At 41.4% G+C, this 288,358-nt stretch overlaps 1 protein-coding gene and 1 long non-coding RNA gene across 2 annotated transcripts; one reads left to right on the top strand and one right to left on the bottom strand.

Moving 5' to 3' along the window:
• Window positions 1–9,971: 9,971 nt before the first annotated feature.
• LOC117079196 (NADH dehydrogenase [ubiquinone] 1 beta subcomplex subunit 3) lies at window positions 9,972–10,417 on the bottom strand. Its single transcript, XM_033202910.1, has 2 exons — window positions 10,386–10,417; window positions 9,972–10,291 (listed from the first exon to the last, which is right to left on the bottom strand). Exon 2 carries the CDS (start codon window positions 10,287–10,289, stop codon window positions 9,993–9,995), a length of 297 nt encoding a protein of 98 aa, XP_033058801.1. The 5' UTR covers window positions 10,290–10,291; window positions 10,386–10,417; the 3' UTR covers window positions 9,972–9,992.
• A 40,760-nt stretch (window positions 10,418–51,177) lies between these two features.
• LOC117079197 lies at window positions 51,178–244,760 on the top strand. The gene is made up of 4 exons (XR_004435306.1): window positions 51,178–51,236; window positions 80,464–80,567; window positions 219,631–219,750; window positions 244,542–244,760. It is a non-coding gene; the product is annotated as an uncharacterized LOC117079197 (long non-coding RNA).
• Window positions 244,761–288,358: the final 43,598 nt, after the last annotated feature.

Below are 288,358 nucleotides of genomic sequence, written 5' to 3'. Positions count from 1 at the left end.
CAATACAAGTTTATTCTCCTGGTTTTCTTCCTTGGTCATTAACTACTCCTTCTTAGTCTCCTTTTCTTCCACCCAGCTTTTAAATATTGGTTTCCCTCGGGCTTGCTCTACTTCTTATGTTGTATTTACCACTTTTCTGTCCTCCACTTTAAGCCATGGTAATTTTATACATTCCCACAGCTTTAAATGGTACCCCATGTAAAGAATTCTCCAAGGCAGGTCTCACCCAGGCACTCCATTGTGATGTCTCACAGCCTTTCAACTTTGAAATTCCCCGACTAGATTCTTGATTTTCTCTCCTGCTTCTGATCTAGGCTTTAAAATCTCAGGGAGTGGCTCAAGTCAGAAGGCTGAGTTTCATATTGTTCTTTTTCTTAACCTGCCACACCAATCTGTCAGCGTGGTCTACTGGCTGAACTGAACATAGATTTCCCCAGACTGTCCACTCTACTGCATCTCACCTGTCTCAGCCTGGGACCAAGCCACAGCTTCTCTTGCCTGGGCATTAGCTATGATTGCCTTCTGGATTCCCTTCCTGTCCCCCTCCTCCAGGCCATTCTTGGCAAAAGCGCCAGGATGAAATTGGACTCACATCCTTCCTCTGTGTAAAACGCTTTAAAAGCTTTCCGTTGTGCCTAGAACAAAATCCAAAGTCCTTAATGCAGTCCATAATCCCTGCGTGCTCTGAGCTCACTTTGGTCCCCGAGCTCATCCTAGCTGCTCAGGCCACACTGGTCTTCTCTCCACCCTACCTCATGCCATTCATGTGGGCTGTTTCCCCACCTGGAATTCTCCTCTTTGTGTGCTTCCTTTAGCTGTGTCCTTCTTATGTTTTGGGTTTAAGTTACAACCTTTTTTTTTTTTTAAGACAGAGTTTCACTCTTGTTGCCCAGGCTGCAGTGCAATGGCACAAACTCAGCTCACTGCAACCTCCGCCTCCCAGGTTCAAGCGATTCTCCTGCCTCAGCCTCCTGAGTGTCTGGGATTACAGGCATGTGCCACCACACCTGGCTTATTTTGTATTTTTAGTGGAGACAGGGTTTCTCCATGTTGGTCAGGCTGCTCTCGAACTCGCAGCCTCAGGTGATCCACCTGCCTTGGCCTCCCAAAGTGCTGGGATTGCAGGCATGGGCCACTGCACCTGGCCTTACAAACATTTTTAAGAGAGGCCTCATGTGGTTTGCTGATTAACCCTACTAACCCTATGACTTTAGAGAAGTGATGTCACCACTGAAAGCTTCTGTTCTTTTAATCTATGCAATGAAGATGACAGTATTTATCTGGCAATATTGTCAGGATTAAATAAATTTGTTCATTCATTCCTGTATACACACATACACACCATCAATAAGTATTTATCGACTGCTTCCAAGGTGCTGTACCTGGAGTGGAGGGTACAGAGATGCAGGTACATATGTAGAGTGCTAGCATAGGGATTGGTACAAAGCAGGTGTCTAAGGAATGTCTGTTCCCTTAGGGATGATCTGACACTCAGCTGCTCTCTGAAAACACTTTGCAGTTCCTCCTGGAGAGTTTACATTTACAGTTTTCCAGCCAGCTCCAATCACAGCACAGTAGTATTTATAGAGAGCTCATTATGGGTCAGGAGTTCTGTATGTATCACCTAGGGTGGTGATGACAGCTCCATGAGAGAGGCATTACCATTGCCCACACTTTACCGATGAAGATGAAGCTTTCAGAGCTCACAGATCTGTCAGAGTTCTTCTGGCTAGTGACAGACGGGTGAGCCCTGGGCCCCACCTGCCCTACTCTCCACAAAACCGTGCTGCCTCCTGAATGCTTCATTGTCTATTCTCATGATAGGGCTTTTCTGAAATTAAAGGAAACAAATGCTCACCATAAACAGCGAACACTTAAGAACAACAAAAAAAACCTGAACATGACCTCATTCGTATAACCTAATGCTTACCGCCTCACATTCATTTCCTGTAACGACAGCAGTGTGGGGACCCAAACAGCTTTCTGGTCTCGCAATTGTCAATGGAGAGCATGGAACAGCGGCCTGGGTGGCCACAGAGGCGCTGACCCTCCTTGCTGGTCAAGCAGCCCTGTGACACAGGTTTTTCATTCTAGAAATTGAGGCCCTGGGTTCTTACCTTCAACCTGTTTCTCAAGGACGTTGTGAGGATAGGGTTTGCAAAGTGTTTTGTCTTGTTCTGGTTCCCTCAGTCACATAAACAGAGCCCTCTAGCTTTCATCCCAAGTCACAATGATATTGTCCTATTGTGGTTAAAACTGAGTTAGACCAAATTATCTCTGAGGTTCCTCCCAAGTCTGGGCCCCTGTAGTTCGCCCATGTGATTGTTGACTGTCTATGTAAGTTTTCTGTGGATGTCTGGAGAGCAAAAGGAAGAGATTACCTTACTTGTATTTTTGGACCATTCTGAAGAATAATAATAAGACTAGTGGATATTGTTAGCTGCTTACTGAGTTCCAGGGACCATGTTTGATACTTAAGAATCACCTCACTGAAGGTTTGTAACAATTCATATTATATTGATGGGGGAACTGAGACCCAGAGAGATTAGGTCACACAGTTAGTAAGTCAGAGTCCTGGGATTTAAACCCAGGTGATCTGATGTCCCTAACATCTATGCTATGCAGGGTATGTGTTGAAAAGAGGATGGCACAGAGAAGGAGGTGAAGAACTCTGCTATAGAAATGATGGTGGTGAAGCAAGGGAATCAGAGAAGGTTTCACAGAGGAGGTGATGATTAAGCTGAGTCCTGCAGGATGAACGGGAGTACTACAGATGATGGGGCGGGCTAGAGGCGGGGAAGGACGTTGGAGACAGAGGGAACAGTATGCAGAAAGGCATTGGGGGTTAACATTGTACAATTATTGGGAAAGTGCACATGTTTAAAGGAAGAAGGCCGAGGCAAGATGGGAGAGGTAGGAAGGGGTGGGTCTTGTGGGCCACTGTGTGCCCTGCTGACACAAATGACTAAGCAGAGGACTGACAAAGTCAGATTTTAAAGAAGAACATATACCAAAGTCTTTTAATAGTCTTGGAAGGCCCAAATAAAGAGGTAGTCACCATTATCTTTTCATTTTGTAGATTTTCCTCCTCCTTTGAGAAGGTGATATGGATTCTGTTAATTCAATGTGATTGGATTAGAATTTTTCAGTGAGTACCTCACCCCATTGAATGATAAATTAGTCCTGGGAAGATCACCCAGAAGGCTCACATAATTCTAAATATGGGGGCCCTTGGACCATGTACTTAGGGGAAAGGGTCATAATCACCATTATCATTCACCACCATCCCCATCATATTTACAATATCCGGAATTTATTATGCAACTATGCTAGGTGATTTGCACGCATAATCTCATCTAACCCCTCTTTTACCACAACTCCTCGATGAGCCATACTCACCAACTTCATTTTACAGACGAGAAAACTAAAAGTTACAGAGCTTAAACTTGCTTAAGATTCTAATTGATGAGGAAGAGCAGGGCTGAAAATCAGCCCCAGGCTGTGTGGCTCAAGGTCCCTTAACCCTTTCTCATGTTGACGGTCTTCAAATTTTGGTGTGCATAGCAGGCACCTTGCTCAATCTGTTCAAAAAGCTGATTGTCAATTTCTCCCACCCTTCCCATGCCTGGCTGTTGACTCACTAAGTCTAGGGCTTGGCCTGAGATTCAGAATCTTTAGGACGTGCTCTCGGTGGTTTTGATGCTGGCATTTTGACGATGAACTATCCAGGACTGCTGCTGAGTTAAGGGCTCACCACCATTGGGAATTCATCACCACTAGGGAAATGAGAATATTAAACAATAATGCCAGATTTAAGTAACTCTCCCGGGGGTGGTGGTGACTTCACAGGTGTTAAGGATTAAGGACCAGATAGTGATTTCAGGGAGGGGTCTTTATGAACTTGAGTCGCCAGCAGCCTGATGACCCATGAGTTACAAAGCTCCACAAGATGTACTACTAAAGGATTCAATGTTGAGACCCTGACAATTCTGCTAATATAAGTATTATATGGTATAAATAATGCTTATATTATAAGCATTACTTTTAATGGCAAAAACTGCAATTACTTTTGCACCGACCTAATCTTTTATTAATTTCCTATGGGTACTGTAACACATTTTCACAAACTGGCTTAAAACAACAGAAATTTCTTTCTTTCATAACTCTGAAGACCAGAAGTGCAAAATCAAGGTGTTAGCAAGGCTGTGCTCCCTCCAGAGGCTCCAGATGGGAGATTCCGTTCTTTGGGTCTTCCAGCTTCTGGTAGCTCCACTGTTCCTTGATTTGTGGCTGCATCACTTCCGTCTCTGCCTTGATCATCACATGGTCTTTTTCTCTGTGTCTCTCTCTCTGTGTCTCTCTCTCTCTCTCTCTCTCCCTCTCTCTTTTTTCTTTTCCTTTTTTTTTTGAGATGGAGTCTTATTTTGTTGCCCAGGCTGGAGTGCAGCGGCATGATCCCTGCTCACTGCAACCTCCACCTCTTGGGTTCAGGTGATTCTTGTGCCTCAGCCACCCTGTAGCTGGGATTACAGACATACACCACCATGCCCAGCTAATTTTTGTATTTTTAATATAGACAGGGTTTCACCATATTGGCCAGGCTGGTCTTGAACTCCTGACCTCAAGTGATCCACCTGCCTTGGCCTCCCAAAGTGTTGGGATTATAGGTGTGAGCCACTGCGCCAGGCCCCTTTGTTTGTCTCCTGTGTGGACACTTGCCATTGGGTTTAAGGCCCACCTAATCTCCTCTACAAAGACCTTTTTTCCAAATAAGGTCACATTCTCAGGTTCCAGGAATTTGGACATGGACATATCTTTTTGGGGGCCACCACTTTGAACAGTACATTTTTGTATCACCTCATTCCTTACAAATTGCTTCTTTAGACATACCCTTGTTTGAAGCAAGCCCCACACCAGCCCTTGAAGCAGCCAAGGTAGATATCGGTGCTCCCATTCAGCAGTTAAGGGAAGTGAGGTGAGGCACAAGGTTGGGCAGCCAGTTGGTGGCAGACTCCTGACCCAAGCCAGGGTCAAGAGTAGAGTCTTTGGTTAGGGGGCTCATCTTGAGGCTGTGAAGGTGGGAGGAACACAGAGATAAACAGCCAGGAGCCACAGACCCTCTGGGGAGAGACAAACAGTACACAGTTTGGGAGTTTGTAAATCAGTGGCTCTAAGGCCAATTAGGGAGTGCAAATTAGATTTGTTTGTTCTTCACTATTTTAGGAATTTTTTTTTTATGGTTGCTAACATTTAAAAATCAGAAGACAATCTGGATTTTTCCATTTCTTTTGAAAAAAAGTAGAATATTTAGCTAACCTGGTTGCTTATTTCCAGGGGGAAGCTTTTGGCAGGAGCTAGGAAGTAGTTGCTCCTTTAGATAAGGCATGATTTGGTGCCTACAGCAGTGATGCAAACTACCTCAAACCTTAGTGGAAAAAAACAACTATCTTATGCTCACAGATTTGATGGGGCGGGAACTTGAATCGGCCACAGAGGGGATGGCTTGTCTCTGCTCTGCAATGTCTGGGGCCTGAGCCAGGAAGACTCTTAGGAGGTACTCTAACAGCTCAGGGCTGGCAGAGCTGTGGCTGGGAGGCCCACTCCCAGCATGGCTTCTTCATTGGTTTGTTTGGCTCCTGGGCTGGGATGAATTGAAGGCAGGGCTCAGTTCGGACTGTTGACCTGAATACCTCCATGTCCTCTCTCCAGGGGCCATGGCGATCGATGAGTATGAGAGGAACTGTTCTGGGAGGAAAAATCCCTTTTATGGCCCAGCTTCTGATATGCAACATTACTTCTGTTGCCTTGGTGGAAGAAGTGTCAAAGAATGTGAGGCTCTTCTTTCCCTCCAAAATCTACAAACAGCGTAGGTGAGCATGTTTTTTTTTTTTTTTTAAACTTGACTCCTCAGATGGTTGAGTTAATAAAACTGTTCAGCCAATTACACAGTGTTATCCTAACACCATCGGTCCCTGCAAAGCCCATCTCATTTATCTTTGCTTCTATTTATTTCTCTTTTAATGCCCATCTTCCTCTTCCTGTAGGCATGATTCTAATGTGTTGACATTTATCTTTCTGTCTGTAGGTGTTCTGGTAAGATCCATAGTGCTTTGTATGTGTAGAGTGTAATTTACAAACATGATATATTATTTCAGATATCTCATTCTGTTTCTTATTTTCTGGACTCAGCCTGGTACTTGAAGATGCATCCTGTTGTTGTATATACACATGGCTTCTAACTGCTGTTGGCTACTTCATTCACGTCCATTGCATAGTCCTATTCCCTCCTCTAAAGATGGTCACGAGGATGGATGCTTCTCTACTCTGCCACCCTCTGTGAGGAACAAAGCATGAGGGACCTATGGGGAGGATTCTTTTTATTTTATTTTATCTTTATTTTATTTTTTTATTATACTTTAAGTTCTAGGGTGCGTGTTTACAACGTGCAGGTTTATTACATATGGATACATGTGCCATGTTGGTTTGCTGCACGCATTGACTTGTCATTTACATTAGGTATTTCTCCTAATGCTATCCCTGCCCAATCCCCCCACCCTGTGGGAGGCCCGGTGTGTGATGTGGAAGAATTCTTTATGGAACACATCTAGGAGTGGGAGCTGGGTCGTGTGGTGCATTCATAACTGATTTTCCATTTCAGTATTTTCACCCCCACTAGAAGCATGTAGATGTTCCCAAATCTGCAAGTCCCAGCAACTCTTGGTGTTTTCCAGCTTTATGGCTGTCTCATGTTGTGTTTATTTTTTCTAATGACAGATGAGTTTGAGCACTCTTCACATGTCTATTGGGCTTCAGGTGGTTACCTTCTTTAGTAAATTAGCTTTCATATCCTTCGTCCATCTTTCTGTGGTGGTTCCTATCTCTTTCTTGGTGCTTTGCAGAGACATATGCCCTTTGGTTTGTACCAGTCTCTATTCATTTCACAAATTGATGTTATTTGCTGGTCCTTGGAAGTGGGTGAGTTTGCATCCACTGGTAGAATAGTTCTACTGGAAGGAAACACAGGTTGCAGCTGGGACTCCCTAGCCGAGGCTTGGAGGAAAAGGTAGTTAGAACAGGCTTTCTAGAGGAGGCATGCTAGTTTCCTGTGGTGGCTATAACAAATTAGCACAAATATGGTGGCTTGAAAAAACAGAAATTTATTCTTTCATAGTTCTGGAGGCCAGAATTTCAAAGTCAGTTTCAATGAGCTAACATCAAGGTGTTGTTAGAGTTGTGCCTTTTTTGGAGGCTAAAGGGGCGGATTCTTGCTTTGCCTCTTCCAGCTTCTGATGGCTACTGGAACTTTTTTTTTTTTTTTTTTTCCTGACTTGGGCCACATCCCTCCAATCTCTGCCTCTGTGTGGCTATTGTCCATCTGCCCTTCTCTTACAAGGATACCTATAGTGGCATCCAGCACCCACCCAGAGAATCCAGAATAACCTGTTCCTCTCAAAATATTTAATCACATCTGTAAAAACTTTACCATATAAAGTAACATTCACAAGTTCCAGGGCTTAGGATCTCATATCTTTGCTACATGAGGCCATGATTAATTTGAGCCAGGATGACAAGAAAGAGTGGAGGGAAGGACATTTCAGGAAAAGTCTGCAAGTAAAGTAACTGCACGGAGTTTAGGACAACTGGGGCCTTGGGTCAGAGGAGAAGACAGTAGGGGCTAGGGCTGGATGCAGGGGAAGGAGGAGAGATTGGGGTCTCAGCAAATGAGCAATGAGCAGGTGAAGATAGGACAGCAGCCTCCTGGAAAGGCTAAAATGGGTTTAGCAAATACATTTATTTCTTTTGGTGGCTTTTATTTTTACTATATCATTAGTAAAAACGTACAAGTACCAAATAGGTGGCCTCCCAAACAGTATTGTGAGAACAAAAGCTACCTAATGCCTCCTTGAGACAAATCCAATAATCTGTAGAGATAGAGTTGAAAGTATGTATAGGGATTGTAATTTTTACCTTGGAGGTTTGTAGTTGAGCAGATCTTAATTTTGGAGGGTTGATCTCAGACCAGGCATTGTGGCTCATGCTTGTAATCTCAGCACTTTGAGAGGCTGCAGCAGGAGGAATCCGTGAGCTTAGGAGTTTGAGACCAGCCTGGGTAACACAAGGAGACTTCACCTCTACAAAAAAATAAAATAGTGGCACGTGCCTGTAGTCCCAGCTACTTGGGAAGCTGAGGATGGCTTGAGCCCTGGAGGTTGAGGCTTTTTTATTTTTATTTTTTTGAGACAGGATCTTGCTCTGTCGCCAAGGCTGGAATACAGTGGTGCAATTAATCATGACTCACTGCAGCCTCAACCTCCGGGGCTGTCTTGGGAATTATATTTTTTTCCTCAATATTTGGTATTAGTCAAATAAAATGAAAATGTATTTTTTATTTGACAATTTTCTTTTGGAGTATATATTACACACCAGGCACTGTCCCAGAGGATAGGGACGTAAGAGTGAATGAACTGAAGTCCTAGTCTTTACAAAACTTCCATTGTAGAGGGGGAGATTGATGACCAAGAAGTAATCAGTGCCATAGAGAAAAGGAAGCAGTGTGACCAGGATAAGTATTGCAGGGGAGAGGAGTGGAACAGCCATTATATCAAGGGTGGTCAGGAGGGAGAAGGGTACAGTGGTTAAGAAGGCAGACTTCACCTTTGCCACCTACCTGTATGGCCTTGGGCAAGTTACTTAACCACCTCGTTATTAATAATTGTGTTTATTTTAACACCTCATGTGAATTTTCTTCCCTCTGCCAGATGGGATGTGGAAGTTTTAAAACATGGCTGGGAGTCTTTGACACTATTACTTTTGAGAGGTGGGCTCTGGGTCCCCTTCCTGTGAATTTAGGTGGAATTCTGACTGCTTTGACCTAGAGTGTATACCAAAGACTGGGACTTCTGAAGTGAGGTCATAAAAAGCCACACAACTTCTGTCTCTGTTGCTGGAACACTTGTTCTTGGAACTCTGTGGTGCATCTAGAAAGGGTGACTACACTGAAAATCCTGGAGAGACCTATGATCAACAGCCTTTAAGTCATCCCAGCCCAGAAGCCAGACATATGAGTGAATGAGCCTGCACATGGTTCCAGCACCCTGTTGAGCCTTCTCTCCTGAGGCACTGACATCGTGTAGCAGAGACGAACCTTTCCACACTGTGCCCTGAGTGTCCTGACCCATAGATTCCATGAGCATAATGAAATAGTCATCTTGTCCCTCCTACATTTGGGGCTGTTTGTTGCACAGCAGTAGACAAAGGGCAACAGGAATCCACATCGCTGCTGGGTTATTATGTGGCTTACATGAGTTAATTAATGCAAGTTTAAATGTTTTCAAACTCAATGATTCCAACCATTTTCCAGTTTAGGAATGGAGATTGCTTAGCAGAAGATTTTTTTTTTTTTTTTTTTTTTAACTGATGATTTGGTCAAATTTCTAGCGATTTAATTTTTATATATTCCTTGTACTATGTATTTGCTCCATTAAAAAATTGGAAAGCTCCTGGCTTCTTCTTTTGGAATATTGTAGATAATTGGTGTTATGCCCACCTCAGCATGGGGTGCTTTCAACATGGATGGCCTCCTTGGTCTTTGTAACTGTGGGCAGTTGAGTGTGTCACATCTAGGGAAGTGTCTCATTAGTATAGACTCCGAGATAATTAAATAGTCAGCATGGATCAGTCAATAGATCATTTCTGGTTTTCAGAAATTAATGTTTCTTCTCTACAACTATTGTCTTCGAAAAATGAAAGACTGAAGTTTGTCCTTGACCTGAGATGCCCACCAGCAACCACTCCATTTCTGTACAAACTTTACAGAAAAGTTTAAAGAACAAATTTTACAGAAAAGTTCTCAAAAGAATTGTCTGGACTTATCACCATTTACTGTTTTCCTGTTCTCTATCAACTCATTTTAAGCAGACCTTGGTCTACATTGTTCTACTAACTAAAATCAACTTCTTTTATTTATCTACTTTTTTTTTTTTTTTTTATCTTCAGTGATGCTTCTTATCTTTATTCAGGGAATTCAGGTAATATTCAGCTCCTACAGCTACCACAAATGCAGCAAATCCCCATTTGAATCCTTTAAAGAATACATCAAAAAAGGAAACGGGCTTTGCAAAGCCGCCCATGTATCTCCAAGCTTCATTGCGGCCCCATGGATCCCTTAGCCCTTTTGCAGCCAGCTTCTTCTGGATATCTTCTAATGGTGTCCCTTCTATCTTCCATTGTCTATAATCTGGAAGTTCCATTTTATGGTGTCCATGTTCATGTTCATGTCCATAGGCCATGTCTCTTGGTGGAGGAGATGGAATCACAGAAACATACAGGCAGCTTCTAACGCAGTGTTTTTCAACCAATTTTTAATTATTGTCCCTGTAAGGAACCTGACTGCAATCTGACCTCTCAGGACACTCCTTATCTACTTATTTTTGAGATGGAGTTTCGTTCTTGTTGCCCAAGCTGGAGTGCAATGACGTAATCTTGGCTCACTGCAACCTCCACCTCCTGGGTTCAAGTGATTCTCCTGCCTTAGCCTCCCGAGTAGCTGGGATTACAGGCATTCGCCACCACATCCGGCTAATTTTTGTATATATATATATTTTTTTTAGTAGAGATGGGTTTTTGCCATGTTGGCCAGGCTGGTCTTGAACTCCTGACCTCAGGTGATCTGCCCACCTCAGCCTCCCAAAGTGCTGGGATTACAGGTGTGAGCCACCAAGTCCAACCTAAAACCTCCTTCTATTCAGATCACCAGTGGCCTTCATGTGGCTATATCCAGTCATTGATTTGACATCCTCAGTCTCCATCCTCCATCTTCAAGTGGCCTCCCTTGACTATCTGACCCAGTTGGCCATCATTTCCTGGTAGAATTATTTCTTCATTTGGCAGCAAGAACCTCACTCTCCGTCGCCCTCCTCCACCTCATTAGCTGCTCTTCATCTGTTCAATTAGTCTTCCATTTACATGCTAACGACTCCTCGATTGTTCTCTCAAACCTGAATCTTTCCTCTGGACTCCAGACTCTTATATTCAACTACCTGCTTAGTAGGCATCTCAAGCTTAACATGTTCAAAACAGAACGCCTGGTATCTCCCAAGACTACTCCTACCCCAGTCTTTCTTTTTTAAAAAATGCTTTCTTCCAAGTGAACAACCTGAAAATCTAGAGGCATCCCTGACTCCTGTCCTCTCCTGTCCTGATGGATCTACCTTCAAAATACGTTAACAATCTGTCTACTTCTCACACTTCCACTGCGACCGTGCTGTTCTAAGCTACTTCATCTCCTACCTCATCTATTGCAGTGGACTCTTCTCTCTGCTTCCATTTGTGTCCCTTTGTGGCCTATTCTCTAGGTGATATTTTAAAATCATATGCTAGGTTAGATTATTTCATTCCTTAACTCCAAACTTCTCAGTGGCTTTTCATCTCATAGTGAAAACTAAACTTCTAGGCCAGGTGCAGTGGCTCATGTATGTAATCAACCCTAGTACTTTGGGAGGCCAAGGTGGGCAGATCACTTGAGGTCAGGAGTTCGAGATCAGCCTGTCCAACGTGATGAAACATCTCTACCAAAAAATACAAAAATTACCCAGGCGTGGTGGTGATGCATGCCTGTAGTCCCAGCTACTTGGGAAGCTGAGGCAGAAGAATCGCTTGAACCTGGGAGGCAGAGGTGGCAATGAGCCGAGATCGCACCACTACACTCCAGCCTGGACATCAGAGTGAGACTCTGTCTCAAATAAATAAATAAATAAATAAATAAAGTTCTTATAGTGGTCTGTAAATTTGACATAGACCTCTGATTCCCCTTTAAACAAACAAACAAAAAATTCAACACCAACTCAAAGCAGAGGCCTCTGATTGTCAGCTGCACTTCTGACCAGATCCCTTAGAGTCTGCCCCGCTCTCACGCTGCTCCAGCCACAGGGCTCCAGGGCTCCGCTGCCATTCCTCAGGGCCTTGCGTGTACTGTTTCCTCTGCCTGGAATGCTCTTTCCCTTGGTGGCTTATTTCGAACTTTGTTCGTATTTCTGTTCAAATGTCCCTCTCTGAGAGGGACTTCCTGTGAACTCCCAACTGAAAGATCCTTCTCTTTTCCTGCTGCTTTGCTTTTATTTTTTCATGGAGGTTAACGCAGCCTGACATACGTATTTATTATATATCTCTAGTTCCCATATTATAAACCCTATTATGCAGAAACTACATTTTTAATTTATATTTTTATTGATTTATTTTTTTGGAGGCAACCCATCCTGCCTCAGGTGACAGCACCCTAAGATCCTCAGCCTCGCCTTTGGTCCTATACCCCCTTGGGGACCTCCCCCAAGGAGGAGGAGCCGGGGCAGTGGTAGAGGATAATTTATATTTTTAAACAGTTGTATCCTCTGCACCTGGAACAGTGACTGGGACATAACAGGCATGTAAAAGGAATCTGTTAAATGTGTAAATAAGCAAGCCAATCAAAGAAAAGATTCCTCTTTTCATTAGGCCAAGTTTGCAGAGTGCTGTTTTAGATGATGTATATGAAAAAGAAAAGTAATCTAGAAAAAGCCTTGCAAATTTCAGTACTTGTTGTTGCTGCCTTTTGGGAAAAGCTCATGTCACCATGGCAAAGAAAGATGGGGTCTTGGATTTGAAATTTTTCTGTGAGGCCACCTAGTGCAACTCTCTCTGATGGCCGTATATATCCAGAAATATCTCATTTAATCACCTCCAAGGAGCCCATCCCCTAGCCTTTTTTTTTTTTTTAAACAATTCCTTTATGCTTGATATGTATTGACATGGAAAGGGCTTTTAAGAAAAGGAAGGGGTTTCGTGCCCCTTCCTCAACACCTTGTCCTATGCATCGCTGCATCGGACGTAAAATGACTTTGAAATCTGAAATACCCATATCTTGGGTGATGTCAGAAAAATGCTCTACTGGGGATGCCAGTGCCCAGAGTATTCCCAAATAAAATAGAAATAGCTTATAAAAGGTCATGCAACCAGGAGAATGCAAGGAGGAGGTACTCACAAGCAGAAAGCCTCATTTCTCCCAGGACTGGCTCTGAAACTGGGGGAGGTGCCGCCAGATTCTATTAACACTTGAACAGTACACTATGAACAGCTCCTGATTGACCAAGGAGCTGCATGGTTCACAGATGGCAGCTCCAAGGTGAATGGACGCCATCCTGTTTTTGGAAGGCTGTTATTTTTATCAAAGAAGGTAAAGACAGATCAGCTCAGTGGACTGAATTGCATGCTGTTTTCCTAACAGTCGTGGAAGAATTAAACAATAATAGAAGTCTCTGTTTTTTTTTGTTTTTTTTTGAGATAAAGTCTCACTCTGTTGCCCAGGCTGGAGTACAGTGGTCTCGGGTCACTGCAACCTCCGCCTCCCAGGTTCAAGTAGTTCTCCTGCCTCAGCCTCCTGAGTAGCTGGGATTACAGGCATGCACCACCACGCCCAGCTAATTTTTGTATTTTTAGTAGAGATGGGGTTTCACCATGTTGGCCAGGCTGGTCTCGAACTCCTAACCTCAAGGGATCCACCCACTTCAACCTCCCAAAGTGTTGGGATTACAGGCATGAGTCACGGCATCTGGCCTGTATTTGAGGTTTTATTGACTCACTAGCAGTGAGCAATGACCTGGCTCCATGGTCAAGGAAAAGGTCAATGGAAACCTGTCCAATTAAAGAGATGCCCATATGGAACATGGCCCTATGGAAATCTGAGAGGTGCATTAATGTAGAACAAGTCAGTGCCCATCAGAAGAACCCCTTTCCAAGTTCAGAAGGTGACTAGAATCAACAAGCAGATATTCCTGCGTGCTTCTTTGAGGTGGCCACCTGGGTCCACAAGATGAGTGGATATGGGGGCAGTGCAGAGATAGACTGAATCTAGACACAGTCCTCTTGCACCTCTCAGGCACAAAATGCTGGTAAAAACTGTTCTGTCTGCCAAAAAAAGAGATCGAGATTACTAATGGCTATTGGGCAGATTCTGTGGTGGGAAAGCTCTGAACATAGCTGGCAAATGAGACTGATGTTAGCAGCCTTGGGGGTGACAAATGGGCCTTGTCAGGCACAGACACTGACTGTGGAGTGGGCTTTGTTTACCTGGTGGAAGATGTAAATGCTCAGAGTACCATAAAAAACAGAGAGAAGTGTAGCATGACTTTGGACAACTTGGAAGCTGACCATCATTTCTTCAGACCAAGGAGCACACTGTACAGCCCATAATGTCCAACAATGGGCAGAGAGATGTCCTCCTGAGAGTAACTGTTTAATAGAGAAGTAGCATGGGCAATGGAAACATTGGTTGTCTAAAACAGGGGGAGATAAAAGCATGAAGGGCTGGGCATGCTGGAGATAAAAGCATGAGTGGGACTAGAGCATCCCCACTAGATTTTTTTTCTCTGTTTTTCTGGTTGAAGAGGAGATGGGGAGGATGATGGTATGGCTATACAGTTCTTGTCAAGAGAGTATGCTGGTATAACAACTATAGTCTTGTCTTGTCTTGTCTTTTCTCTTTCTTTTCTCTTTCTTTCTCTTTCTTTCTTTCTTTCTTTCTTTCTTTCTTTCTTTCTCTTTCTCTCTCTCTCTCTGTCTCTCTCTGTCTCTCTCTCTCTCTCTCTTTCTTTCTTTCTGCAGTGACATGATCTCAGCTCACTGCAACCTCTGCCTCCCGAATTCAAGGGATTCTTGTGCCTCCAGCCTACCGAGTAGCTGGGATTACAGTCATGCACCATCATGCCAGGATAATTTTTGTATTTTTAGTAGAGATGGGGTTTCACCATGTTGGCCAATCTGGTCTCACACTCCTCGCCTCAGGTGATTCACCTACCTTGGCATCCCAAAGTGCTAGGATTACAGGTGTGAGCCACTGTACCTGGCTATAATTTTTTTCTTCTCCAAATCATCCAAAAATTGTGTTTTCTCTGCTACCTGACACAGTGGTGCTGGGACCAGGGCTGCAACTACAAGTACCAGAAGCAGGGATGACTTCTAAATAAGAAACTGTAACAATGACAACGTCTTTTTTTTTTTTTTTTTGATGGAATCTCACTTTGTAGCCCAAGCTGGAGTGCAGTGGCACAATCTCAGCTCACTGCCACCTCCAGCTCCCAGGCTCAAGCGATGCTCATGCATCAGCCTCCCAAGCAGCTGGGACTACAGGCACACACCACCATGCCCGGCTAATTTTTTGCATTTTTGTAGGGTTGGGGCTTCACCATGTTGCCCAGGGTGATTTCAAACTCCTGAGCTCAGGCGATCTGCTCGCCTCAGCCTCTCAAAGTGTTGGGATTACAGGCATGAGCCACTGAGCCCAGCCTATGTTTTTAAACCTTATATAAGAATTCCAAAGGGCCTGATGGGCATGCGCCTTCATCTAGCAAAATTGGTCTAAGAATAAACGCAGCTATTGTGCCTGGTGGTAAAAATAGCTCACTAATTCTGCACCTATGTAATCTCGTCCTATCGGAACGGAAGTGGACTGAGAGGGAGGTACTTGGTAGACTTGTATTGCTGCCTATAATCTACACCAGTACAGTGACGATTCTAATGTCCCTTCTAGAGGTGAAAAAGTTTGGGTATTCATGGAGAGAAGGAGAAATGGTCACTGAGAGTAAAGAAGTGAAACCATGGGTTCTTCATTGAGGGAAATTCAATATTATGTTAACTACTCAAAAGAATTTCAGAGCAAGAGATGACATTGCCTCTTAGCTCAGTGATTCAAGGTGTCTGAGAGGACGAAGCTGTGTATTTACCCAGGCGGCTCCTGCTTGTAGAACCTGACAAGATCAAAAGGAAGCCTGCAGACCTGAGTGGCCTCGCCCTGGGAAGATAATCATACAATATGATGGAGTGGACTAATTAATACTGATTATGTATATTCTTTTGATGTAAGGGATCCATGTTGAAAACCAGAGAGTGGACTGTGGTGTTATGATATTTTAGTTTTCATCCATGGTTCCTGGCTCAGATCTCTTAAAATCCCTGGGTTCTCCACACTGCTATCTTGTGTGTGTTTTTTGTCTGATAGTTTCAGGGTGAGGTTAGTCACCCAGAAGACCAAGGCAAGATTAGAGGGTGGGGATTTTCAGCTCACTCCCCAGCCTCTGGGGAGGAGGAAAGAGGGGCTGAAGACCAAGCTGATCATCAATGTCCAACGGTTTAATCAATCATGCTTAAGTAATGAAACCCTATAAAAACCCGAGAGAAGAGGATTCAGAGAGCTTCTAGATAGCTGAATACATGGAGGTTCCTGGAGGGCGGCTTGCCCAGGGAGTCCAGGGAAACTCCACACCCCTTCCCCAGTATCCCACCCTATGAATCTCTTCATCTGTATCCTTGGTAATATCCTGTAAAATAAACCAATAAATGTGGAAAAAAAAGTCACAGGAGACCTTAATGGCTTTGTTGACATCACCATCTGTTATGCCTAGAACATTCCCAGTTTGAATCCCTATTAAGAAAGGGAAATCCACGTATTTGCCAAGCCTTGCAGTGGGTAAACCAATGTTAGCTTCTTCCAGTTCACTGTAGCTTCTTGAAGAAGCTCCTAGGGAAACCATCTGGTCTTGGCAGTCAGGAAGGTAGTTTCAAACACACAGCCTAGCCCACCCACACTTCAGAGTAATTGTAACTAAAATGGCACTTCTTACATGCCAGACACTGCTCCAAGTGCTTTGCGGGTTATTATCTCATCACATCCGTACAACAACCATAGAAGGTAGCTGCTATTAATATCCCCATTTTATGGATGAAAAAGTCAAGGACATGCATAACTTACTCAAGGAATAGAGCTAATAAGAAATAGAGGTGGGGCACTCCACTTTCAGAGCCCAGTATCTGTTTCCTTTTTTTGCTTGCTGCTTACACCTTTCCATTCTCTGTTTATATCTTCATCTCGGCCTCCAGTTTAGCTCTCAACCTCCTAATATGTTTAAGATACCATAATTACCATGAACATTGATTTAGGAATTGCATAGACCTGAGTTCAAATTCAGATTTTACCATGGGGGGCCGTGTGGTCTTGAGTAAGTCACCACATCCTTCTGTGTCTCGTTTTCCACATTTTTGTTATGCTGGTGATTGAAATATCTACAGGGTTGTGTTAGGGGTTAAGTTGGGTCATATGTAGAAAATACTCTGCACAGTGCCTGGCACACTTTGAGTGCACCCACACAGCAGATATTATTGCTGTTACTGTCTTTGTTCTTACTAAAGTATGCTATGGGTCTATTTAAAGTTCCAAGGCTCCAGTGGAGGTATTTGAGGTGTTCCCCTGGCCCATTGGCTCCACAGGACCTTGGGGAACTCTCCTTCTAGGCTGCCCCGAAGGTGTCCCAGCCCTGCATTTGCCCATCCATCAGACCTCATGAATTAGACCTGGATGGCTTGATGCTCACCATTTTTATTTCTAGGTGTACACAATCTACTTGTTAATAATGTGTCCTGGAATCTTCTTAGGGTTGAGAATATTCAGGTCACATTTGCTTTTGGTCCCAGTGTCAGACAAAACAAGCCCCGAATCACCCTAAAGTCTACCTCAGGCCTTCTCTGTTTGTCTTTCCAAGAGTGATGGTCGTTCCTTTGGGATTTGGGCCTTTCAAAGCTGGCGAGGTCCATTCCCACAGTATTCTCACCTCTCTTGACTCTTCGTTGTCTCTGCATCATTCTTTTAGTGGGAGGAAGACCTTGGTGGGGAGAGATGGATTCAAGCCTTCAAGAGAGTAATCGTGCTCTCCCAAGTCCTCTGAAAACCTACTGCCCTCCTTCATTTAAGAACTTTATAGGTTACCATGCGTTTTCACACATTCTCTTGGCTGGTCCTCCCTGCGGGTTGCTATCCACAGTGTGTACTCCAATCATACTAACATTTTTTATTTTCTGGGAAATTTCCAGCAAATATTTTATTCTTCAAATCACAGATTTGATTTTGATTAAGAAAATAAAATTATAATTGCTTTTAGCATGAGACTGAAGCATGTTGCTCCTTGATATCTACTACCATTTCTTTCCTAGAGTCTCTTAATGCCAGCTACACAATGATCCTTCATTAAAGACGCATGAGATGCCAGGGTAACATACAGTAGGCTCTGCAGGAAGAGAGATGTGAGTCCAAATCCCAGGTCTGCTTCTCACCAGCTCTGTGACTTTGAGCATGGCATTTAACTTTAATTCTTTGTGCTAAATTCAGGCTAACTTGCTCCCTGTCTCATTGGCTTGGTATAAAAATTAAATAAAATAATTAAATAAAGAATTTAGCACAGTCCCTGACTCACAGGATGTACTCAAATATGATTTAAAGTTATTATTACCCTCTGTCAGCCACAGCCACCCACTGTGTGATAAGCTCTATTCCAGGTGCTTTACATACATTATCTCAGTTAAACTTTATATCAGTCTTATGAGATAGAATTGATGATATTTATTTTACAGTGAGAATGCTGAGTGCCAGAGAGATTAAGAACCTTGCTCCTGGTCCAGAGTCAACTTTAATGGCAGAGCTAAGTGTTCACCTGGATCCATCTGTCCCTGAAACCTATGTTTTCTTTCCACTCTGCTTCATGGTCCATAAAGTTTTTCTACCTCAAATATCTAAGCCCTTCCTTCCTATTTAGATCCTGATCCTTCCCTGAACAAATTCTCTTCTTCAGTCAAGCTGATATCTTTAATTTTTGAGGACCCTGTTTTGTATAATCCTACAGTATCTATCAGTTTATTCGTTCATTCAAGCAACGACTCTTGAATACTGTGTCTGAGGCTGGGCTATAAAAGTGAAAACAAAACAAAACAAAACAAAACAGGGATTTCACTCTTGGGAAAGTTGCAGAGTAGTAAAGAATTATATGAAAGGAAGTTAACATGGTGTTTTGGCTGAGATCCTATGACAATAGATTATCACACACCAAAATGTTTTGTGAGATTGACCACCCAGAAGAACTTGTGAAAAGTCGGTGGTCAAGAGTAGTTAGTTCCCTCTTAAGTGCCTCACCTACACCAGGATAGGAGAGTGTCAGGAGGCAAGATGATTTAGAAGAAAGAGGACTTCCTGGCAGAGGCTGCTTCTCCACTGAGCTCAGTGGGCAGGGGCAGGGTACATGTCCCTCATTGGAGTCTACCTAGAAGGGTTTGTAGCAAGAGCACTCAGAGAGCAGGGTGCGTATCTCTCAAAGTTGTAGGTTGCAGTGGACTTAAGCCTGACTCCCACCCGAGACGTTTGAGGGAGAAGAGATGTCCTGGCCATCTGCTGATGGATGATCCAAAGGAGAGATGGCTACACTGTGCAGCTTGTCCTCTGAGAGCTCTTCAGGGATAAAAATACAACACTCTTTCCATGTTCTAGATGTAAGAGAGTCAGTGTAGGATTGCAGTCTGCCCATTCCATAGGGTTGCCTAGAGTGGGGCCCAGATCTCAGCTGGAGCTATGGGTCACATTCCTGGGAGACTTGGAAGGACTAAACCATCAGCTGGAACAAAAGTGTGCACCCTTTGCATCAAGGGAGCTGTAGGTCTGAGCAATTTTGGAGGGGCCTCCAAAGAACCAACAAAAATATCTCTTAAGAAAAAGAGGCATCTTTGAATATCTGCCATGCTCAAAGAATATAGAACCAGCTCACAAGAATACCAGGCAAGTAAAAATTGTCATGTGCCTCTTGTCTTAATTTCTACCCTTCATCAACTCCAGAGGGGCAGAAACCACTTAGTAACTCGAAGGAGAAGTCTGAGCTCCAGGCTTCTCAGCTAACAGGGGCCTTACCCAGGAAACGGGAGAAGATTGACCTTGGAATCAAGTTTGGATTGCAGATTATTGTATGAAGATGCATTCCAATATCTGAATGCAGGATACTTGGTGATATAAAGGAACATTGACTTTTATTAGTTAACAGTGATTAGAAAATTCACTGGATTGTACAAGTTTTCATTTGAGGCCGGGGGTGACCTTTCCCCATTGAATACATTTTAAAGGGATAATGGGAGCACAGCGATGCTGCCTTCTGCTCACACCCCATGAACCCAGCTTGTTCAGCACTCTAGGAGGGAAGTGTTCCATGAGTGAGGGGCACTGCATAGCACCATGCGGGTACTTGAGCAGCACTATTGCTGCCACCTAAAATTTTATCTTTCTGTTCTCTGCATTCCTAAGATGAACACAGTTTTCAAGGTCCAGGCCAATTTTCATTTCCTCCATCCCTGGTCACATCCAAACTTCTCTCCTTGGAACTACCATAACATTCACCTAGCCCTTCTTTTTCTTTTCTTTTTTTTAAAATTATACTTTAAATTCTAGGGTACATGTGCAGAACATGAAGGTTTGTCACATATGTATACATGTGCCATGTTGATATACTGCACCCATCAACTGGTTATTTACAGTTTTACAATTTATTTACTCCTAATGCTATCCCTCCCCCAGTCCCCCACCCCCTGACAGGCCCCGGTGTGTGATGTTCCCCATCCTGTGTCTAAGTGTTCTCATTGTTCAATTCCCACTTATGAGTGAGAACACGCAGTGTTTGGTTTTATGTCCTTGTGATTGTTTGCTTAGAGTGATGGTTTCCAGCTTCATCCATGTCCCTGCAAAGGACATGAACTCATCTTTTTTTACGGCTGCATGGTATTCTATTGTGTATATGTGCCATATTTTCTTAATCCAGTCTATCATTGATGGACATTTGGGTTGGTTCCAAGTCTTTGCTATTGTGAATAGTGATGCAATAAAAATATATGTGCATGTGTCTTTATAGCAGCATGATTTATAATCCTTTGGGTATATACCCAGTAATGGGATTGCTGGATCAAACAGTATTTCTAGTTCTAGATCCTGAGGAATCACCACACTGTCTTCCACAATGGTTGAACTAGTTTACACTCCCACCAATGGTATAAAAGTGTTTCTATTCTCCACATTCTCTCCAGCATCTGTTGTTTCCTGACTTTTTAATGATCGCCATTCTAACTGGCATGAGATGGTATCTCATTGTGGTTTTGATATGCATTTGTCTGATGACCAGTGATGAAGAGCATTTTTTCATATGTCTATTGGCTGCATAAATGTCTTCTTTTAAGAAGTGTCTGTTCATATCATTTTTCCACTTTTTGATGGGGTTGTTTGTTTTTCTCTTGTAACTTTGTTTAAGTTCGTTGTAGGTTCTGGATATTAGCCCTTTGTCAGATGGGTAGATTGCAAAGATTTTCTCCCATTCTGTAGGTTGCCTGTTCACTGTGATGACAGTTTCTTTTGCTGTGCAGAAGCTCTTTAGTTTAATTACATCCCATGTGTCAATTTTGGCTTTTGTTGCCATTGCTTTTGGTGTTTTAGTCATGAAGCCTTTGCCCATGCCTATGACCTGAATGGTATTGCCTAGGTTTTCTTCTAGCACTTAGCCCTTCCTTTATATTTTTTATGTGTCCTTTCACTCACTCAAAGGCCCAGATTATAAATTTAATGAATATATCATTTTTTGATATTCAGAGTGCTGAACAAGCTGGATTCATGGGGTGTGAACAGAAAGCAACATCACTGTGCTCCCATTATCCTTTGATGCAATATTCCCCTTGATGCTGCCTCTATAGCATCATAGAGTATTTGCTTACTGGGGCTGATAGAATAAAGTACTGCAAACTGGGTGGCTTGGACAAGAGAGATTTGTTTTCTTCCAATTCTGGAGGACAGAAGTCCAAGAGCAAGATGTTGAATGGCTACGCTTCCTCTAAAATTGAGGATGAACCTATTCCATGCTCCCTGCCTAGCTTCTGGTGGTTTGCTGGCAGTCACTGGCATGTTGTGGCTTATAGACTCATCACCTCAACCTCTGCCTTCATCGTCACAAGCCAGTCTTTCTGTGTGCGTGTCTGTGTCCAAATTTCCTCTTTTTGTAAAGACACCAGTCATGTTGAATTAGGGGTCTATTGTACTCCAGTATGACCTCATCTTAGATTAACTAATTATATCTGCAACATGCTTATTTCCAGGTAAGTTCACATTCTGGAGTGCTGGGGGTTAAAACTTCAACATACACATTTTGAGGGGACGCAATTCAACCCATAACAGTCAACTATGGGTTTTCCTTCTCACTCTTCTGGAAAGTTCTTGCTCCTGCCTCTTTAAGCCAAGTCAATCCACAGACACACTTCACACCCACTAATCTCTAATCATGACCCAGGTACTCCCTCTAGGGTCTGGGCCAATTGTGCGTAGGCCCTTTCCCATAGCCCCTCCTAAATTCATCGCATTCTTTACTTCTTTTTTTCTTTTTTTTCTTTTAACTTTCTGGCTTTGCAACTCAACTTTGATTTCTGCCTCTGGTCTCTCTGGTCTTTTGGGGATTCAAATTTCAGCTTTCTCTATCCAGTAGCCTTTGGCTTGGCTTTTCCTCTGGCTCCTAGGGCCAAAATTGCTCTTGTTCTGGGCGTATGAAATCCAACCTTGACCTCGATCTACTGGTTGGAAGCCTGGTGGCTCCAGCCTGGCCTCCCCTCAAGGCTGCTCAGAGTTTTTGGCAGGCTCTCCTGAACCTCTCTGAAACTCAGGTATCCCGTGTGGAACAGACTCTTGTACCAGAACCTGCGATGTGCTCATAAAAATGCACACAGCTAGGTTTCCTGTCCGAGTCTCCAGGCAATTAGGTGTGGCCAGGTGCCTGTTTCTGGCCGATGGAATGTAAGCATAAGTCAGGTGGAACACTCACAGGTCTGGCCCAGAAAAACCCTCCATGCAATCCTCTTCATTCTCTTTGTCCCCATCTGCAGTCTGGGTGTAGAGGGTTCAAAGATCCTTTGAAGGATGAGGGTTTTAGAGCCCTAAGGTGGAAATAATTTAGCCTGGGCCCTGGAATCACACACAGTACAGACAGCTGCCCACTGAATCCCTATATATATATAGTATATATTTTGAGGTGCTCTGTCATGGCTGGAGTGCAGTGGCACTATCTCAGATAACTGCAACCTCAAACTCCCTGGTTCAAGCCATTCTCCTGCCTCAGCCTCCCAAGTAGCTGGGATTACAGGCACACACCACCATGCCCAGCTAATTTTTGTATTTTTAGTAGAGACGGGGTTTCACCATGTTGGCAAGGAGGTTCTCGATCTCCTGACCTCGTGATCTGCCTGCCTCGGCCTCCCAACGTGTTGGGATTACAGGCTTGAGCCACCGTGCCCTGCCCTTTGCATTGTTTTATTGGAGAAAAAAACCCATAAACTTCTATTGTGCTAAGCCACTGAGATTTGGGAGGTGTTTGTTACCAGCAGCTAGGTATTATAACTTGAACTGAGATGTCTTTGAGGATGAAAAGAAGAAAACTTAAGTTTGTTTCTATCATTATTGCATTTCCCCCTCATTCCTTCCCAAATATTTACCCCTCACCTCCAGTCTCTTTTGAAGAATGGAGAAAGAGAGTTGCTTCCCAACTTTCCCAGTCTGTTGACTATGGAAGGCTCCTTCTCATGTGTGTTGGAGATGACTTTCAAGTCAGGAAGTCAGGGGGTTGGGCTTTTGATTTACAGTTGATGACATGTATGCACTCTGACTTTGGGATTTGCCCCTTCTTGCTCTGTATGTGTGTGTGTGTATATATACACACATACATGTATATATATATGCTGTGTGTGTGTGTAACATCCCCTCTGAGCCTTGTTTAGTAGGCTTTTGTAAACTGAAGTTTGGTTTATGGTCGGGAAAAAACAATACAAAGTAAACTTGACAGAATAAGTGAAAATTCTCTCAGGAGAGGACAAGAAGGGAAGATGATCTGAGGAAGATCTTTTTCCTGCATAGTCTGTCCGATGAATATTTAATGGGTCAAACATGGACAGCAGTTGAATGCAAAGAGGGACGCAGCATCTCAGCATAGAATAAGGGAAGCTCAAGACTTTAATTAGCAGAAACTTTCAAAAGCACATAAAGTTTTAAAGGAGCTTTGCAGAGTGTGTCTTTAGTACATCCTGAGGATGGAAGAGGCAGGGGTGGCGTAATACCAGGAGCCCAGGCTCCAACCAAGATTCAGGAAGCAGACTCTTGCTCTAGCCCCAGTTCTGCCTTTTTCTATCACATGAGCCCTAAAATCCAGTTTATCTCTCTGGGCCTCTGTTTCTTTCTCTAACAAATAATTTTAAGACCCATCTTATAAGGTTGCAGTTTGTAACTTACCTGAACATTCAGAATTGTAAAATACAAAGGCTTTACTTCAAACTTGGCTTCCCCTCTTTGGGTGCTATAATCTTGTCCCTAAACTTTTGCCATCACAAGTTGTTCCCTACATTGGGGTCAGATTCTGAAAGATTTCAAAAGCCAGGCTGAGCAATTTGGACCTGATCCTGTAGGTGAAGAAGAAACTTCAAAGACAATGATGGCCACCAGAGCCTTGAAGACTGGGTTTGTTAATCACTTCCCTGGGGCATTTTCTGGCTTCTATCTTTCTTCTCCCAGGGTTAGGAAGCTGTGAACTTCTGTAATTCCATACTTATCTCCAAAGCTTCAACTCACCGTCCTCCTTAAACTTTCCTCTTGGGGACATGCTGACAGTGTCCTTCAACCTTCTCCGAACACAGAGACATTGGTTGTTGTGCTCCCGGGGTCTGTGGCCTCATTTTGCACAGAACCAAAAAGTGTCAGCTGCCATTAAGATGCTTGTCCTCTTAAGACCACCTGGTAGGGCCTCTCCAGTGGCTTTCTAAGGCCCATTGACCAGATGTTAGCTATGCCTCAAGCCTTTTGCCAGACCGTTGCTGAAAATCTTCAGGTGAAAATCAAGCCAATAATTTCAGGGAGCCTTAGTACCATGACAAAGGAAGCCCAGAGGCTTTATGAAGGCCCCATTGATTCTTCATGACCTTCATAACCACTTAGAATACACAAAACAAGACTTCTCTATGGGTACAAGAATCTCAAACAGAAAGGGGGGGCAGCCTTCATCTGATGAAGAAGCCATTGAGTGCTCCATTAGCCTAGGCCTTGGGAGACCCACTGCTCAATTAATAGAAGGAGGGTTTTGTTTTGTTTTTCTAATGTCTTGGAAAACTGAATTTGAAACACAAACAATTGCAAAGGTCAAAGGTGTAGCAGCTTCAGGTTAAATCTTAGGCCCTTTGTAGGTCTGCCTGTAAATGTTGAAGCTGAGAGGTTGACCTAGGAGGGGTCAAGGACTCTGAGCTGCAGTTAAGGAGGCTCAGGTGTCCTGACCACTGTAACCATGTTAGAGACACGTGGAGTTCCAACGGACAGGCAGCACACTCACAATTAAGGAATATTGAATAAACAAAGGAAGGGTCAGTTGGCTTCTGGGAAAAAGATTTATTTTGATTTTCTCTTTGAGGCCATTGCATAGAGATTGGGAGAAGGAAGAGCACGTACTGGTGGATAAGCACCTACACGGAAAAAGGCACCTGCTTTCACTCTGTTGTTATTTAATGGTGGCGGTCAGGCAAAAGATCCACTTGTCCCGCAGTTTTAACATAAATCTCTATCTGGACAGCCCCAGGGCTCTGCCTTAGCTTGGTGACATCAGTAGGTAACTTGCATTGCATGGTCACCATGTTCCACGTAGCCGGCTGAGAGATGTGCAGATGTTCTCTCAGTTCTAAGATATTTTTTAAAATAAAAATCTCATTTTACAAAGAAGAAACTAACACTCAAGAGACGTTGAATGATAATTCAAGGTCACTTAGACAGTAAGTGGCAGCCAGGAGGTCAGGGGTCATAAGTCACCCTACTCACTCCTGTAACCCTGCTCCTAGAATGATGTCTGGCATAAGTAGACACTCCAAAATATTTGTTAAGCAAAGGATTGAATCTGACTTCAGGGTCTGCGTCATCATGCTTTAGTACCTCAGGGCTAGCAAAGTCCTTCTGGGACTTAACTGTTTGGAAAAGTTTTGTGACTCCTTCAACTCCACTGAATAGTACGACATAGAAACAGTCATATTGATCAGCATTTCTGGGTGGATGTGACATGCCCCTAGTCTAGAGAAGGACATTGAGATTTAGATAAGGGTATCTGAAAGCAGCAGAGGTAGAAGCCAGCAGGCAGGCAGGGACCCAGGGCTATCTTTTTGAACCTGTCAGTAAAGAACTCTGAGTGTTTGGAAAGTCATCTTCCCTCTTGAAGCTGGGTTTGCATGATCTGCAACAAGATGTTTTTCTCTAGCTGTCACTTTTTAAGACCCAAGAGTCCAAAGAGGCTGCAGAATCTCTCCAGGAAACTCATCTATCTGTTTCTCTTCTGAACATTGCCCAGAGACCACAACACATGATGCCCCCCATGTCCATGGCCATTTCTCAGCATGTAGATGAAAACTTACATCCACACAAAAACTTGAACACAGATGTTTATAGCAGCTTTATATTCACAATTTCCAAAACTTGGAAGATGTCCTTAAGTAGGTGAATGGAAACATAAACTGTGGTCCATCCAGGAAATGGAATATTATTCAGCAGTAAACATGAATGAGCTACAAACCATAAAAAGTCATGGAGGAAACTTCAGTGCATATTACCAAGTGAAAGAATCCAATCTGAAAAGTCTACAAACTGTATGATTCCAAACATGACATTCTGGAAAAGGCAAAACTTATGGAGACAGTAACAAAATCAATGGTGTCCAGGGGTCAGGAGGGAGGGAGGTAGAGCACAGAAGATATTAAGGGCAGTGAAACTATTCTGTAGGATACTATAATGGTGGATACATTTCATTATACATTTGTCAAAACCCATAAAATGTACAATACTAAGAGTGAACCCTAATGGGTTCTGGGTGATGATGGGCTCTTGATAATGATGTGTCAATGTAGGTTCAGTTGTAACAAATGAAACAATCTGGTGGGGGATGCTGATGATGGGAGAGGCTGGGAATTTGTGGGGGCAGGGGGTATACGGGAAATCTCTGTACTTTCAGCCCAATTTTGCTGTGAACCTAAAACTGCTCTAAAAATGTCTATTAAAAGAAAAAAAGTACATAAACACCGTTTGAGAATACTGAAACACATTCACTTACACTTTGTAGAGCTTCTTAAATTATTGCCTTTATGTATTTTCCCAGTAAACTGATCCTATTAAAAAACGATAAAATTATGAGGAAATTATCCTGGAAAGGGGTTTTCCTACCAGGAAATGTGTTGAATCACTCAAGTAGATGGTCATGGGGATCTCTCCCAGATCTCCCCTTCTGAAGTGTCACTGAAGGCCTTAAGGTTTCTGTAACTAAGGAGGCTGTCAGGTGGTCTGTCTGGGGTGGGGTCCCAGTATAGTAAGCTTCATCTTCTCACCTCATTTTCTGTCTGGGGTGGGGTCCCAGTATAGTAAGCTTCATCTTCTCACCTCATTTTTCTTAAGGGCGAAGGAGCCGGCATTTGTGAACAACTACAATGGGTCAGACCCACATTTTATCTCTACTTCAAGGCTTTGCTTGTGTGGTTCTCTTAAAACCCTCTTTCCCACCTCAATTTGTTGAATTCTGTTCACCCCTTGCTGTGCTGGGCTCAGATATCTCTTCTTTCCAAGGCCAGTGCACAATCCAGCCCACCTGCCCTCCTCCCTGAGGTCCTCCAGCTCTTGCTGATGTCAGCCCTCCCTTTTCCATGGAATCAGAGAATTCACTGTCCCCAAGGGAACCCTGATCCCCTCTGCCCACATTTGTAGATAAACCCACTGAGGCAACTTGCCCTAACATGCCAACTGTTTAGCCACTCAGCCAGGACCCTGTAAGGTCTCTGGGCACCATGAACTATAAACTTGTGCCCTCTCTCAAGTGAGTTTGTCAGCTCTTGTAAAACAGGGAACTAAATAGATCTTACTTTTCCTGTATGCTGTTTAGAACCACGATGGGTTTTGACATCTCTTAGCAGTGCAGATACATGAAGATTAAAAGAGCAGCAGAGCAAAAATGCTGTGGTACCTCATTCTTTATACTCATAGAAATATCTTTCTCTCTGTTCCTTTTCTCTCCATTTTCTAAACCAGCGTTTCTGAACCTCAGTACTATTGATGTGTTGGGCCAGATAATCCTTTGCTTGCGAGGCTGTTCTGTGCATAGTGGGATGCTTGGGAGCATCCCCTGGGCACTGTTCATCAGATGCCTGCAACACTCATCCCCCAAGTTGTAATAATCAGAAATGTCTCCAGACTTTGCCAGATGTCGCCTGGGGAGCAAGATCTCCTCTGGTTGAGAACCGCTGCTCTAACAGCTCCTGGAGCACCTACCCTGTGCTGGACAGTGCTGCAATTTCTGAGAAACCCCAGATCTTCTTCCACCCCCATTATAAGGAATCATGGCTTTGGAGAAGGCTGCTTACAGGAAACCATAAAGTCATTCTCTGTTCTGTCACCTTGACTATGAAGATAACGCAATCAGTTCAGAGAGGCAGGGTTTTTGGAACTTCAAAGCTGAGCCGTAGGGAGTGGAGGGACAGGAGCTGGGAGCAGAAGTCTTATCGGTAGCTTGAATGTTCCCACCCTTATCAATCTAGAAGGAGGGACCCTAGGGGAGAACAAGTGGAGAGTCAAAAGGCCAGACCGTTTGCTGCTTCCTACCTGTCTGTGGACTAAAAGGAACCAGGAAATAAGGAAGGACTGAAGGAAGGAATGCAAAGTAGGAGGAATGCTGAAGAGATAGTGGAATTTTGTGGGTGGGGAGTGTGAGTGTGGAGGCGGAAATTTCGCTGACTCTACATGAACTCATGCTGCCCTGGAGTGGACACCAGGGTCCTGGAACCACAGAATCTGAGAGCTAGGTCTTGGCATGAGATACGTGAGCATCACCCAGAAGTCACCAGGGCCTCAACTCTGGGGACATGCACTGGGTAGATGCGGCTTTGAAAATGTCTGTCATAGATGATGAAGGCCTGAACACAGGCAGCAGCAATTGGGATGGAGAAGTGAGATTCCTGATAGGATGAATTTACTGAAGATGAGGGCAAATCGTTTGTAGAGGTTTAAGGGAGGAGGAGAAATCTAAAATAATAATAATAATAATAAACCCCTTTATATTATTTATGATGTGCCAGACACTGTTTGATGCACTTTATATAAATATTAACTGACTCTATCTTTACGACAACTCAATACAGTAGGCACTATTGTAGTACTTGTTTTATAGGTGAGGAAACTGAAACACGGAGATATTTAATAACCTGCAGGTCACAGGGCAAATGAGAAGAACTGGGATCTGAAGCCAGACAGCTCAGTTCTAACACTTGTGCTTTTAATCACTATGTTACAATCACTTGGCAAACAGAACTTGGGCAGCTAAATGGATAGCAATATCATTAACTCAGGTACAGCCTGAAGGAGGAATAGGTTTGAAGGGAAAACAATGGGTTCTTCATTGAAGATGTTATGTCTGGCATGTGTGTGGGATACCCAGGAGCTGTTACCTGGAAGGTAGTGTAGCAGATTAGCCCTGAGCTCAGTACAGAGGTCCGGGTAGCTGAAGCCATGGAACTGGGTGTGTGGCTCAGGGAGTTATGTGCAGTAAGGCAAGAGTACCAAGGAACTCTGGAGAACACCAACAATTAGAGATAGAAGAAGAACCAAGAAAAGACAATGAAAAAAAAAAAAAATCCATCAGCGTTGAGAGTAGGGCCCTGGAAATTAAAGGCGAGGTGAGTTTCAGGAAGAAGGGCAAGGTTACTAGGGACAAAGTTGTAAAGAAGGCCACTGAGATAAGACTTGAAAAGAGGTATTGTTCTTCAACGGTCTCAGGCATTTCTAATTTATTTTCCTAGCCAGAGGGGAAACTTCTTGAGGTCAAGTGTTATTCAGTACTTCATTGGGTTCCTCTTTGGGCTATCCTAGTTTTTAGTGCAATGCTAGGCCTGCAGAAGGCATCCTCCAAATACCTGTGGGCTGATGGTCATTCAGGCTCCTGTTGGTTTTTCTTATTAAGACAATGACTTTATTTATAAGTTTGTCTACACCAGTTGAGAAGGAGACATGATGTTCTGAGTCTTACACAATGTTGGATAGTCTATAACCACTGTACTCGGCATTGATGATGCAGATGATTGGCAGATGCAGCATCACGATCCTCTCTCCCTCAGGAATTGTGATATACATAAAGGCTATCATCATTGAGGACCTACTGTGAGTCTGGCTCTGTAGTGTACATTTGACATTTGTAGCTCGGATTCTCACAACCTGGCAAGGTGGAACTTAGTATCCTTTCTTTCCAGAACAAGTGACAGGGTTGAAAGATTGTTATCGTGCAGGGCCACACCATTAAGCAAAGGCACTGCCAAAGTAAAGATCCAGGTCCATCTGCCTCTAACACCCTTGGGCTCAACATGCCCCAAACTGAGCACCCTCCCATCCCGTTCATTGCCACTGCTTTATTTCGGGAGTCACCACCATTTGGGAGAGTTTTACCATAGCTTTTTTTTTTCCTTTGTTATTCACTCTTCTTCTTCTTCTTCTTTTTTTTTTTTTTTTTTGTTCTTTTTTGAGATGGAGTCTCACACTGTCGCCCAGGCTGTACTGCAGTGACCCCATCTCCACTCACTGCAACCTCAGCCTTCCTGGTTCAAGTGATTCTCCTGCCTCAGCCCCCCGAGTAGCTGGGATTACAGGTGCCTGCCAACACGTCCGGCTAATTTTTTGTATTTTTTAGTAGAGATAGAGTTTCACTATGTTGGTCAGGCTGGTCTTGAACTCCTCGTGATCTACCCTCCTCAACCTCCCAAAGTGCTGGGATTACAGGTGTGAGCCACCGCGCCTGGCCTGTTCCTCACTTTTCTATTGAACCTTTTTCTCAGAATGCATCCTCCAAACTATAGCTGCAGTAATTAACCTAAGTGCAATTTTGATCACTTCTAAATTCCTTCAGTGGCTCTCTCTTTATGATAAAAGGGATATGACATTCTATCATATAAGCCAAAACCCCTTAGCCTACTCTACTAGGCTGTCATCATCTGACCCCTTTTGCTTCTCTAGGCCCTTTTTGGCTCACTCATCCTCCCCTCCAGCCAAAGCAACCTCCTTGAACTTTCTTGAAGATGCTCTACTCTCATTTTGCATATTCTATTCTCCAAGTTTCAATGCCCTTCCTCCCTTTTGTTCTGGGTTAATTTACACTTGTTCTTTAAAACTCACTTTACCCCCTCCTCTCAAAAGCATTCCCAGACATTCCTAAATCTTATTAAAAGATCCTCCTGTATTTGCCTCCTCTGAGTACCTTGGCACCCTGGTTTCAGATGCCTCTATCACTGTGCAGCGCCCTTTCATTTCTTTTATTTCTTGCACTTGACTCTGAGGCCTTGCAGGACAATGGTTACTTATGCTTCCAGTTCAGAGCAGGAGCTGAACTCCTGCCTGTTAAATAAGTGAATGAGTTTTAAGGGATGAACTGCATCGAGGTTGGAATATGATAGAGGAAGGGAGGGTATCAGGAACAGTAAGTAGGTGGAAGCATTGGCTGGAGGGTAGGCATTGCCGTGGGGAGTTGGTATAATGCTTCTTCTACGTTTACTTCTTGCCGCCACTCCGAAAGGTGTGGAGGATACCCCACCTCTGCTTCCAGACAGTGATAATCCTACTGGGACTGTCTGGGCCAAAGCCTTGCCTTGAGTCTCATCTTCCGAGTCCAGTTTTCTTTTGGCAAGACCAGGACAGGAAACACTTGCACGTTGAAGTTCCCCTGCTATGGAATGTGTGTTGGGACACGACTGAGAGCCAGATGGAAAATGTCTCCGAAGTCCTAAGCCAGGCTGGAAAGATAGGTGGATGATAGTGAAGTCCATCCCTGTTTCAAAAATAGTTGGCAGTAAAAGTAATCCAGGATCATGCATCTGAAGTGTTGGAAAAGTTAGCAAGACTCGGGGGCTGAAAGGAAAGTAGCTGAGATGATGAGAAAGTGAGCTATCTCTTCTCCATTATCTCTGCCCTCCCATCTCCAAACTGAGGAAAGCATTTCTGTTCTAGTGGGAACATGATGTCTTTACTGAAAGGAATGCCTAATGGTGGAATTTTCAGATGGTTAAACGATAAGGGAGACCTTTCATGGGGTCAGTTGGGCCCCTGAAGCCACACCCAAGGGATAGCATTAGCTTTTTCTGCTTATAAGTCCAGCTCTATGTCAGTGTGTGACACAATAACCAAGAATATTTGACTGAGTTACAGCTGGTGAAACATTTTCCCCGGTATCCTCAGATTTGATCCATACAACAGCCTAGTGATAAGATTATCTTCTCCCCACCATCCCATTCTACAGAAGAGGAAATTGAGGTTCACAGAGGTCAGGTGGCTTGCCTGAGATCTCACAATTATTCATTCACTCTTTCATCCATGCTTTCATTGTTTATTAAGTACCAACATTGCTCCAGGCAATATTTTCCAACTGAGGATAGATACTAAGTAAGACAGACAGCTCCTTGTCCTTAGGGAGTTTACATTCTAGTTGGGGAAACAAACATGTGAGTTACAAGTTGATAACAAGGAGATAAATAACTAGACAAATAGCATGAGCTGTAAAGAAGATGAAGCCTTGGAAACTGGATAGAAAGTGCCCGACAATGGGGTGGTGGCAGGATGTATGTGCTATTTTGGGAAGGGTGATTGGGGAAGGCCAGTGGAGGAGACAAAGATAAAATTGTAAGGAAGACCTATTCCATGCTTCTTTCATTGCCCCCTTCCTGCAGGGAGCTGCTGTAGGGACTTCCTTCTTCCCCCACACCTTTTTTATTTTTTTCTTCTAAGGAGCTCCCAAGTACCTTTCTCAGAAATTGATATTGCCAGATGCATATTTCTCAGGGCCTGTAAAGACAACCCTTGGACTCTTCCCAGGGACAGCTCGGAGATGGGGCAAATGCAAGTGCAAGCCCCACTCTGGCAGTGTGTCGGCAGCTGTCCTGGAAAATAAAAACACAGGCCGTTTACAGATTCAGGAAGCTGAAGTGTTTTATGGGCACAGTCATTAAATGTAAACACAGCCTTGTTTCTTGACAACATCTCCAGGAAGCCATTCACTGGGACAATAGAAGGCAGAGAGGAAACTTAACAGTCTTCAAATATTTGAAAGACTGTCATATGGCAGGAGGACCAGCCTTGTTGGGAGCAGTTACAGGGAATTAAAGCAGGGCCAGTGGCAGGAGGCAAGAGGGAGGCAGGTGACAGCTTGGCACTGGGAAAAATTCTCTAGTAATCTCAACTGGCCCACAGTGGAATAGAGTGGCCTTGAACAGGGGTGAGATGCCTCCCTCCACCACTAGGGGTATGCAGTAGAGGTAGAAGGTTCACCTTCCTTAGTACAAGGAATGATTTGCTGATATATTCATTCATTGAACTTGTGCTCATGAAACATTTACTATGTACTAGACATAGATGCAGTAGTGAAAAAGACATGAAAGATCTCTGCTTTCTTTCTTTTTTTTTTTTTGAGATGGAGTCTCACTCTGTTGCCTAGACTGGAGTGCAGTGGTGTGATTTCACCTCACTGCAACCTCTGCCTCCCAGGTTCAAGCAATTCTCTGCCTCAGCCTCCAGAGTAGCTGGGATTACAGGCAGCCACCACCACGCCTGGCTAATTTTTGTATTTTTAGTAGAGTCAGGGTTTCACCATCTTGGCCAGGCTGGTCTTGAACTCTTGACCTCGTGATCCTCCTGCCTCGGCCTCCCAAGATGCTGGGATTACAGGTGTGAGCCACCACACCTGGCTAAGATCTCTGCTTTCTCTGCTTTCATGAAATTTCCATCCTAGTAGTGGAGACAGACAATAAATAAGTGAACAGACAGATACAAAGGTAATTGTAGCTAGTGATGGGTGCCATTGTCCCAATAAAAGGGAATGTAAAAGAATGACTGTGTATTGTATTGTGTGTGTGTGTTTTTTTTTTTTTTGTGTGTGTGTGTGTGTATGTAATAGATTGTGCTTTTTTGGGTGGCCAGAGAAGGCGTTTCTGAGACCTGAGTGATCAGAAGGAGCGGCAAGGACAAAGACCTGGAGGTTGGAAGTAGCTTGGTGCATACGGGAGCAGAGAGAAGCTCAGTGTGACTGGTGTAGTGAGCAGAGGGACAGAACAGTAGGCAATGAGAGCAGCAGGGACCAGATCCTATGGGTCCTTGTTGGTCCTGGTAAGGCAGCTGGGTATTATGTAAAGGGCACTGGAACCTACTATCCAATTGCATTGAAGGAGCTGTAGCAAGGAGATGATTTTTGGTTGGGAGGTTGGACTGGTTTCAACCCTGGCATCAGAATCACCTAGGAGTCTACATTTGGGATCCAATGGTCTAAGTGAACTCTAAAATTCCTTTCATGGTGAGGATTTGAGGTAGTGATATGAGCTTCCATATGGGATGATATATTTTGCTCCGGATATCTGACAATGCATGGCCCATTGGAATTTTGCTAATGTATTGTCTACAAACCAGTTCATTAGGGTGGGTGGGCTCTAAATAAGCTTAATTTACTTCAACAATTATTCAGTGGATTTTCTTCTATGTGGCAGGCACTAAGTATGCACAAGGGGTAAAGTACAGTGCCTGGAAAACAGCAGATACTCCCTAAATACTGACTGAATGAATAAATGAATGAATGTACCAGACATTCTGCTGGGCACCAGGGACAAAGAGATGAGGAAAAGATGTGTGAGAGACATTACAGATGACTCTGTCTTTATTAGCTCAAGTGATATGGTTTGACTGTGTCCCCAGCCAAATCTCATCTTGAATTGTAGTTCCCATAATCCTCATGTGTCATAGGAGGGACCCAGTGGGAGGTAATTGAAAATTGGGGGCAGTTACCCCCATGCTGCTGTTCTCATGATAGTGAGTGAATTCTCACGAGATCTGATGGTTCTATAAGGGGCTTTTCCACCTTTGCTTGGCACTTCTCTCTCCTGACATCAGGTGAAGAAGAATGTGTTTGCTTCACCTTCTGCCACGATTGTAAGTTTCCTGAGGCCTCCCCAGCTCGGTGAAACTGTGAGTCAATTAAATCTCTTTCCTTTATAAATTACCCAGTCTTGGGCAGTTCTTTATAACAGCACGAGAATGGACTAATACATCATGGGAAGAGAATTGCAGTAGGGGTGTTTGCAAACTGCTAATGGAAGGGTAAAAAAAGATGGAAAATGTAAGGGAAAGGAATATGTGTTTGAGTTTGGGCACCAGAATACCATAGGGTGTTCCTGCAAAAGGCAAAATACAGAGACAAAGCTGGGAGCATTTGTAAAATCTGAATTATTTGCTTCCAGTCTGTTGGGTTCTGGCTTCTGGTGTCAGAGGGGAGTCTGCTTTTGATTTTATAGGGACAACAGAGAAAACACTGGATGGTCAGGAACAGGAACTTTAAGGCTTCTCAGGAAGATCAAGCAGCTTGGACACATGGCCTTCTGATTTTCTCCCTTGAAAACCTGTTTGGTTTTTTCCCAAACAGGGAGGATTCTGCCAAAAAGTTCACCAGAACTTTCACATCTACCAGCTTTTGTAGCTTGCCAAATCTCTGTGTGCGGCAGTCTGTGTTAACCTAGTCAAATTACCATCAAGTGGCCCGAAGCCACAGCCAAAGCGACCTCACCGTTTTCCTCACCCTAATTTAATCATCTGGGAGTGGATTTCTGGAATTGCCTCTAATCTAGCGAACACATATCTAAGACTCTAAACTAAGCAATTAACCCTTTCCTGGGGCCAACAAACCTTTGGGAGAAAGTACAGTTTTGGTGTCTGCAATTGGATTTAAAGTTTTTATAACTTCTGGGAGCGGGGGAAGAAGGAATTTTGACTCATCCTTATTATGGTCCAGACTCTGCTAGATGTTAATATTCATGACTTCTGCACACCAGTTCTGTGAGATAAGTATTACTAACTCCGTTTTAAGCACAGGAACACAGAGTTTCAGAAGGATTAAGGAACATGGTCAGGACCACACAACTTAATAATTGGCAAGATTTGACTCCAAGCCTATCATCAAGACACAGACTTTCCCCCATAAAACCTTTCTGTTCCAGAACTGTTTAGTAAGCAATATTTACATTTTATACATCTTGAAAATTTCCAGTGCTTAGAGATGGAGCAATGCCATTCTTGGGTGCTTATGTCCCAGGGTAGGCATTCTTTATCTTGGCTGTCCATTGGAATCAGAGTTGAGATGAGGATTAAAGAGGGATGAGTTAGTTTCCTAGAGTTGCCACCACAATATATATATAAAAAAATAATTATTTAGAGCCTGCCCACCCACCCTATATTTTGATATAAAATATATGTATCAATCCCTGGGTCCCAATCCCCAGAAGTTCTGATTTAACTGGATTTGGAAATGTAGCCTGGGCCTCTGTTTTTTTGTTTTTTGTTTGTTTGTTTGGTCTCGCTCTGCCATCCAGGCTGGAGTGCAGTGGTTCAATAATAGCTCACTGCAGCCTTGAACTCCTGGGCTCAAGCTGTCCTTCTGCCTCTGCCTCCCAAAAGCTGGGACAGCAGATGCACAGCACCACACGTGGCTAGTTTTTACTTTTTTGTAGAGGTGGGATCTCACTATGTTGCCAAGGCTAGTCTCCAGTGATCCTCTAGCCTTGGCTTCCCAGAGTGCTGGGATTATAGGCATAAGCCACCTTGCCCGGCTTTTTGTAATTTTTTGCCTTTTTTTTTTTCTTGAGACGGAGTCTTGCTCTGTTGCCCAGTCTGGAGTGCAGTAGTGCAATCTCAGCTCACTGCAGCCTCCACCTCCTGGGTTCAAGCAATTCTCCTGTCTCAGCCTCCAGAGTAGGTAGGACTACAGGTATGTGCCAGCACACCTAATTTTTGTATTTTTAATAGAGATGGGGTTTCACCATGTTGGCCAGGATGGTCTAGATCTCTTGACCCCATGATCTGCCTGCCTCAGCCTCCCAAAGTGCTGGGATTACAGGCGTGAGCCACTGCACCTGGTCCTGCCTTTGCTTTTTATCAGCTCCCTAGTTGAGGATGAATGTGTGTTGGTCCCTCATCTTCAACCAAGAGGGAGCATGACCCAAATGAAAGGAATGAGTTGGAGAGAGCCACTGGGTTGTGGAGGGTCAGCTCTGTAGGGGCATCTGGAGAGTCCCATACATATAGTCCAACAGATCAAATAGCGGCGGGGGGAAGGGAGGGGGCGGCCCAGAAATGGGGGGTTTCAAGGTTGGTAGTGTAGAGGGAGAAGAGCTGCATAATCCCAGTGAGAATTGAATTTGGACTGGGGTCGAGGGAATGGGAGACCCAGAAAAGGTTCCAGCATCCTAAAAAAGGATGGAAGGTTGTGGCCTGGGAGGAGCCCCAGTGAGCTGAAGATTTCAATTACACTCTGTCCTAGAGAGATACAGGGATATGGCCACAGAATGATGACGATGATCATAAGAAAATATCTGACATTCACTAAGTGCCAGAAAAGCACTTACCAGGATTATCTCTCCAAAAGTGGGTTGAATGGTAGCTACCCTCCCCCATCAAGAGATATGTTTATGTACTAATTCCTGAAAGAGTAAATGTGACCTAATTTGGAAATAGGATCTTTGCAGATGTAATTAAGGTAAAAAATCTTTAGATAAGATTATCCTAGATTATCTGACTAGACCTTAAATCCAATGATAAATGTGCTTATTAAGAGACAGGTAGACCAGCCCTGGGTGAAAGAGATAGGTAGAAGGAGATTTGAGATGGAGAGAGAAGAGCAGAGGCCATGTGCAGATAGAGCGGAGATGGCAGCCATAAGCCAAAGAATGCCTGGAGTCACTAGAAGCTGGAAGAGGCCAGGAAGGATTCTCTCCTAGAGCTTCTAAAGAAAACATGGCCGTGGTATTACTTTGATTTCAGATATTTAGCCTCCAGAACTATGAGAGAATACATTTCTGTTGCTGTAAGCCACCTACTTGCTGGAAATTTGTGGTGGCAACTCTAGGAAACTAATTCATCCCTTTTTAATCCTCACCTCAACTCTGAGGCTGGCACTATTACTACTTCTATTTCATTGAGGAAGAAACTGAGACTCAGAGCTTTACAATGTTTTGCACAGAGGTTGCAGATTGTGGGTATAACATGTTAACTTATCTTCAGAGCTTAGGAACACTTCTACCATCTATAAGCTCCATAAGGGCGAGAACTGTCTACTGAATTTCTGCTAGAACCTGAGGACTACAGAGGAGCTAAGAGATCCCGCCTTGCCCCCATGGTTTTTAAACTTCAGTGAAGTTTTGGGACACAAAATCGATGCACAAAATTTCAAGCCAACATAAAAACCAGGACCAGCCCAGGACCAGGAAAAGCATGATGTGCTTTCATTCATTCAGTGCCAAAAAAGACCCAATTTTTTTTTTTTTTTTTTTTTTGAGGCGGAGTCTCGCTCTGTCGCCCGGACTGGAGTGCAGTGGCCGGATCTCAGCTCACTGCAAGCTCCGCCTCCCGGGTTCACGCCATTCTCCTGCCTCAGCCTCCCGAGTAGCTGGGACTACAGGCGCCCGCCACCTCCCCCGGCTAGTTTTTTGTATTTTTAGTAGAGACGGGGTTTCACCGTGTTCGCCAGGATGGTCTCGATCTCCTGACCTCGTGATCCGCCCGTCTCAGCCTCCCAAAGTGCTGGGATTACAGGCTTGAGCTACCGCGCCCGGCCAAAAGACCCAATTTTTAAAAATTGAGATTAAATTTACATGACATGAAATTAACCATTTTAAAATGAATAATTCATGGCATTTAGCACACTCACAATGTTGTGCAACTACCACTTCTATCTAGAACATTTTCATTACCCCAAAGGAAATCCTGTCCCCATTAAGCAGTGCCTTCTAGTCTCCTTCTCCCTCCCATTCCCTGTGGTGTTCTCCCCACTCTAGATTTGCCATCTGGACATTTTATAAAAGTGGAAAAATACAATATGTGATCCTCTGTGATTGGTTTCTTCAGCTTAACATAATGTTTCTGGGATCTCTCCGTGTTGTGACCTATATCAGTACTTCATTCCTTTTTCTTGCTGAATATTCTACCAGGTGTGTATACCACAATTTTTCATCTGTTGATGGACAGTTGGGTCACCTTTTGACTGCTGTGAATAATGCTGCTATGAACATTATCATACAAGGTTTTGTGTGCACAAATGTTTTCATTTACCTTGGGTATATGCTTAGGGCTGGACTTGCTGGATCACATGATAACTTGTAGTGAGGAATTGCCAAACTTTTTCACAGTGACTGAATATATTCCAACCACATGGATTGAGTCCTTGCAACCTGCCAGGCACTATGTTTTAAGTTTTGATTGAATGAAATCCTTGAAACCAGTCTATGAGGGATGGACTGTGTTCCCCATTTTACAGATGAAGAAACGGAGCTTAAAAGAGATGGAATAACTTTCCCAAGATTATGCTTGTGAGGAGCAAGGATGCAAACCTAAGTTTGTCAGGCCCAAAGTTTGTGCTCTTGGTCACAATGTTCTGTTGCCCCTCACTGTTGTGAAAACACATTGAGGAAAAGGAGAGGATGAAAGATTGCCTTTGTATATTCTATAGTGCCCAGCGTAGGGTTGTATATTGAGTACGTTTTCAGTAAACACTTGCTGAAGAGGGCTAAGAATCTATTCGATGAGTATAACAGTATCTATCCACGGTACTTTTTTTTTCTTTTTTTTGAGACTGAGTCTTACTCTCTCGCCCAGGCTGGCGTGCAGTGGCACAATCTTGGCTCACTGCAGCCTCTACCTCCCAGGTTCAAATGATTCTCCTGCGTCAGCCTCCAGCTAATTTTTGTATTTTTAATAGAGACAGGGTTTCACCATATTGGTCAGGCTGGTCTTGAACTCCTGACCTTTTGATCCACCTGCCTCGGCCTCCCAAAGTTCTGGGATTACAGGTGTAAGCCATTGCGCCCGGCCTCCAAGCTACTTTTTACCTCTAATACTTCAATACATTTGTAACAATTTTAACATAAAACAGGATTTAGCTAAACTCTCTCATGTGGCTACAAATCTGCTCTGCTGGAAAGACTTTACAATGTTAGCCAGTAATGTTTAGGCAACTTAGCAACACTGTGGGGCTCTCTATCATACATACAACCCTGCTGGAGATTCGGGTTGAGGACTCACCTTCAAAGTACTTTAAAATGTTGAAGTTGCAGGTGTGGATGAGATTCCCAAGAGGCAGAGCAGAGAGAAAATGAAGGCGGTTAGTTTTTGGCAGAAAAACTGGGAGATGTTCATGTTTGGAAAGTCCTGGTGAAAGAGGAACTTGCTGAGAAGGCATGGTCTGCGAGGTGGGAGGCGAGTCAAGCTCGGGCTCAGTCCCAGAATACAAAGAAAGGGAGATGTCCTCCAGTGACAAATGCTGCTGAGAGTCAGAAGAAAAACATAGAGCACACCTTCATTTAAGTGGGCCTGGTGAGTTCGTGCATGAGTCAGAAAGGGTCACCTTGTTCCTAAAATGCAAATCTGTCATATCATTTTCCTGCCTGAAAAATCTTCAGTGGTCCACAGCTGTCTTCAGGATAAAGCCCATGAGGCTTGCTCAGCCTGTTCCTGCTGCCTTCTCCAGCTGCATTGCTCCTAACTCTTCCCAGGTGTCTGGCATTCCCAGTTGTTTGTTTCTTTTGTTTGTTTGTTTGTTTTTTTGAGACAGAGTCTTGCCCTGCTGCTCAGGCTGGAGTGCAGTGGTGTAATTGTAGCTCACTGTAGCCTAAAACTCCTGGGCTCGAGTAATCCTCTGACCTCAGCTTCCTGAGTAGATGGGACTACAGACATGCACCATCTCACCTGGCTGTTTGTGGTCTTCTTAGTGCTTTCTTCTCAGCCATGCCTCTGTGCCTTTGTCTGTTTTCTCAGCTGGCAATGCCTTCTTCATCCTGTTCACTCAGTGAGGTCCCAGCCAGCTCTAGCCTTTACTTCTGGATAAAATCCTCTCTGATCCCTGTTCTTGCCCCCAAAGTAGTTCTGACCTCTTACTCCACCATCTCTAGTTGGACCTCAAGCAAACCTTCTTTAAAACTTTCATCTCTGTATGCAGCAATTGCTTATTTACAGGCTGTGTCTGTTGGTAGACTGTGAGCTTCACGAGGGTAGAGCCCATGTCTCCTTGCGTTTTGTCTCTTCTGTTCCCAGGTTTGCAGTCACTCCTTGACCAATGAATGAGTGAAAGAATGAGTGAATGAATGAGTAGGTGATTGACCAGCTGAGAAATTCCAAGGGTTAGAACTGGCAATGCAGAACACCTGTGTAGGACAAGCAACCACCAGCTGGCACCTGCCTGTTTCTGGTCTGAAATGGAAGCATCCCCAGCCCTCTTTACCCCTCAGACAAACACCTGTGATAACTTTACCTGTCTCTACAAATCATTTCTGTAAGTGAGGCAGCTCAGGATAAGCATGGCTTAGTGAAAAGACGGGCTGGAGGCGTACAAACTGGGGTTTCCTTATTCCTTAGATCTGATCTATGAACTAGGAATGGTATCTTCTACCTTTTCATCTTCAGCCAACATTGAGTGTATGATACTATGCTATGCTAAGTTCTGGGGCTGTCAAAAAAAAATTATAATAAGAATAAGTCAATCATCCTATTCAAGAGTTCCCATTTCTTGGGAAGAGTTTCCAGGGTTTTTGTGGCAAATGAATGTAAAAAATGAAAATCATAACAACCCCTTACTAAGTGCTGGCAGTGGACGGAGCAGTGCTCAGTGATAAGTACCTTCTGTAATTATCATACTGAATGTTCACAGGAAACCTACAAGGAAGGCATCATTAATTATCTCATTTTGCAGATGAGAAAACAGTCTCAGACAGGTTGTGTAGCTTGAATGAAGGATATGGGCACAAGTCTGGCAGGTACTCCAGAGCCATGGGCTTACCTTCAGCCCCACTGGACTGACCCTCACATACACAGTGGGGACAGCAGAGCTGTGTCTATTGTGTTTTGGGCTTAGCCACATCCGTTTTCAGCTCCCTGGCTGGGGTTAAGGGAACTTATAAGGCCTAACCCCTAGGTTCTAAGCAACATGTTTATCCTTAAAGCCTTAAACCTTTTCTCCTGTGTGAGTTTTTTGTTGTTGTTGTTGTTGTTATTTATTTATTATTATTATTTTTGGGTCTCCTCTCTTGGATTTTCCTTGTCCTGCAGGAGTGTAGCTGAGACGCATTGCCTAATATGGTTCTGCAGCCCCTCCTGCTCCAGTGTCTCTGTATTTGGAAAGGGAAGCATCTCCCTGATCCTTTATGGGGAAAGGGAAATGATTGCTCCTGGCAGTAATCCAGAAACTGCAAAAGCAAGGAGTTGAGGAGTGGGGAAGAAGAAATAGGTTCACAGAAAGAAGGCTGGACCATTAGACTTGTTGGTTGGGAGCTGCAAATATTTAGGTAAAAAAGACTCAGAGTGTGTATCTTATTTGTATCCAGGCACATCTCTGCTCCTGCTGAAAAGAAGGGGAAGCCAAGGAGCTGGAAAGAGACATGCAGGAGCCTGGAGGGCTGCTAAAAATAAAGCTGGCTGTCAGGGAACTGGAACTCACTTTGTACATTGCACATAAATACTTCCTCAAACTTCTGCTAGCTGGTGGGGCATGCAAGAGGAAGACTGGGAAAGGAGAAGGAGCCTTGGTTATGATCAGGAACTGGTGGGAGAATGGGGATGGGAGTGCGGATGGAAAGTGTATGGCCCTTAGTAAGTGGCTCAACCTCTAGTTTGGGACTGATGTAGAGGAGAAAGGTGAGGTTTAAGGAGGCTGGGAGGTGGAAGCTTTTGGTTCCAACTAAGTTCTCCTGAGGTTGATGCTCTGGAAGACCACTGGGGGAAGGATGGAGCTGGAGGGGATGCGAGAAAAAGGAGGGGGTGATATTAGTCCATTCTCATGATGCTGTGAAGAAATACCTGAGGCTGGGTAATTTATAAAGGAAAGAGGTTAATTGAGTCACAGTTCTGCAGGTCTGGGGAGGCCTCAGATAACTTACAATCATGGTGGAAGGGGAAACAAACACATCTTTCTTCACATGCCAGTAGCAAGGAGAAGTGCTGAGAGAAAGGGGGGAAAGCCCCTTATAAAATCGTCAGATCTCATGAGAACTCTCTTACTATCATGAGAACGGCACAAGGGTAACAATCCCCTTGATTAAATTACCTCCCACCGGCTCCCTCTTGTAACACATGAGAATTATGGGAACTACAATTCAAGATGAGATTTGGGTGCACACACTGCCAAACCATATCACGGGTTAACAGTAATCCAGAACCCTCTATGGCAAGGTATGACGCTGCCCGGTACTGGAATGAAAACCTTAACTCAAGCTTGAGGGAGGGATGGTGTCACTATCCCTCTCCCACCCCTGACAACTGTACATGCCATGGATCAAGAGGTTTCATAACCTGTCCTGGATTATATAGCCAAGTGGCAGGTGGACTTCAACTCTAAAGGTCACTGATTCAACAGGCAAGGTCAACACTTGTGTGAATACTATAGAGACCTCGGAGCACAAGAGATGCCCCTGGACATGGCATAAATGCATGTCCTCTTTGCTGGAAGTGCTCTTCTCTCTTTCGTCTGCTTGAGAGCACCTGCTTATTCCTGAGAAGTCAACTCAAGCATCACTCTGTCTTGAAGCATTTTATTCTGTTCCTAGATAGATGCAGGTGTGAGCGGCTATGAGCACACTTCAGACACGGCCCCTACTGTATTTCTGCCATCATTAATTTCCATCTGTCTTGTGCCCACAAGGCCATGAGACCCTCCAGAGAAGGCAGAGCAGATATTTCTTCATCTCTATTACCTACCACAGGGCAATAATTACTAATTGTGGCTAATGGTCATTGAACACGTACCACATGTTAAGTAACTCAAATGCAGCATCTCGTTTAATCGTTACATAACCCCATGAAGTACACAGTATTGCTTATGTTCCTTACACTGATACATAGAAACCCAGAAATCACAGAGGCTTAAGAAAATGAACTTAATTTATTGTTCTCATAAATCAGGAATTCCTGACTGGGAAGTGGGATGTCTATAGTGGGTGCTATTGGAGCCCTACGCAGCGTCCAGGTTCCCGCTGGAGGTGCTCACAGCTACCCCGTTTTTCAGAAAATTGATTTCTACAGAATGGCGGGGGGAGGAGAGATGGGTCTGCCTCGCCCAGGAGGTCACACCTCTCACCTCGTGGGGTGGCAGTGGTGGCCTTTAGCCAATTACTGCCTGATACAGGTACCAAGGCCGTCTTCCCCACTTGCTTCCAGGCGGGCCCAGCTCTGGTGGAATTCAAGCTCCAAGGCTCCTGTGGAATCTTGCCGCAGATTAGTACCCTGGTGAAACCACATACTCGGTTAGTTCCTTTTCCTGTCCTCTCCTGCTTTTTACACTTCCTTTTCCCTGAAATCCCTCCTTCAGTGAATCACATACACTTTAATCCCTGTCTTAGCCTCTGCTTACAGGAAACCTGGTCCAAGACAGTAGCTCTCTGCTCCACATACTTAATCAGGAATTCCAGCTGACAGACACTCTGTATTCAACACACAGCTTCTGAAGTCACCCTGGGGCTCAGCATTCTGCCAGCAGACACGGAAAGGAAGAAAGAGAGCAGACAGCAGTAAAGGAGGTTGCATGAGTCAGGCCTGGACGTGGTACCCATTGCTTCTGTGCACATTCTTTTGGCCCATACTTAGTCACAGCCACACCAAATTGCAAGGGAATCTGTGCAATAAGTATAGGCTAGCTCTGGGCTAGGAAAAGAGAAAAATGGGTTTTGTGACCAGCTGAGCCAGTCTCTGTAATGACAGACACTGTGATGACACCCCATTTTAAAGGTGAGAAAACTGAGGTTTAGAGGCTTTAAGTAATTTGCCCAAGGTTGCAAAGTCAAGACAAAGGCAATTTAATACCAGAACCTGTGTGCTTGACCACTCTGTATGTTACTACCTGTTGTCAAGGGTTGTTAAATACAGTCAACGACCGACGATGCTGAGGTTCTTGTTTGCTGTAGGTCCCTTGACCCCATGGCTGTATGGGCAAGGCTTTGCATTAGCAGCGTGTTGGAACTCACTCTGTCTTGGCTGAGACATCCCTCATTTAAATTATAAAGTAAATTAGAATAAAACATCTCTGCTCTACGTCTTCCCAGGGACCATCTGAACAGAGTATTTCCAGATTTCCAAGATTAAGGCACAAGACACCTGTAAAGATGAGAGCAGGAAGAAAGAGGCAAAATAAAATAACATTAAAATGGCACCAGTTACTTTCCCTCCAAGGGTTTAGAATTCTTACTGGGACCTTCACAAGGCTGGAACTTTCAGCCCTATATCTCCCTCTCCACTCATGGCAGCCTCCTCGTGGCTCACTCCACCCTAGCCAGTGTAAACTTCTCTCTGAGTGAGAGAGAGGAAGGCTTTCCAGGATGGACGGGGCCTGAGATTGCCTGCATTCATGTTCTAGCTGGATCACTTCATGGCTCTGTGACTTGGAACTTCTAGCTTACCACTTTTGTGTCCTAGTTTTGGTCTGTAAAATTGTAATAATAATACCAGCATCATAAGTTTGCAGTGAGAATCAAATGAATGTCTGCTAGAACAGTGCCTCTGCATACAAGCATGATGTCTGTGTTTGCAGTTATTACCGTTATTCTTTAGCAAGTTCCTTCCTGGCCCAGGGTTTCACTGTAGGCAGAGCCCTCTACAGTTCTAACTGTGTCATCTTCCACCAGGATTCATGCTTATTGTCACATCCCCGGGGGAGCCCTCCTTCACACTCAGCCTAGGTTTGGCCTCCTCTACCCTTATTTTGCAAGGTTGGGATTAGGTTGAGGCAAAAGAGGGACTCACTTTTGGGTGCAAAATTTTAAGTGGGTGTCCATAAAACCCCCTTCACAATCAAGATAAATAGTATTTTAATGCAATTATTTAGCACATCAAAATTAATGCAAAAAATTCAAGGTGAACAAAATTGCAAATTTTAAATCAAGACCCATGCTCTTCTGAGCCAAGCTGGTGCCTGAAGGAAAGGAAAAATGTGTACTCCAGGCTTTTTTGGAAGCAAGCACTTAATAATATTTTCAGTGTCTACTTCTTTGCTTATCTTGCTTTCATTGGAGAAAATTGTCATGTTGGATAAATTCATGTGACCAAATGGCATCTTAAATGATTTTTTAATTAGCTTAAGGTATAATAAAAAGATAATAAATTCTGCTTGGTAATAAATAAAATATTTAAACGTAAAATAATGTTGTGAGTTTTAATATCCTACTTTTACATTGTTCAGTGATTTTCAACTACTTTAATATTCCAGGAAAAAATAACCATTAAAATATGCAAACTCATGTCCATAGGGGTGCATATTTTCCTTATGCCTTTGGCTGTATTGTGACCTGGCATGATGCTTTAGGCTTTGTTTACATTTTGGATATTTTCTTGAGCATGAGTGTTTTTGTATTGATTTTGAGTTGTCTTTTCCCTGTTTGTTTTTGCTCTACCTTAAATTTTGCACTTGGTACCAGTACCTTATTTGCCTCACTCAATCCTGGCCTCGTTCTTTGGTAACATTTATCAGAACCACAGTTAAATAGTTAGTTGTACCCTTTGATCAGCATCTCTCTTTCCTCATCTGTCCCTTTGCCCCGGCCGCTGGTAATCACCATTCTATCCTCTACTCTCTACTTTGTCTGTTTCTGATTCCACGTTTAAATGAGATGATGTGGTCTTTTGTCTTTCTGTGCCTGTTTTATTTCACTTAGCATACTGTCCTCCAGGTTCATTCGTGTTTCTGCCAATTACAGAATTTTCTTCTCTTTTTTTTTTTTTTTTGAGATGGAATTTCACTCTTGTTGCTGAGGCTGGAGGACAATGGGGCAATCTCGGCTCACTGCAACCTCCGCTTCCCAGGATCAAGCTATTCTCCTGCCTCAGCCTTCAGAGTAGCTGGGATTACAGGTGCGCTACCAGGCCTGGCTAATTTTTTGTATTTTTAGTAGAGTTGGGGTTTCACCATGTTGGCTGGGCTGGTCTCGAACTCTTGACCTCAGGTGATCCCACCTGCCTCGGCCTCCTGAAGTGCTGAGATTACAGGTGTGAGCCACCACACCTGGCCCAGAATTTCCTCCTTTTTAAAGGCTGAAAAATATTCCATTGTGTATAGACACCACATTTTCCTCATCCATTTATCAAATAATGAATACCCAGATTGCTTCCATATATTGATTATGGTGAATAATTCTGCAATAAACATGGGAGTGATCTATTGCACGGAATGGTGGCTCTAACAAATAGTCCATTATATATTTCAAAATTACTAGAAGAGTAGATTTCAAATATTTTTACCACAAAAATAATATGTATGTGAGGTGATAGAATTGTTAATTATTCCAATTACAATGTTACAATGTAAATATATATCCTATATAGAATTATTATTTCTTAATTAAAAATAGAACTTAAAAATTTTTAAAAAAGAACTAAAAAATACCTATTAAGAAAAAAGTTAATAGTGCCACTACTGTCTGATTCTGCCACAAATCAGCTCCCTGAGGGCAGAGGCAAGGCCTATTTTGCTCCCCATTGTCTTTTCTGTGCTGTCACAGTGCCTGACCCCTAGCAAGTGCACAAAAACATGTGCTGAACAAATAAATGAGGAGATTTCTAAAAAAAGGCTGCTCTAGGGCAAGTTTGTGGTTTCAGTTAATTCTTCCACGTGTTTAAGAAGATAAGTGTCTATTAAAAATCTTCTATGGGTCAAGCACTGATTGTGCAACTCTAGGGATGGTGAAGGCCGTGGCTTGACCATCCGTGGGCTTGACTAGTGATGAAGATTGGTGGACACCCAGTTGAGTGTTGACAAGAGAGGTGCTGAGAGAGAAGGGCAGTGGGGTGAGGTAGGAGGCTGTGAGAGCACAGAGGAAGAGGAGGAGGAGGGCCACCCTGGAGGTTTGAGGAAAGACTGGTTTTGAGAGGATGTCTGCGCCACGTTATGAAGAAAGAGGAGGAGATGGGTGGGTGGACAAGTGGGGAAATGGAGTTTTGGACAGAAGGTACAGCACACACAAAGGCCTCGGACCAGGAATCAGCGCGCTACGTATATGTGGGAACTTCTGGAAGTTTGGCATTTTGGGCGTAGATCTTTGGCATAGATCAAAGCTCTAGAGTTCTGCTTGGGCAGGCTTGGAGAAATGGACTGGGGAGATTCCCACAATGTCAGGACTTTCATTGTCTTTCTGGAGTGTGTGGCCAGTAGTTGATTTCTGAGACACTTAGACTCATGGCTCATAGACTCCCAGATAACTGGGAGTAGCAGGAAGTCATCTATTATGTAGAATACGAAAGACTGGAGCCGAAACTCAGCAGAAGCCTGAGTCTAGAGCTAAAAGTGGTTATAACGCTGAAACACTCTCCCAAAAACTCAACTGCAACCAGTTCAGCATGTCTCTCCCCATCCCCTTGATATGTATCCAGGGTTGTCACCTGCCACTAGAGTGTCACTCACACCACATAGGGGTTTAGTAGCATCAGTTTCCCTCTTGAAGTAATCTCAGCCAGTCCCTGACATAAGGCAGAGCACGGTTGCCGGGCCTAAGCCACATTCATCTGTTACAACTCTCTAGTCCAAAGTCACAGTTGAAGCAGTGGACACCACCCCTTTGCCAAACAATTGTCAGTCCCCGGCAATGTGCTGGGAGAGCTTATCACAAAGGCCTGGTGGGGCTTCCTGTCATAACTTTGCACAAGGTGTGGGGGTTATCTTTCAGGAACCTTTGGAGTTGAGAGTTGAGTTGTGAACCCTTCCCTGCGGCCCATTTCATCCTGAGATGAGTGTGATCAGGGAGATGAAAAGGGCCCTGCCCGGGTTGTTAAGGTTTACATTATCAGCTCCTTCAGCCTATATCAAAAAGACATTTGTGGTGGCATTTGACCTCACAGAGGAATCTGAGCCATCTGATTGCAGGTATGGAATTTTACAATCTGCCTTTATCTGCATCTGCGATGCATTTAACTCTCTAAGGTGGCAGCTTCCCTTCAGTAACCTGGTTTCAGCCCTGAGAGTTCAATAGAAGACATCTTGCCAGGGAGGAAAGGCATCTGGCCATACCAGCGAGGCTGACAAACCCAGCAGGTCTGGGAGAAAGAAGTCCTTTTCATATTTACCAAACTTAATCCTCCTCCAAGTGTGGAGACACCTGGCTTCTGTTTTTTTTCTAGCTATATGACCTCAGGTGATCACTTGGTCACTCTAAGCCTCAGTTTCCTCACAAATAAAATGGAAATGATTTTGCCTGTCTTTTAGGATCAGTGAGAATGCACCCAGAAAGCCCAGTTCACAACAGATGCTTGAGGAGGATTTGGTGACTCAAGCACTTGGTTCTCTCCTCCGTGCTCAGTCTCTCCTCTGATCAAAACTGGGAAAGAAAGTACAGCTAGGACAGAGGCATTGACTAAGTGGGGCTCAGATACTAACTGCAGATATTGAGCTTTGACCCCAATGTTGGGTCTTTCTTAGGACATTTTCTTTTCTTTTCAAACAGATCAACTTTTACAAGTGTACTTTAGTTCACGTTAATTATCCCATTGTAAAAATTCAAATTTATTTTGTCTTCTGCAACTTTGGGGAACTAAAGGTAGGTGCACTGAGCCTTAGTTTGGCCTCTGACCCATGTTTGTCTCCAGAATTGCCCAAGACTGCCTTGGAACTGGCGGTCTTGGAACTGGTGGAACTGGAATCCGCCAGCCAGAGCACCTCTCCCACTGACCCCATTCCTTGAAGCTGGCACCCAACTCTCATCTCTTGGGGTTAATGATGTGGTAGTTTCTCCACTTGGCTCTGACTGTGACTGCCTGGATGATTCCAGGCAAAGTCTTCTATCTCTCATGCCCTCAGACTCCCAGACTCCCCTTCTGTAAAATGAGGAGGTGCTGTGCAGTATTTTCCAATGTCTCTCAGCTTCTGTTGATGTATCTTCTATTTGTACACCCTGCATGAGCCAGCTGTTGTCCATTGATTAACACTGGCTCATCCCTCAGGCTTGAGTTTTTACATCGGTCATCCAAATTTCTCCTTGACCCACCCACCTCAGAACCCACTTCTTTGCCTCCTTCGAGAGGGTGGCTTGTCAGAGTGATGACGTTTTGTTTGCAGGCAGACCTAAGCTCAAATCTTAGTTTTGCCTCTTACAAACTGTGTGACTTTGGGATGATTCACTTATTTCATCCCTCTGGACCTCAGTTTCTTTATCTGTAAAATGGAAAAGCAGCCATAGAGAACACAAAAGCAAATGAGTTTGGCCATGTTTCCATAAGACTTTACTGATGGAGATAGAAATTTGAATTTCATGTAATTTTTACACATCACAAATAGTATTCTTCTAATTTTTTCAACCATTAAGAAAACGTAAAAATCATTCTTAGCTTGTGGCAGGCTGTACCAAAACAAAGGGAGGCCAGATGTGGCCTGAGGACTGCAGTTTGCTGAAACTACTCTAGTCTTTCCTCTTTTCCTGGTCAGGGGCTGCAGAAGCTAAGTCCGTTCTTCCAGAACCGCTTGTCTTCAGAGCTTATCACTCAAGCTTGGGAGGAAGGCAAGAGGCCCTCCCTTTTCTTTGTGCTGTTGAGGCAGCTCCGGCTTCCCTCTGAGAACTGCACAGGGAGAGGGGCCTTTTTTGGCTGCTTTTCTCCCAGTCTGAGCTCACACCGGGTTTTTGGCATTGTGTTACATAATTTTGCTAATAGATAATTCGTCCATACAACTCTCATTATGTGGGCCCCTGTGCATCAAGATGTGAATGTCAAAAGTGAGGGGACCTTCAGGCCAATTATTAAACCTGTGAAAGTTCACGCATCTGAAAAATTAGGCATAGGCTATGTATATGCATATCACCTACTCCACTCCTATTATATACACCCCAAGAACATGGTAAAGACATGCAAAAAAAAAAAAAAAAAAAGAGCCAGACCGGCAGGTGCGGTGGCTCATGCCTGTAGTCCCAGCACTTTGGAAAGCCAAAGTGGGTGGATCGCTTGAGCTTAGGAGATCGAAACCAGCTTGGGCAACATGGCGAAACCCTGTCTTTACAAAAAATACAAAAATACTAGCTGGGTGTGGTGGTGCGCGCCTGTAGTCCCAGCTACTTGAAGGGTTGAGGTGGGAGGATTGCTTGAGCCCAGGAGATGGAGGCTGCAGTGAACCGTGATTAATTGCACCACTGGACTGCAGCCTGGGTGACAGAGGGAGACCGTGTCTCAAAAAAAGAAAAAACAAACCGACAAAAAAACCCAACAACAACAAAAAGCCAGCCAGACCTTTTTTTCATTATGAAAATGCTACTTCTTAAAACGTCTGCATCATTGACAGTATCTCCTTTATGTCCTGGAATGCATGAAGGTAGGACACTGTATATGTCTTTTAGGGTAGGAGGGAGAGAAAGAAGGGAGGCTCAGGCCCAGACAAGAGGCCTTTATCATTTCCTCTAGGAATTTTTCTTGGCTCTCTAAGGCAGGGAATTGACAGGGATAATGAATACATGGCTGAGCTGGCAAATCCAATTAAGCTTATTAACAGGGTGGCCTTGCCTTGAGCCTGCTCTGTGGTGGGACCTTGGCAGAGAAGGAAGTACCTTCTGTGCCTGGGGCATCTGATTCCCCCTTAGGCAGCTGTGGAAGCTGCAGTTAGGGCATTTCAAGGGAGAGCAGGACTGCACCTTTATATAGTCTGTGGTGCATAATCTAGAACTAGGATGAGCAATCATCCCAGTTTTCCCAGGACTAAGAGGTTTTCCTGGAAGAAAAATAACAGAAAATCTAGGGAAAACTGGGACAAGTTGATAACTTTATATCTTCCCTCAGGAAAAAATGAGGCCCTTGTGTCCTTGAAGGGATGTAAGTAATCTCCTATGTAGATCCTCTAGAACAGGCATTAGCAAACTTTTTGTAAAGGATAAGCTAGTCAATACTTCAGGCTTTTCAGGCCACATGGTTGCTGAGTCGCAGCTACTCAGCTTCGCTGTGGTGGTGTGAAAGTAACCATAGACGGTATGTAAATGAATGAGTGTGGCTGCGTCTCCACGAAGTGTTATTTATGAAAACAGGCCAGATTTGACTGTGAGCTGTACGATGCCAAGGCTTGCTCTAGGAGGTATCCAGTTTTTCTGCCTCTCTGTATGCCACACCTCTCTGTATGCCACACATGTATACACAAACAGGCACACCCTCTGTAACTTGGTTTGGGAAGCCAGACAGCCCAGTGGTTACAGAGGGCTTGAACTTTGGAGTTAAAAGTATCTCAACTTGAATCTTGGCTTTCCCACCTGCTAGTTGGGTGACCTTGAGGATCGCATCTCTTGAGTCTCTGAGCCTCAGTTTCCTCATCTAGAAAGTAGAAATAATACTAATGGGATCACTGGGCACGGTGGCTCACGCCTGTAATCCTAGCACTTTGGGAGGCTGAGGCGGGTGGATTGCCTGAACTCAGGAATTCAAGACCAGCCTGGGGAACACGGTGAAACCCCGTCTCTACTAAAAATACAAAAAGTTAGCCGGGAGTGGTAGCATGCACCTGTAATCCCAGCTACTCGGGAGGCTAAGACAGGAGAATTGCTTGAACCTGGGAGGTGGAGGTTGCAGTGAGCCGAGATAGTGCCATTGCACTCCAACCTGGGTGACAGAGTGAGACACCATCTCACAAAAAAAAAAAAAAAAAAAAAAAGAAGAAGAAGAAGAAAAAGAAAAAACCCCACAAATGGGATCTGCCTGCCAAGATAGAAGGAAAGGGGATTTGGACTTCATCTCTTGACTGGGGAGGTGTCAGAGAACATGCAGTCATCTCTAATCCAACACAAGAGTGGGCCGGGAGGGGTGACAAGGTTATTCAGCACTTGATACTTCTGTACCTAGCTCCCAGCTAGTCGCTGAAGCCAAACCCTCAGTAAGATGACACACAGCTGTTTTCCTTGTGGAATTCACGGTCATGTAGAAAATTAAAGTAGCCAATTATAGTAAACAGGGTTGAGTTCCAGATAATGAGAAGGCAAGAGTGAAGGAGGCTTCTGATTCTTTAAGAGAAAAAAGTTTCAAAAAGGGGAATACATCACTTTTACTGCCTTAGAGAGCAGAGAGGAGCAGCTGCTCAGGAGCTGCCAGGATTGGTCACATGTGCAGGAGGATTCTTCTTGTGTGAACCTGGGTGAGGCTGTTTGCTGCAGGGGTGTGGGCTCAGGATGTGTATGGATATGTTTGTGTGCCTCCTGGCAGATAACTTGTGGGCATGTGGCTGTCTGATGACAGAGAAAGGGCAGCTCTGATGTAACAAGAGACATGCTCACATCTGTGACTTGAAGAAGCAGAGACTTTAGGGCCAGAAGGGTCTTAGAGATGCCTCATCCAATTTCTTGTCCTCTTCTCATTTTACAGGTGACTAAATGGAAGACTTGTCCAAAGCCTCTCAGCTAATTGGTCCCCTGATTCCTCATCAAAATAACATATTTCACATATTTCACATGCAAGGCCAGTTAGATTCTGGGTGAACTCAGCGGTTGAGTTCAGATACTGTTCACTTGCTGGCCTCGCCTGATTTGGGGTTGACAGAAGAAGGCAGGTTGAATGTTGAGAACACATGCTCATCAGAGAGGACTGGACACAGTGCAAGGCATGGTTCTCAGAAAGGGCTGGTTGAACTTGAACCTGCATTTTGATTATGCTTCATCTAAACTGCATTCAAAGCCAACATTTAAAAATTTCAACCTCAATTAAAATTCTTACATTTTCATTTAAATGAATAAACCCCCAACGTAAAACTTTTAATGTATGAGCAATGCATAATCGTTGCTAAAACAGAAACAAAACAGAGAAAATGTAAAAGGAAGTAAAATCACATTATTTTAATATGACTACTTCTAAAATTTTCAGGTGTACTCTCCCAGAATTTTTTCTATGTGTGGTAAGAATATATAATTTTTTTTTATACTTTAAGTTCTAGGCTACATGTGCACAATGTGCAGATTTGTTACCTATGTATACATGTGCCATGTTGGTGTGCTGCACCCATTAACTCGTCATTTACATTAGCTTTATCTCCTAATGCCATCCCTCCCCCTTTCCCACAATAGGCCCCGATGTGTGATGTTCCCCTTCCTGTGTCCAAGTGATCTCATTGTTCAATTCCTACCTCTGAATGAGAACATGCGATGTTTGGTTTTCTGTTCTTGTGATAGTTTGCTGAGAATGATGATTTCCAACTGGATCCATGTCCCTACAAAGGACACGAACTCATCCTTTTTTATGGCTGCATAGTATTCCATAGTGTATACGTGCCACATTTTCTTAATCCAGTCTGTCACTGATGGACATTTGGGTTGATTCCAAGTCTTTGCTATTGTGAATAGTGCTGCAGTAAACATACGTGTGCATGTGTCTTTATAGGAGCATGATTTATAATCCTTTGGGTATCCAGTAATGGGATGGCTGGGTCAAATGGTATTTCTAGTTCTAGATCCTTGAGGAATCGCCACACTCTCTTCCACAATGGTTGAACTAGTTTACAGTCCTGCCAACAGTGTAAAAGTGTTCCTATTTCTCCACATCCTCTCCAGCACCTGTTGTTTCCTGACTTTTTAATGATTGTCATTCTAACTGGTGTGAGATGGTATCTCATTGTGGTTTTGATTTGCATTTCTCTGATGGTGAGTGACGATGAGCATTTTTTAATGTGTCTGTTGGCTGTATAAATGTCTTCTTTTGAGAAGTGTCTGTTCATATCCTTTGCCCACTTTTTGATGGGGTTGTTTGTTTTTTTCTTGTGAATTTGTTTGAGTTCTTTGTAGGTTCTGGATATTAGCCCTTTGTTAGATGAGTAGATTGCAAAAATTTTCTCCCATTCTGTAGGTTGCCTGTTCACTCTGATAGTAGTTTCTTTTGCTGTGCAGAAGCTCTTTAGTTTAATTAGATCCCATTTGTCAATTTTGGCTTTTGTTGCCGTTGCTTTTGGTGTTTTAGACATGAAGTCCTTGCCCATGCCTATGCCCTGAATGGTACTACCTAGGTTTTCTTCTAGGGTTTTTATGGTTTTAGGTCTAACATTTAAGTCTCTATTCCATCTTGAATTAATTTTCGTATAAGGAGTAAGGAAAGGATCCAGTTTCAGCTTTCTACTTATGGCTAGCCAGTTTTCCTAGCAGCATGTATTAAATAGGGAATCCTTTCCCATTTCTTGTTTTTGTCAGGTTTATCAAAGATCAGATGGTTGTAGATGTGTGGTATTATTTCTGAGGGCTCTGTTCTGTTCCATTGGTCTATATCTCTGTTTTGGTACCAATACCATGCTGTTTTGGTTACTGTAGCCTTGTAGTATAGTGTGAAGTCAGGCAGCCTGATGCCTCCAGCTTTGTTCTTTTGTCTTAGGATTGTCTTGGCAATGCAGGCTCTTTTTTGGTTCCATATGAACTTTAAAGCAGTTTTTTCCAATTCTGTGAAGAAAGTCATTAGTAGCTTAATGGGGATGGCATTGAATCTATAAATTACCTTGGGCAGTATGGCCATTTTCACAATATTGATTCTTTCTATCCATGAGCATGGTATGTTCTTCCATTTGTTTGTGTCCTCTTTGATTTCACTGAGCAGTGGTTTGTAGTTCTCCTTGAAGAGGTCCTTCACATCCCTTGTAAGATGGATTCCTAGGTATTTTATTCTCTTTGAAGCAATTGTGAATGGGAGGTCATTCATGATTTGGCTCTGTTTGTCTGTTATTGGTGTATAAGAATGCCTGTGATTTTTGCACATTGATTTTGTATCCTGAGATTTTGCTGAAGTTGCTTATCAGCTTAAGGAGATTTGGGGCTGAGATGATGAGGTTTTCTAACTATACCATCATGTCATCTGCAAACAGGGACAATTTGACTTCTTCTTTTCCTAATTGAATACCCTTGATTTCTTTCTCTTGCCTGATTGCCCTAGCCAGAACTTCCAAGACTATGTTGAATAGGAGTGGTGAGAGAGGGCATCCCTGCCTTGTGCCAGTTTTCAAAGGGGATGCTTCCAGTTTTTGTCCATTCAGTATGATATTGACTGTGGGTTTGTCATAAATAGCTCTTATTATTTTGAGATACATTCCATCAATACCGAATTTATTGAGAGTTTTTAGCATGAAGATCTGTTGAATTTTGTCAAAGGCCTTTTCTACATCTATTGAGATAATCATGTGGTTTTTGTCTTTGGTTCTGTTTATACGCTGGATTACGTTTATTGATTTGCGAATGTTGAACCAGCCTTGCATCCCAGGGATGAAGCCCACTTGATTATGTTGGATAAGTTTTTTGATGTGCTGCTGGATTCGGTTTGCCAGTATTTTATTGAGGATTTTTGCATCGATGTTCATCAGGGATATTGGTCTAAATTCTCTTTTTTTGTTGTGTCTCTGCCAGGCTTTGGTATCAGGATGATGTTGGCCTCATAAAATGAGTTAGGGAGGATTCCCTCTTTTTCTATTGATTGGAATAGTTTTAGAAGGAATGGTACCAGCTCCTCCTTGGACCTGTGGTAGAATTCGGCTGTGAATCCGTCTGGTCCTGGACTTTCTTTGGTTGGTAGGCTATTAATTATTGCCTCAATTTCAGAGTCTGCTGTTGGTCTATTCGGGGATTCAACTTCTTCCTGGTTTAGTCTTGGAAGAGTGTAAGTGTCCAGGAATTTATCCATTTCTTCTAGATTTTCTAGTTTATTTGCGTAGAGGTGTTTTTAGTATTGTCTGATGGTAGTTTGTATTTCTGTGGGGTTGGTGGTGATATCCCCTTTATCATTTTTTATTGCATCTAATTGATTCTTCTCTCTTTTCTTCATTAGTCTTGCTTGCAGTCTATCAATTTTGTTGATCTTTTCAAAAACCAGCTCCTGGATTCATTGATTTTTTTGAAGGGTATTTTGTGTCTCTATCTCCTTCAGTTCTGCTCTGATCTTAGTTATTTCTTGCCTTCTGCTAGCTTTTGAATGTGTTTGCTCTTGCTTCTCTAGTTCTTTTAATTGTGATGTTAGAGTGTCAATTTTGGATCTTTCCTGCTTTCTCTTGTGGGCATTTAGTGCTATAAATTTCCCTCTACACACTGCTTTAAATGTGTCCCAGAGATTCTGGTATGTTGTGTCTTTGTTCTCATTGGTTTCAAAGAACATCTTTATTTCTGGCTTCATTTTGTTGTGTACGCAGTAGTCATTCAGGAGCAGGTTGTTCAGTTTCCATGTAGTTGGGCGGTTTTGATTGAGTTTCTTAGTCCTGAGTTCTAGTTTGATTGCACTGTGGTCTGAGAGACAGTTTGTTACAATTTCTTTTCTTTTACATTTCCTGAGGAGTGCTTTACTTCCAACTATGTGGTCAGTTTTGGAATAAGTGTGATGTGGTGCTGAGAAGAATGTATATTCTGTTGCTTTGGGGTGGAGAGTTCTGTAGATGTCCATTAAGTCTGCTTGGTGCAGAGTTGAGTTCAATTCCTGGATATCCTTGTTAACTTTCTGTGTCATTGATCTGTCTAATGTTGACAGTGGGGTGTTAAAGTCTCCCATTATATTGTGTGGAAGTCGAAGTCTCTTTGTAAGTCTCTAAGGACTTGTTTTATGAATCTGGGTGCTCCTGTATTGGGTGCATATATATTTAGGATAGTTAGCTCTTCTTGTTGAATTGCTCCCTTTACCATTATGTAATGGCCTTCTTTGTGTCTTTTGATCTTTGTTGGTTTAAAGTCTGTTTTATCAGAGACTAGGATTGCAACCCCTGCCTGTTTTTGTTTTCCCTTGCTTGGTAGATCTTCCTCCATCCTTTGTTTTGAGCCTGTGTGTGTCTCTGCATGTGAGATGGGTCTCCTGAATACAGCAAACTGATGGGTCTTGACTCTTTATCCAATTTGCCAGTCTGTGTCTTTTAATTGGAGCATTTAGTCCATTTACATTTAAGGTTAATATTGTTGTGTGTGAACTTGATCCTGTCATTATGATATTAGCTGGTTATTTTGCTTGTTAGTTGATGCAGTTTCTTCCTAGCTTCAATGGTCTTTACATTTTGGCATGTTTTTGCAATGGCTGGTACCAATTTATCCTTTCCATGTTTAGTGCTTCCTTCAGGATCTCTTGTAGGGCAGGCCTGGTGGTGGCAAAATCTCTAAGCATTTGCTTGTCTGTAAAGGATTTTATTTCTCCTTCACTTTTGAAGCTTAGTTTGGCTGGATATGAAATTCTGGGGTGAAAATTCTTTTATTAAAGAATGTTGAATATTGGCCCCCACTTTCCTCTGGCTTGTAGAGTTTCTGCCAAGAGATCTGCTGTTAGTCTGATGGGCTTCCCTTTATGGGTAACCCAGCCTTTCTCTCTGGCTGCCCTTAACAATTTTTCCTTCAACTTTGGTGAATCTGACAGTTATGTGTCTTGGATTTGCTCTTCTCGAGGAGTATCTTTGTGACATTCTCTGTATTTCCTGAATTTTAATGTTGGCCTGCGTTGCTAGGTTGGGGAAGTTCTCCTGGATAATATCCTGCAGAGTGTTTTCCAACTTGGTTCCATTTTCCCCGTCACTTTCAGGCACACCAGTCAGACGTAGATTTGGTCATTTCACATAATCCCGTATTTCTTGGAGGCTTTGTTCATTTCTTTTTACTCTTTTTTCTCTAAACTTCTCTTCTTGCTTCATTTCATTCATTTGATCTTCAATCACTGATACTCTTTCTTCCAGTTGATCGAGTCGGTTACTGAAGCTTGTGCATTTGTCACGTAGTTGTCATGTCATGGTTTTCATCTCTATCAGTTGGTTTATGGAGTTCTCTGCATTGGTTGTTCTAGTTATCCATTCTTCCATTCTTTTTGGAAGGTTTTTAGTTTCTTTGCGCTGGGTACGTAGTTCCTCCTTTAGCTCTGAGAAGTTTGATCAACTGAAGCCTTCTTCTCTCAACTCGTCAAAGTCATTCTCCGTCCAGCTTTGTTCCGTTGCTGGCGATGAGCTGCATTCCTTTCGAGGGGGTTTTTTGAATTTCCAGCTTTTCTGCACTGCTTTTTCCCCATCTTTGTGGTTTTATCTGCCTTCGGTCTTTGATGATGGTGACGTACTGTTGGGGTTTTGGTGTGGGTATCCTTTCTGTTTGTTAATTTTCCTTCTAACAGTCAGAACCCTCAGCTGCAGGTCTGTTGGAGTTTGCTTGAGGTCCACTCCAGACCCTGTTTGCCTGGGTATCAGCAGCGGAGGCTGCAGAAGATAGATTATTGCTGAACAGCAGGGTTGCTGTCTGATTCTTGCTCTGGAAGCTTCGTCTCAGAGGTGTATCCAGCCGTGCGAGATGTGAAGTGTCAGTTTGCACCTAGTGGGGGATGTCTCCCAGTTAGGCTACTCAGGGATCAGGGACCCACTTGAGCAGGCAGTCTGTCCGTTCTCAGATCTGAACCTCCATGCTGGGAAAATCACTGCTCTCTTCAAAACTGTCAGACAGGGACATTTATATCTGCGAGGTTTCTGCTGCTTTTTGTTTAGCTATGCCCTGTCCCCAGAGGTGGAGTCTACGGAGGCAGGCAGGCCTCCTTGAGCTGCGTTGGGCTGCACCCAGTTCGAGCTTCCCAGTGGCTTTGTTTACCTACTTAAGCCTCAGCAATGGCAGGCGCCCCTCCCCCAGCCTCACTGCCACCTTGCAGTTAGATCTCAGACTGCTGTGCTAGCAATGAGGGAGGCTCCATGGGCGTGGGACCCTCTGGGCCAGGCATGGGATATAATCTCCTGGTGTGCCGTTTGCTAAGACCCTTGGTAAAGCGCAATATTAGGGTGAGAGTTACCCGATTTTCCAGGTGTTGTATGTCTCAGTTTCCCTTGGCTAGGAAAAGGAATTCCCTTCCCCCTTGTGCTTCCTAGGTGAGGCAATGCCTCACCCTCCTTCAGCTCTCCCTGATTGTGCTGCACCCACTGACCAGCACCAACTGTCTGACACACCCCAGTGAGATGAACCTGGTACTTAGGTTGAAAATGCAGAAATCACCTGTCTTCTGTGTCACTCACACTGGGAGCTGGAGGCTGGAACTGTTCCTATTTGGCCATCTTGGGTGCCCCCGAATGTATTTTTTAAGCAAAATTGAGAGCACACTGTAAAGCTCTATGACACTGAACAAGTCACATGAACTTCCTGAGGTTTAGGACTCTTCAACAAAACAGGAGTGATGATACCATGAATATTATTGCTTCCTCTCAAAGTGCTGCTGCCATGCTGTAGGAGGCCCAAGGCATACGGACAGGCCATGCATGAGTGCTCCAAGAACCGACCCTGCTGAGCCCAGCCTTAAAATCATCCCAGCCCTGGCATCAGCCACATGAGTGAAAGATCGTGGGTGATTCCAGCCCCCTGACATTTGAGTCATCCATAGCTGCTTGTCTTTCTAAATTAGACCCCAGACACTGTGGAGCAGAGACAAGCCATCCCCACTGTGCTCTGTCCAATTTCTGACCCACAGAAGCAGCATGCATAATAAGATGGAGGTTGTTTTACTTTACATTTTGCATATGGTGCGGTTTGTTTTGCTGCAGTAATGTCTATAACTGTACTGTTAACTTTGAGGAGCACTTTAGAGCAAACTCTCACCTGTGTGTGGCACCCCTTTCCATTTCCTCGAGGAGCTTGTTCTTTGGGTTGTTTTCTCTCTATCCTAACTCCTCTGTCCCTCCCATTCCTTCCATTCAGCCTAAAAGTGGAGTCAAGCCTTCTGCAATGGGAGAATCCCTTCCCCTGTCTCCATCATTTTAAACTATAATCTTTCCCTCACCAATTCCTTGTCAATTCCATTCCTGAAAGGACATTTTGTACTTCCTACCTTGACTGTGTTCAGTCTAGTTTATGCTATAAATATTCTCATGTCAAACTCATCATAAGACTCTGCCTAAAGGCCATTTTATGCCAGTTGATCATGCTCAGTGATCTGAAAGTCCTCTCTTCCTCAGTTTCCAGGTTACCTACATCTCTCCTGTGACCCCTCTTTCCTTACTGAGTGATCTTTGGCAATTTTCTTCTATTCATAATTTCTAAACTACCCCCGGATGGTCTCCTCTATTGCTGTTGTTTCATTGACCATCTCTGGACAATTCTCAAATCAACACAATGAGGATCTCCTTAGCCTCCAGTCAATGTTTAGCCTGTTCAAGAGACATCCCCAGTCGTTTCTTCAGTGCCTTGAAACTTATGATTCACAGGACTAAACTTAATGAGCACTTCTCCTTAAAATCTACTTTTTTTTATTTTTTATTTTTTATTTTGAATTCACGACAATGTCAGGTGTTCAGTCAGGCCTTAGTTTCTAGAATCAAACAGATCTGAGTCAACTCATGATTCAGCCACTTAATAGATATGTGTCCCTGCAGAGATTACTTCACTTTTCTGAAAATCAGCTTTTCCTCTGTAAAATGGGGATAATTGTGTTTTTACTTCATAAAAATATGAGAATGTAGTGGTTAGAAAGTGTAACTGTTACCATTATTAGTAATTTCAAAATGTTACCTTCTCTGAGCATGATATGAGCATGCTCATACGGAACATTTGGAAAATTCTGTGAGACGTGAGGATTGCCTGAGGCCAGGAGTTCAAGACCAACCTGGACAACAACTCCCCCTAAGATAAAAAAAAAAATTAAAAAGAAAATTCTGGCAAGCATTTTGTGATCCAAGGATCAACACTGCTAACATGCTAATGTGCTTCCATTTCTCCTGTCTTTTTTTAAAAAAAATTTTTTAGAGATGGGTTCTCACTCTGTTGCCCAGACTGCAGTACAGTGGTGTCATCATAGCTCACTGTAGCCTCGAACTCCTGGGCTCAAGCTATCCTCCCACCTCAGCCTCCCAAGTAGCTGGGACTACAGGTGCACACCACCACAAACAGCTAAGTTTTAAATTTTTGTAGCAATAGTGTCTCATCATGTTGCTCAGGCTGGTCTCAAACTGCTGAACTCACTCTCCCAAAGTTTTCAGATTATAGGTGTGAGCCACTGCACCTAGCCTCTCTTGCCTTTGTGTGTGTGTGTGTGTGTGTGTGTGTGTGTGTGTGTGGTGTGTGTATGCATGAGCCTGTGTTAGGAAAGAGGGCTTCTCTGGATGGCTCTACCATTTTCTTGGCCCCTCAGGGTAGATGGCTTCATGTCATCCTTTACCTTCTCTCTCATATTCTCATCCAAGTCACGAAATCTTCCAATTGTATTCCCAGATTTCTCCCAGATGCAATATTCCTTCTCCCACACTGCCACTCTCATAATTTACCTATTTCCCCATCTTCAGGCTCTTTTTTCATTTTTTATTTTAAATTCAGCATGGCTGGTTTCCCCAAACCAAAACTCTGAATGTGCATCTCCCTTGCTGAAAACACCTCCCCGGCTGCTCTCAATTTCTGGTATTAAGTCCTCTCCTTCCATTCCAGCCTTCTGTCTCATCTCTCCTGTATTCACTCCAGCCATATTCCCTGGAAGAGTCAGACCTGGTCATGCCTGTGCCCTTCAATATGCCACTTCCTCTGTCTCAAATCTTTGCCTGCTTTCTTGCCCTGGAAAACTCCTACCTATCCACCACATCTGAACTCAAATGCCAGCTCCTGCATGAAGCCTCCCCATTTCCCTCTACCCCCCAAGACAAGAAGCTCTTGTGCCTCTTCCTCTACGTACCCCTTTGTACCTTGCCACTACTCTGACTATACATTCTGTAAGGTATCAGGTTACTTGTTCTCTGTGAATTCCTTATGAGAATTGCATCTGCAGTAGCTGGAACAGGGCTTTGCCCATGAAAGTTGCTCAGCAAACATTTCTTGAATAAATGAATTGATGGGTGGTGTGATGTGGAGTATCAGAAAGATCAAAGGATACTACAGAGGAAGACCTAAATTGGCGTTTTGTTTCTTCCATATTTTCACCTGCATGGTTCTGGGCAAATATCTCTAAGCCTTGTGGGTTTTTGTTGTAGTTTGTTGTCTTTTTAGCAAGGTTGATGAGATGCTACAATGAGATGGTGTAAAGGAAAATGCTGTGAAAATAAAAATAAAACACTATGCAAGTATTCTGTATATGATTATTATTAATTGAAAAATAAGTAGCAGCTGAGGCTCAACATGGTCTTGCCTGGTGACCATGCTGTGTGCATAGGGACTTGGTTGAGAATGGGAAGTCCCACGTCTAATCGTAGGAGCCAAGCGCCTTCAGACAAGCCCTCCTTCCAGTTCCCTTCTGGGTCAGGTGAGGATGTTTGTTCCCATTCCCTCTTCCCTATGCTTGTTGTGAATCTCAGATGAGATAATTCTTTTTAAACATCCATGTGGATAAAGTGCCTGGAAAAGGTACTGAAACTATCCAAATGCACAATGCTTATTCTGGTGAACCTGACACCCTCCTGGGAGGTCCGTGCTCCTAGCCTTTGCCTGGGCTCCCCAGTTTCAATCCTGCTTTGAGTCTCATTTGACTAATGCCATGTCTCCTGGTCCTAAATGAGGCTGCAGGCTAGTTCCTTCTTTTGATTCCACCCCAGTGCTATGGTGGATTCATATCAAGACTTGACTCCCTCAGAAGCTCACTATTAAATTAAAATCTACCCTGTATCCAGAAGGCAAGGACCCTACTTTTCTACTCTCTGTTGTTCTCGCTGATGCTATATCAGGGAAGCTTTCCATAACCTTCCAGACAAGGTTAGCCTCCTGAAGTTCAGTAATCTTGTGTTCCTGCTTTTTAACTTTGTAGTTTTATCACAGTTATCATGGTATCGCTGTTTGTATTTGTTATCAGTGTCACTCTGGACCATATCTGGTCCACTCCTCTTTCTCCTTTGCTTATCACAGTGCCTAGCACATAGAGGATGTCAACAAATATTTGTTAAGCAAATAAATTAAAGAATATTCTGAACTTAATTCGTTTCTTCTATGTGCATTGCATATTTCTATTTCAGTACCTTTGCTCCTGCTGTTTGCCCAGCCGGGAATGTGCCCACCTCAATTCCTTCTTGCATACACACACACACACACGCAAGCACACATGCCTATTAAATGAGATAATGCATGCAACACACTTACCAAGCACAGTAAGAACACTTAGTAGTAATTAACACCTGCTGCTGCATGTCTGTCATACTGAGCCTCTAATCTACATCTCCTCAATTGCCTACCACTTACTGCTTAGTGCACATAGCATGTACTCACTCAATACTCAGTTGCATAAATGCACCATCTCTGGAGTTTGTCTTCATCATGGAGATGGAATGGCATTTATGGAGCCAAGTGGTGGGTGTTTTTACCCCACTTTCCAGATAAAACACTGGTGGTTGACAGTGGAGAAGAAACTTACCCATTGTGCTTGGTCCTGAGCTTGCATCATAGGTGAGAGTGAGGAGGTGATGGATACAAAAAGAGCAAGACAAGACACAGTTCTTGTGCTTAAGGACCTTGAACTTGGACTCTGCAATAAGCAATGAACTGTAGTGAGCATCCACACCAGCCCTAGAGGCAGACAGACATGGCTTGCACCTTGGTGCTGCCACTCATCATCCTTGGGACCTCAGGGACTTACTTAACCACTTTAAGCTTCAATTTCCACACACCTAAAAATAGGATCCAAGTAGCCCAATGTCACAGGGTGGGTGTGCCGCATAGTAAGGGCTATCAAGATCACCTGTGAATTGTTGATCATCCTCCTGGCTTTCTTCCATGGAGAGGTGTGTTGCATTCCTCTCTCTTTCACCACATGGAGGTAGAGGAAAGATTTCTTCAGTAATCTTCCAAACTTCCCTCCTCTCTCCAGCATCACTTGGTTAGTGCTTGTGCTCTTCCCTGAGATTTTGTGTGAGTCAGTGAGTACAGCAGGGAAATCACTGCGCGTGAGCCTAATTGAGACGGAGATATTGGCAGCAGGCTCGGCATACAGGTGCCTTGAGAGCCTTGCCAGACGGCTTCTGCAGTTTCATGATCCTCCCTGGGGTAATCTAAGCCTTCATCAATTGGTGTCTCTGGGAGCTGTTCCGTTGCTACTTTACCAGCCACCTGTCGCTCAGAACCCACAAATAGTCTACACCACGGTACCAGCATAAGGATGGGGAAGTGCCAGTTTTGGTGTTTGATGAGCAAGGTTATTACTTTAGAAAGGCTACAGCCAGGGGACTGAAGGAATGGGAAAGGAGAGATCCCCACCATGATTAAATATTCATTGAACAATCTCGCTGCTAGTGTCAAAAAAATGATGGTGATGCCATATAAAATAAAACGGATGCTGAGACTCCAGGTGGTACCAAGGGAGTCTTGCTCCCTTCCCATTCCTGGTTCCCACACCTTTCATCAGATGAATATATTTCTCCTTACACTAAAATATTCTTGCTGTCTGAAGCAGCTTTTCCAAAGGCCAACTCCTGACTTTTCAAATTATATCCAAATGACAGCCAAATGTTCTTTGTATTCCAATAAGCTGAGTTCACAATATGGATGGGTTGGCTGAGGTAAAAGGTGGTACTGATGCTTCCTGTGAACAGAGGGCCTGGGCTAGGAGAAAGGTTCTGGCCTGGGCCAGGTTGTGCAGTGTGCCTCCATGCTGCCACCACCCGTGCAGTCCACATCTTCCCCTTGCTAAGGCTGCTGGTGGTCTCCTGCCTGAGATCGTGTTCTTCTGTCCTCTTTCAAGTTCAGAGCATTTGACTTTGTGAGTCAAGAATTTTGAAATTCTCTCCTCTGGGGCTTTTGAGAAGCACTTTTATGCAATTCTTCTCCTAGCTCTTTGCAATTTCTCGTTTTTCTTCCACTGGCCCTACTTTTAGATGCTTTCTTTAAGTTCTTTTTTATCATCTTGATTCCCTTTTAGCTTTAAGCATTCTTTCTGAAAGACCACATTCATCTCTTGTATTGTAATCAATAATTGTAGTAGGTGGAGCAATGCTGTCCCCCTTTCAAAGATGTCTATGTCTTAATTCCCAGAATCTATGAATATGTTACTTCACATGGCAAAAGGGACTTCATGGATGTAATTAATTCGATGATTTTCAAATGTGAAGATGATTGTGGCTTATCTGGTTGGGTTCAATGTAAACACAACATCCTTATAAGAGGAAGGCAAGAGACTTAGAGTCAGACAGAAAGTGACATACATAACAATGGCAACAGAGGGACAAGAGAGGTCAGGAGATATATTAGGGTTCCCTAGAGGGACAGAACTGATGGAATATATATATGGGAGTTTATTAAGTATTAACTCACATGATCATAAAGTTCCACAATAGGCTATCTGCAAGCTTGAGGAAGAAGGATAGCCAGCCCAAGTCTCAAAACTGAAGACCTTGGAGTCTGATGTTTGAGGGCAGGAAGCATCAAGCATGGGAGAAAGATGTAGGCTGAGAGGCTAGGCCAGTCTCACCTTTTCGTGTTTTTCTGCTTGCTTTGTATTCACCAGCGGCTGATTAGATTGTGCCCACTAGATTAAGGGTGGGTCTGCCTTCCCCCACCCACTGACTCAAATGTTAATCCCCTTTGGCAACACCCTCACAGACACACCCAGGATCAGTACTTTGCATCCTTCAATCCAATCAAGTTGACATTCAGTATTAACCATCACAGGAGATGCTACACTTTTGGTTTTGAAGATGGAGAAAAGTGCCATAATCTAAGGAATGCAGGTGGCCTCTAAGAACTGGAAAGGCAAGGAAATAAAACAGATTTTTCCCTAGAGTCTCTAGAAGGAGTAAAGCCCTGCTGACACCTCATCTTGATTTTAGCCCAGTGAAACCCATTTGGACTTCTGACTTCCAAAAGTGTTTTTTAATAAACTTATGTTGCTTTAAGCAACTAAATTTGTGATGATTTGTTACAACAGTAATAGAAAACAAGTACAATAATCTACCTAAGAAAAATCTAGATAGCATTTGGTGGTTGTGGAAAACTGTAATTAAATCCTGGTTCTGTCTCTTACTAGCTGTGGGACCAAAGGCAGATTATTTGATCTCTGTGGTACTAGTTTTTTTTCCCCAACTATAAAATGAGGAAAAGAGAATCTCTTACATCTCAGATAAAATTGGGCTACTCTGGTCTCCTCCCACTACATGGCACAGTCAAGCTATCTGCATGACCAATCATCTCAGAAATGCTATAGGCAAGGCTTTTCTAAATATCTTTACCAGTCTCTTTCTTTGTTTCTGTCATTTTTCTTTCTCCTCTCTCTCTCTCTCTCTCTCTCTGTGTGTGTGTGTGTGTGTGTGTAATAGGATGTTAAAAATGAGACCATTTCTGTCTGTCTGACTTCAGCAAGAAAAATCAATAAAGAGAGAACCTCCATCTTCCAAGGGAAGTGCTACCCCATCCTGACGGGCCTTGCAATGGGAAGGCTGAAAATCAGAATACTGGGTCATCACCTACCTTTAGAGAGTCAAACTGGAGCCCACAGGCTGAATGCTGCCTGCTAACTGTTTTTGTAAATAAAGTTATACTGGAACACAGCCACGCCCATTTGCTTAAGTATAGCCCATTGCTCTTTTCTTTTCTTTTTTAAAAAACTTGCAGAGTTGAGAATTGCCACAGAGACTGTTTTGCCTGCAAAGCTTAAATAATTTACTATCAGGCCTTTAACAGAAAAGCCTGGCTGACTACAGCTTTAGGATTTAAATAGCTGATCTAACAGGACCATGTGTGGGGCAGGGTTGTGGAGTGCTGTAGAAATTTCCTCCCCACCCCCTGCATGGTGAGAGCGGCTTCAAGCACCACTTGAAGAGCTTGAGATGCACCCTCTAGGGTTTAGGGAACCCAGTGGACAGTTATTTGACTTTTCCTGAGAAATCTGAATATCAACACTGTGACTTCTTCACTGGGGCTGCATAGCAGAGAGAAAGGACTGACATTTGTGGTGAATATTTCCATCAATTGTGGTACGAAAAGTTGCTGGGGTCTCTCTCATGAGCAGAAATGAGCTGAAGCTTATGTGGTCTTCCCAGAGGTGAAATGGAACACCAAAAAGAAAGCGTTTCTATGAAGTGGACCACCAAATGCCAGGGCTGAGGGTTGGAGTTAAAGGTGGTCCCAGGAGAAAAAGCAGTGACTATGAGAAAGTAATTTAAAGTTCCTGGTGGGGAATCTCTGAGAAAGCTATGAAGCATCTCTTGGAAGAAACTGCCAGCCTTTACTACCTCCAGGTCTGGAGAGCACCAAGGCTGGATAGTGACAGTCCCAACTGACTAGGCCTCAACATTCTCCTCTAATTCTTCTTTCCATAAGCCTAACTCTGGAATATTCAGGGTCCAAGGCTGGCTTGGACCAGATAAAGCAGAAAGGCAAGGTGGGCCACAAAATTGAGAAAATATCTACAGCATCTTACAGGATCCGAGGTCTGCATCTTCCCTGAGCCTGGGAGAGGTGAGAAGTTTCAACTCTGAATGAAGCCCAGAGAAGAATCATTGTCTTGACTTAGGCACAATAATTGAAGGGAGAATGGCAGTGGTGGTCTTTTTGGTGGCCAAAAGCAATTGGAAATTTTATTACCAAGTAGTGATTGTAAAAACCATGGAAACTGAGAGTTCATTCAAGAGCCAAGGGAAGAAATAGTACAGAGGTAGTTTGGGGGGCAGTGGTCAGAAAGAGAAAACTTGCTTTCTGTTCTCACCTTAGTGAGTTCAGCCTCATGGCTGAACTATGCATAGGTTATTTCTCATTGCTTGACACAGCAGCTACCCCATTCCCCCTTGTCTGTCACCAAAACTCCCCCAAACTATCTCCTTCCATTCCAATCTGAGCTGAGTTTTTGCCTCTTACTCCCTTTTCTGATGTGTTATCGTCAGTCTTCTCTCATTAGAATGTAAGCTGCATGAAAGCAAGGGTTTCTGTTTCCATCACAGCTCTGCCTTCAGCACCTAGAACAGCGCCTCTCACAAACAAAGTGTCCAGTTACAATAGTCCTTTCTATCAGTAGCATCACTTTCCAGGATTTCCTTACTTACAGAGTTTCAAAAACTCTTGTAAATTGAATGGAAAATTCCAGAAATAAACAATTCATAAGTTTTAAATTGGGTGCCTTTCTGAGTAGCGTGATGAAATCTCACACTGTCCCACTTTGTCCTGATCAGGACATGAATTCTCCTCTTGTCCGGCATCTCTGTGCTGTAGATGCTCCCTGCCTGTCAGTCACTTAGCAGCTGTCTAGAATATCAGATCGACTGTTATAATATTGCAGTGCTTCTCTTCAAATAACCCTTATTTTATTTAATAATGGCCCCAAAGCAGGAGAGTAGTGATACTGACATATTGTTACAATTGTTCTACTTTATTATTAATTATCGTTATGAATTTCTTACTGTGCCTAATTTGTACATCAAACTTTATCATAAGTGTGTATGTATAGGCAAAAACACAGTATATATAGGGTTTGGTGCTATCTACTGTTTCAGTAATCCACTGAAGGTCTTGGAACACAACCCCTGTGGATAAGGGTGGACCATTGTAATGGTTTTCTGCTAAATAAGAGCATGGGGCAAATAAGTCTTGTCTTTCAGATTACCTTTCAGTTCTCAGAAGTATCAGTTGCCTCAGTTAATATAAAATTCATATCCAAGATTCTTTCTCTTAGATAGTAGTGGAAGGAAGAAGACAGACGTGGGAAAGGATGGGAGAGAAGGCAGGAAAAGAGAGAAGGCAATGCTGGGGAGGAGGCGGAGGTGGGATGAAGGCTCGGGTGGGGAGAAGATACAGGTATAGAAGGCAGGAGGTGGGAGAGGGCTATGGTGAGGAGAAGGCAGGCAGGAGAAGGCTGTCTTTCTCTGTTTCAAAGGGCTTTTGATAAGGTGAAATTGAATAATGTATATGAAATGCTGAGAACATTCTGTGGGATGTAGTATGTGCTCAAAATATTTCTTACATGTAGCTAATACTTTAATAGTTCTTCCTTGTTCAACTGTCTGCTGGATAACTCCCTGATGGCAACTCAAAGCCAAAGTCTCTCAAATGTTACTCATTTTTTCCCCCATCTAACCTGCTCCCAACTCCTGTGCTCCCTCTAGAAATTAGTAAAATAGCAAAACTCTCTCGCCTCTGAGGTGAGATACTTTGCAGCATCTGTGACTTTTTCCCCCTGGTGTCCAGTTGGCCACCAAATCCTCCTTCTGGATGCCTCTGGGACATATTTATTCCTGACCACTCCCACTGCCGCAGGTTGAACCCAAGTTCTTGCATTAACCTCGTGTGTTTGTGTAGTCCCTCCTTGTCATGCATGACTGTATTAGTTTGTTCTTGCGTTGCTATAAAGAAATACTTGAGACTGGGTAATTTATTAGAAAAAGAGTTTTAATTAGGTCATGGTTCTACAGGCTGTGCAAGAAGTGTAACACTGGCATCTTCTCAGCTCTGGGGAGACCTCAGGAAACTCACAATCATGGTGAAAGGCGATGGGGGAGCAGGCACATCACATGGTCAGAGCAGGAGCAAGAGAGGGAGGCAGGGAGGTGCCACACTTTTAAACAACTGGATCTCATGAGAACTCACTCACTATCATGAGAACAGCACCAAAAAAGATGGTGCTAAACTATTTATGAACAATCCAGCCCGATGATCCAGTGACCTCCCACATTGGAGATTACAATATCTCCTTACCTCCAACACTGGAGATTACAATTCAGTGTAAGATGTTGATAGGGACACAAATCCAAACAGTATCAATGACTCTCTTCTCCAACTCTTGGTTCACAAGGCTGGAAGCTTAGCCTTGCCAGAATACATATTCTGTCATAACAGGTCTGTGCTCATGAACCTTCTGCCAATGCCTGTTGCCTGCAGGAGAAAACACAGCCTGCAGGGTGCTATGCACCCTCCGGCTGATCTCTTCAGCCTGTCTTTCCTGCATTCTGCTCCTCTGCACTCCTCATTGTCCTTGGGGGAATTCCATGCTGTTTCTCAAGCTCCATGTGCCAGAATGCTCTTCCTTTCCTTTCCTGTCCTTGCAGAATCCCTACCTTCTTTACAGCCTGGGTCCAGGAAACCATCCCTAATAAATAATATTCCCTTCTGTGTTCTTGTGCTCTTGGTTTCCACCTCTCTTCTGGAATTTAGGTGGAGCCTTCAATTTTATTTATTTGTATTCATAGCTGTCTGTCCTCCAAATGAACTGCACATTAAATGCATACTTTATGTTGTTTTGTTTTGTTTGCTGCACCAAGCAGTGCTTAAGACAAAACAGAGACTGAGGCAATAATTCCTTGAATAAATAGTGCAAATCTTGATTTCATCTCTAGGTAGCTGGCTGACCCCAGACTTGAGATCTGACCTCTGGGATGACATGGGTAATGTTGGATTCAAGTTTTTTGTTCTTCGTTTTGTCTTTGCAACTTAAAAAGAAAAGTTAGAGATAATTCACATACCGTAGAAATAACCCATTTCAATGTACATGTCAGGGTGTTTAGTATATTCAAAAAGTTATGAAACCATCACCGCTATATAAGTCCAGAAAAATGTAGTCACGTCCAAAAGAAACTCTGTAACCTTTAGCAGTGACTCTCCACTTCATACTTCAGCAAGTCCCTGAATAATAGCAATCTCCTTTCTGTCCCTATGGATTTTCCTGTTCTGAACAGTTCATATAAATAGAACCATACAACGTGTAATCCTTTATGACCAGCCTCTTTCACTTAACCTCATGTTTTTCAGGTTCACCCAATGCAGCATGTGTAATACTCATTCCTTTTCACGGATGAATGATATTCCATTGTATGGATATGCCACATGTTATTTATTCATTCATCAGTTGATGGACGTTTGGATTGTTTCCCTTTTATGGCTTTATAAAAATGCTACTATGAACATTAATGTACAATGTTGTGTGAACATAGTTTCCACTTCTCTTGTAAAAATACCTGCAAGTGGAATTGTTGGGTCATATGGCATGGTTTCAGTGTTGGCTGAGAAAATGTACACTTCTCATAGGGCATGTTATGGTTTCATGCAATAGTTAATTACTGAGGACCTACTCTGTTCCAGACACTGTTCTAAGTGCTGGAGATTTAGCAGTAAACAAACTAATAAAACTTCCTGCCCATAGGGAGCTTATATGTTAGTTTGGGGGAGGCAGGCAATGTACAAAATAAATGAGTAAAATATATAGCATGATAGATGGAAATAAGTGGGCTATAGGGAAACATAAAGCAGATAAAGAAGAGGTTGCAATGAAATTATAAACATGATTTTCAGGGAAAACCCCAATTGAGAACATGACATTTAGGAAAAGATTGAAGGAAGTAAGGAAAAGCCTTCAAGGCATTTGGAATAACAAACTTAAAAGCATGAGGAAGAGCAGGTGGTGGGCTCAGAGAACAGTAAGAGGCCAGTGTGGCTGGGAGGAGGGAGTGAGGGGAGACAAGAGGAAGCAGAGGACACAGTGGGGCAGGAAGCATGGGGCCATCTAGGGCACTGTAAAGGCTTCAACTTTTAGTCTGAGTTACAAAGGGGCCAAGTAAAAGATTCAAGCACAGGAGTGACATGATTTGACTTCTATTTTTATGGATTCCTCTGACTGGTGTGCTGAGGGCAATAAAGAGACAAAGACCCAGACTCCAATCAAGAGGCTAATACAACCATCAGGGGGACAGATGACAGTGGCATTGATAGAGCGGCAGAAAAGGGGATAATGAGAAGTGTTGGATTCTGGAAAGAGCTTTCATTCATTTAAAAATGTTTATAGCACCTACGATAGCACCAGGGATTCTTATAGACGCAGAGATTCAACAGGGAACATACACTTGCTAAGATGAGCGCAATCATATTGGTCAATATGATTGACCTCTTGCTCATAAATTGAGCCCCAAGGAGACTTAAATCATCATCCATTTTTTCTACTTACTAAATTCATTCAACTTGATTTATCAAATGCCTACTATGTGCAAGGCCCTTTGATAGCTGCTAATCTAGAGCTGTATAAGACACAAATTTTGCCCTCAAGGACACAGACAAAAATTACTGACCTGCAGAACCAAAAAAAAGTGGTCATCATTTTAAGTCACTAATTTTTGGGAGGTTTGTTTTGCAATGTAGTAAACTGATACCTAGGTCCTTAGTACATATTTACTGAAAAGATGAAGGAAAGAAGGCTACATTATGAAATTATTTCTGTGCCCATCCATCCTGAACTAAACAGTCATGTTCTCTTTTTGTTTTCCTTACTAAGGGGAAGACAGGGTACTGATAAGCAAAGTGAGTGGGATGGGGAATTTCTGGGTGCCCTCCACTCTCTGCAGGGTGGTGCGTCATCAGGATGCTAACGCATGAGGTCAGTGAGAAGACTTCCCAGCTGCCTCCATCTGGTCTTTTGGAAGTGCACCTATGCAAGGTGGTCATCTTCAGTGCCTGGGACACAGTCTGCACCACCCATGTGCACCCAGAGCCTGAGGATCTGACAGTGTCAGGCTTGAGGTTTTTGAATTGTGGTTCGTTGTTAGCTTGGTGAATCCATTTGCATCCTCTCAACAGTGTGGGCTCACTTTGCATCACTTTACATCCATAACTAGGAAATAAAATTGGCCTCACAATCCTAGTTCAGGTTTCACCAAGTAGGGTAATACCAGAAGAAGCTAAAATGAGACAATGACAAGGAAGTGAGACCTCCCTTCTCTTCTATGTGCTCATTAGGAGGCTTGGGTGGAGTTGGGGGACATTTCCTCTTCTGTCTCCCCTAGGTGGGGTAGATCAAGAAAGAGAAGCTAGAATGTTGGCTTTTTAATGCTTTTTAACTACATAGCCTGGTGACCCTTGGTTTTCAAAGGGAGAATAATTTTGTCAAGGGTTTCTCCTTCCTCCTGGGCTATCTGCCCTGGGCTCAAGAATACAATGCCTCAGATGCTTTCATTCGACATGTATCTACTGACATCCTTTAGATATATGTTGGCCCTTTCAGAGCTTCATTCACTGAATGAAGGTGATAGGGTAGCTGACATGGATCAGTCGTTCACTATTTGCTGGACACTGTGCCAATCTCTCAGCTTACATCATCTGTGGAAGTCCATACAACAATGCTTTTAGGTGGATATGCTCATGAGTATTGCCTTCTAGATGAGGAAACTGAGGCTCAAAGAGGTCATTTCCTCAGGGTCACAGAGATATAAGATGTCAGAGCTGGGATCCAGACCTCAAAGTTTGGCTGCAAAGCCTATGCTTTCAACCACAATTGCTTCTTCTGTTTATTGGTGGTTCCCAGTCATGGGAAGAATGAACTCAAATGGAAGATGTAGGCCTAATCCACAAACCTTATAGCAAGAGTAAACATTTTTAGCTTCATTTTACAAATGGTGAAACTGAACATTTTATGACTAGACTGTGATGGATGATGGTGGTGGTGTTTCGTTTAAGAAACTCTTATTTGACCATTGAACATTAATCACATAGATGAGGCATGAACAAACATATTTGGAGGTAACTATCGTGACAATGTGATTTCTTTTTGTTTATTTTATGTTTGTCTTTATTTCAAGTGCAAAAAGCATTGAGATGTAATTTAAAATTACTTTATAAGAAAATAGCTTGTTAAATGCTGAGATTGCATGTTAAATAGTCGCAAGTTAGGGTCAAAATGCCATCGATCTGAAAATTGTTGTCCAGCTTTGCAATTACTCTGAGCTTTGTGTCTGAGCTCTTTCTGACAAATCAGGTAACAAGAAATAGCTCCGGATATACTGGTTCCTGACACTGCATTAGACACATGCAGTCTAATATTTGATAGTTTAGTTGGCATCAGAATTCTTAAAGGACACACTGAACATTTTGTACAATTCATACTGCCACACCATCCTTCAGAGTAGAATTTTATCAGCTCAAAGTAACTCAGCACTTTAAATCATTTCAGGACCTTTTTTGGGCAGTTACTTCCATCTCCAAATAACACACAAAATTAAAGCTTTTAAATTATTACTTAGTAAGAACTTATTGACATATCATTTCAAAGTATGGTGTAAAGGGAAGAAAATAATGAAAAGGGTTATAGAGATGGGCGAAGGTTGTGATTTAACCCTCCTAGAAAATAGGGGGGCTCATCTTATGTAAAGTTTACATTCTTAGTAACTCCTTTTGTTTTCTCTAATCTCTTTATGCCTTAGTTTGCCTTTCTCATTTCTACCACTGTGCTACTTTTTTCTCCACTAAATGTAGACACAAGAAAATCTCACTATTTCCATGCATTGCTGGGGAGACAGTGTCTTTTTAAGTAGCATTACTCTCGTTTTACCCTATCTTTGTTGAAGATACTAGAACTGAGCTAACTGTTGTGATAGGCCATTAAAAATGATAATAATAGCTACTCCTCACATTGATGAAAACACATTCTATGCAAGAACTCGAATTAAACTTTGTAACAACTCTCTGAGGCAGATATTATTATTGTGCTTATTTTGTTGATGAGGAAGCTGAGGTACAGAGAGCCTCGTTTATTCAAAGTAATATGGCTAGGATGCAGCAAAGCTGGGATTTGAACTCTGGCAATCACTACCCCATATCACCTTTGGTTAAATGAGATTATTGCACTAACAAAGCCATCCATGAGCCAGCCCGTATTCAGTTACTCTATCTGAGCCTCTTTCACTATTGGCTTTCTTTTGGTGGGGGGCACCTAGCATGTGTTGTCAAGCACACAATTTAAAATATATCCATATTAGAATCCTTCCCTGTTCTCTTTTTGAGAGCCCAGTGTCAACACTCCCAGCTCCAAGAATAGCTCTTGGAAAGTTCTTGCAGCAATTGCAAAAATATTCTTTCCCTCCCTCTTTCGCTGGCTGGTTTCCAAGTCTTACATTATGGGTTTGGGAGTCTAAATAGTGTGAACCTGTAGGCTAAGACACAATCTGGAGTTCCAAAAGAGGGATACTTTTCGGCAGTTGGATGCAAAAGAGAGCAAAGTCATGTCACCTGTATCCTGCTGAAGTTTCCTCCTACAGAAAGGATACAAGTACTTACACAACATCTTTCTCCAAATGTTCAGACAAATTGCTTGTACAATAGTTAACGATATAATTCAAAGTGGAAGCTGAAATCCCCGTGCAGATGTGCCCCATAAAGAGCTATCCCTGAGCTTTGAAGTAAGTCGGCATGATCTCTCCTCTCACTATTGCCTTCTTATTAACTGTGTTTAGGCAGTTACATAACCTTTTAGGGGCCTCAGTTTCCCATCTGTAAAATAGGATAAGATTAGCTTTGCTACAGGATGGTTTAAGGTTTATGTCAGGTATTATATATAAAGAATGCAATGGAGAACCTGGTGTATAGTAAGCAGCCAATAAATGCTCCTGTAAGTCCGTTTGATGATGTCTGTGTCTATTTATCCTTTCCATGCTCTGGTCAATAGCTTTTTCTCTACTTTGAATACTTGCCTATATGGACATTGGCTCGTGGGAAATAGTCTAGATAAATGCATGTGAAATTCATTGGTTTCTACAGGCATTCTTTATGTGCCTAGAACTGAAGTAACTTCTGGGAGGTGGTACTGAGGGAGTTTTAAAAGGGAGATGAAGTTGTCCTTGCACACAAAGAGTTTATTCTCAGATCTAGGAACACACAAGGAGATTAATGAGAAAAGAGTTTTTTAAAGCTCAGCAGCCAATGGATATTGTGAAAACGAAGTGAATTGTGTAAATAAGTAATTGCTGTGTTCACCCAACTTGGAATCCCCCCACCTCCTGATGATAGACACTTGTGTCTAGTTCAACATGTGTTACAATTTTACATGTTTCTTGTGTTGGGTGCATACCCACCTTGCTGAATGGACTAGTGTTCTCCAACAGAAATGTGACGTGGGCCACATTTACAAATTTAGATTTTCTAGTAGCCTTAAAGAAAAGTAAAAAGACACAGATGAAATTAATTTTAATAACATTTTAACCTAATATGTTCATAATATTATTAGTTCAAGTAGTAATCAATGTAAAAATGATTACTGTGATGTTCACATGCTTTTCTGTCATTTGAAGACTAAGTCTTCAAAATATGGAATGTATTTGACACTTCCATCACATCTCAATTTGGCCTGGCCACATTTCCAGTGCTCAAGTAACCACATGTGGCTAGTGGCTCCCGTGTTGGGCAGGGAAGAGCTAGACAGTGGCTCCCTTGAGGTACAGGATCTTTTATTCTTCTTTGTGTCTCCACTGTATGCATCTTTGTACCTGGAATCTGTCTTATGCCAACTCGGTGTTCAATACTTTTGTTGTATGGGTTTGAGTTCCATTTTCACACTTCTGCACTTGCCATCTTACCTGACTACTTTTCTCGCCACTGCTTCATTGAGTGATACTGTCTTCATTTCTCAAAGGTTGCCCATATGCCCCCTTCCATCACCCTTAATCCCTAGCTGGCACCTGTCCATTGCTGGAGTCAGTGAGAAACTTGTTCACAATGCACCAAGTAATGGTTCAGTTCAACCCTGCTTTGTCTTCAGGATCTTGTGGCAGGCTGTCTTCAGTCCTGGAAATCCCACTTAAAGGGTAGAGGCTGAGGGATTGGAACCAGTTAAAAGGAGAGGAGCAGAGAGTGATAAAAGGTTGCAAGGGTGGGATTTATGTGATGAGGATGAGAAAGAAGAGCATGTGAGTCTGCAGAGGAGGATGAGCCAGGTGAGGTGCTCAGACTCTGGCAGGCACATGAAAGGATGTGCCAAGGAGGACAGGGACCAGTTATTCTTATTATCCAGTTAGCAGGGGTTGGGTCACTGGAAGGACCATTGAGATTGCAAAGGAGACAAAATTCAACTGCAGAGAGAAAAAAAGAGGCCTGTGGCATCAAATATACCTCTGTCTGAAGCTACTCTATCCACAGTCTGTGACCCTGAGTAAATTACTTAATCTTCCTGGACTTGAGCTTTGGTGTCTCTATCTCTACAATGGAAATAAAGTTTCAACCTTAAAGGTTATCTTGACTATGCAGTGATACTCAGATGTCTGCTGTGCATGAGATGCCAACAAGGAAACTAAAGGAATTGAATTCATTTTAGACAGAAATATTTCTTTTCAATTCTTCCAATTCCACCCCTCCTGCTACTCTTTGGCTGGCTTTGGAATTCTCATGAAATTAGATGTCAGTGTTTCCAAATGTCTGAGGAGAACACTATTAATGGCATGAGACTGTGAGAAGGTTGTTCTTTTCCAAATTCTCTTTCTCTTTGCCTGGAGAGATTCTCAGTTTGGTGTCAGTCTTTAATGCCTCTTCAACATTTGTTTCAGTCTTTCTCAAGGACAATAGAAAAGGGCTCAGGAACAAAGCTTTGGGTGGGCAACATTATCTACCTGGAATTTAATAGCATAGTGAAGTTTACATAGTAATTTCTATTTAGGATAATTCATACTTAAATTCCGTTTATTGCAATGTGATGGTTTTCTTGTACAGTAAAGTAATTTCAGATGAAAGGGATCAATTAAAATACAGTAAGTTGATGATAGTATGTATGGTACAGACCTGGTAAAATTGTAAAGGTGCTCTAGAAATGGCTGAGGTTTGGGCAACACCGATCCAGGCCAACATTGTCCTTTTATGGCAGGAATTAGAGTGCCAGTGAGGGGAAGTTTCTTGTTTGCCCGTGGACAGCACAACTTGAATTCACATTGGAGCAAGATCTGCACTGGGTTTTGGAGACGTGGGTGATAACTTCTGCCCTACCACCGCTGTATGCCCTTGGGCAAGTCACTTGCCTCTGAGAGCTTTTGTTTCTGCTAAATTATATTGATTCGTGGAGTTCTTTACTACTCCAAAACTTACTTGGGGATATCCCCAATCTCTTTGCCCTTTCGTCTCTCAAATATTCTAATGGAGGACTTCATGCTCTGGTGGTGGAAATAAGGACTGATAAGGACAGGGGAAAAGGTTGCTACCTGTTCAGCCTCATCATCGTTCTTATCTGAGTGACTGATTCAACGTCCCCATAGAACTGATTAAAGTGACAGCTCCTTGGAACCAATATGGTACTGACTCCTTCAGAGGATGGTGTGGGACTAACTCCTCAGACAGCTAACTTTCTCAGGATGGCTCTATATGTAATGACTGCTTTTACTTTACTGATGGCTTTAGCTTTATTAATGACTTCCAGAATACAGGAACAATATTGGTACAGTTTTTCCTGCAAATGGATATTTGATTGTGAATATTATTTGGTTAATTTTCAAATTCTTTTTAGTGTTTAGTTATGGCTAATTAGAAAAGTTAATAATATATTCTTAGTCTGGGATATGTAGTTATCCCAGATATATATAAGGTACCTTACCAATATAAGGTAATGCCTTATGTTACTGTGGTCATATGGAGCAGGAGTCAGCAAACTTTTTCTCTAAAGGACAAGATGGTAAATAATTTAGGCTTGTAGACCATGTGGTCTCTGTCACATTACTCAGCCTTAGTATGGTAGCATAAAAGCAGCCATAGACTACATATAAACAAATGAGCATGGCAGTGTTTCAATAAAACTTTATTTACAAAATTAACCAGCAGAATGAATTTGGCACTCAGGCTATAGTTTGCCAAACCTTGCACTAGAATGTATTTCTTTTCTTTTCTTTTTTTTGAGGCGGAGTCTCGCTCTGTCGCCCGGACTGGAGTGCAGTGGCCGGATCTCAGCTCACTGCAAGCTCCGCCTCCCGGGTTTACGCCATTCTCCTGCCTCAGCCTCCCGAGTAGCTGGGACTACAGGCGCCCGCCACCTCGCCCGGCTAGTTTTTGTATTTTTAGTAGAGACGGGGTTTCACCGTGTTAGCCAGGATGGTCTCGATCTCCTGACCTCGTGATCCGCCCGTCTCGGCCTCCCAAAGTGCTGGGATTACAGGCTTGAGCCACTGCGCCCGGCCGAATGTATTTATTTTCTAAACTTCACCCTATGCCACATGCACACACATACTCACATCCTCATTGATGTTGTTTAGGAAGCAAGATTGCCTAGTCTTTAAGGAGGGCTTGGACTGGGATAAGACCTTTCTGTGTACTCAACCTGATGTCCTGTGAATCACAAAATGAATTAAAATTTTGTACCTTTTAGAACTCATAAGAATTAAATAAGATACAAATGTAATGTGCCCGACATATGGTAAATACTCAGTAGGTATTATATTCCAAGCTCTAATCCCCATCCCAACCCTTCCCCCACCAAGGTAATATCAAACCAGAATTGCAGAATTTGTGTCTCCCTCACAAATTACTTGTAGAACAGCTCTTTCCACCCTACATGAGCCTGGGTTGTGCAGACACAATTTTCTCAGGTGCTGTGTGTGGCTATTCTTGGCTTTCTGGCTTGATGCTCTGAATCTAGGGTGTGGAGAAAATCAAGCAGTCTCTTCCAGGAATTCAGTGGAAAAGAATTTCTAGGCAGATTGCCCAAAAGCTACACTGTATTCTTAGAAAGTGGCTGTTGTATCAGTTAAGAGTTGACTATGTGAGACCCTTGGCAGGAGTTGTTCTTTGAGGACTGACCCTGGGTCTTAGTGTTCCAAGGGCTGTGAATGACAACACCACCACCATTTCCATGATCAAAGACCCACACCGCCACCCAAACAGTCCTGGGATGGGGTGCTTCTGTCACTTCCTACAATCTGGGGACACATTCGCTCTGCCCAGTCCAAAGCTGAAAACAGTGGAAGAGAAACAGCAAAGAAGACAGGACTTCAGCAGGTGACTTGGGCTTCTTTTCTTCAGCTCTGCCCGGAAGGACCCTGTGTTAGACCAGCTGAATTCCGTTCCCTCCCTGCCATGTTGGTACAAGACCTCCAGAACGCTCACTGCCTTGGAGTCATCAAAAGGTAGAGCTGAGATGGCCTTTGAAAATGCTCTAGTCTAACTCCCTCGTTTTCTAGCATTGGAGGTGGGGCGGGGGCAGGGGGCTATGTCACTTCATAAAAATCACACAGGCCGTGCGCGGTGGCTCAAGCCTGTAATCCCAGCACTTTGGGAGGCCGAGACGGGCGGATCACGAGGTCAGGAGATCGAGACCATCCTGGCTAACACGGTGAAACCCCGTCTCTACTAAAATATACAAAAAACTAGCCGGGCGAGGTGGCGGGCGCCTGTAGTCCCAGCTACTCGGGAGGCTGAGGCAGGAGAATGGCGGGAACCCGGGAGGCGGAGCTTGCAGTGAGCTGAGATCCGGCCACTGCACTCCAGCCTGGGCAACAGAGCGAGACTCCGTCTCAAAAAAAAAACAAAAAAAACAAAACAAACAAAAAAAATCACACAGATGTGATATTAAAGCCAGCTCTCCTGGATTTCCCAGTTCAGGGCTATAGTCACAGTGAGATATTTGAATTTGAGAATCTTCCTGTGATTTAGAAGGAGTGTTTCTCCTTTCTTATTTTATAACCCAAATTACCAACCAGCCCCCTATACCTGTATATGTCTATAATTAATATACATTTTATAGAGGCATATGTGTCCATGTGCATATATAATATATATCTACCTCTGTGTGTGTATATAGATGTATGTAAATACATAATTTATATATGTTTACATATATAGTTTATATATATATATACAGAATTTACTTTATTCTTCCATTTATTTTTCATCTACTTTGTAAATAATGAGTGACGTCTATGTTTCAAGTCCTATAATTATGATCCTGGTAGTATGTGTGCATATACATGCACGTGCATTCATGTGTGTGGTGGGGAGTATGCCACAATAGTAAGCAGTTCACAGTACTGACTCTCAAGGAATTTATAGTCTCATGGTTTCTGGAGGTAAGAACTTCAAAAAGGATTAGCTGGGCCAATCTTGCTTGTGGTCTTTCACTGGATTGTGGTCAGATGTTAGCTGAAACTTCATTCTTCTGAAAACTTAATCAGAGGTGGAGGACACCTTCCAAGTTGGCTCATTAATGGAGCTAGAAAGCTGGTGCCAGCTGTTTGCTAGGGTCCTTAGCTCCTCTCCACAAGGACACATGAATGTCCTCAGGGCATGGTGTCTGGTTCCCTAGAGTGGGCAATTTATGAACCCTAGGTGGAAGACACAATACCTTTTATGACCTAACCTTGGGAGTCACATATCTTCACTTTTCCATATTTTATTGATCACATAGGACTGGCCATACATTGACATGGGAAGTGTCTCCACAAGATCATGAATACCAGTAGGTGGGAATCACTGGGGAACATATTGTGAACTGGCCCCAGCACATATTTTAAGTGGGAAACGTATGGATAATTATAATTATGTGTGATAAATACCATTAAAGTGGAAGTATACAGTGTAAGAGAGCAAATGATGGGTATAGATAACCTTATCTGAGATTGGGGAAGGTGGCAGTAGTGGTGTTGTTAAAGACTTTTTGGAGAAAGTGGTTTTCATCCTGAGACATGATAGTTGAGTAGAAATTGGACAGCTTGGTAGTGGATGGTGTGGGAAGAGTATTCCAAGCAAAGGAAAGAACATTCTTTGGGTTGCAGCTAGAATGGCATTTCTTCCAAAACTCTAATCCCAGGAGATGCAGGACAAAAAAAGAGCCCTGTACTTAAATAAATTGGGAAAATGTAGTATACTGCAGTTCTTATGAGAGATTTACATTTCTCACTGACATCAGTATCAAAAGGCTTGAGAAATTTTTGCACTAAAGATACCTTTTAACAATTTAACCCTAAACTTACTTGGACAGGGACAAATTTAATGTTCTGCAGAGCACATTTTGGGAAAAGTTGCATTAGACAAATATCAGTGCTATCAGTTATTGCCAAATCCTTTTTAGTCTTTCTCAGAAACTTGGAGGGATAAGGGAAGAAGCTATGCTTGTTTTCTTAAGTTTTCTTACTTGAAGAGAAGGGGGCAGAGAATTCATTTATTTATCCAGTGTCGTAGTGAACATTCTTTTAACTGCAAGGGAGAAAATCTGATTTAAATAGGCTGAAATAAAAAATGGAGGATGAGGCTGGGCACAGTGGCTCACGCCTGTAATCCCAGCACCTTGGGAGGCCGAGGTGGGCGGATCACGAGGTCAGGAGATCGAGACCATCCTGGCTAACACGGTGAAACCCCGTCTTTACTAAAAATACTAAAAACAAACAAACAAACAAAAAACAAATTAGCCGGGCGTGGAGGTGGGCACCTATAATCTCAGCTACTTGGGAGACTGAGGCAGGAGAATGGCGTGAACATGGGAGGCCGAGCTTGCAGTGAGCCGAGACTGTGCCACTGCAGTCCAGCCTGGGAGACAGAGCAAGACTCTGTCTCAAAACAACCAACAAAACAAAACAAAACAAAAAAATGGAGGATGATTAGCCCACATAATCAAAAGATCAGGGGTAGATCTTCAGTCTCAACTGGATCCAGGTATTCAAACCAGATAGATCAGCAGGATTCTGAGTTGATCTTGTTCCCAGCCAGTCTTTCCCCAGCTGGTGGATAAGAAGACCACCAGCACCTCTAATTTGCCATATACTTAATAACCATGGGCAAGAATGACAGCTGCTTGTTCCAGCAAAAGGCCAATGATGGACATTGATTGTCCTGGTCTATGTCCTAGGCAAGGGGAATACAGTTTCACATATTGGCCTGATCTTGGGCAGGTGTCACCTTTTGCTGCCAAGAGCTTTGAGGCAGCTCCATCCAGACAACATGGATTTAGAGAGAGGATGGAGGAGTGGTTAACCAAATGGTAGAGAAGGATCTTTGGAAGAAAAGATCCACGTAAATACAAACAAAGGTGACTACTACCACCCTCATTGATTACTTGATTACTTGTTAAGTATCAGTTCTTGGCTATACACAGGGAAAGCACAGATTGATGTTAAACCTTCTTTCAAAGGGCATGGAGTCATATGAATACCAAAGAGTGACCCAGGCTTTATCACCAGTTGATGACTTTACCTCTACACCCAGCCTTCCAATTCAAGAGTTCCAATTCATGCCTCAGAGAAGCTGCAAATGACACCCGACTCGCATACAGATGAAATGACCAGGGTCTTCCTGCAGGTACCAAGGGTCTGATAACGATTATAGTGAAATATTCTAACGAAGTATGAAGGCTGTACCAAGGGCAGAGAGAAGGAGGTAATTTATTTTTTCCTGACCAGTGGTTCTCAACCCTCTCTAGATACCAGAACCATCTAGGGAAATTAAATAAACATTGGAGCCCTTCCTTCACAGATTTTGATTTAATTAGTCTGGGTTGGGGGCACTGGGAATGGGTCTTTTTAGAAGTGTTCTAGGCTACTGAGATGTGCAGCCAGATGGAGATCCACTACTCTAAAGACCATTGGCTGCTCGTGGGCAGGAGCTGTGGTTTATTCGCCATTGAATCCTGAGTCTCCAATACAATGCTTGTCACGGAGTAAGTGCTCAAAAATTATTTTTGAAAAATAAATGAATGAGGAACATATATAAACAACAATTCAATGCCAAACTTTGGTTTCTCCCTCTCCTGCATACACCCTTTGCATCCTGACACCCAAGGGACACGTTTTCTCTGACGGGGATGATCTATCTTCCAAGCGCAGTGTGCAGGAATCTTGTGAATTCTCACAGCACTGTGGTGAGGAAGGTTTTTTTCCCCTTTTCCCCACTTAACTAACGGGGCACTCAATCAGAGAGCACACAAATGATTTGCCTCAGGGCCTCCGAGAGGAATAATGATAGGTTTGTGGGGTCTCTGATGCAATTATAAGTAAGCTGATGGAAAGAGATTAAGGCTGCAATTTGGAAATGTAAAAGGTTAATACAGGCTAGATGTTTTTGTCCCAAATTTGATTTCTGGTACAGCTGACCAATGCTAGATTCACATTACCTCCAGTTTAGAAATGTCCTTTGTTTTCAGGGCTGCCTGGAGCTGCTGTCAGACTTTCTCAGCTGCTCTCACCCAAGCTGTTCCTGTGGAGCATCCAGTGAGATGTAGATGATTCTAGTTCTTTCTGGATCTAGAGAGGCCACTGTTTGACAGTCCTGGTTTCAGGAACTGGTGGGTTTAGAATTAAGCTCCTTGTTGCACTATTTCTGAGGGGCTGGCTGTGGGTCCAGGCCAAATAGCCACAGCAAAAGGAACTGGCCCCCAAATTGGGGAAGGGGGTACTTCTTTTAGCCCCTTTCTGCTGGACTGCATAGGTCCTTGGGAATTGACCGTTTACTTCTTCCCAGTGAACTGGTTCTCATGACCTCTGGAGCCAGACTCCCTGGCTTGTGCTCTAGCTCCATTCCTGTTAGTTATGTGACTTTTGACGGCTACTTAACCTGCGTCTCCATTTTGTCATCTGTTAAATGGGGATCCTTCTTGGGTATAATGGCTAGGTTGGAACTTGATTGCATTTACCCTGTTGCTCAGGGATGTGGTCTCCAACCAGGTGCCATCTCCTGCTGCTGCAACTGTGGCCATAAGCTTCATTTCAGCAAATTTTCTCCCATTTGCACCCATTCTCCCTTTACTCCTGATGCTTTATCAACAGCAGTGCTTTGAAGAATTGCTTGTTAGTGTTCATCTTCATGGTCACACTATAAGCTCCCTGAGGGCTGGGCCCATGTCCACCTTCTCAGCTCTGTATTTCCTATGTTAAGCTCAGTGCCTGGCATATGAGATACCTCACTCAATTCATATTTATTAAATTGTCCTAATTCTTTGATGGGTGTTGTGGTCAATCCTGACTACTCACATTGCCATACATGCATCGGATACAAATAATACTGTCAGAAGGAGGAAAAAACAACAGTAGTTAAAATTGGAACAATTCAAACTCGTGGAATTGTTACTGAAGTTCACGCAATCACTGAAATTGTATCTCATGAATCCCTCTTGGGGTGAGAGTGGGAACCTACAGAAAGTGGTAATGGCTCCATAAATTTGTTCCTACTCACCTGAAGGCCCTCAACATCCAAAGATTTAACAGTCTAAATAGCAAAGCTTGATCAAGACTTGGAGACTTTACTCTCTGATCCAGATTCATGGGGCCTCAGTTTATCTAGTGATCTCTGGGTTTTTTTAGAGCAGCCATCTAGAATGGGAACTCTACACTGAGATTGAAAACGACTCTCTCACAGAGTTAGGAAAGACTAATACAAATGCTGTGTTTAAGGAACAGAGAAGAATTTCTGGCACTCAATGAATACTCCACTTCTTCACATTGATGAACATGCCTTTCACTTAGAGTCATTCCTCATGTTGTATTTATTTGCTTATTCATTCACTTGGGCTCTGTTATCCAAATTCTACCACTATCTGTGAAAGTTTGGGCAAGTTACTTGATTTCTTTGCCCAATTTCCATCTCTGGAACATAGAAATGGTAATGATATCTCCTTTGGGAGTTGTGATGAGAATTCAATAAGATAACACACATGACTGAAACATCATAAGCACTTTATAAGAGTTATTAATTAGTAATTGTTATTTTATTTGTTAGGTACTAAGTATAGAGTGTTAAATGTCTCAGAGCACAAGTGTGGACAAAGACTTGAAAACAGAATTAAGTGGTTATATGAGTGAGAGTTGACACTTTTTGAGCATTTCCAGCATTCTCAAATGTTTTACTTGAAGCCTAAAAACATGCTAGTCCTTGGATCATTTCACATTGAAGTTGACAAAAAAGTGGGGTTGATCTTTCTGGCATGTGGCAAGAGAGATGAAAGCATGGATGTGTAGGCTGAACCTGGATCATAAAGTTAGGGTTGATGAGAGACAGCGGTCAGAACCATGAAGAGCTATAAGAAGGGGTGGGGAGGAGCTCCACACATTGGGAGAAAAGAGTCTTGTGGGATAAAGGCAGTTGCCCCACTCTTTTCTTCACATTGACATTTGTATTTCCAATAGTCAGTCCTCAATGGAAACAATCTTTTCCTTGAAGGAAATGCCTGCTTTTTCTTTGTTCTGGAGATACTGTAGAACATTGTTCTTCCATCACATAAAACCTTTTCTTGGAAGTTTCTCATGACATTTTTATTTAGAGGTATGTTCAGGGAAAAGACCTATCTCTTTTTACCCTATGGAAAATAAAAGGTAAACCTTCTGTCTGTATTTTCTATTAATTTCTGGCTCACAAGGAGCTCAGAACACAAATCTCAGATCAACTGCAGCTAATGGTGAAAACCTTATGACTGTGCTGTTTGAAGTCTCTTTCTCTCCGAAATCTATTAATTCTTTTATCTACCTTTTGTAATCTCTAATTATACTAATTTATATTTTTCTCTAGTCCAGGTTTTAGAATTTATATTTAACAATTTTATTTTGTACTTTTTTTCTGTTAGCATCTTCAAATCTGTCATGGGAAAAGTTGGGCTCTAAAAAATTAGCTAACTGAATAAGTACACGTGTTCCTTCTTACAGGAGGAGTTGATGAGAAAAAGAAGTGAGGCAAGGATGCATGGAGAATATGGCTAGATAAACAACCTCAGCAAGCACTTTATCACGTGCACCAGAACTGTACGATTATTTACAACAACTCCCAAATTATTCTTATCTCTGACTACAGAGTTCTCTTTCATGTAACTTGCACCTGTGACTTTTACCAGACTTGACAATTTGCTTGATTATTCTGATAAAAATTTTGGATTCTTCCTTTGTCTTTTCATTTATTTCCTGTTACTGATCCATTTCCAGCTCCTACTCCTCATCTTTATAGTCTATATTGAATACATGTTCATTCATCCATCTTCATTTAATTTCCATCATTGGTTCCTGGGTTGATGCCACCTCTGACCCTCATCTGTACCTGCTAATACCATTCTGTCCAAGGTTCTAAGGTTGAACTTCACTCTAGGCCATAATTCTCCAGTCAACATGTTCAAATCCATACCACCCTGGCAGCTTGACACTTGCTTTAAAGAGTAAACTAGGAGAGGATGATTATTTAGCTCAAAGGGATGTGCCTGGTCCTTGGGAGTCCTTGAGATCCATTCCAATTCTGAGGTTCTGTATTAGAATGGCAAAGAATAGGTAACATGTGTAGCCTCAGTGCATCACCCACAGCAAGCACTCAGTGAACATTCATTCTAAAAATAATAAAAGAACTTACAGTTTTAGAACATTTACATTTAAAAAAATTGATCCACATATGTAGTATTTGCAGTTCCATGTCATGGATGAGAAAGACTGAGTCTCAGAGACCTTAACTGATTTACTCAGTCAATAGTAGTAGGAAGTGAAGATACCTTTGAACATGAGCACAGATATTCTGCTTCCAAAGTTCATTCTCCTCACATTGATTACATGGACACATTTGAAGAGAAGTAAGAAAAGAGATATTTTGGAAGGCAGGAAGGTGAACCACTTCATGTATTCCCTAAAATGTAAGAGAATCTTTAAAATATTGTATAGTTTCTCAAGAATGGGTACTGCCTAAATGCCCCATTTGAAAGGGGAAAAATCTGCATAGTCTGAGGATGAGAAGCCTTGCTTACAGAAAAATACTTTTGCTCTTCTTTAATTATGCTATTGCCAAAAAAAGGATAAGTATATATTATTACACTTTTACCAATCCTGACAATTAAGATTTTAATCTGGATGACTACTAGAGCTTGTAATGAGATTGTATCCCCTATTAAAAGAATGATCCAGTAGGGTAATAAAAAACATCTCAGTTCTACTTAGTATGCTACTGGTCTTAGAGGGAAGTGCTAAAGGCATTAACATGCATCCTAAGCAAGGAAGAACCACACCAGAATGTTTATGGTGCTTGTAAGGTCTAAAGTATTTAGAATTAAAACCTTGTGGAGTTTATTTTGTATATTTTTCTCCATTCCAGTTATTCCAGATTTGGAAATTTTAATTGTCCTTTTTTCTTTGTTAGTATATTTCTGAAAGAAATTACTATAATTAAAAAAAAAAAAAAAGAGCAGAACCAGTAGAGAAATGTGCCAGCTTTTGATACATTGAAGGCTATTGGTAAATTCTCTAAGTAATATTACAATGAAAGACATTTTTATTATTACCTGGTATGTTTATTTTAACCCCTTACAGTGTGTTAGATATCTTTTTTGATTTCTTCTGAATCTAAAGATTTTCAGTTGTTTTCAAAATACATTGGTCTAAAAACTTTGCTGATAGTGATCTATTGCCTGGGAGTTGCTACTCATTTTATGCCTGAATTTTCTTCCTGTACAAGTAGCCACAAGAGGAATTTTGGGGGGTTTGGGGAGAAGATAACAATAGACCTATCTCAAACTGACTGGCTAAAGAAAAACTAGTTCAAAAGATCACAGGTGATAATGAAATCTCGGAGTGTAACTACTCTGAGGGACAGCTATATCTAAAGGCTCTCTTGATCATGTCCTTGAGTCTTTCTCTCTCTCTCACTCTTACTTTCTACCATCTTAGTTACACCCCACAGACAGAGAGCAAGCCTTCCCTAATTGTTTCTGCAAAAATTCTGATGAGGAGCCTCTTTCCATAGCTTAGATCACATGCTCATCTTGGGGCCATTCTCTGAGAGTTTTACCTGTGCAGGCTGAAGCCACAGGACCACCCTTGGTGCAGGAGAGAAGAGCCAGGTCTATCTGAATCAAAGAATTGACAGAAGGAGGGATTGGTTCCCCAAAGGACAATCAGGATGGGGTAACAATCAGGACGTTACTGGAAGAAGCAAGCTGAGAGGAGAGCAGTGAAAATCTCTAGATGCCCTTTATGGTAGCTGTCCATTATCTCCCTAGGCGCTGTCTTGATGAGCTTCTCTACCTCCTGCAGAATGTTAATTTTTGGATAACAATGAGTCTCAAAAAATTATTTCTGCCATTCAGGCAAAATCATTCTGAACTTCTATCTCTTTGTTCCAATTTAAAGCTTTGGGACTACACAGAACACACCCAGTACTTTTTTCACATGATAATGTCCTTGATACATGGAAACAACAGCCTTGCCTCTCTCTAGTCATTTTTGTTGTTGTTTAATGCCAAACTTCCCTTATTCCTCAATCCTTTCCCTTATTTGAAGCTAGAGTCATCTTGGATGTCTTTTCCTCACATTCCCCATCATACTTACCCAGTCACTGAGTTTTCGTGATTCTACCTTCTAAACTATCTCTCAGAACATCTTTTCTTCTCGATTTTCATGTCCACTACTTTAGTTCATGATGTTATCATTCTTCACGTGAACTACTGCAAGGATTCCCAGTGGCTTTTAGTCTCACTCTCTTATTTCCATTATTTATTCTGCCATTAGAGTTATTTTTTCTAAAACATACCTCTGTAAAGGCACAAAACAGCACTATCAACTCAGAAGCTGCTTCTTTATACTTGGTGCTTGCATAACTCTTATCTATGCACCAGTCCCACTGTTCAATATAGCCCTGTGTCTATTGCCATGCTATTCTGTTGCACACTGGCTCCCTCTACTAGAATGTAAGTTTCTGGAGGGAAGTATCAATGTGGCATCCAACTCCATCTCCATAGCTCCTGGAACATAGGAATCAACATGTTCAGTAACGTTTCTTGAATCACTGTGGAATAGAGTGGACCCGGTCTGTTGGCCTCTCCTCATTCTGGCTGCTCTCCTTTGAACCATTACTCTTGAAATGAGGTTCCCAGAACTGGATCTAGTATACCTGGTGTGTGGTGATGCATACAGCAGAAGGTATAAGGATCCTTTCACCTTTCTGGTTTCTTTGCTTTAATGAAAGCGACATGCAGTCACATTGATGTTTATGTCAGATTCATTAGGCAGTTACCTTAACTGAGATAATTCTATGTTAAACCTAAGGGTTCCTTCATGTACTATAACTTTCAGAGTTTTTTTGCATAACTGATCTGTAGTTGTTTTAGAGTAGTTTCTAGAGTGCACAAGTCTATTTTTTTTTTTAAGGGAAAAGAACTGAGACTGAGAAAGAAAGTATATGTTAATTTTGGAAGTAGATTATTTTCCATAGAGGGTTCTTTAGTAATTTTATTTAACTCTACACAGTGGTTTTCAACTGTGTGTGTTTGGGAGGGGGCAGGGCAATGTTTCCCACCTAGGGGACATTTGAAAATGTCTGGAGACAGTTTTGGTTGTTATAGTCTATGTGTATGGGTGGGTGCTACTGGCATTTAGTGGGCAGAGACCAGGAATGCTGCTCAATATCCTACAGTGCACAAGACAGCCCTTACAACAAAGAATTATCTGGTCCAAACTGTCAATGCTGCCAAGGCTAAGAATCCGATTTAAGAGCTAAAGCCCACCACCATCACCCCAGCACACTGACCAGGAGAAATAAAACAAATACTTAAAGTGACATGCTTGTCGGTGGTGGAACAGAGCTCTCAATCTTTCAGTTTCTAATTGTTGTTGTTTTTCTAATAATGTTGTATCATGGGAATTCTTCTTGCTTCATGCTTCAGGAGGGTAAAAAGAACACATATCTTTTGATTTTGTTTTTCTCATCCTTCTTTCTCTCAGGGTTTTTTTCTTGTGTGTGTGTGTGTGTCTCACTCTGTCACCCAGGCTGGAGTGCAGTGGTGTGATCATAGCTCACTGCAACCTCAAACTCCCAGGCTCAAGCAGTCCTCCCACTTTAGCCTCCTGAGTAGTTGGGACTACAGGTGCCTACCACCATGCCTGGCTAATATACATAATATTATATATTCATAGAGAAAGAGTCTTGCTGTGCTGCCCAGGCTGGTCTCAAATTTCTAGACTCAAGCCATCTTTCTGTCTTGATCTCTCAAAATATTAGGATTACATTAGGCATGTGCCACTGCACCTAGCCTTATCCTTCTTTCTTTAAGCAAGAGCACATAAATGCAGAGTGTATGTATTACTTGCTTTATCTTTCCTAAACTTGTCACTATCCACTCTGGATTATTGACTTCTCAATAAATATTAGGCTTCAATTATTGTGTTGAACAAGTTGTGTTATTGTGTTGAACAAGCATTGACCAAGGACCCAATTAATATGTGCCATATGCTGCCTGTAGATACTGAGTGAGTCAACAAAGAGAACCATATATCTTTTCTACTCCCAAGTTATGCACAAAATGTTATGTTATCATTTTGCCAACTATGTCCTGTAATGTTGATCAAACAAACATTCTAATTCCTTGCATAGAAATAAGGGATTGAGATCTAATATTTTGGAAAATTTGGGGAATGTGATGATGTATAAGGCTTTATCTTTTTCCTCAAGGAGTTCACGCTTCAGTGATGGAGATGTGTAAACAGACTAATTTCAACACAGCAAGAATTTCTGTGAAAGCAGTATGCATCAACTCTTACGATAATTCAGCAAAAGGGCATCTAACCCAGTCTAGGGGATCAGGAAGAATGCTTTGAAGAAGTAATATTTGAACTGAGTCTTGGCAAGGTGAAAAAGGGGCAAGAAGAAGATATGGAGAGAGAAAACTGTATAATCAAAGACGTGGAGGAATGAGATGCTTGTCTTGGCTCCTTCCACTAGAACAGAAACTTGGTTCAGAGAAAAGCCATTCCCTGTCTCATCTCCGCCCTGGGGAATTCAATCCTGTTGTAGATGCAGGTAATAAGAAGTTATTAAACACTTCTGGCTTTTTTTTTTTTTTTTTTAATCAGCCAGACACTCTGTTAGCTTTTTCATATCCATGCCCTCCGTGTACTCTCTTAACAAAGCTTTGAGCTATATCTTGGATTAGAGACAGCTAGCCGTTTTCTGATTTCCACTCCCCACTTTTTTTTTTTTTTTTTTTGAGACAGTGTCTCGCTCTGTGGCCCAGGCTGGAGTGTAGTGGTGCGATCTCGGCTCTGCAAGCTCTGCCTCCTGGGTTCACGCCATTCTCCCGCCTCAGCCTCCTGAGTAGCTGGGACTACAGGCGCCCGCCACCTCGCCGGGGTAATTTTTTTGTGTTTTTTCAGTAGAGACGGGGTTTCACTGTGTTAGCCAGGATGGTCTCCATCTCCTGACCTTGTGATCCGCCCGCCTCGGCCTCCCGAAGTGCTGGCATTACAGGTGTGAGCCACCGCGCCGGCCTCCACTCCCCACTTCTTATTAGTGATAAGATCCCCTGTGCTGGACAAATGGCAGTCCAGAATAACTACGTTTTCCCACCTCCCTTGCAGCTAGATGTGGCTATATGGCTAGCTTCTAGCCAGAGGGATGTAAGATGAAGTGTTGTGTGGAAACTTCCAGATACTTTCCTTAATAGAGATCTGGTGTAGATGCTTTGCCCCTTTTTCTTTATACATTAGTTCCTGCTGGTTTGAACGTGGGCATGAAGGCTAGGATTTGAGAAGTCTTTTTAGACTATAGCATGGAGGAAAAACAAGATGGAAGGAACCTAGGCTCTGAAATTTCTGTGGAGCAGAGTTGCTGTGAGTTCTTGTCTGTCTACCTTTGGAGCTTTTACAGGTTAGAAAAATAAACTCCTGTCTTGCTTAGACTTCTGTTACTTTTGGGCTTCTTTTAGTTGCAGCTGAACCGATCATATCCATTTTATAGATGAGAAAGATGAAGTTCGGAAAAATTAGATTATGTTTCACTAGTTTCTACAGTAGTAAATGTTTGGAGCGTAGGTATTCTGATTTTAAGACAATGGCTTTTGTCGCTCTTCCAGGCTGTTTCACTTGGTGTGATTTTTTTTTCTATCTTGCTTTAATTAAATTATGATTGTCTGTGACTGGCCTCAACATAGTTTGACCCAGAAGTCTTTTAATGTTGATCTGATTTAACTCTAATTTTCAGGAAATGGCTCTTGGGGATCTTTACTTCAGAAATTAAAGAGCTGAAAGATTGGTAGGGCAATAGGATAAAGAATGTTCATTAGACATCATGACAGTAAATTTTGCTATCTTCATTTTGTAGTACAATCCATTGTTTATCTAATCATCTTTTAATTAATTAGCAATTAAGCTTGCTAAGGATATGAAGATGCCCATTAATAAAGCTTGGCAAATTGCTCTCATGGTCTGAGGAAAAATGAGTTTTAGTCATCTATTATTTTAAAGTCAAAATAAATTACCTTTCTTATTATAATTTATTTATTTTTGCCCAGAGTTCTCAATGTGGCAAATACTCTGAACAAAGAACATGCTGTCATCCCAGCTATGTCTTTGTGAGCTTCAGTAACATGCTAATCCTAATTGCTAGTTAAGATGACATCCCAAATAACTGGATAGTAAAATTAGATATGATTATTTCATCTTATACTTAGGACAAAATCATATATGCACAGAATAACAAGGACCTAACAGTTTGTTGTCTCCAGTATCTTCATTTTGGAAAATGCAAAATGAAACAATCAAAACATACAAAGAAAACCAAAATGAGTGCCAAATAACTCAACTGGCTATTTGACAACCAAATTGACCTATATTTTGCTTAAACTGCATAGACATAACTCCATTTTCCACTTTATTGATACAAGCTTTAAAATGCATCTGTCACAGGCTAACAAAAGCAATGCACTATAATGAATGAAAGTGTGTTCCTTAAGGTGTCGGCAGGTGTCCTTATGCACATTATGTTGACCATAGTACAGATGTTTCATCCCTTCAACTTCCTTTGCTCAGCAATATGGACCCTAATATCACCAATTAGTGTGTGCCAGTTATGAGCCAATTATGGATCATAACTAGATATGCTACAGTCTTTGCCATTCTCTTCTTTATCTTCCTGTTCTGCAAACCAAGCCTTTCTCAGGAACTTGGCTTGTGTGGTTTTCTCCAAATGGAAAAGTTTCCAGCCTCTCCTGATCCCAGTCTTACTCTTGTTCTAAGGGTCACTAGTCTCATCTCTGCACAAATATTTGCTCTTTTTGTCAAACCCTTTTGAGAATCCAGAAGGTACTGGATTAATGCTGATGAAACAACTGGAAAGTAGGTGGCTGTGTTATTCTAAGCTCATGTTCACTTTCTTGGCTCTAGATATGGCCAAAATGTGTCTATTTTATTGGGCAGAGATTCTGTGTTGGTTTATAATACCATTGAAACAAACTGAGTAGGAAGTGTGGTAAATACCAGCTGATAATATATTAAACAATGGGCTGGGCATGGTGGCTCACACCTGTAATCCCAGCACTTTGGGACGTTGAGGCAGGTGGATCACGAGGTCAGGATTTCAAGACCAGCCTGGCCAATATGGTGAAACCCCATCTCTACTAAAAATACAAACATTAGCCGGGTTTGGTGGTATGTACCTGTAGTCCCAGCTACTTGGGAGGCTGAGGCAGAAGAATCACTTGAACCGGGGAGGCAGAGGTTGCAGTGAGCCGAGATCACACAGTTGCACTCCAACTTGGGCCACAGAGTGAGACTCCATCTCAAACAAAAAAATATATACACACACACACACACACACACACACACACACACGTATATATATAAAACAATGGAAAGAAATACTATGCAAAATGTAGTGGTTAGGGGCTTATTACTATTTGGGATTACTGCTGCTCTCTAGGTGACTGCTTAATGCCAAGTCATAGCTAAGATTTCCCAGGTTGATCTTCAAATCCTTGGGATTCCTAAAAAGAGAAGGTACTCACCTTCTCTTAGAATGACAAAATCCAAAGCGCCAACAGCAGCAAATGCTGATGGAGATGTGGAGCAATATAAACCCTCATGTATTGCTGGTGGGGATGCAAAATAGTGCAGCCACTTTAAAAGACATTTTGGCAGTTTCTTACAAAACTAAACCGATTCTTACCATAAAATCTAGCTGTTGCACTCCTTGATATTTACCCAATGAGTTGAAAATTTTTGTGTACACAAAAACTTGCACATGTATATGTATAGCAGCTTAATTAAAAATGCCTAACCTTGAAAATAGCCAAGAGGTTTTTCAACTGGTGAACAGATAAGTCAACTGTGGTATATCCAGACAGTGGACTATTATTCCACTCTGAAAAGAAATGAGCTATCATGCTATGCAAACATGTGTAAGAATCTTAAATGCATATTACTAGGTGAAAGAAACCAGTCTGAAAAGGCTACATGATTTATCATTTCAACTATGTTACATTCTGGGAAAGGCAAAATATAGAGACAATAAAAAGATCAGTGGTTTCCAGGAATTAGGGTAGAGGGACAGATAGATAGATAGGGCACAGATAGTTTTTGAGGTAATAAAACGATTCTATTTGATACTATAATGGTGGATACATGCCATAATATGTTTGTTCAAACCCATATCATGTGCAATACCAAGAGTGAACCCTGATGGGAACTATAAAAATGACATGTCAACATAGGCCCAGTTGTACCAAATGCACCACTCTAGTGGGAGATGGTAATGAGGGAGGCTGTGAATGTGTGGGGGTAGGGGATATACAGGAGCACTTTGTACTTTCTGCTCAATATTCCTGTGAAGATAAATGTTCTCTAAAAAATAAGGTCTATTTTAAAAAAGAAAGAATGGACATTTTTGCATCTACAATGTGCCAGGGATTCTGGTGGGCACTTTGATTAAACGATCACATGTATTCTTTCAAAAGCTGTGGACTGGGTGCAGTGGCTCAAGCCTGTAATCCTAGCACTTTGGGAACCGCAGACAGATGGATCACTTGAGCTCAGGAGTTTGAGATCAGCCTGAGCTCAGGAGTTTGAGATCAGCCTGGGCAATATGACAAAACCCCATTTCTACCCAAAATTCAAAGTTAGCGGGGCGTGGTAGCGCACACCTGTGGTTCCACCTACTCAAGAGACTGACATAGGAGGATCTCTTGAGTCTGGGATGTGGTGGTTCCAGTGAGCCGAGATCGCGCCCCTGCACTCCCACCTGGGCAGTGATAGAGTGAGACCCCATCTCAAAACAACAACTGCAACAACCACAACAACCACAACAAGCAGCAGATTAGAGAACTCAGGCTCAGAAAGCTTACGCAACTTTTCCAAGATCATAGACAAAATAAGCAACAGGAAAAAGATAAGAATTCACACCTGTCAGGTTCTGAAGTCCTATTTGTCTTTATTCAACTATGGCACCCCTCAAACCTACAAAGTTTGGAAAAACATCCCCCAGCCCTCCACTCTTCTCCCTGGCAGCTCCACTCTATGAGCAAGCTGGGCCCATTGTCCACATGACTCATGGACAGAAGCTGGAAACTCTACCTGGAAGTCCTATAAAAAACAGTCTGGCTTTCTGCCTTCCTCATTTCTGAACCTGGGATAATTATACCAGCCCTTTGTCTGTGGAAACCGACATCAAAGGTCCTGATGAAGAGTATCTCTGGTGGGAACTATGATTATCCCTATTTTATGGCTGGAGAAACTGAGGAAAGGATTCATTAAGTGGCTTGCCCAAGGTCAGCTGGTGAGTCAGGGAACTGACTCTGCATCTGTTGGACTCCCATGCTACATGCAGGCTCTTGCAGCATAATTCTGCTCTCAGCCCCAAATACCTGCCATGTTCATTAGACTATTACCATTCCCTGGTTAAAAATTAAGGGATTAAATCCAGCAAACCGTAGCATCTGTATCATTCTGAGGTCTGCAGGAGAGACGCCTCTATTTCTGGGAACTAGGTCAGCAGTCTTAGTGTTTTGACTGAGCTTCTGGAGTAGGGATCTTGGGAATGAAATTGCACCAGCTCAAGAAACCCTCAGCCACATAACCAGTGGCCACATTCATCCTCCAGAGAAGTTCACTTTGCTGGTCATTGAGGAACCTCACTTCATTTTGCCTTTGGCTCACACTTGAGTTTTAAAGTACAGTGGCACATGATGATTCTGTAATTGAGGAGAGTTTGGGATGTAGAGAAGCCATAAGGGATAATGCAGTTTTCAGACCTAGGACACTGGGGCCGTATTATCCCCTTGCCTGAATGAAGTGTTGCCAGAATAGTTTCAGGGCACTGGAGAAAGAGCATCCTTGAGATGGAAGCTCAGACCTTGGGTTGAGGGACACAGCCAGCTCTAAACCAAAAACCCTGACTTTTCTGCCTTCCTGCTTCCAGTCTGTGGCCACCTGGCAGTGAGGGAGATGTGGAGACCACTGATGTAGCCCACACTGGTCAGTCTCCTTGGCTGACAGCAGGTGGAGAAAGGGCAAGAATGGAGGTGGATGAGCACACAGAAAGTACCTAGCACATTACCTCATTTCCTGTGGTCACACCTATAAGCCTTCCCCAGTGTCTGCACTCGAAGGAATGATGGCAAGAATTCATAGTGGAGTGAATTAGATAGATTTAGACTATGCAGATATCCTTAGACAAATTACTTGAGAGTTACTATCTCAGAACCTCAGTTTCCTCCTCTGAAAAATGGGGATAGAAATAAATATCTCATAAGATAGGTGTGAAGTCCATGTGAGAAAATATAAGTGAAGTGTTCAAGGTAGTGGCTGGCACATAATAGGTGTTCACAGTTCATTTATTACTTTGCATTTGGTTTACTTACCCACCCCATCCCCTTTTTGCATTACAAGCCATGCTTCAGTGAATGTTTCTGTGCATGGATTTCCCTCTTGTATTGTAGATTTTATTATATTGTGTATTGGGTTTTATTCTTAAGAGAGTTGTAGAACTGGACTCACTAGAAATATAGATTGGCATCTGCCTCATTGTACCCTCCCTTCATTATCCTCTCCCATTTTGTAAGATAAGGATATGGCCTCATCAGAATTAAACGTTTTGGTCAGCCTAAGTACAAATCTGACCTTGCTTTGGAAAAGGGTAGGTTACAAAAATCTTAGTCTTTGCTCCTTGCATATTGGTTGGTTTTCCATAGGAAAAAGGACCCCAACCTGGAATTTTGTTTGGTGTCTCCAGATTTAAGTATATGTGATTGCCCATTTAAAGTGGTCTGAGTTTTTATGCTACCTGTTCATTTTTTTCATATAATAAACCATTTGATGCGTTCACAGACCCATGGGTCTGTAGGCAGGCATTTTATGTGATTATACTTGGAAAAAGCTAAGGTCAATGGTTTATCCAAAGTGGCACAGTTGCTGAATTATAGTACTTAGTGTAGCACCCGTTTCTTCTATTTCCCATGCTCTGTGCTATGGCCATCATGTAAAACTGTCAGAAATTATTAACCTATGCTTAATAAATATAGGATTAAATGAGTTTTCCCAGTACTAAAAATTCTGGCATAGACCTAACTTCAGGGTGCACATAAATCATCCTGTAAACTGGCAATTCTTCCCTCTGAGGACCTGTTGTGTATGGAAAGTACATTTCATCAGGCTCTCTAAAGCCCCATTTATTCAACAGCTTTCTTCCAATTTAATATCTTACATCTAATGGCCCTGGTGGCATGATGATAGACATCATGGAAATGCAAAGCAATGGGAAGAAGCGGATAAATACACTGGTTTATATGGAGTGAATTATACATTAGAATTGCCCTTTCCGGCCTGGCGCGGTGGCTCAAGCCTGTAATCCCAGCACTTTGGGAGGCCGAGACGGGCGGATCACGAGGTCAGGAGATCGAGACCATCCTGGCTAACACGGTGAAACCCCGTCTCTACTAAAAATACAAAAAACTAGCCGGGCGAGGTGGCGGGCGCCTGTAGTCCCAGCTACTCTGGAGGCTGAGGCAGGAGAATGGCGTAAAACCCGGGAGGCGGAGCTTGCAGTGAGCTGAGATCCGGCCACTGCACTCCAGCCCGGGAGAAAGAGCAAGACTCCGTCTCAAAAAAAAAAAAAAAAAAAAAAAGAATTGCCCTTTCCCTATCTGCTTGTAAGTTCATTTCCTCACCTGATTCACCTCTGAAGCGTTATTTCGTTTTAAGACCACCTTTTAATGGGCAGGATGTTTGGATGGCTTGGTGCAGAATGGATTTTTGGTAACTGGCTTATTTCTCCAAAATAACATTTTCCCTTTGGAACACTGTGCTTTGAGAAATCATTATCAACATATAAATTGAAATTCCCAGAATCTAGGGCAAAGGTGATTAGAGGTTATGTAGAACTCAGTAAAGAAGACATTAAGGTATTAATTCTCAAATAATTGACTCCAATGTGCATAATTATCTATTCTACTCTCTCTCTGTCCTTGTTCCCCATCAGCCACTCCTTCCCAACTTTCCTCTACCCGTTGCCCCACTCCCCCTCTTTTTTTTTTGAGATGGAGTTTTGTTCTTGTTGCCCAGGCTGTAGTAAAATAGTACAATCTTGACTCAAACTGCAACCTCCACTTCCCAGGTTCAAACTGTTCTCCTGCCTCAGCCTCCCGAATAGCTGGGATTACAGGTGCCTGCCACCAGGCCCAGCTAATTTTTTGTATTTTTAGTAGAGACAGGGTTTCACTATGTTGGCCAGGTTGGTCTTGAACTCCTGACCTCAGGTGATCCACCTGCCTCGGCCTCCCCAAGTGCTGAGATTACAGGCGTGAGCCACCGTGACTGGCCCCCATTTTTTAAAAAAAATTATTTATTTATTTTTTTGAAACAGAGTCTTGCTCTGTCACCCAGGCTGGAGTGCAGTGGTGCCATCTAGACTCACTGCAAGCTCTGCCTCCTGGGTTCACCCCATTCTCCTGCCTCAGCCTCCCGAGTAGCTGGGACTACAGGCGCCCACCACCAAGCCTGGCTAACTTTTTTTTTTTTAATTTTTATTTTTAGTGGAAACAGGGTTTCACCATGTTAGCCAGGATGGTCTCGATCTCTTGACCTTGTGATCTGCCTGCCTCAGCCTCCCAAAGTGGTGGGATTACAGGTGTGAGCCATGGCCATACCCAGCCTGGCCTCCATTTTTATTTGACCAAATTGTAAGCAAATGTAAAACTCTCTATTTTTATTTTATTATTTCTTTATAAGTTTGCCACCTACGTACAATTCCCTAAATGATATAAGGCTTAGTTCTGTCTGTTTGAGCTTTATGTGAACAGAATCATACCACATATGTTTTTCTGTGACTTGCTTCTTTCTCCTGCCCTTGTGTTTTGAAATATATCCATATTAATGTGCATAGTTGTTTTCATTCCTTTTGACGAGCGAAGCAGTGGTCACCAGATGTTGTTCATCTGTTCTTGTGCCTGTCTGTAGGGGTTCACATACAGGACCTGGAGGACACTGTTTGTGGGGGTGTTGGAGTGGAAAAGTCTATGACAGCTCCAGACCTTGCCTGTTTGCCCCAAGAACTCAGATATTAGAATCTTGTGGTATATCTGCTGTACATGTTCACGTTTATTGCTCAGTGCCAAAGCATTCCCCAAATGGCTGTGCCAATGTGCTTTTGCACCAGCCATGTGTTAGATTTCTCATTGCTCCACAATTTAACTGACACTTGGTATTGTACACCTTTAAAATTTTTGCCAGTCCGTCATGCATGAAATGGTAACTGTCTGTGGGTTCAATATACATTTCCCTGGTTACCAAAGAGGCTAAGCATTATATGTTTTTGCACCATTTGTATGTCCTTTTCTGTGCAATGCTTGTTTATAACTTCTTCCCATTCTATTTGGTTGTCTTTTTAAAAAAATTTGGTTTGTAGAAAATATTTATAGATGCTAGATACAAAGCCTGATTGATTTTGTTTTAAAAGTCTTCACTCAGCTTGAGGCTTTTTGCTTCTTTATTGTGTCTTTTGATGAAGAAAATTCTTAACTTCAGTGTAGTGAAATTTGTCGACTTTTTCTTTTAAGGTTTGTACTTTTTGTGTGTGTTTTTTTTAAAAAATATACTTCTACACCCCAAAATCACAAATATATTGTCTTATGTTGCTTCTAATGGCTTTATAGTTTGACTTTTCACCTTCAAATCATTCCACTTGAAATAGATCTTTGGCTGGGATCAAATATCAGTGTAATACTGATAAATCATTATTCCAGGGCAATTTACTAAAAAGTTATTTTTCCTGTGATCTGCAATGACCGTTTTTGTAAATAACAAAGTTTACATTTTGGGTATATGTTTGTTCATAGCCACTCTATTTTTTTCCATTTGTCTTTTTGTTAATTTCTACACCAGCACCACACTGGCTTAATCCCTAAATCTCTATAACAATTATTGATATCTTACTGGGGAAGCCCCATAACTTTGATTTACATCCTCAGGAGCACCGTGGCTATTCTTGAACTTTTGTTCTTTTGTACAAATTTTAGAATCAGTTAAGATATATGAAAGCATGCTGTTAGGATTTTTGGTAAAATATCATTAAATTTATAGATCAATTTGGGGAAAATTAGCATCTTTAAGATACTGTCTTACTTAGAATATTATATAGCTTACCATTTATTTAGATTTCCTTTAATGTCTTTCCATTAGGTTTTACAATGTTATCCAGAAATGGCTTATACTTTTTGTTAATTATTATGTGCATTATATTTAATAATGCCACTATAAATATTTCTCTTTAGGATTATATTTTCTATCTCATTTTTACTGGGAAAAATTGATTTATATTTTCTGTCTCCCTGACTCTTTTTGTTTGCAAATTCTGACCCAACTTTAACATTTCCACAATAAAAATATTTTAATTTTAATATATCATATGTAAACACCAATTACTTTTTTTTGAGGATGAATAAGTTTTCTGATAAGCCAAGATTTCCATTTTAAAGTCATAAGAATCAATTGAGTCTGATTCTTAAAGATCCATTAAACATGCTTTCTGGGAAAACTGCACTTGTGTAATATTAGGATATCTCATTAAAATATTTGTACAAATATTGATTTTTTAAATTAACCTTTTCTTTTGAAATAATTGTAGATTTACATGGGGTTGAGGCATAATACAGAGAGATCCCACTTATTCTCTCTTCACTTTCTACTAATCCTAACATCTCTCAAAACTATAGTACATTATCACAACCAGGATATTGATATTGATAAAATCAAGGTAAGAACATCTCCACCACAGAACTTTCCCTTATATTGCCATTTTATAGCTACACTCCCTTCTCCTAACCCCCACCCTTTCCATAACCCCTAGCAACCACTGATTTTTTTCTCCATTTCTATAATTTTATCATTTCAAGAATGTTATGTAAAGAGAATTATACAGTGTGTAGCCTTTTAGAAGTCACTGTTTTTGCTCAGCATAATTCTCTGGAAATTCATCCAAGTTGTTGTGTATGTCAATATTTTATTCCTTTCTGTTGCTGAGTAGTATTCCATGGTGTGGATGTACCACAGTGCATTTAACCATTTACCTATTGAAGGACATTTTTTTGGTTATTGTGAATTAAGCTTCTATGAACATTTATGTACAAATTCTTGTAGAACATAAATTTGTGTTTCTTTGTGATAAATGACTTTAGTGTTGTATTTTTTATTTTAACTATTCTGATGGATGTGTAGTGATATGTCAGTGTGGTTTTAATTTGGATTTCTTTGATGGCTAATTATATCGAATATTTTTTATGTGTTTATTTCCCATATACAGTACATACACACACACACACACACACACCCTCTTTGGTGAAACATCGCTTCGTGTACTTTGTCCATTTTCTAATTGCATTATTTGTATTTAATGTTGAGTTTTGAGAGTTCTTTATATATTCTAGATATTAGTTGTTGCTTGGATAGGTGGCTTCCAAATATTTCCTACAACTGTAGCTTATCTTTTGAACCCCTTAACAGAGTCTTTTAGAGAGCAAAATTCTTAATTTTAATAAGATCCATTTTTATGAGTGTTTCCTTATATGCACTGTGCTTTTGGTATTAATTAAAAATTTTTTCTACCTCTAGATCTTTAAGGTTTTCTCTCTTTTAAAAAAAGTTTTATATTTTTACATTTTACATTTAAGTAAATCATCTATATTGTGTTCATCTTTATCAACTGTGAGATTTAAGTCAGGGTTCATAGGATTTTTTTTTTTATATATATGAATGTTCAGTTGCTTTAGCACCATTTCTAGAAAAGTCTATCGGGCCAGGCGTGGTGGCTCACGCCTGTAATCCCAGCACTTTGGGAGGCCGAGGTGGACGGATCACGAAGTTAGCAGATTCAGACCATCCTGGCTAACTCGGTGAAACCCCATCTCTACTAAAAATACAAAAAATTAGCTGGGCGTGGTGGTGGATGCCTGTGGTCCCAGCTACTTGGGAGGCTGAGGCAGGAGAATGGCATGAACCCAGGAGGCAGAGCTTGCAGTGAACCGAGATGGCGCCACTGCATGCCAGCCTGGACGACAGAGAGAGACTCCGTCTCAAAAAAAAAAAAGAAAAAAAAAAAAAGGCTATCCTTTTACCATTGTATTGCCTTTGCACCTTTGTCAAAAATCACTTGGGTATATTTGTGTGTATTTTTCTGCCTTATCTAATCTGTTTAATTCACTTATATGTGTATACCTGATACAGTTTGGCTTTGTGTCCCTACCCAAATCTCATCTCGAATTATAATCTCCACATATTGAGGGAGGAACCTGGTGGGAGATGATTGGATCATGGGGATGGTTTCCCCCATGCTGTTCTTGTGATACTGAGGGAGTTCTCATGAGAACTGATGGTTTTAAAAGTGGCAGTTTTCCCTGCACCTCTTTCTCTCCTGCCACCTTGTGAAGAAGGTGCTTGTTTCTCCTTGCTTTCTGCCATAATTGTACGTTTCCTGAGGCTTCCCCAGCCATGCAGAACTGTGAGTCAATTAATCCTCTTTTATTTATAAATTACCGAGTCTCAGGTAGTATCTTTATAGCAGTGTGAAAACGGACTAATACAATGCCTGTGCCAATACCACAGTCTGGAGTACTCTGGCCGTATAGTAAGCCTTAAAATATCGTTTCACTTTTTTTTCAATATTGTTTTAGCTATATTTACAAAAAAATCTTGCAGAGATTTTTATAAGAATTACATTAAAGCTGTGTGTCAATCTGAAGAGAATTGACTATGTTGAGTCTTTCAATCTATGGACATGCTATGTTTTTCCATTTATTTAGATCATTTTTAATTTTTTCATCAACATTTTATAGTTTTCACCTACCAGTCCTATGGGGATTTTGTTAGATTTATGCCTAAGCATTTTATATTTTTAATGAACATAAATTATATTGTATTGTTAATTTTAATGTCCATATGTTTTATTGTTGATACATTCAAATACAATTGATTTTCCTTTGTTAATCTTATAGTTTACAACCTTACTGAACTAACTTATTAGTTCTAGAAATCTTTTTATGTATTTCTCAAGATTACCTATGCTGATAATCATGTCATTTGCAAATAGAGAGTTTAATTTCTTCCTTTCAACAATTTTTATTTAATTTTTTTCTCTTATTGCACTGACTAGAACTTCTAGTGCCCTTATGTTGAATGAAGCTTCCCATTGTATTCTGTTTGTTTGTTTTTTTTTCTCTCAGATGTTTATGTATCTGTTTTCTTTTTCTGTTCTTCCTGTGGGTTACTTAAACATGGTTCATATTTTCATGTTGACTTACCTATAATATTTTTGATGATATCTTTTTGTATAGCTTTTTAAAGTAGTTGCTATATATGTTAAATTGTATATACATAGCTTATCATAGTCTACTGGTATTGAAATTTTACTAGTTCAAGTGGAATGTAAAAACATTCCTTCCTTTGTATCTTCATTTATAATATATTGTCTTAAGTATTTTCTCTACATACATTCAGAACCACATAAGAACAGTATTAAAAATGTCGCTTTGACTATCAAACATAAATTAGAAAACTCAAAAGGGGAGGCAAAATATATTTACTTGTAATTTTCCTCTTTCTGTTGTTCTTTCTTTTTTCCAGATGTCCCAAGATCCCTTCTTTTATCATGTCCTTGCTGTTCAGAGAAATTCCTTTAGTCATTTTTTTAGGGTAGTTCTGTTGACAAAAAAATCCTCCTTATTTTTCATCTGAGAATGTCTTGATTTCCCCCTCATTGCAGGAAAATATATATATATTTTGGTTATAGAATTTTAAGTTGACAGTTTTTTTTTTTCAGCACCTTAAATGTGTTATGTCACTTCTTTCTGGCCTTCGTGGTTTCTGATGAGAAATCAGTCATTCATATTTTTTTTCTCTATAAAAAGTCATTTTTTCCCCCACTGTTTTCAGTTTTTTTATTTGTCCTTAATTTTCAGAAGTTTGTCTATAATGAACCTTGCCATAAATTTCTTTGGGTTTGTCCAGCTTGTGTTTTGCTCAGCTTTTTAAATCTATAAGCATATATCACGTCCTTTGCAAGGATATGGTTATTGATTTATAATGTAATTGCTTTCTGAATTTGTCACTTTTCTCTTTTTCATGTGTATATTCTTTATCATCTTTCTAATCCATTAACTGTTGGTTGTTATTCTTTCAATATAAAGATTGAAGTTTATAAATATTACTTTATATCGTTTAGCTGTTACCCAATACACTCGGTGACTTACTCTCAGTCACATATTTATAGGTCTCTCTGGGACTGGTTGATACAGGTTTATAAATATAGCTGTGTATCAGTTAGCTGTTGCCACAAAATATGCTGTGTAAGGAACTACTACAAAACTCAGTTTCTCATTCTGATTTATACATGTATGAGTTGGCTGGGTTTGGCTGACCTAGGTGGGATTCTGCTGTTTGTTTTTTTCCAGATTATAGGGTAAGTTCAGGTCTGTTCCATGTGTCTCTCACCTTTTTTAGACCATAGATGAGGACATTTTTTTTCATCATTATGACAGAAGTATACAAGGCCAAACCCCATTATATACATAAACACATTTAAGCCTTTTCTCCAATTATATCTGCTCATATACTGTGTTAGTCTGTTTTTGTATTGCTGTAAAAGAATACCTGAGACGGGGTCATGTATAAAGAAAAGAGGTTTTATTTTGGCTCACAGTTCTGCTGGCTGTACATGAAACACAGGGCCAGCTATGCTTCTGGTGAGGGCCTCAGGAAGCTTCCATGCATGGCAGAAGGCAGAGCGGGAGTCAGGGCATCAAACAGCAAGAGTAGGAGCAAGAGAGAAAGGGAGAAGGTGTCACACTTTTTTAAACAACCGGATCTTGCATGCAACACAGAGTGAGAACTCACTCATTATCATGAGGAGGGTACTAAGTCATTCATGAAGGATTCACCTGAATGACCTAAACACTTCCCACCAGGCTCTGTCTCCAACATTGGGGATCACATTTCAACATGAGACTTGGCAGGGACAAACATCCAAATCATATCGTATACTGTTGGTTAAAACAAGTCACATCAGTGGGTGGGGCACTTATCACACCCATGGTAGGACTGGAAAAAGGGTGAATATTTCTGAACAATAAACCAAACTGTCATAAAATCCAGGCACTGATTTGTTTGCCATCCTATTTTGTTGTTCAGTACCATTTATTTTGCTGTTTCTGTCTCGTTCTCTCACCCCCTGCACACCGAGAGGGAAGGCCGTGTGAGCACACAGTGAGAAGGTAGCCCTCTGCAAACCAGGAAGAGACCCTTCACCAAAGTTCGGTCATACTGGAACCCTGATATCAAATTTCCAGCCTCCAGAATTGCGAGAAATAAACTTCTGTTGTTTAAGCCACCTAGTCTACGATATTCTGCTATGGCAGCTGGAGCAGACTAGGCACTGATATATTTGGATTTATTTGAAAAATTTGGTTATGTGCTTTCCACTTCTCCTGTCTTTTATGTTTCTTTTCTTTTTTTTTTTTCCTTCTTGCCTTCATCGTGATTGATTTAGTTTCTTTTTTCTTTTCCATTTTTTTCCCTCTACTTATTTGGCAATTATGTGCTCTGTGACTATCATTTTAGTAGTTACCTACTTATTTTAACACACATACCATGTTAACAAAGTTTAAATGTATTATCTTTTCTATACCCTTGAACAATATAAAAATACATAATATTTTAACTGATTATTTTTCATCCAAACTTCCTGGCTGTTGCTGCCCTGTGTTTTAATTCTGTTGCATCAACCTCTAGCTCCCACAAGTTACCCTCTTTGTGCATACAACTGCAGATTGAGCATGGTTTTCTGTTAGCTGGTTGGTGATATTACTTCACTATCCTAATTCACAATGATTTGACTTAGATTTTTTGACTTCATGGTGGTGTATAAGAGATATTCATTCAGTAGAAAGTGTACTTTCAGCATTCAATAAATTACATAAGACATTCAACACTTTATTATACAATAAGCTTTGTGGTAGATTTCCCTCAACTGTAGGCAAATATAAGTTCTCTGAGCATGTTTAAAGTAGGCTAGGCTAAGCCGTGGTCTTCAGGAAGTGAGGTGTATTAAATATTTTTTAACTTAAGAGAGAGTTATCGGAACAAACTCTCATTATAAGCTAAGAAGCATCTGAATGTCCTGGGTTCCCACTTTTTGCTATTTAGAAGTTAGGTAAGAATGCAATTTTTATTCTCTCTTAAGCAATCTTTTTTACTTAAATAACTATGCAAAATAACTATATAGTATTTTGTTGAATTTATATTCTGTCTTCAATCTGTTTTTGGATTTGTCCTTGTGTCTATCTACATCTATCTAATATTTATTCACTAAATTATGATCATCCTGATATTTAATATGATTTATTCACTACTTTTATTTAAACTTATATCAAGAGCAAGCCTCATGTTCTTAACTATTCTTCTCTTGCTAAACATTTGGTCTTCTTTCCTCTTCTTCTTTTTCCTTTTTCCTCTCCTCTTTCCTCCTCCTTCTTCTCCTTTTATTCTTCTTTTGATACTATGTAAATAATAGTGTGACAAACATTTCTATAGATAAATCCTTGTCCATGGCTCTCCTGTTTCTATATTGAAGGCTTTTAGGGGTAGAATTATTGAGCCAAACTACACAGATCTTTGAAGGCTTGCAATAGTGCTGAAAAGTGGCTTTCCAGAAAGACTAGTAGATGTCCATTCCTGAATTGCTTCATCTCATGGCACCCAAGCCATCATAGAATGCTATTAGTTTAAAAATCTTTTACAACTCGATAATGAATAATGCTTTAGTCTGCATTTGTGTTTATACAACTATGTATTGTTTGAACATTGGTTTGTTCAAAGGCTTATTGGTAATTTCAAATTCCTCTTCTCTGAGTTGTTCTTTCAACCCTTTGGCAATTGTGCTTTTTCAGTTTTGTCAGTCTATGTAAGCTTTCTTTACATTAAATTACATTACTGCTTTGCCTTATGCAGGTTTATAGACTTAAAATCGGCCTATATCATGAATTAAATTAATTAGCTCAATAATTTATCTAAACATTCAACAACATTTCCTGAATATCTACTATATGCGAATTAAGGAATCTGTAGAAAATCTTAAATAGTAATTATTTTATTTTATGGATGCCATTTCTTCAAACATTTCTTCTAGCATATTATGACTTTCATGTTGTAAGGTTATTATTTTTGCTTTTAAAGCACATCATACTTTACTAAATAAATGGCCTGGGAACTCATCCTGAGCATTAAGCTATGCGTAATTTTATTTTATTTTATTTTATTTTGTTTTATTTTATTTTTTGAGACGGAGTCTTGCTCTGCCACCCAGGCTGGAGTGCAGTGGCCGGATCTCAGCTCACTGCAAGCTCCGCCTCCCGGGTTTACGCCATTCTCCTGCCTCAGCCTCCTGAGTATCTGGGACTACAGGTGCCCGCCTCGTCGCCCAGCTAGTTTTTTGTATTTTTAAGTAGAGACAGGGTTTCACCATGTTAGCCAGGATGGTCTTGATCTCCTGACCTCGTGATCCGCCCGTCTCGGCCTCCCAAAGTGCTGGGATTACAGGCTTGAGCCACCGCGCCCGGCCGCATAATTTTAATAATAGGGTATATTGAGTACACATTAAATACTGTGCTTAGCATTTGGGATATATTACCTCTTCATTAGAATATATTACCCATTTTACAGATGACAAAATGAGGCTTAGGAAGGTTTAGCATGTGCCCTAAGGTCACACAGGATGTGTGGCTTGGGGTCCAGTTTTAGACCCACATTTATCTACCTACGAGACCCATACTTTCCTTTTTGATGACACTACCTCTCAGCAGCAGTGAGTCCTTTTTGGGCTTCTGTGCATGTCAAACTGCAACTGGGTCCTCTTCTCTCTTCCATGAGACTCTGAAGTTTTAGGAACAAAAATAAAAACTTGTCCTTCTTGGTCAGGTGGTTCCATTCGCAAGAGGGTCCCATCAGGAGAGAGCTTTGGCACTGTCCCACATGGGGCATCCTTCCCATGGCAGTTCTTTCTGTATCAATCACTTCCTAGCCCTCTTTTCCTCTAAGGTGGAGAAGATATCAGTGAGGTTTTTGGAGGTGAGAGAACAACACAAACCCTGATCCACGGTGTAAACCTAAATCAAGAAATTATCTTGCTCTTTCCATCCTCTCCTGAATAACTTGATTGTCTCCTCTCTTGCTTGACAAATATTGGCTGTCCAGATTGCGTTTGGAGAAGATCCAGGCCTGGGAAATGTGAAACATGGCACAGGTGCAGGCACAGTTTCTTCTGTAGGCAGATGTCCCAGGGCCAGGGGTCAATTTAGGGGGATTATTCAAGGGTGTTTCATGTGCTGTCATTCTTTTCTCTTGTCCAGCTGCTTTTCCCCAATGGCTGCTAGGACGATGACTGTGAGTGGTAATCTTGACTTGCCTGAAATGGGAAAGTCATTGAAAGGTCTGTCATGACCATTCTTATGCTCCGCCCACCTCATTCATGCAGGAGAGGAAAAGCTCAAATCTCAACTAACAGTCTGATCAGTGGAGACATTTGTGCCCCAGTTCTGACCATGTCTTTCCTGGATGCCAAATCCTTCAATGGCTCATTACTTCCAATGGATAAAGTCCAAATTCCTTAGCATAGCGTAGAAAACCTTTCATTTCTTCCCTCCATCTTTTGCTTCATTTCTGTTTGCATCCACAGTTGGCTTCTAGGTGTCACTCACTTTGAACTACATTAGGCCTTTGCACTTCCTCTACATAGAAAGCAGCTTCATCTCCTTCCTCAGCATCATGATCTTTTCCTCCTTGCTGGGAACCCTTCCTATAGACCCTTTTCCTGACAGCCTACTTCTTTCCAAGCTGAGTGGTTTTCTCCCTACTTTGCTTTATGTGTGAACTTGGCACTGCCATTTGCATCCTATCTTTCCTTCTAGTCTATGGGCCTTAATCTCACTCATCTCTGGATTCCCCTGCACACAATAGGCACTAAATGCATTTTTTTCATTGAGTAAATGAATGAATGATGTCAGACATTTGTAAAATATTTTATTTATTTAATAGGTTTTTTCTCTATTATCTAACTTTTATGTTCATAGTAAGCCCACAGGTGGGATTATTTCCCTCATTTTGGACTTCAGAAAATTAAAGACCACAGTGGCACTGTGACTCTCTAAGTTGGCAGACTGGTGACCAGCATACAGTTCTTAAGTCATAGAGAATGAAGCAAGAACAGAGCTTGGTTGATTAAACATGCAAGTAGTGTTCTTATTGTTCTTGTGCCACATTGATTGACAATGTCGAATTCTTGGTTGATTTGAATTATGCTTATGTAGAGAAAAATTTGTACTTTAGGCTACTTGCAAGGATCCTTATTGCTGCAGAAAAAGTTCTAACACCTTAGCAAGGCATTCAAAATTCTGGCCCTAATATAGAATGTCAGCTTTATCTTCAGCCCATTTAGCAGCCACATTGCAATACTCCTTTACTATACACTAGGGTGGCAAACCTTTTCTGTTAAGAGCTAGATATTTAATATTTTGGGTTTTGTGAGCTAGATAATCTTTCTTGCAACAACCCTGCAACTATGCTTTGAAAGCAGGCATAGATATTACTTAAATGAATGGCTGTGGCTGTGATCTAACAAAGCTTTATTTATGAAAACAGTATACTGAACTTGGCTCAGTGTCATAGTTTGCCAATCCCTGTTATAAATCATTCCTGAAAATATCCTGGATTATTTCCTTTTTCCCTTTCCTCAGTTCCTTGTCCTCATCTATGTTTCTCACATCTATCTCCTTTCTTTCCTACCTTTCTTTCATCTTTTTAATGTGTGTTCAACAGGTATCCATCCCTGTGAGTCATCCTTAAATCACTGCACCTGCCCTGCTGGTTCTAGGCATCATGCAAAGGGAAACTCCATCAAGGAATCTTATTGTTTGTGGTCTTAGTTTCAAGTCCTTTGTCCCAAATCAGTCTTTACACTGTGTTCCACTTTGTTTTTAATTTTCTTTCTGATGTCCTGGCTCATTTTTCTACTATCAGTTTAGCCTCCTTCATCCTTTAGAGTTGATGGCTCCTCTCACCTTCACAGCGATGATTCTCAGTTCCCCTTTGTAGGATCAGAGTCAGGCCCCTCTGGCTCTGCTGCCTCAGGCCACCTCAGGTGAATCTCCTCCTAGTTTTATCTGGTGCTGTGATGCCCTAATTTGGTGCCTTTTTTTTTTTTACCATATTCTAGGTGATCTGTCTGCCTGATTGCCATGGCCTTGCCAGTTGAAATCAAACACTTTGTGCCTGATCCAGTGCCAAATTCGGAGAGGATAGAGGGGTTGACATAATCTGTGTTCTTATTCTGTAGCCCAGTCTAGCAAATAAGTGATACAACTAATGCTAATATCATACGAGAAGGGAGCATCTCTGGGGAGCCCGATTTGAGAGTGATGACTTCAAGAGGAAAGGGTATGGTAAAAGATGACTTCAGTTCCAACATCTGAGTTTTACTTCCTTGTTGAAAAAATTGCTGCAGCTCCCTGTTGTCTCCTATGCCAATTCCAGCTTCTACCACCTCTCCTTCAATGTCTTCAGTTGCCTCTCATTGGTTTGCTAACGCATAGGATTGTATTTCTCAGTAGTCCCCAATATAAACTTCTTCCTCAAGTACCTGAGCCATTTTAGTGTTCCCTGCATACAGCATGCCAGTTCCTACCTACATGCCCAACACCCAGCATCTTATGTCACCTTGAAAGGTCGTGTAACCACCCTGAATTTAAAAAACTTTAAATATTCACTAAAATACCATATCTAAAACAGTTTGCCTTGTTCTTGTCACTTAGTAAGTCCTCGATAAATACCCGTTTCTTCCTGCTCACAACTCTTTTCTTTCTTTCTACCTGTCTAAATCCTAACCACACTTCAAGATGAGCTTAACTTTTTCTTCCTTCTTGAAGATTTCTAGTCAATGTAGCCAACACTGACTTTTCATCCTTTTCTTTTTTTTTTTTATCATTTTCTTAAGAAGCTACTAAACAAAGGCTTAAAGCATAATACATCTAGTTCTTGACTATATTCTGTTGTGTATGCTATTTTATTGCTTCCTATTTAGACAGACTTACTCTGTCCATGGGTAGCTATGTGATCTTGGAGAAGTTACTTAATTTCTCTGAGCCTCTAATGCCTCATTGGTAAAATGAGACTAATAAGTTTTCTGCTACCTAACATAGAGTTCATCTTTCAGTCACTTTCTGTCACATGTTAGAGAATGCATTATCTAGTGCGGCTACTTTTTTTTTTGTCTGTTGTCTTTCTTCTCCCACCAGCAAGTAATAATTGACATGAGACTGAAGATGTTGTCTGGTGTGTTCAGTGCTATATCCCCAGTGCCTAGAAGGTGTTATTAAATATTAGTTGAATAAAAGATGGTAAGTCACTTGCAGGTGCGTTTTGAAGATTAACTGAGATGTGGTTAAATGACTGACCAGTACATGGTCATTGATGAGATTTCAATAAATGTGAATTTCCATAACACAACGACTGCTACCTATTACTGTCACCACCATTGCTACTACTATTACTACTATTGACGAAGGCAGATGGAACACTCTCCGCTTCTAAGGCAATGATGCTGAGAAGAGCAAATCTACGTACAGTGGAACTGATCTCCTTGGAGCTGCCAGACTCTGAGAGTGAGCTGTGTGGGCCTCTCAGTGAATGCAAATATTAATAAACAAACGCAAACACCAACAAATGATGTGATTAAACAGCATCTGGAATCATAAGGAGAGTTAGAGTAGTTATGATTTCATTCCGTGAGTTTCTACCTTCTTGCTTCTCTGTTCTTAATTATTCTGAGACCAAATGACCATTTGGATGTAAATCCGAATTGATTGCTCAGCACATTGGTCAAAAGGTTAGACCCTCCTCTTATCCCACCAGTTGATACCATCTTTTGTTTCTTTCTTCTTGACTTATCACTCTGTAGCAATGAATCAGTGTTGCTAAAAGTACATGTTGCAAATTCCTTTCATGTCCTTATTATTTCATTATTTCGTTGTTGACACAATTAGTCAACTATTTCCACCTAGCTTTTTATTGCCTAATCTTGACTTTAGTTATTAATATGTAAGGTAGACAAAATACTCCCACTTTCTTAATGAAGCAATAGATACTTGCTTAGGTGTCCACGATTCCAAGGACACAGAGTGGTGGGGCCAGAATACTTCAAGCTTCAATTCTTGCCTCCGTCCACTTCCTCACAGTTTCCTTCCAACCAGATTTTCCCCTGAAATTTACCATCTTCAGCAAACACTTGTTGAATGTCTACTACATGTCAGACACTCTGATAGTTGCCTGGAGAAAACAGAAAAGAATTAGACATCAAGTCTGTCCATTCAACTATCCAGACTGATTGGAGAGACAGAGAAGAACATAGAGTATGTCAACAGAATGTAACGTGAGCTATATTAATAATGCATACAAAATGTTATAGTTGCAGAGCAAAAAGTGGCTTCCTGAAACTAAAAAAACACCTTGGAGAAACTGTCACATATGAACTGACATTAATAGTTAAGTATGGCACATGGATAGGGGTTTTCCAGGTGGGGAAAGTGGGAGAGACACACCAGGAAGCAGGAATTGGAATTATAAGCAAGCCCAGGTATACGGTGAGTAATGTGCTGAGTGTCTCATATTGGTGGGACATTGAAAAGCAGGAGTTGACACAGAAAGATTGCCCCAGTGAATGGGGACCAGGGCACAGATATGTCACACTAAGGATGTGGGCTTTATTTCTAAGGGCCAAGGCAAATGCTTCATTTTGTCTCCCATTTCCATGGTGACTTCCTCATCAAAGGGAAGTCCTCTTGCCAAACTTATGGTGACTGCTACAGTTCACCCTACAGACATGCTTGGCTCAAGTGGGCCATAATAGCAGGTGTCTACTCTACCATGACATGGAGACCTCCTGTGTTTGTAGGCAGAATACTGTGTCCATATGTGTGCCACACACCCAGATAACCTCTGTCATTCAGGAGCTTACTGTCCCAACTGCCTGTGAGTATAGATGACAAATGGCATGGGCCACGGGGACCTGGGAGCATGACCCCAGAGAGGAGCCAGAATTCTTCGGAACTGTTAACAAAGGGCTGCATATTCTTGATCAGTTGTTCTGTGTCTAGTTCATTTACTGAACTTGATAAAACTGACAGCCCTCACAGTGCTACTTCCTTCCCCTATCAGGATCGCTGTGTTTTAATCTCAAAGCTGCCTTTGACCTGAGCTCCTGGAAGGAACACTCTTCAGGGACAGCATTCAACCTGTGTCCTCATTTCCTTTACCCCTGGCTCACCATCCTTGAGCTAAGGAGAAATGTTACTGTCTGTGCATGGAAAGGATTTCCCGGCTGCTGTTTGCTTTGGAGCAGATCTGGAGCTTTCTGTGGTTATCTCAGTTTAAGTCTGTCAGATGACATTATTTTATTTATAATGACAATGTGGTAGTGAAAAGAGCCCTGGAGCAAAAATCAGAAAGACGGGGACAAGGGGAGAAAAGAAAAAAGAAAAAGAAAAATCCCGCCCTTGTTTTAGGCCTGCTGTTCTTCTCACAGGCTGTGTGTTCCAGGTCTCAGGTGACTTGACATCCCTTGCTGGAATTCACTGAAACTGAGCTAGTTCTGATGACACTGGAAATTACAGAATTTTGATGAATACTAAAGAAGATCACATAGTGAGAATGACTTCTTAGTTTTAAAGTGTTTTTTACATTTGATCAACTTCCACTGTTATTTTAATTTTTATTGAACACAGTTATAAATTATAATGGCTTTTTTCCCCCTGTCCAGGAAGTGACTCTCACTATCCCATTCCTCATGATATATTCTTTCTCTGAGCTGATGAGAAGATAAAGCTTCATATTTTTGAACTTAGACATAATACTTCTTTTGTTATTTCTATATTTATGTATTTCACGCATAGGATGAGGTCCCGGCAGGTATCTGGTATGTCTTTATTTTCCTTTCTGCTTGGCACGGTGCTGAGCACAAAGTAGACACTCTGTATTATCCAGTTTAACTGAATTTCCATTTATATGCTCACTTGAACTAATAAAGAGTATATAGCTCTGAGAACATTTATTAATTGAGGTCATGTTTATTCTAAGATTATCAACTAACATAATACATTTGTTTAAACTCAGGGATCAGCAGTTTATGTTGGTCATTAATGCATCTCAGTGAGATATGGTTGTTTACAGCACTTTGTAAGAATATGTAAGTTTTCCATTCTAAGGAAATCAAAGGATGATAATCAGCAAAAGGAAGTTCCTCCAAAGCCATGGATGGACGTGTGCTGTAGACTGCGGGTTCTCAAGCTTATCCACCATTGCCTGCATGCTTTCCAGCTTTTCTGCAGTGAGCAGGGCCATGAATCTGAGTCTTGACCAGTGAACAGTGTGTGGCCACAGGAAGGGTATGCATCACGTCCAGCTGACAATAAACCTCTCATGTGAGCCCTCTTACTTTCTCTTTTTCCTCATTGGTCAATGGAAACAGGAAATCCAGTGAGAGACTCCAAGGAGAGCTGAGGGCAAGGGTCAGCAAACTGTTCCAGCAAACGGCCAGATAGTAAATGTTGTAGACCTTATGGATGATACAGTCTCTGCATCTGTTGCAATTATTCAACTCCGTGTTGTAATGTGAAACACCCATAGATAATACGTAAACAAATGAGCATGACTGTGTCCCAATAAAAAATGTGTTTACAAAGACAGGCAGTGGCTGGATTTGGCCCACAAGCAGTGCTGGATTTGGTCCACAGGCAGTAGTTTGCTGACCCCTGACCTAGAGTAGGCCGATGCCACAAGATGCAGGGATTTCGAATCCCTGAGTCACTACATTGAAGGCTGCGGGCCAAACACGCAATTGGACCAACATGGGTGAGAAATAAAACTTATTTTTAAGCTGCTGTGATAGTTAGTTGTGAACTATCACAACTAGTTTGTGAAACCAGCTGATATTAAGTATTATGTATTATATATTATGTATCATACATACATACATTATGTGTGTATGATATTAAGTATTATAACTAATCATGGAATATTCTAGAATTTTTTAAAACTCCCTAGTTCAGTCATTCATGAATCCTGTCAATTTTGTCTTTAATTTTTTTTTTTTTTAAAGACAGAGTCTCACTTTGCTGCCCAAGCTGGAGCACAGTGGCATGATCTTGGTCTTGGCTCACTGCAACCCCCGCCTCCCAGGTTCCAGAGATTCTCGTGCCTCAGTCTTTTGAGTAGCTGGGATTACAGGCGCCTGCCACCATGCCCAGCTAATTTTTGTATTTTTAGTAGACATGGGGTTTCACCATGTGGGCCAGGCTGATTTCAAACTCCTGGCCTCAAATGATCTGCCTGCCTTGGCCTCTCAAAGGGCTGGGATTACAGGCGTGAGTCATTGCACCCAGCCTAAATAGTTTTAATATCTTCTATATCCCTACTCCCACTGCTCAAGTGCAGACCCTTGTCATTTATCATCAATACAACTGCAGCAGCCTCCGGACTTCTGTGGCCTCTGGCCAGCTCATCTTCTACACTGTGGACAGGGAAATCGCTGGAAGGATGCTCCACACACAGAGGTGAAGGCTGACAGTCTCTCAAGCCTCAGTTCCACCATCCTGTCCTCTGAAAGATCCCCTGCTTGAGGCCTGATGTCAGGCTGGTTAAAACACAGCCTCAGAGTGAGAATAGCTGGATTTAAATAGTAACTCTGGCAAGGTGGAGTGCACTTTGAGAGGCTAAGGTGAGAGGAATGCTTGAGGCAAGACATTGAGACCAGCCTGGACAACACAGTGAGACCCAATTTCTCAAAAAAAAGAAAGAAAGAAAGAAAGAAAAGCAAAAAAGAGGAATTAAAATATAAATAAATAAAATAAATACATAATAAAATAAATAAGCAGTACCTGCCACATTCGATAACAACTTGGCTTTGCTTGCATTTGTTCATTTCATTGAGGGTCATAAATCCTTCTTCACCTGGCTGTTGTGGAGATAGCAGCTGACTGTGTTTGTAAAGCAGCTTCTAGCAGGGGACTGTCATCTTCCATTGCTCTCTGTTATTGTGATATCCTGCGCTTCTTTCTCAGGGGATGAGAATAGGAGGTAATTTTGCTCTCCTGGGTACATTTGGCAACGTCTGGGGACACAGTTAATTGTCACCACTATGTGGGTGCTACTGGTATCTAGTGTGCAGAGTCCAGAGATCTTGCTAAATATCCTACAATGAACATATCAGTGCCCACCTCCCAACCCGAAAATAATTATCTGACTCCAAACGTCAATATTGCTGAAGATGAGAAACTCTGCTCTAAGGACACCTGTTTGAGATTTTGAAAATTCACTACCCCAGGGGTATTTATTTGCTAGTTATGAAATGTAAAATGTTTCTGAAATTGAGGGTCTTCCAGGTGGCCCTGGACGCTCTGGTTTTTCATAGGCCACTCACCTCCTTGGTCATGATAGGTATGGATGGTATCTGCTGGACCCAGAAGGTATTTGAATTTGTTATTTGTTACCCCTAGTGAACTTTCACTTCCCCTAACAGACAGTAACTTACTCAAGGGCAGGAACTTTTTCTTTCCAAGTTAAAGTGTGTGTAATGGAATGGATAATGACCCCTTGAGAGGCCATTTCCCACCCATGTATGCCAAGATCTATGCTCAGGGTCTACCGCTTTCTCAATGGTCTTTACTGAACTCATCCTTCTGTGATGTCCTTTGGATTTAATGTCTGAGCAGCTCAACTATGATCAGTTATATACAGGAGACCGCAGAGTTACACATGCCTGATTTACGAACATCTGCATAGAGGGATGGTGTCAAGTTCTCTTGGGGATCATAGAGAGGGAAGTGGAGTTTTTAAGGTACCTGGGACCTTCTTCTTGCATCATAAGCCTTCACTGACCAACCTAAGGGCCCATGGTGGTCTTCCCATTGTGTTCCTAGGTTCTCTGTGTTTCTTTTTCATCAACTGCCTGATGCTTGATGGGCCTGTGGGAAGATAACTAGAGGGACAGAATGTTCCCTGGGTTACCTCTTTTTCTTTATGACAGAGGGAAACATCTTTTTGTATTTTCTCAACAGAAAGAATGTGGGCTTATTACTTAATATAGCCCAAATATGGAAAAATGGAAGAATTCCTGGGTCCAGCGGCAGCGATATATAGGAGAAACATACAGGATATTCTTGATGGCTGATCAGGGAGAAAGGTGGAACAAGTACTGGATGTTACCTCAAATCACAAGCTACTGGAGGGGCGGCTGGGTTAATTAGAGGCGAGGGATTGGGAAGTTGCAGGGGAGAGCACAGAAATGCAAAAGAGAATTGTCTTTTTAGAATCTGCTTCTTGTCTGTAATTTTTGTGTCCTCACCAACGCTTTTGGGTATGCTGTAAGGGGTGCAATACAAAAGTTACGGACTTTCACTTTTTCTGTGATACCGATCCAAACCTCCTATACTTGAAGAAATGGTATCCAATTCTGTGACCACATTGCCCTCTGTTCGTACCTCCAGGGTGACCCTCATCACTTACTTTTTTGGTCTCTGCTGGTTTCCCTCTTTGCACCCACGTCCTCAAGGCAGGCTCCAGGTTGTGTGTGATTTGTGCCCTGAGCATCTCCTGGGTTGGCTTATGAGTGGATGTGAGTGCACAGCTGCTCATCACTATCGCGGGTGGCCAGGTCTGCATTCTCAGCTTCCTGCTCTTGACTCCTCCCTCCAATATCTCCAACAATAGACAAATCCTGTTAATTCTACTTCTGCATTGCTCTGAATTTATCAGCTCATCTCTACTCGCACAGCCTCTCCCCTGGCCCAGCCTCATTACCAGTCAGCTGTGGGGGGATCAATCTCCCTACAGGGTCTCCCTGCTTTCAGACTTGCTCCCTGCTGTGCCCCCTCCTGCCTATTTGCAGCGGCAGAGCTAAGAGCTTTTCTATTACACAATGCCGTCGACATGGGGAGAATATCCTCATGGCGATGCTTGTGCCAGATACAGTTCAAAGTGCCCAGCATACACTCACTCATTGAATAGGCATCACAACTGTAGGTACAGCTATTTTTATTTCCCTTACACCTTCTATTTTAGAAGAGAAAACTGAGATGCAGATAATCTAAGAGACTTGTCTAGAGTCATGGAGTAAATGGTGAAATGAGGATTCAGAATTGCTTCTTGAAGGTTTTCTTTATCCTTTGATGATTTAGGGTGGTTGGGTCAAGGAGGCACTGCACTTTGGAATGTACTGAAGAACAGCATTTCTGTGATTTTGTGTTCCATTTAAGCTTGAATTTGTTTTATTCGTTCACTCAGGAATGCATTAAAAACATATGAATTGATATTGCCAACGTCCTAGGTACTGGGGATACAGCTTTAAATTGTCAAGATCCTTAGTCTCCTATGGACTTTGCTTTCTTATAGAGGGAAACAGACTGTAAAGAACAATATACTTAAAAGTTAGGAATAAATATCTTAAGAAATTTTTAAAAAATTAAAATTAAATTTATTTGGGGTGTGGGGGTATATGTGCAAGTTTGGTATATTGGTATGTTGTGTGATGCTGAAGTTTTGGGTGTGATTGACCCTGTCACCCAGTTACTGAGCACAGTAACAGTAGATAGTTTTTCAGTCCTTTTCCCCCTCCCTCCTTCCTTCTAGCAATAAATCTTAAACAGAGAGTTGAACTAGATGGACCCCGGAGAGCCTATCTGGGGCCAAGAGCTGAAAGCTTAGCAAGAACAAACTAAAAGAAGATTGTGAGAGTGGGGAGCCTTTTCTAAAAAAATTATTATACTTTAAGTTCTGGGATACATGTGCAGAATGTGTAAGTTTGTTACGTAGGTATACATGTGTCATGGTGGTTTGCTGCACCCATCAACCCGTCATCTACATTAGGTATTTCTCCGAATGCTGTCCCTTCCCTAACCCCCCACCCTCCAACAGGCCCCGGTGTGTGATGTTCTCCCCCTGTGTCCATGTGTTCTCATTGTTCAGCTCCCACTTAGGAGTGAGAACATGTGGTATTTGGTTTTCTGTTCCTGTGTTAGCTTGCTGAGAATGATGGTTTCCAGCTTCATCCATGTCCCTGCAAAGGACATGAACTCATCCTTTTTTATGGCTGCAAAGTATTCCATGTTAGTATATGTGCCACATTTTCTTTATCCAGTCTATCATTGATGGGCATTTGGGCTGGTTCCTAGTCTTTGCTATAGTGAACAGTGCAAGAAACATACGTGTGCATGTGTCTTATAAAGCAATGCTTTATAATCATTTGGGTGTATACTTAGTAATGGGATTGCTGGGTCAAATGGTATTTCTGGTTCTAGATCCTTGAGGAGTTGCCACACTGTCTTCTACAACAGTTGAACTAATTTACACTCAGGTGTAATTTAGTTGGGAAGCCTTTTTGGTAGACAGAGTTGTCAGTGCAAGGGTCCCGAGGTAGGAACAAGCTAGGTAGGTTTGCAAACAGCATAACTGGAACACAGAAAAGGAGATAAGTAGCTCGAGGGGGTGTCAGGGAGGAAGCTCAAGTCCGACAGTCCCTTGCACACCAATGTGGAGAGTTCTAAGTGTGATGGAAAGCCACTGAGTTATTTTAAGCAGGGCAGTGATGTGATGATCTCAATTCTGTTTCTGTAAGCTCACTGTGGCTACCAGTGGAGAATGGAAGGGCGGGGGCAAGGGTAGAAGTCATCAATGCAGGAGAGAGGTGAGAGAGACTAGGCCCTTGGACAGCAGTAGTGAGAATAGAGATAGAGGCAGAACTGTATTTCAAAGCCTTGCTAAAAAGAAGTGTTGTGCTTAGAAGACTGTAGCTGTACATTAGGGCAAGGAGGCAGAAAGTAAGCGTCCAGAGAAGTGACGCTCCTCGTTCCATACATTGTTGCTCCTGTTGGGCTCCCAGAGCTCAAAGAATAGCTGTTTTCTGTTGCAAAGGTTTAGACTATAAAGTGCTGGCACTAACTCATGTTAATAGACAACCAGAGACAGAGCCATAAACCAAAGCAGGCCATGAGGAGCAGGAGGGTCCAGATCTTCACTTCAAAATGAGCGTCCCCTGATGGACTGATGGGGCCTGCAGCCTTCCATCACTCAGTAAAATCTCTGCAAGTCATACAAAATGCCTGGCCTGAGCATATCTGTATTTCTCCACTCATCCACACTCGGCCCCATCTCTTTATCTTCTTTGGTCCCATAGGAAATGTGTTGGAGATTTCAGATACATGCTTATTTATAAGTTGCAACAAATTGAGAAGGCTGGCGATGGAGACACAAACAAAGTGATTGCATAAGGAGCTTCTAGGTCTGTTCATTCCTTAGATTCCGGCTTCACTTGATGAATAACCATGACTATGGGTTTCTGCTGCTGTGCACCTGCAAGTCTTGTCTGTCTTGCAATATTCCTGACAATGTCATTTCTCCCAGCCTGTGTTTCTTGAATAATCTGCACTAAAGAAGCATATGGGACTTTGAGCAAGTCTGCTGTGCAGCTGTAGGGTTGGGGAAGGCAAGTTCAAGTGTATAATATGGCTTTGGAGTATGACTCAGGGCTAAACGTCTGCTCTAATGGTGTGCAGTGGGGTGGCTTACAGCTGAGATCCCCACACCCAAGCTGTTCAGACTCTGAGTGACCTCCTTATGTTAGGACTTGGGTTATTAAGCTGGACTCTGTGAATAGTTTTATTTTTCATTTTTTTTTTCTGATTATCCATTAACAGTTGATCATTGTGGAAAATTTAAAGAATTCAGAAAAAACTGAATGGGGCAGAAAAATGATTTCCTCATTATTATGCAGAGGCAAACCACTCTGTGTTTGGTATATTTCCTTCCGGGCTTAAATTCTTTTTCTGTCTTACATGTTTCTTGGTTTTTTATGGAGCTGGGTTTATACCATATGTGCAAATTTGTATCCTACATTTTCCCACCTACCTTTGTCTCAAAATTGCTTTTGCGTTGTATTAAACATTCTTGGTGATGCATTCCTTTATTCTCCAAATGTATACAAACAGCAATAACTACTTGGCATTACAGATACAGTGGTGACCAATCCAAACACCATCCTTATTGTAAGGGAGTTTTCAGTCTGGCAACAATATGAAAATTTATTTTTATTTATTCTTTCTTTCTTGTTTTTATTTTCAGTAAGTCTTTCTTTTATCAGCCATCAGCATGCCACTAAGGATGTATAAATGTGCATTGTAGGAATGTGCCTCAGTGGGTTTATGTAACCTTTTATCTTGGTGTCTTAAAGTTAAGCAGAAACCACTATGCCTTTTTTACAGATGAAGAAATGGCCACAGAAAAGGGATCATTTTTGGTGGTAAAGTATGAGTCGAGATCTTCTCATTTTGAGTCTAACTGTCATTCTTTCTTCAAATAATATTACTTGAGCAACCATCATGTACAAAATGTTCTGCTCGAATGTATGGGCCTAGCCATCAGAATTGCAAAGAACTTGGGCAACTCGTTCTTGCCAAGTGTTGGCTCGTAACAATGTAAGCCTTAAGGAGCTTCCAATTTCAAAAACTTCCCCACCTGCAACATCAAAACACTAGGGAGGAGCTCCTCAAGCTTTCTTTAATCTGGAATATCTCTGATTCATACATTATCCAATTTTCGTCTTACCCCAACCCAGAGTATTGGCTAAGAGCCTGGGCTTTGCATTTAGGACACTTGGATTCAAACCCAGGCACCACTGTTTCACTAGCCATGGGGATTTGAGCCATATCACTAGAGCTCTGTGCCTGTGTCCTCGCCTCTAAAATGGAAATGATAATACCTGTCTCCTAGGTTTGTTGTGAAAATTAGATGCAATAAGCATGTAAAGTGCTTAGCACACTCTCCAGCACATGATAAGCACACACACATATAAACTCACAAGATTGTCCGCATTATTCCACTATAGGAGAGTTTAACAGTCTCCACTTATTGGTTGATGCCACTGAGACTTTACATACTCAAAAGAAGCTGATCCTTCTTCTTTTTAACTTTAAAAGGAGGTGTGTATTCTTACTTTAATATATGAGGGACGTGGAATAGAGAGAGATGGCCCACTGGCTCCAATAGAAACCAGACCTGTTTTAGGCATTATACCGTTTTTGAGGGCTGGAGCAGATTGAGAGTAGAAACGTTTATGTTTTCTTCCCTAATGCATGCATGTCTGAGTAATGTGGAGAACAGAAAGATCCTATGGTTTACCAGATGTTCCCACCAGAAACCCTGGCTCCAGTGGGCTGGGGAACCAGTGCTGGAAAGGTTGCTGCAGACCAATGCCATCCCAAGAAAGCCAGGTTTCAGCGACAGCAGTGGACTGGTGATGTCTTGCATTGGATGGTCTGATCCTATGGTCTCCCAGAGACTTCTGCAATCCACTTAGGGATATATTTTAGAAGAGTAACTCAAGGATGTGTCAGCAAGTTAATAGCTACTGTGATTGTGTGCTTTTACAATTATGACGGCCATCAGGTACCATTATGGGGGAGAAAGCAAGGGTAAAATTGGCCCCTTTTCACCACAACCAAAATGACCATCAGGATAGAGCAGCCTGAGGGCAGCACTATCAAGGGGGGAGAGCCCCAAGTTGTCTGATTGGTGATGATGACAGGTAGGTGATGCTGCTTACCACATTGCTATCCTAAGCAGCAAGTGGTCCTGTCTCAGATTTGCCTCTACTATCCCTGCCAGGAAACCAGATGGCAGGAAGAGCCCATGAATTACCTTCCTGGGATAAGTAGAACAGTATTTGTGTATTCTTGCCTTTGTGGTTGCTTATTCTTTCGAAGTTCCAATGAGCAGGCTGGTGTCAATTGCCTGCTGGCGAATGCACTTGATTCTTCTGTGTACAGTATCAGAATATGATTTTTAGTTTTAATGGTAAGAAGTACGAATAGTCCTATATTCACTCTTTTCCTCATTCCCACAGCTGTGACTGGACTTTTGACCTCTGTTGATCAACACACATCCCACTTCCACCCCACTGATGCTTTTTAACTTTAAGAAGCTATTCAGTACCACCGGAGTTTTCAGGGGGTAGAGTGGGTCATTAGAAACTGATAGAGGGCCAATCTGCAGTGAGTTACCCAAGAGTTTAGAGTTCCCCTCATTTAGATCCGTTGAGTTTAATCATTATTTATTGTCTGAGCACATCCTTTGTGAACATCCCTCTGCTAGAGTCAGGAAATTAGAGATGAAACACTCATGCCCTGTGCCTTAGAGGAACTCTCCATTGAGCAGCAGAGATGGGAGAAAATGGAGAAGGAGAATGTGTTCTGCTGGACCCAGAGGAGAGACTTGGGGAGCAATCAGCAGAGGCCCTTAACTCCATTTTAGAAACAGGGAAAACTTTCTAGAAAAGGAGACATTTTGATCTAATCATCCGTCATGTCATATATTCATTCAATAAACATTTATTGGGCCCTTACTATATGCCAAGCTCAGCACTACGTGCAAGGGACTCAGGAGCCAATGAGTCCAATAGTGTCCTGCTTCATGGAGCTTCTATATAATCTTGAGGAAATCCAGAAGGAATTCCAAGGACAAAATAAGTGATGGGATGGAGAGGAGGGAATGATATTTAGATAGAGCAACAGGGACAAAATAATAAAATGCTCTGCTTCACATGTGCAGGGAACTAGAGTGACTTTGAGTTAATACTTACAGATTAAAATACCAGTAGTCTCTGACTATAGACAAAGACGGAACCTTCAACCCCTCTAGATGAGGTTAGAGAATTTACTATTTTACCACAGATGTCCCTGTGTTAAAACCTAGCACTTCATTAGTAGGTGGTCAATAAATTCTAGCACTCAGCACCTAGTAGGTGGTCAATACATTTTTGTTGAAACATTAAGTGAATTAACGTTGGGTCAAACTGAACCCTGGTCTTTGGATACATGATACTTCTTTCAACTCCCATAGAGAGCAAATGAAAAAAATATTTAATAATTAATGAATTTCAGAGATGAACACTGAATTAGAGCTGATCTTAGCCACATGGCTGACACCCTCTATTTATATCTTAAGTGCTAAATGCCAGCATAGATTTGCAAATTCTGAGTTGATTTTCATGGCTGATGCAGCTGAATGGGGCTGTGAGTAATTTTCAGTTCAGCTGTCCAACATTTATTTAGTGGTTTACCAAGAATTTATTGACCACAAACTAGGTGCTACGTACTGTTCTGAGATATCCCCTAGTCCAGAATATTCAGAAAATGGGGAAAAACCCTGTGTATCAATATCATTCACTCATTTATTTTGCCGATATTTTCAGAGCCCAGTTGTGACAGATGCTATAGTAGATAGTGGAACATGGAGATTAATAAGGTGAAGTCCTGACCCTTGAGGTGCCATCTCTTTGGGAAGCTTCCCTGGACCTCTTACTCTTCCCAACAGAGAAAACCCCAGCATCTCTGCTTCATGTCTGTAATGAATCTCTTTTGTTCTATGTCCACCCCTGAACTGTGGGCTGCTCCAGTGCAAATACTCCATGTTGTTCACTTTGATTCTTCTGTGGTTTGGTAAAGACTCTGCAACAAGAAACTGAATTCAACTGAGAACTCACAACCTGCTGGGGAAACAGACATGGGACGCAGCAATTTATCAGCATCTTTCAGGGTCTGTGGACTGGGCATTGTGGGGTCAAGAGCTTGAATAACTGGGATCACTTGGGCAATGAGTGTTGCAAAAACATCACAGAAGAGACAACATTTGAGCTGGGCCTCAGAGATGATAAAGATTTTGCTGGGAAGAAAAGAATCCTGTGAAATGGAAGGAAGTTTTTGAAGGAACACAATAAGTTATTGTGCTCCTGTGGGGTTCACTCCTCCTATTATCCTATAGGTCTAGGGTATGTGCTCACATACCTTAGGATGTGCTCACACTCCAGGATTGTGCTGGAAGTGGCTGACTTGGTGCTGAGATTGTTTCTTACTCTTCATTATTTCTGACTGCCCATTTTACAGGTGGGAACCCTGGTTCCCAGAGTGGGAAATACATGGTTGAAGCAGAGCGGGCTACAAATTCTTGATTTTTGTGCTCCTGCCTTTAAACCTAGCTGCTTCTTATTCCCTGTGTTCTCTTGCCAACTGTAGTCTTGGAGTTTCCTGTAGGCTTGGAGAGGATTTCCTTTTGGATGGTGTTCAGATGGAGCAGACACGTTGCTTCCTTATCTGTTGCTGTTGTTGAAGAGTGGCCAGCTGCGTCTTTGGGTTTCCAAGATACATCTGAACAGCCAGAGAAGTCCTACTCTCCTCCAATAATAAAGATTGGTCTCTCTTTCAGATTTATGTTAATATGGGACAATCCTAGACTGAGTGAGACCACAGCTTTAGTATATGGTCAAAGAGACTGGCAATGAGGAGGTTAAGGATGGCTGTAACTGGAGGAATTGTGTTTTCTAGCCAGTTGTTTATTAGGGTCATGGTTGTCCTCTTCCCAAAGCCACACCTTGTAACCCATACACGCACACGCACCCCCCTCCTCCACACACACACACAATACTGCATCAGGATTTGGTCCAGGGTTGATCTTGGAAAGTGAATTAATATACAAATAAAAATGCAGATTGAATTATGTAAACAGATATGAAAATGAGACAGTAAGAAATAACTTAGCCTCCTTTCCCTTTATTGTATCACACACAGTAGCATGAGCAAAGTTGGAGTCTTATTAAACTCCAAACAAGAATCCTATTGTCGAATCATTTTTTATGTAGTCACTGCCCAGTCTTCTCCACTAGGGGCAGGGCAGTGAGGGAAAGCCCTCAGTCACTGAGCACTTACTATTTGCCAGGCCTTATAGTAGGTAACTTGACAATTGTTATCCAGTTCAACACTCACCACAGCACTATAGGGAGTATGCTACTGATCCTTATTTTACAGATGAGGAAACAAAAGCTCAGAGAAATTGATGGCCACGCCCAAGCTTACTCAGCCTTGAAAGGGCAGAGCTGTAATTTGTATGTGACCTGATTTTATTTTTTTTGGAGACGCAGTCTTGCTGTGTCACCCAGGGTAGAGTGCAGTGGCACCATCTCGGCTCACTGCAACCTCTGCCTCCCATGTCCAAGCAATTCTGCGTCAGCCTCCTGAGTGGCTGGGACTACAGGCGCACACCGCCACACTCAGCTAATTTTTTGTATTTTAGTAGAGACGGGATTTCACCGTGTTGCTCAGGCTGTTCTCGAACTCCTGCACTCAGACCATCCGCCCACCTCGGTCTCCCGAAGTGCTAGGATTACAGGCCTGAGTCACCATGCCAACCTGTGACTTGATTTAAGACTAAATTGATAAGAAAAACAAAAAATGAATTTCTCTTTCTATTTTTAATTCCACTTTCATGACGTGAGAATTCGTCTTCTCTCCCTCACTCAAAACCCTTAAGTCTACTGTTGATAGCTTTAGTGGCTTTAGCTATTATTGTTCACATCCAGTGGGGAAGATAAATTTGCCTATGGAAGATGATGAGAACTTGTGTTTCACAGAAGTTCTCACAAATGTCTCACTGACACTGATTGGTTCATGTACTCATTGGCTAAAGCTCATGTTTGAGAATGAGGATGGGGACAGGATGATGTTGCCACTTGGAAATCAGGATCTCATTAAAAGAAATGGAAGAATTACTGCTGTGCAGGCGACCACAGGTGTCTGCTATACGGTGTCTGGAAGATACTGGCTGTGAAAGTAAATTTTGGGAAATAAACCAAAAAAATTAGAGGCTAACAGCCATTAAGCTTGTACAGTGACACCATATAAATCCTCAATAACATAATTAACCTAATGTGAATACATTAAGCCCCCACTTTGCTAATATATTGGGTTTCTTAGGTTTACAAAATGTTTTCTAAACACTTCGAGTCTCATGGTATTACTTTGATGTAGGTTTTATTATTTTCATTTCATATGATAAGAAAAAAAAAGACTTCAAGATGTAAAGTCAAGAAACGATGTGGTAGGAACTTGAATTGAGGGCTTTATATGTATTTTTTTAGTGGTCTTTTCACTATCACGCTCCCAAGTTTGAATACTAGAACCGTTTTCCAATCAATCCAGAACCATTACAACTGGCAGGCAGATTATAAAATAAGCTGGTGTGAAGCAGCTTATGCCTCCCACCCACAATTTCTGAGAATGTTCAGGGCATTCGGGGAGTCAGCGTTATGTGACACAGTTCTGGATTCAGAATGCCCTGGGTCCTGGCTCCAATACACATTGGCTTGTGTGACTTGGGCAAGTTATTGGATCACTCAGAACTGAGTTTCCTCACCTCATAAAGTGGAAATAACCCTACATCATCTATATTTCAAAATGAATAAGTAGAACTTTGTCAATAAAGAGCTCAGAACGGTGCCTGGCATATTGTAGACATTCAGAGAAATGTGGACATTTGGGACCGATGACTGTCTCACTTTGCTTGGGACTGAGGAAGTTCCCGGCGTGAGGAACTTGCAGTGTTCAAAAACAGAAGGCCTCAGATAGACTAGAGCTAGGTGTTCACTCTGGGTGACATCAATCATTGGAATTCTGAGAATGAGATGGCTCAGAAAAAGGTATACTCCTATGCTCTGGTTAAATTATTTGGTTTAAAATAAGAGATGATAAGTCCAAACACACTAACATTTCCCATCTAAATGTTAACTGCTGGACTACTGGGCAGAGTGGCTGTCCCCAGGATTACGTTTGACACATTAGGTAAACATAGCCCTGCTAGAGGAGCATCAATAACTGGAAGGTCATGTGCAGAGGTGAAGGGGCTCTGAACTGGGAGCTGGGACTCTGGATGGTCACCAGGCTGCTGCTCTGGGTAAGTCCTGCACCTCTGTTTCCATTTTGGAAAAAGGGGCAGCCTAGATAGCTAGATAGCAAAAAACAACATGCATTCCTCTAGTTATTTACAGTTCACAGGTGCCTTTCCTTGCCGCTATCTCATGTGACCCTCACTACAATGCAGTGAAGATGATGTTACCCTCAATATTTGCTGTCCCCAATTTACAGATGTGGAAAATGAGGCTCAAATGAGACAGAGCATATTTCTCAAGGCCTCACAGCCAGGAGGTGCCCCCAACAGAACTCAAGCCTGATTCTAGAGTGCATCTCCTTTTCATGCCACCTCACTGCCTAGCTAAACACAGAGGTCACTTCCTCTTTCATGATCTCATGACACTGAAACACAAATTGTCTCCTTTTAGTCTAGGGGTAAAAGTCAAAGCTTTGAGCTAAAGTCCTTTTGGCTAAACATCTTTTTGGAGCGTTATTCATCATCTGCCTGATCTTTGCAGGCATAGGAGAAAATGGGTAAGGGTTTCTTTCCCCATTAGAAGAAAAGGACTTCTGTGACCTCTGTGGAATAAGAAAACATGATGGTTTCATGGGCAGTGATTGCTCTGAGCAGAGGTTAGCAGAATAGAAACAGCTCATCTAAGTGCAAACAGTGACTTGGGAAAATTTTTAATTTAGCAGAAACCTAATTACTCATATATATGTGGTACACTTTCTCTCTTTTCTCCAGAACATGTGTGCGTGCACACACACACAAAGCTAATTATGATCCAAAGATTCCTCTGGAAAGAGTAGTTAATTGATTCTAAGAATACCTCCATCAACAAAAACAGTGACACACTTGTCCTGGGTTCTAAGGAGTCAGCAGGAAGCCTTGCCTATGAATTCTCAGTTGCAAAGTAAACCTTTATTTCAGTACAACATGTTTTATGGTGCCATAAAAGAGGAAAGTCAATAGTTCTATCTAATATCAACGGAACCAAGAAAATACTTTACTGATTCTCTACTGTTTAAAGGGCAGAAGAATATGAATACTGACCCTTAACAAAGTATTTGAACATCTTAGAAGTTTGGCTTCAGCTTTTGCTCAAGCAATTGAGGCTGCCATATTGAGGTAGATAATGCATGATTCCTTCCCCCATGAATGCATAAAACCTAGGAACCAAGACAAAATTTCTTTGCTAGAGAATTTGGAGGTGGCTTGAATCTCTAATTGTATTCAACTATCAAACTATTGAGACTCATTAATTGAACAAATATTTATTTCTGCAGGGCTGTATTCTGAGCCCTAATGGTTTGCTCTGCAAAGGGAAAAGAGACCGGGGCAGCAGACAGGAATTTCTATTAATGAGACTCTAAGCTTGACCCGTGAGAATTGCCTGGTTATATCTTTAATACATACATTTCTTACCCTTGCCACTACCATAGCCCCAACTCAAGATCATTGCTTCCTGAGGCAGCTTCCTGTCTACAGATCTGCCTTTCATTCTCCCTAAGCATTCAGAGAGACTGTTCCAAAATGAGCACATGATCTTGACCCTCCTTCTGACTTGAATCCTTTCCTGGTTCCTTATTGCCCTTAGAATAATGCACAAGCTTGTAAGCAGCCTGCGCAACATGGCCCCCTGCTTACCCTCCCCGCCTGATGTCTTCCCTCCCACCCTCACTTCCCTCTGCACTTGATCTCCTTCTTGATCTCCCTTTCGTTTTGGAAACATACTCCCCCCGCTCTTGTTTCCAGGTCTTTGCATGTGCTTCTTCTAAGGAAATGTTCCAGCATTGCCAGTGCAGGTTATGCATGTATGAACTTTAAGTGGCCAAACAGAAAGATTTGCTGATTGCAACCATGAACTTGTAGTGAGGAACAGGGCAAGTGGCACTCTTTGCTTGTCAAATGACTTTAAGCCAATCTTCTCCCCCTTCATCTTCTATGGTATTTATTGGTTCATATAACTATGGAGGCAGCTAAAGTCATGCATGGATAAGCTCAGGGCCTTCACTGGAGGGACTGTATCATTTACGGCTTTTGAAGATGAAAGGAAAATCCATTAATGATCCTCTCAGGACAACAGGTGTAAACTGAGATAATCCAAGTCTGCTCCCACAAGGTGGCAACAATCTCCTCCAGCCACTCCTTGATTACTGTGGCTGGAGTAAGGGGTGCTCTGATTGGCCAGGCCTGAGCCCCATGTCCACCCTTGGAATCACCCCACCTGAATGCCAAAAACTGTGAGTTGGGGCGGGGTGGTTCCCAAAACTGGAAATTAGGTACTTGTGTCCCATTTGAAGGAAAGGTTGCTGGGTGGTCGACACAATAAAAGTGTACGTGCCTTTGGTAGCTGTAGTTCTGGATTGGCAGTGAGGAATAGAAACATCGTAATAACATTACAAAAGAAAGAGTATATTTTGATGACTTCTATAAAAAAGGAGATTATTTTGTTTCAGATTAAATGCTTTACAGTTAATCCAAAAGCCAGCAACTGTTAGTGATAAGGGAAACCTGATGTGGGGTATATGAGAACTCTGTACTGTTGTTGAGACTTTTCTGCAAATATGAAGCTGTTTTAAAATAAGAAAAGTTTACTTACAAAAAGACTGGCTACCACTGTAACACATATCTTATTATAGGCAATAAATACTTTCAATTCAAAGTCATATCACACAGCTTTCAGCTAAACAAAATAAAATTCTGTGTTTTCAGGAGAGAGAGAAAGAGAGTGACTTCATCTTTGATGGTGGCAATAAGCATATAGAAAACATTTTTGCAGAGGGTAGTGGAAATGAAAAGAACTTTTAAAATTCAATTCAGTTTACCTTGGTTTAAGAAATGCTCTCTTCTTTTTCTGAATGTCTGTGTTTGTCAGAAAAGGAAAAGTAGGGACCTAGGACTTATTCTGTATTTTGGTTTTATTTGTACGTACATTTGTTTGTCTTGGCTGTACTATATCTTATAGTTATGTCACTTAATTATTATACAAACTGATGAAATATGAATGCAAAAGGAGAGTTGATGAAGTATAAGCTAAATGCTCTGCATAGGCTTGATAAAGACAATTTCCTAACAAAATTAATGTAGAATTAGGTATGAGGGAGACAACCGTAAAAGTTTGAAGAAAACGTCATAGGAATCTACTGGGGTCTTAGTCAGATTTCTTCCCAAGCGTTTTAAGTTATCACTTCCCTCCAGTGAAAAACCAGGAGTTATGGCTTACACAAGAAACATGATTTGAACATCAACGACCAAACCCATCATCAAAGAGAAGGTCTGAGCCTTAAAATAAACGATTTGTGATGACATAAGCATTTGCATATTTTCAACTAAATAGATGTTAACCCATTTTAACAAATATTTCAATTAAACAACCAACTTTTGAATCCATTCATATTGAATAAAAGGGTTTTATTCTATTGATGAATTGTAATCAATAAGAAAAATCTAGTTGTTGACTTTTTTTCTAGCTTGCAAAATCTGTTCTACATGTGATGTGTTTTCCCTGAATGCCATTAACCTAAGAATCAGAGTTATTTCTGATAGTACAAAGCAGAGCTTTGGAGAGATGCACAATTTTGGTTTGGAGGCAATAAATTTCCACAGTTGTTTATCCTTCCTCTATCCTTATTACTGGAGAGTGCGTTATTCTTGCCAAATGAGTCAACTGAAATGAGAAAAATAAATTATTTGAGCTCATTTACATGTCATAGAGGTATGTAACTTCACAAAAATCCCAGAGCGTTTATATTTGTAGAAACTTCCTGCCATAGATTTGGTTCTAGATTTGAGCCTTTGTGTCCAAAATTTGTGGAGTATTTACACTGCAGATCTCTCATTATGGATTCCTTCCAGGCCATTCTCTTGCCCTTATGACTAATAATTGTGCTGACTCTCTTCCCACCTCTCTCTTACTATCAATGACACGTCCTTAGACAATGTATGATTCTTTGAAGATAGGCCTGATTTTGCTACTGCTTAAATAGTAGCACCATAATAACATTGTTTCCTGTGTGTATAGTACTTGTTTGGTTTACAAGTGTTTTTACATGCATTTTCTCATTTGAGCCACATAATAAACCTCTTTACATCCTTGTTATAATTGAGAAATCTGAAATTCAAATACTGCAAGTAATTCATCTGATATTCCTTAATTAGTAATTGGGAGACCTGGTATTCAGATTAGCAACTTCTGAATTCAAAGGCAAAGCTCTTTTCTGAAACACCAACGCAAACATAAAGCAGTTCAGGTTTATTTGTTCCTTTTGGTTTACTCATGTCACACAAATCTTTTGTTACCTTCTGTGAATGCATTTAACAAATAGTTTATGGAGCATTAATTATATGCTAGACAATTGGTTAAAATAGATGTCTATTGTTAAAAAGCAGAAGCCTCACTCTGGGGATGTTTGGGGACGGAGATTGGACCACAAACAACACTCACATGCTGAAGTTCATACTTGAAATTCCCTATGCTTGGTTTTCACATGCATCACAGGTAGCATGCAAAACTCAGGGAAACACTAATATCCATTTTAGCACACTGCCATTGGTTAACTGCACGGTTATCAGTAAGCAATATGATGGTGTGAATATGTGCTCATAATAATTGCCACCATTTCCCATGGAGTGAGCATGTATTTATTTACTACATTAGTACTGAAAAAAAAGTGTGTGACTTTCTGGTAACTATGTAATTAACTTGTACCTCACTATGTTATTGTAGCTTAAACTGCCTCTGGTGACTTTTTTTTTTTTTTTTTTTTGAGACGGAGTCTGGCTCTGTCGCCCAGACTGGAGTGCAGTGGCCGGATCTCAGCTCACTGCAAGCTCCGCCTCCCGGGTTCACGCCATTCTCCTGCCTCAGCCTCCCGAGTAGCTGGGACTACAGGCGCCCGCCACCTCGCCCGGCTAGTTTTTTGTGCGCGGTGGCTCAAGCCTGTAATCCCAGCACTTTGGGAGGCCGAGACGGGTGGATCATGAGGTCAGGAGATCGAGACCATCCTGGCTAACACGGTGAAACCCTGTCTCTACTAAAAAAAAAAAATGCATCTGGTGACTTCTAAAGAGCTGTTAGGAACAACGCAGACCGTGCTTTGTGGTTCTGTCTGAGAGAATGCTTATGTGTTGAGCGTATTTGTAGTTGATTATTTTTGAGCCAACTGTTGGTGTCAATTTCAATTTATTGTGGGCTTGTGCCAGAGAATACGCGCTTCAACAGAAAATATCCCTTTTTTCTCTACTTATGTCTTGCACTTTTTTCTACTGACTATATTGCTGTCCTCATTCAAATATCTGCTAGATTTGTTCACCAAAGCAACCCCAATGCCTGTCCTTATATACTTCATAAACTGTGAAGTTTACGATGTAGTTTTATGAATGTGCAGCATAGCCATCCTGAAATGGATCTCTTTGCAGGTCTTATTTTTAAGAGCTTTACTTGTCTGCGTGACTGAATACTTTTTGTTAATCTAATTTATATGTGTAATGTAATCTTGCTATCATAGAGAATACTGTGAAACAGAAAAGAATTGCTTTATCCCTCTTTCTGCTTCACTAACTCAGTGCATATTAACATCTGGCATATTTTCTTTCAGTCTTTTTTCTTGCATAGCTGTGATTTTAAAAATACATGCATAGCAGTAACCACTGCAGTTTTTTTATTTTATTTTTTATTTTTATTTTTAAACAGTGTCTCTGTCACCCAGGCTGGAGTGCAGTGCAGTGGCATTATCTTGGCTCACTGCAACCTCCACCTCCCAGGTTCAAGCAATTCTCATCTCTAAGCCTTCCAAGTAGCTGGGATTACAGATAGGCACCACCATGCCCAGCTAATTATTTGTATTTTTAGTAGAGATGGGGTTTTGCATGTAATATGTAGAACATTTTATATCATTTTTCTTCCCTTAATATTATGACATTATTTTTCTGTGCTCCAACATAGTCTTATAAACATCTTTTGAAATGAAATGGATAGATATTTTTTCGCATTCTTTTGGATAAGTAAAGCTAAAAACTTTGGATATTATGTATAATATAAGCAGGAGAAGACACTGAAAGGTGGAGAAAAGAAGGCAACTTGTTGGAGGTCTCAAGACTCAGAGTATGACATGGCAGTGGGATTCCTGGGTTTTCGTTTGGTCTCATGTATCCCAGGACTGATCTTTCAAGGAGTTGGCAACCTGGAACTGTCAATGAATGCAAATGAAAAGAGTTCCAAGACAAGATTGCTCACTCTAGCCAGAGGACCAGGAAACGGCAGCCTAGCAAGAAAAAAAAAGCTTTTAGACATCAAGTACCAAACACCATTGTAAAAACAGTAGCCCATTCCACTTTATCAGCCAGGGCTGTGCAGGAAGCTTTGACTTTCACCCTCACCAAGATGTAAGGAAGTACTCAATCCCCTTGCCTGGCTGGCATCAGAAAAGGTAAAGTAGGAACTTGAAAATTTCATTCTCGATGGTCGGCAGGGAGTCCATCGCCCCCGCACTCCTCACCTCCCTACTACCACCCACCCCACTACCAGCCAGAGTGGTACCAGCAGAGGCCTGGCAGGGGCCTGAATTCCCACTCCCACCCAGCAGTCATGAGGAATCCTTCCCCTTTCTGAGTCTCAACAGAGGCTGAGTGGAGTATATGGACATCCACCTTCACCTGATAGGGTCAACATAATGCCACTGTTTTCCCTCTGGCTTGATATCAGGGGAAGCCCTCTAAAACAGAGAATATAAAGAAAATCTAGAGTTTCATAATCCAAATGTCCAGGATTCCATTAAAAAATCACTTATATAAGAAACCAAGAAATCTTGAATGAGAAAATATAATCAAAGAACACCATTACCTTGATGACAGAGATTCTAGAATTATCTGGCAATGATTTTAAAGCAGCCATTACAAAAATGCTTCAGTGAGAAATTATGAACATATTTGGAAAAAAGAGAAAAAAGTAGAAAGTATTGGCAAAGAAGAACTGAATAAAAATTTTAGAGCTGAAAAATACGATAAACTGAAATAAACAACTCATTAGATGGTGTCAATAACAAAATAGAAAGCTGCAGCATAATGTGTCGGTGAAACAGAAGATAAAACAATGGACATTTTCCCGATTTGAATAACAGAAATAAAATGTACTGGAAAGGAATTGAACAGAGCCTCAGAGACCCGTGGGACTAATACAAAAGATTGAATATTAATATTGTTGAAGTCCCAGAAGGAGAAGAGAAAGAGGGCATAGCTGAAATATGTTTAAAGAAATAATTGCTGCATTTCTTAAATTTGACAAAACACATAAACCTAAAGATTCAAGATACTGAGTGAACCTCAAACATGATAAACCCAAGAATTCTCAAACATGATAAGCCCAAAGAAATCCAAAGTACAATAGTACAAGATATTCCAGATAGCCAAGACACACCATAGCAAAACATTTAAAAACTAAAGACAAAAATTCTAGAAATCAGTGAATTAGAAACAACATTTTATTTATAGAGAAAAAGCCATACAAATGACAACACATTTCTCGTCAGAAACCATGGAGGCCAAAAGAAAATGGCATATTTTTTAAGTGCTGAAAGACAAGAACTATGTCTTCCCAAAATTAGTCTATATCCGGAGAAAATATCCTTCTAGGATGTAGGTGTAATAAAGATATTCTCAGATGAAGTAAAACTAAGAGAATATGTTGCTAGCAAGGGAGGTTCTCAGAAAGAATTCCTCTAAAAAGAAAGTAAATGACAAAAGAAGTCGTCTTGGGTCATCAGGAAGGAAGGAAGAACAATTGAAAGAGTAAAAATACCAGCAAATACTGTAGACTTTCTTCTCCTGAGATTTCTAGATCATGTTTGATGATTGAAGAAAAAACATAACACTGCCTAATGGGGTTTAAAAAGTATATCAAAACAGGAAATTTCTGAAACAATTACATTATTGTTTGGAGAAAGCAAAAGGAAATAAGCATGGGGGTGTGTAAGTGTAAAGGAGTAGCAAAATAATCTTTGTGGGAGGTAATGCTTCTGTATCTTGCAGAAGCACTTACAGAAATCTACACAAGTGATAAAATGACAGAACTACACATGCACACACATCCAAATTTGTGCATGCACATGCCTGTCCCCCCTCACACACTGTACATCTGTCAATTCCGGGTTTTGATATTTTATGATAGTTACATAGGTGGAACCATAGAGGTAACCTTGGTGAAGGGTATACAAGACCTCTCAGTACTGTCTTTCAAATCTATAATTTAGATTATTAATAATTATGAACTGACAATAATTATATCAAAATAAAACGAATCGTTAATAGATAAACAAATTTTGTTGCATCCGTACAGTAGAATATTACCCAGTAACAACATGGATAAACCTCATATGCATCATGCTAAGTGAAAAAAGGCATACACAAAAGTTTGTGTGCTGTATGATTTCATTTATATAATGACCTAGAAAATACAAAACCATAGGGAAATAACTATACCAGAGGATTCCCTGGGGCAGGAAGCGAGTATTGACCATTTGAGGGAAATTTTGAGGTGATGTAAGTTTTATATATCTTTTCTTAAATTAAAGAATAATTTAGAGATAAAGTCTCATTATGTTGTCCAAGCTGGAGCACAGTGGCTATTCACAGGCATGATTACAGTGCACTGCAGCCTGGAACTCCTGGGCTCAATTGCTCCTCCTGCCTCACTCCCCAGTAGCTGGGACTCCAGGCAAGTGTTACATATCTTGATGACAATGGTTACTTGACTGTATACATTTTTTTAAATTGACATTTTTAAAATATTTAAAACTCTATGTAAATTATATCTCTACACACCAAGTTTAATAAAAATGAAAAGAAAGCATCATGAAATCCTCAACTATACCCACAATAATTATGTATGTTGTTTTTTATTTTTTTACCATAAAACATTATGTGGTCATAAACACCTATGAGCAAAATAACATTGTTTCCCCAGGATCTTTGTATTAGATCCTGTAGATTGGCACTCCCAGAAGTTGTATTACAGAGGTGGATGGAGAAGAATAGAGGAATAAATTTTAGGCACATTTTTACAGGAATATTTGCATATGCAAGTATGCAAAATTACTTTCCAGAAGTATATGTATTTTTAGCCAGTTTATAATGTCACTAAAGTTTTGAAAGTACTTCTTTCCCCCACACCCTTGTGGGCAATAGAATTTTGATTGCTACTCTCAGATGGTTCCACTTGGCTCAGATATCTCTTCCTGATAATTGAAGGGTTTGCATTTATTTGAGACTTTGTAATTATGGCATGTAGGATTAGCAGAGCAGAACTGAACCCACACTATTTACAGTTTACTAAACATCCTCTTGAACATTCATACACACGTATGGCAAACTACAAACACTCTTCATTGATAACTATAGTGTTATTCTGGTAATTATCATTAATTTTATTTACCAGAATATTGGTGATGTCTGCAGACAGGAGAATTAGTAAGGTATCTTATTTCGGTTCTGGAGTGAGTCCCCTTCTTTTAATTTTTATTCTTTGTTCTCTGTCTCTCTGTTATTTTCACATTGTCTCCTTGTCCCATTCAATTGTGTCTATCATTCCATTTTACACTTAAATGATCTCTTGATTTTGCTTTGGGTTAATTCTCACTGTGTCATAAATGTGATTTGATCTGTCACAAACTGCCCAAAATACACATTTTAGGATCTTGCATCTTCATCTGCTGTTTTTCTGTATTTGCAATGATGTCTTTTTCTATTTTCTATTGTTGGGTACCTGCGGCACTTTGCTCCAAGGAGATGTAGCTTTCCCTAATATTTTTATTGCAAAATATGCCTGCTGTAGTAAATGCATTTTGAGGTGCTTTGTCTTTGCTCTGCAATGATGGGCTGTGTGTTACAGTCGCTCCTGGCTTTTGCTCAAATATTAATAATTCTGGAGTAAGCATCTCCCTAAAAGAATTATTCCCTACTCAGGAGAATCCTTCTACTTCTTTTTTGCTTCCTCCCTTGCCCTAATACATGAGCATTTTTTTCACTTGCTTTACCTCATTTAACGTTGAGATTACTCTCAGAAGGAGATTCTAATACTCCCATTTTGCATGTGAGAGAGTCATGGGAAAGGGTCCTCAGAGAAACTCCAACCAGCCTGCACACTGGGAGGAGTGCACACTGGGGTGGAGCCACAGAATTTCTCACTATTGGCAGGGGGGAAGAGACTGGCCCTTCCTCTTCCTGGGTGGTAGCTGGGATTCAGCTGTGAGGCAGGAAGCACATACTAGGAAGACTCTGGCTCTGCTGAGTCTCTGTTCTGCCCCCATTTTTCCTTTTGCTCAATAAATCCCATTATTCTCACCCTTCAAATTGTCTGTGTACCTAATCTTTCATGGCCGTGTGACAAGGAGCTTGTCTTTAGCTGAACTAAGGAGGAGTCCCACCCCATACACACATAATATGATGACAAAGTCCTCCCCACCAGCACTACTACTACTGTCAAGAGCTGTCCTCTAAATAAAGTGTGACCCAGCTCTGTGGAGAGTTGGTCAGGTGGGTGTCACCTGAGCTCAGCGACAATCGCCTCTGCTCTGGCCTTGCATCATTCCCATGCTGGATTTGAGCCCAGGTTTCGTGACTTCCCTTCCTCCCTCCCTACTCATTCCCATGCTAGATTTGAGCCCAGGTCTCTTGACTTTCCCTTCCTTCCTTCCTTCCTTCCTTCCTTCCTTCCTTCCTTCCTCCTTTCCTTTCCTTTCCTTTCCTTTCCTTTCTTCCCTCCCTCCCTCCCTCCCTCCCTCCCTTCCTTCCTTCCTTCCTTCCTTCCTTCCTCTAATGTCTATTCAGCACATATTAAATGCTAGCTTCCTTCTAGGAAGTGGATTCCTGCTTTTGTGATATTTGTATTCTAGTGAGTGGACATAGACAGACTACAAAGCATAAATGTTATAAAGTGGTGAGGGGTGGTTGCTATAGACAAAAATGTATAAGGGAGTGTAGGGGATATCAGGAGTTCTGGGGGATGATGGGATTGCAATTTTAAATGCAGAGGTTAAGATAGACCTCATTGAAAAGGTGACATTAGAGCAAAGGCTTGATGTCTATGTGAAGAGCATTCTGGACACATGGAGCAGCTGGTGCAGAGGGCTGAAGGTGGAACATGTGGTGATTGTGGCTTCGTGATGAGGGGCAGTGCAGAGGTGCAGAGAGGTACTGGGGAGCCTAGTCATGAGAGTCTCTGCAGGTCATGGTTGGACTTAGATCTGGTGCTGTCCCTCTATGTTGTGGTCAACAAGATGATTTCATCAGCAGCTTATTCAATATGCTTTCTAAAAAAATCATCATTTAACCAGTTAGTGTGGATTCTCCTGGCCAAATCCTAGTGTGCAAATATGCTGGAAACATTCAATCTTGTTTCCAGCAAGGCTTGGGATAATTTAGAAACTGTTCAATCAATCCAGTAAATATGAATTAAACATTTACAGTTGTATTAAATATTCGAAAGATAGGAACCAAAACAGTCTATCAAGTAATTGTACATATTTGTGCATTTACAAAATGCATATTCATGAGAGCTATGTAAATATATATTTAGTCATTTCCTCTTTCATGTGAAGTGCTATGGCTGAACTACAGATGGTAACTTTCTTGCATCTCATTATGAAAATGGCACAGTAAACCATTCTGACATTGTCCTTAGAAAAAGATCACTGTTTGGCCATTACCACGAGTTCAGTGTTCTTGGAACCGGAAAGAAGAAAGTTCTGGAACATGTCTGTTTTTTTGGTAGGCATCTAGGGAGGAAAGGCAGTTATTTCTAAGATAAGTGGCTCTCATACTTTTTCCACCAAGGGTCACAAAAGGGAGGAGGTTTATGTGTAGGACATACTGGAGTCCTGTGGGATCTGTATTCCAGCCACAGTGCCACGCTTTCTTTCCCCATCAGGAAAGCATATTGGGAAGGTAGGGAGTGAGAATAAAGACATTTTGGGTTAATATTTAACTCATTCTAATTTATTCAAAAACGTGTCTAACTTCACATGGTATCTATTAATACTAACATGACTGGCAACCCCTCACAACTGCCTCTGACAACTCTTGTGGGTCCTTCTGCCACATCTAAGGACACTCTGGATAGGGAGATGGTGAGAGAATACACATTCTAATTTTGTCTTTGTGTGAAGATCTTATGTGAAAATCTTTCTGGGAATTAGAGTTTTCTAAAGGGAATCTCTATTTCCTAAGGTCCTGATACTTACTAGCGTTTGCCAGTTAATTCTGTGAGACCCAAATGTGTGCAGAGCCTGGACACTTTATCTCAGACTAGATCTCTTCCTTAACACTCTACTATTACCCAAATATTTACACAGGTGGACCGGGTAGTTAGACTGATATTTGTGTCAGCCTTGAAAACTCAGGATGACTCTCGAAGCTGACTGCGCATGAAGTATCGTTGCTTAGGTCTCCTCTTTTGGAGACTAAGGGAGCTTGACTGTGTGCAAGTCAGCAGTAAGAACTGACCACTGGATTAGGTTGGCTTGTGGTGGTCTTTTGGGATCTTCTGATCTCACTCAGAGTAAAAGCCAAAGTCCTCACTATGACCTAGAAAGCCCTTTGTGATCTGTGCCCCCAGGTCTATGACTTCACTTCTAACTAGTCCCCCTCACTTACTTAACCTCCTTCCTCAATGGTCTCTCTGCTGGCTCCTTGAACCACCCCAGGCCCTTTGCACCTGCTATTCCCTCTCCCCAGCATGCTCCGCCCCAGACAATTGCAGTGCTGACTTCTTACTTCCTTCAGGTTTCACTCAGAAATGACTTTCTCAGTGGGGTCTCCCATGACCATTCTATTTAAGATTTCAACTACTTTGCCAGCATTTCACTTCCCCTCCCTTGATCTTTTCTTCCAAACACTCACTGCCCTGTCACACACTGTATCTTTTACTTATTTATCTTGTTCAGTTTCTGCCTGCCTCACCACAGTGTACATTCCACAAGGGCAGGGATTTTGTCTGTTTTCTGGATTGCTGTAGCCCTAGCATCTTGAGCAGTGCCAGCACGTGGTAGCATTAAATAAGTAGTTACTGAATGAATGAGTGACTTCTTGCTTAAAAGCAAGAAGAGAGACCTTCATAAAGAAGTAGGAAAATCAAATGTTGCACAGATAAAGGACCATGTAATGAGAGTGTGTGTGTGTGTGTGTGTGTGAGAGAGAGAGAGAGAGAGAGAGGGAGAGAGAAAGAGAGCAAGAGAAAGAGGTGAGATGCTGACAGATTTTCTGAAAACATTCCAGTTCCCACTTCCCATCTTTCATGAATGAGGATTTTACTTCCTATCCATGGTCTATCCCTAAAAATTCCATTTTCTTAAGCTACTGTAATTGGGTTTGTCTTTATCGCTACCAAAAGTCTCTAAGCGAAAAAAAAAAAAAAAAATAGAGTCAATCTAGAAGATGCTAATTGTTTTCTCAACACCCAGTGTGTCTTTGGAGAATGGGGTTCTCGTGTAGCAAACAGTTTTGTGGGTTCTCTTCCGTGTTTCCTTTCTTGGATAACTAGGTCACAGACAGCTGGCATTTCCCATGTGGCAAAGGGAACACACGCAGAAATCCCCACCTCCTCTCTCTTTGCTTTTCAAGCCCTGCTGAATGCCTCCTAATGATTTCATCTGCTTGGAGGTCTGCTGGCTTTTCCACTCTCATAGAAGCTGGTGGCGCCGGGGGCTGATGCATGCTCTGACTACTGACTTGAAACATGCTTTGATGAATTAGTGCAACTCGGCCAGCCATTTACTTTAAATTTTACCCTTGATTCTTCCTCTAGCAAACAATTAAGGAGCAGCAGTGGCTTCCTGCAGGGGAGACCAATGCCTTCTGTCCTCTGCGAAAACAGCTTGGCATTCTTCCAATTGATGAATGGCATGGACCAGGAGCACCAGTTATCTTCAGCTCCTGAGCAGCCAAATAAATAAACATACAAATGCACAAAATAAAATAAATTCAAATTACAAATGAGAAAACCAATCTAGGTTACCAGCAAGTCCTACGACTTGATGTGGAGGCCTGGAAATGCGTCCTTGAACCTTGCAATGCAGTGAGCCAAGGAGCGATGAAAGGCCACATGAATAACTGGGCCAGTGACAAGACACATGTCCTCCTCCTTGCTGGGTGAGTAGCCCAGTCCAACCCCAAAAGCTCCTGAGTAAGAGGAAAATGTCTCTTTAACAGTATTAAGGGACAATTTATTATGTGTATCCTTCCAGGGAAGCACAATGTCAGTAAAGGCCCATTGCATTTGCATTATTTCCAGACAACAGCAGCAGCAGAAAGGGACACTGATTTATTTCAGAGCAAGCACAGGTGAATTTAATGTCTGTTGGGACTGAGCCAGGGAGAACTTAACCCATTCTGAGTCTTTCCAGTGCATTAGGGGGAACCATCGGTTTTTGGAATGGTTCTATTGGCTTCTTTGGTCAAATCCAGTGTCCCTGAGCCTGTGCTTCTCAATTGCTTGGTAATAAAAGCTCTTACAAGGTATAAGGGAGAGAAAAAATTATGTTTTAAAACAGAAAATCTGGTTTTATGCCCCGGCCACGCTAATGACCTGGGCAAATAATTTAATCCTTTTATGACTCAGTTATTGCTTTTGAAAAATGTTTGTAATAATGCTACCTGCAGGATTTTAATGAAAATCAACTAAGCAAATGTATCAATGTGTGACTTATATAATGAATTGTATAAAATGACATTGTTTTGATGTGATATCAATTTGGGATTCCTGGGACACAAGCAGAAGTTCAGGTATTGTCTTCAGGTATGGTGTCTTGGCTAGCTTAGGTAGCAGAGAGCTTTTTTTTTTCAGAAGAATCATTCAGTGGGAGGTAAAACAGTTACTCTTTGAATTCTGGAATTGGAGAGTTATGAAATTCAAAAGATCATGGTAGAAAGTGTCTTGGAGACATCTCTTCCAAGCTTCTGTTTTGGCAGATGGAAAAACGAAGGCTTAGGGAAGCAAAGTAGACTGTAAACATCTTGGAGGATGAGATCAATCTTAATTATCTTTGGTTGTTGTTTCTTATCAGTATACACCAGAATGCCTTGCACCCAGCAAATGCTCAAAAGTGTTGGTGGAAGTGACAGAATTCCATCACCATTAAACACAACCAGTGTTGCGGCTGACAGTTGCAGATTGGAATATTTTCTCTTCTGATCCAGATTAGATCAGAATTTGATATTATTTTAATATTAAACCTTGGAAGGAATGCATCTACTGGTCAACCGAGGCATCTTGAAAAGGGGCATGACCCCTATAAAGGCAGAAACATCTGGGTAAATCCTCTAGTTTCAACTTCTGACAGAAACTCCTTGAAGTCTTACAGAACAATTCCTTTTATTAAACCTTCATACAATTTTAATTTACATAGTAGGACACATTTACAAAATATTACCCAATACATTACCTTATTTAATTCTCCTAATGATCTGGTGAAGTAGGCATTATTATTTCCATTTCTCAGAATAAGAAATTGAGGCTCTGAGAGTGTGAGTGATGACCCAAGGACGTATAGGCACTCTCAGGACTGGAACTTGAACCCAGAACTCTCGATTTATGTGTATTTCATTAATACTACCTTGTAAAGTACCAAGTAGACATCCCTTGTGTCTGTTTCTTCCTTCCTCCTTTTTCTCTCCCCTTCTCTCCCTTGTTTCTCGCTAGGCACTGAAGCAGATGAAAAATCAATACAGCAGCTTCTGTCTTTGAAGAGTTTGCAGCCTCCTGAAGAAGGTTTGCAAAAGAAGGTAATTCTAAATGCAGAGGATCTTTATTACGCACTAACCCTGATTGAACACAGCCCAAAAGGGTTAACTGACCTTCCTGGAAGATGGGAAAGAGAGATAAACCACAGTCCAAGATACAGTTGCTGCTGGAAAAAGAAATCTCTGAAATCCCGAAACACCCCTTTCAAAATATCTAGGGTTTCAAAGCCGTGTCTTTCCTTCTCCCCTCTCTTAGATGTGATGAATGAGAGATGTGTGTGTGTGACACATCCAACTGGAATCTGCAAATCGCTGATCCTTTAAAACCTACTTTTGTAAATACCAATAAAACAAGTCTTGACACTTGTTCCTGAGTTCAAGGAATTCACTCAATCTGGAGCCCTGGAGGAGGAAAGCTACCCCCTAGGAAATTTTTCCCTTTCAGGTATCTCACCTGACACCGAAACTCGTCTCTCACTCTTCCCTTTTTCTGCCTTTCTTTGATTCAGAGCCGGTAATCCCTTCTGGTTTTCCTTCTTTGTCTGCCTTCACTTTGTCTAAGCAACAGAATAGTTTAGTTTGCCAAATGAATAATACCATGGGCACTGCATAACTATTTATTTAATGAATAAATGAATGGGTGAATAAATGAATGAATAATGGCCAAGTTCAAATACTGGCTCTATCATTTACCAGTTGCCCAACTTTAAGACAGATATTTAACCTGTTTGTGCCTCAGTTTCTTATCCTTCCATATTGTGTATAGGAGATTATAAAAATGTATATACAAGCATACCTTGAGACACTGTGGGTTTGGTTACAGACTACTTCAGTAAAGCAAATATTGCCATAAAATAAGTCACATGAATTTTTTGGTTTTCCAGTGCATATAAAAGTTATGTTTACACTGCTGCAGTCTACTGTGTGTGAAATAGCATTATGCCTAAAGCATGTACACATCTTATTTTATTTTTTAAATTTTTTTGAGACTGAGTCTCAGTCTGTCACCCAGGCTGGAGTACAATGATGCAATCTGGGCTGACTGCAACCTCCATCTTCCAGGTTCAAGTGATTCTCCTGCCTCAGCCTCCCAAGTAGCTGAGATTACAGAGATTCATGTCACCACACTCAGCTAATTTCTAAAAACCTTTTTTTTTTTTTAGTAGAGATGGGGTTTCACCATGTTGTTCGGGCTAGCCTCGAACTCCTGACCTCCAGTGATCCTCCCATCTCAGCCTTCCAAAGTGCTGGGATTACAGTGTGAGCCACCGCACCCATTCTTAAATGTACACATCTTAATTAAAAAATATTTTATTGCTGACCAGGCATGGTGACTCATCTCTGTAATCCCAGCATTTTGGAAGGCTGAGGCAGGAGGATCACCGGAAGTCAGGAGTTCTAGCCTGGCCAATATGATGAAACCTTGTCGCTACTAAAAATACAAAAATTCGCAGGTGTGGTGGCAGGCGCCTGTAGTTCCAGCTACTTGGGAGGCTGAGGCAGAAGAATCACTTGAACCTGGGAAGCAGAAGTTGCAGTGAGCCGAGATCATGCCACTGCACTCCAGCCTGGGCAACAGAGCGAGACTCCATCTCAAAAAAACAAAACAAAACACTTTATTGCTAAATAATAAACCTGACCCTTCAGCAAATCATAATCTTTTCTGCTGGTGAAGGGTCTTATCTCAATGTTGATGGCTGCTGACTGATCAGGGTGGTGGTTGCTGAAGGTTGGGTAGCTGTGACAATTTCCTAAAATAAGACAAAAATGAAATTTAGTACATTGATTGACTCTCCTTTTTACAAGAGATTTCTCTGTAGCTTGCAATGCTGTTTAACAGCACTTCACCCCTAGTATTATAGATCTTTCAAAATTGAAGTTAGTCTTCTCAAGCCCTACTGCTGTTTTATCAACTAAGTTGATTGTCATGAATCTTTCGTTGTCCTTTCAATAATGTTCACAGCATCTTCACTGGGGGTGGATCCCAGCTCAAGAAACTTTTTTTTTTTTTGCTCATAAGAAGCAACTTCTCATCCATTCAAGTTTTATCATGAGATTGTAACAATTCTGCCACATCTTCAGACTCCACTTCTAATTCTGATTATCTTGCTGTTTCTACCACATCCACGGTTCTTGCCTCCACTAAAGCTTTCAAAGTCATCCATGAGGATTAGAATTCACTTCTTCTAAACTCCTATTAATGCTGATATTTTGACTTCTTCCCATGAATCACAAATAGTCTTAATGACCTCTAAGATGCTGATTTCTTTCCAGAAAGTTTTCAATTTAATTTGCTCAGATTCATCAGAGGACTCACTATCTATGGCAACTGTAGCCTTATAACGTGTATTTCTTAAATTATGAGGTTTGAAAGTCAAATTATTTCTCAATCCACGGGCTATGGAAGGAATGCTGTGTTCACAAGCATAAAAATAACATTAATATCCTTGTACATCTTCGTCAGAACTCTTAGATAACTAAAAGCATTATCAAAAGTCTTGGGTAGCTATATTATTGAAAGGAATCTTTGATTTTCAGCAGCAGATCTCAAGCATGGGCTTAAAATATTCAGCAAACCATTCTGTAATCAGATATGCTGTCATCTAGGCTTTGTTGTTCCATTTACAGAACACATACAGAGTAGATTTAGCATGATTCTTAAGGGCCCTAAGATTTTTAGAATGGTAAATGAGCATTGACTTTAACCTAAAGTCTGCATCTGCATTGGTCCCTAACAAGAGAGTTACCCTGTCTTGTGAAGCTTTAAAGCCAGGCATTGACTTCTCCTCTGTAGCTATGAAAGTCCTAGATGGCATCTTCTTGCAATATAAGACTGTTTGGTCTAAAATGAAATTCTGTTGTTTAGTGTAGCAACTTTTATCAATTATCTTAACTAGATCTTCTGGATAACTTAACTAGATCTTCTGAGTCACTTACTGCAGCCTCTCCATCAGCACTTGCTACTTCACCTTTCGCTTTTATGTTACGGTGATGTCTTCTTTCCTTAAACTTCACGAACCAGCCTCTGCTAGCTTCAAACTCAGTTTCTGCAGCTTCCTCATCTTTCTCAAACTTCACAGAATTGAAGAGAGTTAGGGGCTTGCTCTGAATTAGGCTTTGACTTAAGGGAATGTTGTGGCTAGTTTGATCTTCTATCCAGACTACTAAAACTTTCTCCATATCACAGAAAGATTGTTTTGCTTCTTATCATTCATATGTTCACGGGAATAGCACATTTAGTTTCCTTTAAGAACTTTGCCTTTGCGTTCACAACTTGGCTGTTTGGCACAAGAGGCTGAGCTTTCGACATACCATACTCACTAAGCTTAATCATTTCTAGTTTTTTTTGTTGTTGTTTTTTGTTTTTTGGTTTTTTTTGAGACGGAGTCTTGCCCTGTCGCCCAGGCTAGAGTGCAGTGGCACGATCTCGGCTCACCGAGTCATTTCTAGTTTTTTATTTACAATGAGAGATCTGTGACCCTTCCTTTTACTTGAATACTTAGAGTTCATTGTAGGGTTATTCATTGGCCTAATTTCAATATTTTTTTCTGACTCAAGGAATAGAATGGCAGAGGAGATGGGGAGAGATGGGGGATGTGGCTGATTGGAGTGGAGCTGTCAGAACACACACAACATTTACCAGTTTACTGTCTGATATGGGTGCAATGTGTGGCACCCCAAAACAATTACAATAGTAATATCAAAGATCACAGATCACAAATCACCGTAACAGATAGAATAATAACAGGAAACTTGAACTTACCGAAGAATTAACAAAATGTGACACAGCGAAATGAAATAAGCCCACACTGTTGGAAAATTGGCACTGACAGATTTCCTAGATGGAGGGTTACCACAAATCTTCAGTTTGTAAAAAAATGCAGTATCTCTTCAAAGCACACTAAAGAGAAGTACAATAAAAAGAGATATGTCTGAATTTATGTAATACATAAAGCACCTGAGATTCATTCTGGCACTGAAAAATGATTGTTTTTATTATTATTGTCAAAGTGACATGTGTGTGACTTGGGAGCCACAGGAAGAATGTTTTTGAAGGCTGGGGAGGCTCGGGAGGATGGTTTTTTGTTAGCTGTGAGGAGTTTAGGATTTAAATACACATAGGAAAGAATGCAGGAGAGGGCATTTCAGCCAGTAATACTAGGGTAAAGGAGCGAGGTCTGGAATTTTCTGAAGGTAAGAGAGAGAGAATGAAAGGTGAGGAGTCAGAAAATGCTGTAGAAAGAGGCGAGGAGATGTGGGGAACGTGGATGGTCAAATGGATTTGTAAAACTAAATAGTTGATTATGTATTGCATGGCTATTATGTGCTGCTGATACAAAATGTGACACAAACTATGTGCCCAAGAAGGGAGCCTGTGATTCCACATCGTAAGAGAGATAAGGGTGATGGCAGAGGGGTATTTCACATGCTATTATTAGCACAGAGGAAGGAGTATGGCATTCACTGAGGCTTCCAGAGGCCTCACAGGGAAGGCCTGTGCTCTCCAAGGATTCATTCATTCTCTTTCACTCTCTTGCTAAGTAACTTTTTCACTCATTTAACATACATTCTTGAGCACTTGTTTATTTGCTAGGTATTGATCTGGGTGCTAGGGACAAGGCAGACATAATCATTGAGCATAGGGTCAGCAGGAGATCTCCCAGTGTTAATAGGGAGAAATCCTGTCCTAGGCAGAGAGAATGACATGACAGAAAACAAAACCAAACTAAACCGTGGAGCACTTAGAAGCAAGCAAGGGCTTTCCACAGTAGCTCAATGGGAAAGGCATGGGTGGTACGTGGTCCAAGAGTCACTTGGGAGTTGAGGCCATCATCATGTGCCAGACATGGGAAGGGGATGGAAGATACTGAACAAGAGAGAAGGATGGCCAGATTTATAGTTTAGTATGAGACCACTGGTGGCAGGTGGAGTGGAGTGGTCTGAGTGAGCCCTCAGAGAAACACCGAAGGAGAGAGCAAGGAGCTCTGCATGGAGGCAAAGGGACAGTTGGAACTAGAGAGTGAGATGAAAAGATGTTTCTTGAGGCAGAGGTCTTCCCACAGTGAGTCAGGGGTCAAGGAGAAAGTACCAGCTACTTGTCGGAGGGTGGGGAGGGGCAATGAGACTCTTAAGTGCAGGAAGAGGGGGCCTGAGGGGGAGGGGGAGGTAAATGTTTCCTTCACAATGGCAAGGACCATAATTGTGGAGGAAAGACAGATGGTCCATTTCTGCCAGGTGCCATCCGTAGCAATTCTCCTCTGCAAGGACTCACTCTAGCCCTCTGGGAATAAGGAGTGGGTTTATCCGCATCAGTTCCATGCTTTTGTAGTGGGAAAACTATGATATCTGAGGATGAGTCAATCAGTCCAACCAGGACTGATTGAAAACAACTTTGATGGAGAAGGCTGGGGAAAAAAACATCAAATCCCTAAGAATTCCATGTGTCAAAACAAAACCAACACATCTGATTCACTGCAGTTCTTGTGAAGTCTCTTCTATCCAGCTAATGACTTCCCATGCCAGGGGAAGCAGCATGAGGAAAAGTCAACACAACAAATTTTGCAAAGTCTCTGCTCTTACTTAAATTTATTTTCCTCCCATATTTTTCCATACTCCATGCTGAATAACACAGGCAGAAATCCCCACCCCCTCCAGTATTTTTTTTTTCTATCAAGGGGTGCCTGTTGCTTTTTTTCCATAGCACCATTTACATACCTCCCCAATGGCACTTCCTCAATTGAAGTCCCATCTCATCATCGTCATCTTTATTATTTTTACATAGAGACAGAACTGTTCATTTCCCTTTAGTTGTCCCATCATCTACTATAGTGTCTGGCATGCAACTCAACAAATGAATCTTTGCTGAACAAACTAAATTGTCAGTAGCAGGTAATATGTGTTCTAGAATCTTGTAATACCTGACTTTGCAAAGGAGACTCATGGAGACCAGGGGAAAAGAGAGCTTTAAGCAAAAGCACTCCTGTGCACTCCTCATATCACTGCTCACTCTGCATGCTTAAAAATAATTTTAGATGAAGCTGCATGTGGTCTCTTGCGGTGGCTCATAAATTCCAGTTGGCAAAAACAGCTGGGCTAGTTGCCTGAGAATCTCTACAGACTGTGATTCAGTAGTTTCAGGGTGGGCCCCTGGAATGAAGAAATATATATATACACACATATATATGCCTTTCTCTTTTCTCTTTCCTTCTCTGTCTCTTCATCCATCCATTCATCTATCCATCCAAAGGTTTAGGCAAAACTGTTGAGAGGGAAAAGTAGTAGAATTGGAGTTTGGAGACTTGGCTTAGTAACTTATTTTTTTAAGACTCAGAGAACCCATCTTGAAAATTGCAACACTTATTTAACTCCCAGGGCTAATCAGGACATACGATTAAATAATATTTATAAACATGAGAGACACACAGTGGGTTCTCAGTAAATGTTAGTTGAATCTGAATATACTGACAATAGAAAGTGTGGTAAGACTGAGGTTTCTGGGCTAGTTCATAACTAGGAGGGGAAAATAAAAGATTTGGGTGTAGATAGAATTCAATGATTCTTTTTTTTTTCTTTTTTTTTTTTTTGAGACGGAGTCTTGCTCTGTTGCCCAGGCTGGAGTGCAGTGGCGCAATCTTGGCTCAATGCAAGCTCCGCCTCCCGGTTCACACAATTCTCCAGCCTCAGCCTCCCTAGTAACTGGGACTACAGAGGCCCGCCACCACACCCGGCTAATTTTTTGTATTTTTAGTAGAGATGGGGTTTCACCATGTTAGCCAGGATGGTCTTCATCTCCTGACGTCGTGATTCACCTGCCTCGGCCTCACAAAGTGCTGGGATTACAGGCATGAGCCACCGCGCCCGCCAATGATTCATTTTTAAATTTGTCACGTTGCAGCAGTGTAGAAAGAGGCACTGCCAGGAGGTCCATGTCCCAGAGGTGTGAGGAAATCCTTTGGCAGTTGTCAATCCAACCCAGAAGGTAATAGAATTAACTTCCAGAGAAGTGACGAGCAGACACATCCATAGATCACCATGTGAGAAACTTTCTTTGCTTGGGGAATGAGAAGGAGACCGCTCCTGTAAATGCTGCCAAAGGTCACATCGAAGGTGGGAGTAGGGTAGGATTCTGGAGGGCCAACTGGGCTGACTTGATGAGAAAGAGTTAATTAGACTCCTGGGTCCAGAAAGCAGCCCTCTACTGTCTATGCCCTCTACATGGAGCTGCAAGACTGGGTGTGATTATGTGCTTTGCAAGGAACACATATTTTGTAAGATTAAGACAAAACCAATGTGACTCTATCAGCCAAAAACATTTATTGTGTGCTTTTAATGTGCAAATATAAAAGGAACCTGGAGCTTATTAATCTGGATTGGATGTCTCCTCTTGGCCCCTGTAGCTATTTTGGCCATAGCTCTAACTTCATTGAATAGAAATAATTTGAGATTTTCTTCTTCGTTATCCTAGTTTTTGGTTTTGGTTGTTTTTGTTTTGTTTTGTTTTTCCCCCAGCACTTAACATTGTGCATAATAGCACATCGTAGACACTAACGATATTGAATCAAAGTGGTATCGACAGAATTGGACTGTACCTATTGGCCAGCGATTTTAAATCAGGCTTGTGCATCCTGATGGTATAGCTTTAGTTTGTTAGGAATTATTTTATACTCCAGAGTCAACGCGAATGGCATCCTGAAGTCTCAACTGTTTTGGAAAGGTTGATAAAGAAGAAAAAGGCAAACAATTTAACTGTTGATTAATAGGAAATATATAGTAATGTTAAAATGAACCTCCATATATATTACAGAGTAGGATGTTAAATTTGCATGAATTTTAAGATAAAGTACACGAAGTCAAAGTCCTCCCTTTTCTCCTGTGCCTGACCGGAATCATTGGGTATGCAGCATCCCTTGGAATACATTGACAGTCATTCATAGTGAGCTACACGAAGGCAAGAACTGTGCTTTTGTTCCCTGTTGAATCGCTAGCATGAAGAACACAGTGCCTGGCACGTAGGAAGTGCTCAATAAGAGAGTGGGTCTAGATTATTCTCTATATGCTCCATAAGCTCCTCTTCTCTGTTCAAATAGAGTGTTGACTCCTGGAGAGCATATTCTAGTTATCTTCGGATCTCTGATGCCTGGTGCATAATAAGTTCTTGCTACATCTTCATCTTGTGCTTCACTGTGTGCTCATTGGGCCTAGCACAGTCTTCTGCAAATACCAGGCACTTTCTGCAGTTTTATAAATGATGCTGGCTTTGATGTTATGAATATCTGTAGTCAAATCTTTTCTCTGCTATTTAGCACTTTGAGTACCTTCTTACTGAACCTTCCTTAGCTTCAGTCTCACTGTCTATAAAATGAGGATAACAAATTTCTACTTCACAGGATAGATGCCAAGGACCCGTGATATCTTTTATATGAAACATTTGACACAACACATCTTCAACAAATGCCAGTCCTGCTTTCCCCCTTGTTTCTGTCTCATTTCTAGACAATTACTTCTATGGCTTAGGATGAGATTTAAAAGGGCTAAGTTTTGATTCTAGTTCTCCTGGTTCTGCAGAATAAGGTTGTTGATTTTTCTGATGCTGAGAAAATCTCTTACTGCCTTTGAGGCTTAATGTTTCTGTCAGCAAAATGGGCACAATACTTGCAACTACTCTCTACTAGTGTTCTGGGAAGAATAATGAGATAATGACTGGAAGGAGCCTTGAGCTTTGGAGATGAAAGGTGCTGTATGAATTCAAAGACGAGAAGGTCTCTGCTATTACTCTTCAATGGCTTGTTGGATTCTTTTAGAGCAGGAGGCTGTTTGACCAACAAAGTCATCAGCTCTGTCTCCTTCCTAAAAACCCTTTGAAATCACTTGTAAACACCTCTGAGTGGTAATGATTTGCTTTTGCTACTCCTGCCCCTCCTCTGCCTCATTTGTTTGCTCTGAGGTGAAAGGTAATTGCTTTTGGGGTGGGAGGAAAAGTGAAATAATCCCAGGGATAATTGCCCCAAGGTCAGCAAATCTGTGTTCAAGTCCTGCCTGAGACTCTCACTAATATTGGGAAAACCACTGACCCTCTCTGGGTCTGAGATGGAAACATCAAGATTGGACCAAGTAAACTCCAAGCTTCTCCAACCAGCCTTGAGAATGTGGACCAGATGCTTGACAGAAGAGCATATTCTGTGTCAAAGTAGAACTAAAAATGGTGGCTGAGCACAATGGGAGGAAAGAATCTCTTCACTGAAAAGGAGGGTGTTGGTGAGCATGGGTTGAATGGAGATGGAAAATACCATGAGCAATCAGATTAAGCAGGGCCCTGAAATCCAGGCAGAGGAAGTTGAGTCTTGGTGCCACATATCAACTTTCCTTCTGCTGGGAGACAATATGGGGCATAGAAAAAAAGCCATATTGTGATTTTGGAGCCATGCAAACCTGGATAACTTTAAAAACCTTTAAATCCTTGCATTATCATGAATTAGTTTATACCTTTGGACACATTATTTCACCTTCAGAATCTCACTTTTCTCTACAATGGTAATAAAAATACTCACCTTTTGGGATTGTTATGAGGGTTAAATGATGTGGCACATGTAAGTAGACTGGATTTTTATTATTCGTGGATTTTATATCTGTGAACTCACCTACTTGCTAAAACATACTTATAATCCCCAAATCAATACTCATGGTGCTTTTGCAGTGATTCTTGGACATGCTTAGAGTGAGTGGCAAAACATCTAAGTCAGCTGACACACATGATCCTAGCTGAGGGTTAACAAGGTGAGCCTCTGCTATCTCGTTTCAGCTCTCACATTGTAACAAGTGTCCCTTTCAATCTACTTAACACCACATTTCCCCCATTTATATGCTTTTTGATGAAGTGTTTTTCTTTTTTTTTCTTGAGATGGAGACTCACTCTGTTGCCCAGGCTGGAGTACAGTGGTGCAATCTTGGCTCACTGCAACCTCTGCCTCCTAGGTTCAAATGATTCTCCTGCCTCAGCCTCCTGAGTAGCTTGAACTACAGGTATGCACCACCACTCCCGGCTAATTTTTGTTGGTGGTGATTTTTCTGTTTAAAACGGCCCCATTTCAGCATAGTGCTGAAGTGCTGTGTAGTGTTCTTGAGTGCAAGAAGACTGTGAAATGTCTTATGGAAAATATATACATGTTAGATAAGCCTCATTTAGGCATGAGCTATAATGCTGCTGGCTGTGAGTTTAATTTTAATGAATCAACAAAATATATTGAATAAGGTGTCTTTACATAGAAACACACATAAAGCAAGATTACCTATTGCTTGGATGATGAAAATGTTTTGACCAGAGCTCACGGGAACCTAACCTTATATTTTACCTAGGAACATTAGTTCAGTGTTCACTAATTCAGTATCCATGGAAACTTCATAAAACATAACTACTGTGAACAGTGAGAATTGACTGTATCTGAAATATTATTTATAAGTCAGCCTTTGATAGGTTATGCTGCAGTACCAAACATCTTCCAAATTACAGTGGCTTACAATCTAAATGTTTTATCTTTTATTCATTTTATATGTCCACTGTGTATGTCAACTCTAGATCAGCTCTAGTTTCGCCTCAGGTGCCTTCTCAATACCAGGTCAAAGGTGAAAGATCAACCTCTATCTTGCGCATACCAACTGAACGTCAAAGAAAAAGCAGGGGATAAATCAGAACCAGGCAATTGTTTCGTGACTTCTGTTCAGACATGCACACATCGTTATGCTCACGCACATTCTATTGGCCAAAGCAAGGCATGTGATCAATCCGTTGTGAAGAAGACCAGATATACTCCTCCCGAGGAGGCACTGTAGGCACATGCCAGTGGGTGGGGATGGATAATCCTCTTATAGATATGAAAGAAGGGGAGAGTAAATACTTGGAAAAATACAAATGCAAATTAACACAGTTACCTTTTCTTGGCACTCTTAACTTCTTACTGTTGGCTTATGATTAGTCAAAGGACACGATGAGCAGTTGTCTAAAGAAAGAACATGTGACCAATTCCTCTGAGAGAAGACGTCTTTATATATTGAGTGACAGTTAACACCATTAGATAGAGCTTGTATGTATTCACCTGTACATATTTCTTTGGGTGTGTATTTAAGGAATATATAAAGTTTAGTAAAAAAAAAAAAATAGTAGCAGACAAACTTTGAATCAGTGACTTGAAAGGAGCCTTTAAGACTAGACTTTTAGTCTAATACCCTTGTGTTATAGATAAGGAAATTAGTGCCGAGGAAAGTGAAGTGAATATATATAAAATATACGTTTACTTGATTACCTGTTTCATGTCAGGGCCAGAAGAAGAAACTGTGTCTCATTTGACAAGCCCTTACTAATTCTCGGCTATTTTCCAAGCACTGCAGTTGCTGCTAGGATGATAGGGATATGGTGAATGTCTAGATCCTTTTACTGAAAGGGTGGTGCTATCATTCATTCACATAGTGGGTGGGGAAGGTGGTTTTTAGGATGGAGTTAGAGTGAAGTAGAGATGAATCATGATAGGGCAAAAAGACAAATTGGCTTTGATTCTATACAGACTCTACTAAGATATTGCTGTGAGATCTTGGACAAATCATGCATACTCTTAGAGCCCCAGTTTCCTCATCTCTAGATATTATCTACCTTAAAGAATTGCTATGGAGATTAAAAATACCGTAAGAAAAGTATCTGGCACACATGAGGCATGAGGTAAGTGGCTGCTGTTACTTTGAATAAGATTGTGATTTTAGACCCTATTGCTTGGACAATGGGATTCTTACAGTGACACTAGCTCTGTACAGACCATAACTTCTGGAAATTTTCCTAGTTCTGCATGGATAATGTGAAGAATTCTGCACTCAGAATTCTCTCTCCCAGCAAAAGATGAACTGGTGAGCAGAAAAGGCTAACAGGTTGGTGTTCTCCCACAGTAGCAAACGCAAGATGAAAGTGGTACATCTTCCATGCACCATCTCTCCCTTCCCATAGTATAGCATATCCTCGCAAGCTGGCATCATAATCCACTTAAACCAACCTTCAAGGTGGCTCAAGGGCAGTCTGACTTTAAAATCTTTATGGAGGTTTTGTTTTCCCACTCACCCTTTCAGTCTTTTTCTTTCCCTTTTAATTTGATATGAAAGGAGCACAGGTGGCTTGTGATTCCTATTTCCTGTGCTTGCAAGATAGAGACACATGCACATAGGCTGTATTTGCAGCTAGGGAAAAACTGGCTGGATGAAGGCATTGGCTACTTGATAAGACAGAGAACAAGGTTTCTTCTTTTTCTGTTGATGAAGTCATTGTCTTTGGAATACCTTTTTCATGCAGTGCACACTAGGGTGTTTCACTATGTTAGTAGCCAAGGTGGTTTTTACCCCAAAATAAGATGATTAGTGTAAGCCAGTGAATGAGTTCTAGGTGAATTGTGAGTCCATCCTTTTTAGATTTCCTATTGACTGTGGACAAGTTTTTTTGCTTGTTATTATGAGACAATGCAAACAGAACCCATTAAGTGGGTTTAGGGGAATAACGAATTTTGAGGAGTATTAGCACTTCAGGTCTCCAAGATGACTGGAGAGTCACACTGGGAGGCCCTATGGAGAAGGATCACATCCATGCTATACAATGGGAATGCATCAGTACAGACTCCATTGATGCTATTGAGGACAGAGACCACAGCTCACATTCTGGGCTCAGGATGTTAGAAATCTCACTTCTGGCCATCACTGCCATCTTTAGCCAAAAAATAGTTTCTACCCAGCATTGGCTGTCTCATCTTGCTCCCTTCTCAGTGAGTCTCTCACTCATTGTGGTTGGTGGGGCTGAGGTCTAGCATTGCAAAGGAGGATGGGAAAGTGAGTTTCTTGTTTCTGCCTTGGGGATGTGAAAGGTTTCTTAGATGATGGAAGGGTGTTTAAGAAATTCTGAGCAGTGGGAAAACTCCCAATGTCTACAATAGCCCTTTAATGCTGGATATTATTATATTAAAGGAAATCAGGGAAAGGAAAATAACTGCTGCTTGGATCTGGCTATTAGATCTCGACTGTAGACCAGGGCATCTCAACCTCAACACTTAGGAAATCTGGGACCAGATAATGCCTTGTTGTGAGGAGCTGCCCTGTGCATTATAGAATGGTTGGCAACATTCCCCACTGGCGCCATTAGCACAACCCCCTTCTTGTGATACCAAAAATGTCTCCAGACATTGACAAATGTCTTCTAGGGAGAAGGCAACATGGCCCGTTGTTGAGAACAACTGCTGTCAACCATAACACATTTGATGCACTGTCTATATATGAGTGGCATGTGGGTGTGTTGCCTTATGCAAAAAGTATTTTTGGTAAATTTGATCAAATCAGGTATTGAAGGGCATTAGACAATAGGACTGGGGGAGGAGAAGGAGTTCTCATTAGTCCTCCACTTGGATATAAACATCCCAAGTATAAGGATTTATCTGTTTTGTTCACAGCTCAGTTCCCAGTGCCTAGTGCATAACAAGGCTCCATGAATATTTGTTGAATGAATGAACAAATAAAAGAAATCCATGATTATTTTTATGACTGTCTTAATTCAGATATTTGGTTTTATTATTATACTAGAATTTCAGGTCTATAAGCGTAGCTACTCTACCCCTAAGGTATGCACTGGCCTGAGGTGACAGCAGTCAGATGTAAGAAGCCCAAATGTCAAAACATCCTGGATGTTATACACTCGTTACTCAGAAGTGGCTTAATGATAGGGAAACCCTCACTCTGTTTGAACACAAAACACTCATGGTGTCCATCTTGATGACACCGTAGCTGAATTTGGACAACCTTGGTTAAGCAGTATTTGGCATTCTTAGTAGAGTCAAGATTCTCAGGCTGCCTTTCACTGTTCATGTGCAAGCTGAACTGAAATTTTCTGGGGATTTTGGGGGTCTCTTTTGCTTGTTGATCAGTTATCTATTGAGCCAAATGCTGAGAATTCAGTCATGAGCAAGACAGACTAAGTTCCTATCTTCATGGAGCCTATATTCAAATAGTAGATAGCAATGATACTCAAGTAACTGCATAAATAGCATCAGTTTCTGAAAGCTATAAAAAGAACACTAGGATCAGTTGACAGAGAAAGGGAATGATGATGAGGGGGCACTGAGGGAGAAAGACTGGCTACAGAAGTCCCAAGAGCAGTGACTGCAAGGGTGCAGCTCTCAATCTTTGCCTATGTTTTCTTCCCTGAATTGTGGAGAGTAGGATGAAGGGGTGTGTGTGTGTGTGTGTGTGTAGGAAAAGGAGGAGGAAGAGGGTAGATCAGTACCAACTGACAGGTTTCTGTGGTGCATCAGAGGGGACATGCCTGGAGATGCACACATCTTTCTCCCAAAAGCCTTCATGAATCTCCCATAGTTCATATCGTTTTGAGTTGTAGCACTTAATATTTTTGAGCTCCAGATCTTTCAGAGAATCTGAAGTAAGTAGCAGAAACTCTCCCCAGAAAAATGCATCTTAAATATAAAATTTTAGTACAATTTCAGGATGACTATAACCCTGCTGAAGTCTTTCTACAGAGGGCTTTCTTTGTTCTACCACTAAGAAATTCTGGGGCAATACCAGTCATACTAGACATTTATTGAGAGTTTGTCTCAACTACTTAAAGTGCTAACTACTTGACATCTATTGTCCCAGCCAAATCCTACAATGACTCCATGAGGTAGATGTCATCACCAACCCCATTGTATAGAAGAGGAAACTGAGGCATAGAGTGAGTGACAAATTTCCCCCCAAATGTAGAAATTTGTGTCTGTCTGATTTATGTCTCTCACTAGGTGGCTTGATAATCTACTAGAGAATATTTTGGCTGAAGGTTTAGTTCACCTAAAGACTTGAATAGCTCTTAATGCACTATTTTGGGATATTTTGACAGTAAATCTTCAGGATGAAGGTGGTGTCTTCTACTACTGTATTTGCCTCAGCACCTATCCTAGTTGCTGATAGCCCCTGAGAGCCCAGAGCGTTTGTGTCACTGATTGGCAGGCCATGCCTACATACATTGCTGCTTGTGATACCCCAAACCAACTGTACAGTAGAAGGGATGATGATGATGATGCCTTCCTGCTTGATAACAAATATTTTATTCCTGTGGGCTGCAGATTGTGCTTGCAACTGCATGCAATGAGAGGGAATATTTATAGCGATTAAGATACACTAGATAAGGGAGCAGCAGACTTCTTTTGTAAAGAAAAGGTTGTACATATTTTAGGTTTGGAGGGCCAAGAGGAAACATGGAAAATTTTATTGTATAACTACAGACATTCTTTAACTTATGATGGGCCTATGTCTTGATAAATTAATTTGAAGTTCAAAATATCACTTTAAGTCAAAAATACATTGAATATACCTAACCTATTGAACATCACAGCTTAGCCTAGCCTACCTTAAGAGCACTCAGAATACTTCTATTAGCTTATAGCTAGGTGAAATTAGTTAACATAAAGCCTATTTTATAATAAACTTTGAATATCTCCATTTGTTCAAGGCTGTACTGAAAATGAAAAACAGAATAGTTTATGAGTACTTGAAGTACTGTTTCTACTAAATACATATAATTTTTGTACCATTGTAAAGTCAAATAATTGTAAGTCAAACCATTGTAAGTCAGGGACTGTCTGTATTTAATAGATATCTATTTTAAAAAGTAAAAACTTACATCAGTGTAGTGTGGGAAAATAGAAAAAAAGGTAAACATTATTTTTAACTTGAGTCGTACAATACACAATGTATGTATGTATACACAATGATACACAAGTCAGTGCATAAATAGGATCGGGTTCTGAGAGCTATAAAAACAGAACACTAGGATCAGTAACAGAGAAAGGGAGTGATGATGAGGCGTCCTTGAGGAGGGAAGGCTGGCTACAGAAGACCTCTCTGTACAATATCTGATGGGCTGTATTTGGACCACCAGCTGGTGGGCCAATTGAGTAATTGTAACAAATACAATTCTGTGAAGAAAGTCACTGGTAGCTTAATGGGGATGGCATTGAATCTATAAATTACCTTGGGCATTATGGCCATTTTCACAATATTGATTCTTCCTATTCATGAGCATGGTATGTTCTTCCATTTGTTTGTGTCCTCTTTTATTTCACTGAGCAATGGTTTGTAGTTCTCCCTGAAGAGGTCCTTCACATCCCTTGTAAGTTGGATTCATAGGTATTTTATTCTCTTTGAAGCAATTGTGAATGGAAGTTCATTCATGATTTGCCTCTCTGTTTGTTACTGGTGTATAAGAATGCTTGTGATTTTTGCACATTGATTTTGTATCCTGAGACTTTGCTGAAGTTGCTTATCAGCTTAAGGAGATTTGGGGCTGAGATGATGGGGTTTTCTAAATATACAATCATGTCATCTGCAAACAGGGACAATTTGACTTCTTCTTTTCCTAACTGAATACCCTTTATTTCTTTCTCTTGCCTGATTGCCCTAGCCAAGAAATGGGGAAAGGATTCCCTATTTAATAAATGGTGCTGGGAAAACTGGCTAGCCGTAAGTAGAAAGCTGAAACTGGATCTGTTCCTTACTCCTTATATGAAAATTAATTCAAGATGGATTAGAGACTTAAATGTTAGACCTAAAATCATAAAAACCCTAGAAGAAAACCTAGGTAATACCATTCAGGACATAGGCATGGGCAAGGACTTCATGTCTAAAACACCAAAAGCAACGGCAACAAAAGTCATAATTGACAAATGGGATCTAATTAAACTAAAGAGCTTCTGTATAGCAAAAGAAACTACCATCAGAGTGAACAGGCAACCTACAGAATGGGAGAAAATTTTTGCAACCTACTCATCTGACAAAGGGCTAATATCCAGAACCTACAAAGAACTCAAACAAATTTACCAGAAATAAACACACAACCCCATCAAAAAGTGGGCAAAGGATATGAATAGACATTTCTCAAAAGAAGACATGCATACAGCCAGCAGACACATGAAAAAATGCTCGTCAGCACTGGCCATCAGAGAAATGCAAATCAAAACCACAATGAGATACCATCTCACACCAGTTAGAATGGCAATCATTAAAAAGTCAGGAAACAACAGGTATTGGAGAGGATGTGGAGAAATAGGAACACTTTTACACTGTTGGTGGGATTGTAAACTGGTTCAACCATTGTGGCAAACAGTATGGCGATTCCTCAAGGATCTAGAACTAGATGTACCATATGACCCAGCCATCCCATTACTGGGTATATACCCAAAGGATTATAAATCATGCTGCTATAAAGACACATGCACACGTATGTTTATTGCGGCACTATTCACAATAGCAAAGACTTGGAATCAACCCAAATGTCCATCAGTGACAGACTGGATTAAGAAAATGTGGCACATATACACCATGGAATACTATGCAGTCATAAGAAAGGCTGAGTTCATGTCCTTTGTAGGGACATGGATGCAGCTGGAAACCATCATTCTCAGCAAACTATCACAAGAAGAGAAAACCAAACACCGCATGTTCTCACTCATAGGTGGGAACTGAACAATGAGATCACTTGGACTCGGGAAGGGGAACATCACACACTGGGGCCTATTATGGGGAGGGGGGAGGGGGGAGGGATGGCATTGGGAGTTACACCTGATGTAAATGATGAGTTGATGGGTGCTGACGAGATGATGGGTGCAGCACACCAACATGGCACAAGTATACATATGCAACAAACCAGCACATTGTGCACATGTACCCTAGAACTTAAAGTATAATAACAAAAAAAAAGAAAACACAAAGAAATCAAGTGATTTCTTGACTTCTGCTCTGAGCTTAAATCCAGATTTGACATTGGCCTGATGAATAATCTTGGTCAGGTTATTCAGCCTCTCTGAGCCTCATGCATAAAATGAAGATCGTCATGGCGCCTACTTTGTAGGGTAAAAAATTCAGACACGTTCCTGGTACTTCATAAAGATTATATCAGAGTTGCTTATTATAATTTCTTGATTGTTTGATAAAAGGTACATCCCAAGACACACGAGTGCTCTGGAATGCTTACTTGTATGTGGAGTTTAAGAACTATTGTACTATGACGCTGTATGGCTTTTTAAGAAATGCCTCTAAATTCAGACAGGTATATACTAGCACATACCCTTATCTATGCACAAAAGGAAAACTAAATCCAGGAGTAAGTGAGGAACTTGCCAAGAGAATTATTTTATGATAAAATAATATCTCCAGTCAGTTTCCCTCCCTGACTCCTTCCCTGCCCCCAACCCCTGCCATCCCCACCCAGCCCCCTTGCTTTGAGAACTTTGGGGCAGGGCAGAAGAGGTGTGGTGGGGGGTGGGAGCTATAAGTGGGAATGGCAGTAAGGATAAAGCTAATTGGGCACCTCTTACTTCTCAGAGTTCCACTGGGTGCTTAAATGTATATTATATAATCCCATTTCTCAGTTATTGTGCATAGCACCCAGGTGATATGGACTTAATTAAATCCATGCTACAGATAGAGAAGCAGAGGCACAAAAACAATTAATAACTTGACTAAAGTCACATAGCCAGTAAGTGGCAAAACTGAGATTCAAATCTAGGCTTGTCTAACTTCAAAGAAGCCAAGTCCATGCTTTTTCCAGAGCTTACTGCTTCTCCCCTGGCAGCATCTCTAGGAGTATATTCAGGGCAAGCAGTCATCTCCAGGTGCACTTAAATTGCTAGCTCTCTGTAGATACATCATTCATATCAAATTCTGTATATAGATCTTTTGATTATATGTAAAATAGACTGTCATAACTATTTCTATTGCAAGTTGCTGTTTTATTGATGCAATTATTATTATTATTATTATTATTAGTTTGAGACTGAGTCTTGCTCTGTTGCCCAGACTAGAGTGCAGTGGCATGATCTCAGCTCACTGCAATCTCTGCCTCCCGGGTTCAAGTGATTCTCCCGCCTCAGCCTCCCAAGTAGCTGGTATTATAGGCGCCCACCACCGGGTCCGGCTAACTTTTGTAGTTTTCGTAGAGACAAGCTTTCACCATCTTGGCCAGGCTGGTCTCAAACTCCTCACCTCATGATCCACCTGCCTCGGCCTCCCAAAGTACTGGGATTACAGGTGTGAGCCACCGTGCCCAGCCTGATGCAATTTTTTAAATGCCTTTCACAAAACTACTTAGGGCAAACTGCTCTCCTGTGAACAAGGCCAAGGCCATGGTGGGAGGGGTTCCACGGCTGTTCCTCTCCCATCCCCACCCCAGATACTCAGAGAGCCCTTTCTCTGTTCTTTCTTTTTCTGCTTCACTATCAAACATTTTTCCAGCAGCAATTGAAGGGACAGACAATAGTATGTTTATTGGAACTTTTTTCTGAATAATATATATTATATATATGCATTTTCCGGCTATATACATCATGTACTTTCTTTTTTTTTTTTTTTTTTTATTATCTTTAAGTTCTAGGGTACATGTGCATGACGTTTATATCATGTATAACTCCCCAATGCAATCCCTCCCTCCTCCCCCCTCCCCATGATAGGCCCCAGTGTGTGATGTTCCCCTTCCCGAGTCCAAGTGATCTCATTGTTCAGTTCCCACCTATGAGTGAGAACATGCGGTGTTTGGTTTTCTCTTCTTGTGATAGTTTGCTAAGAATGATGGTTTCCAGCTGCATCCATGTCCCTACAAAGGACGCAAACTCATCCTTTTTGATGGCTGCATAGTATTCCATGGTGTATATGTGCCACATTTTCTTAATCCAGTCTGTCACAGATGGACATTTGGGTTGATTCCAAGTCTTTGCTATTGTGAATAGTGCCGCAATAAACATACGTGTGCATGTGTCTTTGTAGTAGAGTAATTTATAATCCTTTGGGTATATACCCAGTAATGGGATGGCTGGGTCATATGGTACATCTAGTTCTAGATCCTTGAGGAATCGCCATACTGTTTTCCATAATGGTTGAATTAGTTTACAATCCCACCAACAGTGTAAAAGTGTTCCTATTTCTCCACATCCTCTCCAACCCTGTTGTTTCCTGACTTCTTAATGATTGCCATTCTAACTGGTGTGATGGTATCTCATTGTGGTTTTGATTTGCATTTCTCTGATGGCGAGTGATGATGAGCATTTTTTCATGTGTCTGTTGGCTGTATGAATGTCTTCTTTTGAGAAATGTCTGTTCATATCCTTTGCCCACTTTTTGATGGGGTTGTTTGTTTTTTTTCTTGTACTTTTTTGAGTTCTTTGTAGATTCTGGATATTAGCCCTTTGTCAGATGAGTAGGTTGCAAAAATTTTCTCCCATTCTGTAGGTTGCCTGTTCACTCTGATGGTAGTTTCTTTAGCTGTGCAAAAGCTCTTTAATTTAATTAGATCCCATGTGTCAATTTTTGCTTTTGCTGCCGTTGCTTTTGGTGTTTTAGACATGAAGTCCTTGCCCATGCCTATGTCCTGAATGGTACTACCTAGATTTTCTTCTAGGGTTTTTATGGTATTAGGTCTAACATTTAAGTCTCTGATCCATCTTGAATTAATTTTCGTATAAGGGGTAAGGAAAGGATCCAGTTTCAGCTTTCTACTTATGGCTAGCCAATTTTCCCAGCACCATTTATTAAATAGGGAATCCTTTCCCCATTTCTTGTTTCTCTCAGGTTTGTCAAAGATCAGATGGCTGTAGATGTGTGGTATTATTTCTGAGGACTCTGTTCTGTTCCATTGGTCTATATCTCTGTTGTGGTACCAGTACCATGCTGTTTTGGTTACTGTAGCCTTGTAGTATAGTTTGAAGTCAGGTAGCGTGACGCCTCCAGCTTTGTCCTTTTGACTTAGGATGTCTTGGCAATGCGGGCTCTTTTTTGGTTCCATATGAACTTTAAAGCCGTTTTTTCCAATCTGTGAAGAAAGTCATTGGTAGCTTGATGGGGATGGCATTGAATCTATAAATCACCTTGGGCAGTATGGCCATTTTCACGATATTGATTCTTCCTATCCATGAGCATGGTATGTTCTTCCATTTGTTTGTGTCCTCTTTGTTTCACTGAGCAGTGGTTTGTAGTTCTCCTTGAAGAGGTCCTTTACATCCCTTGTAAGCTGGATTCCTAGGTATTTGATTCTCTTTGAAGCAATTGTGAATGGAAGTTCATCCTGATTTGGCTCTCTGCTTGTCTGTTACTGGTGTATAAGATGGTGTGATTTTTGCACATTAATTTTGTATCCTGAGACTTTGCTGAAGTTGCTTATCAGCTTAAGGAGATTTTGGGCTGAGACAATGGGGTTTTCTAATATACAATCATGTCATCTGCAAACAGGGACAATTTGACTTCTTCTTTTCCTAACTGGATACTCTTGATTTCTTTCTCTTGCCTGATTGCCCTAGCCAGAACTTCCAACACTATGTTGAATAGGAGTGGTGAGAGAGGGCATCCCTGTCTTATGTCAGTTTTCAAAGGGAATTTTTCCAGTTTTTGCCCATTCACTATGATATTAGCTGTGGGTTTGTCATAAATACCTCTTATTATTTTGAGGTACGTTCCATCAATACCAAATTTATTGAGCGTTTTTAGCATAAAGGGCTGTTGAATTTTGTCAAAAGCCTTTTCTGCATCTATTGAGATAATCATGTGGTTCTTGTCTTTGGTTCTGTTTATATGCTGGATTACGTTTATTGATTTGCGAATGTTGAACCAGCCTTGCATCCCAGGGATGAAGCCCACTTGATCATGGTGGATACTTTTTGATGTGCTGCTGAATCCGGTTTGCCAGTATTTTATTGAGGATTTTTGCATCGATGTTCATCAGGGATATTGGTCTAAAATTCTCTCTTTTTGTTGTGTCTCTGCCAGGCTTTGGTATCAGGATGATGTTGGCCTCATAAAAAGAGTTAGGGAGGATTCCCTCTTTTTCTATGATTGAAATAGTTTCAGAAGGAATGGTACCAGCTCCACCTTGTACCTCTGGTAGAATTCAGCTGTGAATCCATCTGGTCCTGGACTTTTTTTGGTGGGTAGGCTATTAATTGTTGCCTCAATTTCAGAGCCTGCTATTGGTCTATTCAGGGATTCAACTTCTTCCTGGTTTAGTCTTGGGAGAGTGTAAGTGTCCAGGAAATTATCCATTTCTTCTAGATTTTCTAGTTGATTTGCGTAGAGGTGTTTATAGTATTCTCTGATGGTAGTTTGTATTTCTGTGGGGTCGGTGGTGATATCCCCTTTATCATTTTTTATTGCGTCTATTTGATTCCTCTCTCTTTTCTTCTTTATTAGTCTAGCTAGCGGTCTGTCAATTTTGTTGATCTTTTCAAAAACCAACTCCTGGATTCATTGATTTTTTGGAGGGTTTTTTGTGACTCTATCTCCTTCAGTTCTGCTCTGATCTTCGTTATTCTTGCCTTCTGCTAGCTTTTGAATGTGTTTGCTCTTGCCTCTCTAGTTCTTTTAATTGTGATGTTAGAGTGTCAATTTTAGATCTCTCCTGCTTCTCTTGTGGGCATTTAGTGCTATAAATTTCCCTCTACACACTGCTTTAAATGTGTCCAGAGATTCTGGTATGTTGTATCTTGTTCTCATTGGTTTCAAAGAACATCTTTATTTCTGCTTTCATTCGTTATGTACCCAGTAGTCCCATTCAGGAGCAGGTTGTTCAGTTTCCATGTTTGAGCGGTTTGGATTGAGTTTCTTAGTCCTGAGTTCTAGTTTGATTGCACTGTGGTCTGAGAGACAGTTTGTTATAATTTCTGTTCTTGTACTTTGCTGAGGAGTGCTTTACTTCCTTATGTGGTCACAATTTTGGAATAAGTGCGATGTGGTGCTGAGAAGAATGTATATTCTGTTGATTTGGGTGGAGAGTTCTATAGATGTCTATTAGGTCCGCTTGGTGCAGAGATGAGTTCATTCCTGGATATCCTTGTTAACTTTCTGTCTCGTTGATCTGTCTAATGTTGACAGTGGAGTGTTGAAGTCTCCCATTATTATTGTATGGGAGTCTAAGTCTCTTTGTAGGTCTCTAAGGACTTGCTTTATGAATCTGGGTGCTCCTGTATTGGTGCATATATATTTAGGAGAGTTAGCTCTTCCTGTTGAATTGATCCCTTTACCATGATGTAATGGCCTTCTTTGTCTCTTTTGATCTTTGATGGTTTAAAGTCTGTTTTATCAGAGACTAGGATTGCAACCCCTGCTTTTTTTTGTTCTCCATTTGCTTGGTAGATCTTCCTCCATCCCTTTATTTTGAGCCTATGTATGTCTCTGCATGTGAGATGGGTCTCCTGAATACAGCAGACTGATGGGTCTTGACTCTTGATCCAGTTTGCCAGTCTGTGTCTTTTAATTGGAGCATTTAGTCCATTGACATTTAAGGTTAATATTGTTATGTGTGAACTTGATCCTGTCATTATGATATTAACTGGTTATTTTGCTCGTTAGTTGATGCAGTTTTCTTCTAGCCTCGATGGTCTTTACATTTTGGCATGTTTTTGCAATGGCTGGTACCGCTTGTTCCTTTCCATGTTTAGGGCTTCCTTCAGGGTCTCTTGTAAGGCAGGCCTGGTGGTGACAAAATCTCTAAGCATTTGCTTATCTGTAAAGGATTTTATTTCTCCTTCACTGATGAGCTTAGTTTGGCTGGATATGAAATTCTGGGTTGAAAATTCTTTTCTTTAAGAACGTTGAATATTGCCCCCACTCTCTTCTGGCTTGTAGAGTTTCTGCCGAGAGGTCTGCTGTTATTCTGATGGGCTTCCCTTTGTGGGTAACCCGACCTTTCTCTCTGCTGCCCTTATTAGATTTTTTCCTTCATTCAACTTTGGTGAATCTGGCAATTATGTGTCTTGGAGTTGCTCTTCTGGAGGAGTATCTTTGTGGCGTTCTCTGTATTTCCTGAATTTGAATGTTGGCCTGCCCTACTAGGTTGGGGAAGTTCTCCTGGATGATATCCTGAAGAGTGTTTTCCAACTTGGTTCCATTTTCCCCCTCACTTTCAGGCACCCCAATCAGACGTAGATTTGGTCTTTTTACATAATCCCATACTTCTTGCAGGCTTTGTTCATTTCTTTTTCTTCTTTTTTCTTTTGGTTTCTCTTCTTGCTTCATTTCATTCATTTGATCCTCAATCGCTGATACTCTTTCTTCCAGTTGATCGAGTCGGTTACTGAAGCTTGTGCATTTGTCACGTATTTCTCGTGTCATGGTTTTCATCTCTGTCATTTCGTTTATGATCTTCTCTGCATAATTAATCTAGCTGTCAATTCTTCCACTTTTTTTTCAAGATTTTTAGTTTCTTTGCGCTGGGTACGTAATTCCTCCTTTAGCTCTGAGAGGTTTGATGGAGTGAAGCCTTCTTCTCTCATCTCGTCAAAGTCATTCTCTGACCAGCTTTGATCCGTTGCTGGCGATGGGCTGCGCTCCTTTGCAGGGGGAGATGCGCTCTTATTTTTTGAATTTCCAGCTTTTCTGCCCTGCTTCTTCCCCATCTTTGTGGTTTTATCTGTCTCTGGACTTTGATGATGGTGACGTACGGATGGGGGTTTGGTATAGGTGTCCTTCCTGTTTGATAGTTTTCCGTCTGACAGTCAGAAGGACTGTCTGTTGGTCTGTTGGAGATTGCTTGAGGTCCACTCCAGACCCTGTTTGCCTGGGTATCAGCAGCAGAGGTTGCCGAAGATAGAATATTGCTGAACAGCGAGTGTACCTGTCTGATTCTTTCTTTGGAAGTTTCCTCTCAGGGGTGACGCCACCCTGTGAGGTGTGGGGTATCAGACTGCCCCTAGTGGGGGATGTCTCCCAGCTAGGCTACTCAGGGGTCAGGGACCCACCTGAGCAGGCAGTCTGTCCGTTCTCGGATCTCAACCTCCGCGTTAGGAGATCCACGGCTCTCCCCAAAGCTGTCAGACAGAGTCGTTCGCGTCTGCAGCGCCCCCGCTCTTTCCCCTAATGGGCTGCAGCTGTGCGCTGTCCGCAGAGGTAGAGTCTACAGAGACAGGCAGGCTTCCTTGAGCTGCTGTGAGCTCCACCCAGTTCGAGCTTCCCAGCGGCTTTGTTTACCTACTTAAGCCTCAGCAATGGCGGGCGCCCCTCCCCCAGCCTCGCTGCTGCCTTGCGGATAGATCCCCGCAGACGGCTGTGTTAGCTGTGAGGAGGCTCCGTGGGCGTGGGACCCTCCCGGCCAGGTGTGGGATCTATTCTCCTGGTGTGCCTGTTTCCTTAAAGCGCAGTATTGGGGTGGGAGTTACCCGATTTTCCAGGTGTTGTGTGTCTCAGTTCCCCTGGCTAGGAAAAAGGGATTCCTTTCCCCCTTGCGCTTCCAGGTGAGGCGATGCCTCGCCCTGCTTCAGCTCACGCTGGTCAGGCTGCAGCAGCTGACCAGCACCGATTGTCCGGCACTCCCTAGCGAGATGACCCCAGTACCTCAGTTGAAAACGCAGAAATCACCAGTCTTCTGTGTCGCTCGCGCTGGGAGTTGGAGACTGGAGCTGCTCCTATTCGGCCATCTTGCTCCGCCCCTGTGTACTTTCTTATATAAGAAAGCTTGGGAAAATTTGAGAAAAATATAAAGAACAAAATATAAATTAATTCTAGTTCCACTGTAGAGAAATAACCACTGCCAGGATTTTTTTTTCATGACAAGCTTTTTTGATGACCTCAATGTCTTACTTTATGCTCTTAACATAATCTAGGACTTCATGTGTTCATGGATACTCAGAGAATTGCTACTCAATTAGCCATAGATAATTATTAGGAAAAATACAGGCTTTACCTCTGGTCTTCAAATAATGTTAAGTGGAATGTAATTGATAACTCATGTTAAAACTTTCTAAACCTTTGTTTCTATTACTCTCCTACCTTTCCACACCCAAAATCTATATAATAGCTTCTGGATTCTCCAACCTACCCCAAATTAGCCTCACCTCTTTATAAGTCTCCCATAACCCTTTCTTACCCTATTTTAAGCTTCTTTTAAATACAGTAAGGAAGAGTTTCTCTGGCCTTCTTTTTTTCCTCAAATTTTATTTTAGATTCAGGAGGTACATGTGAAGGTTTGTTACCTGGGTATATTGAATGATGCTGAGGTTTGGAGTGTGGCTAATTCCACCATCCAGGTACTGAGCATAGTACTCAATAGTTTTTAAACTTTTTTCCCTCTCTCTCCCTCCATCCCCCATCTAGTAGTCCCCAGTTTCTGTGGCTGCTATCTTTATGTCCATGAGTATCTGGCCTCCTTTTAAATTTGCTTTTTTCTTTGCTCATTACCTAGAATTTCCATAATAGAGGAAAACCTGAAACCATACCCAACAAGAAAGAATTTTATCTAAAGTTTCACTACCTTTGAATTCCAGTCTTTCTCTACGCATTCTCCTAATCTTACCTCATGCAATCATGGCTGCTGAGAATAAGATTTCCTTTGGAGGACAATGAAAAGCAAGGGAGGACAGAAGCTACAAAGAAGGGAGAGAAAAAAAGTGAGCAACTGAAGACAAAAATTACTTTAGAAGGTGTAAGCACATACAAACAGGGCTCGGTTTATATGTTTCACTTTGAATGAATCTCATTTACCAAGGTATCAGGAGGATTTTACTTAAGTCTTTGAGAACATGAGTTTTATTGGCTGTATCATACTCTGTTGTAGAAATACACTATAATGTACTTTCACAGTCCTCTTTTATTGGACATTTAGATCTAAATTAATTTTGTGGTAATACGAATATTGTATGATAAATACTTTGAGTATATGTTGTGCATTGTGTTACAGGCATGTATCCTGAAAATGGCAGAGGGAAGATTTTGCTTTGTGACCCATTTTGATAGTCCTTGCCTTTTGCTAGACATGTTATTGATGTTTTGGAATTGAACTGATGTATGTCTTCATTTATTTGTTTTTATTTATTATTATTTTTTGAATTTTTAAACTGTTTACTTGAACTATAGCAAATACACAAAAAAGTGAATAAATCTTAAGTGAACAGGTCATTAAATTATCACAAACTGACCACAACCCAGGTCAAAGAAACAGAACATTGCTAGCACCCTGGGAGCCCCAATATCACCCCATATTTAGCCCCTTCCCTCTCCCCAAAGGTAACCAAGTTTGCTTTTTCTTTTTTATTTCATATGAATCAAATAATACTGTAGGCATTTTCAAGTGTCTAGTTTCTTTTTTTTTTTTTCCTGACAAAATTCATTTATTGCTGTTGTTATTTGCTTTGCCATATTGTAAACATAATGTTCACAGTATGCATGCAGATGTTACATGTTTGGTAATCAGATAATAATATTGTTTTCAAATAATATTTTTTATTTCAATAACTATTGAAATGCAAGTGTTTTTTGGTTACATAGATGAATTATATAGTGGTGAATTCTGAGATTTTAGTGCACCTGTCACCTGAGTAGTGTACGTTGTACCCAATACGTAGTTTTATATATCTGACACCATCCCAACTTCCCTTTCTGAGTCTCCAAAGTCTGTTATGTCTGCATGCATTTATGTAACTATAGCTTAGCTTCCACTTATTAGTGAGACTTGCAGTATTTGGTTTTCCATTCCTGAGTTATTTCACTTAGAATAATTGCCTTCAGCTCCATCCAATTTTTTTTATGGCTGAGTAGTATTCTATGGTGTGTGTGTATATATATATCACATTTTCATTATCCACTCATTGGTTGGTGGGCATTTAGGTTGGTTCCATATCTTTTTTTTTTTTTTTATACTTTAAGTTCTAGGGTACATGTGCATAATGTGCAGGTTTGTTACATATGTATACTTGTGCCATGTTGGTGTGCTGCACCCATCAACTCGTCAGCACCCATCAATTCGTCATTTATATCAGGTATAACTCCCGATGCAATCCCTCCCACCTCCCCCCTCCCCATGATAGGCCAAGATGTGTGATGTTCCCCTTCCCGAGTCCAAGTGATCTCATTGTTCAGTTCCCATCTATGAGTGAGAACATGCGGTGTTTGGTTTTCTGTTCTTGTGATAGTTTGCTGAGAATGATGGTTTCCAGCTGCATCCATGTCCCTACAAAGGATAAAAACTCATCCTTTTTTATGGCTGCATATATTCCATGGTGTATATGTGCCACATTTTCTTAATCCAGTCTCTCACAGATGGACATTGGGTTGATTCCAAGTCTTTGCTATTGTGAATAGTGCCGCAATAAACATACGTGTGCATGTGTCTTTATAGCAGCATGATTTATAATCCTTTGGGTATATACCCAGTAGTGGGATGGCTGGGTCATATGGTACATCTAGTTCTAGATCCTTGAGGAATCGCCATACTGTTTTCCATAATGGTTGAACTAGTTTACAATCCCACCAACAGTGTAAAAGTGTTCCTATTTCTCCACATCCTCTCCAGCACCTGTTGTTTCTTGACTTTTTAATGATTGCCATTCTAACTGGTGTGAGATGGTATCTCATTGTGGTTTTGATTTGCATTTCTCTGATGGCCAGTGATGACGAGCATTTTTTCATGTGTTTGTTGGCTGTATGGATGTCTTCTTTTGAGAAATGTCTGTTCATATCCTTTGCCCACTTTTTGATGGGGTTGTTTGTTTTTTTCTGGTAAATTTGTTTGAGTTCTTTGTAGATTCTGGATATTAGCCCTTTGTCAGATGAGTAGATTGCAAAAATTTTCTCCCATTCTGTAGGTTGCCTGTTCACTGTGATGGTAGTTTCTTTTGCTGTGCAGAAGCTCTTTAGTTTAATTAGATCCCATTTGTCAATTTTGGCTTGTGTTGCCGTTGCTTTTGGTGTTTTAGACATGAAGTCCTTGCCCATGCCTATGTCCTGAATGGTACTACCTAGATTTTCTTCTAGTGTTTTTATGGTTTTAGGTCTAACATTTAAGTCTCTAATCCATCTTGAATTAATCTTCGTATAAGGAGTAAGAAAGGATCCAGTTTCAGCTTTCTACTTATGGCTAGCCAATTTTCCCAGCACCATTTATTAAATAGGGAATCCTTTCCCCATTTCTTGTTTCTCTCAGGTTTGTCAAAGATCAGATGGCTGTAGATGTGTGGTATTATTTCTGAGGACTCTGTTCTGTTCCATTGGTCTATAGCTCTGTTTTGGTACCAGTACCATGCTGTTTTGGTTACTGTAGCGTTGTAGTATAGTTTGAAGTCAGGTAGCGTGACGCCTCCAGCTTTGTCCTTTTGACTTAGGATTGTCTGGGCAATGCGGGCTCTTTTTGGTTCCATATGAACTTTAAAGCCGTTTTTTCCAGTTCTGTGAAGAACTCATTGGTAGCTTGATGGGGATGGCATTGAATCTATAAATAACCTTGGGCAGTATGGCCATTTTCACGATATTGATTCTTCCTCGATGAGCATGGTATGTTCTTCCATTTGTTTGTGTCCTCTTTGATTTCACTGAGCCGTATTTTGTAGTTCTCCTTGAAGAGGTCCTTTACATCCCTTGTAAGTTGGATTCCTAGGTATTTTATTCTCTTTGAAGCAATTGTGAATGGAAGTTCATTCCTGATTTGGCTCTCTGTTTGTCTGTTACTGGTGTATAAGAATGCTTGTGATTTTTGCACATTAATTTTGTATCCTGAGACTTTGCTGATGTTGCTAATCAGCTTAAGGAGCTTTTGGGCTGAGATGATGGGGTTTTCTAAATATTCAATCATGTCATCTGCAAACAGGGACAATTTGACTTCTTCTTTTCCTAACTGAATACCCTTGATTTCTTTCTCTTGCCTGATTGCCCTAGCCAGAACTTCCAACACTATGTTGAATAGGAGTGCTGAGAGAGGGCATCCCTGTCTTATGTCAGTTTTCAAAGGGAATTTTTCCAGTTTTTGCCCATTCAGTATGATATTAGCTGTGGGTTTGTCATAAATAGCTCTTATTGTTTTGAGGTACGTTCCATCAATACCGAATTTATTGAGAGTTTTTAGCATGAAGGGCTGTTGAATTTTGTCAAAAGCCTTTTCTGCATCTAAAGAGATAATCATGTGGTTCTTGACTTTGGTTCTCTTTATATGCTGGATTATGTTTATTGATTTGCGAATGTTGAACCAGCCTTGAATCCCAGGGATGAAGCCCACTTGATCATGGTGGATAAGCTTTTTGATGTGCTGCTGAATCCGGTTTGCCAGTATTTTCTTGAGGATTTTTTCATCGATGTTCATCAGGGATATTGGTCTAAAATTTTCTTTTTTTGTTGTGTCTCTGCCAGGCTTTGGTATCAGGATGATGTTGGCCTCATAAAATGAGTTAGGGAGGATTCCTCTTTTCTATTGATTGGAATAGTTTCAGAAGGAATGGTACCAGCTCCTCCTTGGACCTCTGGTAGAATTCAGCTGTGAATCCATCTGGTCCTGGACTTTTTTGGTGGGTAGGCTATTAATTGTTGCCTCAATTTCAGATCCTGCTATGGTCTATTCAGGGATTCAACTTCTTCCTGGTTTAGTCTTGGAAGAGTGTAAGTGTCCAGGAAATTATCCATTTCTTCAAGATTTTCTAGTTCATTTGCGTAGAGGTGTTTATAGTATTCTCTGATGGTAGTTTGTATTTCTGTGGGGTTGGTGGTGATATCCCCTTTATCATTTTTTATTGCATCTATTTGATTCCTCTCTCTTTTCTTCTTTATTAGTCTTGCTAGCGGTCTGTCAATTTGTTGATCTTTTCAAAAACCAACTCCTGGATTCATTGATTTTTTGGAGGCTTTTTTGTGTCTCTATCTCCTTCAGTTCTGCTCTGATCTTCGTTATTTCTTGCCTTCTGCTAGCTTTTGAATGTGTTTGCTCTTGCTCTCTAGTTCTTTTAATTGTGATGTTAGAGTGTCAATTTTAGATCTCTCCTGCTTTCTCTTGTGGGCATTTAGTGCTATAAATTTCCTCTACACACTGCTTTAAATGTGTCCCAGAGATTCTGGTATGTTGTATCTTTGTTCTCATTGGTTTCAAAGAACATCTTTATTTCTGCCTTCATTTCATTATGTACCCAGTAGTCATTCAGGAGCAGGTTATTCAGTTTCCATGTAGTTGAGCGGTTTGATTGAGTTTCTGAGTCCTGAGTTCTAGTTTGATTGCACTGTGGTCTGAGAGACAGTTTGTTATAATTTCTGTTCTTTTACATTTGCTGAGGAGTGCTTTACTTCCAATTATGTGGTCAATTTTGCAATAAGTGCAATGTGATGCTGAGAAGAATGTATATTCTGTTGATTTGGGGTGGAGAGTTCTATAGATGTCTATTAGGTCCGCTTGGTGCAGAGATGCGTTCAATTCCTGGATATTCTTGTTAACTTTCTGTCTCGTTGATCTGTCTAATGTTGTCAGTGGGGTGTTGAAGTCTCCCATTATTATTGTATGGGAGTCTAAGTCTCTTTGTAAATTTCTAAGGACTTGCTTTATGAATTTGGGTGCTCCTGTATTGGGTGCATATATATTTAGGATAGTTAGCTCTTCCTGTTGAATTGATCCCTTTACCATTATGTAATGGCCTTCTTTGTCTCTTTTGATCTTTGATGGTTTAAAGTCTATTTTATCAGAGACTAGGATTGCAACCTCTGCTTTTTTTTGTTCTCCATTTGCTTGGTAGATCTTCCTCCATCCCTTTAGTTTGAGCCTATGTATGTCTCTGCATGTGAGATGGGGCTCCTGAATACAGGAGACTGATGGGTCTTGACTCTTTATCCAGTTTGCCAGTCTGTGTCTTTTAATTGGAGCATTTAGTCCATTAACATTTAACATTAATATTGTTATGTGTGAACTTGATCCTGCCATTATGATATTAACTGGTTTTTTTGCTCGTTAGTTGATGCAGTTTCTTCCTAGCCTCGATGGTCTTTACATTTTGGCATGTTTTTGCAATGGCTGGTACTGGTTGTTCCTTTCCATGTGTAGTGCTTCCTTCAGGGTCTCTTGTAAGGCAGGCCTGGTGGTGACAAAATCTCTAAGCATTTGCTTATCTGTAAAGGATTTTATTTCTCCTTCACTGATGAAACTTAGTTTGGCTGGATATGAAATCTGGGTTGAAAATTCTTTTCTTTAAGAACGTTGAATATTGGCCCCCACTCTCTTCTGGCTTGTAGAGTTTCTGTCGAGAGGTCTGCTGTTAGTCTGATGGGCTTCCCTTTGTGGGTAACCCGACCTTTCTCTCTGGCTGCCCTTAGATTTTTTCCTTCATTTCAACTTTGGTGAATCTGGCAATTATGTGTCTTGGAGTTGCTCTTCTGGAGGAGTATCTTTGTGGCATTCTCTGTATTTCCTGAATTTGAATGTTGGCCTGCCCTACTAGGTTGGGAAGTTCTCCTGGATGATATCCTGAAGAGTGTTTTCCAACTTGGTTCCATTCTCCCCTCACTTTCAGGCACCCCAATCAGACGTAGATTTGGTCTTTTTACATAATCCCATACTTCTTGCAGGCTTTGTTCATTTCTTTTTCTTCTTTTTTCTTTTGGTTTCCCTTCTCGCTTCATTTCATTCATTTGATCCTCAATCGCTGATACTCTTTCTTCCAGTTCATCGAGTCGGTTACTGAAGCTTGTGGATTTGTCACGTATTTCTCGTGTCATGATTTTCATCTCTGTCATTTCATTTATGACCTTCTCTGCATTAATTATTCTAGCTATCAATTCTTCCACTCTTTTTTCAAGATTTTTAGTTTCTTTGTGCTGGGTACGTAATTCCTCCTTTAGCTCTGAGAAGTTTGATGGACTGAAGCCTTCTTCTCTCATCTCGTCGAAGTCATTTTCTGACCAGCTTTGATCCGTTGCTGGCGATGAGCTGCGCTCCTTTGCAGGGGGAGATGCGCTCTTATTTTTTGAATTTCCAGCTTTTCTGCCCTGCTTCTTCCCCATCTTGTGGTTTTATCTGCCTCTGGTCTTTGATGATGGTGACGTACTGATGGGGTTTTGGTATAGGGTTCTTCCTGTTTGATAGTTTTCCTTCTAATAGTCAGGACCCTCAGCTGTAGGTCTATTGGAGATTGCTTGAGGTCCACTCCAGACCCTGTTTGCCTGGGTATCAGCAGCAGAGGTTGCAGAAGATAGAATATTGCTGAACAGCGAGTGTACCTGTCTGATTCTTCCTTTGGAAGCTTCCTCAGGGGTGTACTCCACCCTGTGAGAGTGTGGGTCAGACTGCCCCTAGTGGGGGATGTCTCCCAGTTAGGCTACTCAGGGGTCAGGGACCCACTTGAGCAGGCAGTCTGTCCGTTCTCAGATCTCAACCTCCGTGTTGGGAGATCCACTGCTCTCTTCAAAGCTGTCAGACAGAGTCGTTCGCGTCTGCACAGGCCTCTGCTGCTTCCCCTGTTGTTTTTTAGCTGTGCCCTGTCCCCAGAGGTGGAGTCTACAGAGACAGGCAGGTTTCCTTGAGCTGCTGTGAACTCCACCCAGTTCGAGCTTCCCAGCGGCTTTGTTTACCTACTTAAGCCTCAGCAATGGCGGGCTCCCCTCCCCCAGCCTCGCTGCTGCCTTGCAGTTAGATCACAGACTGCTGTGCTAGCAATGAGGGAGGCTCCGTGGCTGTGGGACCCTCCCGGCGAGGTGTGGGTATAATCTCCTGGTGTGCCCGTTTGCTTGAAGTGCGATATTGGGGTGGGAATTACCCGATTTTCCAGGTGTTGTGTGTCTCAGTTCGCCTGGCTAGGAAAGGGATTCCCTTCCCCTTGCGCTTCCTAGGTGAGGCAATGCCTCGCCCTGCTTCAGCTCTCACTGGTCGGGCTGCAGCAGCTGACCAGCACGATTGTCCGGCACTCCCCAGTGAGATGACCCCAGTACCTCAGTTGAAAATGCAGAAATCACAGGTCTTCTGTGTCGCTCGCGCCGGGATTTGGAGACTGGAGCTGTTCCTATTCGGCCGTCTTGGTTCCATGAGTGTCTAGTTTCTTTTGTTCTACATTATATCATTGAGATTCATCCATATTGTTATATATAGTAGTAGTTTGTTTTCATTATTATATAACATTCCATTGTAAAATATATCAAAATTTGTTTATCCATCTACTATTTTTTTTTATTATTATACTTTAAGTTCTAGGGTACGTGTGCACAACGTGCAGGTTTGTTACATATGTATACATGTGCCATGTTGGTGTGCCGCACCCATCAACTCGTCAGCACCTATCAACTCGCATCTACTGTTGTTGAACTGGAACTATTGTTGTTACTGGATTGGGACTACCATAGCTAATATTGCTATAAGCTTTTTTTCTACTTGTCTTTTGGTCCACATGTGCACACATTTCTGAGGATATATACCTAGAACTGCTGGGTCATAGTATTATATTAAATTTCAGTAGATAATACCAAAGAGTTTTCTAAAATACTTGTAACAGTTTACATTTCGACCAGAAGTATGACAGTTTTCAACGTTCCACATTCTGGCCCATACTTGGGATTTCTAATCTTTCACATCTAAGTCAATTTTCAGAGTGTGTAATAGTGTTTTTATTTTTCATCCCCTGATTACTAATGAAATTAGTAATGAAACACCTTTTCAAATATTAGTTGGACATTTGGATAAATGTTCTCATTTATATGTTACATTTAAGAATAAAGCAAACACAAAATCCTCAGGTATTTTTCTGTGGAGGGGCCCTTAAAAATGGTATGATCTTTTACTCTCTATTCTCCATGACAATATGGGGATATAGTTCACACTATTGCTTCAAGCTATGGACAAAATGTCAGTAGAAGGAAAGAAAACAGAGCCTTGCAAAAGATACCTAACAAATTTTCACTGCTTGGCAATCCACACCGAGCCTAGAACTTTCTCCTTAATTTGTAAAACCACATGAATTTCAGCAGAGACTACTCTATTTTTGAGTCATTGGCACTTAACAAATAAAGATGTGGTGTTGTACGAGTTCAATAAGCTTTACAATTTTTTAAATGCTCTTCACTTAGAAGGAGAGATGTGTTGAAACTAGTCAGTGGGTTGCAGAAAAGGAGAAGAGAAAGGTGGAGCCAGAGGAAGAGGATGTGGGTTTTTGCCACCCTGAAATTCAGCTGAGATCTGCAGAAAACTCAAGCAGGAAAATTGAAGTTATGGGGTGATCTTTGAAAGAAATAAACAACCTGGGGTCCTTCAAAATTTAAATGTACTCAAGCAGACGAATGGGATAAATCAGGAGAGCAAATGCTGGTCCACTGTCGTAGAGCTTTACAAAAATCATGTGGTAGAACATCTCCATTCCTCCCCCACCCCAACTCCTTTTCATTCATAATTTCTTCATTTATTTATTCAACATGTAATTATTCAAGGGAGCTTTGCGCCAGGCTCCATTTTAGGAGCTGGGATTCTGCTATGAACATATCTGAGAAGGTTCCTCTTCTCAAGGAACTTTTATTATGATAGAGAAGACAAGTAAATCAGTAAATAAATAAAATATTTTCAGCTGGTTAAAAGTAGATAAACATAACGAAATAGAGTAATGGGCTGAGTGTAGAGTTAGCTAGGGAATAAGCTCTGAGAAGGGGACATCTGGCCTGAGAGGCTGCATGATGGAGCCTACCATTGGAAGACCTGAGTGGAAATAGAATTTCTGGCTGAGAGAAAAAGAAGACAAAATGTTCTGAGAAGTTGTTTTAGTTGTCTATTGTTGTGTAGTATATTACTCCAAAATTGCATGGCTTAAATTTATCTATCTATCCATCCATCCATCCATCCATCCATCCATCCATCCATATGTTTTTTTGAGACGGAGTCTTGCTCTGTCACCTACGCTGACATGCAGTGGCGTGATCTTGGCTCATTGCAAGCTCCACCTCCCAGGCTCACGCCATTCTCCTGCCTCAGCCTCCCCAGCAGCTGGGACTACAGGCACCCGCCACCATGCCAGGCTAATTTTTTTTTTTTTTTTTTGTATTTTTAGTAGAGGAGGGATTTCACTGTGTTAATCAGGATGGTCTTGATCTCCTGACCTCGTGAGTGATCCACCCGCCTCAGCCTCCCAAAATCCTGGGATTACAGGTGTGAGCCACCGCACCCAGCCACAGTGCATTATTTTTTATCTCACAGTTTCTATGGGTCAGAAATCTGGGCCTGGCTTAACTGAGTCTTCTGTCTCAGGGTCTTTCACAAGCTGTAAATTAAAGTGTTGGCCAAGGACGTAGTCTTGTTATGGTTGGACTGGGGATAGAATAGCTTCCAAGTTCACTCACATGATTGATGGCACAATTCAGTTTCTCCCAAGCTGCTAGACTGAGGGCTTCAGTTCCTTGTTGGCTGTTGGCTGGAGGCCACTCTTAGTGACTCGCAAGTAAATCTTTTCATAGGGCAGCTCACAACATGAAAACTTGTGTCATCTGAGTAAGAAAGTGAGAAGGAGAGAGAGAGAGAAAGCCAATAAGATGGAAGTTACAGTCTTTTGCAACCTAAACATGGATGTGACATCACCTTTGCCATATTCTGTTCTTTAATGGCGAATCACTGGTTCCAGCCTACACAGAGTGTGTGAATATGGAGAGGTGGGAATCACTGTGGGTAGGGTGGCCCTCTTAGGAGCCTGAGTGCCAACGAGAGGGGAACCCTGGAATATCAAAGGCACAGGCAGCAGGTCAGAGAGGCTTGTAAATAAGGGGGTAGTGGTACAAGAGCTGGTCAAAGAGAAAAATGGGTGCCAGATCATAAGGCCTGATTGGCCAAGGTAAGACATGATAGTTACGGGTAGATTTCGGGTAAAGATGTAAATACATTTGGTTCAAATTCTGAACAGATTGTTCAGACTGTCACAGGCATATAGGAAGTAGGAGGGCCAGGGTAAGGAGGGGAAAGAAGCCAGTTAGAGGCTGCTTTGGCTGTTCTTTTCAAGATGGTGGTGGCTTGTCTCACGGTGGTGACCATAAGAAGAGAGTTACAGAGTGGGGTCTATTTTGGAGGAAGAGTTAGCAGAATTTGCTGGTGGCTTAGATGAGGGTAATGAAGGAAAGAGAAATCAGTTGGTCATTATTTTGATTGCTTTTTATTGTATCTTGTGTTTATTGAAAACCTGAAAGCATGTGAGAGCTAGAAGAATCCTTGGGAATTATTTAATACAGTTTCTTCATCCTACTGACGGGAAAGCTGCAAGCCACTTCATCTTTCTAGTCCCCAGCTTCCAGTTTTGTAATAGGGGAAGCTGGGCTAGATTTTCTCTGAGCATTAAGGAATACTCTCTGAACAAAACCAAAGCTTGAATCTGCACTGACTTCCAGTTTGTGCCTTTGTCCATTTCCTGTATGGAGAAGCTGAGAGGAAGGAAGGGTAGGTGGAGAGGGAGATCAGCCTGCGCAAAGGTGTTGAGTCCAGAGCACGCTTGGTGGGTCAGAGGGGCTTTGGGTAGCCAATGAGCTTTTAAAACCACTATGGTACCAAGATTCTGTGGTCCATTTGCTGGTAGAAAACAGCCTGACCATGTGCTTTCTCAGAGTGCTTAGATGTAGGGCAAAGGTCTGCAGAAATATTTAACCAGGTGAGCAGATACATTATTAATAGTAATATCTACCTGTTATGGAACACACACTCTGTGCTAGACACTGTATAGCTGGAGAAAATATACATTCATTGTTCAGTTCTTTCTCACTCTTGTAGAGCTGCTGCTTCTATACTTCCATTCTTGTGAAAAGCAGTTATTCAGACCAGGAAGCTCGTAGTCCCATTCCTTCCCTCCTACCCACATAGACCTCATCAGTAAATCCTATTGGCTCGACTTCAAAATAAAACCCAATTCCTACCATTTCTCCATTTCCATGGCTACCATTGCAGCCCAAATCACCATCCTCTTTTCCTAGAGAACAGGTGACATCTTCCTAACTGGCTTCCACACCCGACCCCTCTGGTCTAACACAACATAGCAGCTTGAGTGATCCTAGTAAAACTGAAGTTAGATCATGGCACTCCTACGTCAAAAGCCTCCAATGGCTCCCAATTACTCTTAGAGAAAACAATGTAAGTCCTTGTAATGGTCCCATAAAGCATTGCATAATTAGTGCCCCATCCTCTGCACTATCCATAATTAGTGCCCCATCCTCTGCACTATCAGTTACATCTCTGATCTTCCCTCTTACTTCTTTCTCCCTCGCTCACTCCAGTGCAGCCATGTGGCCTCCCTGTTCCTGGAACACAGAGGCACCACCCTCCGAATGTCTTGCCTCTGGGCCTCTAAACTTGCTGTTTCCTCTTACCTAGAACGCTCTTCTTCCAGATACTTACAAAGCTTGCTGTTTCATCACCCATTCCTCCCTCAATTTTCTGAGACAGGGTCTCACTCTGTTGCCCAAGCTGGAGTGCAGTGACACAATCTCAGTTGACTGCAGTCTTGACCTCCTGGACTCAAGTGTTTCTCCCACCCCCACCTTCTAATAGCTGGAACTACAGGAGCACACCACCATGCCTAGCTAATTTTTTTGTATTTGTAGAGATGGGGTTTCGCCATGTTGCCCAGGCTGGCCTCCAACACCTTAGCTCAAGTGTTGAGCGTGCTTTGACCTCTCAAAGTGCAAGGATTACAGGAGTAATCCTCCTCCACTGTGCCTGGCCTCTCACTCCTTTTTGAGGTCGTCACTGCATGTTGCTTTCTCGGTTGCAGTTTTTCCTAGTCATTCTGTCTTGAACTGAACCCTTCCTTCCAATACTCCCTATTCTCTTTCCCTGTTTTATGTTTCTTAGTATTTATCACCTTCAAATGCAATGTATTTTCTTTTCTGTCTCCCCTAAGTAGCACATAACTCCACAAGGGCTGAGGCTTTTGTTTTGTTCATTTCTGTATCTCCAGAACTTAGAGCATAGTAGATGCTGAATAAATACTTGTAGAATGAATGAAACATCTGCCCTATGAGGCAAGTACTCTTTCCCTCTAGTTATCGCATGTGAACACTGAGATGCAGAGAAAATTTGCATTTTACTTGAGGTCACAAAATTGGAGAATGGCAGAGTTAGGACTTAAACCAGAGTTTGTCGGCTCCCAGAACAGCCACCAGATTTTGTGTGTTCTTGGAGGCATAATAGAATGTATAAAGGCCATGACAATGGTTTTAACAGAATGTGAGCCTCAATTTCTTTATTCATAAACATGGAAAGAAATATTTACTCCCATGAAGTTGTTGTAAGGGTCAAGTGGGACAGTAAGTGTGAAAGTGCATTGTGAGATACGTGTTTTCCTCGCATGGAAAATGTCATTATTCCTATTATCAATACTATGTAGGACTATGTGGAGACCTTGAACTTGGTATGTTCCCAATCAGAAAGCAGCACTGGGTCATAAAAGACACTAGTTGTAGAGACCTGTTGTAGAAGGCCTGGGTAGAAAAAAATAAGAAAATCTGGCTTTCACCAGTTTTGAGCTTGCTGACTCAAGTTTATCAAACTGGGGTTACTGAGCCTCAGCTTCCTCAGCCTTAGATTTAGGCTCACTCTATCCTGCCACATGACTGTAAAACCCGCTTGGGATTGCACCAGGGAGGTCTGCAGCAGGTCGTTTTCTCTGATATTACAATTTACACTGTGCTGTCTGTGGAGACATTCAGAAGTAATTTCATGTTTCTCAGCTTTCACTGGGGACCTCAAGCATCTTAAGGAGCAGGCAAGCGGGCGACTCGTGGCAATCTTCTTTACTTCCATGTCGTAATTCTTAGGACCCAGCCTGAAAGTCCAGGGCAGTATCATTTCTCACATCTAAGCGAGTTTTCTCATTTGCAGTCATTTCCCGGACAAATCTTTCTGGGAGTACACTTTTATTTTTTTTTTTCTGGAATATAAGCCCATATTGGAATAGACCACTTCCCCCTTAGAGAATCTTTGAAATTTTGAATCTTCTGTAATCCTCTACTAACCTTTAAGCCAGAAAATACCCCTGATTCAAACTGCATAAATAAAGTATTTTTAAAAGCCTGAATACTACTTGGGAGGCTGAGGCAGGAGAATGGCGTGAACCTGGGAGGTGGAGCTTGCAGTGAGCCGAGATCACGCCACTGCACTCCAGCCTGGGCGACAGAGCAAGACTCCGTCTCAAAAAAAAAAAAAAAAAAAAAAAGCCTAAATAAAATGCAATACAAGGAAAGAATTTGCAGCAATAATAGAATGTCTGGTTAATTTTCGAGTATAAGGCAGAGTTGCTTCTCCTGAAAATAGAAATATTTTCCTGAACACCAGAAGATATGAAAAACTCTTGGTAATGAATGAAGCAGAAAGCCAGTAATGGGATTTGAGTAATTGGCATTCAGTCTTGGTCCTGGGAATGAGGGCAGCGTTATGGAGCAGGCTGCCCCAGGCCACCTGCCTGATTGCTCCTTCAGATGCACAAGTCCCCACTGCAGGCCAAGGACACACTTGAGATCCCTGCCTAGTGCACCTCAAGACAGGACAGGCAAAAACAGACTGGAGAGATAAATCCACTCCACAGCCCAAAGCACCAGTTTATGCTCAGATTTGATGAGAAAGGAACAGACAGAGGGCTCCTGACTCCACCCTGCTAGGGAGCTGCCTAGTGCACCTCAAGACAGGACAGGCAGAAACATACTGGAGAGATAAATTCGCTCCACAGCCCAAAGCACCAGTTTATGCTCAGATTAGATGAGAAAGGAAGACAGCGGGCTCCTGACTCCACCCTGCTAGGGAGCATCATTCCAAGCATTTCAGAAATGCTAATGGGATAGGGATCGGGAAGTGCGGGAGGTAGAAGACGTTTCTCTTAGCCTAGGACTCAGCTGTGGGTTTACATGCCAGGATTTTTTCATTTTGCCAATTTCTACAGCCTCACACCCAAGTATTTATTGTGGCAATGAATTTTTAACTTGGCCTTGCAAATAGCTTTCTTCCCTCCCTCCCTTTCTTTCTTCTCCCTCTCCCTTCCCCTTTCCCCTGCTTTTCCTCCTCCTCCTCTTCCCCTTTCTTTTCCCCCAACTCTTCTTCTCTTTCTTTCTCCCTCCTCTTATTATATTTTTATTCTTCAAAACCTAGGCTATAATTATAAAATATTAAATTGGAAGGGGCACAAGAGATTATGTTGTGCAACATCTGGTTTTGCACAGGAAGAAACAGATCCAGAGAGGAGAAGTGACTTGCATCTCCTAAATTTTAATTCTTAATTCATCCTTAATTGGACAGTGGACTCAGGTAGGAGAAAATTTTATTCCAATGGAAAAGCCTAGAACCCCAGAAGCTGAGTACAAGTTATTCCTTCGAAAGAACCAACAGGATATTAGTTGTAAAGGTACACAGGATATCTGAGAATGGGTGGGGGCATGTAAAGACAAGGATCTGATCTTGGCAGAGCTGGAATAAATCAAGGAGTAAGACCAAGGGCAAAAGAAAAAGGACTGTTAAGAAGTTCCTGGTCTCAAATCTGATAACACTCCACTGTCTCACCTGCCACCACTCTGGACCTTGTCACCATCGCTTTTTTCTGGACCACTGCAATTATCTGCCTGCTTCCCCTCTATTCCCATGCTCTATTGTTCTTTACTGCAGCCATTTATTTATATATATAGTGTATTATTTCTGTCTGTCTCCCCTATTGGAATGTAAACTGCAGTATGACAGAAACTTTGTCTTTTTCACTGACAGAACCCCAGTGCCTCATCACATGCTTGATACTTTTTAGAAACTCAATAACATTTGTTAAGGGGATGAATGAATTTGATGAATTCCTCTGGTTTAAAGGCCTGGAATCAGGAAGCACATCTCGAGGAGGAGGCTTCCATATTAGTCTGTTCTCATGTTGCTAATAAAGACAAAGCTGAGACTGGGTAATTTATAAAAAGAAAAAGAAGTTTAATGGACTCGCAGTTCCATATGGGAGCTGGGGAGGCCTCACAGTCATAGTGGAAGGCGAAAGGCATGTCTTACATGGCAGCAGGCAAGAGAGAATAAGAGCCAAGTGAAAGGGGGAACTCCTTATGAAAATAGCACATCTCATGAGACTTATTCATTACTGCAAAAACAGTATAGGGGGAACTGGCCTCAAGATTCAATTATCTCCTACTGGGTTCCTCCCACAACATGTGGGAATTATGAGAACTACAATTCAAGATGAGAGTTGGGTGGGGACACAGCCAAACCATACCGGCTTCTAAGCACGCCGACGCCACATAGCACACCCTGGCAATTGCAGTGGCCTTAACTGCAGCTCTGTGTTGTCCACCAGTTCCTCCTCTCTCACCCACAAGTGTGTAGGTGACAGACTAAGAGGACTAAGCCAGATAATCAGAGAAATAGGACATTTGAGCTAGAAAGTCAAGGCAGCTTTGGGAGGCCGTGGTGGGCGGATCACGAGGTCAGGAGATCAAGACCATCCTGGCCATCATGATGAAACTCTGTCCCTACTAGAAATACAAAAATTACCTGGGTGTGGTGCTGTGTGCCTGTAGTCCCAGCTACTCAGGAGACTGAGGCAGGAGAATCGCTTAAACCAGGGAATAGGGGAGTTGGAGGTTGCGGTGAGCCAAGATCACGCCACTGCACTCCAGCCCGGTGACAGAGTGAGACTCCGTCTCAAGGAAAAAAAAAAAAAGAAAAAAAAGAAAGTCAAGGCAGCAGAGGGGTAAGAAGCCAGTGAGCCTGACATTGATGGTCACAGATGTCACAAGGCTTGACAAATTTCCAGTCATTCGAGGGCAGTGACTGAGACTCCCACAGCAAATTGAGAAGTGGATCAAGGTTAACAATCAGAAATAGTAACAAGAACTAATAATGATAGCAAACATTTTTATATTGTCTTACATTCTTAAAAGCTACAAAGCCTTTCAACATCTGGTACACATTTGGACCACAGATGTCCTCATCCAGTTCAAAAGTCACCATGGGCAGTGCACCTGCTCAGTGCTTGGACACAGGAATGGACCTTGCCTTTTAAAACCTCATCCAAAGGTGGGAGATACAAACGCTAAAAGATCATTATTCTAAGAGAGACAATCACAACTTTAGAGGAATGCTAAGTTGCTGTAGGATCACAGAAATGATGAGCCTAACCAACTCTGGAGGAAAGAAGGGATCTGGAGATGGTTTCTGGAGGAGGCAACAAATGAAATGAAGGAAAAGAAGCTTATAGGACTGCATGGACCAATATGGTAGCCACTGGTCTATGTGGCTGTTTAAATTGAAAGGAATTAGTATTAATGAAATTTAAGAGTCCGTTTCTCAGTCACGTTAGCCACACTTCAAATGTTCAATAACCACATGCAGATAGTGGCTACTGTATTGAACAGCGTAGATATAGAACAGTTGCATCAATGCAGAAAGTTCTATGGGGCAGTGTAGCTGTAGAACTTGACTTTTCTAAGGTCATTGTCCAGTTAGGAACCTCTTTTGTGCAAGTAACAGAATATGTTAATTCAAACTGGATTAAATATTAATCTGAATTTATGGGTGCATGTAACAGAATAGTCCAGAGGTAGTGGGTCCTTTAGATGAGAGTTGAAGAATCTGCTTCCCTTTATGATTCTCTCACCTTTTCCCTTCTATATATGATTGCTTTCATTCCCATTCCGGCTTTTCTCATGGTAATAAAATGGTTGCAGCAGTTCCAGACTTTCTATTTGTATTCCACACCCTCCAAAGGAAGGAGGAATCATTTTCTCTCTCCATGAATCAAAGTCAGTCATGAGCTTCACCCTGCCCCACGTGTATATCCTGGAGCTAACCACTGTGGCCAGGAACATACAATCTATTTACTGGTTTAGGCCTGAGTTAAGTGCTCAATCACTGGGATCAGGGATACAAAATGATGCTGATTTGCTTAATCCAGTTGAGGCAGGGCCTGGTCCCAGGGCTGGGAGGGCAGTGCAGACCTCAAGCCTCTGGCTGAAACTCAGTGGGTAGGTGTTGGCAGATGCCGCAGATGCTGCAGTAGCAACCACCAGGTCCACTAGTCACTAAGCAAATTGAATCTTGGCTGGTCCATCATTTTGGGCCTCAGTTCCCTATAAGCCATGTAAAGAGGCCAGATTACCTTTGGCTTTTATTGACGGCTTCATGTGAGTTTTCTTAGCAGGGTCGATACTAGAGTGAGGCAAGTGAGTCTCTCAGGGTGCAAGATTTAAAGCAGCATGCATTTTCACATTCTCCAAGTACAGGGTCGGCACCTGAAATGGAGAGCCTCCTTACATTTTGTACACTGCGCACATTTGCCTTGCCCTAGTTCCTGCCCTGCTTCTCAGGAAATCAATTCGTCAGAAAAGGTGCCTTGTACCCCTCTCTTTGAATTCAAAGAAGAGTTTCCTCTTATCAGAAAGAGTGATTTCCAGGTTTAAAAACACACGCAGCTTGTTACTAGGTACTGCTATTTGCACCAAGCCAATCCATCTCCCCAATGGTTGTTCTGATGAGTTGGATGATATTACAACACAATAGAAAAACATATTACCCATTACAAATGGCATTGCATTATAAACTATAAATAATTGATAGGCAATGATATAGAATAATAACTTTCCCTCAGAGCTATTTATCTGAGGCCATAACAATTTCACTCGGTTGAGTCATAGACTAACCCCAGAATAGCAGGTGCAATGATACCACTGTAACAGAGCAGACCCGGAAAAGGGCTTTGAGGATGCAGCAGCTGAGTGGGAGGGGGAAGTTGGTTAGGGCTACCAGTTTTAGCAAATGAAAATACAGGACACACAAATATTGCATGGAGCATACTCATACTAGAAAATTATTTGATGTTTATCTGAAATCCAAGTTGGACTGTGTGTTCTATACTTTAGGTAGCAATCCTCATATATTAGCTTCCTATGGCTTCCATAACAAATTATTACATAGTTGGTGGCTGAAAACAACACAACTTTATTATCATTAAAGTCCTGGAGGTCTGAAGCTGGAAATCAGCTTCACTGGGCTAAGATCAAGGTGCACATAAGGACTGCACTCCTTATGAGACTCTGGGAGAGAATCCATTTTGCTTCTCCAGCTTCTAGAGGCCATCTGCATTCCTTGGCTTCTCACCCATACCCCTACAAATTCTGCTTCCATCCTCACATCTCCTCTGACTCTGACTCTGACTCTCCTGCCTCCCTCTTATAAGGGCCCTTGTGATGCCATGTGGCCCTCCTGATTCATCCAGGATAATCTCCCCAACTCAGGGCACTTAATTCAATCGCATCTGCACAGTCACTTTTGCTGTGTCAGGTAATAGTCACAGGTTACGGGGTTAAGATGTGGACATCTTTAGGGGAGCCATTATTCTACCTTTCACACCTAGCTTAGGAAGAAAGGCCTTGCCCTACAATGTGGCCTCCAAATATCTTCTCTCTTCAAACAGCACTGGATGGCACCTGTGCTATTGCTCTACCCTGAGCATTTCTTAAAATAGTCTGTGTTTTATAATCTGCACTCCTCTCTGAAGTGTGATAGTGTGATAGTTTAGTTTCTGGAGCTCAGATCAATCTGGATTGGAATTCTGACCCTTCTTCTTCCTCCCTGTGAAAACCTGGTAAATTGCCTCCTTCTTTGTTTCTTCATACGTGGAGTATGACTAATAATACTGTCTCCTTTCCCTGAATTATTGTGAAGTTGAGAGGTATTTAGTGAAGTGTGTAGCAGGGACAGTGCAAACACACAGGGACCAGGATGCCAATGGTGCCAGTTGATGGGAGGCTGAGGCTGGTCGTAAGCATGGCTTGGTTAGACCCTTCCTTTTTGGAAAAAAAGGCAGAGGTACAAAGTTATGGAAATGGCAGATTGCTCCCAAGGTGCCCATCTGATGATTCATGCTAGGAATTTATGCAACTTTCTGTAACCCGGAGCAGGATATCTCGACCTCTGCACTATGGACATTTAGGGCTGGATAATTCTTTATTGTGGGTACAGCTTTTCTTTCCAGACTCTATGTCTTCTCTCTGGCTCTGATACTCCGAGCGAGTGACAGGTCAATAATCGCAATGTCATCCCTTTGTCCCCAAATGCCCCTGAGAGTGGCCATTTTGCTGTCAGTCATCTATACCTTAGTGTAAATGAAGAATCTGAGACTAGGATTTGATGGAATAGAAGAGAGCAAGGAGAGGTTTTTGTAGGTCAGGATTGGGGAACCAGCGGTGTCACATTCCATCTTTACAATTTTCCTAACTTCTGACCCTGTTTTTTCACTTGTTCATAGAAACTGTGCTGTTCAATTTTCCAATTATAGAGGTTTATGAACACTGTAGACCCAATTAAAGGATTTCTCTGGATCAAGAGGTAGAATTACACATCTCTATTTTCCCTTTTTTAAGCTTTTATTTCACCTCTAATGAATTCATCATCAGATTGCCCAGGCACTGATCCCTTTTGAAAGGCAGCATTGGGCCATCTTGGAGGTGGTCATGAAGCTGCCAGGCAGGGTGGACCTGGAGCTCCCACTGGCATGGTGGTTGGGAGAAATGAGTGTTGTCTCTTGTTCTCCATTAACCAGCTGGGTGGCCTGGGGCAAGTCTCTTTCCTATCTTGGGCCTCCTTTCCCACATCTCTACAGTGAAGGAGCTCAGATAGATTGTGTCTGATGTCCCCTGCAGGCCTAAAGTCTTAGGAAGCTGGAACCCATCCATGATGGTGTTGAGGTTCCATTCTGCACTGGAAATAAAATAGCTCTTAAAGGCTGGGTGCAGTGGCTCACGACTGTGATTCCAGCACTTTGGGAGGCTGAGGCGGGTGGATTACAAGACCAGGAGTTCGAGACCAGCCTGGCCAACATGACAAAACCTCGTATCTTCTAAAAATACAAAAATTAGCTGGGCATGGTGGTGCATGCTTGTAATCCCAGCTATTAGGGAGGTTGAGACAGGAGAATCACCTGAACCCAGGAGGCGGAGGTTGCAGTGAGGCGAGATCGCCACTGCACTCCAGCCTGGGTGACAGAGTGTGACTTTGTCTCTAAATAAATAAATAGATAAGAAACAGAGCAAAGTAAAATAGTTCTTAAGTGCTTCTCAACAGTGTGGGTGAGTTAGAGACAACTGCCGTTGGCTAAAGTGAGAATCAGGATTTCCCTTTCCTCTATGGGAAAACCTCACAAATTCAACCCCTTATCAGCCATTCATGATAAGTGACAATTACGTAGCCTGGAAAACTGAACGGTGGCTTCCTAATTGTTTCAGGTAAGACAATGATCATGAAACGCTAAACTTCCCTTTTTCCCCCATTTGGCTTTTACTTTATGTTCAATAATTCAGATAATGTGCAAACTCTAAGATAGGTATCTCTTACCTTAGGTACCCCTTATCTAGCAGCAAGAGACTAAAATCCACCAAAAGAGTAAAATCTAACAGCAAGAGTGTGTGTGTGTGTGTAACACTAATGAGCATTAAGTAAGCAGTTTTAGCACAGTGACTTGATAGAAGTGGTTAGAGAATGAATTCAACAGATAGTTATAGTTACATATGTGGACATATAGATATCTATATCTTGTCAGATTTCATAGACTCTGCTGGGGAATTCCTCCATATCTGATTTCGATGATACTTAGATAAGACTCTAGATTTATAAGTTAAAGTTGATGCTAGATAAATTAAGATTTTTGGAGTTATTAGGATAGAATGAATATATTTTGTTATGTGCTTCAAATGTACTGGGTGGGACAGGCATGGGATAGATGTTTCCATTCCAAAAGGAAAAAAATAGGAAAGAAGAAAGGAGTAGTAGGTCCCACGCCCATTCAAAACCCAACAAGGCAAATAACACTCAAATCTTGAGGACTGAAAATAATTTTATTTGACTCCATTCCTGACTTCTTGACACACTGGGATATGGGTTGGTGCCTGCAGCCTCAGGAGTGGCCCTGCTCCCACGGCTCCACTAAGCATTGCCCTAGGAGGGGCTATCTGTGGTAACCCTGCCACTGTGACAGTTCTCTGCCTAGGCCCCAAGACTCTCGTAAGCATCCTTTTAAATCCAGGAGGAGGTAGCCATGCCTGCTTAGCTCATGCACTCTGAGCATTTGCTCAGTTAGCACCACATGGATGCTGCCGTGATTTACCTTATGCTCTCTAGACTAGTGGTTTGAACCATGCCTTGGATGCACTTGAGGAGCTACAGCTGGGACAAAGAGTGCTGGGCCAGAATAGTGCAGCAGAAGCCTGAGGCAGTCCTGGGTGGTGAAACCTCAAGGTACCACCTATGAAATTGTTCTGCCTTCAGGGCCCTGGCACTCTGGGCCTGTGATGAAAGTGGCGGCTTCCAAGATCTTTGAAATGACTTTGATGTCATTCTTCCATTGTCTTGATGGAATAGCATCTGCTTCCTTCTAGGTATATTAATTTATTTGTAAAAGAGTCACTTGGCCACACCCTTAGGATTATTCTCTCCAAAGCAGTGCTTTTCCATTCTTTACATGGCCAGGCTGATAATTGTCCAACTCTTTAAGTTCTGCTTCCCTTTTGATTATAAGTTCTGTCTTTATATATATATATATATATATATATATATATATATATATATATATATACTTTATGTTCTAGGGTACATATGCACAATGTGCAGGTTTGTTACATATGTATACATGTGCCATGTTGGTGTGCTGCACCCATTAACTCGTCATTTACATTAGCTTTATCTCCTAATGCTATCCCTCCCACCTCCCCCACCCCACAACAGACCCTGGTGTGTGATGTCCCCCTTCCTGTGTCCAAGTGATCTCACTGTTCAATTGCTACCTCTGAGTGAGAACATGTGGTGTTTGGTTTTCTGTTGTTGTGATAGTTTGCTGAGAATGATGGTTTCCAGCTGCATCCATGTCCCTACAAAGGACATGAACTCAGCCTTTTTTATGGCTGCATAGTATTCCATGGTGGGTATGTGCCACATTTTCTTAATCCAGTCTGTCACTGATGGACATTTGGGTTGGTTCCAAGTCTTTGCTATTGTGAATAGTGCCACAATAAACATACTGGTGCATGTGTCTTTATAGCAGCATGATTTATAATCCTTTGGGTATATACCCAGTAATGGGATGGCTGGGTCAAATGGTATTTCTACTTCTAGATCCTTGAGGAATCACCACACTCTCTTCCACAATGGTTGAACTCGTTTACAGTCCCACCAACAGTGTAAAAGTGTTCTTATTTCTCCACATCCTCTCCAGCTCCTGTTGTTTCCTGACTCTTTAATGATTGCCATTCTAACTGGTGTGAGATGGTATCTCATTGTGGTTTTGATTTGCATTTCTCTGATGGGTAGTGATGATGATAAGCTCTCTCTTTAAGTTGTTTCTCCCTTCTCATCTTTTCCTATAAACAGTCATGCTGCACTCTCAACACTTTGTTTAGAGATTTCTTCTGCAAAATATCCTAGTATATCACTTATAACTTCTGCCTTTCACAAAACATTAGAACATGGGCATCAGTCGCCAAATTCTTTGCCAACTTATAACAAAGATGACCTTTCCTCCAGTTTCCAATGCCTTGTTCTTCATTTCCACCTAAGATCTCATCAGGATGGCCTTCACTGTCTGTATCTCTATGAACATTCTGTTTACAACCACTCAGTCTCTAGGAGAATTTAGGTTCTCTCTGCAGCTCTTTTCATTTGAGCCCTCTTCAGAATTACTTTAATACTCTGTTAATGAAAATACAGGCTATTTCTCTGGCCTGATTCTCCAAACTCCTCCAGTCTCTACACATTACCTGATTTCAAGTCACTTCCACATTTTTCAGGTATTTGTCATAGGAACACCCCACTTCTTGGTACCAATTTCTGTCTTAGTTGTTTATGCTGCTATAATAAAATATCAGAGACTGGATAATTCTGGATAATTTATAAACAGTATGCATTCCTTGTCCACAGTTATATGGTCTGGGAATTCCAATATTAGAGCACCAGTATATTCTGTGTATTCTGTGTCTGGTGAAAGCTACTCTCTCCTTCCAAGACAGAGCTTTCTTACTGTGCCCTCATTGTGCTGGAAGGGGGCAAAAAAGGATGAACTCTGTGTACTCACATAAGAGAAGAGGTAGAAGACAGAAGGGCCTAGCTCGTTCCCTCTGGTCTTTTTATAAGGTTGCTAATCTCATCTATGAGGGCAGAGTCCTCATGGCCTAATCACACTAAAAGGGTCTTACCTTTTACTAGTGTTGCATAAGTTTCAAAATGAATTTTGGAGGGGCACATACATTCAAATTAGCTTTATCTCCTAATGCTATATATGCACATACATTCAAATTAGCTTTATCTCCTTATGTATATATGTATACTGCATATACCTGTATGTATATTATGTATACTATGTATACATTATGTATAATATGTATATCATGTTTATTATGTATTATGTATACATAATACTCTGAGGCAGTCCTGGGTGGTGAATACATGATATATATTATGTATATATAATACAGAGTATTAAAGTAAATCTATAGTAAATATTCCCATATTTACTCTATACTTACATACTAAAGATAAGAGTGTGTATGAGGCTTAGACTCTTTTCTCAAGGAGCTCATAACTAATCATGGGCTATAAACAAATTAACTAACAATCTTAATAATATGATAAGCATTATATTGAGGAAGCTTTGGAAACTATTGAAACGAACTTGTTGGCATTTTATGAAGCTCTTTGTTTCATGGTTACTCCACAAGAGAAGACTTTACTGTTCAAAGGGTGAGCAGTAAAGTCTTCTCTTTTGAAGCAACCATGAGACAGAGAGCTGAAGGATGATTAGCGTTAGGTAAATGGTAAATGGGTAGATAAGCTATGTATCAGTTAGTCTAGGTTATGCTATGCTGTGTAACAAACAGCTCTCAGTACTTGAGATCATAATAAGATTTATTTCTTCCTTATTCCATGTCTGTTATGGGTAATTTGGGAGAGTGTTACTTTATGTTTCTTCACACCAGGACCCAGGCTGATAGGGCCTCTACTATTTGGAAAGTGACAAGAGGAAGAGAGAGAATGAAACAAAAGTAAGCACTGGCTTTCAGCTTCTGCCTGAAGAGACAAACATTGCTTTCACTTACATTTCATTGACCAAATCAAGTCCATGGCAACAATTGAGTGCAAAAGCATAAGGAGGTATCTGGAAGGAAGAGAATCAGAAAATTTCTGAGCCTCACTGACTACCTCCAGGACGAAGAGGAAGAGAGCACTCCAGATCAGAGATCTGTGTTGGAAACTCCTTGAGAACCAGAAGGGTATGCTATATTTTTGTAACTGTGAGGAGCACAGAAAGACTGAAGCTCAAACAAACTTCATTTATTCAATATTAATTAACATACTTGTTAATTATTAATAAATTTAACTTAATTATTCTGAGCATTCAGTTATGCATTCTGTCATCTCTGTCTCACCAATACCTAGCACTATGCTTGCCAAATAATTGTTGCAACCAAATTACTGAAACTAAACCATGGTTGATTATATCTGAGCCCCCAAATTGAGGTCTTGCCTTTTTACAGTGAGGCCAAAATTTTCACACAGACCTTTTTTCCATCCCAATGCTCACCCAAGTCAGGGAAAAAGGCATTTACTTTCTTGGCCAGTCAGGGTGGTGGAACATTATTATTTATTTAAAACCCATTACCTACAAACCTTTTGCATGGAACCAATTAAGAAATCTCTTAAAGAAAAAGATAATATTATACTTGGTGTAACACAGTTTTTGAGGGCCTTTTTAATGTGCTAGAAAGCCCCATAGGTCTTGACAATTTTTTTAATGTCTCCCTTTTAAAAGCAAGGCTGCTGCCAGGGAATTTGGACCCTGGTGGTAAGTACTGGTTGTGGTTTTCCTCAGAATAAAATTATGGGCATGTTGAAGGTGGAGTGAGGCAGAGAGTGGGAACTTGCAGGGAATGTGGGCATTTATGTCGGTTAAGGTGTCAAATTTTACATGTCTGGGTTTTGTTTCCACCAGGCTCCACTCTCTGAAATCACCATTCTGTTATATATGCTTACTGGAAGGGCTGGCTCTGTTTCAAAGAAATCTCTCTGAAATGGGGACATCAGAATGTAAAAGTCGATGAGATGGTGGTAGGGCCAGTTTTAGATGGAGACAGCAAAGGTGCTATAATTTGAAAGGGCAGTGTGAAAAACAACCTTTCCTGAGATTCAACAGCCTGGATTTAGAACCCCAGAAAACAGGGGTGAGCATTTGGTCGACCACTGTGTCATTATGGGATATCTCTAGCCTCTGCTTTCTCAGTAGTAGGCTGGATTCTATAACCTTTAAGGCTGTAAACTGTCTTTTGCATATAACCTGTCCTGAGTCTAAGATCCCTCTCCTGGATGTATCAAAGTGTCACCATTCTTACACTGGAGGTTCATTCCTGTGGATTATGTTGTCGTTTTTTTGTTTTATTTTTTTGAGATGGAGTCTCGCTGTTTCGCCCAGGGTGGAGTGCAATGGCATGATCTCAGCTCACTGCAACCTCTGCCTCCCGGGTTCCAGCAATTCTCCTGCCTCAGCCTCCTGAGTAGCTGAGATTATAGGTGCCTGCTACCATGCCTGGCCTATTTGTGTATTTTTAGTTCTTGCTTTTAGAGAGAGTAGAATGTGTTTCTAGACTTTCAACAGCAGAGCTCCGTGAAAAGATGTTTAAGCTCTGACTGGAGGGGAATAGAGAGTGTGGTCAAGCGCATGTGCACACACACAGCCTGTGACTGGCCAACTGCTCCTTTGGTTTCCAGAATTTTTAAAACATCTGCCAAAATGCAGGTGTCATCCCATTCCTCCCTGTCTTTCTAGTTCTTTTAAGCATATTTTCTATCATGAACAGGACTCTATACCAAAGGCAGGAGATACAATGCAACTCATTCCCACCCACTCAGAAGCCTACAACCAGAAGAAGAGATGGGAATGTGCAGTGACTAGCACAACATAGCGATATCATGATAGCATTTTCAGTTCTGCCTTATACTGTGAAATATTGCATAGTATTTTAAGTTCTGGAGCCTGCCTGCGTTCAGAATCCAGCTCTCCCATTTGCTAGCTGTCAGACCTGGGGCAAGATACTATGACTAATTTTTGTCATCTGTAAAATGAGGAAACTAATATTAACTGACTCAGAGGCATTGGGGGGGGAAATACATATATATATGTATATAGCCTGACACAGGGCCCTTAATAAATACTAGTATAAATACAAGTATACCCTCAGTAAATAAAACAGTGTGCCTTCAATAAATATTACTTAATATTTATTTTTAATTTCAACTTTTATTTTAGATACAGGGGATACATGTGCAGGTTTGTTACATGGGAATATTGTATGATGCTGAGGTTTGGGGTATAGATTCCATTACCCAAGTAGTGAGCATAGTACCCAATAGGTAGGTTTTCAACCCATGCTCCCTCCTTCCCTACCCCTTTTAGTGTCTATACTATTATTCCCGTATTTATGTCTATGTGTGCCCAATGTTTACCTCCCACTTTTAAGTGAGAACACGTGGTATTTGGCTTTCTGTTCCTACATTAATTTGCTTAGAATTATGGCATCCAACTGCATCTATGTTGCTGCAAAGGGCATGAATTCATTCTTTTTTATGACTGCATAGTATTCCATTGTGTGTATGTACCACATTTTCTTCATCCAATCTACCATTGATGGCCACCTAGGTGGATTCCACATCTTTGCTATCATGAGTAGCACAGGGATAAACATAAAGTACATGTGTCTTTTTGGTGGAATAATTTATTTTTCTTTGGGTGTATACCCAGTAATGGAACTGCTGGGTTAAATGGCAGCTCTGTTTTAAGTTCTTTGAGAAATCTCCAGACTACCTTCCACAGTGGCCGGACTAATTTACATTCCCACCAAAAGTGGATAAGCATTCACTTTTCTCCACAGTCTCACCAGCATCTGTTATTTTTTGACTTTTTAATAGTAGCCTTTCTGCCTGGTAAGAGACGGTATTTTATTGTGGTTTTGATTTGCACTTCTTCAATTAATGATGTTGAGAATTTTTTTTTTCATGTTTGTTGGCTGCCTGTATGTCTTCTTTTGAGAACTGTCTGTTCATGTCCTTTGCCTATGTTTTATTGGGGTGGTTTTCTGCTTGTTGATTTGTTTAAGTTTCCTGTAGATTCTGGATATTAGTCCTTTGTTGGATGCATAGTTTCTGAATATCTTCTCCTACCCTGTAGGTTGTGTATTTACTTTATTAATAATTTCTTCTGACATTTATACAGCCAACAGACACATGAAAAAATGCTCATCATCACTGGTCATCAGAGAAATGCAAATCAAAACCACAATGAGATACCATCTCACACCAGTTAGAATGGCAATCATTAAAAAGTCAGGAAACAACAGGTGCTGGAGAGGATGTGGAGCAATAGGAACACTTTACACTGTGGGTGGGACTGTAAACTATTTCAACCATTGTGGAAGAGAGTGTGGCGATTCCTCAAGGATCTAGAAGTAGAAATACCATTTGACCCAGCCATCCCATTACTGGGTATATACCCAAAGGATTATAAATCATGCTGCTATAAAGACACATGCACCAGTATGTTTATTGTGGCACTATTCACAATAGCAAAGACTTGGAATCAACCCAAATGTCCATCAATGACAGACTGGATTAAGAAAATGTGGCACATATCCACCATGGAATACTATGCAGCCATAAAAAAGGCTGAGTTCATGTCCTTTGTAGGGACATGGATGCAGCTGGAAACCATCATTCTCAGCAAACTATCACAACAACAGAAAACCAAACACCACATGTTCTCACTCAGAGGTAGCAATTGAACAGTGAGATCACTTGGACACAGGAAGGGGAACATCACACACCAGGGCCTATTGTGGGGAGCAGGGAGGGATAGCATTAGGAGATAAAGCTAATGTAAATGACGAGTTAATGGGTGCAGCACACCAACATGGCACATGTATACATATGTAACAAACCTGCACATTGTGCACATGTACCCTAGAACTTAAAGTATAATAAAAAAATTTTTCTTCTGCTGTGCAGAAACTCTTTAGTTTCATTAAGTCCCACTTATTTTTGGTGCAATTGGTTTTGGGAACTTAGTCAAAAATTCTTTGCCAAGACTGATGTCAAGAAGAGTATTTTCCAAGTTGTCTTCTAGTATTTCTGTAGTTTGAGGACTTACATTTAAATCTTTGATCCATTTTGTATATGGTAAAAGGTGGGGTTCCAGCTTCAATCTTCTGCATATGGCTAGCTAGTTATCCCAGCACCATTTATTAAATAGTGAGTACTTTCTGAATTGCTTGTTTTTGTCTGTTTTGTCAAAGATAAGATAGTTGTAGGTGTGCAGCCTTATGTCTGGGCTCTCTGTTCTGTTCCATTGGTCTATGTGTCCATTTTTGTACCAGTAGCATGCTCTTTGGGTTACTATAGCCCTGTAGTATAGTTTAAATGTTGGGTAATGTGGTGCCTCTGGCTTTGTTCTTTTTGCTTAGGATCGCCTTGGCTAGGTTCTTTTTTGGTTTCACATAGAAACCATATTTTAGAATCTTTTTTTTTTTTTTTTAGCTCTGTGAAGAATGATATTGGTAGTTTGATGGGAATAGCACTGAATCTGTAAATTGCTTTGGGCAGTATGGCCATTTTTATAATACTGATTCTTCCAATTCATGATCATGGAATGGTTTTCCATTTATTTGCATCATCTCTGATTTCTTTGAGCAGCATTTTGCAGTTCTCCTTGTGGAGATCTTTCACTTCCTTTGTTAGCTGTATTTTCAGGTATTTCATCCTTTCTGTGGCTATTATAAGTGAGATTGTGTTTTTGATTTTACTCTCAGTCTGGACATTGTTGGTGTATAGAAATGCTACTGATTTTTATACATTGATTTTGTAACCTGAAACATCATTAAAATTGTTTATTCTAGGAGCCTTTTGTCAGAGTGTTTAGAATTTTCTAGATATAGAATCACATCATCGGTAAAAAGAGATAGTTTGATTTTTTTTTTTTTCTTACTTGAATGCCTTTTATTTCTTTCTCCTGCCTGATTGCTCTGGATAGGACTTCCAGTACTATGTTGAATAGGAGTTGTTAGAGTGGACATTCTTGTCTTGTTTCTGTTCTCAAGGAGAATCCTTCCACCTTTTGCTCGTTTAGTATGATACTATCTGTGGATTTGTCATAGAGAGCTCTTATTATTTTGAGGTATATTTTTTGATGCCTAGTCTGTCAAGGGTTTTTATCATGAAGTATGTTAAATTTTATTGAAAGTTTTTTCTGTGTCAATCGAGATGATCATATGTTTTTTGCTTTTTAATTCTATTTAAATTAAATAAAATTAAAATGTGGTGAATCACATTTATTGGTTTGTGTATGTTGAACCAGTCTTGCATCCCAGGAATAAAGACTAATTGATTATGGTGTATTAACTTTTTGATGTGTTGCTGGATTTGGTCAGCTAATATTTTGTTAAGGATTTTTGCATCTATGTTCATGAGGAATATTGGCCTGGAGTTTTCTTTTTTCGTTGTGTCTTTGCCAGATTTTTATATCAGGCTGATGCTGACGTCACAGAATGAGTTAAGGAATAGCCCCTCCTCCTGACTTTTCTGGAATAGTTTCAGTAGAATCAGTATCAGTTCTTTGTATGCATGGTAGAATTCAGCTGTGAATCTATCTGGTCCAGAGCTTTTTTTGTTGTTGTTGTTGTTAGGTTCTTTATTACTGATTCAATTTCAGAAGTTGATATTAGTCTATTCAGGGTTTTAATCTCTTCTGAATTCAATCTTGGGAGATTGTGTGCTTCTAGCAATTTATCTGTTTCTTCTAGATTTTCTAATTTGTGTGCATAGAGTTGTTCATAAGTTCATAAATCTCTGAAGATCTTTTGCCTATCCGTGGGATCAGCTGTAGATTTGTTATTTCTGATTGTGCTCATTAGGGTCTTCTCTTTCATTTTTTTGTTAATTTAGCTAGCAGTCTATGTTTTCAAAGAACAAACTCTTGCTTTCATTGACTTTTTGTATTGATACTTGCATCTCAACTTCCTTAAGTTCTCTAATTTATTTTCTTCTATTTCATTTTAATGATTTATTTTCTTTGGGATTAGTTTGTTCCTTTTTTTTTTTTTTTCTAATTCCTCTGGGTGCAACGTTAGATTTTTAATTTGAGATCTTTCTAACTTTTTGATGAAGGCATTCAGGGTTATAAACTGTCTCTTAACACTGCTTTGGATGAAAACAGTAATAGTAAAAGACTTCAACATCCCACTGACAATATTAGACAGATTATCAAGGCAGAAAACTAACAAACTCCAGATTTAAATTTAACACGTGACCAATTGGACCTCATAGACATCTACACAGCACCTCGCCCAACAATGACAGAATATTCATTCTTCTCATCTGGACAAAAAATGTATTCTAAGGTCCATTATATGCTCGATCATAAAGCAAGTCTCAATACATTCAAAAGTTGAAATATTATCAAACACTCTGGGACCGCAGTGCAATATAATAGAGATCAATATCAGGAAGAGCTCTTAAAACTACACAAATACATTACAATTAACTTACTCCTGAATAACTCCTGGGCAAACATCAACATTAAGGCAAAAATATAATATTATTTGAAATTAATGAAAATACACAACTTACCAAACTCTCTGTGATGCAGCCAAAACCTTTTACATATTAATTCATTTATTTCTCCTGATAGTCTCTGAGTTGGTACTATTATTATTTCTTATTTTATAGATTGTAACACTAAGGCACAGAGCAGTTAAGTAACTTCCCTTAGATCACACAGTCAGTAGCTGAAAGCTTTGGGATATGACTCTAGGCCTATCCTGATCCAGGCCATCCTAGCCTGATGGGATATGACATCAGGCTGTAGAACCTGTGCCCTTTACCTCCTGCTCCGATAAATGGCTACTACTACAGCTAATACACATATTATCGTACTTGAATTCCATATCTCTAGAGAGTAGTTACTATAAGCCCTGCTTTCAACAATGGGGACACTGAAACTCAGAGAGACTAAGTTACTAGGTCTGCGACTCATGGTAAATAGCAAGATCAATGAGTTTTCTACTGTCTCTCAATTTCATGGACAACCCTATCAAATGAGGCAGGGTGTGTTAAATGTCAAGTTTTTATTTTTTATTTATTTTTATTTTTTTTTTTTTTATTATACTTTAAGTTCTAGGGTACATGTGCATAACGTTTATATCATGTATAACTCCCCAATGCAATCCCTCCCTCCTCCCCCCTCCCATGATAGGCCCCAGTGTGTGATGTTCCCCTTCCCGAGTCCAAGTGATCTCATTGTTCAGTTCCCACCTATGAGTGAGAACATGCGGTGTTTGGTTTTCTGTTCTTGTGATAGTTTGCTAAGAATGATGGTTTCCAGCTGCATCCATGTCCCTACAAAGGACGCAAACTCATCCTTTTTGATGGCTGCATAGTATTCCATGGTGTATATGTGCCACATTTTCTTAATCCAGTCTGTCACAGATGGACATTTGGGTTGATTCCAAGTCTTTGCTATTGTGAATAGTGCCGCAATAAACATACGTGTGCATGTGTCTTTGTAGTAGAGTAATTTATAATCCTTTGGGTATATACCCAGTAGTGGGATGGCTGGGTCATATGGTACATCTAGTTCTAGATCCTTGAGGAATCGCCATACTGTTTTCCATAATGGTTGAACTAGTTTACAATCCCACCAACAGTGTAAAAGTGTTCCTATTTCTCCACATCCTCTCCAACATCTATTGTTTCCTGACTTCTTAATGATTGCCATTCTAACTGGTGTGAGATGGTATCTCATTGTGGTTTTGATTTGCATTTCTCTGATGGCGAGTGATGACGAGCATTTTTTCATGTGTCTGTTGGCTGTATGGATGTCTTCTTTTGAGAAATGTCTGTTCATATCCTTTCCCCACTTTTTGATGGGGTTGTTTGTTTTTTTCTTGTATATTTGTTTGAGTTCTTTGTAGATTCTGGATATTAGCCCTTTGTCAGATGAGTAGGTTGCAAAAATTTTCTCCCATTCTGTAGGTTGCCTGTTCACTCTGATGGTAGTTTCTTTTGCTGTGCAAAAGCTCTTTAGTTTAATGAGATCCCATTTGTCAATTTTGGCTTTTGCTGCCGTTGCTTTTGGTGTTTTAGACATGAAGTCCTTGCCCATGCCTATGTCCTGAATGGTACTACCTAGATTTTCTTCTAGGGTTTTTATGGTATTAGGTCTAACATTTAAGTCTCTAATCCATCTTGAATTAATTTTCGTATAAGGGGTAAGGAAAGGATCCAGTTTCAGCTTTCTACTTGTGGCTAGCCAATTTTCCCAGCACCATTTATTAAATAGGGAATCCTTTCCCCATTTCTTGTTTTTGTCAGGTTTGTCAAAGATCAGATGGCTGTAGATGTGTGGTATTATTTCTGAGGACTCTGTTCTGTTCCACTGGTCTATTTCTCTGTTGTGGTACCAGTACCATGCTGTTTTGGTTACTGTAGCCTTGTAGTATAGTTTGAAGTCAGGTAGCGTGACGCCTCCAGCTTTGTCCTTTTGACCTAGGATTGTCTTGGCAATGCGGGCTCTTTTTTGGTTCCATATGAACTTTAAAGCAGTTTTTTCCAATTCTGTGAAGAAACTCATTGGTAGCTTGATGGGGATGGCATTGAATCTATAAATAACCTTGGGCAGTATGGCCATTTTCACGATATTGATTCTTCCTATCCATGAGCATGGTATGTTCTTCCATTTGTTTGTGTCCTCTTTGATTTCACTGAGCAGTGGTTTGTAGTTCTCCTTGAAGAGGTCCTTTACATCCCTTGTAAGCTGGATTCCTAGGTATTTTATTCTCTTTGAAGCAATTGTGAATGGAAGTTCATTCCTGATTTGGCTCTCTGCTTGTCTGTTACTGGTGTATAAGAATGCTTGTGATTTTTGCACATTAATTTTGTATCCTGAGACTTTGCTGAAGTTGCTTATCAGCTTAAGGAGATTTTGGGCTGAGACGATGGGTTTTTCTAAATATACAATCATGTCATCTGCAAACAGGGACAATTTGACTTCTTCTTTTCCTAACTGGATACCCTTGATTTCTTTCTCTTGCCTGATTGCCCTAGCCAGAACTTCCAACACTATGTTGAATAGGAGTGGTGAGAGAGGGCATCCCTGTCTTGTGCCAGTTTTCAAAGGGAATTTTTCCAGTTTTTGCCCATTCAGTATGATATTAGCTGTGGGTTTGTCGTAAATAGCTCTTATTATTTTGAGGTACGTTCCATCAATACCGAATTTATTGAGCGTTTTTAGCATAAAGGGCTGTTGAATTTTGTCAAAAGCCTTTTCTGCATCTATTGAGATAATCATGTGGTTCTTGTCTTTGGTTCTGTTTATATGCTGGATTACGTTTATTGATTTGCGAATGTTGAACCAGCCTTGCATCCCAGGGATGAAGCCCACTTGATCATGGTGGATAAGCTTTTTGATGTGCTGCTGAATCCGGTTTGCCAGTATTTTATTGAGAATTTTTGCATCGATGTTCATCAGGGATATTGGTCTAAAATTCTCTTTTTTTGTTGTGTCTCTGCCAGGCTTTGGTATCAGGATGATGTTGGCCTCATAAAATGAGTTAGGGAGGATTCCCTCTTTTTCTATTGATTGGAATAGTTTCAGAAGGAATGGTACCAGCTCCTCCTTGTACCTCTGGTAGAATTCAGCTGTGAATCCATCTGGTCCTGGACTTTTTTGTGGGTAGGCTATTAATTGTTGCCTCAATTTCAGAGCCTGTTATTGGTCTATTCAGGGATTCAACTTCTTCCTGGTTCAGTCTTGGGAGAGTGTAAGTGTCCAGGAAATTATCCATTTCTTCTAGATTTTCTAGTCGATTTGCGTAGAGGCATTTATAGTATTCTCTGATGGTGTTTGTATTTCTGTGGGGTCGGTGGTGATATCCCCTTTATCATTTTTTATTGCGTCTATTTGATTCCTCTCTCTTTTCTTCTTTATTAGTCTTGCTAGCGGTCTGTCAATTTTGTTGATCTTTTCAAAAAACCAACTCCTGGATTCATTGATTTTTTGGAGGGTTTTTTGTGACTCTATCTCCTTCAGTTCTGCTCTGATCTTAGTTATTTCTTGCCTTCTGCTAGCTTTTGAATGTGTTTGCTCTTGCCTCTCTAGTTCTTTTAATTGTGATGTTAAAGTGTCAATTTTAGATCTTTCCTGCTTTCTCTTGTGGGCATTTAGTGCTATAAATTTCCCTCTACACACTGCTTTAAATGTGTCCCAGAGATTCTGGTATGTTGTATCTTTGTTCTCATTGGTTTCAAAGAACATCTTTATTTCTGCTTTCATTTCGTTATGTACCCAGTAGTCATTCAGGAGCAGGTTATTCAGTTTCCATGTAGTTGAGCGGTTTTGATTGAGTTTCTTAGTCCTGAGTTCTAGTTTGATTGCACTGTGGTCTGAGAGACAGTTTGTTATAATTTCTGTTCTTGTACATTTGCTGAGGAGTGCTTTACTTCCAATTATGTGGTCAATTTTGGAATAAGTGCGATGTGGTGCTGAGAAGAATGTATATTCTGTTGATTTGGGGTGGAGAGTTCTATAGATGTCTATTAGGTCCGCTTGGTGCAGAGATGAGTTCAATTCCTGGATATCCTTGTTAACTTTCTGTCTCGTTGATCTGTCTAATGTTGACAGTGGAGTGTTGAAATCTCCCATTATTATTGTATGGGAGTCTAAGTCTCTTTGTAGGTCTCTAAGGACTTGCTTTATGAATCTGGGTGCTCCTGTATTGGGTGCATATATATTTAGGAGAGTTAGCTCTTCCTGTTGAATTGATCCCTTTACCATTATGTAATGGCCTTCTTTGTCTCTTTTGATCTTTGATGGTTTAAAGTCTGTTTTATCAGAGACTAGGATTGCAACCCCTGCTTTTTTTGTTCTCCATTTGCTTGGTAGATCTTTCTCCATCCCTTTATTTTGAGCCTATGTATGTCTCTGCATGTGAGATGGGTCTCCTGAATACAGCAGACTGATGGGTCTTGACTCTTGATCCAGTTTGCCAGTCTGTGTCTTTTAATTGGAGCATTTAGTCCATTGACATTTAAGGTTAATATTGTTATGTGTGAACTTGATCCTGTCATTATGATATTAACTGGTTATTTTGCTCATTAGTTGATGCAGTTTCTTCCTAGCCTCGATGGTCTTTACATTTTGGCATGTTTTTGCAATGGCTGGTACCGGTTGTTCCTTTCCATGTTTAGGGCTTCCTTCAGGGTCTCTTGTAAGGCAGGCCTGGTGGTGACAAAATCTCTAAGCATTTGCTTATCTGTAAAGGATTTTATTTCTCCTTCACTGATGAAACTTAGTTTGGCTGGATATGAAATTCTGGGTTGAAAATTCTTTTCTTTAAGAACGTTGAATATTGGCCCCCACTCTCTTCTGGCTTGTAGAGTTTCTGCCGAGAGATCTGCTGTTAGTCTGATGGGCTTCCCTTTGTGGGTAACCCGACCTTTCTCTCTGGCTGCCCTTAAGATTTTTTCCTTCATTTCAACTTTGGTGAATCTGGCAATTATGTGTCTTGGAGTTGCTCTTCTGGAGGAGTATCTTTGTGGCGTTCTCTGTATTTCCTGAATTTGAATGTTGGCCTGCCCTACTAGGTTGGGGAAGTTCTCCTGGATGATATCCTGAAGAGTGTTTTCCAACTTGGTTCCATTTTCCCCCTCACTTTCAGGCACCCCAATCAGACGTAGATTTGGTCTTTTTACATAATCCCATACTTCTTGCAGGCTTTGTTCATTTCTTTTTCTTCTTTTTCTTTTGGTTTCTCTTCTCGCTTCATTTCATTCATTTGATCCTCAATCGCTGATACTCTTTCTTCCAGTTGATCGAGTCGGTTACTGAAGCTTGTGCATTTGTCACGTATTTCTCGTGTCATGGTTTTCATCTCTGTCATTTCGTTTATGATCTTCTCTGCATTAATTAGTCTAGCTGTCAATTCTTCCACTTTTTTTTCAAGATTTTTAGTTTCTTTGCGCTGGGTACGTAATTCCTCCTTTAGCTCTGAGAAGTTTGATGGACTGAAGCCTTCTTCTCTCATCTCGTCAAAGTCATTCTCTGACCAGCTTTGATCCGTTGCTGGCGATGGGCTGCGCTCCTTTGCAGGGGGAGATGCGCTCTTATTTTTTGAATTTCCAGCTTTTCTGCCCTGCTTCTTCCCCATCTTTGTGGTTTTATCTGTCTCTGGTCTTTGATGATGGTGACGTACTGATGGGGTTTTGGTATAGGTGTCCTTCCTGTTTGATAGTTTTCCGTCTGACAGTCAGAAGGACTGTCTGTTGGTCTGTTGGAGATTGCTTGAGGTCCACTCCAGACCCTGTTTGCCTGGGTATCAGCAGCAGAGGTTGCCAAAGATAGAATATTGCTGAACAGCGAGTGTACCTGTCTGATTCTTCCTTTGGAAGTTTCCTCTCAGGGATGACTCCACCCTGTGAGGTGTGGGGTGTCAGACTGCCCCTAGTGGGGGATGTCTCCCAGCTAGGCTACTCAGGGGTCAGGGACCCACCTGAGCAGGCAGTCTGTCCGTTCTCGGATCTCAACCTCCGCGTTGGAGATCCACGGCTCTCCCCAAAGCTGTCAGACAGAGTCGTTCGCCTCTGCACCGCCCCCGCTGCTTTCCCTATTGGACCTCAGCTGTGGGCTGTCCCCAGAGGTGGAGTCTACAGAGACAGGCAGGTTTCCTTGAGCTGCTGTGAGCTCCACCCAGTTCGAGCTTCCCAGCGGCTTTGTTTACCTACTTAAGCCTCAGCAATGGCGGGCGCCCCTCCCCCAGCCTCGCTGCTGCCTTGCGGATAGATCGCCGCAGACGGCTGTGTTAGCAGTGAGGGAGGCTCCGTGGGCGTGGGACCCTCCCGGCCAGGTGTGGGATATATTCTCCTGGTGTGCCTGTTTCCTTAAAGCGCAGTATTGGGGTGGGAGTTACGCGATTTTCCAGGTGTTATGTGTCTCAGTTCCCCTGGCTAGGAAAACGGATTTCCTTCCCCCTTGCGCTTCCAGGTGAGGCGATGCCTCGCCCTGCTTCAGCTCACGCTGGTCAGGCTGCAGCAGCTGACCAGCACCGATTGTCCGGCACTCCCTAGAGAGATGACCCCAGTACCTCAGTTGAAAATGCAGAAATCACCGGTCTTCTGTGTTACTCGCGCTGGGAGTTGGAGACTGGAGCTGTTCCTATTCGGCCATCTTGCTCCGCCCTGTCAAGTTTTTATTTTATAGAATTAAGCTAAATATAAACCCTAGGACCAGGAACAAGAATATGTAATACTTATCACGTCAGGGTGCTTTGTATGAAGGCAGGCACCTGGAATATTCATAGTTACCTGATCCTACCCTGATGCAAAAATCTAGACCCCTGGGGCCCGTGCCACACCAAGAGAATCAGAACCTCTGAGGTCAGGCTTAGAAATCTGTGGCTGACAAGATTCTCACGTGTTTTTTGATGTGTAGCCAATTTGAAAACCACAGCAACAGCAGAGCTGAATGCAGATTGCTGAGTGTCATTTCTCCACGAAGTGCCCCAGAATGCGGTTGTGGGAGAAGCTTGGACAAGAGCCCCCACCGCTGATTTCAATTACTGACTCTGTCTCTCAGGACTTGTTGACAATAAACAACCCACTCAACTTCACTCAGCTACATTTTCTTCATCTGCCATTGCAAGGAACATAAGTGTTAACACATGTAAAAGCCTAAGTAAAAAAGCTGATGCACAAAATGCAAGTTTTCTTTCCCTAGTAAATTTTTCAGAAAGGACTTTTTCAATTATAGAGGACTATGCAGAAATAATAGAATGATTTACTTGGAACAGTTCTACACACTCAACACCTGCCTTTTGTGTTGAAACATTGTTTTCTTGTGGGCATATCTGAAATCGTCATGGTTTCTAAATGCTCAAGTTTCTTGTTGATGCTAATCCTAAGGTATTTCCAGTAGTCTCTGAAGCTAGTTGTCTGAAACTTAATTATCTATAAAGTTTGTTTCTAGAACACCCAGGCCGTCAATTTCTCCTTCTTAAGTCTGAAATCAACATGGTGGTGGATTGCCTCCCAAAATAAGCCAAAAAGAAAAGGGAAGCATAAATTAGTTCCTTTGGGCTATGTCTAGTGAAGCAAAAACCCCATGTCTGGGTGTTCATCATTTACTGGGCATCTTTTTCAGCCTAAAGAGGCTAATCTGGTGAGCTCTAGTGGGTGGTGTTACACTTCCAGCAAGGGAGAGATTTGGATGCCTTGAAATACATGGACAAAGTCATTAGGTTACCCAGGTTGGAGAAATAATCCCATTAGTTATAAATGGCAATTTATGCTGCCATGAGTCCTCTCACAGACTACATCATAAGGGGCTCAATTATTTTCTGATTTCTGCAAAAATGGCTTCTCATAGAGAGAAAATAAAAATAAAATGGTTTCCAGTCATGACTTGGTTCCCCTGTGACTTGGCTTCAGGGAAGGAAACTCACCAACTCAGACCACGTCAAGCTGAACATTTTGCCTTCTTTCCCCCCATTGAAAATTAATAAATGGACACTCTGGTATATCTCCCAGCTGCATGGGCACGTTGGTTAGCCTGAGTCAGGCTGAACTCTGAGCATTGACAAGATGATTTTCATTCCAAACATCCTCTCTTAAATGATGTCAAGGTCTTTGGTTTACAATGTCTCACTCAAGTGATTTCAGCCCTGAGCAGTTTGCATTGTGATGTCTGTTGGGGATACAAAAGCAGAACAAGGCACCATCCCTGTCTTCAAGGGGTTTGCAGTATTGCTGGTAAATAAGGAATCAGATAAATTTCAGAATCATACAAGATGAGACATGATCAGAGGCTCAATGGGACATATTTAAATGGGGTTGGAGAGGTAAGTTGAGTCGAGGAATGGGGTTCACGTAGAAGTGTGGTGGTCAGAGGGAGAAGTCATTGTTTTCTGCAGTCTAGATGTTTCCTGTTAGATTGGCCCAAGTGGGATAGGTAGGCAGGGAGCAGAGAGGATTAGCTTGCCATGCCAAGAAATGGCCTGGGCAGAGATTCTAGACCACTTTAGAACCCCTATCATGGAGGTTCTGATCATTGAATCCATGGACTCAAGCAGAAGGTCATGTCCTCCCCACTCCCAGAGATAAGATGGGAGGTAACATGCCTACAAAATAATAAGTGGTCTCCAGGCCAGGTGCAGTGGCTCATGCCTCTAATCCCTGCACTTCGGGAGGCCAAGGAGGGTGGATCACCTGAAATCAGGAGTTCAAGACCAGGCTGGCCAACATGATGAAACCCCATCTGTACTAAAAATACAAAAATTAGCCGGACATGGGGGCAGGCGCCTGTATTCCCAGCTACTTGGGAGGCTGAGGCAGGAAAATCGCTTGAATCTGGGAGGCGGAGGTTGCAGTGAGCCGAGATTGTGCCACTGCACACTCCAGCCTGGGTGATAAGAGCAAAACCCCATCAAAGAAAAAAAAAAAAAAGGTCTCGAATCTGAATATGTCAGCAAATCTTTCCATATTGACCAGATTCTCAAAAATACTGCTCCTCTACTCTAGCCCAGTATCACCTTCCCTAAGGAGCCTGGGAGCAGTTCTCCCAAATTATACACAGGGATATGCTCTGTACTTTTCCACTTGTAATTAAATTAATATTTGAATAATTATTTGTTTAATGACTGTCTCTCCTACCAGACAGTCAGCTTCATTAAATAAAAAATACTTAGCATGATGCTTGCCTCCAAGTAAGGACTCAATAAATGTTGTCTCTTTGTGCTACTTGAGTTTCATGAGTGCCAAGCCTGTTTCTGTCTAGTCATCAGTGTATTCCCAGGGCTAAGCAAGATGCCTGGCACAAGAGAGTCTCAGTAACATATTTATTCAATGAATGAACTCTTGGTTCCACCGCCCCATTCCCATTTCACCACCACCAAACTACTTTTCCTATAGCTTTCCCCAATTCAGTAAATGATAATTCTAATCTAGGAATTTTTCAGGTCAAAAACCTTACTGTCAGCCTTGACTCCTTTCTTTCACATCCATGCCTATTCCAACAGCAACTGCAACCAACTCTGTCCTCAAAATTTACCCTTAAATAATGCCTTATCATCAATTCTCTTATGGCCACTCTAGACCAAGCAACCATGACTTCCCAGTTGATCTGTCACAGGAGCCTCCTGATGCATCCCTTGCTTCTGCACTTGGCCTTCTAGTCTCTTCTCCACAGAGTAGCTAGAGTGATTCCTTATTAACATAATTCAGAGCATGACACTCCTCTGTCCACACATCTCCAATGACTTCCCTTTTTGCTGAGAGGAAAACTAAAAATTCCTTAATCTGGTCCACAAAGTCTGAGGTGAGTGATCTCAGCTGATGCTCTGGCCTTCTCTCACTGTCCTTCTCTAGCCTCTCGGCCTCCTCACTGTCCACAGCAGGTCAGGGAGCTTCCTCCCTTCAGCCTTTGACCTTGCTATTCTCCACCTGGAAGACTCCTTCCCAGACATCCATAGAGCTGGCTGCAGCTACAGTTGGCATAGCATGGGTGTGAAGGAAAGAGTCAAGGCTGACGGTAAGGTTTTTGACCTGGGAAACTCCTAGAGTGGAATTACCATTTACTAAGCTTGGGAAGGGTATAGGAGAAATAGTTTGGTGGCAGTGGGTAGAGAGGAACCAAGACATGTGGTTTCTTCCTCCTTTCCTTCAGGTCTCCCTTCCATGCCACCCCTCTCAGAGCCTTGCCCCGAGCACCCTACTTAAATGGATGCCTTGGTCTCTCTAGCCCTCCTCATCTGTTTGCTATGTTTTATTGTCCTTCATAGCTCTTATTGACACTTGTCACAATACACATCTATTTACTTATTGTCTATCTTCCACTCTAAAACAGAGATGGGACTTTGACAATTTTGTTTAGTATTTACATATCCAACACCTAGATTAAGATCAGGCAGTTAGTAGGCAGGAGGTACTTGTTGAATGCATATATGCATGAATGAGTGAGTATACACACATACATCACACACACAAACACACACCTCTACGTGTATGCTTTCTAAAATCACTTGCTTTGTTCCAGGCATCATTGTAGGTATAAACCTTTTACCAGCATGATGTTTATTAATTACAACAAAACAGTAAAGTAGGCACTATTATCTCCATTTTACAGAGGAGAACAAGAGGCTCACTGGATAAGCGGCCAACATCCCAGAGCTGGAAAGTGAAGAGACTGAGAGTACATCTCAGTTTGAATGACTCCAGGGACGTTGACTTTCACTACACCAGAATGCCTTGTCCAGGTCCATAGACCTACTGACAACATATACAACTGCCTTGAGGTTTCTGGAGGGAGGTTTCAGAGAGTGATGTTGAAATAACAGGTTTGTGTGTCAGTCACGGGGAGTTAGGACAGAGCAGTATTTACTGTCGACAAGTCAAAACGGCTTACCCTGGGTGACTAAACTGAATACCTTCAGATCTTCCCTTTAGGAGGAAAAGGGAAACAGAGCAGAGCATGCGGAAAAAAGTGAAAGGTTCCTCTGGCAGGTCGCCAGTCTTTCCTGTCAGGGCACTTCTGACATGCCCCTTGCAGGAGTTATTACTCATAGAGGGGAAGATGAGTCTCACGGCACATTGTCTTGGGACATTTCCAAGGGAGGAGCTGGGGGAGGAGGGACAGATTTAGCAATGGGTGGACCCAAAGTTAGCTTTGAGAATCCTGTTTTCTAATCACAGCTATCTTGGGAGGTTACAAGGCAACAGACTATTCACTAGGAATCAATTACACTGACTCATTAGGTTGGGATTTGACATCTTCTTGCTACCCTCAAGTTCTCGGAAATAAATGGGGTGGGGATTGAGGTTCTGGGAATGGCAAGATTCTGAACCCTAGATGATGACTGAATGGAAGATCTGCTTGGGTTAGAATTCCAGTATCAACAGTTGATAAAATTCTGAGCTGTAGTAAATGGCAGAATTCCATGGCTTAGTGAATGGTAGTATTCCATTATCACAGGCCATTGAAGACCCAGGCACAGAAGGTAAAATCTGGCAAAATGTGATTTGTAGAAGAATGGCAGGTGTCCTTGATATCTGCTTAGCCTCTTTCTTTCTCCCTTCCAGAATGGTAGGTGTCCTTGAAATCTGCCTGACCTGTTTCTTCTCCCTTCCAGCTTGGTTCAGAAAGTTTTCTTAGGCCCGAGGACTAGAGATTTGCAAACTCCTGGATGCTGGCTCTGCAAGGAGAGCTGTTTGTGATTCCCAGGGAGGATCATGTATTCCTTCAACAAACCTACACAGTTTGGGTGCAGCAGACATTTTTGTCTGCCTACCAACAGTCACGCTAAAGTTGGTTTTCCCCTTACCTGCCTCTAATTATGTAGGTTGAATGAGCCAGATGCATGCTTGCCTGCCTTCTTTGCAGCAGGGCAGCTATGTGAGCCAGCTCTGCCCAGTGAGATTTAAGGGGACTCCTGGTTATTTAGGATAGATTTATCTTTCTTCCTAAAAGGAGAGATACATGGCAAGTGTGCGCTCTCTTTCTCTCTCTCTCTCTCTCTCTCTCTCTCCCCCTCTCTCCCCCTCTCTCTCTCTCTCTCCCCCTCTCTCTCTCTCTCCTCTCTCTCTCTCTCTCTCTCTCTCTCCTCCTGCTATACCACTCACCCCATCTTGATTGCCTTGTGTTTCTTGCCTTTAAATGCAAGTTTATGTGAAATCGTGATACCTAAAGATAGGGACACCAACCTGAGCACATGAGGGAAACACTGGGAGAAAGTGAGAGATACCAATCTAATGCTTTGGTGTCACAAGCTATTCTCTCAGCTTTGGAGCCCCCACCTCCAGACATATTGCTAAATGTACATGTCTTTCCAGTAACTTTAAGTCATTGGTCTGATTTATCTTACTTTTGGCATTTTCCTCTTCAGAAGCATCCTCATCTTCCACGTGAGGATTATTCAAAGTATTTCTGAATGTGCAAATTTCTACTGGGAACTGGGACAGGTTATGGGTTAGTGAATTTCCAGTTTGTAAATACTGAGTGGCTGGGAATCAACTCTCCAAGGGCCCATGTTAGGAAAGCATCATGTGTCTCAGACACAGACACAGACACAAACAAGGTTAGGAAGCATTGCAATTGGTCATCTGTTGGTTTCAATAAAATTGGCAATATTTTTGTGTGGGGACTGTGCTTTATTCATTTCTATATCCACAGGCCTTGAAACATTAATATGCATTCAGGAAATATTTACTAATAGAGATTGGGCTGAGTATAGGGAGCTTTGAGTTCTAGTTCTGGCTTTATTGTTAACACACTCTGTGACCTTGGTCAAGGCATATTATTCTTCTGGGCTTTAATTTACTTCTCCAGGGTGGATTGAGAGTTTTGAATTAAATTTACCCTGTTCTGTGACTACAACCAATGGGCAATGGAGCTGGAATTAAGAGCCTCAAGCTTAGAGGCAGATGGTCATCTGCTCTGGACAGGTCCACATACTTTATTCTCTAAGCCATGTAGAATATTAGAAGTCAAATTGAGCAAAAGATGAATCAATGCATTATAAGACACAAAATGAAAATGTGAGAGCATAATGAATCTTCTTGAGTGTGACTCTTGCTCAAGCGCCTTACAGGATAAACCCCCAAGAAAAAAATGGCAAATTTGGCAAATGAGGAAACTGAGGCATGATTAACTTGCTCAGTGTCCCACAAATAGCATATAAAAGGCCAAGATTCAACTGCTTGCACAAAGTTGAATCTTGTTTGTGCCCATGTACTCTGCAAGCTACGGACTTTGCTGCAATTAATGTTGTATGGCACGTGTTTTTTTCTCATTTTCTTTGGTTCAGAAGTTACTGTAATTTTGTTCTTTTATTACGTGTTTTGGCCAAACTCATATGTGTGCTTATATGTGTGTATGTGGTATATATAGTTTGTGTGTGCTGGGTACCTGGTAGTTGCATTTGGTAGAGTACTTATATCTATGTGTAGGGTACAAAAGAAAGAAAGAGTCCTTTAACTCTTTTAAAGTATTAATACTTAAAGAAAACTTGTCTTCATTTTGTTGACAAGAGAATAAATGCAGTGGAATTAACCACATTTCTTCACGTTTTTATGGGAATAAATGCAGTGGAATTAACCACATTTCTTCACGTTTTTATGGGAATAAATGCAGTGGAATTAACCACATTTCTGGTATAGAATGCATATGCCATCCGAGATCAGATTGGAATGACTCCTATTAAGCAGGAAAGATTATGGGAGAGGTAGGAATTGAACTTGGTTAGTGGGACTTGGAGAATATTCTGGAAGAGAAGGTTTTATTTAAGAATACTTCTTAAATAAAAGGATTTAAGAATTATTGAGTAAAGCTATGGACTGTTTTCCCAGAAAAGGCATTAGGGCCAAGATCCCTGAAGTTCAATCTTGGCTTTTCTACTTTCTGGCTGTGCGACCCTGGATGAAGAAATTAAGCCTCAGTTCTTTCATTTGTCAAATTAAATATCTCCTAGAGCCATTTTGAAAACATTTAATTAATGCATGAAATGTGTTTAGATGAGTGCCTGGTATGTACGTAAACACTCAGCCAATGTTAACTATTAGTATATTGGAGAGTTTTGAAGTTTGTGCTTGACTTGATGTCTATCTTTTCATAGTTAAATAGATATTGAGATTTCTCTCTTAGTCATTGACATTGACTGTAAGTTTAAAAATCAGTTGATATTAAATGGCAGCAGGTATGCAGATAGTGGTGGTGGGTTTGGGAGTGAATCTTTATTTCTGATATTTCAAGATGGTTCATGAATATCTTGCTTAAATCCTAGCTAGGCAATATAGCAGGGAACTCTGTAGATTTTTTCCTCCATGCTAGACCTTTACTGGAAGAATGCAGAAAATTAAACAAAGAGTAAGCTTTTATACCTTCTAGACCAGGAGACTATGGACATACAATAGAAGAACTCACCCAAGAAAACTGGGATCAAGGGTAAAATGTGTGGTAGAAGCAATGAATGCCAAAGACATGTTCTTATTTGTTACCATCTGAAGCTCCTAGAAACTGAGCTTATCATCCTGATTCCTGACATTGGCAATCCTTTCTTAAACTCTTCAATGGTTTCCTCTTTAGACTTACAGGATAGATGCTTATCTCTGAGGAATAGTATAAAAACCATTTATGATTGGAACTTGCAAACGTCTCTAACTTCATCCCTGTGCTCCCTTCCACCCTCCACTTCCCTGGTGAGAGGCGTGTGGTTTGTTGTCATGCTGCTCCAGTTCTCTGTGCTTTTGCTAGTGCTGTTGCCACTGCCTGACTGCTTCTCCCAACCTCTTTGGCTTTTATTCATCTTTCAAGTTTTAGCTAGGTGTCATCTCCTCCAGAAAGCCTTCCTGAGTCCACATTTGGCTTCATTATCCTTTCCTTTATTCCCAGAAAGACTTGTGGGCTTTCCCTCTCAGCATGATCACCTGTTTGTACATCAGTTTTTCTTTGCAGCCTGGGACTCCTTGAGGGTAGGGCAGAGGTACTCATCAAATATCTGTTGACTAGAGGTATTACCAGAGCAGCCCTTTGGAAGTATCCAGCTGAGCCAGTGGCGTGTTTTCCACCACTAGGGCAGAACAGCTCTCCTAGTTGCTTCCATTTCAGCTGTTGCCAATCCTTTCACTAGTGCCAAGGCTGAAAACCTGGGAGGCATCCTGATTCTTCACTTTCCTTCACAGCCATGCCATAGCCATCAACAGGTCCTGACAACTCCACTTTCAAGTGCATCCTTAATCTGACCACTTTCACCACCTCTGAGTCTAGCCTTGTGGTCCAAGTCATTTCTGATCTCTCAATTTATCTCTCTGCTTCTACTCTTGTCAATTCCCCTCCTCCCCACCACCACATACACACAAAGAGCCTATTCTGCATGTAGCAAATAGGATGATCCTTATAACAAAACAAAACAGATGATGGTTCTCTTCTGTTCACCCATCTACCTCCATAGCTTTATGTTACCCTTTGAACACAATTCAAACTCTTGATATCCTGGCCTACAAACTCCACATGCCCATGAAAACCCCTCTGGCTACCTTTTACCTCATGTTCATTGTTGCCATTGCAGCCACACAGACTCATGGTGTTCTCGAATTTCCTGAAACCATCCTGATCTCAAGGCCTTTGCATAGGTTGGAATACTGTTCCTCCACTCTCTACCTGGATCACTCATCAGTCAGGGCTCTGAGGCTAAGGAGAACCTTTTCTGACCACTCTCTAAAATAGCACGCCATTTGCTCATCTCAGAGCACTTTCGAAAATAGCACCTGAATTTGATTTCCTTTACCCCACTTATTGCCAGCAGTAATTACCTTTTTATAAAAAAATTGATGATGTGTGCACTATCTGTCTACCCCAGGTAAGATCCTTGATGGCAGAAACAGAAGTTTCTTCACTGCTCTGGCCACATGGTCTCACACTCAGTGAATGACTAGATCAATGGGGGTAATATCTATGATAATCTTACAGTGCTTGAAATTCTCTTTCCTTCACATTCTTATATTTGGATATTATAATGATGAGAAAGAGTGCTGTAGTGTCAATCAACAGGCTGAGAGCTTATGATTTTTTACTGATTGACGTAGGATTCAAATATATTGTTTTTAAATCTTGAAATAACATTTGTGCAGCCCATTTTTATGTGAGTTCCCCAGGTTACTCAGTTAGGGAAAATTTACCTTCATGGGACTTGTTCTTTCTCCACGTTTCTGGATCATTGGAAATGCATATGAGGTGGGAAAAAGGCAAAGTCAACAGGTCAATACTTATTGAGTAGTATCTGCAGATTTACATAGCAATGCAAAAAGTCCCACTGTGTCTGTGTTCTCAGAGAGTATGTACTAACACTACAAAACCCACAGGCAGGAGAGAGACATCCACAGAGGTGTGAGTGGAAAGAGAGAGAACTACAGTTTGAATACAGTGGAGATGCAGGTTCTAAATTGAGTGGATAAAGGAAACAGGGCATATGATCAAAATTACCCTTGGAATTTCTAACTGGGACTGTAAATCATCATAGAATGTGTATTTTTGTTCATATAATCCTTTTACAGTGATTTACTATTAAATATATGTGGTTTTTTAAATAAATAACAAGTGATATAAAAATCATTGTCCTTACATGCTAGACGTGTGTGCAGTTACTTATATATTACTTTATTGGTAATATAAGTAAAGTAAGTGTTTACTGTGATAGGCGGAGGCAGCAGCAGTCCTTGTTTCCCATCTTACACATTTTCAGAATAGATACTCCCTTGGTAGAATCATGGGCTGACACTATCACACTATAAAATTTTCTCTAGTTCTGTCTCTTCCCCTCTGGAACACACATGGATGATTCTTGTTACTTAATGCACACATTTAATAACTGTGTACGCCATGAACTGGAGGCCTTGTGTTTTGAGTGAAAAGCTTTGGATTTGAGTTTGTGTTTTCAAACACACTTCTAAGGCAGAAATTGTCAAGAGCTTTCCCAAACTCTCTTTTTAATCCTGAGCTCACCATCTCTGGGACTGTCTTTCAGTTGGATAGCCACGCAGTTGAGCTTGGCCAGTGAAACATGAGTGGAGGGTGTGACACAAAACCTGCCATATTCAAGCCTACATACTCTTTCCCTCTTCCAGCTTTGTGCTGATGAACATGGCTACCTTGAAAGACGTGTTGAATATGGCAGAGCAGAAAATGCAAGGATCACCACTTGAAGAAGAGCCACTTGCTGCTCACAAACCCTACTTTGGACTGAGGTAAGTAAAAAAAATTAATGTATCTTTACTTAAAATCACTGAGATATGGGGGTGTGTTTGTTATAGAAACAAGCATTGCTTTAACTAATGCACTATTTGTATGACCTTGCACAAGCTACTTAACCTTTCTGTGTCTTAGTCATTGTTCCTCCCACCATGGGGCCCCTCCCAACATAACCAGCTCATACATTTAAAAGAAGCAATTGAGGAAAGTTTCATGAAGAGACTATTTACAAAGATATGGGCAGAACTAAGGGAAACTCACAAGGGAGGGTGAAGCATCCCAGGGTTAGTGGCAGCAGAGACCCATTTTCACTCTAAGCCTAGGACTCGGGGCACAGGGAGGAAGCATTTACTGAAGCCTGGGGAGATGCTAGACCTGCAAGAAAGAGCTTTCTGAAGGGAGCTGCAACTTTCAAAGGAAGGTTGCAGTCAATTTAAGCTCTGACAGGAAGGAATTTAAAGTAATAAAAAGTCAGATGTCGTTCTTCTACCTTCCAATCTTCCCGCCAATAGACCTCATTGACTAAACCCAACTAGAAGCCAGAAGGCAAGGAGCTCATTTTTGTCGTTTATACAAGTCATCTTCCTAGGGTGTGGGCCAGGTACAGAAGGGTAGAGAAATGACAAACAAGGGACAAACAAGGAATTTCAAGCACAGTTTTTTAACCTACACATTGCAGTTCTTAGCTTCTACTTTATGGAGGCTGCTTGGAGCTATGGGCCTCGATATACAAAACACCTAATAAGGAAACCAGAAGACAATGAGTTCCAAATAAAATACAGCTTTTAATATTCCTCTTGCCATCTGCTATGAAACCACTGTCCATTGATTTTTTTTTAACTTTTTTCTACTGATTATTTTTTGTGTTTGTGTGTTGGTTTGTTTTAATCTCCCAGCTAACTATTAATGCCAGGAGTTAAATTCCAGAATGAATTTAACACTGGTGCTTCCTGGAGACTGGCATCTTTATTTCTCTGTGATTTGTGTTTGTCCATAGGTGGGGCTTGAGAAAATATCTAGTTTCAGAGTCCTTGGAGGATTCTTCCTTCTTTGCTTCAGTCACTCATTGTTATTTTCAGGGTCATGTTGCCAGGGGCTTCTCTCTGCTGCAGACAAGAGCCATGTCTAAACCACTCTGCTTCTGCCTGCCTGAATTTCGCTACTTCATATTTTATGCCTGCTTTGGGGTTGTTATTGGATAGCATTACCTTATCATGAATGGGAGCAGTGGGTCTTTCCCAGTAAGTGATGAGAGATTGGCATCCTTGTGAGGCAGGCTTGGTGTAATAAAGAGGATCCAGGGTTCTAATCCCTCCTCTGCCTTTTACTTAGAGTGTGACCTTGAGAAATTCCTTCTCTTTCTTTGAGACTTAGATTCCTCATCTATAACATGGAAGGCTCACTGTGCCTGTCTTCCTGGGTAGATGTGGGGAGACAATAAAATACATATGCATAGAAGTCCAGGCATTTCCCTTGACGCATGGCAGACATTCAGAAATTCTTATAGAAAAATAAAAAAATTCTAAGGTCCAATGGAGATCCTGACATTTTGATTATGCTAGAGCTAAAAATGAAGCTGATAAGGTGCCCCAGGTCCAAAAAAGTTCAGTCCTCCTAAGCAATAAAGTGTCCTTCTTATTCTAATTGATACCCTTTTTATTTTAAGTGTGACTGAAACATTTTTCTAGAGTAAATTGAGTTCACAGATGTCAAGTCTATTCCCTGTGATTCCTCAGTAGTAAGACGGGAGGAGAAAAAAAAAATCACATAGAAACATACCTTTTCCATAGAGCAATGTAAAAAACACACATCCAAAGATGCAAATGCCAAGAACAGAAGAGCCTCAATTTCTGGGAATCCTTTGGCTGGATTCTGTTACTTTTTCTATTTTTCCATATGCGACATACGGCACCCTCCTTTTTCTGAGTATTTCTGGAATAACTTGTCATTTGGGGAGTCTGGAATCCAGAATTACTTGGGTTAGAGCAGAACAGTCTCGAGTCTAAACTCCAGCCCTCCCTTTTACTTTGGGAAGTTACTTGACAAATCTTTTGCACCTATGAAATAAACATCATAATGTCACTTATCTCAGAGTTTGCTTAAAGATTAGAAAAATAATGTAAATAAAGTCCTTAATAGACATGCTTAAGAAAGTTCATTAGTGGTATCAATTATTGTTGGAAAGGCACAATTATCACATTATTTTTGATTTAGGAAAAAGTCTAAGGCAATGTAATCCATTGCTTTCACTTCATGTCTAAAGAAACTGAGGCGTAGGAAGGGGAGTTAGGACTAATCAAAGGCCACCCTATTAGTTTGTAGAACCCAGGTTTCTTGATCTCCACTGGGATTTCCTAGCTGTAGAAACACCATTTTATATAAAAGTGTCACCAATGAGCAAATAGCAGAAAGCCAAGTCACGAATAAATTTATGACAGTCTTCTAACTTAGATGCCATCTGCAGAAAACTAGAAATTTGGGCAAGTCTCCTGACTACCACTGGTATACCTAATCATTAATCCCTGTTGGGTTTCCGAATGCCCTGGAGATTTTGCTGTCATTTGATACATCATTCGGAAAATGAGTCTCAGTTTTTGGCGATGCAGTTTCATAGAAAATTTGGAAAGATGTGATTATTACCCTCTATTTCATATCCTTCCAAGGAGCTGGCTCAGGGTAAATGGGTGCACATCTTTGAATCAAGAGTCATGAATAGGTGCATTATTACTGAGCGGACTTAAGTTCCTAATGTTCACTATGAATAATGAGTCTAATGTGAAATCTTGATGCATTTAAGGTAGGTATGATGTTCTTTTAAAAATGAATTATCCAGGGCCAGGCATGGTGGTTCATGCCTATAATTCCAACACTTTTGGAGGTCAAGGCAGGCAGATCACCTGAGGTCAATGGTTCAAGACCAGCCTGGCCAACATGGTGAAACCCCATCTCTACTAAAGATACAAAAATTAGCCGGGTGTGGTGGTGGTCACCTGTAATCCCAGCTACTCAGGAGGCTGATGCAGGAGAATTACTTGAACCTGGGAGGCAGAGGTTGCAGTGAGTTGAGATCACGCCACTGTACTCCAGTCTGAGCTACAAAGCAAGACACCACCTCAAAAAAAAAGAGAAAAAAAAATTATCCAGGCCAGGTACAGCGGCTCATGCCTGTAATCCCAGTACTTTGGGAGGCCCAGGCAGGAGGATCACTTGAGCTCAGGAGTTTGAGACCAGCCTAGGCAATATGGCAAAACCCCATCTCTACCAAAAATACAAAAATTAGCCAGTCTCATAACCTGGTGTCAAAATAAATAAGTAAATAAATAAAATTTAAAAAAATTAAATTAAACAATGAATTGTCTGTATCATGGAGGATGATTAATGCTCACATTTTTGTGGAATATGCAAGGGAATGGTGAGGGACTGCGACTGTGCCTTTAGTGGTCAAAAGAGGTTCTGTACCAGGAAAAGTAGGATGTCTTGAAGAAAAACTACAGCTACCATCAAGTAGAACTCTAGGAGAAGGTAAAAAGGAGGAAAAAAACAAGTATTTATTGAATACCAACTATGTGCCACACATTTTACCACACTTTAAAAATTATCACTCAATTATGTTACTTTTCATTGAACGCTCTTTGACTGTATGGCTCTGTGTGTCATATTCTCACTAGCAATGAACACAGTCCCTGAAGCATCATTAAATGTTTGTTGAACGAATGTGTTAGGAACTCTTCAAAAGTAATCTGTTTAACTCATAGGCACCTGTGCATTGGCAATTATTATCTTCACTTTGTAGATAAGAACACCAAGATTTGGAAATGTAGAATAATGTGTCCACTGTGTCAGTGGCCAATCTGAAATTCCAGTGTAGGCACCATGATTCCTGGATGGATATTAATATCTAGGGATATTACATACCATGCTGCTAGACTCTTCATGGGAGTCATCTACTTGTGTTCTGTGCTATGGAATGGTGTGTCCTTCTCTTTGATTCTTATTTCCTGCAGATTGTGGGGAAATGGTTCTCCCATTGACAACCAAAGGCAAAAGGGGTGCAACCAAAGAAGCTCCCTGACCTAATTCTTTATAGTTAGTGGCTGGCGTGGTGTGGTGAGGGGAAATAACACTCTATGAAGATTTAATAGTGCAAATTCCACCCTCCTGACAACCCCTTTCTTCAGCATTGGATGGGTGTGTTAGTTGCTTATCATTGTGTAATAGATCACCTCAAAACTTAATAGCTTAAAAACAACACATTAGCTTACAGTTTTGTACAATAGCCATTATGGAGTGGCTTCACTGGGTATTCTGGATAAGGGTATTTCATGAGGTTGTGATCAAGATGAGAGCATCTTGATGTTGTCATCTGGAAGCCTAACAGGGACTGGAGGATCCCCTTTCCAAAATGGCTCACTTATGTGGCTGTTGGCAAAGGCCCCAGTTTCTTGTTGGCTGTTGGTAGGAGGCCTCAGTTGCTCACCATGTGGGCCTTTCCATAAAGCTGCTTGAGTGTCCTCACAACATGTCAGCTGGATTCCCCCAGAGAGAATGATCTAAGAAAGAGAGAGCAGGGAAGAAGCCACTGTTCTTTATTACCTATTCTCTCAAATCGCACACTTTTACTTTTACCATATTTTATTCATTAGAAGTGAGTCACATTCTATGGGAGGGTAATTAGCCTTCACCATTTGGCAGGAGGAGTATCAAATAATTGGTGGGCATATTGTAAAGCTATCATAATGGTTCTGGTAGGCCATATTTTTGCCTCTGCCACTCAGTATTGGATCTCCATTTCTTACAGGTATTGTGAAAAGAGAAGGGGCTTTAGAATAAGACAGGCAAATGTTAAACATTGAGTAAATTTTTAATTTCCTTACCCCTTGTTTCTCAAGCATAAAATGAGAATGATTATATCAAATCTTCACAGTTTTGCAGGATGAGTTGCAGGTAATAAAGTCCTAGTGCAATGTCTGGCACAAGGTGTTTAGGCAGTGGGCTCCTTTCTGTTACATAATGTGGTAACCCTCTTCTCCCCGCTCCACCTCTCAAATATGTGTCTGAGTCAGAACACCAAAGTCACAGACACACAGGTAGAAAACAATTCCTGATTCTATTCTGTTTCCATCATGCCATGCTGCCAGCTTCTCCATGGGGCCATCTTTACTTCTGTGGTAAGGAATATAGTTACTTGTTATAGAAATTAGATTCCAGAATTGGGATATGAGTTGGAAAGGGAACTTAAATGTTCTCCTTCAGTCTTGCTCAAATTCTCATGCTCATTTGCATATGAGATATGAGTTTACATCTAGATTTCCCACATGTTATTCTGCCAACCTTGAGTCGCCTTTCTCAGGGTAATAACTTACCACTCAATTCTGTTGTGAGGTTTAAGTCAAGTAAGATGTGTGTAATTTTCTCCCTAAAGAGTAGCTATTATTCGTTTATCATATTTATCATTAACTTCTGTTCCTTTAGACCTGACTAAAATATTTCTAATGTCATCTGAAAAGATTGCATTATATTGGGTGGTGTGTGTGTCTGTATGTATGTGTGTATATATACACACATACCACCTTTTTTTTAAGAAGCACAAAATATGGTTTGGCCAATTACTTAGATTATTTATTTCTCACAAAATGAAGTAAAGTCCATATTTTCTCATTTAGCAGAAAAGTGAAATAGAAGGTTAATAGGGTGGCCTAAGCCTCACAGCTGGTAAGTATAGCCACCTAGATTTGAACCATGGAAATCGTTTGAGATGATGCTCTGCTTTATTTAATCTGTTCAGACAATGGCATTGTGGTCTCATGGGGAGACAGGGTAGATTTTGTGACCTGAATGTCTACTTGTTTCACTATGTGGTACAACTAAAAAGTGTGAATCCACTAAATAAGTCTTTGTGTTTAATTTAGTTTAGTGCAATCATAATTTCTAGGGATATTACAAGTCAGGCACTGGAATAGATAATGAGGTACAGCTAGGTGAAGGGGGCAGGATGGAAATGCTGAGGTACAAAAGGGTCATAAAGCCCATTGTAATGTTCCATTTTTGTCTCTAGATAATGACAAGCAGACAGTAACACACTGGTAGCAAACATTAAAGACTGGTGGCCCAGGGGCTCTGATGTGGATGAAATTCCTGATGAAATTGAGCTTGGTAATTATACAGTTGACCTGCTTGAAAGAAAGATATCACAGTAAAACAATTTCCTTGGTGCTGCCATTTCATTTATCACCATTGTTTGTGTTTGTTGTCAGTATTAACATCAATTATTAATCTTAATGCTCATTTTCCTTCCTAGCCTTCTTTCCTGTCTGACATGTGGAATCTCTTGCTATTAAATTGAGAGGCAGGTGGAAACATTAGTCCTTCTTACGTCACTGGTCATTGTTTCTTCTGAACCAAGAGTTTTTTTCAGTGGGGGCAGGACAATTGGAAAAATCTATTCCAAATGGTATAAAGACTGGTTTCTTTGCTTTGTACAGAGTATCCCAGTATCACTTAAGTAGCTATTTCTCTGAGGTTGGACTTCAACTAGAACCATGACAGTAGGATGTAGAGAAACTGGCAAATAGGTTAAATCTAAAGCAGGTAGAAATCACAACACTTGGGATGGAAGAAACAGCTAGGTGCCTCCCAAGATCTGCTCTCCCTTTCTGACTCAGTAACCTAAATTCATTTTATATAGGATAGCAGGCCATCCAGCTAAAAGGCTATACTTACTAGTCTTCTATGGCACTAAGTTGTGGCCAATGAGAATTAGCAAAAATACAATGTGAAACTTTTGGGAAGGCTGCTTAAAGGAAGCTGAGTTAACAGGAACTCTCCCTTCCTCCAGCCACTGCCTTTTTCCTTCTAGCCTACAACACGGATGTGATGGTAGCACTCCAGAAGCCATCTTGAACTGTAAGTCAACATTAGGCAGAAGTTGCAAGTGAGATGGTGAGGCAGAATGAAGAAGCTTGGACCCCTGATGACCATTATATCATGCTCAGACTTCCCACCTCTGATCTTCTATTATGAGAGAGATGTTTATATACCCAAGTTATTTAAATCATTGACTTTTTTAGAGCTTCTGTTACATGAAGCTGGTTCTAACCATAAAAGATAAGATTGGAAGTGACTAGGTGGAGTAGAAGGGGGTTGGAAATGTTGAAAAAGAGAAAAAAATCAAAGACTCTCGGATTATTTGGGTGGTGGTCCGATTCACTGAGAAATAATACACAAAAGGAAAAAACAAGATTAGAAGAGAATTAACATGGTTCTGGAAATTTTAAGGTAGAAGGAGCTGCAGGACATTTAGGAGTGGGAGTCTTACAGGCAGCTGGATATATGTGTTAGGTGCTATGATTAAATATTAAGGAAAGAGATAGAGGTTTGGCCATAACTATCATGTGTGTGATATGTAAAGCTATTGTAGTGGATTCGATTACCCAAGAAGACTTAGATGGTGTTGAAAATTAACATAGAGAAGCTGGGTGAGCTTACTGTGGGACAACTGAGGGTGGCATACATCTCGGTAAGCATATAATTATGAGTTCAGTCAGGATGTGGTAAATACACCATTAATGATCCACTTAATTATTCGTCCCCTAGGTAGTCCTATTTTGTTATGATGGCAAATAAGCAAAATTTTAAGTAATTAGTTTCTCTCTTTCCACGGGATCTAAGGCAGAGACTACTGCCAAACAGAGGCACAAATCACCAAGAGATAACTAGCATTGCCCCAGTAAATTGATAGAATTTCAGCCACATCAAAGCTTTGTGATGTCTGAACCTATGTGTTCTAATCATAGGCATGTAAGTTATTTCCACAGGAGTTGTGTGTTATTGAAATGGACTAATGAATTTCCCCGAACATCTTCAAGGAATATTAAGGTAGCGGACGAAGCACAGATCTAGAAATTAGTTAAGACTGAGTATGTTTGTTGTAACAGTCTCTATCTATGCCATCCCACCTTAACCATCTCAGTCCCATTTTCTCGTAGGAAAATGAAGTAATGTCTCCACTTCATGGTTCTACTGTGAGACATATGGGATGATATATTTTAAGTATTGGAATAGTACCTGGCACATCAGACACCCATAATTCCTCATCTCATTTGGTTAACGAAAGGCTAAAGCCCCAGGAATCTGGGGTTCATTTTATAGATGCTTTCAGTTTGAAGATTCTATTATCATAAGGTTTTCTTGACCAGAAGAGAAAGAACTTTAATGAAAAATTTTAAAAAGGAATGAAACGGGGGTAGGGCTGGCATACTGCACAGCTCCATGGGATGCCATTTACATTGTATTGATGCAAATAGCTGCCTTGGAATTGGGCAGTGTGCACTCTGTATAACTGTATGCAGTGACCCTGTTTGGAAGCTACCTCTTAAAATGTTCTTAATAATAATGTTTGTTGTCTGTTAGACTAAGAAAAAGTATGCCACCATGGGTTTTGTCTTTTGTTGTCTTTAGTTAAGGTGGGACTTCTCAAGGCCTCTTAAGACCCTCAGTTTCCCTACTCTCTGACGCACACTTAGTACTTTCCGTTTGCTAATTTTTGCTTTCTCTCTTTTTTTTCTTTTTTTTGCACATGCTACTCCCTTCTTCTGGAATTCTCTCCTAATTTGGCTTTCTTGTGTATATATATATATATTTTTTTTTTAAGAATCAGCTCAGATGTTGCTCTTCTGGTTGTCTTCCCTGCCAGCTCTGGGTAATAGTAAGTGTTCCGTCTCTGTAGTGTCATGATGTCATGGCTGTATCTTTGCCATTGCCCTTGTTTTAAAACTCAGGCTCCTCAGCCTGTTCTAGGAGGCTCAATACAGTGATTATTTCTTCAGTTGCGACTCTAGTCACTTTCCTCCCATGGTCCACCCAGAGTCAACACACTCTGTTCATATTGACTTTGGGCTTAATTTGAGCTAGGAAGAGAACTTCTTGCCATGGACTGGGGCCTGTTTCTGGAGAAGAGCCTGTGTAATCCTGCTCGTGGGTATATAGTATGAATACCCCTTCTTAGCCATGTTATATGCTTCATATTTTAAAACCTCTGGACTTGTGACATTAAGTTGCCACATGTGGCTATTTAAATTTAAATTAATTAAAATTAAATAAAAATTTAAAATTCAGTTCCTCAGTTGCACGAGCCACATTTCAATTGCTCAGTAGTCACATGTTGCTGCTGGTTACCATATTGGAAAACACAGATATAGTAAATGTCCATCAGTGCAGAAAGTCCTTCTTTTTTTGAAACAGAGTCTTGCTCTGTCACGCAGGCTGTAGTGCAGTGGCACGATCTCTTTTCACTACAACCTCTGCCTCACTGGCTCAAGCAATTCTCATCCCTCAGCTTCCCGAGTAGATAGGACTACAGGTGTGTGCCACTGTGCCCAGCTAATTTTTGTATTTTTAGTAGAGACAAGGTTTCTTCATGTTGGCCAGGCTGGGCTCAAATTCCTGGCCTCAAGTGATCTGTCCTCCTCAGCCTCTCAAAGCTCTGGGATTACAGGTATGAACTACTGTACTCAGCACAGAAAGTTCTGTTAGACAGTGCTGCACTGGACTTTTCAAATTTTTGAGAGGAAAGGTACCTTTCTTCTCTTATTACTCAAAATGTTGTCCCAGGACCAGCAGCAGCTCTATCCACTGGTTGCTTTTACAAAACTGCAGAATCTCACACCTACTGAGTCAGAACTACTGAGTCAGAACCTGCACTGTAACAAGATCCTCAGATGATTTGCACCTGAAGGATTCACGTTCTTGAAAGTCATGCATTACTGCCTTAAGGATCACTAATTTCAGCTACCTCTCTCCAGATAGTTTCAAGGTTTTCAACTACACCTGCAAATTGAAAGCTCCTAAAGGGCCTTAAAAATTATAGATATTTGGTTTTGCCCTCAGAGTTTGTGATATAATTGGCTTGAAGCATAGTTTTGGTACTGGGAACTTGAAAATCATCCCAGATGATTCTGATGTGCAGCCAGGCTTGCGACCCACTGCTTTAGAAACAAGACAGAAAGGTTCGGAGAAGGAAAGTGATGGATATAGATCACTAGTAATAGCCTCCCTTATTTCCTAACTTAGAGTCTAGTGCTCATTCTGCCACACCATACAGTCTAACCCTCGGTGGCCTGAATTCTAGAGAAGCACTCTGGACTGATCAAAAATGTTCCCCTATCTTTCTCCACTTGAAGCAGTCACTCTGATATCCCCTAGTGGAGCTAACTCAGGGTCTGCATTGTAATTGCTTGTTAATGTCAAACTGGTAGCTGATAGATTTGCCATCTGCAGAAGCCTGCCTTTAATGGCCAATGCTGGGTGTGCAGGGCTTGCAACTCTTCTGGTGGAGATCAATACTCTATTATGGAAGCAACCGGCTGGCAGACACCATGGGGGCCTCACTTTTTGCCTTTAGGTGGGTGCACTGGGCTCTGCGAAGAATTCCAGTCAGAGTTGTGAAGGTTGTGGATGAGGGAGCCACTAATGAGCCCAGCAGAGCCCCACAGTGCCACTATGGCAAGTCTGCATGCAGGGGGACAGCAGCACTGGCCATTGCCCTGCACATTAAGAAGGCCCGCAGGCCAGGCTTGTCCCTGTGATGTCCAGTCAGTTACATCTTCCACTGCAGTCAGCCTCAAATGTGCCCTATAAGAAACTGCTGGAAAAGCAAAAGAAAAGAGAATTCACAGACACTATCCATTCCCTCTGCCCACCCTCCTTTTCTCTCACTGAATTGTCTTCACTGCAGGTAAAGTGGAGCAGAGGGCAGAAAAGCAGCATTTATAACAATGATAATAACCAGTAACCTATATTTATTGAGAGCATAGAATGTTCCCAAAAGTTGGCTAAGTTCTTTCATTCATTTTATTACTTAATTCTTGTAACAACACTATGTTGGAGGTAGATTTTACCAAGGAAGAAACTCAGCTCAGAGAAGTTATATGACTTGTTCAAGGTCATACATCTAAGAAGTGATAGAACTAGAATTTGAGCTACATCTGTCACTCAGCAAAGCCCATGGTCTTTACAACCATGTAGTTCAGTTTCCCAAAACACATGCATAAGGCTGTCAGGGCATTATACTCATGTGGAGAAGAACACTGCCAGAAGGACAGCATTTTAATCACTATTCATGTTTCACTGTAGCATTTCCTGTTCTATTTTTAAATGTTAGAATATAATTTATAAACATACATTGCACCAATTTTATAGATGCCACTTGATGATTTTTCTCTTGCAGGTATATATGTGTGTGTGTGTGTATGTGTGTGTGTGTGTATATATATATATATATATATATATCCATGCAACCACAACTGAGTCAAAAATATAAAGCATTTCTACCATCCCGGAAGTGTCCTTAATGGTGCTTCCAACTCGGTCTCCACATCGAGAGATAACTAATATAATTTCTATCAACAGAGATTAGTTTGCTTGGTCTTGAATTTCATGTAAATTGAATTATGCAGTATATATCTGTGTCTGGTTTCATTGGCTTAATTTATTTTTAAGATTCACCCATGTTGCAGCATGCCTGAGTAATTTATTCCCTTTTATTATTGTATACTACTCATTATATGGATACATCACCATTTATTTTCCATCGTCCTGTTGATGAGCCTGTGGGTTGGTTCTCCATTAGAATCAACTGCTCCCTCCCTTCAGGGTAACCTTGGCCAAAGCTCTCAGTTCCTTTCTCTACCTGGCCCTCTGATTCCAGGTTCCAGTGAATATTCTCTCCATTTGTCCCTTCTAGCCTTGAGGTATAAATCTATAATGAACCCTAGGGTACTGCAATATTCTTAAAGTTTCCTGAGGTCCTGTTCACTTGGTGAACAGTGTCTTTTCTTTCCTTTTTTCTTTTTTCTTTCTTTTTCCTCTTACTTCTTTTTTCTGTAAATTCCCATTGGGCAGGGCAAGATTTTTATCTAATACGGTGTTACCACGTCCCCAAATCCTAACACTCCTCACCTCTTCTTTCCACTCAGTTGCCAGCAAAGTATCTTGCAGAAAGGAGAGTTACAAAAATGTTGGCTGATAGATGGACTTGCTGAATGAGACATTAGCATTTTATTAAAGTGTCTGAAACTAAAGCTGATGAGTTTCCTACAAGTAGCTCCTCAGAGAAATCATTGTTTTTAATTTGTTTCTCCCAAGGCAAGCTAAGAAGTAGACCTAGGCCATTGGCATTCATGGCATGGAATCCAAGGACAAGTTTTCACTGAGCTTTGTGAACTAAGATGAGCAAAGAGATTGCTATGTTTCCTCATCTGGAAAATGAGGAAATAATACTACCTGGCCAGCCCCAATCCACAGATGTGTTGTAGAGTAGTGGATGTTAAAGCAAAATTCCCCTTAAATCATAGAGGATCTTGCCATCTATTAGGATTATAAACAAAATTCTGAAATCTGCTATTACAGTTGAATTACCCCAAACACATTCTTTGAGATTCTCAGTGCATGTGTCTACCATCACATCAGCCTGAGAACTGCTGCTGAATAGGTGCAGCTCTTGACACAACCCAATGCACATTAACTAGGATGTTATAGAATGTAGGGGCTCTCAGGAAAGCATTTGAGCTGTGTATCTTCCATTCAGTTCTCCGATGCCATTTCTACTCTCCTCTACCTTGCTCTATTCCCCAGGAGACTGACCTGTGTAGACTAAATCAATAGGTTCCCATGTCTCTGGTGTCTGCTTGGGTTCAGACAAGGGTGATCACTAACAGAAGACTGAAGGGAGTGGACAAGTGGAGTTGGGAAGATGACTCACATGCTCCCTCCCTGAAGGGTAAACTTGACCAAAGCTCTCGGCCTCTTTCTCCACCGGGTCCTCTTTGACTTCAGGTTTCAGTAAATATTCTATCCACTTTCCCCTTCTAGCCTTGAGGTATAAATGTATAGTGAACCCTGGGGTACTGCAATATTCTTAAGGTTTCTTGGGGTCCTGTCCACACTTGGTAAGTAGTGCCTTTTCTTTTCCCTTTTCTTCCCCTTCCCCTTCCCTCCCTCCCTTTCCCCCTTTCCTCCCTCCTTCCCTGCCTTTCTTTCTTTCTTCTTCCTTCCTTCCTTCCTTCCTCCCTCCCTCCCTCCTTCCTCCTTCCCTCCCTCCCTCCTTCCTCCTTCCTTCTTCCCTCCCTCCTCCCCTCCCCTCCCTTTCCCTTCCTTTCCTCTCACTCTGTTGCCCAGGCTAGAGTGCAGTGGTTCCCTTCAAAGTGCCCTAATTTGGGTGTGCTCCTATTGGCTGCTAAGAGCCTGACTGACACATCAATCTGCCCAGCTTTCCAAAGCCCTGTATCCAAACATATCCAATGCTAATCTCCCTCTCCTTCATTTTTCTTTCTTATTACCTAGGAGAATCCTATGGAATTTATGAGGAATCCTGAGGTTTATGCTTTTTTTTTTTTCTATACACCAACTCCAATGCTTTTGAACCCAGTTTTTTTTTTTCTTTTTTCTAGAAAGCTTGAATGCTACATGCATAAGACAACTGTTTCTATTTTACTAAAATGCAAAATAAAAGCTGACCGTGGAACTGTCCCAAGCTTCTGTTTGGAGATGGCCCACCTAAGTCAGGGATGGAGTCTCTACAAAGAACTCATCCTGGGTGAGCTGGAATTTAAAATCTTGGCCTCAGGATTATGACCTTGGTGCTCCAGGATTAGATTAGACTTTTCTGAGTGGAATGCTACCATTTCAGCCATTCTAAGGAGTCAGCATTCTTATGTGATTAACTGCAGAAATGACTTTCAAGAGCTGGTGTGATCAGTCTAACCCTCTTGTTTAATGACCAAATCACTTTTACTGTTTAATTCTGTTCTTCTGGGGTGATTTAAATGATAAAATATCTTAAGAAGGAAGGAAATCTTATTGAACCATTGACAAAACACTTGTCACAAATAGGTGAGTTTATCCTGGCTTCCTAGGGAAAGGAGACTTGGAACATATTTAATTGTGTTAGGCTATTTTGCTTCTTTTCCCTTTCTACTCTATTCCCATTTATAAATTGGGTCCCCAAACCATGCAACTTTTACATTCAAAGTGTACATATTTCACTTTCCTTTTTTACCCTGTTGCTAGTGGCCTAGGTCAGGATCCTATCATCTCTCATTCTGATCTATAGAAAAACTTTTAAATTAATCTCTCAGCAACCACTGTCTCCCTCCTCTAATTCATCCTCCACAATGTCACCAAGTATTCTTCTAAACCATAGAAATACTTATGCCACATACCTTTTCAGAAGTTATCATTCTAGAGTTTATAATAAATCCCTATAGTCCTCAGGGCCCCTGTCCCTGGAATGCTGCTGTCCTAGAAAGAATCTCAGCATTTTTCAGTCATCAAATAGAGGGTGCATCTTTATCCCACAACATCTTATTTTAGGATAGAGGACAACAGCACCAGCATAATGGGGTAAGAAACAGTGACATGATGCAATGGTCCTATTCATGGGGTTGCGCAGGAGGCAATGGTGCCTAATGGTACTCATGAAATGTTCTGAGTTATTTTGCAATTAGGGTAGATGTCACTCAAGGCTGGATCTGCACAGGGGAAACGTGATCCAAATAAATATTTGATGGGGTGAGGATATTGCCACATAATATCCCTATTTTATGAAAAATATTATCCTGCATTTCATTGATGAGAAAACTGATATAAAGAGAGGGTAAATAATTCATGGTTTTGTGGTCACCCAACCTCTAGTGATCTCAAATAAACTTAGATTTTCACAGGATGGATACAAAGGGGTGAGAGGCAGAGAACTGTTCTTTGGTTCCATTCCCTGCTTCCCTTAGATCTGCTGCTTGATTTCCATTCCATCTGGCTAGTGCCTATTTTCATGTCAGTTTTATAATGTGTGGATTCTTGGCCCAGCTTAAGAACTGTTGAGCTGTATGCATGCTGGGCCGGCAGATCCAGGAGGGAGGAACACTACTCAGATATTTACCCTCCAACTTTGTGCACAGACACAGATGCTTATGGAATGTGGATGGGAAATTCCTGATGGAGACATCCGTGCTGGTCTAAGCCATCCAATTAGAACCAACAGTTAAAGCCACCTGAAGTTCAAAAAGTTCACACAAAGCTGTTTTAAAGAAATCAGAGATAACATACTTTTTTTCCTAGGCAAAGAAAGGGAAACATTTTCTGTATAACGTCCTGCTCTTGTATGGCTTCTTCATTCACCGTATATTGAATGCCTAATGAATGTCTAGCTGAGTTCCGGGGCACAGAGAAAAAAGTCTGTTTTCACGTCACTGAGGAACCTACTAGCAGTCTAGTGAAAAGGACCCAAATGATTGCAATACAGTGTGATTAGCACTATTAATTGGTGGGCATACAGGTTTTGCTGGAGAACAGAGGAAGCAGGAAGGAGGGGAAGTAGAGTAGCAATTCTTGAGTGGTACTAAGTAGCGATGCTGTGCTGTTGTTATACATGTTCTTGTTTAATCTTCCATCACTGCTGGAGGGACAGTATAATTTTCCCTTGATTCTCAGAAAAGCAAAGCAAACTTCTCAGAGTCCCAAATCTAGGATTAAGGGCTTTTACAAAAGTTGCATCTGCAGGGTTCTAAGGCAGTGGTTCTTTTTACCTGGGCTTGCTGGAGGGGCTGCGATCATGCTCTTGACATGTAGGCTGTGTGCTGAAGGGAGACTTGGAATGTACCAGCCTGAGAGGAGTGAAGGACATTTTAGGCAGCACGAGTCTAAGCCTTGAGAAGTCAAAGAGTCCAGGGATCATGGGATCATTTATAAATGACCAGCCCTTCTTTATGTCTAAAGAGAGGGTCAGAAAGAAGGGGTGATAGAGGGAACTAGCAATGCAGGTGGTGTCAGCTTTTTATATGCCATCATGTCGTTTTTGTGCTAGAAAACAGGCTATCAATTTGGAATTTTCATTTGTTTGCTTTGTGTTAGCAATTTACTTTTTAGACTTTCCTCCTAACATTTAACAAACTGAAGTGTATAATGAATGCCCACAGGCCAATGGGAGCAAGAGAGGCCATACAAGACGAGAAAGCACCCCAGATTTGGATTCATAGACTAGACTTGTTTCTTTGATCCACCATTTAAACCTACATAAACTTTAGGCTGTTGTTTGACTCCTTTGAGGTTTACTGTCCTCACTTGTGAAGTGGTGGCAATTTTTTAGTCCTACTAATCAATCCTGTGTATCAAACACCATCATAGGTATGGGCTCCTCATGCGAACTCTAATGTATTGGGCAAACACTAGTTTCTCAGCTTTGGGCATGATAGTAGCATATAGAATCAAAGGAGAACTCTTCTTCTTGATTGGATTTCCACCAGGAAAAGAATAAAAATTGCTGTTGTGTCTCATCCTTTTTGTTTTTTCTGCAACTGCTTTGCCAAAGTTTTTCTTCTGTTCCCAGTTGTAAATGGCCTTGTGCATCCTTTGAAAGAAGACCAGGTCAGGGAAGACAAACTGGTTCTGATGTGGAAGAATCACTTGAAATGGAGAGACAGATATGAACTTGTATGTGCCTCTCTTGTCCTGTGAGGAAGGTATGAGTATCTCCGGTTCACAGATAAGGAAACTGAGACTCAGCGATGAAGTCATGTATCTGAGATCACATGGTGAGCAAGTCCTAGAGCCCGAGGCGAGCCTCCGTCTGGCAGGTTCCCATGCCTATGTTCTTTCCACTCCTTTCTGTTGCCTGCAGCAAAAAAGCTCCTTTGAGCAAATCGATAGGGCTGTCAGCTAAGTTCAAGCCAGGGTTGAGACGGAAGTTGACACAGGGCTCTGAATGTTCTAGCTAAGACTTTGTGGAGGCTTTTACCAACCAATCTTCAGAATAAAACCCCCGCCCAGAACCAGATGAGACCAACCTGGGCTGTAATGAACTAACAACTTCCAGAGTGAGAATGCCTCTCTTGTTGGCTCCAGTAGACAGCAGGAAAACAAGTCAGAAATGAGGAACCAGAAAGCCACTGAGAGAAAATTTTGCTACTTGGACTGTTTCCTGGAATATTGCTGTCAAATAAGGAAAAGCCTGATAACGTTTTCAGGTGCGTGTGTGTATACAGTTTTAAAGGAAGTCTTATTAAAGAACATCATATTCCAGACTTATACAAGAAATGCCTTCATTTTGGCGAGACCATACTTGCAGCTGGGGGTTTCTTTCACTGTTGGAGGTGTCTGCAGGTAGTGCACCTGTCCAGTGGGACTGCTCCGTCAAGATGCAGTAGTGTCATCTGGGCTGATCTTGCTCACGGCTCTCTTCCCAGAGTAGAGCTGGGGGAAGCTGAACACCTGCAGGATATCTTGGGAATGACATTCAAAAAGCTACAGCTGTCCTGGCTGAGCCAGGAGCCTGGCAAGTACTTGGAGCACACGTTATTTGTGTCAGTAATCTCTGTCAGCGCCACATCTGGGGATAAAGGATCAAACCCCAACAAATTTAATTAAGGCTCATCACGTAGATGAAATTGAGATGCTAGACTAGGCAATTTGTAATGGTTAGAAAATGCCCTTCTAAGCTTCATCTAATGCATTGGCTTCTTGGCATCTCCCGGAGAAAGCTCTCACCAGATACACCCCAGAGAGATGACACCTTTTAGAAGTTCAGGGACCACATAAAGGTTGGTGATGGAGGTTTTCCTCAGGGGCGATTATGGCTCTTTAGTCTAATAGCTCTCCTATTCATACCATATTAAGGGCTTAATATGAACTGAAATGGTGCTGCTGGTGGTAGCTTTAAAAGCTGACGTAAACTTAAGGGCTCTTTAGAAAACATAATATCCATGGGAAAATAGATGGCATAAAACCATAAACAAAACACAGCTCACCAATGCATTGATATAGGCCAAACTGGTATTACAGCCTGCTGGGAAAGTGGGCTCATTCCTTGTACATTTGTACATTTTGGGGGTAGGTCAGGAATCAGGAGACACAGAATGCCTTCTTGTTGGGACTTGCTGGTAGAACTTACGTAGGGCATGCCAAACCCTTCCCTTATTAACTATTTGACTCTTCCTACAGGCCCAAACATATTTCCTGGGCAGTTGAGAAATGAGAACAGTTGTGGGACAAAGAACACATTGTTAAATTGCAGAGTTGCACAGTTATTGCCTGGAGCGCCAGGTTAAAGGAAACTGAACTGTGGGGTTGGCTGGCACTGTCTGTATACACAGCCCAGTCTAAGGCCCCAATCCTGAGAAACTTGCTGGGTTCCTGCCCTTTGATTCAGAGAAAGCAGCTTTCCAGCTGGGGCCGACTCCCTCCCCCACATAAAATAAAATAAAGTCAATAGCACATAAAAATTCTTTGTACTTTTCTCAGTGCCTTTCATCTGCTGAGCTCAAAGGACGATGAGGGTATTAACTCTGGCTACACCTCTTAGTGGTAGGAGGAGAGTTTATTCGTCCCTCTGTTTTATGGATGGGGAGCTGAGATAGGGAGAGAGAGGTTAAGCAATTTGACCAGGGTCACGCAATTGGTCAGAGGTGGAGCTGGAAGGGAAATCAGGTTTTCTAATTCCCAGTCTAGTGCCCCCTGCAGGCTATATGGAGCGATGCGGCTTCTAAAAAATAATGCTGGAGGGCTGTGGAAGTGGAATCACGCAATAAGAGCAGGAAAAGAAGCTTGTAATCATTTGGATGACACCTTCATTTCCCAGATGCGGAGAATGAGGCTGGGAAAGTTGATGGTGATTTTTCTAAATTCAAATAGGTAATTACAGAGTAGAGTCTAGAATTTTGGCTCTTGACTTCTAGTCCAAGGTGGTTTCCTCTTAGCTCTTGGGAAGTCTGTGTTGATACCTCGCTCTTGGTGTCTATACCAGTTTTGTAAACTTGAGCATACCTAGCAATTTAATTGATGTTCAAGAAATGTCTGATGATCATTTGATAGTCTCATACTAGCTTTCTTCTTCTCTGAATTTGTATTCATTTTTCAGCAATCAGGTCAAGACCCAGAACATCCAGGAAAGTCCACCTGATCACCTCGGAATTGCTAGGGCCTCTATTATTTGAATCCCACATTTGGCTCTGGAATTAGGGATTATTTCCTACTGTAAGTCTTCTCTGTTCCTCCTCTTCACTATTCAACCCGGCAGGCTACGTTTCTATAACCCTTTGTACCTAACTATTCCAGCATAAGAAACATTTGGCTATGATCTTTGATGTACTTTTATCTCCTCTCCACAAGACCCTTTATACAAATTGAATCATACAACGTTAAAACACTGCTGAGTTGCAAATTTAAACACTTTTTTTTAACAAATGAAGGAAAAGAGGGGTGAAGTAATTTTTCCAGGGTTTCATTTCTAGTGAATCACATAGGAGGCAAGCCTTTTAAAATGAAATTTTGTGCTGTCTCTTTTGAGGGCATCAAGCATTTTTCACAGCTCTCTCTTCCTCACAGGAACTAGAATGATGGTGATCATTTATGACGTTGTGGCTGATTTGAAAGGAAGTGGCTCAAAACTCATCCTCTGCCGCTATTGGTGATGAACCATAATTTTTGTTGTATCTGCCTTCTCTGTCCACACATGTGGGTGAATGTGTGTTTTCCATAGCTCCACAAATCCTTTCCTCTAGTCAAATATATCTTTACATTTCTGCTTTTATTGCAAACGATGTATAAAGTACATAAGACAGCGATTATACTTTGGAAGACTTTTCCAACAGCCCCTTTCCCCATGAGATTCTAACATGCCCTCCAAATTATTTTCTAGTTGAGGATCACTGGGAAGAGTTGTATTACTTCAAGTAACCCTAACTGATATAACAAATAAATTCCACAGACATAAAGGCTCACACTTATCAGAAATTTCTTTCTTGTTCAATTTAACAGTTCTGAAGATGGCTGAACATGTTGTTGGGTGATTCTGCTCCATGTGCTCATTGAGGGACCTAGGGTGACAGAACTAAGTCATCCTTAACATCTGCTTCTAAGATTGCTATGGTGATTTTAATCTCAGCTAGCCAAAAGGGCAAAGGGGCTTGAAGAAGCACATGTTGGAGATTCCAGGACCAGACCTGGAAGTCCCATGTCTCAAAAGTCACACCACTATATTTTAACTCTAAGGAGATTGGGAAATATAATTCAGGTATGTACCCAGGAAGAGAAGAATAAATTTGTTCAGAGCTCAGATCACTGATATCATCTCATTATAATGCCTATGTTGGTAGCAACTTTTTCATTCATTCACTTTTTCATTCTTTTTTTTACTAATAAACTTGGCTATTAATTGAGAGGTTATTGTGTGTTAGGCATGATAGTTATGAAACAGGAAAAAGCCGGCAAAGTACTTGCCTTCAGGGAGCTCATGAACAAATACAGAAACAGTCATAATTCAAATACTTATATAAATCAATGTACACTTACATTTCTGCAGGTGCTGGTTTTGAAAGAGAGGCATATGGTATGATGAGAGCTTATAACAAAAGCTTGTGACTTAGCCTGGGTGAGCCAGGGGTGATTTTCCTGAAGATGTGTTTTCTGAACAGAAATCTGAAGAAGAAATAGGAGTTAACCAATTGGTTAAAGGGTGAGAGCCAGGAAAAAATTTCATTGCCAGTTCCAAATAAAATTGTGTCTAACACGCAAGACAATTTCTGTATTGAGAAGGGGGATTAGGGATGCTACAAACACATAACTTAATTTGGTCTGGTGATCATTTAGTCTTGAATGACACCAACTGCCTGTCTTCACTCAACTAGTGGCTTTGGCATTGACCAGGGTGAGGTTGTCCAGGTGTGGACAGTCCACCTGAGTTAGGAGTGGATGAGCAATCTACCTGACCAACTACCTGAGCATGATATCAGTGGACCTTCTTCGGTTCAGAGGAGTTCCTGCTTTGACTACAGCAATAATGCTCAGCTGAGGATAGTTAGGAATCTCTGGTGTAGTGAAGGTTAATCAAATCTGTTACTGCCTGACCTCAGGCTGTTCTGCTACCTGAATCAATCGAAAAAGTTCAGTTTGCTCTTCTTGTGTGTGTGTTTTTGCCATGGTGCTCTGCTTGTGTCAATGTTCACTATACTGCATTGTGTTGCAGCATGTCAGGACAATATCCTACAATAACAGGGTACAGGAAGTCTGGCACAATACAAGGGAAAAGTCAGCATGAGAAAAAGAGGAAGATGCACAAAGTCATTTATTTGCAAGATAATGAGCAGGTTAGACATTTTTATTTTTGGAAGCGGCTTGTTTCCCAGGGCTAACACCCTGCAGGTAGCAGAGCCCCATGTACTGTTTAAAATGAGGTGTGATCCCATCAAGACCATAACTTGATATGTATGTTTTAACGGCATATCCTGCCAAGAAAGATATTAATGAGGTATTGCACCATTTGTTCTGCTGTTGCTTATACACAAATGCTGAGTCCAAATGAGATTCCTTGGGGGTTTGCGATTAAGGCTGGAAATGAATTACCCACATAAGCTGATTTTGTGGAACACGTTCTGTGGTGGGAGTAACAAAGTTTATTTAAAAAGTGCAGTTGGTCAGGCTACCTTTTCTACAGATAGATTTAGTCTAAACTAGTGAAATATTAATGACTCATTTAATTTTCCTGGCTTTTATCTCTCTATCTATGAATTGAGAGCATGTGAGACTTTTGCAGTCTACTGACCAAAAGCAGATGAGAAGCTCCTTTATAACTGTTGAGTGTACATAGATGTTTTGAAGGTGCTGGTCAGGCAGGGTGAGAGCCAAAGGTGTGCCCTTGGCTTCTGAAATCTTGACTTTTAGCTGTCCCCTACCCTTCTTGGTGGTAGACCTAGACATTTTTTCTCCTCAGAAGCTCTTTTCTAGGCAAGACATGAAATCAGAACCCCCTCCCCCGCACCCCGCAGTTTTTCTTACTTGCAATTTGTTTACACTCACTCTAAACAAAGCAATAATATCCATGAAAGGACAGGTTTGAAAGGCTAGAAACTTAGTACTAACACACATTAAAGTATGCAATTATTACAATTTAAAATATCCTTCTGCACACTATGGTCAAATGCCTCCTGGGGCATGGTGGCCATTCTTTGGGAAACACTGTGCTAAAGGAATCAGCAAAAATGTGTCTGGAATAGTGAAAGTCATTCCTTTCATAGTTGTAAATATATTCCAGTGGAACATTTGACAACTGAAGTAACTCCATGGCCTCAATTCACTTCTCTCTTTCTTTCTTCCCTCCTTCTTTTTCTTTTTCTGTGCTTTTTTCTCTCTGTCCTCCCCCTTTCACTGATTTCCTTGTAGTTGCCAAGAACGATACCACATTTATTGTCACCATAGACCTTCAGATTAGTTTCTTGTCAGCTTCTTGAGGGCAGGGACTATGCTTGAGCTATGTGGTATCCTCAGAAGCTGCCACAATGCCTAGCCCAGGGACGGACTTCAGAAAGGCTATGCTAGGTGCATAGACACTGTCCCTGAAGTCACAGCACTCTGGACTTAATAGGAGAAATGGACTGTTAACCAGAAGTGGCAAATGCTGTGATCTGGGCATGCACAGGCTCCAGTGGTGAGACAAATGGGTGAGGAGTGGTCTTTGGTGCCTTTACGAAGGAGACTCAAGATCCATCATGAAGAATGAACAGATGAAAGAGAGGGACATGCAAGGCAAGAAATAACAGGGAAGCCTGAAAGGGAAGGATGAGTTTAAGGTTTATGAAAAACTTGGTTTGGAAGGTGAAGGTAGGGCTAGGTAGAAAATAAGAACAACAACAACAACAATAATAGCAAATACTTTAGCATAGTTGGCACTTACAGTGTGCCACTTACTATTTTAAGCAATTCATAAGTACTACTTTCCTTAATCCTCACAACCACCTTGTGAGACTGAGTATTATGAGGATCCCTATTTCATGAGTGAAGGATGGAAATGATACCAGGTTGCCCAGGTAGAATGGCAAAGTTGGTGGGTTCATAGAAGCACCCTGACTTCAGATTCTGTCTTCTTAAGGACTATGTTTCCTGGATCAGAAAATAAGAGTGGAAAGATAAAAAAAAAAAAAAAGGTGGTGTGTACTGAGAACTAAATATCTAATGGCACAATTGCAGAGACTGCGGTGTAGGTTGGTGGTGATAGTAAAATTTCATGATGGGAAAGGTGTCATTGTGTAGGTAGCCACTCACCTTTCTCACTCCTCAGAATAGCTAGGAATGGCAAAGTGGCTTTTTTGCCAGGTGGTGGAGGCAGGTGTCAATCAGCAAACATTCACCGACACTTCCTATGTGCCAATCAGTGAGTTAAGTATACAGAAAAGTATATAACGTTCTCCTGCCCTTGAGGCTGACACAATCTTTGCCTTAGAAAGGAAACAGATAAGCAGGCAGTGATTCCTCAAAGTGATACAAGTCATGGTCGTTCCATAAAACCATGGTGGGTGGGGATACAAAAGAGAGAACCTGCTTGGAACATGTGTGTGCACGTGTGTGTCTGTCTTAGGCAAAGCTTCACAGAGGGCACACAAAGGAAGCTGAATCTGGAAGGATGAATGAGAGTTTGATAGAAGAGGAATAGAAGCATTTCTGGCAAAGAGAACGTTGTGAGAGAAAGCAGTGTTGTAAGAGGGCAGGAAGTGTTTGGGAAAGAGAAGTTTAGTTTGGCTGTGTGTCCAGAATGATGGTTGGCACATAGTGGATGCTTCATGGTTTTGAATGAATGAGTGAAAAGATAAATGAATGGTATCAGTGGTAGAGGAGGTTAAGGGGGGTTATTGATGAAAGTCCTGGTAGGCATGGCCATAGAGGGTGGTCTTTATCTTATAGGCAATGGGAACCCATTGTGTTTTCTGAACAAAGGAAAAATATAATCAGATTTATGTATTAGACAACTCATTCTTGCAGCTGTTTTGAGGGCGGAATTGAAGTGGTGAACTTTGCAGTGGTCCAAGTAAAAGAGGCAGTGGGCATCAAGAGGAGGGAAAAGATTTGAAACATACTTGTGGGGAAGAATATAAAGGAGAGCAGGGAAAACAGAGGGTGAGGGAGGGGTGGAAGTTACAAGCATTGGTTGTAAACCATGGCCCAAAGCATTTGACACTTGACCCAGTGTCTTACATGTGGACCCATGGGAAACAAAGTCTTCCACTGGGCTTATTCTGTGTCATGTGTCACCACTTATCTATCCAACAGGAAGCCTTAATTGGAGATGAAGATTTAGAAAAGCGGCAAAGTCAGTATTGACAAAATACCAAGAAATTGGCAGCATGTGTGTGTGTGCATGTGTGTGTTTCAGGTTGGAACACTTAAGAAATGTATTTTGGCAGAAGTGGAGGAACAAGGAGTCTGGGGAAATAAAGCTCTTTTTTTTACCAGAACTTACTCAGTGCTGGAGTTCATTTATAGGAAAGTGAAGTTCCTATGGAGAGAACAGGGGCCTCTTTCTCAGAGGTCTTGCTCCATCCAGCTTGCTGGGTTTTGGCAGTAGGTGGGGAAGGGCTAATACTGGGAAGGGGAGCATTTGTGGGATCAGAGGCATCACTGTTGATTAAACGTGGTCCATTGCTCTCGTATTTTTACTATCCCCATGTGTCCTTCCTTTCAAACTGGCAGCTACAAGCAGCAAAAGGAAATTGGAGCCTGTGTGATTTTTGCCTCACTGGTTTGAGCTTTGACTTTATTTATGCCTTTAATTTTCCATTTAGCAGATAATTGTTGCTTTGCATTCTGTTTCATGAAACGTCCTGGAATTGAAATTAGATTCTGCCCTTGGACATGCATCTCTGATTCCTGTTGACAGCCCCCATGATATCATCCTTTAAGCTGAGCTCTTTTCAAAGCAGATCAAGCTTCCACGCATGGCGTTTCTCACTCTCCTCTCTCTTTTCCATTGCAGGGCTTCTTTGGAACCACTGCAAACGGTTCACCAGTCCCTTCCAGTCTTGATCCTTTAACACCTGGCTAAATCTTCAAGCAGTCAGCCACAAGGAAGACTGTTCTAGAGGAGAAGAAACGTGGGCTTTGGGGTGGCCACCTTGCTCTGCCACTTGGGTGTGAAGTGACATTGGAAAATTACTTAACCATTATGGCCTCTGTAAAATGGGAATAAAAAGCAACTTATTCCAAAGATCATTGCAATTATTTAAAGTATGATGTCTAAATAATGAAAACATGCCTAGAACCTCATGTACAGTTAGTAAATATTAACTATTGTCAATTTTATAACTTTTTTATTTATAAGGGCTTCAGACAAAGGAGAGGGCATTGGGGGCTTAGTATTTTCATGTAACATTTCTTGGAGATTGCTTTTCTGCAAACAATGAATTAAAAGAAGACTTCTTTGGGAAAGAGAGACTGCATTTAGATCTTGAAGGATGAAAAGATTTGGCTGGACAGAGATGACTCCTTGGCTTGGATTGACATATCGAAGGCTCTGCCTGGCCACTGGCTGCTGAGAGGTGCCAGGTGTATGTCTGTTATCCTGTGCAAAATCATTTATGCTGCCACTGCTCTGCAGCTGGTGGTGCTCTTCTCAATGAGGCTTGCAGGGTTGAGGCTACACTTCTTCCATCTTTACCTACACAACCTCCTTCTTCTCACATCACATATCTTCTCTTGATAGGTGTCTCCCCATCCTCTCTCAGTGGGTCCAAACACTACATTCTTGGGTCTTCAAATGTGGATATGAATTATATAGCTCATTTTTGCCATCCCTTAGTATTGCCAAATTTTTGTTTTGTTTTGTTTTTGTTTTTTGAGATGGAGTCTCACTCTGTCACCCAGGCTGGAGTGCAGTGGTACAATCTCAGCTCACTGCAACCTCCTCCTCCTGGGTTCAAGTGATTCTCCTGCCTCAACCTCCCAAGTAGCTGGGATTACAGGTGTCCGACACCATGCCCGGCTAATTTTTGTATTTTTAGTAGAGACAGGGTTTCATCCTGTTGGCCAGGCTGGCCTCGAACTCCTGACCTCAGGTGATCCACCCGCCTCGGCCTCCCCAAGTGCTGGGATTACAGGCGTGAGTCACTGCGCCCAGCCTGAGTGGTTTTTAAATTGTTCCCTCCCTCTCTCCTTTCCTCCTTTCCTATATCCCTTCTTCCCTCCTTCCTTTTCATCCTTTCTGGTATGATGATCATTTGAATATAATGACCACACCTGGCTTTAATTTCCAACTCTGCCACTTATAAACCATAAGCAAACTTTTCATATTTCCAAACATCTGTTTCCTTCTCTGTAAAATGAGAAAAATAATTATATACATAGGAATCTCAGGATGGTTAAATGTACTAATATATGTCAGGGCATCCTTCAGCATTTCTGACCTAGAATAAAAGCTCAATAAATGCCTTTTTTAGTTACTATTCAACAAGCATTTGTTTGATGAAAAAGTATACATGTATATTTTGTACACACATATATACACATATGCATACAGACAATATATAAATACATATAATTAGAAAAGTGCAGAAGACAATTTGGAATTTCTCAGACCATTGAGGTCCCCAGGCAAAAAGCTTTGGAGAACAGAACCTCCATGAGTTTGCTCATCCTGTGCCCTCCCCTGGAATGACATTTTTACTGATACTATTTCTTTTCAAAATGCTATGGATCCAGCAGGGCCTCAGTTAGCCTTACTGCATTGCCTAAGCCTTTCCTCCTGCCTCTCCTTCTCACCACAGTGCCCAGTACAGTGCCTGCAAGCAAAAGAAATCTAATACGGACTTCCAAAACTGCATACATGGAGACAAAAATAAATTCAAACTCTGCCACTTATAAACTAGTCAGATGGGATAAAGAAGACTTTATTCCATCACATCAGTTAAAAGGCCAACAGGAACCACATCTCCAGCATTTGCTAGTAGAACTCAGTCAGTGCTGCCTCACTCTGCACAAGGACTGTGATGGTTCAGGTGAACGAACAATCAGAGACCTTTTGAAGTAAGTGTAAGATCAGATCAAAATTAACAATGGAGAATAACCCACATTTTGTGTGAATTAATTTATAATCATAAATAAGATACATTCCATATGTAGGAAATAGTCCTTTTTCTGTTTTGTTCACTGCCGTGTCCTTTGTGGACCTCACAGCCCTCAGCACTCAATGGGCTGTAATAGATAGAAGCAAATGAGTGAATGAAGGAATGAATGGGTAGCTGAAGGAAAATAAGCTGGCTTAAACTGCGACAATTTATTGAGTGCTTATTTGCATGCCAAAAACTTAACCTACATTATTTAACCTGAAAAACATTATGGTAGACTCTGTTATTATTTTCATTTTTCCCAATGAGGAAATTAAAGTTTAGAGAAGTTTGATCCCTATGCCAAGGCCACACAACCAGGTCTGGTGGTTTTAACCATCAGAATACACAATTAAATGCCTTGTTTTAATCTCACCAAATGGTAAAAGAAAAAATTAAAACTTTAACATTGTAATTTAGTCTGAAACTGATTAAAATCTCCAGTGGTTGCTCAATCAGGTGGGATATGGTTTCATATTCCGTAGGGCTCTGCCTCAGTTTCTCCATCTGTAAAGTGGAAATGATGAAGCCTGCATTCTCTCTGGGAGGTTATGAGATTCAATTAGGGCAATGGTTATAAAGATGCTTTGAAGTTAGAAAGTGCTTATTAATATCAGGGCTCATGACTATGTTTCCAAATAGGATATCCTTGTCTTTAAAGCCAATTGCCTGGGATGAGCCCCAAAGGCCCCCCAGAGGGAATGGTAGGAAACATTAGCCTTGGATGCCTAATTCAGTCCATATGGTTTTGCAGCAATTCCATAAGTAAAGAGGAGACTGAATGATCCCATCTCTTTAACGTTCAAGTGTGGGAACATTAAGAGTTTGCTCCTTAATGATTATAACATTCAGGAATGTTGGCACCTTTTCTTCCTGACTTCACGTTATGAAACTCAGGGAGTGTTGAGTAACAGGATGTACGTTCATGCCATTTTCAGTTTCTTTGGGGGTTCATTTTGGGAAACCTTCGTTCAAGCAAGAGCTTCAGTGGTTAGACATGGAACAGCCCTTTAACCTCAGGGCTATTGCCTCCAATGTGGTGTAAAGGTCCTAGTTTGTGGAGTAACAGTTGGATCCTGTTCCTCATCAGTTAGGAGTCATTGTTTGCAAATGTGTTCCCCGATGGAAAAGGATTAGATCCTGGACAGTAGGGAACATTATGTTCATATTGCAAAATCTTGGTACAATCTAGTCTTGGGCTGATGGGAGATTTGATGAAGCATTCTTCTTCTTGGCTGAGAATGTCATCGTAGGGCTCTGTACACTGCCATATCCGGTCCCTTTCCCCTGACACACTCCCATGCACACTGCAAGGCAAAAATTAAATAAATCTTTTTGGTTCTGTTGGAGGTGCCCCAGGGCTATGGGAGGACCACAGAACTCAGATCAAAAAACTGATTTTGCCTTGCTAATGTGTTACTTGAGCAGGTTGTTTTCAATCTGCAGCCTAAGTTTTCTTATCTGATTTGGTAATCTTGTGATACTTTTTGTCACCCAGGGTTTTCATAATTATCAAATGAGTCTATATGTCTGCTTTTGTCTGTCTGTCTACTGATCAATAAAGAAATGGGAGGCAGTCTAGCATGATGGCTATGATGTGTATTTAAATGCTGTGTGGACTTGGGAAAGTTACTTAACCTTTGTAAACCTCAGTTTCTTCCTCTGAAACAGAGAGCTAAAAATGACAATACCTCTCTCAAAATGTTGCAAAAATTAAATGAGATGATCTATGTTGAAGGAAATAGCACAAAACTTGGCACAAGATAAGCTTTTGATAAATATTAACTATGGTCATTATCCTCATTGTTAGAAGAATGATTTAAAAAATTATAAGTTTCTATACATACAGAAAGTATTATTGTTTAAATTTGCTCTCTATTTGGGTAAAAAGCAATCCTGAGGCTTACCAATTGTTCCTTGGAAAAATGAATTATTCACCAGGTTATTGGCTTCAGCACATTTCATCCTCAGCAGGAACAAGAGAAGTGCAAAACCTGCTGGCTGCAGTTGTGGCCCACTTACAGGGGTACACTTGAGGAAACTCAGCTCAGTGAAAATCTGATTGCAACTGTTTCTTGTGAGGTCAATGTCTTTTGCAGATTAGGATCAATGTTGAAAAGATGCCTGGAAAGCGAATCTTCACATATTGAAAGCTCTCTTCATACTTTTTCTTTATAAATGTACAAATACGTTCATCCAGAAACTGAGATATAAAACACACTGGCAAATAAAACCAATAGTTCCAATCACTGCTTCAATGGGAAAATAGTAAGTGTGCTAATAAGATAAACCAAAATTGTAAAAGAGCTAGGTTTTCCTTTGCAATGTGGCATCTTGATACCTAGAAGTAATGCATGCCGAGAGAACATCAGAGTCACCTATGTGGATCTTTAACATACATGCAGGGGTCCAGCTATGCCCCTTAAGCTTCTGATTTGTATGTCTGGGGTGAAGTGCAGTATGTTTTGTACTTTTGTTTGTTGTCACTCCATGTATGACACTTATGTGACAAACGCTGAAAGGGAAGACAGTAGCATCCTAACTGAACAGAACCCAGTCACTAATTTAATAGTTCGACTCAATATTTTGCCTTGACTATATCTTCATTTGACTGTGCAGATCTTGTTTTCTAGCTCTTAATTTTAAAACTGACTTTTTCTTTATCAGCCTCTTTGTGCTAAAGAGAAGGAAATGTGGTTGTGGAAAGGGAACAGGTGGCAGGAACATAACGATGGAAAACACAGAGAACCCTGATTAGAATACATAGACTACTTTAAAGAAAGTGAAACAAGATTGTATTTTTGGAACCAAAAAGAGGCAAGGAATTCTGAAGAGTGAGTTTTCAGATAATGAATATGCAGCTACTGAATTATGAAGGCTGGAGTTATGAAAGTCTGTTACTTTACTCAGTTGTGATTAGTAAGATCTGATCTGCTTAAAATAAAACACATAGATGCATATTCCCAAAGTGGTTTCAATAAAAAGAACAGAAGAATCAAAATCTATAAATGTGGTTTCCCTGCAGAACCCAGTGGACTGTCTGTTTACAGGTATGGTAGACAGTTTCCAAGATGGCTTCACCTGCACTGCTCACTTCAAGAGCTGGAGTCTTAAATCTAGGCTGACAGTAGTGATTGTTTAATAGAATGTGGAAGAAATGACATCCTGGGACTTTCAAGGCTAGGTCATAACAAGTCTTACAGTGTCTGCCTGAATCTCTTAGAACACTCACTTCTGGGAAGCCTCGGAACCCACCTGTCATGTGGGGAGAAACCCAAGTGACATGGAGATGCCATATGTAGTTTCTCTGGTTGACAGTCTCAGGTGAACAGCTGAACTTTGCCACAACAGCCACATGAATGAGCCATTTTGAATGTTTCTGTTCAACGTAGCCCTTGGATGACTGTATCCATGCCAGCATTCCAGCCAATACCATGTGGACGAGAAGAATCACCCAATGAACTTCTGGAATTATGAGACAGAATCAACTACTTTTCTAAGCTATGACATCTTGGGCTGGTTGTCAATGCAGCTATAGATTACTTAAAGAACCTGCTCACTATCCTATATTTGCAAGTAATGGGGAGATATTAAATTGGTTGATTTTGCATATTTATCTCTGTCCCCAGCCAGCCAGCCACTCTTCCACCCACCATCCTATCTATCCAACTATTTCTTAACAACTTATTGTACATCTACTATGAAAAGGGCAATGGGAGACACAAGTTTATTCTTTCATATTATTTAGAATTTACTATTGCCAGATATTGATCAAAGAGTTGTGGACACACAGGCAAATGAGTTGAAATCAACGGAATAAGACATATATGGTACCTGTTCACACTCCAGTGGGGGGAAGATGAAAAGCACAAATATATTTAAAAAAATAAATGGTGTCATTTAAAATAGTGCTACGAAGGAAATAAAATATGATTACGGGATAAAGATTTTCTGAGGTAGCAGCTAAGTGTGCCGGTTGTACAAAGGATTGCTGAAGAAGGGTTCCCTAAGCAGCGACATTTGAATGGCAAAAAAGACAGCTGTGTAAATAACTGCGGTATAGGACGCACTTTTAAAAAAGAATAAACAGAATAGAGGTCCTGAAAAGGGAATAAGCTTGATATGGAGGAGGAACAGAAAAAATGCCAGTGTGGTTGGCTCATTTTAATAAGGACAACAGGAGAGGAAAGGATGGAGAAATAAAAGGGAATAAGAGCACGTAGAAATATAATTCAGAATATATCGAGGAGAGATTGTTCAGTTTTAAGCAAGAGAGAAATATGATTTGAATGTGTTTCCAGATCACTCTTGTGACTGGGTGTAGAATGAACTGTCAAGGAGCAAGAGGTGAAGCAGGGAGATGTCTAGGAGGCTCTTGCAGTGGTCCGGGAGAAATTTGGTGATAACATGCACCAGCTGGTAGCAGTGGAGGTTGCCAAAAATCATGCTACTCAGAATATATCTTGGAGGCAGAATCAATAGTATTTGCTGATGGTTTGAATGTGAAGTGTTAGGAAGAATTAAGGATGATTCCTAGTTTTATAGCCTGGGCAACTGAGTGAATAGTACTATTATTAAAGGAGATAGAGTAGATTGGAGAGAAGTAAATGTGAAGTGGAAGTGGGAAAGTTCTGCTCTGGCCTTAGTAAATTTAAGATCACTAGACATGCTAATGAAGGCGTTCAATAAACAGCTGGAAACACAAGCCTGATAATCAAGGGAGAGTTCTCAACTACAGTAGTCAGCACACAGATTTTATTTAAAGCCATGGATGTGTTTCCCCAGAGAGAGTGCAGAGTGCGTATAAGCCAAGCACATTACTACATTTAAAAGTTGTGAACAAGAGGAGGACCCAGCAAAGGAGATTCAGAAGGAGTAGCCAGGCAGGCAAAAGCAGAACTAGGAGAATGTGTGGTCACAGAGCCAAATGCAAAAAATGTTTCAGAAAGGGAGGTGTGCACAATTGTCAAATGAGGCTTAGAAGTCAGTAAACTGGGGCCCATCGGATTGGGCCAGATGGAGGATGTTGATGAGCTTCACAAAAGTAGTTTTATTGATGTGGTGGAGACAAAATCTGATAAAATCAGGTTAAAGAGAGAAAGAGAGATGAAGAGTTGGAAACAGACAGCATAGTCAACCCTCAATAAATTTGTCAGTAAAGAGAAAAAACTAAGGCAGTTGTTGGAGGGGGACATGAGGTTAAGGAAGTTGTTTTTTTTTTTTTCTTTTAAGATAGAAGGATATATTTATATATCAGCATATTTATCTTTTAATTAGAGGAGAAATCGCTGATTTAACAGATAGGTAAAAATTACATAACACAAAATTAGAAAAGTTAGAAATCGCCTTTGAAACTTTTAAAAATTTCGGTAGATTTAAAGGAGCTTTATTGATCCTATCTGTAGTAGGAGATACTGATTTTTTTCCCCTGCCTTTCCAACATTCAGACACATGCACCTATATATACACCAATAAAAGGGAGGAACGATTGATATGAGACCTATGAGATCATTCGAAATGCAAAACGTTTGAGTATATGAGAGGATACGGTACAGGCTTAGATAGGAGTGGGAACTGGTCATATACACAGGTAAGGATTGTTTCTACCTTTCTCACTGTAGATCTAAAGGGCGCCATTCAGCCTGGGCCAATTATAATGCCCCACACTCTGGGCTTTTCTGATTTGTCCAGGGATGAGCACATGGCCTAAGCCAGGCCAATCAGCATCTCTCTCTATGATTTCAAACAGGAACTGAAGGAGGCAATGTGTTCATCTCCACCTTAGAATGTGCTTCTAGATCAGCATCTGGCATGGTCCGTGTTGCATGGAAGATGTCTATCTCAATAGAAGGTGATGAAGTCAGCACATCGATAGAAGCATAGCTGAGAGATGAAAGGACAGAAAGCCCTGATAGGTTTTTTGCTCTGGCAGAAACCCATCATACAGCTTAGACCCATCTCCCCACATTTTGTGTTTTAGAGGAACCAGTAAGTTCCTGTCTTTTTGCATAAACTAATTATAGTTGGGTTTCTATTGTTTGAAACTTAAAGAATCTTGACTAACAGCCCATCCCATGAAGAAGAAACTCCCAGCACATGTAGAAACAGCCATCCTTCCCAACCTAATGATGATCATTACTTCTGCAGGGAATGCCTTAAGTATGTGAGAGTCACTATTTCTACTGACAAGTTTACTGGGATAGTCCAATCTGACTTTTCTTTTAGATTCTGTTTAAAGCTGTGATAATCAGTATCTGATATTGGATTTGGATAAGGAAATTCTATCTGAAAACCACCACCAACCACAAGGCTGTGGCTAAGAGGAGATAGCAGCGTCAGCATTGGATAAGTGTTGCAAAGGAAAATCAGCAGCTGTCTCCCCCTTGATATTTTATTCACGTTCAGTACTGGACAGAGAAGGTGGAAACTAGTAGTCTAAACTGGTCTGGGAAAGTAGAAATTCCTTGACTTGGTGTTTTAGTCGTTTTGGGCTGATATAACAAATTACCATCAGTTGTGTGGCTTAAACAATAAACTTTTATTTGTCACAGTTATGGAGGCTGATAATCCAAGATCAGGGTACCAACATGAGCGAGTTCTGGCAAGGGACCCTTTCCACTTGCAGATTGATGACTTCTCACTGTCTTCACAGGGCGGAGAGCTAGAGCGCTCTCATGGGGCCTCTTTTATAGGGGCATTAATCCCACTCATGAGAGCTCCAGCCTTCCAAAGGCCTCGTCTCCTAACACCATCACTTTGAAGGTTAGGATTTCAACATATGAATTTTAGGGAATCACAAACCCTTAGTCTATAACACTTAGCCTGAATGCCTGAGTGTGTGTGCATTTGTGTCTCTAAGTCAGGGGCGAGTGTAGATCCTAAAATCACCCCCAGGGTCATTGAAGAGGTGTCCCAAGGGAACAAGCTGTCTGGGGATCAGGGTGATGCCAGCCAGCCTTCACCTTAGTGCTCATAGTAAGCTCTCATTTCACTCTGGCCTAATCAATACAAGAAAAAATGTCCTTTTTTCCAGCCTTATGGTTGGAAAATTAAGAGTAACTTTTTAACAGAAAATGGGAGTTGGTACTTATTTTTAAAGGGTAGTGTGGCTGGCACATTTCTGTAGTAGCCAGCTGTCAGAGGGACCATCGTAGGGCAGCACAGCCAGGAACCTTGGGATCATCTTCTAAAATCAAGTCATCAGATCCTGGTCTCCTCTAGATTTCTTAGATCAGACTCTGACCTGGCCCAAATCTAATCTCTCAGCATTGTTCATCCTTTACATCCTTGAAAATCTGTGTATATCTCCGTATCTTTCATTTTTCATTTTTCTTTTTTTTTTTGAGACAGAGTCTTGCTGTGTTGCCCAGGTTGGAGTGCAGTGGCGAGATCTTGACTCACTGCAAGCTCCACCTCCTGGGTTCAAGCGATTCTCCTGCCTCAGCCTCCCGAGTACGTGGGACTACAGGCGCCCGCCAGCATGCCTGGTTAATTTCTTGTATTTTTAGTAGAGACTGGGTTTCACCATGTTAGCCAGGATGGTCTCGATCTCCTGACCTCGTGATCTGCCCGCCTTGGCCTCCCAAAGCTGTTTTCCACCATGGGGTACATTTGCTTTGAAAATCACCTCGCGGTTCCCCTCCTGCCCAGCTCCCTGTGAACTTTATCTGGCTGACTTCTGGTCACTTTTTGTTATTCCTCCTAATGTCTCACATCTGCCACCAATTCTTCTTTCCTGTCTTGGCCTTCGTTTCTTCCTTTTCTCTAGGTTTCAATGAAACTTCTTCATGTTTTAATACGCTCATTTGCTTGTAGAGTTATCTTCAGATGTTTCCCTTTGAACTTGAGGAGAAACTGAGGAAAAATGGACTTTTCTGAATAGTTTGTGTCCCATGTGCCCAGACTCGGGGGGGCACTAACGTCAGCCTATTGGGTGATTATCTTTCTGAAAATGCAGCATTGAGGTACACTCCTGTGCATAAGAGCAGAGATTCATGTGTATTCCAGTTTGCTGTCATCCTGGGAGTAGGTGACTCCTGGAGTGGCAAGTGAGGACTTGGGAAGTGAGGGTGATTCTGGACTCTGAGAGGAATGCCTTCTTTTGTGGGTATTGGGTGCAAGGAGGGGTCACAGTCTGGCTGCATTTAAATGCAATGGATTAAACTAGAGAGATTTCAGTGGGAAGAGCATGCTATGTCTGGCCCCATTGAGAGAAGCTAGGAGTGCGATGACAAGCCAGTCCAGCATTGGCCAGGGAAGGCCAGAGCAGGGATCATGGTTATCCTGTTGTTAGTGTCCCTGAGCCTTTAAGAAAAACTTAAGAAACAATTACATTTGGTTCTCTCTTCTGCTGTGTGGAGTTAAATAGGAAGACATTGTGCATGCTTGGTATGAAGCAAGGAAGGAGTGAGCTGAGGAGTCCTCCAAGGTCAGACAGGGTAGTAGCAGCAGTAGCCACCAGTGGAAAGCTTGGAGTCTGTGCCCACTGGAGCAGTTGTCTCTCAAGGATCCCCAGTAGCAACCCAGAGGCAGGAGGAGGCAAATATGAGCATTCTGTCTTCTCACATATACAAGACAGCCCTGGAAATTTTAATTTCTGCAGTAAAGTGGTTGGGAGTCTGTTCCACCATAATTTGGGTTACTTGATTATGGTTTCATTTTATTGATTTAAATCAGTGTCTCTCAACTGAGGGTGTCTTGGAGTGTCTCCACAGGGGATATGTGGCCATGTCTGGAGACATCTTTGGGTGAGGGTGGGGACGTTATTGGCATCTATTGGCTAAAGGCCACTAAACACCTGCAGGAAAGTGTTCCCGGCCCCAACAAAGGACGATCCAGTGCAAATGCCAATAATACTGACAAATAGTTCCTGACTTAAAAGAAACCGAACAAAGAAGCATTGGAATCAAAGCAGTTCCAGCTCCCTTTCATCCAGCTACTCTTATGACTGCTTAAGCCCCACTCTGCAATCTCTCACAGGCTGCAGGAGAAGCAGCTTTCTCAGTTTCTGCAGGAACGCAGCTTCTTCATGGCAGAGCTGAATATAGAACCTGCCAAGGAGAGATGCAACCTTGTTTACATTCTTGTTGGCAGCTAATGAAGAAGCTGCTGTGTACTCAAGCTATTATCTAAACCAAAAATAACACATGAAAATGATTAATTTCATCTAAAAATAAGCAGGCGCTATGCTATGTCAGCCATGGTAATCAGGCTCTGAGCTGATTGTACTGCAGCATTGGAGTGGAACTTGGAAACAAAGGGAGAAACAAATTTGAGCTCATAGTAATCATCTCCTACTGCCTTTTCTTTTCTTCCTGCTGTTTCTTCTCTTTTCTCTTCTTACTTTGTTATTTTTCTTTCTCTTTTTTTCCCACATTTTCCTTGTTCTCTATAGTTTCTTCCTCCTCTCTTCTTCCCCTTCTTTTACAAACACTCCCCACCCTTATTTCATTACTACCAGTATTATCCTCAGACTGCAGTGGATCCATCCCAGTTGCTTAGAGCACAGTTTCCTATAGCAGTACCTGTCTCTACTTGTAGCACATAATATAATGTTAGGGGGTGAGTAAATGATCATTAATTGTGAAGGGCCAAAATTATTTTAATGTTTTAATTAAAAAATTACTGCATATGATCTATTATTGCATGAATATTGGTGCTCAGTTAGGATCAGATCAAAGGTAGGTATTTAAGCCAGAAAAAAATATTCCAATTTTTAAAAAATTTTACTGGCTTACATTAGGAAAGGTTATATGCAGTTCCTGAAAATTGACCATTTTGACTTACAAAAATGATAACTTCATATGATTTCACCTAATAGAATAAAACTCATGTTTCTCAGCATATTCAAAGTTGTTTACAATCTGGCCCCTATTTGTCTTCCAATTCTGAATTTACAATTCCCCCCTAGATAAAATCTAGGCTTTGATAGATCACTGAATATTTATCAAATACCAGTTGTAAACTAGGAACTGGAGTAGGTCCTAGTGATGCAGATATGATTGAGATCAACAGTTTGTCCTCGAGGGGCTTAGTCTCGACAGGAGGAGACAGGCGCGTGGTTTCAGGCAAAATGTATTAAGTATTGAGATGCGGTTTTAACTGCAATCTGGTTTTTATTGCTACTTGGAGATATTTGGGATAGTGTCATGGAGATTTTTGGTCATCACAGTGATAAGGAATATCACTGATATTTAGGGAGTGAAAGTGAAGAATACTAAACGTTCTACAATGCATAAAACAACCCTATTCAATTACTCAGTGAAGAACCAACCCACCCTACTGCCAATGGCAGCCCCATAAGAGAAACTAATGGGGGTTACTACTGGGAGCAAAGAGGAACAACGCAAAGCAGTATCTTGCCAAATTTGGGAGTTCAGGAAAGTCTTATTGGAGGAGGTAGCATCTGAACTGAGCCTTGAAGGACGAGGATGATTGGGTTTGTGAAAGTGGGAATGGCCTTCTAGGAAGAGGAAAAAACAAAGTTATTTCAGGAGTCCTCATCAGCTTAGTCTCTTGTTGATTTCTCTCTTGGCTCGTGCTGTGTGATGACTTTGTATGCATCTCCCTCTCTCTAAGGGAGATTTCATCTGTCTGCAGAAATTATTCCCATCCTTCAATAAGTGGCTCATGTCCTATTCCCTTTATAAAATCCCCTTATTGACTCAATTGAGGGTAATTTCTTCCTAGGCCTTTTGACCTCAACAATGCTCATTGCCTTCATACTTTTCTTTCTTTCCCTCCTTGGTTATAATTTTTTTGAAAGGAGAACACTATTACCTTTTTTTTTTTTTTGCATGTAGTAAGTGACATCTAACAAATAATATTTTATTTGTCTTACAATACCTTATATTAGCAATACTTTTTTTTAAAGATTAAAAGCATATTTATCAAATTTGCTTCTCAGAATGGCTCAATTAGGCAGTTTCACAGGTACCTTAATCCTATCATGTAGATCAATAATTTTCAGCTTGGGACAGTTTTCCCTTCCAGGGGATATTTGGTACAGTGTCTGGGGACATTTTTTATTATCATGTGGGAAAGATGCTATTGGTATCTAATGCACAAGGGCCAGCAATGCTACTAAATCTTCTACAATACAAATGACACCTTCCTACAATAAAGAATGATCTGATCTGAAATATCAACAGTGCTGAGGTTAAGAAACATTGATGTAAGTTAAGAAATGCAAGTGACTTACTGAAGGCTATACAACAAATTGATGGCAGATGAGCCAGAACTTAGGACATCGGGACAGTGAAGAGCTAAAGAAAGGATGCACTGTGGCGCTAGGTAATCTGGCTTCCAGCTTGACCTGCTTACCAGAAAGTTCCTGACTTTCATCTAACATTCCTGCTTTGTCCTCCATTGCTCCTTCTTGCCAGAGTTTGAGTCTCCAACTGCCAAGCTGCTTTATTTTGTGTATGTTCTTTAACCTATTTCCTTTAACCTCTTAAGCCTGAGTTTCTCTATCTATTCATAACTTAATAAAATTGGCATCATAGAATAGTTGACAGAATAACTGTAAAGGCATACATGGAAAGGTAGAGGTGATGTTTACCATTAACACACTATGCACTGGGCTCAGTTCTATGCCAGTTACAGGTATTAAGTCACTTACCCCTCACCATAGCCCTAATAAAATGGGAACTATTATTAGTCCCATTTTACAGATAAGACAACTGAGCCACAGGGAGGTTAAGTAACTTAAAGGATCACTGCTAGTTAGGTGGTGTAACTGAAATTAGGACTCTGAATCCAGGTGCTTACTCACTATACATACTATACACTACATATTACTATCTGGGCACCACATTCACCTTCCCATGGTTCCCCCATTTTACTCCTGTCCTCCCACTATTAAATGCTTACATGCTGCGTGGGGAGAAGGTACCTGGCTCAGAACCCACACTTCTGCTTTGTGTGCCTTCCTTTGGGCCTAAGCTGGGTATCCAATTGCTAAGTTATTTCTACTTGGTCTCTGTATCAGTAAGACCAAGTTGCAACCAGCTGTAGCCATCCAAAAGATAAGCAAGGAAAAGCAACTGGCTCAGACTCACTCAGCTGACCACAGAGGCTTTCAGGGTATACTTGTTTCCTAGCTGGGGCATCTTTAAACCATACTACAAACTAGATGGCTTAAAACAACAGAAATTGTATTGCTTCATAGTTCTGGAGACTGAAAGTCTGGAATCAGGCACTCAACAGGGTCATACTCCTTCTGAAACCTATAGGGAAATCCTTCTTTGACCCTTCTTAGCTTCTGGTAATGGCCAGCAATCTTTGACGTTCCTTGGCTTGTAGATGCATCACTCCATCTGTGCCTCTCTCTCACAGGACACTCCCTTTATGTGTGTCTTCATGTGCTGCTCTCCCTGTGTGTGTCTCTGTGTGCTCTCCTCTTCCTATAAGGAGACCAGTTGTATTGGGTTAGGGGCCCACACCAGTCCAACCTCACTAAACTCATTACATTTGCAATGACCTTATTTCCAAATAAGGTCACATTCTAAAGTATTAGGGGTTAAGATTTCAACGTATCTTTTGGGGAGGGGAGGGCGGAGGTGGGAGATACAGTTCAACCTGTAACTCCAGGCAAACTCTTCTGTCTTTGTCAGTCTCATGGAAGTTGGGCTCCGCTCAGTGCTTGGCCACCTCTGAATCTCATTCTGTCTTCCTGAGGCTCTCTTTGGAGGATAGATACTTCCTTTGCAGCTCCTTAATCTTCAAGGAAATGAGGTATCGCATGTCCTTGTCAGAATCCCTGCTATTTCATACGTTAGTTGATCCAAATAAATGAGCTCTTGAATAAATACCATCTGGCCCTGCTGAGTCACTTTCTCAGTGGCCCTGTCTCTGCCTCCCATCAGAAGCATCCGTCTCTATTGATGTCACGATTACCAGACTTCGTGGGTAGAGTGCAGCTTCCTTCCCTCTTGGATCCCTGCATCACGGTCCTGAGAGGTACCCCCCGTGGGTTATGAGCCAGCTCTCTCAAATGTAATGCTCCTTCTCAGTATCCCTAAAAGTAATGTTATAAAGAAGACTCATTCTTCTTTTTTCTTCTCTTCTTTTATTAAAATATATGCTTTTAAGTAAATCAAAGCCTTTTACTTATTACAACAACTTTCGTGAAAGTTAAAATAGAAGAATATTCACCCATATTCTCCCCATGGCTAACAGAAAAGAACTGTCAGAAACTTTCTATCTCATTTTTAGTCAGATGCAGGCATATTTTTACATTAATTGCAGCATATATACAATGTTCTCTGTTCTACCTTTCTACTTTCATATTATTTTTAAAGGAATTTGTATGTTACAACATGGTCATTTTAATGACTATAAGGTATTTCCTTTGGGTTCATTTACCATAATTTAATACATCAAAATGTATTATCAAACATTTAGACTTTGGGGACTTTTTGTTACTTTAAATAACACACTGTAAATATCTTGCAATGAATTTATTTGTACAAGTTTTTCTTTTTTTTTTTTTGTCATTGTTGTTGTTGTTGTTTTTAATTTATGCCTTCAGATGAAGCCAGGAGAATTCCTTTGTCAAAGGGCATGATTATATTGGCTCTTTATTTATTTTACTAATTTGGTCTCCAAAATGATTTTTCCAATGTGTGTGTGTTTCTTTTTCCCTACAGTCTTACTAGCACTGAGCTTTGTAATTTTAAATTTTCTCTAAAATTATTTTAGTGGGTAGAAAAGAATAGTTTAATTGTCTTAACTTGCCTGTCTTTGCTTAGCAGTGAGAACAAACACCTTTACACTGCATCTTATTGTCTAACCCTCTGATGCATGTAAAAACTATTGGCCTCTGCTTCCTCAGACCTAGGTTATCTCTGGCAATGAACCTTTTGCTAGCAATCCACACCTTCAACAAGAATAAGCAACATGTCTCTCAGACTCCTCTTCACATATCTCCCCTTCTAGTGAGATATTTAGGAGCTCAAGTAGCTGTGGGTGGTGGAGTTGTCTATGCACTTCAGCTCCGTTCTTTCTGTAACCCAGGCTTTATGGACCACAGGGACAGGAAAGAACAGCTCATATCATTAGCAGATGCTTCATTGACTGGGGGATAAGAGTAGGGAGGTAATCACTCAAACTCTTTCTGCAATGCTGACTACAGGATGTTATTAGAAAGAGCAGATGGGGTATGGGTGGTTTGAATCAGGAAGCTGAAAACCCTAGTGTTAAGTGTCCCCAAAATACACTAGCATCAAAGGCAGACTTGTGGATTCCAGTAAACTATATTCTGAATACCAACATATAATGAAGTTTTGCTGGGAAGCAGGAGGAATAAAAAGAGAAGGAAGATGTGAAGGAGGGATTTAGGCATCTATTGGACCCTTGGCTATACCAGGAGTCGGCAGGCTTTTCTGTAAAGGTCACATAGTAAATATTTTAGGTTGCAGGCCAGATGGTCTGTCACAACTACCCAGCTCTGCAACAGCAGCACAAAAGAAATCCGAGATGATATTTAAATAAAGGGGTGTGGCTGTGTTCTAAACTTTATGGACACTGAGATTTGAATTTCATCTACTTTTTGATGTGTGACAAAATGTTATTTATCTTTTGATGTTTTTTTGTTGACCATTTGAAAATGCAAAAGCCATTTCTGGCTCACAGGTCATATACATAAAAGCAGTGGGCTAGATTGGGTTCAGGAGATGAAGTTTGCTGACCTCTAGGCATAACTATCAAAGAAAAAAGAATGGTGTTATAAAGTGGCTTTCAATCTTCTTTCAGCAGAGACATTTATAAACTCCTACATATAAAGTAGATGAAAGTGTCTCTACTGTGGTTTAGCAGAGGAGAGCCCGAAGACTGCGTCCTAGCCTCTTTCTTCCCCTTTCTCTGCTCCGTCCCACACCTAAGGCAGCTTCTGGATTATCTCTGCTGTGGAACACAGGCTGACCTAGAAATCCTGAGGTGGGAGTTTAGTTGTTCCTCTGCTACCCTGAGCACCTTGCATGGGACGGGTTCTCATTAAGCTTATTAACTCAGTTAGTGGATAGAGGACTGTCCAACAATCTTTGAGATCTTAGGTTGGTTTCTCTAGCTCACTGGTTTCCGTTTCTTCTCCAAAAATCAAGCTGGAGATGAAGAGAGAAGGATGGAATGATCTCCGAGCCTCTTCCAGCTTTTTCAAGATTCCAGGTTGCATATTCTCCAAGATTGGAAAGGTGCTGGCTCATTAAATTTGACAAATATAAGGCCTAGTCTTGGCTTCACTCAAAAGTACAAAAAATTGGTACTTTTTTTTTCTCAAACTCTTGCTCCTGAATTGATTAAACATAATTGAAACTCATACAATAAAAAATGTGGGTGTGGTAATGGGAATGTATTGAAGCTAAATTATCTAGACTTTCTGATTGCACTAATTAAAAAGCATTGAAATGTTTCTTCAACTGGAAGGTCAGTTCCTTGAAGTTAGAAATGATGTATTTTTCCTTATTTATATGGCTGATAAGACCCTGAGCATAGTAGATGCTTTAAAAATGTTTTTGATGGGAAGACATTTATGCTGCCAACAAACATATGGAAAAAAGCTCATCATCACCGGTTATTAGAGAAATGCAAATCAAAACCATAGTGCAATACCATCTCACACCAGTTAGAATGGCAATCATTAAAAAGTCAGGAAACAACAGATGCTGGAGAGGATGTGGAGAAATAGGAACACTTTTACACTGTTGGTGGGAGTGTAAATTAGTTCAACCATTATGGAAGACAGTGTGGCAATTCCTCAAGGATCTAGAACCAGAAATACCATCTGACCCAACAATCCCATTACTGAGTATATACCCAAAGGATTATACATCATTCTACTTTAAAGACACATGCACACGTATGTTTCTTGCAGCACTATCCACAATAGCAAAGACTTGGAAGCAACCCAAATGCCCATCAATGATAGACTGGATAAAGAAAATGTGGTATATATACACCATGGAATACTATGCAACCATAAAAAAAGGATGAGTTCATGTCCTTTGCAGGGACTTTGATGAAGCTGGAAACCATCATTCTCAGCAAACTAACACAGGAACAGAAAACCAAACACTGTATGTTCTCACTCATAAATGGGAGTTTAACAATGAGAACACATGGACACAGGGAGGGGAACATCACACACTGGGCCCTGTTGTTGGGTGGGGGGCAAGGGGAGGGATAGCATTAGGAGAAATACCTAATGTAGATGATGGGTTGATGAGTGCAGCAAACCACCATGGCATGTATATACCTATGTAACAAACCTACACATTCTGCACGTGTATTCCAGAACTTAAAGTATAATAAAAAAGTTTTTGATATTAATATTAATAATAACAGCTACCCCTCCAGCCCCTTGCTGGCCCTTCTACCAGTCCACTTTCTCTTCTTCAAATATACCAAGTTCGTTTCTACCTTAGAGCCTTTGCTTTTCCTCTTCCTGGAACTCCCTACTTCTAAGTCTTTATACAGTTCACTATCTCTGTTCATTTGGGTTTTGGTTTTCATAGCATCTCCCCAGAAAGTTTTCCCTAGACACCCTAAACAAAAGGGTCATCTCTATTCTCTATGACTACCCTGTGTGATAGCCAGCATTCATGGTCTTACCCTTGTGTAGTCCCGTCTTTCACTGAACTAGGGTTGGTTTGTTTTACCACCTGCACGTGGCAGAAGCTATAACTTTTAAGATTAGGTTATAAATGACTACGACTTCCATCTTGGGTGTTCACTGTCTCTTTTGGGTTACTTGCTGTTGGGAAAGCCAGCTGCCATGTTTGGAGAACATTAGTCCTCCATCTGATGGAGAGGTCCATGTGGGAAGGACTTGAAGTTTCCACCAGTGGAAAATTGAGCCCTATTAACAACCACAGAGTAAGTTTGGAAGAGATTCCTTTCCCAGTTGAGCTTTCAGATGAGGGTGCAGCCCTTTCCAACAGCTTGAATACAACCTTGTGAAAGATCTTGAACCAGAACCATCCATCAAACCATTCCTGATTTCTAACTTACAGAGACGATGCTATAATAAATATTTGTTGTTTTGAACTAAGTTTTGGAGTAGTTTATTGCTAATAGATAATTAGTATACTCTGAATTACTTTTTGTCATTCTTAATATTTTTCCAAAATTTCCTTATTGACCGATGTAGTGAATGGGGAAGGTGGAATCATAAATAAGCAATTTGCCACACATATTGTAAGTACAATGAGAGAATTATGTTTGAGTAAGTATAGACCAGAGGAACTCAAAGGGTGATCCCTGGGCCAGCATCATCAACATCACTGAAAATGTAATAGAAATGGAAATTCCTGGGCTTCATGCTAGACCTACTAAGTCAGTAACTGGGAATGAGGCCCCAAAACCTGCATTTTAACAAGTTCTTCAAGTTATTCTTATGTACACTAACATTTGAGAGCTACTAGTATAGCATTATGAGAGCATGAAGGAGGTCTAAGACTGAAAAGTGGGGCCTCAAGGATGACTTCCTGGAGGAGGTTACAACTGAACCAAGTATGTAAAGATTATTTAATTCTAAGCCCCTAAGATGAGTATAATATCAGTAGAGTTATAGAAGTAAAAAAATTTTGTCTTATAAAAAATTACAAAGGTGACTCTGCTCAGCAGTACAACAGGAAGTCTTCCTAGTAGGGTAGACAACTATGTAGGTGAGAGTTTTCCAAGAGAAGGAAGGGAGAAGAGAATTTCTGCAGCAGGAAAGAAACTTTGTGAGAGAAAGCCAAAGAGAAAGGGGCCCGCGGTGACTACACTAAAATGTCATTAAGCTGTGGGCAGCAGCAGGTGATGAAGCTGAAAATGTAGGTTGGAATTAAATTGCTCCAAGCTGGGCTAAGGATTTGGTGTGTGGACAACATGATAAGCATAGAATTCCCTGAATTCTAACATTCTGAAAGCAGATGGCAGGATGGCATGCATCTCTGAAATGGCAGGGAGGCACCTGTAACAGGAGGCCATCAAGGTGAGTGGAAGGAAAGGTAGCTGTCCTCTTCCCCTTCACTGACTGCACTGCCTCTGGGGCTGGAGGCCTCCTTTGTCTGCTGAGATGACAGGCTTTTCCAGTCCTTCAGGCAGAAATTGCTAGCAGGTTTGATCACAAAGGGCAGGTTGTTCTTGGGACTAAGAAAGACAAAGAGAGTGTTTCCTTGTAGCCAGGAGGCAAATCTTGCTTCTCACACCAAGACTAGCTTTGCCCTTCTGTCTCTCCCAGGTGCTCCTTCTCCAGCAGAAAACCCTACCTGCCACTCTCCCTGCAGTTATTTGACTAGAGTAGGACCAGGTGTATTTCATGTCACTTGCCTTTTGGGTTAGTGATCTAGAAGTGACTTCCCACAGTATGATTAATATGGCCTGCCCTTCTTTGAAGCCACTGGGACTGTGTTGTGTCCAGAACAAAGAGATTGGAATAACCAAACTGTATTTGCAGCCTGAGGTGCTAGGGGTGGCTTAAAGCTGGTTCATTAAACACGGATTTGTCTTTCACATATAGGTCTACATGGTTGTGTTCCTAAGGAGGTAGGTGGCCGCTTTGTGGAGATACTTTGCACTCTGGGATGTAAGCCACACATTTATTAAAAGACACTAAGTGCTTGTTGAAAGAAAAACAGACTGACTAGCAATAAACGAATACATGAATGCTGAGGTTAAAAGAATTTGGATTTTGAAACCAGACAAAACTGGGATCAAATTCTAGCTCTTGTCATTTATATAGGTCATATTGGTCAAGTTATTTTGCTTTCAGAGTATCTATTTTCTTATCTGTATAATGCTGCTATTTGAAAGGTTTTTAAGAAGAACAAAGAAAAATCAGGCATATAAATGTATTCAGCATGATACATAGGACTCCACTGGCACTTCCAGAATGATGAGTTTCTTATAAATTAGTGGTTTTTAATCATGGCTGAATCTTAGAGTCATCTGGGGAGATTTTAAACCCCCTGACACCTGATTCCCACCCTAGACCAGCTGAATCAGAATGTCTGAGTGTGGAGACTGAGGATGAGTATTTTTCATAAACTGCCCAGGGTGATTTGGATGCACAAGAAGGTTAAGCATCACTGCTTTCGTTGGCAACTATAAAAGGTGATTGGCAACCCTGGCTGAAAATTAGAATCACCTCTGGAGCTTCTAAAATACTAAAGCCCGGGTCCTGTCCCTCAGAGAATATGCTTTAAATTGCTCTGGAGTAGTGATGTCAGTATCAGAATCATTTAAAAACTCCCTATATACAAAGCCTTCCAATATACGGAAAAGGTCTTCCTTCTTGCCCATCCACCCACTTACCATACTAACTTATTTGGTGACTATAAAATAGAAATACTATGTAAAAATCAGGAGTAACTGATTTTTCATTTAAGTGTTCACGACACTATTTTTACTTATATTAATACTTTATTCACATATATTGTATTATAATCAGTTGTTTACAAATCTAATTCCTATTAAAAATGTGAGCACCCTGAGATACAGAATGTAATTTTTGTCTTTCAAGAATCGGGCACAGGACCTGGATGAGTAAGTACATACTATTATTTGTGAGACACCTGAGTCCATACATGGACTTCCCACAATAGTAAAGTTGATTTCATCCATGTGTATAGTACGAGTTGCAAAAACTTATACAAGGATTTAATTTTGAAAAGAGAAATTAATCTGTTAGGACTTAGGTTTGCAAATGCAAAAAATAGCCTGACCCACTTAGCTTTAGGAAAAAATATATTTGAGTAATCATATATAAACATAAGTAACTATAAAACACGCACACACAGAAAAAGATAGTACAGAAGTAATGTTAAGATATAGCGTTATTCTGAGATTTAAATAATGTTACTATTGCCCAGTCTCTCTGTCGTTCATTTTCTAGTGTAAGGTAATCTCCTTCTCAGACAAACTGCCCTCTTTATGGTAGAAAGATAGCTGCTGAGGAACCAGATTTTATATTCTCGCGGGTTTAGGTAAGCAGAAAGAGAGTTTCCCAGAAGTCTAAGCAAAAGTCTCATACTATTACTCTAGCTCTGATTGGAACAGATATCTATCCTTAAATCGAGCATTAGGGTCAGGAAGAATAAATACTGTGAATGGCTTTGGCCAATGGTGATACTTCAGTCAAGGCACATGGGCTGAGGCTGTTGGGAAAGGTGGTTTTCTGGAAAACAATCAGAGCACGGTTATCTGACGAAGAACTGCTGAATGCTGGTAGCAAAACATGACAGATACTCTAATCAGAATCTATTCAGGCGATTCACTTAAATATGTTTTAAATACAAAATTTAATAGCTTTTTTATGTTAGAAAAGAGATTTTCTCATACACTATGGATAAATATTCTTACATATAGTTTGCATTCTAGTCTTAAAGGAAAGTCTACATAAAAATTCTTCCTTGAACATTTCTATATATCATGCCATTGTGAGATACTACTGCTGCTGTTAATGATAGAGAATAGTATTACTTCCAGATTCTTCCTGATCACTGTTTGGCTTTGAGAGAATCCAGAGACACAGTATAATTCTAATTTCCACATGGTAAACATGCAAGAGATTAATTCATCCATCCATTCATCCACCCATCCATCCACCTATCTATCATCCAACAAGTATTAACATCCACCCATTTAATAAAACTATGTGTTTTAGGTTCTCAGATTTCTGAGACAAGACAAAAATTCCTCCCTGCAAGGAGCTCTGAGTCTCAAAAGGATGGATATTCATGAATTCACCATAAAAGAGAATGGTAAACACTTTGCTCAAAGGATGAACAAAATGCTACAAAAGCATAGCATGAGTGGAGGCCTTGGTGCCCAGAACAATAAGGCAATTTGATTTCCAGGAGAAGAGAAGCTCAGTCCACAGGTATAGATTCTATTCTTTGGGGCTTCTTACAGTCTCCCAGTCCATGGCTCAGTTTCCTTGGAAGAGACCCCCAGGCTTCCTTTATCCCACTTGCTTTGGTGCATCTCTGCAAAGCCCAACAATCTGAGCAAGTTAGGGAGAACACTAGCATGAAGGAGGTGCTCTTAAAGAAGTAAGTGGCAAACAAGAAATTTGTGCCTCAAGCAGATCTCTGGCTAGGTGATGCTATAAATGTGTTCCAGGGGTGCACCTAGAAGGAATCATGATATACTTGGACCACATGCACAATAAAATATAACAGGAGGTGGAAGAGCCTTCTTTGTTGGCATACCCACTCATGGTAGGATTTTAGAAGACAAGAAAGACTAACTTTTCAAAATCACTATCAACTGTTTCCTTCATGCTTTGATATGTTCACAGATATGTCTGTAATATATAGTGCTTTCAGCTGCCATCAGTCATTTCTCCCTCAATGTGGCTGACCGTGCTATCACAGGTAAGTTTGGGAAGGGAGAAATATTTCCATTCAACTCAATTAACATCTATTTAGTGTCTTCTAAGTGTTGAACCGTTGCTAGCATTGGAGAAATAGAGATGAATAAGACAGAAGTGTGTTTTCAAGAGATTTTCAGTTTATGGGGAAATGGCAGTGAACAGTCACAGTGCAGGATGTTAAGAGAAAGACAACACAGCATCACTGTGGGAGGAACATTTCATCCACCACAGAACTAGCCTCCTAAAAATAATGGGGGAACCCATTTTCTATAGATGTTGGCATCTCTCCTAGAAGTTTGCTGAGATTAAGCCTAAGCTGGGAGCCTGAGCTAATTGCCATATTTTGTATGATTTTCTTAGGTGATTTTGTTCTTTCAGATGTTTTATTCATGGAAGTAATTTTTTCATAGCTAATCCTGAAGGCGACATAATGATAACATAACTGAAGCTTAATATATTCCAAGTTTCAACTAGTAAAGATAAAATTGAATAGATATTAGATATTAGCACAGAAAAAATTTCAGAGGAGATACCAGAAAACCAGTTTTATTAATTTAAAAAGTCTATCCCATGCAGAGTGTAAAATGGTCAGAAGCCAATAGAGAGAAGATTATTTGGGGATAATTTCTTGGAGGAGCTGATGACAGGCTTTGAGTCCTTCTCTAAGGATGTGTCTGGGGATGTCTGTCCCTCACTTCAAGCCAAGTGAGAGAGGTGCTTCTGTGAGACCATTCAGAGAGCATAATGTGTGTATCTAGGATTTGGGAGTGAGTAGTGGATTGATGTCTGACTCCCTTCAGGGGACTCAACTGAGCAAGAGGGAGAGGTTGGGGAGCTACTTGGTGGCTACATGAGAAAGAGGTGACTCCTTCTCCTGACACTCAGCAAATGCATCAAGTGAATAGGATGTGTGAGTGTCCTCTGGACCAGATGTGGGCACACAAGAGAGACAGAGAGAGCTAGGCTCAAGCTCCTTTGCCTTATACCCATGGGACTCCCTGGGTGCATGTGTCAGGGCCCGTGCTGGATAGGTAGAGAACTTTATCCATGGGCCTGGGTGAATCCATGGCATGTATAACTGAGGTTGCAGTAGGTGAGCTTAACAAAGGAATGTAGCTCATTTTGTAGATGAATTCAGCAAAAACATTTAGTTCATTTTGAGGCTGGCCTGCTGAAAAGTGTTCAGTCCATAGGGTTCACCCCTTGGGTCCAGAGAGAGCAGAGCTGGTTCACAACAGTACAACAAATAAGACAGTAAGGATTTTCTTGTTTCCTTTACCTATTTTTCTCACCTCTTCCACCCTCATCTGAATGAAAATGAGGATCAGAAACAGTGATTATCAGTGGAGAAAGTGGCACGTGAGAACGTGAGACATGAGTCTTCCCCGATGCGGGCTACCTGCCTACCATAGACTCTAGCAGTTGGGGTGGACCAGGGGAAAGGAAGGTCTTATCCTTGAATATAGATAGGGGTTTTCATTCATGTATTAGGCTGAATATTTTGATTTATGATTGGAGATTAGACGTTTAAGACTTATAAAAGTGATCCAAAAAGCCTTGGAACAACTGAATTTTCACCCAGTGGCAGGGCAAAGATTATCCTCGCTAGTAGGTTTAATAGCGCAGTCAGAGACAAAAAAAAAAATGAAACTAGTTGTATGACTAAGCCCTATGAGTTCTGCGTGTTCAGAGTTCTCATTACACATATGCCCTCATCCATTAAAATGGGACCCATAAGAGAGGAACTGAAGTTACACTGGGCTAACACCCACATGTGTAATGAATGGTAGGCGGGAGTCCATCTGGATTAAATTAGTCAAAGTGTGGGTCTGGGCATTGGAGCAGGAAGTGATTCTGAGAGCTCCCTCATGAGGCAGCTGTCCAGAGGACGAACTCTTGGGGTTACCCAGATTATCTTGACTCCATTAAAAGCCAGCTCAGGTCTCTCTTGCCTGAAGGGTTTTCTCTGACAAGAGGAGATTCATAATTCATGCCACTAGCTCTCATCATGCCTGTCACGCATTGTGTTGGACACAAATTTCCTGTCTCCTTCCAAAGTTGTATGTGCCATATAGTACAGAAAGAGGGAACTGCTATCTCTAGGGTAGAAACTCTCAAATTTTAGGACTCATGGAAATAATCTGGGGTTCTTCTTAAAATAGAGTCTGGCATTCTTCTCCCACTGTAAGATTCTGTTTTAGAAAGTCTGCACTGGAGCCTTAGAATCTGTAGTAGTAGCAAGGCCCAGGCATTTATGAACCAAGTGGCCTGGCGATTATACTTTGAAAATAACTGCTCTGGAGTTTATATTCTGAATGGGTGTAGCTGTATTCCAATAAAACTTTATTTGCAAAAACTAGTGGCCACAGATTACTGCCCCTGGTATAGAGCATTATAGTTTATAGCACACTTTTCAACCTTCTACTCTGTTGGTTCTGAAGGAATAAGATTTCCAAGGAAGTGAAGGACTCATTCTGGGTCACCAGCAATCAGATGACACTACTGAAAACCCTGCCCGATTCCATTACTTACAAATGCAGCTTCCTTTATCTACAATTCCAGCTACCACCGAAGACAGGATATCATAAAGGTTTTTAAAATAGTTTCTTGCATATGGCAGCCATCTTGATAAATGTGGGCTGGTTTCACTGTGCAGAGTCTTTAATAAACCAGAAAGCCTATTTTTCCTTATTTGCTAGATACTTACTATTTACTGTTGTAAAAAGTTGTAGCATCATGAGTACGCTCAAGGAAAGGCCTGAAATCATTCTTTTCTGTGTGTGTGTTTGTTTCTTCAGAACCTAAAATAGGAATCTTAGCCTCAAAATCCCACAGGGCCAAGACAGTGAACATTAAAGGATGAAGTAATAGAGCGGTAGCAATTGGGACAAACTTAGGAGTATACCCCGATTTCCACCAGCCACCCAAATCAGGACAACAATTGCCCTGCAGAAATTCTGGCCCAGTGCTGCCAAATAGTGATTTTTCTGAGATACTAGAAATCTAGATTTTCACGTGAAATATCCTGATTTTAAATAGTAGCAATTTCCTTCCGATTTTAACAAAAGGCTGGTGCAGATCAACTGTGAAGAATACACAGATCAAGTCTGAGGGTTATATTCCACTTACATATCACCAGTTTATGATCTCTAACCTAGCACATAGTAGGTGCTTTATAAGTGTTGATGAGAGGTATTGTGTTTTCATTTTATAGATGGGGATATGAAATTCTGCGATTGTCTATAATATGGGTCAGTGCTCCTTCTGTTAAGCAAAACACCCAACTCCTAGGCGCTCCAGCAATCTCTTCCTCCCTGCTCTCTTTCATTAGAAGACTATTGACAAATGTTTTCTCAATCAATTACTGTAATCAGTCAGCTGCAACATTTACAGGTCACGAGAGCACATCAACAACTGTCAGTAGGTCAGACAATCACGATTCCCATTTGTCAAATGTGCAGTCTCTCCCTATTACGTATGCATCCCCATCCAAAGTGCAGAACCTCATAAATAAATGGCTGCTGCAAAGCCCTTTAAGAAAATGTCCAGGAGAAATGAGATCATGATGGAATTGGATCCAATTGAAAACCCCATGGCCACTCCCCATTAAAACAGTGCCCTGTGGTATAATAATTGATATAGACATTGGAATTTTGTAGCACCGACTGAGCTGTCTATCTTTAACACAGAAGAGTAATATCTGACATCTATTTTTATTTACTTTTTTACTGCTCCCAAATTTGGTGGTCTCTGAACACCTAGAAGCCTGGGATGAACTGTTTGTGTTTGTTTTCTGAGGCTGTAGCAGTGAAGGGGAGCACGAGAGTGGAGGTCTGCCTTTTCACATGTGAGAAGCCTTAAGTATGTGTTCCTTGTTGAGTGACAGCATTTCCGGGGAAACCATATGGCAATTATTAAACATTTATATAATGCCATCTGTATACTCAGTGTCTCATGAATCATAAATGAAACAAGAGCCCTCCTCAGCAAGCTGAGGACTTGTGTAAAAACCAAGCAAAGAAAGTGGAAGAAGTGCAAAGGAGTGGAGCCTGTCAAGTGGAATGGTGTAAATAAATGAAAAGGGAAGTGATGGGACCTCACAGGAAACCTGAAAACACCAGGAACTGAGTGTCTGTGGCTTTAGCAGAGGCAGAGAAGCAGTACCAGAAAAATCAATAATAATCATCGAAATAATGATAATAATAGTAATAGTGGCAACTTTTTTTTAATCCACTTGCTGTCCACTGGGTAACAAACAAAGTGCTTAATATTCACTTTTACTTAATGCTCACTATCACCATGTAAAGTAGAGATTACTGCTGCATTTTGTAGATGTAAAACTGAGCTCAACAAGGTGACATGACTTGCCCAACACCAAGCACTATTCAGGTCTACATGCGTGAGGTCTTAGGTAGCTTTCGGTGAGTGTTGAGGGTCATGAAGACTTGGTATTTGTCTTAATTCTTTTTGCCACTTTGCTGGCTTGACTGCTATGGCTATTAAACAAGTGAGAGAAGGCCCTTGCTTTGATGTCATCTTCTCTCTGAAGCTTGTGATATTCACCTTTCCTCCCTTTATATCTGGTTATTGTCTAGCATAATAATGAAAATATTGTTACTACAAATTATAAAAACAATAATGACAGCTATTATTTAGAGTGCTTACTATGCACTAGAAATTATTGTATTTTCTATTGTTTAATCTGCATGACAATTCTGTATAGTGGGGCTATTTATCCCTACATGATACCCGGGAAAACTGGAACTCAGAGGGAATAAAGTAAGTTGTTAAAGGATTTGAACTTAGGTCTGCTCCACACTAAACACTGGGCTATAGGGTTGTTGAGAAAGACGGAAGTTTAGGAGTCAAATAAGCCAATCCCTTGCAATATAAAGATCCCAGAGAGAATAACGAATTTGTGAATGACTTCAAGGTAGAAAGGAGCAGAAGCCAAACTGGACCAAGGGTCAGCTGACTCCTCTCCAAGTCCTTTTTTTCCCTGCTCATGTGCACTATGTTGATTACCTGCTTTAGTTCTGTTACTTTTTGGAAAAGCAAATCAGAGGCCAAAAGCAGTCATGCCATTGGAATAAACAAATAAGCAAACAAAAAACACAAGCAGCGAAGAATGATATTAGTATCAAGACTTTTGGAACTACCTGATTAAAAATACTTGATTTGGACTTAAAAACCACATCAGATCATCTTTACAACTGAGCTGGTGCAGGTGGTCCTAACAGTAGTCATTAGGATGAGCAAATGAATGATTGGACAGAAAGGGACAATAACTGGTGATTAAGTGGTAGCAGATAGACACAGACCTAGGTCTGGTTCACTCAGTGCATTTTTTCAAGGGAGAAAGTCATCAGTCTTGGAGATTTCCCCCACCCAATATGAGTATCTCTAATTTATTACATACATATCCTAGGCTGGGCTTTTAAAGCAATATTATTTTTTATTTATAGGGGAATTTAAATATGGCATTTTTCAAAGTATAAACTTCAGGTCTAGCCTATCAGCTGGAGTCATAAATCACAGCTTCTTCATTTGCAAATCATTAGGGAGACTGAAAGCTTAAAGTATTTAATTTATCTAAACCACACGGGGTAGTTTATCATTGAGTATGATGTCCCATTTTTTAAATTTCAATGCTGACTAGTAAAATTTTGAACAAATCATGCTGAGTTTTGGGGGTATATGAAGGCAATACAAACCTTTTAAATCTCCAAGGAGTAGGTAATATGAGTATCCCTGTGAAAAATGTGGAGAAATGGAAGTTAACATAATACTTAGGATATCTCCCTGATGTTACAGGGTACCTCATATTAGAACCCATTCTGCATGAAATAAGTTAGATTTTTTAAAGAGAGAAAAATGTGGTGGTTTGATGAATAGAAACGGATAAAATGAATGAATGAGACAGATGCAAAATGGGCTAGTCCCTTCTTGGTAAGACAACACATTTTTTCCCTACTTACAGGTTTCTCTCCATAAATAAAGCGAATCTCCAGTACTTGCCTTGAAAATTGTCTTACATTCACGAGAAAATATTTCAGATTCTTTGATGAGTAAGTCTATTTTTTTATTTTACTCAGAATCTCAACTGGCCTCAAGTTCATGACTGGAATAGTGAAGTTACTTATCTCTTTTGAAAGTAGTGGGCATTCCTTAGAATACCAAAGATTTAATGTATTAACAATACTAAAATCCAGGATTTGAGCCCAGATCGGTTTTAGCTCCAAAGCTCCCAAGCTGAGGCAGTCTCAGCACCATCCAATGCTCTGCCTTTTAAAGAACAACAGATAGCTCTAGGAAAGAGTAAACTGATAGGAATATAATCTTCTCAGCTTAAAATAGGCTTGTCTCCCAAGTGTGGCTCTACATTTACCCATTGTTTCTATTTGTGCATGGAAGCCTTCATTTATCTCTGCACTCCCATGTTCATCGAAGCATTATTTGCAATAGCCAAGATATGGAAACAACACAAATGTCCATTAACAGATGAATGGATAAAGAAAACGTAGTATATATACAAAATGGAATGTTGTTTAGCCTTAAAAAGAAAAAATCCTGCCATTTGTGCCAACGTGGATGAACCTGGAAGACATTATGCTAAGTGACATAAGCCAGGCACAGAAGAGCAAATACTACATGATTCCACTTTTATGACATGTCTGTAATGGTCAAAATCATAGAAGCAGGGACCACAGTAGTGGTTGTCAAGAAGTGGGAAGATGGGGAGTTGTTGTTCAACAAGTATAAAGTTTCAGCCATGCTAGATTAATAAATTCTAGAGGTCTTCTATACAACATATTATCTACTGTTAGTAATATGGTGTTGTGCACCAGAAAATTTAAGAGGGTAGATCTCACATTATATGTTCTTACTGCCAACACAACAAAACTGGAAGGTGATGGGCATGTTCATTACCTTAATTGTGCTGATGGTTTTTGCGTATATCCAAACTCATCAAATTGTAATGAATATCACTCATTAAATGTGTGCAGGTCTTTGTATATCAATTATACTTCAATAAAGCTTTTATTTATTTATTTTAAAAAGCAGTTCTAAAATCCCTGAAATGAGCTTGGTGCTATGCTAGGTGATGGACATTTCACTCTAGTCCTATATATGTTGTTAAAAAATGTAGACAAAATTAATTTAACAAAGTTTATTTGAGCATGAATCAGGCAGAACTCCACATGGGAAAAGGTTCAGAGAGCTCTGCTTCAGCAGCATGAGCAGCGGGCTGCTGCAGAGTGAACATGAAAGCAAAGTAAAGAAATTGCTTGATTGGTTATGGATAGGCCTTTTGCCTTGTTTAGGTACAATCTGGTGGGAAGTCTCTAGTTAGAGTTTACTTGGTGATTTCAGACTAGCTAAACTTAAGTTCTGTTTTTTCAGTCGTAATCTCCAATATTGGAGGTGAGGTCTGGTAGGAAGTAATTGGATCATGAGGGTGGATCCTTCATCAATGGTTTAGTATTGTCTGCTCTTGGGACTGTAGAATGAATGAGTTCTCATGAGATCTGGTTGCATAGAAGTTTGTAGCACCTCCCCCTTCTCTGTCTCTTCCTCCTGCTCCAACCATGGAAGATGTCCCTGCTTCCCCTTTGCCTTCTGCCATGATTGTCAGTTTCCTGAGGCCTCCCCAGAAGCCACTATGCTTCCTGTACAACCTGCAGAAATGTAAGCCAATGAAACCACTTTTCTTTACAAATTACCCAGTCTCAGGTATTTCTTTATAGCAATACAAGAATAGACTAATACAGAACCCAAAGCACTGGAGCCATCTCAGCCTAATGGCCTTCCAATCAAATATTTTTTTAAGTTTTAAGACTCAAATTTGGCATGGACTGAACCTGAAGTAACTGCCCTAGTTTATTCTATAACTTTAGATGACTCTAAATCCTTCTTATGCAAAAATTTCTACTTATATCTGTCACTTTTTAAACTGGGGAGTCATGAAACATTTCTGAGCCTCAATTTCCTTATCTGCGAAATGGAGGTAATAATATAATCCTTGCTTTTCTGACTTAGAAAGATTAGATGAGATAGCGTGATGCAAAATCTAAGTACAAGGAATGACAATAGTACTAATTGTTGGGCTTAGAGTTAACGACTAACATTAAGCACTACATGAGATAAACAATTTACATGTTCCATTTCACATAATCTTCATTACAGTCTAAAGAGAGAGAGATAATATTATTATTTCTGCCCTATAGATGAATGAACCAAGTCTTTAGAGAGATTCACAACTTGCCCAAGATCATGGACTATTGAACACTAACACTGCATAAAATTGTGCTTATTGTAGTGAAGGCTGAGAGAGCCCTGAAGACTGTAAGGTGACTGTTGACTTGGCACCCAGCTATGACATGCTGGAGGACGCTCATATCTGTGGACTATTTTAGCCTTGGCTACATAGTCCCACACCTCAGATCGGACATTTCTGATTGAAAACATTTTCAATGAGCCACACATGGCAGCCAATGCTTCCATTTCAGAGAGGAAATGAGAACACTAATATTTAATAGGCAAGGCTATGCTAAAACCTTTATATATTTTGTCTCATTTTGGCCTCATAACAATGCTACGTGGTATTTGCTAATATCTACATTTATAGGTCTAAAAATGGAAGTGCAAAGAGATTATTTACTTATAATCTGTTTTCATGTATAAAAATTCAATAACATGAATATACATGTTCACTTAATAAAAATAGAAAGAAAATATGAACACCAACATCAAAAGGCAGAATCATGGAAAATAGAGATGTGGAGAAGATAAAACACAGAGGATAAGTTGGGAATGATGCAGATGTAACCACCTGACAGGTTCTTCTTGCTCATTGCACAGACAAAACCAATTCACTGAGACTGTCGTGTTGCAGTAGAGAAAGAGTTTAATTCATCCAAGACTGGGCGAGTGGAAGGACTGGAGTTATTACTAAAGTCAGTGTCCCCAAGAACTCAGAGGCTGGGGCTTTTACGGTTAATTTGGTGGGCAGGGGGATAGGGATTGTGTGCTGCTAACTGGTTAAGGGTGAAATCATAGGGGTGTGGAAAATGGTTGTTGTGCACTTAGTCTGCTTCCAGGAGGGGGCCAAAAGACTACTTGAGTCACGAGTCATGGGTCTGAATGGGGTCAGTCGGTTGCCAGAATCCAAAAGTTTGAAAAACATCTCAAAAGAACAATCTCAGGTTCTACAAGAACAATGTTATCTAAGGGAGAAACTGGGGAAGTTGAAAATCTTATGATCTCTGGCCACATGACTCCTGAGCAGGATTAATAGAAACTATGCCTATTCTAAATCTTAGCAGAATTTGGGTTTCTCTCATAATTCTAATTTCATGGCCTTTTATTGGTTTTTGGTTCCTGAACAAGGAAGGGTTAGTTTTAGGGAAGAGCTATTATTATCCTTGCTTCCAAGTTAAACTAGAAACTAAATTGCTCCCACGGTTAGTTGTCCTATGCCCAGGAATGAGTGAGAACAACTAGCCTGTTAGGCTAGAAGTAAAATGGAATCAGCCATGTTAGATTTCTTTCACTGCCATAATCTTTGCAAAGGTGGTTTCACAGATATCATTTTATGTATTTAAATTTAGCCCCAGACAAACCAATGAGCTTCATGATAGAGCTAAAAGGAAATACAATCAGTTACACAATTTGTCTCATCCCTAAAAGGGAAAAAACGTGTTTGTCAGTATGACTGGATCAGCAAAACTTTTCTGAGAGACAAGACAGTTATTTGCACAAAGTCACAGATTTGGAAGGAGGTGGTGATACTAGCTTTAGGACTCGGGTCTTGTTGTCTTCCATCCCCATGCCCTTGCTTTATGGAAAGCGGTTTCCTACTTTATCTAGCTTGGGAAAGAGTGTGTTTGCTCTGGTTTCTGTCGATATGGTTTTGCCTTCAGCACTTACCTTGCTTCAGTATAATTAAAGTGTTTTGTCATGGGTAAAAAGAAAAGATGTTAAATTTTAATTTCCTATGTGCATAATGTGGGCAGGTTTATTTATTTTCCCCTGCAGCTAACACAGGCACATGGAGGGATAGGACCAAAGGATAGAAAAGGAGAAAGAATGAGGAGGATGCCCTTCTTAGTGGGTACCTTTATAAACAAATTAAGCTGATGAGTAGAGATGACGAGGACAGTGGATTCCATGAAGTGCATCAGGAAAAGAAAGAGAAGGGAAAAAAAAATGAAAATGAAGCAGAAGCAGAAGCATCTCCTGGGGCTCAAGCATTACCCTATGACAGAGGAAGGCTATAAGCAAGGAGGCATCTAGATATAGATTCTAAATGAGGATAAACTACCAAACCATGGGCCTAGGGAGGGGCTCAGGACTTTGCCCTATTGTCCTTCATTAGTTTGAGTGCAGGACCCCTAACTCTTTCCTCAAAACAACTCCTCCCCATCCCCAACAGCGAATCCTGGCAATCTTACTACCACTCTGTGGTCCAGTATAGAATGAACTATATAGTTGAACACATCTGATTCCTGTCCCAACTATATTATTTTAGCCTTGTGAACATGCTCAAATCATTCCCTGCCTTTGGGTCTCAATTTTCTCTCTTGTAATGTGGACATAACAATCCCTTGGCTTCTGGAAAAAAAAAGGCCAGTCTGTTCACTAAAATGAAAGACGTTGGGAAACTGTAAAAGGTGATGCAGTGACATGTAAGGAGATGGAATTTTCTTCAGGATTTCTGCTTCTATAAGAACACTATAGAACAGAAGTGGCCCTCATTACATTCACATAGACTAAACAAAAAATAAAACAAAACAAGACAGGCAAATGCTGATTTGAGTGAGCCAGTCAGTCAATAAATATACAGTGATGAACACAGAAGACTTTACTACCAAATAATGCTCTGACTGTGCTTTCAAGTAGATTGAGCTTCATGCTAGATTTCCTACAGACTTCCTTGTTATAGCCCAGGAAATCACTTACTTTGAGATAGGTGCTTGGATTCCCATTCTACAGGTTAAGAAAATGAGAATTGACAAGACATTTCCAGGTCAGTAAATGACAGAGCCAGGCCTAATCTTGATCCACGCTGTGGGACTCCAAATCTTGTCCAAGAAGTCATTTGGAGATCCAACAAGCACTGGCCAACAAGCTTCCCTAAACAGTGCTTGAGCTCTGGAAGGAGTTAATGCCCAGACTACATAACGATATAATTATTAGAAAAGAGACTGACTGAACAAGATAGAATTTGAAAATGTTTAAATGTCTGCAAATGTGTTCCAGGAGGAATAGAAAAAAGTATGAGAGACATAGAGCCTGAAGTTGACATGGATGCCTGCCTACTTGGGATGGGGCTACTGTTAGCATAGTGGCAAGAAATGAAGGGAAACAAGAATAATATCTAGATTTTCTGTCCAGATTCTACATGTTTCAAAGTAATTTTACATATGTTATCTCATTCAAATTTGCCCCTTACTCCACACACTCCTCCAATGCCCTACTTCAGTCCTTTTATCTCCCAATGGAGTTCCTTTCACAGCTCAACTTCCTATCTTCTCTGGGATACTGAGAGTGATCTTTGGAAAGGCAGATCTGACCATGACACTCTTCAATCAAATTCCTTTGATGACTTTCTGTTTCTTTTGGGAGAATAAGAGTTCAAATTCTTCTCATGCCATGCAAGGACCCATAACCCCCTTCCTGTCTCAACTCTTACATGCTCCCATCACAGCCTCAGTGTCGTTTCTACTCTGCTGAACTACCTGCCTTTCCCTGACATTCTAAGCAATTTTACTCTTCCGGGCTCTTGCTGTTTCCTGTGCTTTCACCCACTCCTCTTCTGTTTTCTCCATAAAATTTCATACTTTCATGGAGCAGCCCTGTTGTCAGCCAGTAAGACTCTTTCAGTTAGAATCAGTCACTGCTCCCTCTGTGTGCCCACTGCACTTTGTTGACAGTATTTGCACTTTAATTTGGAGTATGGCCTGATTGGTTTTTACAGAGTGAGCACAGTACATGTCTTTCTAGCTCGGGAGCATCCTTGAGGTCAGACTGTCTGTCTTTTTCATCTTTGTGTCCTTACCACTTAGCATGGCATCTTAGCATAGCAAAGACAGAACACATGTTTGTGGAAGTAAATGTGAATCGATTGTCATAGCATCAACAAATCCATCATGCTCTAGTGTAGAAAATAAAAACCACACTAGTTGTCTTGATGGAAAATTTGATAGGGAATTGGCTAAATACAAGAGGCATGAAAAGGTAAAAAAAAAAAAAAATAGTGAAGTTACCGCAGGAAACGGTTTTTAACCTTACAAATATAAGAGATTGGAGTTATCAGATTCAGGACATCTGGAAAAGAGGCCCTATGAAGATGGGATCTCCACTGGTGAAGAGAAGGTGCTGCCCTGCCAGCTGGCACTGGTACCTCTCCAGGGGCATGATGAGGCTGGTCTGAGAGTAAAAAAAAGCAGAAAACTAGAATCATCTGTTGCCAACTAGATGAAGACTGTTCCAGGATGACACTTATAGTAATGGCGAACAGTGTAGCAAAAACAAGTTCTTCCCTTTTTTTTTTGGATGTGGAGTCTCACTCTGTCACCCAGGCTGGAGTGCAGTGGCATAACATCAGCTCACTGCAGCCTCTGCCTCAAGGGTTTAAGTGATTCTCCTGCCTCAGCCTCCAGAATAGCTGGGATTACAGGCATCTGCCACCATGCCTGGCTGATTTTGTATTTTTTGTAGAGATGGGGTTTTGTCATGTTGGTCAGACTGGTCTCAAACTCCTGACCTCAGGTTATCCACCCACCTCATGCTGGAATTGCAGGCATGAGCCGCAGTGCCCAACCAAAAACAAGTTATTTTTTCATTCTGGACTCCTGCCTTCTAGTTTGGCAGAACTGAACAGGGGGCCAGGCAGCTCAGGACTAGGGCAGTTTTCAAAGTCCAAGCCAGGTATAGGAGGGTGGGTCTGGAGCTGAGAAACAATAGCTTAGTAACTAGTGTAATCCCTGTGAGGTGAGAAGGTGAGATTATTACTGACTGTCTGCATGTGGAGAAACTCATTTGTAAGTGACTCAGTGGCTGTTCCTAGTTACGCAGTAATTCAGTGGCAGGGCTGGTCTCCAACCTGCCTGCTGTAAGAAAGATCCACACCTGACCCAGCTGATTGTAAACCATTGAGAGCAAGAACAGGATCTGATTCATCTCTGGACAGATATTCATCATTCACAACTGGCAACCATGCTCTGCAGTCAACCAAGAGGGAATCCTCCTAGAACATTCTGGTGCACATCAGCTGAGAAGCAGCTCTGCCTTTCTTCCTAAGTGCCTGAAACACAACTGACGCTCGGCAAATGCTTGTTGAATGGGATTAAATTCCGTATCAAGAGAGTATGGCTGACTAAGAAAGAACACCTCAAGAAAATTACTACTGACAAAAACATTTTTGTTGTTCTCTATTTTTCCCTTTATATTAATAAAAATTTAATATTATTTATTGAGCACCTACTGTATGTCAAGCTATGTGCTAGAAGCTCAATATATTCCATGTAATTAAAGGTTGAAAATGAAAAGTTTACAGATTCATTATCTTTGGGCTCCTTTTCGCAGTGGATGGATCCAGAAAGGACTTGTGAATGAATGAAGTGAAACTTTGGTGGCTGGAGGTCATGGGTTTCTCATTTAAGATAAGAAGTGGCATCCTATACCAGATGATTGCCTTCCTCTGACCTTGCATGTTTCTTTTTTTTTTTCCCTCTACCAGGAAGGGCATCACCATTCTCTCTTGTTTGGCACATTTCAGTTTAATGCTCACAGCTCTGTTTTGGCGTCCCCTCCCCTGTGAAGCCTGCTTCCACCCTCTATCAGCTACTCTCAATCATCTCTCCTTTTTGTGATGTTTTTAAACTTTGTGCATGTCCATCAACACCCATAAGAAAATGTGGCATATTATCAGTATGAAGAGCTATCTTTCCCAGGAGACTAAGAATTCCTCAGGGGAAGAAGACCTCCTCCTCCTCCTCGTGCTCCTCCTTCTCCTCCTCCTCTTCTTACTCCTCCTCCTCCTTCTTCTTCTTTCTTCTCTTTTCCTTCTCAAGAAGGAATGATAATTTCAGTGCCTTTCACTGACACGTTCTAGTTGCTTTCTGTGAACTGAGTGGTGCTCAGTTCAGCTCCTGGACCTGAGGTGCCATCTGCATTCCTGCCCATGGAGATATTTCACTGGATAGCTAACTACTGCTTGTCTGGCCTCTCAGGCAGACGTCATGCCCAGTTCATTTTTTGTATACCTCTGTAGTACTTACACATGTGTTGCATCTTTCATCTCAAATTCTCAAGGAATTTCTCCTCTGTTTGTTATCATTACACCCAGAATGGCTCTTTGAGGCCTCACAGTCATTTTCTTCAAGGTGGAGAAACTTTGGACCAGGAGAAATTCTGGGTCTTCTCAATCAGTCATAGAAGGCTGAAAATGCAATTAGCCATTCTCAGGGCAAATAGACAGAATCTCTGGAAGGCATCCAAGGAAGCTCCTTCCTTCGTCTTCCTTTCCTTGTCCTTTTTTTACCCTCTCTTCTTTCCCTCCCCACTCATAGATATGTAAAACTGGAAAGGATTAAGAAATCCTGTCACCTAAAACTATTATTTGACAGATGAGGATAGAGAAGGTGGGCAGATTGGGGTTGTAAGTCCTTGACTGCCTTCTTAAAAATGATACCACTGAGACCTCTTATGACTTTTACTTGTGTGGATAGGGTTAGGCCCTGCCACCACTTCCGTTTATCTAATTTCCTGAACTGGCTGCTTGGCCTTGTTTTGGAGAAGCAACATGTCCACTGGTAACTCCTTCCATGTCTCTGCACATATCACCACTCACTGTTTATCAAGAGGTAGAAGAATTTTACTCAAAATTGTGGTTTAAAAAATGAAGCAAAATAAAACCTTGATTACAGAGACATATTCAGACATTTAGATTTGTCATTAGGAGTAGCGGATCAGCATTATGTGCTAATTCCATGACATCATGCGTATGTGACACTGATAAAGAGACACTGATATTGGGTGTCTATGGTATGCCAGGTAATTTACGTATAATTGAGTTAAAAGGCAGATATAATTCCCAGCATATAGACGAGGCAATTCCAGCCGAGTAAGTTTTAGGTGTTCTAATGTAAGGGCTAGGCGTTTGGGCTCTGGAGTCAAAAAGACATATTAGTACTTCCCCATCTGAGCTATGCTACCTCCTCACTCTGTAACTGTACACAACTCATCTTTCTCTACTTCACTTTCCTTGTCTGAAAATGTAGATAAACAATGCTTTCCAGATCAAGTTGTTTTGAGGATTAAATCGAAAAATTAATGTAAGAAGGTTTAGCACATGCTAAATCCTTCTTAAAAGTGATAATTGTCCCAGATCATGGAGCTGCTAAGTGTGGTGCAGAGGACTTTGAGACAGGCAGAGTTTTGTTTCTACCCTTGCTTCTGCCATCTTGCCTGCAGTGTTGGGTTGGCATGAAAATTATAGATAATTTGAATTAAAAACCTAGCACAACAATTGCCCTAGAATAAATGGAAACTCCATTCTTGCAGTTGGCTCAGGGTAAAAGAAAAAAAAAATTGGAGTCATTTTTGACCTTTCTCTCTCATACTTCCCAGACACCATCACCAGATCCTGTGGCTCTGCCTTCAAAAAAAAGTCTATGATTGGATCATTTCTCACCACCTCTGCTGCTGTCACTGCCTCATTTGGATTACTGCAGTGGCCTTCTACCTGATTCCTCTTGCTCTACCCTCCCCAACTTTCAGCCTAGTTTCCACCTAGCAGCTACAGGTCACATTGGAGAATGTAAGTTAGATCAGTAACTCTGCATCCTCCCACAGCAGCTTTGCAATTTGCTCAAAGTAGAAGCTGAAAACCTAACAAAGGCTTACAAAGCCTCTGTGAGCTATAAACCACACCCAACCCCGGCTTCAGCTGTCACTCTTTGCCACTTCTATTTACTGGCTTTTGTTTTGTTCATCAAACACCAGAATACCTTAAACATTTGCATTTGCTGTTGCAATGTTCATGCCTCAGATATTGACATGACTGATTCCTCTTGTTTCTTGAATTTCTTCTCGAGGGTTGCCCTATTGATGATGCCTTTCCTGAACACCCAATTGAAAGTTATACCCGGTTTCCATCGCCATTGCCACTGCAACCATGCTGAGCTCTCTTTCCCACTTTCTTTGCTCTATGTTGTGCCTACTGTGAGCTGACCCCTTGAGTGTATGAATAATGACTTGATGGTTGCTACTACTTATTGTCAGAATATTCTAGTATCTAATTCTGGGTTGTTTGACTGCGAGATTGAATATTCTACTTAACTTTTCCTTGGCAGTGAAATTTGGACAATGATACACATTTATAAGGCTTGTACTCGGTCACTTGTTTTTTGAGAAGTAAATAAAGCACCATTTCCAAACAGTCTAAACAGAGTTGCTGGCATACACCAGGAGTCAATGAATAGTAATTGTTTCTCATTTGATTAAATGAATTCCATGGCCGGGCACAGTAGCTTATGCCTGTAATGCTAGCACTTTGGGAAGCCAAAGCAGGCGGATCACAAGGTCAGGAGTTTGAGACTAGCCTGGCCAACATAGTGAAACCCAAGTCTCTACTAAAAGTACAAAAAAAAAAAAAAAAAATTAGCTGGGCGTGACAGTGTGTGCCTGTAATCCCAGCTACTCGGCAGGTGGAGGCAGGAGAATTGCATGAACCAGGAGGCGGAGGTTTTAGTGAGCCCAGCTGAGATCGTGCCATTGCGTAGGCAACAGTGCAAGACTCTGTCTCAAAAAAAAAAAAAAAAAAAGAGAATTCCATTCAATTTGGCTTGACAATCATTTAATGAGTTATATTTTAAAATTAAAATAGGGGGGCGGAGCAAGATGGCCGAATAGGAACAGCTCCAGTCTCCAACTCCCAGCGTGAGCGACACAGAAGACCGGTGATTTCTGCATTTTCAACTGAGGTACTGGGGTCATCTCACTAGGGAGTGCTGGACAATCGGTGCTGGTCAGCTGCTGCAGCCTGACCAGCGAGAACTGAAGCAGGGCGAGGCATCGCCTCACCTGGGAAGTGCAAGGGGGAAGGGAATCCCTTTTCCTAGACAGGGGAACTGAAACACACAACACCTGGGAAATCGGGTAACTCCCACCCCAATACTGCGCTTTAAGCAAACGGGCACACCAGGAGAATATATCCCACACCTGGCCGGGAGGGTCCCACGCCCACAGAGCCTCCCTCATTGCTAACACAGCAGTCTGTGGTGATCTATCCACAAGTCAGCAGCGAGGCTGCGGGAGGGGCGCCCGCCATTGCTGAGGCTTAAGTAGGTAAACAAAGCCGCTGGGAACCTCGAACTGGGTGGAGCTCACAGCAGCTCAAGGAAGCCTACCTGTCTCTGTAGACTCCACCTCTTGGGACAGGGCACAGCTGAAGACCAACAGGGGAAGCAGCGGGGGCCTGTGCAGATGCGAACGACTCTGTCTGACAGCTTTGGGGAGAGCGGTGGATCTCCCAACATGGAGGTTGAGATCTGAGAACGGACAGACTGCCTGCTCAAGTGGGTTCCTGACTCCTGAGTAGCCTAGCTGGGAGACATCCCCCACGAGGGGCAGTTTGACACCCCACACCTCACAGGGTGGAGTACACCCCTGAGAGGAAGCTTCCAAAGGAAGAATCAGACAGGTACACTCGCTGTTCAGCAATATTCTATCTTCTGCAACCTCTGCTGCTGATACCCAGGCAAACAGGGTCGGGAGTGGACCTCAAGCAATCTCCAACAGACCTACAGCTGAGGGTCCTGACTGTCAGAAGGAAAACTATCAAACAGGAAGGACACCTATACCAAAACCCCATCAGTACATCACCATCATCAAAGACTAGAGACAGATAAAACCACAAAGATGGGGAAAAAGCAGGGCAGAAAAGCTGGAAATTCAAAAAATAAGAGCACATCTCCCCCTGCAAAAGAGCACAGCCCATCGTCAGCAACGGATCAAAGCTGGTCAGAGAATGACTTTGACGAGATGAGAGAAGGCTTCAGTCCATCAAACTTCTCAGAGCTAAAGGAGGAATTACATACCCAGTGCAAAGAAACTAAAAATCTTGAAAAAAGAGTGGAAGAATTGACAGCTAGACTAATTAATGCAGAGAAGATCATAAACGAAATGACAGAGATGAAAACCATGACACGAGAAATACGTGACAATGCACAAGCTTCAGTAACCGACTCGATCAACTGGAAGAAAGAGTATCAGCGATTGAGGATCAAATGAATGAAATGAAGCGAGAAGAGAAACCAAAAGAAAAAAGAAGAAAAAGAAATGAACAAAGCCTGCAAGAAGTATGGGATTATGTAAAAAGACCAAATCTACGTCTGATTGGGGTGCCTGAAAGTGAGGGGGGAAATGGAACCAAGCTGGAAAACACTCTTCAGGATATCATCCAGGAGAACTTCCCCAACCTAGTAGGGCAGGCCAACATTCAAATTCAGGAAATACAGAGAATGCCACAAAGATACTCCTCCAGAAGAGCAACTCCAAGACACATAATTGCCAGATTCACCAAAGTTGAAATGAAGGAAAACATCTTAAGGGCAGCCAGAGAGAAAGGTCGGGTTACCCACAAAGGGAAGCCCATCAGACTAACAGCAGATCTCTCGGCAGAAACTCTACAAGCCAGAAGAGAGTGGGGGCCAATATTTAACATTCTTAAAGAAAAGAATTTTCAACCCAGAATTTCATATCCAGCCAAACTAAGTTTCATAAGTGAAGGAGAAATGAAATCCTTTACAGATAAGCAAATGCTTAGAGATTTTGTTACCACCAGGCCTGCCTTACAAGAGACCCTGAAGGAAGCCCTAAACATGGAAAGGGACAACCGGTACCAGCCATTGCAAAAACATGCCAAAATGTAAAGACCATCGAGGCTAGGAAGAAACTGCATCAACTAACGAGCAAAATAACCAGTTAATATCATAATGGCAGGATCAAGTTCACACATCACAATATTAACCTTAAATGTAAATGGACTAAATGCTCCATTTAAAAGACACAGGGCCGGGCGCGGTGGCTCAAGCCTGTAATCCCAGCACTTTGGGAGGCCGAGACGGGTGGATCACGAGGTCAGGAGATCGAGACCATCCTGGCTAACATGGTGAAACCCTGTCTCTACTAAAAATACAAAAAACTAGCCGGGCGAGGTGGCAGGCGCCTGTAGTCCCAGCTACTCGGGAGGCTGAGGCAGGAGAATGGCGTAAACCCGGGAGGCGGAGCTTGCAGTGAGCTGAGATCCGGCCACTGCACTCCAGCCCGGGCGACAGAGCGAGACTCCGTCTCAAAAAAAAAAAAAAAAAAAAAAAAAAAAAAAAAAAAAAAAAAAGACACAGACTGGCACACTGGAGAAAGAGTCAAGACCCATCAATCTGCTGTTCAGGAGACCCATCTCATATGCAGAGACATACATAGGCTCAAAATAAAGGGATGGAGGAAGATCTACCAAGCAAATGGAGAACAAAAAAAACCAGGGGTTGCAATCCTAGTCTCTGATAAAACAGACTTTAACCATCAAAGATCAAAAGAGACAAAGAAGGCCATTACATAATGGTAAAGGGATCAATTCAACAGGAAGAGCTAACTATCCTAAATATATATGCACCCAATACAGGAGCACCCAGATTCATAAAGCAAGTCCTTAGAGACTACAAAGAGACTTAGACTCCCATACAATAATAATGGGAGACTTCAACACTCCACTGTCAACATTAGACAGATCAACGAGACAGAAAGTTAACAAGGATATCCAGGAATTGAACTCATCTCTGCACCAAGCGGACCTAATAGACATCTATAGAACTCTCCACCCCAAATCAACAGAATATACATTCTTCTCAGCACCACATCGCACTTATTCCAAAATTGACCACATAATTGGAAGTAAAGCACTCCTCAGCAAATGTACAAGAACAGAAATTATAACAAACTGTCTCTCAGACCACAGTGCAATCAAACTAGAACTCAGGACTAAGAAACTCAATCAAAACCGCTCAACTACATGGAAACTGAACAACCTGCTCCTAAATGACTACCGAGCACAAAGCGAAATGAAGGCAGAAATAAAGATGTTCTTTGAAACCAATGAGAACAAAGATGCAACATAACAGAATCTGTGGGACACATTTAAAGCAGTGTAGAGGGAAATTTATAGCACTAAATGCCACAAGAGAAAGCAGGAAAGATCTAAAATTGACACTCTAACATCACAATTAAAAGAACTAGAGAGGCACGAGCAAACACATTCAAAAGCTAGCA

The sequence above is a fragment of the Trachypithecus francoisi genome, unplaced genomic scaffold (assembly GCF_009764315.1).
Source record: "Trachypithecus francoisi isolate TF-2019V2 unplaced genomic scaffold, Tfra_2.0 Lachesis_group7, whole genome shotgun sequence".
Taxonomy (NCBI): domain Eukaryota; kingdom Metazoa; phylum Chordata; class Mammalia; order Primates; family Cercopithecidae; genus Trachypithecus; species Trachypithecus francoisi.
This window is presented reverse-complemented; position numbering and strand designations above follow the sequence as displayed.

What these genes read in the sequence shown, in the direction of transcription:
- LOC117079196 (XM_033202910.1), bottom strand. Translation starts at nt 10,289, where the DNA reads ATGGCCTATGGACATGAACATGAACATGGACACCATAAAATGGAACTT.